This window comes from Chlorocebus sabaeus, chromosome 8, assembly GCF_047675955.1.
Source record: "Chlorocebus sabaeus isolate Y175 chromosome 8, mChlSab1.0.hap1, whole genome shotgun sequence".
In the NCBI taxonomy this organism is placed as follows: Eukaryota; Metazoa; Chordata; class Mammalia; order Primates; family Cercopithecidae; genus Chlorocebus; species Chlorocebus sabaeus.
Window position 1 is genome coordinate 123,149,201 of NC_132911.1, and position 274,573 is coordinate 123,423,773.

Consider the following 274,573-nt stretch of genomic DNA (forward strand, 5'->3'; position numbering starts at 1 on the left):
AGCAGAAAAGAACACGAGTTGGCACACTTACTTTTTCTGTAAAGGGCCAGACAGTAAATATTTTAGGCTTTGTGAGCCATATGGTCTCTGTTGAAACTATTCAATTATTCCGTTATAGCACAAAAGCAGCATTAAACAATATGTAAACAAATGAGAATGGCTGCATTCCAAAAAAATTGTACTTACAAAAGCAGATAGCAAGCCAAATTCAGCCCACTGGCAACCGTTTGTTAACCCCTGCACGAGAAGATAGAATGTATGTGCTCTTTCAATCTGCACATGCAACTGCCCCTTTCCCTCCCCCAAATTTTAAGGCAACTGGAAGAATCCCTGCAAAAAGACACATCAATATTCAGTCACTAACATTAATACAACTATTTAGCATGTTCTAGACACTGTTCTAAGTGCCACAGTCACAGCAATGTAGAAGACAGTTGCTCTGGACCAAGTGCTGTATCCCCTCAAAATTTAATGTTGAAATGTTGAAATTCTAGTCCCCAGTGGGATGGCATTTGAAGATGGAGCCTTTGGGAGATAATGAGGTATTGAGGGTGGAGTCCTCATGACAGAATTAGTGTCTAAGAAGAGACAGGCTAGAACTTACTTCATCTCCATCCTTCTGCCATGCAAGATTACAACAAGCTGGATATCTACAAAGCAGCAAGAGGGCCCTCACAAGATACCAGACTGCCAGCACCCTGCCTTCCCAGCCTTCAGATTGTGGAAAATAAATGTTTGTTATTTAAGGGACCCAGTATCTGATATTCTGTTACAACCGCCCAGACTAAGACAGCAGTTAAAGACCTCTCTGTCTTTGTGGAGCTTACATTTATAGTTAGTAACATAATATATAAATAATAGGTTTTGTAAATCAAATGATAGTAACTACTGTTAGAATATTTCAAGGCAGAAGCAGGACAGGGAATAATGAGTTTTAAAAAATGTTGTAGATTGGATTGCATTCCCCCCAAAAATATTGAAGGACTAGTTCCTTGTACCTGTTAATGCAATATTATTTGGAAATATGATCTTTGAAGATGTAATCAAGTTAGGAAGAGGTCATTAGGTAGGCCCTAATCCGGTATGACTTGTGTCCTCATAAGAAAATGAAATGCCACATGAAGACAGACCCTGGGAGAGTCCCATTCGATGATAGAGAAAGAGACTGGAGTGATGCAGCTGCAAGCCAAGGAATGCCAAAGATTGCTGGCCATATTCAAGCTGGGAGGAGGAAAGAAAGGATTCTCAGAGGACCATGGTCTTGATGACACCTTGATGTCAGCTGGTTTGCCTCCAGAACTGTTAGGGAATAAATTTCTGTTGTTTTAAGCCACACAGTTTGTGGTACTGTGTTAAGACAGCCCTAAGAAACTAATACAGGAGCAGAGAGAATTGTTACTGTTAAAAGGGTGGCAAAGAAAGGCTTCAGTGAGAGGGTGAAGGAACAACTCATAGGGATGCGTGCGACAGTAATCAAAGCAGAGGAAACAGCAAATGTTAAGGCCCTGAGGCAGGAGGATCACAAGGGTGTTCTTGTGCCTGGGGCAAAGTGAGCCACAGGGAGAAAGGGGAGTAATAAATCAGAGAGATAAATGGAGCAAGATGAAAAAAGTCCTGTGGGACACTGCATGGAATTTGGCTTTTATGCTGAGTGAAATATGATATTAAAGAATTTTGAGTAGAAGAGTGACATGTCATATGACATTTATGAAAAGCATTGTTCTGGCTGTCCTATTGAGAATATATCCCATAGAAGCAAAGATGGAAGTAGAAAGACCTATTATGAGGATACTGCAATAAACCAGGTGAGAGATGCATGGGGTAATAGTGGAGGTGGTGAGAGGTGTAGGATTTGTTGTTAGAAGAGGATCTACTGACATATTAGATATGAGGTGTGAGGCAAAGTGAAGGTAAAGGATGAATTCAAGGGTTTTGCTTCAGGCAAATTGTAGTTTGAACTTGTGATGAGGAAGACTGGGATAAGAGCAAATTTCCTTGTAGGGGTGTGTCAAGAGTTCACTTTTGAGCATGTTATGACAGGGATATTATTAGATAAATAGTTAGATCTCTGAGTCTGGAGTTCAGGAGAAAGTTCTAGGGTGAAGATTTTAAATGTGGGTTATAATTAGTACAGGTGGTCCTCAGCATTTGTGAAGGATTGGTTCCAGGACCCCCCTTACATACCAAAATCTGCAGATGCTCAAGTCCCTTATGTAAAATTACATGATATTGGCATATAGCCTACACACATCCTCCCATATACTGTACTCTAAATCATCTCTAGATCATGTGTAATACATAAAACAATGTGAATTCTATGTAAATAGTTGTTAAACTGTATTGCTTAGGGAATAATACAAGAAAAAAAGTCTGTACATGTTGAATACAGACACAATTTTTAAAATATTTTTTATCTACTGTTGGTTGAATCCACGGATGTGAAATCCATGCATATGGAGAGCCAATTGTGCATAAATGGTGTCTAAAGCCAGGAGACCAGATGAAGTTAACAAGGAAATTAGCATAGATGGGGTAGAGAAGAAGAGTATTTAATTGATTGAGCCCTGGGGGACTGCAACCCTCACTAATAAGTCTACAAACAGAAATGAGCCAGTTAAGAAGATAAGAAAATGCTTGAAAGGTAGGAAAACCAAGAGATCTTGAGGTCCTGAAGCCAAGAGAAAGACAGACATGAAAAATGTGTGTTAAATACTAGTAGCTTAACACATAGGAAATATGTAAGTTAAGTGCTTATAATCAGAACTGAGAGCTGACTGCTGGATTTATCAGTGTGGAGATCATAAATAGTCTTGAACATATAATTTATCGTCCAAATAAAGTCACTTTAAAATAATAATTTCAATTATGATTATTTCAGTAATATTCAAATTATTATTTCAATAATAATAATTGAAAACTTATTCCTAGAGAATAGGCAGGGACCAGTATTTTCTGCACAAATGAAGATGTACAGTCAGCCTTGTCATGAAAATATTGATAACAGCAGTTTTATGGGTGTGACAGGATATTTGACTGAATGAATTAGAGTCTATGGATAATGGATGGAGAGAAACGGGGGACAGTGATTGCAGATAACATTTCAAGGAAAGTAAAGAGAATGACATAGTCAGAGGTTGGTTAGCAAATTCAAAAGTAGAGCTAGAGAGGAGAAAAAAGTTATAGTGTTTTATAGCACTATAGAGTGACTATAATAAACAATTTATTGTGCATTTTCTTTTTTGTTTGTTTGGTTTTCTGTTTTGGTTTGGTTTGGTTGCTCGGTTTTTTGTTTGTTTGAGACAGAGTCTCACTCTGTCACCCAGCCTGGAGTGCAGTGACACCATCACAGCTCACTGCAGCCTCAATCTCCCAGGCCCAAGCAATCCTCCCACCTCAGCCTCCCAAGTAGGTGGGACTACAGGAGCACACCACCACACCCAGCTAATTTTTGTTTTTTGTAGAGACAGTTTCACCATGTTGCCCAGGCTGGTCTTGAACCCCTGATCTCTAGGAATTTGCCCACCTCAGCCTCATCAGAGTAAAAACTTTCAAGCCACAAGAGGAGAAGTTCTGCAAGTTTCTACCACATCATCTAGCCATCTGCTTGAATCTGTGCTTATTTTCTGCCTTTCCTCCAGTTATTATGGATAAAATGTCTATATGCTTATATAAGGCCAAGCCTTCTGTTTGTGCTCTATCTCTCTTGACTCCAGCAATTCTCTCTCCCATCTCCCTACCCTAAGGCAATTTTTTTCTTTCTTTTTTTTTTTTTTTAATTGAGACGGAGTCTCACTGTGTCAGAAGGCAGTGGCACGGTCTTGGCTCACTGCAACCTCCATCTTCCAGGTTCAAGTGATTCTACTGCCTCAGCCTCCAGAGTAGCTGGGATTACAGGCATGTGCCACCACACCTGGCTAATATCTGCTTTTTTATTAGAGACAGGGTTTCATAATGTTGGCCAGGCTGGTCTTGAACTCCTGAACTCAAGTGATCCGCCTGCCTCGGCCTCCCAAAGTGCTGGGATTACAGACGTGAGCCACCACGCCTGGCCCAGGCAATTTGTCTCTGTTTTTCTATTTGGCCACTGTCTAGAGCCCAAGTCTTTGACCTCAAATTCCAGTTAATATCAGATAAATGAATGAGAAATGTTCGTAATACATTTGCATTCTGTATAAAAGCTGAATATTTAAGTAAACACAAAATACGTACATATTTTTAGATCATTCTGAAGACAGTGTGACCTAAATGATTATTTTTCCTACCTGGAGAAGAATTCCACATTTAAGTCTCAAAGTGCTGGGATTATAGGCATGAGCCACTGTGTCCAAATATTGTTTATTTTCAAATATCTAGAAAAGTAGATTTTGAGTGTTCTAGACATAAATAATAAATGAGTAATGGGGTATGCTAATTACCCTAATTTGATCATCATATATTGTATACATGTGTTGAAATATCATACTATACCCCATAAATATGTACAATTATTATGTGTAAAACTAGAAATAACAATGTTAAACTTAAAAAAATTTTGAAGAATGATATGGAGTAAACAGGGTTGGTCTGGGGTTATTGTTGTTTTTTCAATAATGAAGTACATTATAGAATGTTTATATGCCAGTTGGAATTACCTAGGCAAAGAAGAAAAAAAAAATTACCTGAATTAGGGGTGGGGAGATGGGAGACAGAATTGCTGAAGTCATGGGATCTTGGGCACAAACAGAAGGGTTGGCCTTATATAAGCATATAGACATTCTCTCCATAATAACCGGAGGCAAGGCAGAGAAAATAACCAGATTCAGGTGGATGGATAAATAATGTGGTGGGAACTTGCAGAACTTCTCTTGTTGCTTAACATTTCTCACCCTGATGAGAGTGAGGAGGAGAGAAGAAGAGGGAGCAGGAACTGGAGGTGGAGTAGATAGACTAGGGATAAAACAGGGGAACTTGTGGGCAGCACTAAGGCTGGTTGGATTGGATAGGGCACAATCTATTGGCATTGGGAGTGTGATCAACCCAACCCAAGGTAGTCATGGACTGTGTGTGGGGGAGCACTGATTTCCCAAGGAAAAAATCTGAAATTGAGGAAATACTAGATGAAGGTAGAACGAATACTGGGAAGGCAAGCTCAATAGGCTGTAAGTTTTGGTGGGTTTTGTTTTGTTTTGTTTTTTGGTTTGTTTTTTGAGACAACATCTTGCTCTGTCACCCAGGCTGGAGTGCAGTAGCACAATCTCAGCTCACTGCAACCTCTGCCTCCAGGGTTAAGGCAACTCCCCTGCCTCAGCCTCCCAAGTAGCTGGGATTACAGGCGGGTGCTACCATGCCCAGCTAATTCTTGTATTTTTGCAGAGACAGGTTTTCACCATGTTGGCAAGGCTGGTCTCAAATTCCTGACAAGTGATCCACCTGCTTCAATCTTCCAAAGTCCTGGGATTACAGGCATGAGCCACCACACCCAGCTAATAGGCTATAAGTTCTGGTACTGGCTTTTTCATTTATTATCTGTGTAACTTTGAACAAGTTCCTTAACTTCTTTGAGCCTCTGTATGCTGATACACAAAATGCAGATCATAATACCTGCCTCACCCATGAGAGTTGACTGAGATAGCATACGTACAAACGCTAAATACTGTTTTCAATAAGGTCTTTTGAACTGAAAAGATCACCTAATTTTGTTGCTGTTATATAATAATTACATTATTAATATTATGCTTTCAAAATATTTGGCCACTGTCTATAGGCCGAGTCTTTGACTTCAAATTGCAGTTTGTATTAGATAAATGAATGAGAAATGTTTATAATACATTTGCATCCTGCAGGAAAGCTAAATTTTTAATTAAACAAAGAATATATACATATTTTTAAATCACTCTGAAGACAGTATGACAGAAAAGACTTTTATTTCTACCTAGAGAAGAATTCCACATTTAAGTGACAGGCCTAAAGTCCTTCCAGTTCTAAGTTTCTATATACAAGTCTACTCAGGTTTATTCAGATCAATGACTTATCAGTTTTGCACAAATTGCTCCCTGAATCCAACAGTGCAGTAACTCAAAGTCACCATGTCCTTACTGTCTCCAGACACAAATGAAGTGACCTTTATATCTATAACCAAAATTTCTGCTCTTGACTGCTAACTTCATCTTTAGAATTTCTCTCGATCTCTCTCTCTCTCTCTCTCCCTCCCTTTCACACACACACACACACACACACACACAATCCTTCCTTCAAAGATTTTAATAATGCTCCAAAACATTCGTATATGCTCACAATTCAGTCTGTTAGCTATTGACACCATTTGAAAACCTTCTACAGTCTTTCTATCAGGTTCTGATCTCCCTGAGTCAATACTTGTCCCTAACATTGCTTTAGACAGACTTCTCATTGTCATTGTTAACAACCCACGTTGAGAATGCCAGTATAATATACAAGGGAGCTGTCTCAGGAAGCTGCCAAAGCTCGTCAAGTTTCAAGTGTCAGAGATGTGCTGGGTTCTGGGCAGAGGTGAGGAGAGGGAGCAAAATTAGAATCCTCAGACTCATCCATTCATTCAACATTAATTGGCCACCTGCTGCATATAGCAGTGAAGTTTAGTAGTTAAAAGTAAGGACTTTGGTGTCAGACATTCCTGATTCAAGTCATGCTCTGCCACTTATGAGTTTTGTGATCTTGGTTGGGTCCCTTATTCTCTCTGGGCCTCGGTTTACTTTTCTGTAAAATAAGAATTATAATAGATCTCTTTTGTGGAGTTGCTATGAGAATTATATGAGATAATCTATGTAATATTGGAACCTGGATGGAAATACAGCAGTTTTTATCCTCACCTAGGTTCCAGACTCTGATTTGACTCTGCAGATAAAAACGTTTATTACATCTGCAGCATTTTGTCGTTTTAAACACACCCAGCAAGCCTACTCAAGAACCAGATCAAGAACAATTCCAGAGATCTATAGGAACATTTGAGAATTACTTTAGGCTAGTGTTCTTTCCATTCATTTAAAACCATTTGACATCTTGGCCTCCGAAGGTCTTTGTTTTGTCTGGCTTCATGCTTTGGTCTTTCTCTTTGCCTTGAGAAGACTTTCTCCCCCATACTTTTTGGGAGTGGTGAAAATTTTAATCCCTTCGTTAGTTCTCTTATCTTTACCACAGTACTCTCAAAATATAGTTTAAATGTGCACATGCCTTTCTCCCCATTGCTTCCATGCTGGTTCAAGGCACAAACAATTCTTGCCTGGACCATTTCAGGAGCTTTCTACCTCATCTTCCCATTTCCTTTCTAACTATGTTCTATCGTTTTCACAACAAAGCATATGTATTATTCATTTCTGTCTTTAAAATCATTCAGCAGTTCACTGGTTTTTTTAAATCAAAACCCAAATTCATTACTACAAGGTGGAGAAGATAACTCACAATTTACTAAAATCTCTTAATCCCTTCTTTCCTATGATAGAAATGGAGTTGTGTCAGAGAAGCAGCTGCCAAGCCAGGGTTACAGCCCTGTGGCTACATGTCACCTGTGTGTTAGTTATCTATTGCTGCATAACAAATCACCCTGGAACATAGTACTTAAAACAATTAAAACATATTATTGTGTAGTTTCTGTGGAGCATGAATTCAGAGGCAGCTTAGTTGAGTGATTCGGGCTCAAGGTCTTTTATGAGCTTGCAGTCAAGATGTTGGACAAGGCTGCAGTCATCTGAAGGTTTGATTGGGGCTAAAAGATCCTCCAGCCTCATTAATGTAGCTATTGGCAGAAGGCTTCAGTTTCTTGCTGTCTGATGGCCAGAGGATTTACTTCTTTGCTATGTGGATCCCTTTATTGGTGAGTATACTCATAACATGGCCACTGGCTTCCTCCAGAGCAAGTGATACGAGAGAGAAAGCTAGCAGGAATTCACAGTGTCTTTTATAACCCAGTCTCTGAAGTCACAAAACACCATTCCCCCACTCTCTTTTCTATTCATTAGAAGTGAATCATTAAATCAGACTCACACTCAAAGGGTGCAAAATTTGGCTCCACCTTTTAAAGAGATTGTGAAGAAAAAGTCAGGGACATATTTTAAACTGCCGTACCTGTGACTGGTTTTCCCAACAGAATGTGAGCAGAGGTGAGTTTTACTACTTCTGAGTCAACTCTTTTAAGAAGCAAGTGGCTTCTTTCATACTCTAGTTCTCCTTTCATTGGCAAGGTGCAAAAATGTGACTAGACCCAGGAAATGGCAAAGACAAATGATGATTGCAGGGCCATAGGTTTCTGAATCAATATATTGAAGGGAGCTTCCCAACTACCAGACACTTTGGATATGAACTTGAATGAGAAATAGAATCCTTTTGTGTTTGAGTCTTTATTTTGAGGTCTAATTGTTAACAGCAGTTTAGCCTACCCTTACTTACACTTACGGCTTACAAGGCCTGGCATTAACCAGCCCATCCCTACTCTCAGAACACTTTCCTTGAACCATCTAACCCAAGTTACAACAGTGTCCTTCAGTTCCATGAACATCCCAAGGTCTCAGAGTCTTTACAGGTGCTTCTGTCTCTGTTGTTGCCTCCTAACATCACATTGCTGACTCCTATCACCCATTGGGACTTGGCTGAATCACAAACTCCTCAGAAAAGATTGGTCCGGCCATTCTAATTAAATAGGTCTCTACCTTATGCATACTATTCACTTATTCTATAGCACTTATAAACTAGAATTATACATTTATTTATTTGTTTAATGTCTATCTCACATATTAGTCAGTTAGCTCCTTGAGGCTAGAGTCCATGTGTTGATGTGTTGTAGAGTGTATATATATATTTTTTTGTTTTTCAAAATATTCGCTTCCTTGTCCAATGTGAGGATTTCATATTCCCGCCCTATTGCAGTCAGATGTGGTCATGTAACTCTCTTTGGCCAATGAAATATGAATGTAAATTACATGTGCAGTTTCTGAGAAGCAGCTTTAAGTTCTTCTTCTGTTTTTTTGTTTTTTTTTTTTTAGACGGAGTCTCACTCTGTTGCCCAGGCTGGAGTGCAATGGTGTGATCTCGGCTCACTGCAACCTCTGCCTCCTGGGTTCAAGCTATTCTCCTGCCTCAGCCTTCCAAGTAGTTGGAATTACAGGCAAGTGCCACCATGCCCAGCTAAGTTTTGTATTTTTAGTAGATATGGGGTTTCACCATGTTGGCCAGGCTGATCTTGAACTCCTGACCACTCGTGATCCACCCACTTCAGCCTCCCAAAGTGCTGGGATTACAGGCATGAGCCAGCATGCCTGGCCAGCTTTAAGTTTTTCATCTGGTTCATCTAACACTATTTCTGCTCAGGGAGAGGAAGGATTAAAAGGGAAAGTCATGAGTTGCTGCTTTTCTTCTTAAATTGAAGTGAAATTCACATAACATAGAATTAACCATTTCAACATGAAGAGCTCTGTAGTAGACAGTACACTTATTAGCTGCTTTTGTTACTAAGTAACTCAGAACAATGTGAGGCTCCTATTGAAAGCAATTCTCAGAGAATTTGGAAATGGAAACTACTAGGAAATGCCCCCTACCTGGTAGATTATCCTGGTTGGAGGTCAAGATCCTGATGTCCCATCACATGGGAGAATGAGAGAAAGGGAAATTCCTGAATTTACTAAAGATGGCTGGGGTACAAAATTAACTATAAAATAAAATTGGAAAGGAGATACTTTGTATAAATTTAGGGTTTCCTTTGAAATTGTAGTTATCCCAAAGAAGGTAAGAATGACCAAGTAACTATTAAAGCTCTAGTTATCAGAATTTTCCCTATTGGATTGAAAAGATTTTGAATGAATGACAGATCAGTTTCTTTTCATACACTCCCACTATCAGGTAGCAAAAGGGAGAAAATAGCCATGAAAAGAGAAGAGAGATATGGAAGTGAGGATTAGAGGTGCTGACTGGCTCTCAGTTTTATTTGAACTTTTAAATCATCCTGTCTTTCATCTAGAGAATAATGATGTTGGGAATGACGGACTGGATTAAGAAAATGTGGCACATATACACCATGGAATACTATGCAGCCATAAAAAAAGGATGAGTTTGTGTCCTTTGTAGGGACATGGAAAATTTCCCCTTTAGAATAACTTTACCACAAATAAAGAACAATGAAACTAGCAAACCCTTAGTCCAAATTTGGAGGAACTCACAGCTTGAAGTATTAGAAGATTACTATAAATTTCTCCCCAAAGCTATGATTTCTGTTTCACAGAAGAAATATGTCCAATGACTACAATATTATAAGTTAGAATGGATATCAGTTCCAACCCTTTTTATTACATAGGTAAGGACACTGAAAATCCCTAACCCCACTCAACAGAAATATTTTTGATCCTGGATAGAGTTACTGGGGACATATTCCAATAAATCTTTATGAGTATATTTTTAACGTCAGCATAACTATCAGCTAATTCATTAATATAAATTAGCATTTCTGCCAGTTAATAGAGGAAAAAGAGGGACAGAAATATAGCTACATACAAAGATCTATTCCTCTCCTCATGAGTTTTATAAATAGTATTTGATCATTAAAACAAAACTTATAACATCTGAAACTCAAGACAATGATGTTTAAAAGTGGAAAAGGTAAAAGGAACCTAAATGGAAGTAAGGTTTCCACGTTTTACTTGAAGTAATAAAGTATTGATACATTGATTGCAATGTCACATATGTATATTATAATATCCAGACCAGCCGCTAAGAAAATTACACAAAGATATGCACCAAAAAACACTATAAATAAATCAGTGGAGGCCAGGTGCGGTGGCTCACAACTGTAATCCCAGCACTTTGGCAGGTCGAGGCGGGTGGATCACTTGAGGTCAGTTCGAGATCATCAGCCTGGCCAACATGGCAAAACCCCCATCTCCACTGAAAAAAAAAAAAAATAGCTGGGCATGGTGATGCACACTTGTAGTCCCACCTACTCAGGAAGCTGAAGCAGGAGAATTGTTTGCACCCCGGAGGTGGAGGTTGCAGTGAGCCGAGATGGCGAGACGCACTCCAGCCTGGGCGATAGAGTGTGACTATGTCTAAAAAAAAAGAAAAAAAGAAAAAAAAAGACAGAAGGAAAGAAAGAAAAGAAAAAGAAAAACAAAACAAAACAAAAAGCCCTGACATTGGGTAATTTATAAAGAAAAGAGGTTTGGTTGGATAAAGGCAGCGTAGTGCTGACATCACTCAGCCTCTGAGGAGGCCTCGGGGAGCTTTCAGAATAATGGCAGAAGGTGAGTGGGAAGCAGGCATGTCATGCAGCCAAATCAGGAACAAGTAGGGTTGGGTGGGAGGAACTGCCACACACTTTTAAATGACCAGATCTTGCAAGAACTAGCTCCGAACCACAAAGACAGCACCAAGCTATGAGGCATCTACCTCCATAACCCAAACACCTCCCACCAGGCCACAACTCCAGTACTGGGGATGACAATTTAACATGAGATTTGGGCAGGGACAAATATTCAAACTATATCATGTTTCTTGCTTTCCAGTCACACTAAGCCTTCTTGAAAGAATAGTTTATGTTCCCTTCTCTACTTAATTGTTATATCTTACTTATGGCTACAAGAAACAGACTACTCAACTAAAAATTTCCCCAAACAAATTGGATTCTATTGACTCGCATAATAAGCTAGGAGATAGGTGGCCCCCAGCATTGGTTTAACGCACAATAATATGTTCAGATATGTAAGTTCATTCCTCTTTTTGATTCCCTCATCCTCAGATGGTGGCCTCTTGTCTTTAAGAGCATCTCCATGGTTATAAGATTGCCACTGCAACTTCAGGGATTACCTCCTTACACAACTACTTCCATAGACAGGTGGAACAGCAGGAACAGGAGACAAGGAAGAAGGTTCTTCTTAAACATTGTTTTCTTTCTCTTTTCTTTTTTTTTTTTTTTTTTTTTTTTTTTGAGAGTCTTCCTCTGTCATCAGGCTGGAGTACAGTGGCACGATCTCAGCTCACTGCGACCTCTGCCTCCTGGGTTCAAGTGATTCCCCTGCCTCAGCCTCCCAAGTAGCTGGGACTACAGGTGCACGACACCATGCCCGGCTATTTTTTTTGTATTTTAGTAGAGACGAGGTTTCACCATGTTGGCCAGGATGGTCTCGATCTGACCTCGTGATCTGCCCACCTCGGCCTCCAAGAGTGCTGGGATTACAGGCGTGAGCCACCATGCCCAGCCCTCTTTCTTTTCATCCATGAGAAAACATTCCCTAGCAGTCTTCCTGTAGTTCCCCTTGATCAGATTTAAATCACATGGCCATCTCTACTAACAAGGAAAACCACAAAAGCATTTTAAGACTATCTCAGCGGGAGACCCTGCCTATAGGGAAGAAGTGAAGAGAGTGACCCTTGGTAAATTGGCCAGCAGAATTGGCTATGTTCACCAGCCTTTTAGATTAAAGACAGAAGAGTGTCTGGGGAATGCAGTGGTCGGTCATGCAAACTTTAAGCCCCTTTTCTGCTTGAACCTCCTACAGAATTTTAACATATTGACTACTTCCTTCTTCCCACAAATTTCTACTGGAACAAGTAACTTCACATCACCCTATCCTAATGTCCCAGTATCTCTGTGCCCTTTTCCATTCAGTCTTGCTTTTCCATTGTGTCTTAAATGTAAATAAGCCTTTTTTTTTTTTTTTTTTTTTTCTTTTTTGAGACAGTCTCGTGCTCTGTCACCCAGGCTGGAGTGCAGTGGCGAGATCTCGGCTCACTGCAACCTCCACTACCCAGGTTCACACAATTCTCCTCTTTCAACCTCCCAAGTATCTGGGACTACAGGTGTGCACCACCATGCCTGGCTAATTTTTGTATTTTTAATAGAGACGGGGTTTCGCCATGTTAGCCAAGCTGGTCTCAAACTCCTGAACCTCAGGCGATCCACCCACCTTGGCCTCCCAAAGTATGGGATTACAGGCGTGAGCCACCATATCCGGATGTGAATAACCTCTTATCATTCTGCCCTTGGCTCCATTCTCTTCTTGCCCTGTATCAGTCTGTCATGTGCTTTTTAGACTATAGGTTGCTTTGAGAAAATGGAAGAAATTATCTTTAAAATGCACAAACCCACAACATATAGGTGAGTGTATAATTTTGGGGAATTTAGGGACCCCCTAAAGCCCATCCATCAATCACTTTAGGGCTCCCTGGTCCATATTTTGGAAGTCCCTGCTCCATGCGTTCTCCCTGGGCACTCTCAATAATGTCATGTTTTCAGCTCCATCCAATGTTCCTCACATAGGTAGCACCACCTTAGACCTCTTTGTTGAGTTCCAAACTTATAATTTCAACTATGTAGTAAAATCCCTCTCAACATTTGTTGTAGATGTTTTGTACCAACCTCATCCCAAAATAGACTATCTTTGATCATTATCCCTCCTTGCTCCGGTCCGCTCCTCCCCTTATATTCTTTCTCTACGTTAATAAGATTTTTATCCAAGCAGATCAGTTCTAAGTAGTGTCACCTCCCATTTTTTCCCCTCTCCTACATTCAGTTGGTCTCCATGTCCATTCAAGTGTATTACAAAGGCTCTCTGGAATTTGTCTCCTGTTCTCCGTCTCTCCTGCAACATTCTGAATAGGTACTTCATGATTTTCTCCCTGGGTTATCACATCAGACTTATACTAGTGATTCCCTCCTTTTGTCCTCGCTCCATGCTAACACCAGGGATCTCTCACTAAAACTAAATTTTAATCATTTTCCAGATTAAAATCTACTGTAACCCCCATTTCCAACACAAACCAAAATTCCTTAGTATTACATCCGTGTCTTCACATTGTCTGACTCCTGTAGCCATCTCCTTCCATACCCCACATATAGCCTATGCTCAGGCCACTACTGCCAAGTGCCCGAGTAAGCCATGTGTCTCGCTCATCCGTGCACCTCATCCACCTGGAATTCCCATCTCCTACTGCTCTACCTAATAGATGTATAGTCACCCTTTAAAGCATAAATCAAAGGCCAGCTCCTTTTTATACCATCCTTGACCTGCCCTCTTTCCTTTCTTTTAATTTTATGCGAACTCATATTATTGAATTTATCCCAGTGAGTAGTAGTTTTTGTTTATGATGTTGTAAACCCCATAATATTCTGAGCACTTTGGGAGCACAAGTTATGAGTAATTAACCTTTCTGATAGTCAGACAGCGAATGTCAATATGTTGGTGGAAAGAAAGAAAAATTTTAGTATGTATATGATTTTTTATAATGAAGTAGGTTTTATTTCTTCAGCCAATATTATGTACATTTATGAGTGATTGGAATGTTTTCTGGGGAAAAGGAAACTTTCTTGGAATTCTGCATGGGCAACTTTAGGACTTCAAAAAAAACCGCAGTCTCTGCATTTCAGAATACCCAACACACCTATTTGTTGAATACCACCTCAATTTTCTTCTTTGCTCTGGCAGAAAGTGACCACTAGGGAGCATTATAGTTGCATATATTTCTTTGTACACATTCGAGTGATTTATCATCTTAGGGCAAAAATTAGTTTTGAAAACAAAAAGCTCTTTTTATCTACATTTGCTTAGCCATTTTTTTATTTTTCCAAGCAAATTAAAATGTAAATATCGTGCCCCTTATCTCCATTCTTCATACCAGTCAAAAATCCTTCCACAAATAATTGTATTTGGAATATTTCCAAAGAAGAAACTGAACTTCTTGTTCCTCTTGTGACTCTAGCGATTTCTTCATTTATCACTTTATCTCCAAGTCTCCAATTATGTGCAAGCCACAGAAGACATGGAAGATAGAAAATTTTTCAACCAGCATTTATTGGGCACCAGACCCTGTATTGGAGTGTAAAGGTACAGGAAAAGTAAGAGGTGATGTTACCCACACAACAGATAGATTCAATTGCTTGGCAGGTGACAGCCCAATGACCATGACCAAGAAGGGTTTAATAAAGGGATTTTACTATTTGCAACAAGGAAGGAGGACACCACAGACAGTTCCCCAAAGCAGTGCCTCCTGGAACAATGGTGAAAACAGGACTGTTATGAGGCTGGCTGGCTGAGTCATTGTATGTAGAGATGGAGTCAAGTCAGCTCAAGTGCAGTCACTGATCATTCTTCTACATGTGTCGCATATATAGAAAATGGTGAGTAAGCTCCTCCTTGGGCAGGGTTTTTAGTATGGTAATGAGTTCGCCAAAATTCATCTCCAATTCAGGCATCTCTGGATCCAACTGTTTTTTGTTTTTCTGGGGCTGAGTTTCTTCCTGGAATTTTTTTTTTTTTTTTTTTTTTTCTTCCTGGAATTTTTTGAAACAACAAGAACTCAAGGTGCAACAGTTACATATGGTTACTTTTTCACAGTTGTACCCCAAAAAACTTGGGGACCCTGGGTTACAGTGGTATGTATCCACCATGAGTTCATTTATACACTAAGGTAAAAAAGATAAATAACTTCTTACGTTTTTAAGAGGGAATTAATACAAAGGACGAATGTCTATGGTGTTCTTTTATTATGTATATGGCAACAAAGAAGGAATCTGGGCACAACCGGGTTGAGTCTATGACAGTTGGCCAAGCTTAGGGGAGAGAAAAGGAACTTTAGGAAGAGTATATCAAAACAAATTTAAAAGGACAAGGCGTAAATTTTCATGATTGGAAGCCTATTTTCTACAAAACAATTAATACTGCATAAAAATATACCTTCTAAATGGAGGAAGAAAAGGTAAACTTCAAGTTCTCCTTTAAAAAAACAATGGAGAAAAATGAAGGATAATCTCAAACTGATTGAGGGACAAGTAAGAAAAGGCAAAAGCTGAAATTGCCTTAAGACCAGTCACCCAAAGTTAAGAGCAACCTCTGCCTTCAAATAAAAGCAAATACACATCTTCTCTGGAAGAAAGTATCCTTAGCTTAGATTCTGAGAATCCCCACAAATTAAAACCAACTATATCTGAGCTTATTTATACTCAAAGATCTCCAAACACATAAGATAGGACACCATGAGTGACAGTCATTAGAAGCAACAAATCAACAATTTTGAGACTTTACTACTATAGATATTAGAATTGTCAGACACAGAATATAAAATAGCTAGGTATAGACAGTTTAAATAAAGCTAAGATAAAAATTAGTCAAAGAGCAAAATAATGAGCCCACAGATTTGGAAAACAACAAAGACAACTTTTAGAAATAAAATAACAGTTGTTTAAATATAGAACTACATACATGGATAAAAGAGCAAAATAGACATAATAGAAGTGAATTAAAAGATAGATCTCAAGAAGATATACTGAATGTAGCACAAGAAACTAACATGGAAAATATAGAAGTCGAGAAATACCAAACATAGAATTAAAATGCCTGATTTCTAATCAACATTCCAGAAAGACAGAACAGAGAGAGTTAAGAAAGTACAGTATGTGAAAAGATAATGCCTTAGAACTTTCCAGGACTAGTCAGATTTATTATTTTATTTTATTTTACTTTTTTATTTTATGTTGAGACAGAGTCTCTCTCTGTTGTCCAGGCTGGAGTGCAGTGGCACAATCACAGTACATTTCAGGCTCTACCTCCCAGGCTCAAGCAATCCTGCTACCTCAGCCCCCCACGTAGCTGGGAGTTCCTGGGACTACAGACACACATCTGTAGAGATGGGGTCCCATTATGTTGCCCAGGCTGGTCTTGAACTCCTGGGCTCAAGTGGTCCTCCCACCTCAGTCTCCCAAAGTGCTGGGATTAAAGGCATGAGCACCTAGCCTAATCAGATTTTAATTAAAGTCATGAATCTCTAGATAACACAAAGTACAATATGTTAAGCAAGACATATCATATATATAATACTCTGTATCACACAGGGTACAGGCTGAAGTGCTGTAACAAAGAGATCCCAAGTTACAGTGGGATTAGGAAGATGAAATTTCATTCATAATCACAAAACAGTCCCACAGGTTGGTAGTTTAAGGGGCTAGTAGCGCTGCTCCTCAAGGCGACTCAGGAATGAAGTTCTGCCAGTCTTAAATTTAACTTTTGTTCTGGATCCTAGACAGTTGCTCTGGTTGTCACTAATTCCTAGCCATTAAGAACAAAGGAGAAAGAAGCCCACAAGCTTTAAGGATATGACACACATGTTGCACACATCACTTTGAGAAGAAAGTAGCCCAGCTTTTGACAACCCCATGGGCTGGCATGCCAGATTTGAAAATGGAGGAGCCCCAGATATAATCTTTTCTATCCAGTAATTTTCTCACATAGGGATTTTTCAAAGTAAGCAAAGGCTAGGGTGGAGCTGGAAAGCGAAAGTTTCCTGAATTTACAGTCTTACGGTTCTGAGTTCTCATGACTTCACTGTATCAAAGCCTCACCATCTAGCAAAACCTGAGTCTAACAATCTTAAGGTTTCATAGTTTAGTTTTAAGGTGAAAAAGGTTCTCAATGTTTGGTCCCAGGAAGCTTCTAAAGGATGAACCCTGAATCACCTTCAAAGCATTTAATGACATTGAGCCAAATCTGCAACCAAAATCCCAATATAACTTCTGGTAAAACCAATATCTCAGTCTTAAGGCAACAAGGAGGTTGGGGTTGGAATGAAAAGAAGTAAAATCACCTTGGACTCTTGGTTTTTTAATGGCCTTAATAGAGAGATCAAATTCAAAACACCACTCCAAAACAGCTCACATCCTGATTGGTACTGATTAGCACCCCCATCAGAGCTATCAAAAAGGGTGTAGAACATTCCCTCAGCCAGTGGAGCCGAAGCAAGACCCAATTACATGCTGTTTACATGAGAAATATTTTAAGTATAAATGGATATGCAGAATGTAAAAGTACAGAAAAACATATGTGAAAACACTTAAGAATAAGAATGTAGATGTAGTTATTTTAAAATAAGATAAAGTATATTACAATAAAAGTTGTCATCAAAAAGAAGACCACTCCATAATGTCAACATAGTTAATTCAACAAGAAAAGATAACACTTTGAAATGTGTATGCCCTTAATATTAGAGTTTCAAGAATATAAACCAAAAATTGACAAAAGCTGAGAAATAGACACATTAACAATCCGAATTGGAGATTTTAACATACATCTCCACATATTTGACATAAGTATATTAAAAAGCAATAAGGATAGGCCAGGCGTGGTGGCTCATGCCTGTAATCCCATCACTTTGGGAGGCTGAGGTGGGCGGATCACGAGGTCAGGATATTGAGACCATCCTGGCTAACATGGTGAAACCCCATCTCTACTAAAAATACAAAAAAAAAAAAAAAAAAAAAAAATTAGCCAGGCACAGTGGTGGGCACCTGTAGTCCCAGCTACTCAGGAGGCTGAGGCAGGAAAATGGTGTGAACCCAGGAGGCAAAGCTTGCAGTGAGCTGAGATCGTGCCACTGCACTCCAGCCTGAGTGACAGAGCGAGACTTTATCTCAAAAAGTAAATAAATAAATAAATAAACAATAAGGATATAGAAGATGTGAATACTCCATCAACCGATTTAATCTAATTTAAATTTGCATAAGACTACACTAAATAGCTGCAGAATACACATTCTCTCAAGTGCACCTGGGAATATTAACCAGGATCTCCCATGTGGTAAATCATAACACGAGCATCAAAAATATTTTTAAAAAGTCATTTCACAGAGTATATTCTCTGAGTAGGCCACTATTCAGCTGAATTCAAATCAATAACAGATCGAGTGCAGTAACTCACACATGTAATCCCAGCACTTTGGGAGGCCGAAGTAGCTGGATCACCTGAGGTCAGGAGTTTGAGACTAGCCTGACCAACATGGGGAAATCCCGTCTCTACTAAAAATACAAAAAAAAAAAAAAAAATTAGCCGGGCGTGGTGGTGAGTCTCCGTAATCCCAGCTACTTGGGAGGCTGACATAGGAGAATTGCTAGAACCCGGAGTCAGAGGTTGCAGTGAGCCAAGATCGAGCCACTGCACTCCACCCTGGGCAACAGAAGGCAAACTCCATCTCAAAATAAATCAATAAATCAATAACAATACAAATATCTACAAAATCTCCAATATATTGGAAAAAAGCAGTTAAACATCTCTTAATAGCTCCTAATCAAAGAACACATAACAAGGAAAATTAGAAACTATTTCATACTAGATGATAATAAAAATATAAAAGATAGAGAGGGCAAAATGACTAACTAGATGCAGCCCAGTGGAAGAGCTGCCACCTAGGGACCAAGATGACTGGCGCACTCCTAATAGATCTTCAGAGGGAACGCACTGAGAGCAGACAGAGGAAACACACAGAAGCTGGGCTTCAGTGGAAGGAACTAGGAATGCTGCATGGGGCTACTATGCACCAGGACTCACTCTTGGCCGCCAGCAATTTTGGGAGAACCAGTGAGTTGAACTGTCAAGAAGAAACCCATTCTCATCACAGACCTCTGGAATTACAGCAGAAGACCCCTTGACCACCACAAACACTCAAGTTGGCAGGAAGAGCTGCTTGGAGAAGTGGTAGGGGCAGCACGCCAGCTGATGTGGAGCCCAGAGGGTTTGGTGTGGGAGTCTCCACAGTGGAGCACCGCCAAAGAAGCCCATCTCCCCAGGCTTGACTTTCTTCCATAGGAGACTTCAGCCCTAGGGGAACTGTCAGACCTGAACTCTGCAGGGATGTCTTGCCCATCAAATGAGCTGCTGGACTGGAGCACCCTTTGGTCTGCCGGCCTCTCCCAGGGCCCCAGGCTGGCCATGGCTACTTGCAGGACAGCCTCTGGCACCCTGGGGGCCAGCATGATAGCTCTAGCACTGGCAGGCCATGACTTACCTGCAGAGAGCTCCAGCAGGGTGGCCCACACAGTCATGCACCAGCCCACCCATTCCCTCCCCACAGTACATCTTCCCCCAGGCCCATAGCAACTCCCTACATTGCTTTCCCTGCATGTGTGCATGGAAAGATTCTTCCCTTCCTTGCTCCACCAGCACATGTGTGTGTGTACATCCTGTCCTGCCACTGCTACAGTGAGAGTGTAGACTACCCCCAACCCCTCCCACCTTCCCCACTCCCGCCACTGACCACCACTGCAGTCAAAGCCTTGGTAGGCACAGAGCCAGCCAGTCCCACCCCCACCAGCAGCCTGCCTTTGTGCCAATACTGCTGCAGGAGTGAAACTAGGCACAGAAAACAGTGGACCCTCCCCAACCCTGAGCAACCACCCTGCCTGTGGTGCACAGAGGACATACAAAGAACTGCACCTGCCAGCACCCTGTCCCCATACCAACACCACCACCAGCGTGACCCCATGCACAGTTGCCAGCAAGGACCATCCTCCAGCCCCGCGAGTCACATTGCCTCTGCCACAGTAGTGAATACCCAGAGGCAGACACCCTGGTACCTGCTAGTACCCTCCCTTCAGCCAACAAGCATGCACCCCACTGCACTGCCACTGCTGCTGCCACTGCTGCTGGCAAGTGCAAACAAGGATGGATCCCACCGCCACCACACTACAAAATACTGTGGCTGACACCACCCATTGGAGTGTAGTAACCAGCAGTCCAGGAGCACCTTGCGCCCTGCACAGTAGATTCTTAACCTCAAGGAGACAGAGAGCAAAGTTGGGCCCTGATAAAAATTCTCTAGAGTTAGAGCTCATAGTCCTGGAGTTGAGAGCTGAGTGTTGCCTCCCTAAAATCTTCCAGAAACAAAGCCAGTCAGCTGAATCCACCTTATATACATTCAAACCCTTAAGTCATCAAATAGAATAAAATTTCTAAAAACCCATCCAGAGGTCAGCAACTTCAAAGACTGAGGGAACATCAACCCACAAAGATGAGAAAGAACAAGCACAAGAACCAACTCTGCAACTCAAAAAGCCAGAGTGCCTTCTTTCCTCCAAAACAACACCTCTCCAGAAAACATGCTTAACCAGGCGGAGTTGGTGGAAATGACAGAAATAGAATTCAGAATATGAACAGGAATGAAGATCATTAAGACGCAGGAGTACGTTGAAACCCAATTCAAGGAAGCTAAGAATCACAATAAAGCAATACAGGGGATGACAGACAAAATAGCCAGTGTAGAAAAGAATGTAACAAATCTGATAGAGCTGAAAAGCATACTACAGAAATTTTATAATGCAATCATAAGTATTAATAGCAGAATACACAAAGTAGAGGAAAGAATCTCAGAGCTAGAAAACTGGCTTTCTGAAGTAAGACAATCAGACATGAATAGAGAAAAAAGAATAAAAAGGAACAAACAAAACCTCAGAGAAATATGGGATTATGTAAAGAGACCAAGTCTAGAATTCACTGGTGCCCCTGAAAGATATGAGAAGAATGTAAGCACTTCAGAAAACATATTTCAGGATATCATCCAACAGAACTCACCCAATCTAGCTAGACAGGCCAACGTTCAAATCTAAGAAATGCAGAAAACCCCAGTAAGATGTTTCACAGGAAGACCATCCCCAAGACACATAATCATCAGATTCTCCAAGGTCAGAATAAAATGAAAGAAAAAATGTTAAAGGCAGAAAAGTCAGGTCACCTGCAAAAGGAGGCCCATCAGACAAACAGTGGACTTCTCAGCAGAAATCCTATAAGCCAGAAGAGATTGGGGGACAATATTTAACATTCTTTTTTAAAAAAAAAGAAAAGAAATTTCAACCCAGAATTTCACATCCAACCAAACTAAGCTTCATAAGCAAAGAAGAAGTAAGATTCTTTTCAGATAAGCAAATGCCGAAGGAATTCATTACCACCAGATCTGCCTTATAAGAACTCCTGAAGAAAGCCCTAAATATGGGAAGGAAAGACCATTACAAGTCACTGCAAAAACACACTTAAATACACAGACCAGTGACACAATAAAGCAATGACACAAACAAGTCTGCATAATAACCAGCTAACTTCATGATGACAGGGTCAAATCCACACATATCAACACTAACCTGGAATGCAAATGGGCTAAATGCCCCCAATGAATAGGCTCAGTGTGGCAAGGTGGATAAAGAACCATGACCCATTGGTATGCTGTCTTCAAGACACTCATCTCACATGCAATGACACCCATAGTTTCAAGAAAAAGGGGTGTAAAAAAGTCTACCAAGCAAATGGAAAACGATGAAAAGCAGGGGTTGTAATCTTAAGACAAAACAGACTTTAAACAAAGGGCAAAAAAGACAAAGACAGGGATTACATAATGGTAAAGGGTTCAATTCAACAAGAAGACCTAACTATTCTAAATACTTAAGCACCTAACACAGGAGCACCCGGATTAATAAAGCAAGTTCTTAGAGGCCTCTAAAGAAACTTAGACTCCCACACAATAATAGTGGGAAACTTCAACACCCCACTAACAGTATTAGACAGGTCATTGAGGCAGAAAATTAACAAAGATATTTAGTATCTGTACTCAACACCAGATCAAATGAATCTGATAGACATCTACAGAACTCTCCACTTGAAAGCAACAGAATATATGTTCTCCTCATTGCCACATGAAACATACCCTAAAATTGATCATATAATTGGACATAAAACACTCTTTGGCAAATGCAGAAGAAATGAAATCATAACAACCACTCTCTCAGACCAAAGCACAATCAAATTAGAAATCAAGACTAAGAAATTCACTGAAAACTATACAATTACATGGAAATCGAATAACCTTCTCCTGAATGGCTTTTGGGTAAATAATGAAATTAAGGCAGAAATCAAGAAATTCTTTGAAACTAATGAGAACAAAGATACAACATATCAGAATCTCTGGGACACAGTTAAGGCACTGTTGAGAGGAAAATTCGTAGCACTAAATGCCAACACCAAAAAGTTAGAAAGGTCTAGTTTAAAAGTGTAACATCACCACTGAAGCAACTAAAGAACCAAGAGAAAACCAACCCAAAGCTAGCAGAAGACAAGAAATAACCAAAATCAGAGATGAACTGAAGGAAATTGAGACATGAAAAAATATTCAAAAGATCAGCGAATCCATGAGTTAATTTTTTGAAAAAAATAATAAAATAGATATGCTGCTAGCTAGACTAATGAAGAAGAAATGAAAAAAGATCAAAATAAACAAAATTAGAAACAACAAAGGGGGTAATCATTGATCCACAGAAATACATATCATCATCAGAGAATATTATGAACACTTCTATGTACATCAACTAGAAAATCTAGAAGAAATGGATAAATTCCTGGACAGACACCCTCTCAAGACTGAGTCAGGAAGAAATTGAATCCCTGAATAGACCAATAACAAGCTCTGAAATTGAATCACTAATAAATAGACTACCAACCAAAAAAAAGTCCCAGGACCAGACAAATTCACAGCCAAATTCTATCAAATGTACAAAGAAGAGCTGGTACCATTTCTACCGAAAGTATTCCAAAAAATGAGGAGGAGAGACTCCTCCCTAACTCATTGTATGAGGCCAGCAACACCCTGATACCAAAACCTGGCAGAGACAAAATGAAAAAAGGTAACTTCAGGCCAGTATCCTTGATGAACATCGATGTAAAAATCCTCAACAAAATACTGGCAAACCAAATCCAGCAACATGTCAAAAAGCTTATCCACCACAATCAAATAGGTGTTATCCTTAGTATGCAAACAGGTTCAACACACACAAATCAATAAATGTGACTCATCACATAAACAGAACTAAAGACAAAAGCCACATGATTATCTCAAAAGATGCAAAAAAAAACTTTCAATAAAATTAACACCCCTTTATGTTAAAAACTCTCAATAAACTAGGTATCAGAGGAACAGATCTCAAAATAATAAGAGTCATCTACAACAAACCCACAGCCAACATCATACTGAATGGGCAAAAGCTGGAAGCATTCACCTTGAAAACTGGCACAAAACAAGGATGCCTTATCTCACCACTCCTATTCGACATAGTATAGGAAGTTCTGGCCAGAGAAATCAGCCAAGAGAAAAAAAATAAAAGGCATTCGAATAGGAAGAGAGGAAGTCAAACTATCCCTATTTGAAAATGACATGATCTTATATCTAGAAAATCCCATACTCTCAGCCCAGAAGCTCCTTAAGTTGATAAACAACTTCGGCAAAGTATCAGGATACGAAATCAGTGTACAAAAATCACTAGTAATCTTATACACAAACAACAGTCAAGCCAAGAGCCAAATCAGAGCCATTCACAATCACTGCAGAAAGAATAAAATACCTAGGAATTCAGCTAACCAGGGAAGTGGCAGACCTCTACAAGGAGAACTATAAAATGTTGCTCAAATAAATCATAGATGACACAAACAAATGGAAAAACATTCTATGTTCATGGATAGGAAAAATCAATATTGTTAAAATGGCCACACTGCCCAAAGCAATCTAAATTCAGTGCTACCCCTATTAAACTACCAACGACATTCTTCACAAAACTAGAAAAATAAATAAATTCATATAGAACTGAAAAAGAGCCTAAACTGCCATGGCAATCCTAAGCAAAAAGAAAAAAGCTGAAGGCATCACGCTATCTGACTTTAAACTATATTACAGGGCTACAGTAACCAAAACAGCATGGTACTGGTACAAAAACCAGGCACATAGACCAATGGAAACAAAATAGAAAGTCCAGAAATAAGGCCACACACCTACAATTATCTGATCTTCGACAAAGCTGACAAAAACAAGCAAAGGGGAAAGGAATCCCTATTCAATAAGTGGTGCTGGAAATAACTGACTAGCTATATGCAGAAGATTGAAACTGGACTTCTTCTTTACACCACACACAAAAATTAACTCAAGATGGATTAAGACTTAAATTTAAAACCCAAAACTATAAAAACTCTGGAAGACAACATAGGCAGTACCATTCTGGACATAGGAATGGGCAAAGATTTCATGACAAAGGTAACAAAAGCAATTGCAACAAAAACAAAAAATTGACAAATGGGATCTAATTAAATAAAAGAGTTTCTGCACAGCAAAAGAAACTATCAACAAATAGACAACCTACAGAATGGGAGAAAACTTTTGCAAACTATGCATCTGAGAAAGGTCTAATAGCCAGCATCTGTATATTTGAATAAGGAACTTAAACAAATTTACAAGCAAAAAGCAAACAACCCCACTAAAAAGTGGGGATAAAATATGAACAGACACTTTTCAAAAGAAGAAATACATGTGGCCAACAATCATATGGAAAAAAAAGCTCAACATCACTGATCATTAGAAAAATGCAAATCAAAACCACAATGAGATACTATCTCACACCAGTCAGAATGGCTATTATTAAAAAGTCAAAAAAATTACAGATGTTGGTGAGGTTGTGGAGAAAAAGAATGCTTATATACTGTTTAGTTGGAGTGCAAATTAGTTCAACCATTACAGAAAACAGTGTGGAGATTCCTCAAAGACTTAAAACAGAAATATCATTCCACCCAGCAATTTTATTCCTGGGTATCTACCCAAAGGAATATAAATTGTTGTTCTATTATAAAGACACATGCATGTGTATGTTTATTGCGGCACCATTCACAACTGCTAAGACATGGAATCAACGTAAATTCCCATCAATGGTACACTGGATAAATAAAATGTGGCGACCAAGCGCAGTGGCTCACGCCTGTAATCTCAGCACTTTAGGAGGCCAAGATGGGCGGATCACAAGGTCAAAAGAAGGAGACCATCTTGGCCAACATGTTGAAACCCTGTCTCTACTAAAAATACAAAAATTAGCTGAGCATGGTGGTGCGTGCCTGTAGTCCCAGATACTAAGGAGGCTGAGGCAGGAGAATCGCTTGAACCTGGGAGGTGGAGGTTGCAGTGAGCCAAGATCGTGCCACTGCACTCCAGCCTGGGTGACAGAATGAGACTCCATCTAAAAAAGAAAGAAAGAAAGAAAGAAAGAAAGAAAGAAAGAAAGAGAGAGAGAGAGAGAGAGAGAGAGAGAGAGAGAGAGAGAGAGAGAGAGAGAAAGAAAGAAAGAAAGAAAGAAAGAAAGAAAGAAAGAAAGAAAGAAAGAAAGAAAGAAAGAAAGAAAGAAAGAAAGAAAGAAAGAAAGAGAAAGAAAGAAAGAAAGAAAATATGGCACTTATAACCATGGACTACTTTATACCCATATAAAAGAATAAGATCATGTCCTTTGCAGGATCATGGATGGAGCTGGAAGCCACTATTCTTAGCAAAGTAATGGAAGAACAAAAATACAAATACCACATGTTCTCACTTATAAGTATAAGTGAGCTAAATGACGAGAACACATGGACACACAGAGGGTAGGAACACACACTGGGGCCTATCAGAGTGTGGTGGACAGGTGGAGGTAGAGGATCAGGAAAAATAACTAAGGGTGCTAGGCTTAATATCCAGTTGATGAAATAATCTGTACAACAAACCCCCATAACAGAAGTTTACCTATATAACAATCCTGAACACGTACCCCTGAACTTAAAATAAAAGTTAAAAATACAGAGAGAGAGAGAGATAAAAATCTGTGAGATACAGCTAAAGCTTTTCTTAAAGGTAGTACACAGTATGAAATGCTTCTATTAGAAAAGTTGTATGGCATTCACACTTCAGAGATATATGCTTCTCAGTAGTCATGCCTTTAAGTAATCCACTCCAACACTGAATTAGAGCTGACTGTGTAACCAACAGATAATAGCGGAAGTGAAAATGAGTGACTTCCAAAGCTAGGTCATAAAAAAACATGGAGCTTCCCCTTCGGCCTCTTGAATTATTCACTCTTGGGAAACCAGCCACATGGTTATGAAATCACTCAAATATTGGAAAGACATGCAGAGAAACTTGCCAGCCATGTGAGTGTAGCACACTGGAAGAGGACCTTCCTGTCCCACTCAAGCCTTCAGACAACTGCAGCCCACCAGATGTCTCACTGCAACTCCAATGGAAACTCCAACAGAAATTTAGAATGTCCTAGCTGAGTCCCTTCTAAATTCCTTATTCACAGAACCCATGAACATCATAAATGGTTCTTTTACTTCATTAGGTTTTGAAGATTTGTTATGCAGCATTAGTAACTGGAATAAGAAAAAGTGTGTAAAATTATTGATCTAAGCTTTCACTTAAAAAACCTAAAAGAAGAAACTTGCCCACTTTTGGACAATAGTGGTTTGAGCAAGGTTCTTTTTGATTATCTATTTTCTTAAGCTTTCTGCTAAGTGGTCTGCCTTTGTTGGTATTATATTCAGCTTTTAGCCTTCACTAAAAGAGACTATTTTTAAAACAGACTTAACAAAATCTTACTGCTTTGAAATTTTTTTTTCCTAAATGAGGGCAAAACAAAGACATTTCCAGAGGAACAAAAACAAAGATTTTGTTACTAGTAAATCTGTCACACAAGATATATTAATAGAAGTAATGGTAAATAGTAAATAATGGAAGCTTTTAGTAAATAGTAATGGAAGAAATAGTAAATAGTAATAGAAGCTTTTCAGCCTAAAAGCAAATGACCCCTGTGTAATTTGAAATCACATAGAAAAACAGAGCACTGGTAAAGGTAATTATATAATTACCAAAGAGAGTATAATTTTACAGTTCTTCTCCTTCTCTTAAGTGATTTATAGACATACATATCAATGGAGCAGAATAAAAAACCCAGAAATATATCCACACAAATATACCAACTGATTTTTTACAAAGATACAAAAGCAATTCAATGGTGCTGAACCAAGTAGACATCCATAGGCCAAAAGATAAGCCTTGACCTAAGCCCATACATAATACAAAAGAAAAAAGAAAAAATTGGATCACAAATGTATGTAAATGTAAAACTGCAAAGCTTTTAGAAAAAAAATGCAGAAAATCTTCAGGATTTTATACTGGATACCAAAAGCATAACCTGTTTTTTTAAATAAAAAGTTGGACCTCATCAAAATTTAATTTATTGTGCAAAACATATCTATAAGAGGATAAAAAGGCAAGCTATAGAACAGAGTAAAACATTTGCAAACCACATATTGGGCAAAGAACTATTTTTCTCTAGAATATATAAAGAACTCTCAAAACTCAACATTAAAAAGGTACTCCAATGGGAAGTAGGCAGAAGACATGAAGAGACATTTCACTGAAGAGAATATATAGATGGCAAATATGTACATGAAAAGATGTTCAAAAACATTCGCTGTTAGAGAAATTAACAGCTATTGGAAATTAACAGTCACAATGAAAACTACACAACTATTAGAATGATTCATAAAAAGTAGTGATGACCCCAAACGCTGAATATGTGGAGAAGCCAGATCACTCATACATTGCTGGTGGAAATGTAAAATTGTATAGCCATTCTGGGAAATAATTTAGACATTTCTTTAAAAATTAAACATGTAACAACCATACCATTCAGTAACTGAAATCTTGTTCATGTATTTCAGAGAAAGGACAACTTATGTTCACATAGACACCTGTACACTTACGTTCACAGAAGCTTTATTCATAATAGCCAGAAACTGAAAAAACCCAGATGTTTTTTAATAAGTGAATTATTAACAAGCAATGGGACAGCCATTCCATATTTGGTAGGCAGAATAATGACCCCGCAAAGATGGCCATGCCCTGTCTCCACAACCTGTGAATATGTTACCTTACATGGCAAAAATAACTTTGTAGATGTGATTAAGTCTATAGGATAATAAGCCACGAAAGCACGTTCAACATCATTATTTATGAGACAGTACCTTATACACATTAGAATGGCTAAAATTTAAAACTTAAAGTACAAAATATGGATAAGAAATGTAGAGCAACTGGAATAGTCGTTCATCATTACTGATAGTGTAAAAGTATACAACCACTTTGGAAAGGATTTTGGTACATCTTTTTTAAAAAGGTAAACATATCCCTACCTTATAACCTGGCAGTTCCACTTCTAGATGTTTACCCAAATAAATGAAGGCATGTGTTCACAAACAGACTTGAATTAAGAATGTGCACAGCATTGGGAGGCCAAGATGGGCGGATCACGAGGTCAGGAGATCAAGACCATCCGGGCCAACACGGGTGAAACCCCATCTCTACTAAAAATACAAAAAAATAAATATTAGCCGGGCGTAGTGGCAGGCGCCTGTAGTTCCAGCTACTCAGGAGGCTGAGGCAGGAGAATGGCATGAACCCAGGAGGCAGAGCTTGCGGTGAGCCGAGATCGCGCCACTGCACTCCAGCCTGGGCGAGTGAGTGAGACTCTGTCTCAAAAAAAAAAAAAAAAAGAATGTGCACAGCAGCCTTATCTAAAACAGCCAGCCCTGGAAACAATTCTAATGTCCAGCAACAAAAAAATGAATAAATTATGGTATATTTAGTCAATTGAATACTACTATAAATAATGAACTCCTAGGATCACAGATCTCTGGTCTCTATGTTACTATGGTGGGAGCTATGAGATTCTATGCATTTTTCAACACTCATAGAACTGTACTCCACAAAGAATGAATTTTACCATATGCAAATTTTTAAAACTCAATCACGATGGTGGGAAGAAACCAAGACAGAATGCAGAGTGTAACAAGTGAACCTAACTTTTTTACGAATGAATGGCATACCCCAACCAGATGGGGTAGAGAGAAATGAGCTGACCTGTCTTTCTTTAGAAGTGTTTTGACCATATGTAATAAGGTTAGAGAGTAAAAATGTACACAAACACTGTATTCTAGTTGGAAAATTCATTTTTTCACAGAGGTTTGAGCTACCATTCTGAAATAATTTTCAGAATGTTAACTAGGGTTGAAGCATTTAGTAAATAAATGGCAGAGAATGAGAGCCAAGTTTCTCAGTGCCAGAAAAAGAAGTTTCAAATAATCAAAGGGGAGTTGTCAGAATGAACCCTGTGGTGCTGCTGGATTGGAGTCAGGGATATCATTGTGATTTCATGTTCATCCTAATGTGTGTATGTATATACTAGAACCTGTATTTCTATCTGTAGGCATATCTTTGTATATACAAATAGACATATACAGAAATAAAAATAGATTTATGTGTACACATGTGTTAGTAGAGGTACATATATTTCCTAGTTCTGTTGTCTGATAGAGCCCGGAGGTACTGCCACTCCGGCAGCAAGACGCATATGGGGTACCCAGATTTTGGTTTCAAAATACCATTCTCCCGTATAAGAAACCAGGATTCCTTGGACTAATGGTCGATTCTAGGACTTGAACAGGAAAAATACAACTCACACTACATAAGCCTAGAGCATATTGTGGTGCCAGAGAGAAAAGAAGTGATCTAAAAAATGTAAAGGTAAAGGCCACCTGAAAGAAATCCTAATGGTCAATGCAGGAACAATTTGAGCAACCAAACGAATAATAGTTTTGATTATAACCCACAGAATGAAACATAAATAGTCATGAGAATTAATACTGATATAGATATTTGAAAAAATAGATGGGGATGAAGGGACAACCCTTTATTATAGAAGAATTCTAATTAATAAATGAGGCAGAAAAGAGAAACATAGGAAACAATCATTAGAACACTGTAGTAGTCATTGCTAAAGGCAAAATTCACTGATGAATGCTATAATTAGTGGGTCAAGCTTTCAAGAGAAACAGCTTATCTGCATAGTCATAAATTATCTCCCCAGAAACATTTTTTAATTGCTGTAGCAGTTTTAATGTATATCTAAAATTTCTTTAATACTCCACTCTTCAGAGAGGTGCAGAGAGGAAGCTTAATTCCCCTCACCTTGAGTATGGACTAACTTAATGACGTGCTTCTAAAATAGAACATGAAAACAAAGAAAATAATAACTGACTGGGCGTGGTGGCTCACATCTGTAATCCCAGCACTTTGGGAGGCCAAGGTGGGTGGATCACCTGAAGTCAGGAGCTCGAAACCAGCCTGGCCAATGTGATGAAACCCCGTCTCCACTAAAAATACAAAAATTAGCCAGGCGTGGTGGCGCACACCTGTAATCCCAGCTACCAGGGAGGCTGAGGCAGGAGAATCACTCGAACCCAGGAGGTAGAGGTTGTGGTGAGTAGAGATCACACCACTGCACTCTAGCCTGGGTGACAGAGTGAGACTCCATCTCAAAAAAAAAAAAAAAAGAAAAAAGAAAAAAAAGAAAAAAATAACTGTACAGTGAAGAAACCTGACAGATGCCACCGAAACAAGTGATAAAAATTAACATAATCCATAATAAAACACATTGACATTATGTGCCCTCAATATCATGTCACATACCTCTCTGGTACTCTTCCCAAAAATCTGTAACTTCAGCCCAGTCATGAGAAATCATCATAAGAAGTCTAATGGAGGGGCATTTTACAAAATACCTAATGGCTGCTCTTCGAAAGTGTCAAGATCATGAAAGCTAAGGAAAGACCGAGAAGCTGTCATAGATTGAAGGAAACTAAGGAAACATGATAATTAAATACAATCTAGATTCCTGGCTTGAACTCTGAAACAGGTTTTAAAAAGCTCATTGGTTGACTTTCTTCACAGAATTGGAAAAAACTGCTTTAAAGTTCATATGGAACCAAAAAAGACCCTGCATTGCCAAGACAATCCTAAGCCAAAAGAACAAAGCTGGAGGCATCACACTACCTGACTTCAAACTATACTACAAAGCTACAGTAACCAAAACAGCATGGTACTGGTACCAAAACAGAGATATACACCAATGGAACAGAACAGAGCAATCAGAAATAACACCACACATCTACAGCCATCTGATCTTTGACAAACCTGACAAAAACAAGAAATGGGGAAAGGATTCCCTATTTAATAAATGCTGCTGGGAAAATTGGCTAGCCATAAGTAGAAAGCTGAAACTGGATCCTTTCCTTACTCCTTATATGAAAATTAATTCAAGATGGATTAGAGACTTAAATGTTAGACCTAAAACCATAAAAACCCTAGAAGAGAACTTAGGTAATACCATTCAGGACATAGGCATGGGCAAGGGCTTCATGTCTAAAACACCAAAAGCAATGGCAACAAAAGCCAAAATTGACAAATGGGATCTAATTAAACTAAAGAGCTTCTGCACAGCAAAAGAAACTACCATTAGAGTAAACAGCAACCTACAGAATGGGAGAACATTTTTGCAATCTACTCATCTGACAAAGGGCTCATATCCAGAACCTATAAAGAACTCAAACAAATTTACAAGAAAAAAACAACCCCATCACAAAGTGGGCAAAGGATATGAACAGACACTTCTCAAAAGAAGACATTCATACAGCCAACAGACACATGAAAAAATGCTCATCATCACTCGCCATCAGAGAAATTCAAATCAAAACCACAATGAGATACCATCTCACACCAGTTAGAGTGGTAATCATTAAAAAATCAGGAGACAACAGGTGCTGGAGAGGATGTGGAGAAATAGGAACACTTTTACACTGTTGGTGGGACTGTAAACTAGTTCAACCATTGTGGAAAACAGTGTGGCGATTCCTCAAGGATCTAGAACTAGAAATACCATTTGACCCAACCATCCCATTACTGGGGATAGACCCAAAGGATTATAAGTCATGCTGCTATGAAGACACATGCACACGTATGTTTATTGCGGCACTATTCACAATAGCAATGACTTGGAATCAACCTAAATGTCCATCAGTGACAGACTGGATTAAGAAAATGTGGCACATATACACCATGGAATACTATGCAGCCATAAAAAAGGATGAGTTCATGTTCTTTGTAGGGACATGGATGCAGCTGGAAACCATCATTCTCAGCAAACTATCGCAAGAACAGAAAACCAAATACTGCATGTTCTCACTCATAGGTGGGAATTGAACAATGAGATCACTTGGATACAGGAAGGGGAACATCACACACCAGGTTCTATTGTGGGGGCAGGGGGAGGGATAGCATTAGGAGATATACCTAATGTAAATGACGAGTTAATGGGTGCAGCACACCAACATGGCACGTGTATACACATGTAACAAACTTGCACATAGTGCACATGTACCCTAGAACTTAAAATATAATTAAAAAAAAAAAAAGCTCATTGGTGGAAAAAATAGAGATATGTGAATAAAGTCTATGGTTTCACTAGTGGTATTTTATAAACATTTAATTCTTAGTTTTGATCATTGTATCAATTATGTTAGATGTTAAGGGAAAACTGGATGTAGGCTATATAAGAACTCTGTAATATTATGCCACATCTCTATAGGTCTAAACATTTCAAAATAAACAATTAGAAATATAAATTATATAAATTTATGATTGATTAAAAGTAGAAGATAATAAACTACTGACATATGCAAAAACATGGATGGATCTCAAAAACATTTCCAGAGTCAAAAAGAGCACATGCTGTATAATTCTATTTATATGCACTTCTAGAACAGGCAAAATCAATGGTGATAGGAATCTTATCACTGAGTGTCCCTGGATAGGAAGGGACTGACTGAAAAGTCTGCATTCTTGGAAATATTCCATATCTTAATTGAGGTGGTGGTTACATGAGTGTTTACATTTGTAAAATCTCATGGAACTATATACTTTAAAAGTTGTATTTATTATATGTGAATTATACCTCAATAAAGTTGCTTTTTAACAAATCGTGGAGTGGAAAAATGAATAAAAAAGAAGTACTTACAAAATACATGAAGCATAAATTAAATAGCACTAACTTGGTCAAGAACAGGCTTGGGTTTGTTTAAAGCTTTGAAAATAACCATAACCCCCAAATTGACCCTAACCTTCTGAGCACTGAAACTGGGAAATGTTCTAAATTTCCAGGAAGCAAGGGTGAGATCAGGCTGTGCCCACACCTCCAGCTAGTTCTGGCCTCCATGTATATTTGAGATTAATTTACAACTATTAAAGCACACTAATAAATGATCAGAACTTATGGCATCATGCAAGGCTCGCTTTGAAGTTCAGACCATTTCCTTCCTCTGCTTGGAAGCACCTGAGGCCAAAAACTGCTGTGTTGTCCAAACAGCCACTTATGCTGACCTGAAATCAGACTGGGCACTGTATCCAAAGAGTTAACCGAAGCACACCCTGGTGTCGCCATCACCCACACCTCCAGTCCCAAACAAAGATCTGCAGGGGGGCTGCCAAGTCTAGAAAGCCATTGACAGGGAAACTCTAGATGACAGAAAAAAAAAAAAATGGAGAGAAGATGTGGAAAAAAGTTGACTTTGAAACCACTTCCTTGGATCATTAGCAATGAAAGAGTAGGGAGATGGAGAAGAGATTAATTTGACTTGGAGAAAAGAGCCTGAACTTAGGTGTCAGAGGGGTCAGAAATCTGGAAAATGAACTCTTGGAAAACCTATTTGAACCCTCTGGGCTTCAATTTCCTCACCCGAAAAAAAAAAAATGAGCGCATTCATGACATAAGGAGAATCTTCTTTTGAGTGGCCCTCCCTTGAGTTCTGTTGAGTATGAAGCATTTAAGGAAAAGGCTGGGTTTTTCATGTCTCCCAATCCAGTGATTGGATTTAAATGGGTTTGATCTTCACAGGTTTCTCTGATTGACAACTTCCCTTTTTGTTTGTACTGTTTAGCCCGCTGATTCTCAAAGGTTGGACTCTGTATGCTACCCTGCGTCACACCCCCTAAAAATTAATTGTAAAAGACAAATTTCAGGAGCCAGCCCCACCACCCCACCCAAGACTCCCTGAAGAATCTCTAGGGGTGAGAACAGAGAAATGTACTTTTTAAAAAGATATTGTTTTTATTTTGGAATAATCCTAAACTCACAGAAAAACTGCAAACACAGTTCAAAGACTTTTTTATAAAGCCTTTAGGATTCAGAAGCAAGCGTGATGCTTCAGCTTCCCAAATGTGCATATCCTACAAGCAAGGACATTCTCCTGTAACCACAAAGCAACCATGAGAATCAGGAAGTTAGGCCTGGCATAGTGGCTCATGCCTGTTATTCCAGCACTTTGGGAGGCCAAGACAGGCAGATTGCTTGAGCTCAGGAGTTTGAGACCAGCCTGGGCAACATGGTAATACTCCTACTCTACCAAAAAAAAAAAAAAAAAATTAGGCAGGCATGGTAGCACGTGCCTGTAGTCTCAACTACTCAGAAGGCTGAGGTGGGAGGATCATCGCTTGAGCCCAGGAAGTCAAGGCTGCAGTGAGCCATTATTGCACCACTGCACTCCAGCCTGGACAACAGAGCCAGACCCTGTCTAAAAAAGAAATAAAAATAAAAATAAAAAATCAGAAAGTTAAGACTGACATGGTCCTACCATTAATCTTCAGGTCTTGCTCAACTCTCACCAACTGTCTCATTCACATAAAAAGAAATCACATATTGCATTTAGTTATCAAGTTTCCTGAGACTTTTCAGTGTGAAACAGTTTCCTTTTTCTTGACTTTCATGACCTCAATTCTTTTGGAAGTTACAGCAAGTTGTTTTGTGGAATGTTCTTCAATTTAGGTTTGTATAGTCATGTTTCTTCGTGAGTAGATTCAACCTATCCACCCTTGGCAGAAGTATCATGAAAGCATTGCCGAATTCTTCAATGCCTCTCATTAGGGGGCACCTGATTTCAATTTGTCCCGCTACTGATGATGTTAATTTTATCACTGAATTGAAATGGTGTTTCCTAGGCTTCTCCACTATTTTTTTTCCTTGCAAATTAATACATATTTTGAAGAAAAGAGGTTTAAGACTATGTAAATATTCCATTCCACCCCAAATTTTCCATTTATTCATATATTTATGTCTGTATCAAATCTAGTTTTTTACTTTACTCATGTATACATTATCACCTATTTATACTAATGTATATATTAACGCCTATTACTGTCATCCCCATTTCCCACTAAAAAACCCTTCAAACTGGCTGTGATGTTTCTTTGATAAGTCTCCATTATTGTTTGAGCATTCCTTTGCTTCCTTGAGAATGTTCTAGGTTCATGTTACATTTTCCCTGCTCTAGACCTGAAATCAGCCATTTTCTCAAGGATCCCTGGCTCATTTTACTGGAAAACAATATTTAGAAGCCAAGATGTGGGTGCTAAGCATGTTTCCTGCTACTGGGATGTCTCAGTGGACAGAGACGGGGAATGTGTGTGTGTGTGTGTGTGTGTGTGTGTGTGTACATGTATACCTATACCCATGCATTCTTATATTTGTTTATATATCTCTATGTATTGAAAACCATACCAGGCGCAGTGGCTCACACCTGTAATACCAGCACTTTGGGAGGCTGAGGCGGGTGGATCACCTGAAGTCAGGAGTTTGAGATCAGGCTGGCTAACATGTTGAAACCCCGTCTCTACTAAAAATACAAAAATTAGCCGGGTGTGGTAGCACATGCCTGTAACCCCAACTACTCAGGAGGCTGAGGTCACTTGAACCCAGGAGGCTGAGGTTGCAGTGAGCTGAGATCATGCCATTGCACTCCAGCCTGGGCGACAAGAGTGAAATTCTGTCTCAAAAAATAAAAATAAAAGAGAAAACTGGCCAGGCACAGTGGCTCACGCCTGTAATTCCAGCACTTTGGGAGGCCGAGGTGGGCAGATCACCTGAGGTCAGGAGATCGAGACCAGCCTGACCAACATGGTGAAACCTCCTCTCTACTAAAAATACAAAAATTACCCAGGCATGGCAGGCACCTGTAATCCCAGCTACTTGGGAGGCTAAGGCAGGAGAATCGCTTGAACCCAGGAGGCAGAGGTTGCAGTGAGCCGAGATCATGCCATTGCACTCCAGGCTGGGTGATAAGAGTGAGATTCAACCTCAAAAAAAAAAAAAAAAAGAAAAAGAAAAAGGAAAGAAAACCATAAGGTCACGATATACTTCCAATTCCAATTCAATACCATCAAATTAATTTGAGTATTCTTTCTCTCCATATTTGTAACTCCTTTCTCCAACAGGGAAATCTGACTGTCTTATCTTTAATATATTTACTTACATGGCAATCCCACTTTCTGTGCCAAATCTCTCCTCTTATACACCACCCCCACCCCCATATAGAATGCCCCTCACCCACTCAGGCATCAACACTCAATCCAGGGTCATATCCCCATGCAAACATCCTCCTCATCTCACTTGGTTTCTGACTTCCCACGCCAGGGTCCCTCATCCAAGCAGATGCCCTCCTCCCCCTGATTCTACCCTAGATCACCCATCTGGGGGTGCTGTCCCCATTCTGCCCCATGCATAGACATCTTCTTAACCCAGTCAGGCCCCACACTCTGCCCCTCTTGCATGGATGCCCTCTTTACCTTGCCTAAGCTTTGGGGACCACACTTCGACAAAAGCTTCATTAAGATTTCAGTGTCCAGTCTGAGTTAAACTTTTTAGCATAAAATCAACCCCAACAGAGCTCCTGAACTATGTAAATGTCAACTGTAAAATACTGCGATGAAGGTTGATGAATCAGCTCTCATTCTCTGACCAATTCATGAAGATCTCTGCTTTCTTCTTCCATTAGAGAATCCTGGCCGCTCAGGAAAATAGGACATGAAATTTACATTTCAATTTGCAATTCCATTAAAGTAATAACAGCAGCCAAGGGACACTTTATTGCTACCCTTGCCACATTATCAGTGGCCTGGGACCAAGCTTCCAAGTGCATTTATTGATACGATGCCTGTAGAAAAGATACAGAATTCTTTGTGTTCTTTTGTTTGTTATGGGGTATGGAAATCAACTTTACACAGATCCTGTGTGTTCTTGGTTTATAAATGGCAGTCCTGTCTGCCTGCCTCTAGTTCATGTAGCCACTCCTAGGTACCAAGACAAACAGAGATAATGTCTACAGATTTCACCAGACCAGTAATAAGGAGCAAAGAAGGCAAGAAGCAGGGGAGAGAGAGAGGCACAAAGCAAGATGACAGAAGCAGTAGAAACACAATGACTACAGATGAAACGTGACCATCTGGTTGCTCACTCTACCAGCCATTCTTCTCTCATCAGCACCTGAGGCATTCCATTCCTAATGGCTGTTTCTCAGCAGCACATAGCATGTCCAAGTCTCTTCCAGCTCTAAAAATCTATCCCTTTAACATATACAGTTCTTTCTCCATCACCCTTTATCTCTGACTCTCTTCACAGCCAAGCTACTTTTAAAAAGAGCATTTGATACTGTTTTCACTTTCTCACCTCCTTTCACTTTGCTTGGTTTTAAGCCAGCTTCTTCCCTTGCCATTTCTGAAGTTGCCATTGCCAAAGTCAGCTATTTTCATCCTGTTGCTAAATCCAACAGACAAATATTTATCAATCTCTACACATTAACCTTTTCAACATTATCTGTCTCTGCATACCATTTCCTCCTTTTTTAGAGTCTGGCTGCAATTGGTTTCTAGAGCATCACTCCCTCCTGGTTTTTCTTCTACCTCTATGGCTGCTCTTTTTTAGTTTCCTCCACTTTTACCTCCCATCCCCTGCCAAGGTGTTCACAAAAGTTCAATCTTCTGTCCCCTGAGTGATCACATGTACTCACTCTCCTGCCTTTAACACAGTGAACCCAGATCTATATCTCTTTCCTGGAGCTCACTCCTAAAACCCAGTTCTCTAGATAAAACTGTCAGTGTGTGTCTCTGTTGCATCTCAGAGTGTTGGAGAATTCATCTCAAACCCAGCATGTCAGAAATTGAACTCTTTAGCTACAAACACAAAATCTATGCCTCCTACATCACTTTCCTTCTTTTGGAGCACCATCAATGTAGAAACCAAGCCAGAAACCTAGATATCTTTCTGGACTCATCATTCTCCCTCACCTTTCACACCAAGTCCCACTGAGGCTGCCTCCTAAACATCATTTGACTCTCTCGTGCATTTCTGCTGTCACTGACATAATTCAAACACTTGACTTCTCTGATCTGGTCGTTGAAATAGCCTCCAGACAAGCACTAAACATGTCCTTTTTCCATCAATGTGGACTTTCTTTCTTTTTTTGTTTTGTTTTGTGGTTTTTGTTTTGAGATGGAGTTTCACTCTCGTTGCGCAGGCTGGAGTGCAATGGAATGATCGCAGCTCACTGCTACCTCTGCCTCCTGGGTTCAAGCAATTCTCCTGCCTCAGCCTCCCGAGTAGCTGGAATTACAGGCACCCGCCACCATGCCTGGCTAATTTTTTTGTAATTTTTAGTAGAGATGGGTTTTTGCCATGTTGGCAAGGCTGGTCTCGAACTCCTGACCTCGGGTGATCTGCCCACCTCGGCCTCCCAAAGTGCTAGGATGACAGGTATGAACCACCACACCTCGCCTCTTGTTTTTTTCTTTTTTTGGTTTGTGCCTCAGGCTGTAGTGAAGTGGCACAATCATGGCTCACTGCAGTCTTGACCTCTTGAGTTCAAGTGATCCTCCCATCTCAGCCTCCTGAGTAGCTGGGACCACAGGCACACACCACCGCATCCAGATAGCTCTTGTATTTTCTGTACAGACAGGGTTTCACCATGTGGCCTAGGCTGGTTTTGAACCCCTGGGTTCAAGCTATTCACCTCCCTCAGCCTCCCAAATAGTTGGGATTACAGACGTGACCCACCGTGCCTGATCCAGCTTGGGCTTTCGAAACTTCAAATTATTCTAATCCTCTGCTTAAACTTACTCAAAAACTTCCTATTGCCTGCAGAATAAATTCCAAAACCCTTAGCAGAATGTTCAAGGCCCTTTATGATCTGGTAGCAACCTAATTCTCAAGCTTCATCCTTTAAGACGCCCTAGCTTGTATGCAGTGAGTCGGTCCCACTAACATTTCCTGTCATCCCAGCAATCCATGATTTATATGAGCTCCTGCCTTTGGACATGCAGTCTCCTTAGTCAAGAACTCATACTTCACTACACCTCCCTCTAACTAACTAACCAGCACTGTGAGGACATGGTCAACCCTTTTTTTTCCCACTCATCACGGTAAGACCAACAGAGCACTCTGCATGCAACGGGTATGCACTAAACAGATGCCGTCAATCACTCCAATCACTAGTCTATGAAGGTGACTGCAATGGCTGGGTCTGGGCCTCTGTCCACATTTGCCAAGTGGGAAAGAGGGCATTGTTGGAGACATTTTAGAGAAGAGAGATAGCAAGCTCTTGCAATCCTGCTGCTGTGGTTCTGGGCATCCTACTCTGGTAACATTGCATATTTGATGAACGAAAGGTTGGCCCAAAGTTTCTAAACAGGATTTTAAGAAAGAAAATATTTTTCCCCATTCTGAGAAGATGGCATTTTTCTTTCTCTTTGGAGAAAAGATCAAGTTTAAAGATCAGTTTCCTCAAAGAGCGAAAGATTTTTATAACAGTTTCATACTGAATCTGTAACCGTAGCTGGCCTTATTCCATTGCCAAGTTGTCGGTATTATTGAAGACTAATACTCAAGGCTGTGGTTTTCTGGGAGAAAAAAAAAAAAAAACAACTCCTAAGAATAACAGAATAACAGTTGAAGGAAACAAATGTAATTTCAAAGGTGTTTCGCCTCACTGACTGAACTTCCCAGGTGAGCACATGGCTTCTGGAGCAGTCCTGGCATTAACAAGCCAGCATCTCCCTATTTGTCTAAGGGGAGGAGGTGCCCTTACCCTTGAGCTACAACTGTACTGAAGCCTCAGTTCCAAAATAAGAACTACTTCTTTCCCATCTTTCCTTAGTTGGCTGGCCCAGGCAGAACTTATTTTTGTTCTTTTTTATTCTTTCCTACATCCAACACCCACTTGCACATGCACACACACACACACACACACAAATACACACACACACACACAGGCACGTACTCACATTTTTCTTCTTTCTCTGAGAACATTCACTGTTTTAGATTTATGCCATATCCTTGCAGAGTTACCTTTCATTCTTTATTTTTTTTATGGTTCAGGAATAGAGAGTTTGGGTAACTCCAGTACAATTATTTCCATTTCTAGACAAGATTGTATTAATAGCATGAGCTTTGAGGTCAGACAGAGCTATGCTCATATCCTGGTGCTAGCACTTCCTGGCAACCTCAGTCAAGTCACTTAATTTTACATTATAAGTAAATTAGGATGCATCAATTTGGGACAATAGTGAACATTATTATAAATATGAAAAATATTTACAGTGCTATATGAACACAAAATGTCTTTCATTATCAATAAAACTAGCATTTGTAGAATGCTTTTTAGTTGGCAAAGTCCTTTACAAATATATTTTCTAAATAAGGTAACGCCTAATAATGATCTCAATTGGGTGATATTCTCATAAGTTTTATTCTACAGATCAATAATCCCAGATAGCCAACAGTGACTTGCTAAGGGTCATACACTTAGTAAACAACAGAATCTGGGAATCCGTGTGATAGTTTTTATTTTAAAGATAGTTTTAAATGTCAGAAAATAATGTAACTACATTATGGAAAGTTTACAAGATTCAGAGAAATGATCTCAAATCTTGCACTGTAAAATAAATCAATAAATACATAAATAAATAAATGGTACTTTCTCCTTCTTACCTCTCCACCCACCCCATCTTATTTTATATAGTGGAAAACAGTTCTCCTGCTATTCGCCCACTACTGCCTAACAGTCCCACTGTTGGTAAATTCATGCCATCTTCCTGAACCATTCTCTTCCTTTGGGGCATCCATGGACCCTAGGATTTTATCTCATTTTCATTAAAGAATAAATATTTATTTGAGTAAGTGATGATACTGTGATGAGAGATGGATAAATGCCCTGTGAATCTGGCTCATAATTCTCTTCTTTCCCCCATCACCTGCCAAGATCCCACCACCTACACATCTGTAGGCTCAACATCTACCCATTTTTTCTAACCCCTATGATCTGCACACTACTCTTTTAGAGTCCAACACATACAAGGGTATTCCTTGATCTAAGTTTCATTTGGAGCTGTTCCATTTTTAGACAGCCGAAAACTCAGAACCTATGAAGTCTAACAGATTTGAGTTCAACCCTGAAGTCTATTACTTATTATTATTGTAACATAGAGCAAACTGGTTATTAGCTACCATCCTCAATGTGCATATATAAACTGGGGAATATTTATAATTAATATTTGATCATCAGTGGATCAATTTCAAGTTATATTCAATGATAGAACTTCCATATTCTGAATAAATCTCAAGGTTTAATACAGCTCAGACTCAAATATGCCAATCAATAAAATGGTTGTTACAAAAATTATTACTGAAATAATTCCATATGTTACTTTCATCTCTTAGAGAAAATTCAGTCAATAATGCAAGGAAAACTTTTAAAAATCTCCTTTATTCTTCTCTCCTATTCTCCCATCCTACAGCTGTTTTAGGGTATAAGTGAACTCTCTGGCTCTCTCTTGCGCTCTCTCTCTCTCTTTCCCTTTGTGTCTCTCTCTCTTTCTCTCTCTCTCTCTCTCTCTGCCATTATAAGTACACTCTCTCACTCTCTCTCGCTCTCGCTCTCTCTCTGCCATTTTGCAGATTTGCTTCTTCTTCTGTGTCTTTTTCAGCTCTTTAAAATGTAGGTTAGTCTTGCTTCACTGACATTTTCTTTTTGGCTTCACCGTCTGCCATATCTATGGATCATATTCTCCACAACAAAGGAGACGCTGAAGAATACCTCTTTTCCATTTCCTCCCACCCCTGCAGTCCTGTCTTTTCCTCTCTGATTTTTCTAACTAGGCTTTAAAAATACTTTTTTAAAATCCTTAGGAACCAGATGGACTGGATTGGGCAGGGAAGGGAATGCAATTTATGAGCACATGCAAAATTCTGTATGTATGCAGGGAAAGAAAGTGTGAAAAAACGTACACATGTTAAAATGGGGGCTTCCTAAACCTTATTTATCTATATTCAGGGTAGCAAACTGTGAAATAAACCTCTCTATCCCTAATTGTCTATCCTGGCAATTCTTTCTGCTCTCTGCTCAGTGTGGTCACAGGCCCCCAGCTTTCAGCTTCTTTCTATTTTTTCCATATTTTCATCTTCTCCTGTCCACACTGATTTACTAATCCAGCCTCTTTGTAGACTCCTAGAATCCCTATCCACTCAACTTTTTACTTCTGTTTCTTGTTAAGTCTGAGGCCAAGATGCTCCCAGGTTCCATAGTTTCATCTTTCTTAAATTGTGATGATAACATATAATCTGACATCTGATCTCTTAGTAAAGTTTAGGTGTACAGTTGTGGATCATTAACAATGTACAATGTTGTAGCAGCTTTCTAGAACTTATTCATCTCACATATCTAAAATTTCAATGCAATTGAACAGCAACTCCTCACGTCTTCCTCCCCTCAGCCCTCAGCAACCACCATTCTCCTTCCTGCTTCTATGAGTTTGACTATTTTACACACTTCATATAAGTGGAAACAATCTAAATATCTATTAATAGATGAATGCATAAAGAAAAACTGGTATACAGATTTATTCAGCCATAATGGAATAGTATTTAGCCATAAAATAGAACAGTACTCACCCATAAAGAAGGAAGTCCTACCATATGCAACAACATGAATGAACTTTGAGGACAGTTATGGTCTGAATATGTCTCCCAAAATTTGCACGTTGAAACTTAATGGCCATGTGGTAGTATTAAGAGGTGGGGTCATTAGAAGTTGATTAAGTCACGAGAGCAGACACCTCATGGATGGAATTAGGGCCCTTATAAAAGGGCTTAAGTGAGCACTTAATTCTCTTCTGCTCTTCCACCAAATACGGACATAGCATTTATCCCCTTTTTAGCCTTTCCATCCCTTCCACCGTGCGAGGACATAGCAAGAAGCGTGTGCCGTCTTGGAAGGAGATAGCAGCCCTCACTCGACATAGAATTTGCCAGAGCCTTGGTCTTGGACTTCTTAGCCTCCAGAACTGTGAGAAAACAAAATCCAGCTCCTTATAAATTACCCAATCTAAGGTATTTTGTTACAGCAGCACAAACAGACTCAGAGAAGGACATTATGCTAAGTGAAATAGTTGGGTTCTGTTTCTAAATCTACCAGGGGTCTTTGAGTACAGAAACCTCCCAGAGGGGTCTTACTCATCTCTGTGTCCCCATTACACACAAGACACTTAATATTGTTGAATGTATATGAGACATGAGTGAATAAATTTGGCTCTACTAAAATTCTTACCATCAGATCTCTACTAGACCTGCCTGCATGTTAACAATCCTTGTATCCCTTTATAGCTGATTCCTTGTTTAATGTCTGGAGAGACTGTTCCAAATCTTTTATACACCCCTCACACCCAATTCCCACCAGCATCACCCATCTTTTAGTCAGCCTGTTCCCTCCTTTGAAGCAACCTGGTGAGAACAGTCTTTGCACATAATCTTTTAAGGTTATGGCTCAACCTCCAGCTACTCCCTGGGGTTTTCTGCCGACAGAAACCTTTTCCACATCACACTATTATGATTAAGTCCACACTTTTTCCTACGAAATGTCTAAAACATATTTTGAACCACATGGAACAGTTTTTAAACCCAATGTTTTCTCACAGAAGTCTTTATTTCCATTCAGGTTACCAGCCTCCAGAACTTCCTTTATGAGACACCAGAGAAAAGAGAAAGAAAACTCTGTGCAAATACATAACTAATTTCAGGGTGAGAATATTTGCTTCTAGAGGCACACCAATTTCAAAACCAAGCTATCCCACATTAGAAAATCTCACATGTCCTTTCTGGGACCTAAATAACCTCCATTTTCTTAAAAAAAAAAAAAAAAAAAAAAAAAAAACTATCAAAAGGTAGAAGCAAGATAGCCTTCACAGACAGCCACAGGTCAGTCCCTTAAATAAATATGACACTGGATTTCTTTGAGTGAAAGGCTCCTGATAATCCAGCAAGTTCCCTGGGTCCATGTTGGAATGGAGGAAGTTTGACATGACCCAAGATAGAAAAGGCATTTAACCTGTTTCTGTGGGAATTGTTGTCAAAATACTTTGAGAATTCTTTTAGCTTGGGCCCTTTGATAAGTGTCTTAGGTCTGGTTCCCTAGAAGCCATAATTGGGGTAGCCAATAAATGTGATTTATTGAAGAAGAGATCTTCAGGAAGATCTTCAGAACCAGTAACGAAGCAAGGCAAACAGGAAAGAGACAAGAATGTCCAGGTAGGGTCTAGTCTTGGTCTGACCCACCAGGGCTCTCTGGAACGTAAGCTACACTTCAGAGTGATCCCACATTAAAGCCAGGGTCAGTCTTTTGTACCTCTAAGGTAACCTGTCATTGGTTCCAATGGTGTGTACCCTCCTGGTCTAAGTAGCTTTCCCTGCCTGAGAAGGGAACAGACAGCAGTGAGCTGTTGAATACTCACAGGAGCTGGGGATAGGTAAACAGGAGAATGAAAACTAATGTGTATTCACCTCCTTCTGCCAGGCACAACACTAGGTACTTTGCATATATGATCTCCTGCAATCTTCCTAAACCTGTAAGGAAGGTATTATATCCCCATTCTATAAGTAAAGCGAGGCTGAGAAGGGTTAGTCTAAAATTATTGAAGTAGTAGGGATAGCTGGGCTGACCTTCTAAAGAGTTTCAGAATTGATTTTCTCTCTAGATTTTAGGACTTAATAACCCAGTCACTAGCAGACCCCTGACAAACACTGAAACAATCCTATAGACGCCAATTTTATCCTAACCCACATCTCAAAAGTAACCGAAACTTCTTGCACTAAGGAGGCAGCAGCAACACACTCCCAGCAACAACTAGGAACTCTCTTGAATGAACGCTCTGAGGCTGAAACACTTTAACTAGAGGTTTGCAAAACTAGTCTGACTTCCCCTGGATACAAGCACTGTCTTAAGGCCCTTCTCTAATTTTTTGTTGTTGTTGTCGTTCTGAGACAGGGTCTCACTCTGTCACCCAGGTTGGAGTGCAGTGGCACCATCTCAGCTCACTACAACCTCTACCTCGCAGGCTCAGGTGATCCTCTCACCTCAGCCTACTGAGTAGCAGGGACTACAGGTATGCACCACCATGCCCGGCTAATTGTGTGTGTGTGTGTGTGTGTATGTGTGTGTGTATTTTTGGTGCAGATGGAGTTTCGCCATGTTAACCAGGCTGATCTCAAACTCCTGAGCACGAGTGATCCGCCAGCCTTGGCCTCCCAAAGTGCCAACATTACAGGCATGAGCCACAGTGCCCTGCCAGTAATTTTGTTTTTACTGTCAACTGGCAAACTTAAATAAATTCTATAAGCTAAGCACTGTGCTAAGCCCCTACATAAGATATTTTATTTATCCTCACAATAATCCTATGAGGTAGTGTGACATTATCCCAATTTTACCAATGAGGACATTAGAGCCCAGAGAGGTTATGTGAGTGGTCCAAAATCATACAACAGAAGTAGTGAGAATGTCAATTAGCAACAAGTGCAAAAAAATCCATTGAAATTGCAACCACCTGAGAACTTCCTTGCTTGCCTGCCTATCTCAAGGTCTAAGTCCATCTAAAGACGTACATTATATCTGCCGCTAAGTATTTAGAAGCTAGCACCTTTGCTTGCCACTCTGGGAAGTGGTATGGCAGAAGCAATTATCTCTAGCCACAAAAACCCAAAATTGTTGACTCTGACACACATTTCTGCCTTCTATTATCAGCCTTCCTCAACTTAGGTTTCTTTTTTTTTAGTGGAGTTGGGGTTTCACCATGTTGGCTAGGCTGATACTGAACCCCTGGCCTCAAGTGATCTGCCTGCCTTGGCCTCCCAAAGTGCTGAATTACAGGCTTGAGCCACCATGCCTGGCCAGCTTAGATTTCTTATGGATCTAGACGCCACTGACGTTAGCCAAATGGTTAACACGAACTCTGTTAAATGGGGTGATGTAGATGCTGGACTGCAATCACACCAGGTGAAATTTTCCACACTTGAGCTCTGAAGGTGATGGCCACAGTCCAAATTCATGTTCCATCATCTTTCTTTTAGGTTCCAGGCCATTTATGTCAGAGACATTATCAATACAATGAGAAAAAACATTCCAAACATATTAGAAATACATCTGTATTTTTAAATCCAAAATCTAACTAGATCACATGGCTGCTTTTTTGGTTTTCAAGGGATTCTTTCCCAAACTCCTGCACACAATCCTTCCTTCAGACAAATCAACCTGCCAGTGTCCTCACCATCATCAGGGATGCAGGAAAAGTTACACAAAAGTATTCAAGGAAAAAACATTGGCTGCTCTCCATTCGAAGAAAAGTACAACTCAAAAGCAAAAATGTTGTAAACATAAAGGGATGAAAAACATGTCATGTGGAAGTAAAAGTGCTGAGTTGAAGTCATTTTGAACAAATATTTTACTGAACCTTAGTTTATTATCTGAAAAATAGGAACAATTGTGCCTGCCCAATCCATCCCTTATGGTTATGAAACAAGGAGCAAAATCCAAATTGGACTATGATCAAGCATTCCATATGTGCAATCACTTGAAAATTGTAAAAGGCTGTAGAAATGCAACAGAGGGTTCTTGAGAGGCAACTGTAGTGTCGCGGAGAACCACTATTCCCTGGAAACAGGAGAGATGGTCTGGGGTCTTGTTCTGTCCTCTCCTAGTGAACCTTGGCAACAATCCTGTCTGCTAATGCTTATTAGTGGGCTTACTTTGCCTGGCATTGTCTTAAGAGCTTCAACATATGTGTTTACCAGGGAAGTACTATCAGTATCCCATTTTACAAATGAGGCTTCTCCGTGATTCTGAGAAGGTAATTGGCCTGTTGGTACCCGCTTAAAGGGAAGACACAAGCCAGGATTTCAAGCCAGACTGTTAGCCTTGGACTTCCTAACATGAACACCACTCAGCCTGCCTTTGCCCACTCACGTAGCTTCTCTTTCTAGTCTTAATTTCCTCATTGGTCAAATGCAGACGATGATGCTTACCTGGGGTGTGCTAAAGATCAGATTAGCAAACACATGCAAGTGCTTGATAACAATAAAACCCTAATACCAGGGAAAAATAATTAAAAGCTTTTCTACAAGACTGTTTATTATTTCTCCACTACACACAACACTTTGAAATAACTACAAATGGAACTCCAATATCATATTACCCTGTCTCGCTATATCTACCTAGCTACCAATGGATCTTAGTTGTAGTTGCAGTCCATACATATTTGAAATAATTTTCTTTCCAAAGTAATTATCCTTGTGATATGGTTTGGTTCTGTGTCCCCACTCACACTTCACCTTGAATTCTAATAATCCCCACATGTCAAGGGCAGGACCAGGTGGAGATCATTGAACCATGAGGGTAGTTTCCCCACACTGTTCTCATGACAGTGTATGAGGGTTCTCTAGAGGGACAGAACTAATGGAATATATATATATGGGATATATATATATAGGATATATATATATATTCATATATGGAATATAGAGAGAGAATATGTACATGGAATATATATATGGGAGTTTATTAAGTATTAACTCACACAATCACAAGGTCCCACAATAGGCTGTTTGCAGGCTGAGGAGCAAGGAGAGCCAGTCCAAGTACCAGAACTGAAGAATTTGCAGTCCAATGTTCGAGGGCAGGAAGCAATCGGCAAGGAGAAAGATGTAGGCTGGGAGGCTAGGCCAGTTCCTCTTTTCACATTTTTCTGCCTGTTTTTATTCTGGCCATGCTGGCAGCTTATTAAATTGTGCCCACCCAGATTAAGGGTGGGTCTGCCTTCCCCAGCCCACTGACTCAATTGTTAATCTCCTTTGGCAACACCCTCACAGACACACCCAGGATCAATACTTTGTATCCTTCAAGGCAATTAAGTTGACAGTATTAGCCATCACAATGAGTGAGTTCTCACAAGATCTGATGGTTCCATAAGGGGTTTCCTCACTTTGCCCAGCTCTCATTCTCTCTCCTGCTGCCCTGTGAAGAGGTACCTTCTGTAATGATTGTAAGTTTCCTGAGGCCTCCCCAGCCATGCAGAACTGTGAGTCAATTAAACCTCTTTCCTTTATAAATTACCCAGTGTCAGGTGTTTCTTCATAGCAGCATGAGAACTGACTAATACACCTTGAAAATGAGGCCACTTTACCAGCATGTTGATACTGCCTTCTATATGTCATGTCCTGCAAAATAGCTCTGACTTTAGAAAGAGCAAAGAAACTTAATACCTGCTTTAGGTACATGTCTCACAGCAGGTGGTAGCTAATCCCAAAGTCATAGTGCTTTCTCTTTCTTAGAATCACAAGAAGTATTGATATATTGCAATCAAAATAATAACCTATATCCTTTTGGGCAAAATAAAAATTTGACTTCTAGATTTCTGTACAGATGAGTGAAACTATCACTTAGGAAAATTTTATGAGAAGAAAAACTAACAGAAAATGTAATTAATTAATTTTACCTTTTCTAGGATTTGGGAAACAACATTCATTTTGAAATTCACATTTGAAGCATATCAGTCCAAGTAAGGGGACCCCATTGCTTTTGGAAGTATGGCTTTTTTAGGGAGGAGGAGTATGGCTTTTTAATTTCTGCTAACATGGGGAACATTTTTTCATTACGTGTAAAACTAGGCAAATATGTAAATTTCAGCAGAGCAACAGAAGCTGAATGAGTTAATTCATTTAGGAAGGTTTACTATGTGCCAGGTGCTGGGAATAAGACAAAGTCCTTCTATGAGAACGCTCCCAGCCTAGCTGGTGAAACACTTTCCCGGGGAGTTATAATGCAGAATAGTGAGTACAATGAAGGTGACACAGAGAATCTGGAGGAGATGCTCCCCACCCAACCAGAGAAGAAGCATCACCTCTCGGAACAGGTGCTGGCATCCTTTGCACTAGCCTCAACTCACATCCATCCCTCCAACACTTGTAGACAACATAAGCTATAGCATGAATTCCTCCTCAATCCCACAGAATCATAACTCAATAATACAAGACTGAAAATAGGTCACATTTCTCCCACATTTGCTCTATGCCAGGTGCTGTAATAAGCACTCTACAAGTTACCTTGTTTAATCCCCACATCAGTGTTATGAGGTATATACTTTTATTATCATCCCTCTTCTGAGTATCTATAACCATGTAGCAAACAATCACCAAAATGTAGGGCCTTAAATCAATAGACGATTACCTCTCACATTTCTGCGGGTAGCCTGGGATCTTCTGGCTGTTCTCCTGGCGGGGGGTCATTCACGTGGCTCTGGTCAGATGGTAGCCGTGTCAGGAGTCATCAAGCTGTGAGTGGGACAATGTTCAAGATGTGTCACTCACACGTCTGTGGGCGAAGAGTTCAGTGAGGGCTAACACAGAGTACCTGTGTACAGCCTCTCCCTGTGGCTTGGGCTCGTTAAAAGAAAAACTGCAGCCAAATTGAATTAAAGGAGTTTAATTGAGCGATGAATGACTCGTGAATTGGGCAGCCCCCAGAATCACAGCAGATTCAGACAGACCCCAGGGATGCCTCGGGGTCAAAACAAATTATAGACCAAAAAAAAGCAGTGACGTACAGAAATCAGAAGTGAGGTACAGAAACAGCTTGCCTGGTTACAGGTTGGTGTTTGCGTTATTTGAACACAATTTGAACACTCGACAGTGTATGGGTGGTTTGGCTGCTGGGATTGTCCGAGACTCAGCTGTTGTTACAGGCGCACACTCCTAAATTAGGTTTTCAATCTTGTCTACCTCTTACCTTAGGTTACAGTTGGTCCACAAGGACTCAAATACAGAAGTACGGGGTCCTTCTCAGGCCATGTTTAGTTCGCTTTAACAGGTTTCTCACAGCCTGGTGCTTATGTTTCCAGAAGAAACATCCCAAGAGCTAGCATTCCAAAAGGCAAGACATGGAATGTACCAGACCAGATAAACCTGAGCTGAATCTAGCACTGACAGTGCTGCTGCCACCATAGTCTTTTGATCAAAGCAGTCTCTGGACATGCTCAGATTCAAAGCGGTAGTAAACCTAATGTCACCCTTTGACAGGAAGTGGGGAAGTGGGGGTACCAAGGTCACATTGCAGTGGGATGGAAGTTGTTACGGCCATTTTTGGAAACCAATCTGTCACAGTTATCATTACACATATGAGGTTTAGTAACTTGTTTAAGGCCACAGAGATAATAGGTGATGGAACCAGATCATAAACACAAGCACGTAGCCCCTGCTTTTTACTGCCCATGTGTGGCCCATCACTCAATTTACTGATGGAACTGTAAATATTTGCTGACCTGTCTCTTTCTAAAGACGGCAAACTCCTTGAGGGCTGTGTCTAATTCCTTGCTATATTTTTTCCAGTATCTGGCACAAGTCCTGATACAGAGTGCTTACTCAACACATGTTTGCTGAGTTAATAAGTGAACCATGCAATACCACTTACTCATCATCAGTTTCACCATGGTAGGAGAGAGTCCTTATCTTGGATGATTTATAAGATTTTTCTAGCCCATCTGGATATAAATGATGCTAATGAGAAAACAATTTCTGAGGCAAACCGATCAGCCCTGTGCAAGACAGGCATGATCCTGTCCTGTAGAATTTGTAATATTCTTATTGCAAATGGTGGTGGAAAATGGAAAGAGATAAGATGGTAATGCTTCTACAGGAAAACAGCGTTGCAAATGACTCTAGTCCCATGTGTATACAATTATACCTGAGAGCCCATTTTACATTTTTCACTCACACTTCCTGAACTTTCAGAGGTGAATCATATGCTAGAGGAAGGTTCTGGGTATTCTTCATGCTCCATCCTTTTTCATCCTGCTCAGGGGCCAAAAAGGTTGACTTTTATCAACAGCATCATTGGGTTCCCTTTCTTTCCAGTTAGTTTTGGCCAATGGGGAAACAAGAGCTGCAGCTGAAAGGACAGCAGAATGAGGCTGAGGCATTTACTCCCTTGGAATTCCCCCTTGGCAGGCCATGGGTTCCCCTCTGTCACTCTCTGGGACAGGCTGTCTTCTCCAACTACAGCTCTTTCTCTAATTCCTTTGTCCACGTTTCCCTTCTCTCTTCGGGCTTAAGGATAAGGTAAGGCCTCTTCCTAGCTCTGTGCTGCTTCACTATTCCTAGTTGGTTTCCCTTAAATCTTTCCCTTAAATCAGCTCTCACTCTTGTAATTAGACCATTCATTAAACTCACTCCAACCACCTGGTTTAAAGCTAGTTTCTGCCTAATAAAAGTGATGTCAAGAATTGGAAGGTTTATAAATGCCTTGGAATGTGCCCCTTCATGAATTACTCACTACTTTGGTTAATGTTCTAAATTCATGTTACAAAGGGAAATGAATTAGTTGATATTGTGTCGTAATCACAGGATCAAGCTCTGATATTGGATTCATTAGTTAAATATGCTATTTCATAGTCTGCTAAGAAAAAGCTGTTATGTTAAGTTAAATGAAGTGAAATAACATTGTTTTTAGTAGAAAAGAAATGAAAATAGCCAGGCGTGGTGGCTCACACCTGTAATCCCAGCACTTTGGGAGGCCAAGGTGGGCAGATCACTTGAGGTCAGGAGTTTGAGACCAGCCTGGCCAATATGGTGAAACCCCGTCTCTACTAAAAATACAAAAATTAGCTGTGTGTGATGGTGTATGCTTGTAATCCCAGCTACTTGGGAGACTGAGACCAGAGAATTGCTTGAACCTGGGAGGCAGAGGTTGCAGTGAGCCGAGATCGTGCCACTGCATGCCAGCCTGGGCAACAGAGCCAGACTTCGTTTCAAAAAAAAAAAAAAAGAAATGAAAATAACTTGAATATCCATCAATTAATGGAATGGTTGGATAAACTCTGTTGTACATTAGTAACAGGGATCCTTGGACGACTAAGTTAAATCTATAGCTATAGATGTGGAAATAAATTGGTGATGTATCATTAAGTGAAAAAAATTGTAGAGTAATGTGAATAATATAATCTCATCTTTTATGAAAAGAAATAACGAAAACAACTCTGTACATGTGCTTATGCAGTTTTCTACAAACTGGAAAAAAAGTTAGGGAAATATATCAAGTGTTAACATTAATTACCTCTGGGGTCACTGGGATGAAGAAAAAATTTATGAGTATTTACAGAACTTTGCAATTGTGCATTGAATTAATTTAGCATGAACATTTTTTATAATTTTACATGGAAATTCAGTGAGGAAATCTTGTTTATTTATGTATTTATTTAGAGACAGAATTTCACTCTGTCACCCAGGCTGGAGTGCAGTAGCACAATCGTAGCTCACTGCAGCTATCACTTCCCAGGCTCAAGTGATGCTCCCACCTCAGCCTCCTGAGTAGCAGGAACTACAGGCACAAACCACCATGCCTAGCTAATTTTTTGTTCCTTGTATAGATCAGGTCTCACTATGTTGGCTAAGCTAGGAAATTTTAAACAAAAAAACAAGATGTGTTCCTAAATCTACAGATTTCTAGAAATCCTTTGACCAGAAATAGTAATTCTACCAGCCTATATCACCTGTCTCAATGTTGTGTGGAACGTGAACTAAGAAATTCTAATCTATTTTGGCAAGTAGAAGCAGAATCAGAATATAAATAAAATTATATTGGTTTAAAGTAGTGTAACTAATTTTCATACGTGTAAGCATTTCTCTCGATGACCAAAGTATTAAGTAGTGCTAACTGGATGACTGTAGTTTGGTCTTACCTCCTGTAGTGGACAGTACAGTTGCATGCCCAGCATCTATTTGACTTTCTCCCATTCGCTGTGAAACAACTACTGCCCCCAAAAAATGCCACTTGGCTTAGACCTGAATTACATGTCCAGTCCTGAACCAGTTACTGGGGGAAAAAAGGTAAGATTATACTGACTGCCGGGCGCGGTGGCTCACGCCTGTAATCCCAGCACTTTGGGAGGCCGAGGCGGGCGGATCACAAGGTCAGGAGATCGAGACCATGGTGAAACCCCGTCTCTACTAAAAATAGAAAAAAATTAGCCGGGCGCAGTGGCGGGCGCCTGTAGTCCCAGCTACTCGGGAGGCTGAGGCAGGAGAATGGCGTGAACCCGAGAGGCGGAGCTTGCAGTGAGCCGAGATTGCGCCACTGCACTCCAGCCTGGGCGACAGAGCGAGACTCCGTCTCAAAAAAAAAAAAAAAGATTATACTGACTGATTTAAATTGATCTGGACCCACTCCTAGAGTCAGCGAAGTTGATATCTCCACATCATATGACAGCAGTGATTGATTCATAGAAACACTTACGTCACAAGCTGATCACAGTTAAGCAAAGAACTTCAGTTCGACAGTGGAGAGAAGATTCCCTCTTTCCCTTCTGCATGTAAACAAGAAGACATTTGGCCTCAGTTGCTGCCAGCAGCCACCTTAGACTGTGAGGAGACTTTGTAGTATTAACACCTTTGGAAAGTGAAGCAGAGCAATAAAAAGACATGCACACATTGGCTCCACCATTGAGCCACTAGATCAAACCTTGCCTGAAGTACACACCAACACTGGACTTTACAGTTATGTAAAGCACTACATTTTCTTATTAATTACACCAGTTTATTTTTCTGCTATGTGCCACAGGAAAAAAAAATTCTTTAAAAGATACTCCTTCCCTCATTCTGTATGGGCCAGAATGTTTTTTGGTTTTTTTGGTTGTTTGTTTTTGAGACGGAGTCTTGCTCTGTCGCCCAGGCTGGAGTGCAGTGGCATGATCTTGGTTCACTGCAACCTCCACCTCCCAGGTTCAAGTGATTCTACTGCTTCAGCTTCCCGAGTACCTGGGATTATAGATGCCCACCACCACACCTGGCTACTTTTTGTATTTTTAGTAGACAGGGTTTTGCCATGTTAGCCAGGCTGGTCTTGAACTCCTGACCTCAGATAATCTGCCTGCCTCAGCCTCCCAAACTGCTGGGATTACAGGTGTGAGCCACCACACCCAGCCAAGAATGTTTTCAATGTCAAAGTTGCATTTCTTTATGTTGTATTACTGAGACAAATCTGGTGCTTTCTAAATTACCTTAGTGAAAGTGCCCCACTTAGAAGAAGCAAAGACGAACCAAAATCTGGACCAGTAAAAGACAGATATAAATGGTAGTTACCAGGCCCTGAGGGTGAGGGGTGGACTGAGGAAGTGTTGGTCAAAGGATACAAAATGTCGGATACCAGGAGTAACTTCAAGAGACCTATTGCACAACATGCCTACTATAGTTAATAACAATGTATTGTATTCTTGAAAATTGCTAAGGGAGTAGATTTTAAGTGTTGTCGCCACAAAACAAAATATGTGAGGTAATGCACATGTTAATTGGCTCAATTTAGCCATTTTACAATATATACATATTTTGAGACATCATGTGGCACACAGTAAATACATGCAATTTTTTATTTTTCAATTAAAAACTCATTAATTTGGGGCCAGGTGTGGTGGCTCATGCCTATAATCCCAGCACTTTGAGAGGCTGAGGCCAGCGGATCCCCTGAGATCAGGCGTTCAAGACCAGCCTGGCCAACATGGCGAAACCCCATCTCTATTAAAAATATAAAATTAGCTGAGCATGGTGATGTGCGCCTGTGATCCCAGCTACTCAGGAGGCTGAGGCAGAACAGTCGCTTGAACCCAGGAGGTGGAGTTTGCAGTGAGCCGAGATCATGCCACTGTACTCCAGTCTGGGTGACTCCCTCTCAAAAAATAAAATAATAAAATAAAATCTGATTAATTTTTAAAACAAACAAATTTTGGAAAATACCAATCTGACTTCCCTTGGCAATGACACTCGCAGAAGGCATTAGGAGAGCTGGGATGTGCTCTATACTAGATTTTATGGATTATTCACTCATATCCTGTTGCCTGGCATTTGCTTTTCTCAGGAGGAGGAAAGGCCACAGACACAGTTCTTATTATGCCATAAAACTCTCTTCAGCAGAGCAGATCCTTGTCTCCACTGCTAATGAACCGGTCCACCTTTAGCCAGCAACTTCATTCTGAGGGAGGGAAAGTCTGTGTTTGTTAAACTCATCGTCTCTTTGGCTCCTCTGTCCACTAAGTTTTACCCCACATTCAGTCTGAAAAACATACACACTTACCAAGCTCCCAGAGTAGGGATAGAGGTCAAGGCTGGGAGGTGTGGAACCTGGAGACAGTTTGGAAAGGTCTTCTGGGCAAGCAAGCACCTTTAGCAGCTTTTCAGGTAGAGATAGTTTGGTTGAATGGTTATAAGTACAGTCTCCGGAGTCAGACTTACCTGGGTTTGAATACAGCCTTTGCTTCTTACAAGTTCTGGGACATTAGACAAGTTTCTTATCCTGTACATACTTCAACATCCTCATCTGAAATGGAGATAATAATGAATGCCCATCTCTTGGGGTTGTAAGGTTTTAGCTAAGGGACATCCACAAATCTCTTAAGTGGTGCCTTACACAGGTAGTAATCACTCAGGAAATACTAGCTATAAAGATGTAGGAGCAGCAGAAGCAGTAACAACCCAGGAAGCTCCAAAGAAATGGTTAAAATTGTGGGTAAGAATTATTTTCAGATGGTGAACATGGAAGCAGAGAGCACACAGATGTTTAAGAACTATACTCAGACCTCATAAAGGGTCCATACTAACTATTGCATTTTCTTGTCTAATACTTTGCCAGTTCTTCCACATTATCAATAATGAATTTGCCCATCACATCTGTGAACGATCAAACCAAGAGAAAAAATGCTCAGCCCAAGATTCAAGCACTTTTCTTTCTGTATCATCAATAAGTTGGAATTGCTTTTCAGTCTCCAAACACCACACACACACACACACACACACACACACACACACACACGGAGGGGGGAGAGAGAGAGAGAGAGAGCAGCTTATTGAGATATCTTTTGTACAAGAGACTGGACAAAAATAAAGAAGAAACTACTTAAAATCAAACATTGTTTTCAAGTCCAGGTTAGCATTCCTGGAAAATCCATCCACAGTATTTTTCAGGCAGGTTAAAATCTCTGAGCTGTGATCAGATAGTGTGCCAAGAACGTGGTCAGACAGACAGGCTTGGAAACTGGAAAGGAAGGTCTGTTTCCAAATGAAAAATATAACATAGTCACAGCTGGTATTCCAGGATGAAGGGCTCTATGAGTAACACCATGTTTTAAGAGAAATAAATGGATATCGAGCCTGGGACCAGATCATTATCAGGGTACAACTTGGTTCTTCTCTCAAACTCTTTTCTCCATCCATTTTAAAGAAATAACTTCACTGATACTTTTGCTCCTGTAAAAAATTTGGTGAAATGTTTACATTTAGATTAGTAGAGGTGCACCAGCTGTGTGCTGTTATTCTTTTTTTGTCTTAGTTGACACTTTGATTCCCATGGCAAATGTTGTCCCTAAAGCCTAAAAATTGGATGAACTCTCCAAATGAAAATATGCTTCTCTTTCAACCAGAAACTCTTTTAGGGAAGGCTAAACAGCTGGGCAGGGGTATTGAGGGGCTTTACCCTTTCAATAGCCATCACAGAAAGAAGCTAGGTTTCAGATTTTATAAGCAGGACAGGTCTTACTGAGAAATGACATAAGTTAGAACTTGACTAATTGTCTTTTATCTGGCAACCCACGGGTGCCTGAAATTCTAGGTTTTGCCTTCAGCAACATGACATAAAAGAGCATAAGATACAGAAAGAAACAGATACAGATTTGACCCTGACTCTTCCATTCACAAGCTGTGTAACATGGGGTAGGAAGGGTAAACTCCCTGAGTTTCAGTGTCATCATCCATAAAGTAGAAACAATAAGAATGTTTTTATAGCATTGTATTACATGAGACAATGTAGATAGTTCTCCTTTGCAAAGCCAAACAAAATGTGCCTGGTTAACAAGATGATGGTTATCATCATTTGTCTTGCCTTTCATTTGTCTTGCTAGTATCAATGAAAACACTTTTTCCTTCAAGAATAGCACTTTAGGCCAGGCACGATGGCTCACATCTGCAATTCTAGCACTTTGGGAAGCTGAGGCAGGCAGATCACTTGATTTCAGGAGGCCAAAACCAGCCTGGGCAACGTGGTGAAACCCTGTGTCTACAAAACAATTAGCCAGGCATGGTGGCACACACCTGTAGTGCCAGCTACTTGCACGGCTGAGGCAGGAGGATTGCTTGAGACCAGGAGGTCGAGGCTGCAGTGAGCCAAGATGGCACCACTGCACTCCAGCCTGGGTGACAAGTGAGACTCTGTGTCAATAATAATAATAAAAATAGCACTTTAGCCATGTCAATTATTTGCATTTTAATGTGAATGAATAATAAAAGTAAGGGGAAAGAGATGACTGAAGAACTGCACTGAGGAGTGGAAATGGCAGAACACGCTAAGAAAGAAAAATAGTTTACCTAAGAGACTTAACATAAACTTTCTCCTCCTCAAAACACTTGCTAGGCTTGGTCCTCCTGTCTCTTCCATACTGCTACTAGGTTTGCTTTATTTTGCCTAACAATGAAATGTAGAAGATCTGGACTTTTATTCCATAAAATATACATTTATTGAACACCTACTAAGTGGCAAGCACTGTGAAAGGTGTCAGGAATCTCACAAACAGACTTGTCAGCTGCGCCTTTGTTGCTCACAGTCCATGGAATCTGACCTAGCGAAGAAAGCCCAAGACGAAGCCTTGAGATTTTCCCCTATTAAGGACTGACTGGGTAAATGTAAGAAAGAGAAAGAAGGTGAAGATCTTCATAGCTAGGCAAGAGGAGGTAGGAGGAGATGAGATTCAGAGAAGAAGCAGAGATCAGTCTTAGGTCAGAGAAGGATGGCCTCTCCATTGATAAAAGGAATCGCCTAGTTATTCAACAAATAGATAACTGCACTCAGTCTTTATGTGAAACTAGGCTAGGTCCTAACGACTTGGTTATCAAAAAGACTGTTATCAATAGGTTTTCCAGGAAGCCAACTCTAAGATGGAGGTCAGCATGCAGGAAGTTTTTTTAAAGGGATTTTTTAAGATCAGTAACGCAATAAAAGGAGAGGATAAAAGCAGGATCAAGCAGAAGAAAGGGTCAAACTGCAATGCGCGTCCAAGGACAGCTTCAGCAAACCCCACAGGGAGCTCCGGAGCTAGGATGATCCTTAGAGTTCTCCCCTGTTGAGCTGAGATGGTCACATTGATGGGACCACCCTGGGATGTGGTGTTGGGCAAGGTGCCTCTCTGGTCATGAGACAATCACACTGAAGGTGCTGGCTGCTGAAGGCCACCTACCAACAGCACTCCTTGCATCTGGGGAAACGAGTACTTCATTAACAGGAGATTTGGCGGACACACCATAGTGCTTATCCCAAAGAACAGGACAGTCGCTGCTTCATGGGGGTCATGATCTTGCCTGAGATACGGACATTAAACAATGAATCCAGCAGGTGGCAGCATCATGATTGAGGTTGGTCGGCCTGGATTAAAGCAGGACTTGTTGAGTCAGGGTCCTTGGATGCAAACATCCAAAAGGACTCGTTACCTAAAGCTTAAAGGAACTTATGGAAGGGCATAGACCAGATCAGGAAAGTGACAAGAAGGACGAAATAACAAGCTCAAAAATGTGCAGAAATAGCAAATAGAGGTTTGACATCCAGAACCTCAACCAAGATCCTGTTACAGAAGCAGTCTGAATTGAATATCTCTTCTGACCCCAGGAAACACTGGGTGCCCCCACCTCAATAAATACGTATTTTATTGAATGAAAATTTACATTTTTCACATTTCCTTGTTAAGAAAAAGAAAGGAAACCTAGCAGGCACATGGAAGATTTGGAAGAATCAAGCCTAGCTAGTGTTTTGAGGAGGAAAAAGTACATGTTAAGCCTCCCAGGTGGCCTGTTTTTCTCTTTCTTAGCACAGTCTACCATTTCCACTTCCCAGCACCCTTCTTCAGTCATCTCTTCCCCCTTTCTTTACTTTCTTCATTCACTTTCAATGCAAATGATTGACACAGCTAAAGTGTTATTCTCAAAGGAAAAAGTGTTTTCATAAAAGGGTAACAGCAACAAAAACGAAAGGTATAACAAATAAATGATGATAGCCATCGTCATGTTAATCCGGCATATTTTTTTGGCTTTGCAAAAGAAAATTACCTACACTGTCTCATTTGATACATACAAGGCTATGAAACCACTCTTATTTCTACTTTACAGATGATGATACTGAAACTCAGGGAGTTTAATCTTCCTACGCCAAATTACACAGCTAGTAAGTGTGTGGTCAAGGGTCAACTCTATGTCTAATTCTGAATCCCATGATCTATTTTTTAAGTCATGTCGTTGAAGGCAAAACCTAGAATTTCAGGCACTTCTGGGTTGCCAGGTAAAGGAGAATTAGTCAAGTTCTAGCTTATGTAACTTCTCAGAGGGAATGAATTCTGGCCTATTCCTTGCCACTCTACATCACTGGTTTCAAATTTACAGACTTGAGCATGAGCATCTGTTGGCCAAGCACTCACAGGTGCCCACATTCTAACTATCAACATCTGGCCTTTCAGACTTCCTCACGTAAAGAAGGATTTTCAAACATCAGAAGAGGGTTCAGGCACTGTACTGATTTTTTTAAAATGCTTAAAGAGCAAAGACCCATCAATTTTGGCTTGGTACTCATGAGAAGAGGTTAATGTTATGCAGATGTTGGAGACCCCAAGCTCATGAAGGGCATTCAGGCAGTGGGCTGATAAAGCAGACACACTAAACACCAGACCATCACTTGGATTCAGTGCTTGCGAGAAGAGGTTAATGAACGTTATGCAATGCTGGGTCAAGCTGGATAGATGTGGTATTGACAGAAGGCTTTTGGTCTCAGCGAAGTAATTAAACTGCACTCAGGATATTAAGGCCAAATCTCAGTCAGAAGATGGAGGTTAGGGAGGAAAAGCGAAAGCTCAGCAAGTGGGCACATACCCATGGCCCACCCCCAGCACAATAGTAAATTCCAAGTTCTTTCTAGTGGGAAGGGGAGGGCTCTTGAAATATAGCCCAATTGGCCAGGACTGGCTCAGACAATAAGTAAGGGCTGTCTTTGAGCTGAAAGTTTTCTGTTCCAGCAAATGAGTGGGGCTGGAAAAGGTAATGGCAGGAAGATAAATGACTCAGAAGGAAGCTTGAATAACTTTCTTCTCTACCTCCTCCAGAGCCTTCCCCTCACCCCCACGTAAAAAGACAATGTTTATTTGATACCAACTATACTAAACACTGTGCTAGGTATTTCCACAAATTCTCTGTTTAAAAACCTCAAAATGAGATCCGTTTTGCTTATTTTTCTCACTGCAGAAGCTGAATATCATAGACGTTAAATAACTCATCTTGAATCTGTAAGATTCAAGACCCTAATCTGCCCAAAAACAGTGTGCCCATTTTCTATTACCTGTACTGTCACCCCTTTCTTTATTCTAGATTCTTCACTCTCACCTTACTTTCATAGGCACTTTATATTTCTTAGATTCATACTTCTTGAACTGGAATTTATACTATTATTAGAATGTTGAAGGTATTTGAGGTCACAGTCTTAGCATAAAGCACATTTCTGCAGTGACAATTTTATTTGAGGATTTCACAGGACGGGGTTGCAGGTTGGGGGAGGGCAAAGGGTTGAATAACTTAATTCGTTAGTGTTTAAAATAGTTTCATATTAAAACAAATACAGATTCATTGAAGATGTGAATATTTAAGACAAAATGGGCAACGTCAAGGAAATCTCAAATCACTTTGGGCCACAGTGCAAATCCCTCTGAGATATATGTTCGCTCTTCTCAGTCACTAAAAGACCTGGTATTAGATAGATCCATAGAATGACAATAGTTAACATTAATTGTACATTTCAAAATACCTAGAAAGAATAATTTGTACATTTCTAGCATAAAGAAAAGATAAATATTTAAGATGATGGATATTCCAGTTACTCTTATTTGATTATATGAATGTATCAAATTATCCATTTACCCCTAAAATATGTACATCTCACATCTAGTAGTGAATTTTTTTTTTTTTTTTTTTTTTTTTTTTTTTTTTTTTTGAGACGGAGTCTCGCTCTGTCGCCCAGGCTGGAGTGCAGTGGTGTGATCTCCACTCACTGCAAGCTCCGCCTCCCGGGTTTACGCCATTCTCCTGCCTCAGCCTCCCAAGTAGCTGGGACTACAGGTGCCCACCACCTCGCCCGGCTAGTTTTTTGTATTTTTTAGTAGAGATGGGGTTTCACCGTGTTAGCCAGGGTGGTCTCGATCTCCTGACCTAGTGATCCGCCCATCTCAGCCTCCCAGAGTGCTGGGATTACAGGCTTGCAGTGAGAAATTTTTTTTTTTTAATATATTTTGTGAGGAGAAGTCATGGGGAAAACTCATTTAAGCTCCCTGCCACCTCCCAAGTCCACCCTTGGGTATCTGACTCTGGGATCATTCTAGAGGTTCCCCATCTTGGAAGAAGACGAAGTACCAATGCCCACTCGGAAAAGCCCAGGCACTGGGGAAACTCCAATAGAAGAAGACCTTAAGCCTGCCATCTTTGGAAAGAGTGGAAACTTCTAGATACAAAAGAATGACTCAGAGGCCCAAAAGTGTAAAAGGAGTAATGAGATGAAATGGAACAGAGGAACACTTTGGCTTTGGGTCAGGAAAATTTCCAGGCAGTAAGAACTGTTAGGTGACTGACACATCTAGGAGGTAAATGAGGGGTGCCCTGGCGCTTAGTTCATCAAACCCAGTAGGAATAAGGCAAGCCCAGTCTACGGGGAACCATCTGTACTGAACTGTCTCCGGAAGGGTAAGATAGACAAGCAGGTCATTTTCAGCTCCTATTTCAGTTGCCCTATGGAACAGGAGTGATTCAAACCGTATGTCTTTAAAACCACTCTTCAAGTCAGTGGTTTGGTTGTTTGGGTTCTTTTAAAATACCACGTGACAAAGGCCCTTATGACAAAACAAACTTTGTTTCAAACCTAACTCCCTTATCTTCTCTTCCCTGTGCATGTAAAGTAATATGCTTTCTCTTAGAACTCGTTCCAGGGTAAACTAGATTTATGTAGTGCTTTGTGTAAACCGTGAGGCCAAAGAACAGAATATGAAAGATCCCACACTGGGCTGGATCAAATTTCAGGAGAGCCTGAGGTTCTGAATCTGACAGTGGTACCCAGGGACATGCTGGTTGTTGTTAACCTTCAACGGACACAGGGACAAGCCCTGGGCAAACAAACACATCTCTCTCATAGGCAGATCTTTTATGAAGGTCTCCATCTCTAGAGTGTAGTAAAAACAGCCTAGGCTTTCAGAATCAGACAAAGCTGGATTCTGACTTACCCTGTCGCACAGAAAAGGATGATTTGATGAGTGACTTGATTGGAACCTCATCTGTAAAATGCACAAAATAAAGCATGACTGAGAAAATGAAATGAACAAAGGTATGTGCAGTGCTGAGCACAGCAACTAGCATACAGCAAGTGCTTAATAAAGTGTAACAAATAATATAGGGTGATTCTGTTTAGAAATCTCTTAAGACTCTATATGTTTTCTCAATTCCTGTTGCATTAGTATTAGAGTTCAGATGTTTGTGAGATCCAAGCCATTATTATAATTATGCCCCTCTAATGAGTGATTTCCCATCTAACCATGAGATACCTGCTGCCTTCCTAGTTGGAAGGGAATGTTGGTGTTTTGCTAGCAGTGCCCCAACTCCAGACTTCAAGGGAAGCCCTGTTCTGTTCATTCTTGGTCCCTAGGGTGTTCTTAACAGCTCAGACTTCCTTTCTCAACCCTTTCCTGGCTCCTAAGTGATTAACCTATTCCCTACCTTCCAGATGCTATGAGTTAACCTTCCTCTTTCATGGGTTTACCTCAACAAACATAACACTCTCTAACATCTGCCATTTAAATAAGAGGAGATATATTACTTACATGTTGTAATGAAAATGTTATAAGCATCAGGAAGGAATGTGTAACAGTTTGTGGCTGCCTTGGCAGTATGTTGGGGTTTGCCAAGCAACCTCTTTAATTGCCATTGCTGCAATATTCACAGATCTGGCATGTAGTTTTAAGAATGCACTTAAATAAATAAATTGGAGAACTGCTCTGATGGGGACAAGGTCTACAGCTCTGTCATTTCTGATTAACAAGTTTCTTTGTTTCTGACAGTTTTATAGCTGCTGCAGAATTGGAAAGAAGGCCCTTGAGATGACCATGGACCACTTATTACGTGATCAGTCCAAGTCTATGACACAGCTATTTCTTGATTTGCTAGTAATCACTCATTAATAAAATCAGATTTGTGTTCATCTTCCGGCAGTGGGAATATCTGGGATGTGCTCCTGCCAAGAAAATATGTCCCAGAGTCACAAGGAAATATGAAAAACAAGGAGTAAATACGACAAGGAAGAAAATTAGGGTCATGGAAGAATGGTAAGTTTCTGCTGCTTATATTTGCTTGGCTATTCCAGAGTCCTTTCTCTCATTGCAAAGACCCAGGCTTCCTAGGGAAAACAACAGAAACGTATTTCATCAGGGTTTTTTTTTTTTTTTTTTTTTTCAGTAGTCAAGAGGTGCTCATTTACCTTTGCTTCCAGCTACCTTGCAGCTATTTACCCTGAAGTTTAAGTGCCTGAACTCTTCTTCAACCCCATCAGATATCGATGCTGCTCGCACTTATTAGTATCCTGGGGTATTTGTAGACTAACTATGGTTTGGAATACAAATTGTGGAGACAGACTCTGGCTACCTTATGCAGAAAAGGAATTAACTACACAGGTATTGGATACCTTACAGAACTGGCAAGAAACTGTGACAACCAGCCTTGGCAGGAACTGAGGGACTCTCAGCCAAGGTCCTTCCTAAAAATAGTCTGCCTAGAACACCACTGGTGATCTTCAGCCATCAGATTCTTGCTATAATGACAAGGACTTATGACTTTGCCACAGCCTCCATGAATAACTTTTAACTGACCGTGCCACTTGCATCATTCCTTCTACATTCAAAGTAGACACTAGGGAATGTGGTTGACTAGCCATGGGTCACATGATGATGCCTCAGCTACTGAGCTAGGGATAGAATGGCTCACTCCTTTCACTTTCTGTAGAGAGAATAACCCCCCACCTATCTTAGGACTTGCCCCAAAACACAAAGGATGTTTTTAAATTCTGCGCAGCCAAAATGACCAACATCCATTATAGCCCATCACTTTTGCTAACAACCTCTAGGATCCATCTTTTCTTCTTACCATTTCCAAAAACATTGCTACTGTCTAATACAATGAAACCATCCTCAGGACAACCAAAAAGTCACCATCTCCTGAATGGGAGGCAAAAGGAAGCCTCAACTGGCATTGGAGCCGGCTCCAGATATGATGTCTATTCTCCTCCCTGGTATCCTACCAAATGAAGTCAGCCCCTAACAACACCTAATATTGTGCATACATATAAACGTGGGATAGAGCCAGATAGCAGAAAAGGAAAGAAAGTACATATACACACACACATACACACACACACACACACATACTACATTAAGAAAAGAAACATGATTTGAGGCCATATTCCTCATTGGTAACTGACATGAGGCTACAACTATGGTTACAGGTTAGGTTCTTTGGAAAGTAGATTCTTAGATGAGATTTAGCTTGCAGGATATTTATTTAGGAGAGCTCTTGGGATCAACTCCTGTAGAGGGGTAGTGAAGGGAGCAGAGTAGACAAAGGAAAAAGGCAAGCTGAAATGCTGACCCAACAGCCCTCGTTAGTGCTGTGGGGACCTTGAGAGCTAGAATGACCCCTCAGAGTTGACTCCAGTTGGGCTGAGATGACCAGGTCTTTAAATCCCCACATTGATCCATTACTGAACGTGGGTCACCCCATGAAGGGGCATGAACTTGAGTGAGGCAGCTCTATAGCTGAGTTAATCTCTGAAGGGGTTGAAAACTAAAGGATCTCTGCAGACAGTCTCCCATAAGCTGGGGCAACAATTCATTCAATGAGGAGTAATCTAGCTGGTGCATCACAGTGTCCATCATAGCTGGTATTTATGATCTTCTTCCTCTTCTATATTAACTTTTGTCTTGAACAAGCACTTCAGCTAATTAGTATTCTTTATCCAGTGGGGTAACCTAAACCTTCATTCTTCAGGATGCTAAAGTCCAAACTCACACTATAGTCTTTCCCTTCTACAGGCAGAGCTGAGACTTCATAGGATGATCCACTGTTCAATAAGGACTACTGATATGAAAAGGTAAGATATGGCCAGTAGGCCGGGCACAGTGGCTCACACCTGTAATCCAAGCACTTTGGGAGCCCGAGGCAGGAGGATCACCTGAGGTCAGGAGTTCGAGACCAGCCTGAGCAATGTGGAGAAACCCTGTCTCTACTAAAAAATACAAAATTAGCCAGGCGTGGTGGCACATGGCTGTAATCCTAGCTACTCTGGAGGCTGAGGCAGGAGAATCGCTTGCACCCTGGAGGCAGAAGTTGCGGTGAGTCGAGATCACGCCATTGCACTCCAGCCTGGGCGACAAGATCGAAACTCCATCTCAAAAAATAAAATAAAATAATAAGATATGGCCAGTAAAATTTCTCAAGCATCAGTCCATTCTCTAACATCTTTACACTAAGTGAGTTCCTTGGTAAGAAACAATATTGTTGGAGATGCTGTAACATTGTGTAGGGCATTCATAGGTTCATAAATGGTAGCTCTGGCAAAATGCAGTGAGGACAAATCATACCTTCTCTATGAAGATGGGTCCATTTTAATAAATCTGCCATCAGGACTCACGGATGATCTTTAATGCCAACAAATTTGTTAGTGGTGGTTGCTAGCTCATCAATGGTGAAGTGGCAGATCATGTTAAGCCCATGTATAGAGTCCATCCCTAATCCCAACCCCAAGAAGCATCATAGCATCTTACACATGAGTCAGTTTATAAGCATCAGGATGAATTAGGAAAAGATGCTCTAACATCTTGAGTCCTGGATTAAAAGCCTTCTTGGTAAAGGAAGTCTTTCATTAAAAACTTGCAATGCATACAACTATTTTTAGATACATTGGATCAATCTTCAAATTAACAAACTTTATTTTTTAGAGCAGTCTTAGGTTCACAGCAAAATCGAGTAGAGCATATAGAGAACTCCCTCATATATCAACTCCCCCACTATATCAATTTTTAAGATATGGAATAATATATTTCCTCTTTAAACTTTCTAAGAGATATATAGCACAATGGCTGACAGCCAGCTTTTGAAGCCAGACTGCCTAGGTTTGGACCCGTACTCTATCACTTACTAGCAAATGTGACTTCTGAGCAAGTTACTACGTCTGTTTCCTCATTTTTAAATTGGAATAGTAATAATAGCACCTATCTCGTCAATTGTAAGAGACGGCATCACTTCACATTCCTCCCAGGGGGAAAAAATGCTTCCAAATAAACTAGTGTGCCATGAATTACAGATATATAATAGATATACATATAAACACATTTTAGAGATGTTCAAATGTGAAACATGTAGTCTTGGAATAAATGAGGTTCAGTATATGTTAAGAGCTCTCATTAACTCTCAAATTCATAGCTTAATATATCAGATAGCAATCAGTTCAGGACATAACATACTGAAGCTTATAGGCAAACCAAGGACTTTTCTCAATAGTTACTTTCTCAAGAGGGCATAATTTCTGTCAAAATAAGGGCCTTCACTAGGTTATATTTTGTGAAGCCTTACCACAGTCCCAGACTACACAGAATTTCTAGCTCTACCCTAGACAGTTGGGTACCATTGAAGCTGCTGAGTTACTTATTCGTTCAACAAATATTTATTTGCATGCCCAACTCTGAAGAGTCATTGATGAATAAGATGGAGACGAAGTGTCTATCACTTTCACGGAGTTAACATTCGAATGCACTGAATAATATTATTGCTTGCCCTACATTCTGGATCAGCTAGAAAGACTTTAGATCCTACATCAACATGTTAGCCTTCTGAGTCACCCGTCAAATAAAATGGAGCAGCACACCCAGATGGGATCTGTACTTCTTCCAAATACAAAGAAGCCTGCCAAGCTTCTTTGTCTCTTCCTTAGAGGCATAGGACCCACTTGTCATTCAGTTTTAAAGGATTATAATAGTAATTATTTATGACATTCCCTATGTCACTGAATCCCTCGATATTTCACTATAACGTACAGTGGAATAACCCTGTACATTCTTTGGATTTATCACCATCCATGTATGTTTCACTAAACACCAGACATATGAATACCTTCTTCTGCTTTCTGGGTCTTATCAGCCTCATGTCCTTAATGTCTTGGACTAGCAAAATATCCTAAGATGGTCATGACCCCTACAGTCTAAATTATAGCCCAGAGCCAAAATTTTGATAGAATCCTCTGGTGATTCTTTCACATTAAAGTAAATTGTACCTGGAGTTTTCTGTTCACTGGGACTTAGAGGAAAGCAGTTATTAAATCAATAGCTTCTCAACTGGTATCAGAAGGTATGCTAATTTTCTCTGATAAGGAGACCACACACTATAAAGCAATCACCCATGACACTCTCCCCCAAGTCATCCATCTTCTTCATCTGCCAAACTGCAAAAATAAATGGGAATTTGATAGTAATCACCACCCCATTTCATTCAAGTCATTGATGGTGACACAAATCCCTCCAGTTCCCTTTGGATGCTATCAACTCTTTTCCATTTCACTAGGAAGGTTGAATTCCAGTATCTTCTATCTTAATAGTCTTCATTCTGTGAGCCAGGAAGACATTGTGAGGATTTCTCACATTCTTGAAGATATTTGTTCTATCTATTCAGTCAGAAAATTGGTATAACAAATAATAAAACATGACAATAGTTCAAATTCCCAATGCTTCTACACTACAGTGGACTTATCAAAGCTATGTAAGTACCACACTGGCATTCTGATTCTCCAGAAACTAGTTATTCCACAGCCAGAATCTTGGACTCCACAAACAGTGTAAGCACAAAGTGACTTTGGCAAATAATTAGGGACCCTTCAGGGAAATCTAGAAGGAAGACATAGAGTGGATGTTCTTGGATTGTTATTACAGTGTTCTCGCAGGGTTTTTTTTCCTTCCCTTCTGCCTAGAAACTGTAGGACTCCTTACTGACTCCAGTGTGGAAATTACCAGCTCAGTCTTTACCAGTTTTTTGGTTATCCACATCAAGTAGGACCTTGGTCATCAGACTTCATGATCAATCAGAGCCCATGGAAGGTGACTGTACCAGTCCTACAGCCTATTTGGGTAACAACAGTCTTGCTGAGTGATACTACTTGGTTTCTGCCATCCCAGGAGTCCCCCATCTGCACAGAAATTAGGAAGCTTATTTCCATGCATCTTTATGAAGATGCATGTCAGTATTCTCATCTTAAAGAGGATGACCACTCGAGAACTGTTAAAGATGTTCCCGCCCACCTTGCTCAAGGTCTTCATGAAATATCTTCTGAGCCCTTAGGGAGAACCTGATTAGACAATGGGTGACTGAGTCATACATGATTAATTCATTTAAACCTTTGTATCCCTAAAAGTCTTTAGATTCCATGACTACATGAAACTGACATTTTTTTCATGTAGGTCCAGATTTCAGTCAACCAAGTCAAAAGATAATTAGAACCACTCCCAATGGTTCAATCTTGTGCATTGAACCCAAAATAACCAGAAAATGAACCCATGTCAATAAATTCAGCCTAAAATAAAATTAGCTTCTTCCATTCTTGATCCAACACCCTTGGAATTCATTCCTCCACACATTTTAGATTTTTTTTGTCCACACAAATTAGTGAAGTCTTAGAATACTTTCGGATACAAGTTTTCTTCTCTTGCTTAAATGAAATGACTCAGAAACAGAAAGTCAAATATGAAGTGTTCTCACTTATAAGTGGGAGCTAAATTATGTCTACATATAAGCATAGAGTAGAATGATAGACATTGGAGACTCAGAAAGGTGGGAGGATGGGCGAGGGGTGAAGGATGAGAAATTACCTAAAGGGTACAATGTGCACTAAGGTAATGATTACTCTAAAAGCCCACACTTCACCACTATGCAATACCTCCATGTAACAAAATTGTACTTTTGCCCCCTAAACCTATAAAAATTAAAAAGTAATAAGATTTCTCCTCTCAAATTTAGGAGCAAACTATAGATTCAGAGTCAATGATGTTGATGGAGAGAGGAGAAAATAAGGATTGGCTTTCCCTTGGAAGAATTAGAGAATTAGTAACAGAATCTTCTAGCAAGGTTCCACCATTTAATTAAAAATGGAAGAGCTATTTCAATTGGCTATAGGGGCTCAATGGGGTTATGAGTGTAGAGACTGAATTCTTCCACATATTCCCATTCTAATCCAAGGAGTCTTATCCTATTTCACTGTCCCAACTTTGGGAAAAGGCTAATGAGACTGAATTAAACTGATTATAATTTGGCAAACAACAGAATTAAACTATTTGTTTGATTTTTGGCTACTTTAGCACAAAGGATTTGAGAGAAAAGATATTGTTTTTCCACAGTCAGAGAAAATACTTCTATTTCAGGCTGTTCCTTGAGCCAAGAATGTAGGAATTTGAGTAGGCAATCTCTTTAAAGCTACCTAGCACCATTAGAAGTAGCCATCCTATGATGGATAGTTGCATTTTCCCATCTTGATCTACACTCAGTTCTTTTCTAACTTGTTCTTTGCCCCAGAAGTCTGACCTCCCTGACCTGCATTGACCAAGTGAGCTTAACCTTCCAGCATCAGGTTGAGTCCAAACAGTGGGATGTACTAGATGGCGATCAGATAAAGACAAGGAGGCATTGACTTTCTCGCCCCTCACTGCCAGGCCATAAGTTAGCAGTGGCTGGTTGCCAAAGTCCACAACTTCTGTTTTAAAACCCTCTTCTGGGGAGATTCCAAGATGGCCATAGGAACAGCTCCAATCTACAGCTCCCAGCGTGAGCGATGCAGAGGATGGGTGATTTCTGCATTTCCAACTGAGGTACTGGGTTCATCTCGCTGGGGCCTATCAGCAGTGGGTGCAGCCCACAGAGCATGAGCCAAAGAAGGGTGGGGCATTGCCTCACCTGGGAAGTGCAAGGGGTCGGGGAATTCCCTTTCCTAGCCAAGGGAAGCCATGACAGACGGTACCTGGAAAATCATGATACTCCCACCCTAATACTGTGCTTTTCCAATGGTCTTAGCAAACAGCACACCAGGAGATTATATCCCGCACCTGGCTCAGAGGATCCCATGCCCATGGAGCCTTGCTCACTGCTAGCACAGCAGTCTGAGATTGGACTGCAAGGCAGCAGCAAGGCTGGGGAAGGGGCATCCACTATTGCTGAGGCTTGAGTAGGTGAACAAAGCGGCTGGGAAGCTCGAACCGCATGGAGCCCACTGCAGCTCAAGGAGACCTGCATGCCTCTGTAGACTCCACCTCAGGGTCAGAGCATAGCTGAATAAAAGGCAACAGAAACTTCTGCAGACTGAAATGTCCCTGTCTGACAGCTTTGAAGAGAGTCGTGGTTCTCCCAGCATGGAGTTTGAGATCTGAGAATGGACAGACTACCTACTCAAGTGGGTCCCTGACCCCTGAGTAGCCTAACTGGGAGACACCTCCCAGTAGGGGCAGACTGACACCTCATACGGACGGGTGCCCCTCTGAGACAAAGCTTCCAGAGAAAGGATCAGGCAACAACATTTGCCATTCTGCAATATTTGCTGTTCTGCAGCCTCCACTGGTGATACTCAGGCAAACAGGATCTGGAGTGGACCTCCAGCAAACTCCAACAAACCTGCAGTTGAGGGTCCTGACTGTTAGAAGGAAAACTAACAAACAGAAAGGACATCCACACCAAAACCCCATCTGTACATCACCATCATCAAAGACCAAAGGTAGATAAAACCACAAAGATGGGAAGAAACCAGAGCAGAAAAGCTGAAAATTCTAAAAATCAGAGCACCTCTTCTCCTCCAAAGGAACGCAGCTCCTTGCCAGCAACGGAACAAAGCTGGATGGAGAATGACTTTGACGAGTTGAGAGAAGAAAGCTTCAGATGATCAGTAAAAACAAACTTCTCCAAGCTAAAGGAGGATGTTCGAACACATCGCAAAGAAACTAAAAACCTTGAAAAAAAGATTAGACGAATGGCTAACTAGAATAAACAGCATAGAGAAGATCTTAAATGACCTGATGGAGCTGAAAATCATGGCAGGGGAACTACATGATGGATGCACAAGCTTCATTAGCTGATTCGATCAAGTGGGTATCAGTGATTGAAGATCAAATGAATGAAATGAAGTAAGAAGAGAAGTTTAGAGAAAAAAGAGCAAAAAGAAACAAACAGAGCCTCCAAGAAATATGGGACTATGTGAAAAGACCAAATCTACTTCTGATTGGTCTACCTGAAAGTGATGGGGAGAATGGAACCAAGTTGGAAAACACTCTTCAGGATGTTATCCAGGAGAACTTCCCCAACCTAGCAAGGCAAGCCAACATTCAAATTCAGGAAATACAGAGAACACCACAAAGATACTCCTCAAGAAGAGCAACTCCAAGACACATAATTGTCAGATTCACCAAAGTTGAAATGAAGGAAAAAATCTTAAGAGCAGCCAGGGAGAAAGGTCAGGTTACCAACAAAGGATAGCCCAACAGACTAATAGAAGATCTCTCGGCAGAAACTCTACAAGCCAGAAGAGTGGGGGCCAATATTCAACATTCTTAAAGAAAAGAATTTTGAACCCAGAATTTCATATCCAGTCAAACTAAACTTCCATAAGTGAAGGAGAAATAAAATCCTCTACAGACAAGCAAATGCTGAGAGATTTTGTCACCACCAGGCCTGCCTTAAAAGAGCTCCCTGAAGGAAGCACTAAACATGAAAAGGAATAACCGGTATCAGCCACTGCAAAAGCATGGAAAATTGTACAGACCACCGATGCTGGGAAGAAACTGCATTAACTAACAAGCAAAATAATCAACTAACATCATAATGACAGGATCAAATTCACACATAACAATATTAACCTTAAATGTAAATGGGCTAAATGCTCCAATTAAAAGACACAGATGGGCAAACTGGATAAAGAGTCAAGACCCATCAGTGTGCTGTATTCAGGAGATCCATCTCACATGCAGAGACACACATAGGTTCAAAATAAAGGGATGGAGGAAGATCTACAAAGCAAATGGAAAACAAAAAAAAAGTAGGGGTTGCAATCCTAGTCTCTGATAAAACAGACTTTAAACCAACAAAGATCAAAAGAGACAAAGAAGGCCATTACATAATGGTAAAGGGATCAATTCAACAAGAAGAGCTAACTATCCTAAATATATATGCACCCAATACAGGAGCACCCAGATTCATAAAGCAAGTCCTTAGAGACCTGTAAAGAAACTTAGATTCCCACATAATAATAATGGGAGACTTTAACACTTCACTGTCAACATTAGACAGATCAAGGAGACAGAAAGTTAACAAGGATATCTAGGAATTTAACTCAGCTCTGCACCAAGTGGACCTAATAGACATCTACAGAACTCTCCACCCCAAATCAACAGAATATACATTCTTCTCAGCACCACATCACACTTATTCTAAAATTGACCACATAGTTGGAAGTAAAGCACTCCTCAGCAAATGTAAAAGAACAGAAATTATAACAAACTGTCTCTCAGACCACAGTGCAATCAAACTAGAACTCAGAATTAAGAAACTCACTCAAAACTGCACAACTACATGGAAACTAAACAACCTGCTCTTGAATGACTACTGGGTACATAATGAAATGAAAGCAGAAATAAAGATGTTCTTTGAAACCAGTGAGAACAAAGACACAACATACCAGAGTCTCTGGGACACATTTAAAGTAGTGTATAGAGGGAAATTTATAACACTAAATGCCCACAAGAGAAAGCAAGAAAGATCTAAAATTGACATCCTAATATCACAGTGAAAAGAACTAGAGAAGCAAGAGCAAACACATTCAAAAGCTAGCAGAACGCAAGAAATAACTAAGATCAGAGCAGAACTGAAGGAGATAGAGACACAAAAAACCCTTCAAAAAATCAATGAATCCAGGAACTGGTTTTTTGAAAAGATCAATAAAATTGATAGACCATTTGCAAGACTAACAAAGAAGAAAAGAGAGAAGAATCAAATAGATGCAATAAAAAATGATAAAGGGAATATCACAGAAATACAAACTACCATCAGAAAATGCTATAAACAAACTACCCACAGAAATACAAACTACCATCAGAAAATACTATAAACACCTCTACGCAAATAACATAGAAAATCTAAAAGAAATGGATAAATTCCTGGACACATACACTCTCCCAAGACTAAACCAGGAAGAAGTTGAATCCCTGAATAGACCAATAGCAGGCTCTGAAATTGAGGCAATAATTAATAGCCTACCAACCAAAAAAAGTATGGGACCAGATGGATTCACAGCCGAATTCTACCAGAAGTACAAAGAGGAGCTGGTACCATTCCTTCTGAAACTATTCCAATCAACGGAAAAAGAGGGAACCCTCCCTAACTCGTTTTATGAGGCCAGCGTCATCCTGATACCAAAGCCTGGCAGAGGCACAACAAAAAAAAAAAAGAGAATTTTAGACCAATATCCCTGATGAACATCAATGCAAAAATCCTCAATAAAATACTGGCAAACTGAATCCAGCAGCACATCAAAAAGCTTATCCACCATGATTAAGTTGGTTTCATCTCTAGGATACAAGTCTGGTTCAACATATGCAAATCAATAAACGTAATCCATCATATAAACAGAACCAAATACAAAAACCACATGATTATCTCAATAGATGCAGAAAAGGCCTTTGACAAAATTCAACAGCCTTCAGGCTAAAAACTCTCAATAAATTCAGTATTGATGGGATGTATCTCAAAATAATAAGAGCTTTTTTGATAAACCCACAGCAAATATCATACTGAATGGGCAAAAACTGGAAGCATTCCCTTTGAAAACTGGCACAAGACAGGGATGCCCTCTCTCACCACTCCTATTCAACATAGTGTTGGAAGTTCTGGCCAGGGCAATCAGGTAGGAGAAAGAAATAAAGGGTATTCAATTAGGAAAAGAGGAAGTCAAATTGTCCCTGTTTGCAGATGACATGATTGTATATTTAGAAAACCCCATCATCTCAGCCCAAAATCTCCTGAAGCTGATAAGCAACTTCAGCAGTCTCAGGATAAAAAATCAGTGTGCAAAAATCACAAACATTCCTAAACACCAATAACAGACAGAGAGTCAAATCATGAGTGAACTCCCATTCACAATTGTTTCAAAGAGACTAAAATACCTAGGAATCCAACTTACAAGGAATGTGAAGGACCTCTTCAAGGAGAACTACAAGCCACTACTCAACGAAATAAAAGAGGACAAAAACAAATCGAAGAACATTCCATGCTCATGGATAGGAAGAATCAATATCATGAAAATGGCCATACTGCCCAAGGTAATTTATAGATTCAGTGCAATCCCCGTCAAGCTACCAATGCCTTTCTTCACAGAACTGGAAAAAAACTACTTTACAGCTAACATGGAACCAAAAAAGAGCCTGCATTGCCAAGACAATCCTAAGCCAAAACAACAAAGCTGGAAGCATCATGCTACCTGACTTCAAACTATACTACAAGGCTACAGTAACCAAAACAGCATGGTACTGGTACCAAAACAGAGATATAGACCAATGGAACAGAACAGAGCCCTCAGGAATAGTACCACACATCTACAGCCATCTGATCTTTGACAAACCTGACAAAAACAAGAAATGGGGAAAGGATTCCCCATTTAATAAGTGGTGCTGGGAAAACTGACTAGCCATATGTAGAAAGCTGATACTAGATCCCTTCCTTATACCTTATACAAAAATTAGTTCAAGATGAATTAAAGACTTAAATGTTAGACCTAAAACCATAAAAACCCTAGAAGAAAACCTAGGCAATACCATTCAGTACATAGGCATGGGCAAGGACTTCATGACTAAAACACCAAAAGCAATGGCAACAACAGCCAAAATTGACAAATGAGATCTAATTAAACTAAAGAGCTCCTGCACAGCAAAAGAAATTACCATCAGAGTGAACAGGCAACCTACAGAATGGGAAAAAAATTTTTACAATCTCCCCATCTGACAAAGGGCTAATATCCAGAATCTACAAAGAACTCAAACAAATTTACAAGAAAAAAAATCAAACAACCCCACCAAAAAGTGGGCAAAGCATATGAACACACACTTCTCAAAAGAAAACATTTATGCAGCCAACAGACACATGAAAAAATGCTCATCATCACTGGCCATCAGAGAAATGCAAATCAAAAGCACAATGAGATACCATCTCACACCAGTTAGAATGGCGATCATTAAAAAGTCAGGAAACAACAGGGGCTGGAGAGGTTGTGGAGAAATAGAAATGCTTTTACACTGTTGGTGGGACTGTAAACTAGTTCAACCATTGTGGAAGACAATGTGGTGATTCCTCAAGGATCTAGAACTGGAAATACCATTTAACCCAGCCATCCCATTACTGGGTATATACCCAAAGGATTATAAATCATGCTGCTATAAAGACACATGTACACGTATGTTTATTGCAGCACTATTCACAATAGCCAAGACTTGGAACCAACCCAAATGTTCATCAATGATAGACTGGATTAAGAAAATGTGACACATACACACCATGGAATACTATGCAGCCATAAAAAAGGATGAGTTTGTGTCATTTATAGGGACATGGATGAAGCTGGAAACCGTCATTCTGAGCAACCTATCACAAGAACAGAAAACGAAACACCACATGTTCTCACTCATAGCTGGGAATTGAACAATGAGAACACTTGGACACAGGATGGGGAACATCACACACTGGGGCCTGTCGTGAGGTCAGGGGTGGGGGGAGGGATAGCATTAGGAGATATACCTAATGTAAATGACAAGTTAATGTGTGCAACACACCAACATGGCACATGTGTACATATGTAACGAACCTGCACATTGTACACATGTACCCAAAAACTTAAAGTGTAATAAGAAATAAAAATAAAATAATAAAAATAAAATAAAACCCTCTTCTGTAGCTATAGCTGCAGCAACAGCTCTCTAGGTTCTTGTAACTGTTCCTTCTTCTTCCTCTTTCAAGCATAGAGGGCAGTAAGGGATCTTGTAGCTCAAATCCCTAAAATACTTCACCATTCCATGTTGATTTCCCTTAACCCTGCCCACAATATTGTGAATGGGCCTTTTGTTAATCTCTCCTCAAATAACCTCATTTAGGTGTATCATCTGTTTCCTGATAAGACCACAAATAATACCCACCCCAACTCATAATTCTTGAATTCCTGGGGCTCTTTATTCTATTCTAAGACACCAGCTACTCTGTCCACCAACATCTTGCCTTTAAAGCACATTTCATTTCAGATTACCAAGGAGGATAGCTTAATCAGCAGCACTCAACTATATGCCTTGGGCTTCTAGACTTCCATCCGTGAAAGGAGACAAAACATAATCTGAACACAACCAAAACTACCATTAATATCATTACAGTACAACACTCCCTGCCATCAGTGACGGCACTAATACTACTGAACTTGAACCCCTCTGCCACTGACTACTCAACTCTATCACAGTTGTCCCAGGTAACCTCTGACTTCACAGCAGTTCACTGACCCCAACATTTTCACATTATTCTCATACCAGTTCCAGAATTAGTCTCAATATGCAGCTCAGTCTTCTTTTTCTTGAACTCAGAACTCTGCTGCTTTTCCCATCCAACATTCTAATCCAAATTCCCCCCTACCCACCCTCAGGCATTCTAATATAAGACAATTCATTCTGATCCCTTTCTCTGACAACAGAATGAAATGTAGCTTGAGTGGGGGCTTAGAAGTCAGCTGTTTATATAGGAATATGTTTATCGTTTGAATTAGGGTTCTCCAGAGGGACAGAACCAATAGTGTATACATATAAAGGAGTTTATTAAGGAGAATTGGGTCATGTGATTACAAGGTGAAGTTCCACCAAAGGCCATCTGCAAGCTGCGGAAAGTGAGAAACTGGTAGTGTCTCAGTTCAAGTCCAAAAGCCTCAAAACCAGAGAAGCCAACAGTGCAGCCTTCAGTCTGTGGCCAAATGCCCGAGAACGCCCAGGAAGCCACTGTTGCAAATCCCAAAGTGCAAAGGCCAAAGAAACTGGAGTCTGATATCCAACTATGGGAGAAGCAGAAGCAGGCAGTCAGCACCGGAAAAAGAAAGAGAGCCAGAAGACTCCACAAGCAAACTTATTCCACCTTCTTCCATCTCCTTTGTTCTAGTTGCACTGGCAGCCAATTAGATAGTGCCCACTCACATTGAGGGTGTCTTCCTCTTCCAGTTCACCAACTCAAATGTCAGTCTCCTCTGTCAGCATCCTCACAGATATACCCATAAACAATACTTGACCAGCCATCTAGGCATCTCTTAATCCAATCAAGTTGACACCTAATGCTAATCATCACATTATTCCTTTATAGATTTTAGAGTTCTTTCTTAGAGCCATTCAATATTCAAATGCCAGGGAAAAAAGGTCTGCTTCTATAGAGAAGGCTTATCCAAATATTTGTGTTACACTAAGGCTTTCAGCTTTTTCAGCAGTCTAAGACATTACTATATCAAGTTCACTGGACGGGCCAAACATCAAATTGTTGTTAGTTTTGCTATGATAGATTAGATGGCTTTAGCTTAAATCCATCAAAGGCCTTCAAAAGCCAGGGAGGGGGGTTCACAGTGAACAAAGACTGAGCATGGACAGAAGACTTATATTCAAAGCCAAGGTCTACTGCTTATAGGAAGGGAACTGATTTCCAACTGATCATGAGGCTGATGTTGAAGTTCTTCCTGATCAATCAGCCATTGTGAGCGCTTTGAGAATAATATATTTGAATGGAGATAAGCCAAAGGGCCATAACAATGGCAGGTCCCCCATGGAGCATGGTTGACCCCAGATAACAATGACAAAGTATGATCACCCTCCCTTGAAGGGTCACTGTAGGCAGGTGTAGGCATCTGGACCAGTAATGTCATTCTGCTAAAGCAACTAGGGATGTAGTCAGTTTGAATATTAAAAAATTAAAGACGGAGCTTTATTTGTAGCATTAGGTTAGTGAGGCAAATTATCTTAGTTAAATGGAGCTTCTAACCATAAAAGATTTCCATTACAGTGATTTCCCATTCTTTGAAAAGTCCCCTGTGTACATCTTGGGAGGAGATTCTTGGTATATATACATAATGGGATAACCTACATTGGGACTAGTAAGACTACCATTGTTTGGACAGGAAGGTACACCAAAGTTCAAGTTTTGAAGAGCGAAGCCATTGAATTTAGTGCCTTTTCTATCTTCATTTTGCCTGCCTAAATCTGTAGTAGCATCATTACTTGCTGCGAAGATTCAATTGTCATTGATTCAATTCACATATTTAATAGTTTCACTAGTAAGACCTCATGGTTAAGTATAATAAGCACTAGACTGGGAATGAGTAAACCAAGTTGATTCCCAGACCTATAAAACATTTAATTATCTGTGCAACTACGGACAAACAAATTACTCTCTTTAAACCTAGTTCTCATCTGTGAAATCCATAAAATGGAAAAAGCAAGGCCATTTTTGACTACAACCCAGGGTTACTATGAAGTCAAATGAGATAATACATCTGATATTGCATGGCAAATTGGATTCAACAGTGTATAAATGTGAGAGATGACCTAATTCATCTTCAAATTTTAACTGGTGAATTTGGAGTTGGCTAGTGCTCATTTGCAATAACATTTCTCCAAAGAGTTCAGGTCCTCTCAATCATCACTTCCCAAGACTTTTAAAGAGAGTCACAAGGCTAAACCTCCACTGCCACATTCAGAGTATGAAAAGCCCATTTAACTGTCTTCCCTGGCTCTTGGCAGACTCTCAGGGAATGCCAGCAAAACGGCTGAAATTGGAACAGCAACCCACCAAGTACATCCAAATCTTTCATCAAACTGTGCCTAGTTTAGAAGCAGTATTATGTTAACATTACCCCCACCGTGGATTATTTCTAATGAAACCAATCTGCCAAGGTGAAATGAGAGCATTGTGTCACGGCAAGGCATAATTGGGTTGACCTGAAAACTAAGTTTAAAAGTGAATATCCTTTCAAATAAAGATGAGCAAAAAGATTTTGAAAATATCAAGACTCCCGACTTCCTTAAATCTGTGGCCCAGCCCTAAGACCAAAATATGACCAAATCTTTTAAAGTTTCTGGGTGTAATTAGAATAGAAATTTGTAATTCTGTGTATTGAGTCACATTCTCCTGATGAATAAACTCTCTTAATTGTAGGCTAGCAAACTTCAAAAGCAGAATCAACTCTGTCAGGCTACCAGAGCACCATCCAGGATGTGGAAGATACCAAAGCAGTCTTTAAGGCTGACCTCTGAATTGCCATCATTTCCTTCTGTCCTTCGCTGCTTCATCATCTTACTTCTACCTCCCCTTGCAGGCCTCTCATGCTAGACCCCAGCATTTTTGGTGTCTTTTCTGGACACTACACTGGGCTCTGGGATTATAAAGATGAGTAAGACACAAGCCTTGGACTGAAGACTCTGCTTTTATTCCTAACCTCCTTTTTATTTTATTTTATTTTATTTTTTGATGGAGTCTCACTCTGTCGCCCAGGCTGGAGTGCAGTGGTGCGATCTCGGCTCACTGCAACCTCTACCACCTGGGATCAAGCAATTCTCCTGCCTCAGCCTCCCAAGTAGCTGGGATTACAGGCACCTACCACTGCACCTGGCTACTTTTTGTATTTTTAATAAAGACAGGATTTCACCATCTTTGCCAGGCTGGTCTTGAACTCCTGACCTCGTGATCCATCTGCCTCGGCCTCCCAAAGTGCCGGGATTACAGGCCTGAGCCACTGCACCCAGCCCCAGCCTCTTTTATTAATTCTTCTTACTCATTCTTTCAGGTCAAATACTTCCTCTATGATGCTTATCTTTATTTTCCCAGGAAGTCTAAAAAGTTTCTTCTTCATGATTTAACTGTTCCTTGAACATAAGTCCATTCTAATATTTATGCTGTATTTATTATAACTATTAGTTTATATGTTTCCTTGAGATAATAATCAAGACTTTTCATTTTTACAGTCTAAAACCCCAAGTAGTATCTGGCACAAGATACATGTTAAAAATATTTGTTGAATAAAGAATTCCCCAATCCAGTCATTCTCTAGTCAACAAATATTTTCATTTCTACCTACTTAGTTGTTCTTCTCTCAAACTCCCTTTCCTTCACTATCTTTACTGCTCAACTATGGCCCTCCATCCCACCTTTTACTGTATGTTTCAAATAAATGTCTCATTTATTATTCTTAGGTGTCTCAGATCTATTTTCTGTTCATACCAAAATTATCTAGTGTATATGTTAAACCATCTTATTCCCTTCATCAAATATTCTTTCCCAGTTAGACAGTAAAAAGATCTGCTCTAATTAACCTTCTCAAATCTATTTCTGCCTCTTCCAGCCAAGTTCCCCATGCTCCTGAATAATGTATGCACTTTTAATATCTCTGTGGCCTTGTTCATGTATTTCTTAAGCTTGGGGAATCCTTCTACTATGTCTTACTATTGAAAACCTACCTGTCTTTAATGTTTTATCTTAAAGATATCACAAAATCTCAAAAGCACAAGCTAATAAGAGCCTAGTCTTTCCAATTTACCAAAGTAACTTGCCACAATCTAAATGCGGAACTAGAACTAAAATCCAAGGCTTTAATTCTCGATCTCTTTAGGGATTCCTGATGCCACACCTATAAATAGACAGTATAGCCATATGATGTATGGCCCAATAGGGAACACTTTTGAGTGTTAAAGAGGGCACTATTAAAAATTATACCTGAATAACAGATAAAAATCAGGTCAACCTACCTAATTATAATCATCCTAAATCTATGGTAAGATTACAAAAGAACAAAGAGTTCTATGTTATCTAGGTCTTTCTCCTAATGACAGGCCATGGAATAACGAAGGCGATTTGAGATTTTTTTTTTTTTTTTTTTTTTTTTTTTTTTTTTTTTTTTTGAGACAGAGTCTCGCTCTGTCGCCCAGGCTGGAGTGCAGTGGCCGGATCTCAGCTCACTGCAAGCTCCGCCTCCCGGGTTCACGCCATTCTCCTGCCTCAGCCTCCCGAGTAGCTGGGACTACAGGCGCCCGCCACCTCGCCCGGCTAGTTTTTTGTATTTTTTAGTAGAGACGGGGTTTCACCATGTTAACCAGGATGGTCTCGATCTCCTGACCTCGTGATCCGCCCGTCTCGGCCTCCCAAAGTGCTGGGATTACAGGCTTGAGCCACCGCGCCCGGCCGATTTGAGATTTTAACAAATTATTTTGTATGGCACTCTCTATTTTAAAACAACAATAATACACACACACACAAAAGCATTATAACTAGTGTTGTTTCTCTAGTGACTGCACAAGATATTGCAATACCAGGTACTACATGAGTTCTAGAATCAGATACATCTGTGTTAGCTACACAGCTTCAGCACTTATTATATGCTTAAGCTTCAGTCTCTTCATCTATAAGATGAGGACAATGAGGCCCACCTAACAGGACTTTTGACAGATTCATTCAACATGTATTTGTTGAGTGTTGACCAAGTGTGAGATTTTATACTGGATACTGCAAATACAATGCTGAGCAAATCATTGCTCTTCATTAGAGTTTAGCCAGGGATACCGATATACAGCCCAAGTGCATGTACTATCCTAAACAAGGAAGAGTGCTGTGACCTCATACGGCCATATAACAAAAGGCTCTGATCCAGATTGTGAGGTCATGAAATGCTTATGAACAGAGAGAGTTTAAGAGTAACTAGGCAGAAGAAGAAACAAAGTTCCTTCTGTTAATATGAATAGCATGTGCAAAAGCCCTGGGTCCATATGGAGCCTGACCTAATCAAGACACGTAAGAAAGACCTATGTGACAGGAGCACAAAAAGTGAAGGAGAAAATGGTTAGGAGAAGTCATAAAAGGGGGCAGGTATTGTGTAAAGGGAATTTTCTGGAGATTAAAGACAGTTCAGTGTATTTAACTATTTATGGAAAAATCCACTTAAGGAAATGCATTGATAGTGTAAATCTCTTTGCAGACAGAAGAATGAAGAAGGTAAAGCACAGGAGGAGAGTTGGCCTTAGGAGAAGGGACACCCTGATGATGTGCCCTGCAGGAAAACACTTCAGAAAGCATCAGAAGTTCCAATCCAATGGCTTCAATTGCCTCTGAAAATACGGGAAGAAATCAGAGGCTCAGGGTGAAGGGGCATATGAAACATGGTCAGAAGTTGGGACAGAGTGACGGTGGTCACTGTGGAATGGAGATGAGAGTTGATGGGCCATATGAAGGGTGCGATCATGAATTTACTGTGATACCACTAAGTCCTATTCTGTGGCTTTCTCCTGGCTTTCTCCACCATCACCACACTGCTCAGATACGGATATGGAAAAGTCAGAAATGAGGTTAGGATTTTGCCATATCAACGTGAAAAAAAAAGGCAAACAAGAAAGCTGTGAGGAGAGAAAAGCCTGCCTGAGGACTCTCACTAAAGCTCTCTTTTTACACAGAGGTGTGACAGACCACTGTGTGGACCTTTTGCTGGAATCTCAGAATTGCAGCTAATGCCAAAAACTGAAGACCAAGTTACTATGTACAAGTCACATTCTAAAGAGAGCTTCCAACACTGGCTGCTCCCACTGGGGCCAGACTCTTGCCTCCTTCCTTTTTCTTCACTGTGCTACCAGGACTTACTAAGAAGAGGCAGAACAGGCCCTACAACCATGGGACTTCCTTCCCCCCATGCTGGCCACCAGACATATACAAAGCATCTGCACACACTTTTATTATCACTTTTAAAGAGAAGAAAAGAGAGTGGACAGAAGAGTTGTAACCCTTCTGGAGGACACAAAAGTGGTCAGAAAGTCATTGTCTTTGCTCAGTAAGTCTGTAAGGGATAGGAAAAAGAGAAATAGTAATAATATGTGCGGCAACCTTAATGTATTGTTTCCACCTTAACACATCATACGTTAGCTACCTGTGTGACCTACACTTGACTTCTATTAAGTGCTACATAAGGAACTATGGTTTTTTGTTTGTTTGTTTGTTTGTTTGTTTGTTTGCAGAATATCCCTGTTTCACTGTTGTTTTCCCCTCTTGTGTTTTTGTCCCTCTCTCATACTTCTGAATCAATAATTGTGCTTTCTTTCTTCAGCAAATGGAGCAAAGATAAGAGCCTAGGGTGGAAAAGTCTGGCAAAATTCTCTCTTACAGCTGCTCTTTTTCTGTAGCTCACATTTGCCCAGAGTAACCAGGCAACAGATCCTCTCTTCCCTTCACTTTTGCCAACACTGTGGGACAGAAGGCAAGGGTTGTCCTCTCCAAGTCCTAAGGGACTTGAGGCTTTCTTTCACAGTTGCGGCTCTTGAGGACTTGGAGACACAGGAAGTATCACCACTGGAAGGCTCAGGCTAAATGTATTCTGACTACAAGTGCGTCACCCCGCTGCTGGGATCTGGGAGACATGGCACCTCTCCAAGGCTCAGAAAGGAGCAAAGGATCACTGCCAACATTTCAGTCCCACTGGTGGGATAAGATCTTACCTTAGTGCAAATTCATCACTGAGCTCCAAAGCAGTGACTTCCTCTCCCTTTTCCAAAACCAACACTCAACTATTTGATGAGTCATTGGTTCCCTGACATTTGTAGAATATACTTGAAATGTTCCCAGAGGGAGGAAAATTATACTGTAATCAAATCCCTTTCTCTCCTCTCTGCCTTCCCCCTTTTCTCCAGCCTCTACAAGTGAGGACCCTACAAGCTTCACAGTGGAGTCCACTGAAGTTTTGGCCCTTTCTCATCTAATTCTGTTGAATGAGCTGGTCCCTGGGTTTTCAAAAGAGAAATGAACCAGGCCTCACCTCCATCCTCACATAGGACCAAAATACTTGTTTTTATCCCTTTAACTGAGAAAACTTGGGAGGGATAAGATGGGACCCGTTGTTAGGTTAGTATTGGTTACATATTTGTTCATTGCAGCACTTGATGGGTGCTGGTGGCAAGGTTAGAGTCAGTCAAGGATTGATGGGCATGAACAAGGGAGCAAGGCACTAGGAGTGAGCTAGTGAGCAGATTACAGGGACCAGGAGGATGGGTGAGTTTGCAACCAAGGCAGGACATAGAGAAGATGGATTAGTGAAGGTGGTTGTGTGGCAAAATGTTAGAAGTTGATGCAAGAGTTTTGAAACAGAGTGAATGATGATGAGGGGATAGGGTATATGTGACTAAGATTGTTTTCTGAATCTTGATTTGATCCCTCCACCTTAATTTGCAGAAAGAAGATATGACCAGTTCCCATGTGAATTAGAACTCTTTCAGTTGCATGCCAAAACCCACTTTATATTAACTTAAGCAAAAAGGCATTTGTTGGTCCATGTTACTGTAGCTTAGTGGGGGTATCCAGCTACAGGCTTGGCCTAGGCAGAGGACTCAGGTTCTTTTTCTTTACCTCAGCTCCATGTCCACTGTAATGATTTCATATGTAACATGGTTTTTCCTCTTTAGAAAAGGAGAACATCACATCCAGTATTACATCCTCCCAAATCTAAGACTAGCAAGAATTAGCATGCTCCCCTTTCTTGAGGTTGCAGCCAAAGTCCCACTGTTTCTTCTTGGTCCTGACTAGGTGATATGCCACTCAAGCCCACTATCTGTGCCCAGGGAAGACCTGTGTACTATACCCATTGAACTGGAATAGATCTACATTACTCAAATTGCATGAATTGAGAGAGGGGTCAAGAAAGGTGGTATCTTAAGAGGCAGTTGGCATGCTACTTCCAAAATGGGGCATACAGTTAACCAGGTGGTATAGCCTGGATGTTTGTATGCCTCCAACGTTTGTATGTTGAAATCTAATTTCCAATGCAATCGTATCAAGAAGTAGGGACTTTAGAACATGATTAGGTCATGACAGTGGAGCCCTCATGAATGGGATTAGTGCCCTTATAAAAGAGGCCCAAGGAAGCTAATTCACGCCTTCCACCATAGGAGGACAGCCCTTCTGAAGCAGAGAGCAAGCCCTCGCCAGACACTGAATCTGCTGGTGCCTTGGTCCTGGATTTTCCGGCCCTCAGAACTGTGAGCAATAAATTTCTATTGTGTATAAATTACCTAGCCTAAAGTATTTTGTTATAGCAGCCTGAATGGACGAACCAAGACACCAGGTCTTGTGAAATACTCTGATGGCTCCAAAGATCAACAAAATCAGAGTCAGTTAAATAGTCTGATTCATATGACCCTATTAACTTTTCTGCAATAAACATTGCTCATTTTTATGCCAGGACTTAACTGAATTATCTTATATAATTGTCACAATGATCCTATAAGGTAGGTGCTTTATTAACCCCATTTTAAAGATAGAAAAGTGAAGCCCAATGAAGTTAAGTGACAATTATGAGGTCTCATTTATAATCAGTGGATGAATCAAAATTCACAATCAAACAGATTTAAACCAGATATCCCACTTAAAATCGTCAAAGATTCGTAAAATATGGCCCAGAGTTCTCATATGAAGTTGTTTTTTATTTTTCAAAAGTTCTCAGGGACAAACTGTCTCACCCATAGTCAGACAGGGAAGATGCTTATAAGAACCTGCATAATTTGAAGTCACAAATAAAAATTGTAGCAACTGTAGTCCCAACTACTCAAAAGGCTGAGGTGGGAGGATTGCTTCAGCCCAGGAGTTTAAACCCAGCCTGGGCAGCATAGTGAGATCCTGTCTCTTAAAAAAAAAAGTGAATAAATAAAAGCTGTGATGCCCAGCTTACTCCTAAGAATTCCTTGAATTCATTTCCCTTCAAAGTTAAATGCAAGCAAAGCTTGACTGCAGAGTCAAAACGTCACTGAGGTCTAGATTCAGTCCATCTGGCTGGGTTATTGAAGTCTCTCCAAGCAGCCAGGTAGGGCAGAAGAAATATAAAATAAGGAGCAGAGGTTGAGAGAGAAGTGTGGGGGAAGATGGATTTTGGAAGACCTAGCCATTGGCAAAGGCCCCCGGCAGCATAAATACAAAATTAATTTATATTATATTGTGCTAAATAAGGTAATATTGTGTCTTTTTCCTCCCCATGAAAAGCGTTTACAACACCTTGTCCTTATGCATTCATCCATGCCTCTGACATTTATCAAGTTCTTAGCAGACACTGAGTGACATATAACAGAGGCTGAGTCAAATAGTTTAGAATTCAGCCTGGGAGGAACCAGCAGCAAAAAACTAACTATAAAATAATGAGATAAACGATGTCTCTTACTTGCATAGATTGGCATGGGGGCACAAAGATGGATGGGAACAAATAATTTTTACTTCGGAACAAACTGTTGGTGAAGGTTGCATGAAGAGCTCTACATTGGAATTGAGTAGACCAAGATATTCAGAGATCAGAGGTGGAGCTGGGGGAAGTTCAGAACACTTCGACTCAAAATCATAAGGTTTTTCATCACTGTATTAGACCTGAGGAATTATTCAATCCACTCCCATTTTGCACTTGAAAAACTTGAGGCTCAGAGTGGGCAAGATCACTCTGAAAGTTAGTGGCAGCGTAAGACTAGAACCTGGGTTTTCATATTCGTGAGTTAGCCTGGGGCTCATCTGCTTTCATCCAGTGCAGTTCAACCAGCAGGTCCTGTACGTCTACTGTGGGTCACACGTGCTAGGACCTGAGGTTGGTAAAGTGTTGAATAAAACACTGTCCATGTGCCTGAGGGGCTCTAGAGGTTGAGGCTGCTGCAGACAAAGATCATAAAATACAGACACCAGGGATGCAGAGTGGGTGGGAAGGGAGGAATAGCCAGTGGAGCTTTTGAAAGGAGTGGATCCCTTGAAAAGTAGCCAGAGAATAAGGACCAATGAGTGCTCCATGGAGAGATGAAAAGCTCACCTTCATTGCCTAAATCACGCTACACTTCCTCTGATTGCCCCTGCAGCCCCACTCTCCATTCTTTTCTTATTTTGTTCGACAGGAGGCTATGAGTTCATCAACAGGTTACCTTGCTGTCTGGCATCTGCATGGGTTTGGTCAATGGAAGGCACCAGCAGAAAAGAGAGGGGTTCATGGTATCTATCTCCTGGTCTTCCCCTTCCAGGCTTTGTTTTGGTATGGCTGCATCCCTCTTCTGCAGGCCATTCCTATTACTAGAGAGCCATCTACAGCTACAGCTGTCTCTCCAGGTTTCAATAATCTCTCCTTCTCAATGGCTCGTCAGGCTCAGGGGCAGTGTCTACCCTCTCCTACTGCCAGAAAGCTTTAGCACCAATTGTAGGTTTGCTTTAACCCTGTACACCCCTTGCAAACAGACATTCATTTAACCCTCTTCAATTGCTCCCTTTGAATGTGCCTTCTGTTTCCTGTCAGGATAGACCAACAATAGGAATGAACAGTCCTTACCTCTCCCCTCAGGAGAAATCCTCCTGTGCCCCAATCCCCCCCAAAAAATTCATGAAAACTAGAAGAGAAAAAAGTAACGCAACCTAGACATGAAGAAGAAAACTTTTTTCTTGAATTGAACAGAATACTGGTTTATGTTTTCTATATAGAATTCTTTTCATTTAGAGGTCAGTAATTATTTTTAACATGTAGATCATAGTATTCTAGCTAATCCATTATAAAATATAAATCATCCTGAGTCCTCCTCCTACTCTCTTTCCTCCCAAGATTATTTTGACCCAAACTATCAGCTTCGAGTCACCTTAGTGGAAATCTGCCTTGGGTAAGAGCATGAGGACTATTGTTGCCCCATAATGTGTGGAAGCCAAGATCTTTGAGAAACTAAGTTAACCACGGTTCAGAAGCTCAACTTGTGGAGGAAAGGGTGAGTTGAAACAGGAAGAAAGTTTCCCATCAGCACATTCTAGAACACGGTTTTTAATATTTTAAAGGCAATATATTGATGTTACTGTTAATAAAGACAACAGAGAGTATTGTGAGAGCAAGACTTGCAGACATCCAGAAAATGTAATGGGAGGAAGTGTTTTTCTAATGGGAGAGTTCCTCAATACCAAAGCACAGGCCATAGCCACCCACATGGCCATATCCCCAGGTTCCAGTCCCCAGATGGCTTTGTTTCTTGAGACCAGGAAAGAAACATCATAAAGATACCAGCTGTTTCCTGCTCCTTGGGATGCTCCAGGTCTGTGCAGCTCTCCTCTGAAGTCACTGTTCTTGTTTTGTTTCTCTCAGGTACAATGCACAATGAAAGGCACATCTTCATTAGGGAATCCTACATTAGGGAATCTCCCTATTGAGCATCCCTACTCATGGGCCTACCTTTTCATTACTGAAAGCTACTTTTTCTTTGTTATTTTTTAATAAGTATTGCTTAGGAACAAAATATTTGGGGATTCAGAAGAGAGTTAATTTTGTCCTCAAATACTTGTGCTTTTGTCATGATGGGGGTGGATGCTATGTATCCATGTTGTCAGAGACAAGTACACTTTTATATTCAGATCCAGTAAAACTGTTTACATCATCTGGATAAAACTTTTGACTTGTAAATGCAGAGATAAGGAGGCTTTATTTACCCAGATTCAGAGCAACAGAACTCCTTTATATATCAACAGATATATATGATATGTTTTTGTACCAGTTGCAGAGAGCTGTCTACAGTGACTTTGACAGGACTAAGTTTATCTCGTGCTTTTACTAAGAGTGTAAAAAAAGAAAAGACAGTAGACCCTACCTCCACCTTCACACCCCACCCCCAGTTTAAAATACTTCCCCACCGAGAAAAAAAAATAGTTTTCCTTCTCATGTTAAATAAAGAATAGACTTTAAGCTGCCCTCCTTCCCCTTACCAATCCCACCCACCCCTTCAAAAAGTAAAATAAAAAAAACAAAACTTCAGGCTACTGTGAAACTCAGCTCTCAGTCTACTTCCTCCTTGGAGGGAGGCTATGGAATTGACAGCCCAACTCTCCCACGTCCACTGCAGCCAGAAGAGAGGAGAACGAACATGAGTCAAAATTGGAAACTCTGGATCCGACTTCATAAATGTGGTTTGGGATCACAGCTTTGCCTCAGACATATGATCTCCAGCAAGTTACTTAGCCTCTCAAAACCGCAGCATCCTCACAGACAAAATGTGCCCACTAATACATTTAACTTACAGATTTTAGGGCAAACTATTTGTCCCAGTTTGCCTGGGACTATTCCAGTGTTAAAACTGAAGGTCCTTTAGCCAGGAGTGGTGGCACGTGCCATGGTCCCAGCTACTCAGGGGTCTGATGTGGGAGGATCACCTAAGCCCAGGAGGCAGAGGTTGCAGTGAGCCATGGTGGCACTCCTGAACTCCAGCCTAGGCGACAAAGCTAGACCCTGTCTCTAAATAAATAAACAACTGAAAGTTCCACATCTCAGGAGGCCCCTCAGTCCCAGGACAGGGGTGACCCTCTATTTTGTGAGGATTAAATACAGTAAGGGCTGCAAAGTGCTCCACACAGTGTCTGGAATGTGATAAGCTCTCAAAATAGAAATATGATTAGTCTACATCTCCATTGCCAGACCCCTGGGTTTTCTTCTCCATGAAGATACCAAACATTCATTGAACCAGGCATAATACTAGGTGCTATATATTCAAGATCTCTAACTTTCACAAATATTCAAAGAAGTAGGTATGACTATCCCTAATTTATAAATGAGCTGACCACAACATGAGAAATACATCCAAGAACCAGTGCACAGCAGAGCCTAGCCTTGAACTCATGTCTGATTTCAAAGTCCCAGAGTCTTTCCTCATCTTGCAGATTCAAGCTGTTTATGGGAAGGGACAACAGAGAGACTGGATTCATTTGACCAAGTGGGTAGCTGAGTTTTAGCAGAGTGGGGAAATAGGACAAAAAAGCTTCAGGTCTCCTGCTAGGGTGTTTCCATAGCCCAGAGAGGGTGTCATCAGCACACAGAAAACAGGCCCTTCTTATTTCAGGAAGACAAAGCTGTAAGACGAGAGTTTCTGGAGCACCATTTTGTCTTCATCTCAGCCTCATTATTTTCACCCATAATGACATTAACTATCCCGAAGGGTGAAAAGAGAATCAGGTTGGTCAGCTACTCAACTACCACTAGGTGGAAATTAAATTTGTGCCAGGCACCATACAAAGTTCTCTGAATATAATAATGAACAAGACAAGGCCCACCACTTTTAAGATGAGGGAGAAAAATATATCAAAGTGCAACATTAGTTGGAGTTATTACTGAGATGATAAAGCCATAAGGGAGAAAAGAGTCAAAAGATTATTAAATTAGTTAATTATAGTACAGTGTTTTTTTAATAGAAAAGTACTAATAGAAATGTAAAAGAAGGTAAACATAGGGGTAGGGTGATCAACTTATCCTGGTTGCCCAAGACTTGCCCCCTTTTCATGCTGAAACCCTCCAATTCAGGTCAATTGCAGATGCCTGGTCACCCTATCTGAGGGTCAAAATCAAATGCCTATAAAGAGATAAAGTAAATTAATGAAGTAGGATAAGTGTAAGAAAAACAAAAGCACAGACACAATAAAAATGACAACTCGAGACAGATGGATCACGAGGTCAGGAGATCGAGACCATCCTGGCTAACACGGTGAAACCCCATCTCTACTAAAAATACAAAAAAATTAGCCAGACACAGAGGCAGACGTCTGTAGTCCCAGCTACTCGGGAGGCTGAGGCAGGAGAATGGCGTGAACCCGGGAGGCGGAGCTTTCAATGAGCTAAGATCACGCCACTGCACTCCAGCCTGGGCGACAGAGCAAGACTCCGTCTCAAAACAAAACAAAACAAAAGACAACTTGTACTCCACGTAGGGCACAAAGGGGTACAATAGGACTGATATGGTTTGGCTCTGTCCCCACCCAAATCTCATCTTGGATTGTAGTTCACATAATCCCCACATGTCCTGGGAGACATCCAGTAGGAGGTAATTGAATCATGGGGGTGTTTACTCTCATGCTGTTCTGGTGATAGTGAGTGAGCTCTCACAAGATCTGATGGTTTGTAAGGGGCTTTTCCCCCTTTTGCTTGTCACTTCTCCTTCCTGCCTCCATGTGAAGAAAGATGTATTTGCTTCTTCTTCTGCCATGATTGTAAGTTTCCTGAGGCCTTCCCAGCCTTTCAGAACTGTGAGTCAATTAAGCCTCTTTCCTTTATAAATTATCCACTCTCAGGTATTTCTTCATAGTAGTCTCAGAAGGAACTAATATAAAGACTCATAATCTAGGAGTTGCAGTCCCAAACTATGACCCACAGGTAAATCCAGCTGGCCACCTGTGTCTTTGTGGCCAAGAAGTTAAGAATTGTTTCTTTTTTTAATGGTTGAAAACCAAATTTAAAGAAGACTAATATTTCTTGATGCATGAAAATTATATGAAATTCAAATTTCAGTGCCTATAAAGTCTATTGGAACACGGTATTGTTCATTCATTTATTCACACGTTATTTATAGTTGTTTTAGAACTTCAACAGCAGGACCGAGAAGTTAAACAGAGACTATGTGGGAAAGCCTGAAATACATATATTGTTCATCTCTTTACAGCAAGCTTGTCCCACCCATAGCCTGCGGCCTGCATGTGGTGGAGGACAGCTTTGAATGCAGCCCAAGACAAATTCGTAAACTTTCTTAAAACATGAAATTCTTTTCACGATATTTTTTAGCTCATCAGCTATCATTAGTGTTAGCATGTTATGGGTGGACCAAGGTAATTCTTCTTCCAGTGTAGCCCAGGGAGGCCAAAACATTGGACACCCCTGCTTTATGGAAAATGTTTGCCAACCTTGATCTACAGGACAGCCAAATAGGCCCCCTCTGATGATGCTTAATGAGAGCAATAGCCTACAAACAATGATGAAGTTAAAAAAAACCTTTTAACATTTTTAAAAAGGTAGAAAAAAAAATCTGTGAAATTCATTGACTGTTAAATGTGGGCATCTAATTCAATTTTTAAAATATTATGTGGGTGCAACAAAGCAATTTGTGGTCTGCATCCAGCCTGCAGGCCACCATTTTACAAAGTTTAAGGTACATCACATGTTCTATTATAACACCTACCCCATGAGGTAATTATATTAGTTTCTCTATTTGAAGGCAAATTATTACACCTGATTCTTTATCCATCAGTTGCTTTCAATTTTAAATTCATTTATAATTCAGTTGCTTTACCCATTAGTTCCTTTCTTGGATCTTCCAATTTTCTTTTCAACAGCCTATAAAGTTTTTTTCCATCCTAAATAAAATCCTCCTTCAGTTCTACATCCTTCCTTCAGTTATTACCTATTTCCCTTATTTCCTTCTTCAGTTTCTTCAAAGGGCAGCCTCTCCTGGCTACTTCCAGTGTGTTCTCTAATTCCCTCTTCACCCCAGTGCAGTTTCACTGTTTTCCAGACCACCTCATTGAATGTGCTGCCAAGAAGGTCACTGGTGACCACTTTCTTGCAAAATTCAAAGAATATTTTCAAATTCCCGTCTGACTTCTTTCTGGCATTTGACGTCATTGACCACTGCCTCCATTTTGAAAGTGTCTCTATCCTTGGATTTCCCAATACCCACTATTTCCTGGTTCTCTCCCTACCTCTCAGGTTGCTCCTTCCATTCTTTTGTTTTTGTTTTTGTTTCTGGATTGATTTTATTTAGTTAATATTCATTGAACACCTGACATGTAGCAAGCATGGTGCTAAGCATTTTCCAAATGTAGCTGGCATATACTTCAAGTCACAAGAAATAAAAACTTTTCCTTAAAATAGGAATCTAAATGTCCAGCCTGCCTGGCTTAATGCGATGGTCTGATTCTTTTTTTTTTTTTTTTGGAGATGGAGTTTCGCTCTATTGCCCAGGCTGGAGTGCAGTGGCATGATCTCCACTCTGGGGTTCAAGCGATTCTCCTGCCTCAGCCTCCTGAGTAGCTGGGATTACAGGTGCACACCACTACCGCCGGCTAATTTTTTGTGTTTCAGTAGAGATGGGGTTTCATCATGTTTCTGTGGCTGGTCTCGAACTCCTGAGCTCAGGCAATCTTCCTCCCTTGGCCTCCCAAAGTGGGGAGGATTGCAGGCATGAGCCACCGCACCAGTCCCAGTCTTTTCTTTCCGTTTTTTTTTTTTTTTTTTTTTTGAGACTGAGTGTCACTCTGTCGCCCAGGCTGGAGTGCAGGGCGTGGATCTTGGCTCACTGCAACCTCCGCCTACCGGGTTCAAGCGATTCTCATGCCCTAGCCTCCCAAATAGCTGGGATTACAGGCGCCCACCACCATGCCCAGTTAATTTTTGTATTTTTAGTAGAGACAGGGTTTCACCATGTTGGCCAGGGTAGTCTCAAACTCCTGACCTCAAGTGATTCACCTGCCTCGACCTCCCAAAGTGCTGGGATTACAGGCATGAGCCACTGTGCCCCACCCTGATTCAGTCTTTATTGTGGTTCCTACATTCTCCCCAGGGTCATACCAGAATCTGGTAAATGGAAAATGATGGGAGAAATGCATGAGGCATGCACGTCTTCACTGTGCTTGTGGAGGCTTGCCTGCCTTCTGTTTGCACACCATGGCCAGGACTCCCAGCGCCTAGGGTTCTATCTCCCTTAGAAGATCACACAGCACATCCTGGAATGAACCGCCTGCTCAGATGCACAGATTTCTCTCCACTTCAGAATCCAGAGAAAGCACCCCCTTCTTTCATGGCATTCTAAACACGATTTCTTTTCACTTCTTCACTTAGTTTAGCCTCTCACAAAAGACAGGAAATCCACGAATTTCAGATTGCTTCTGTACCACCTCTCCTCTGCAAAAAAAAAAAAACTCAAACCAAGAAATCACTCTAAAAGGGTACTCCTTCTTCAGTGGGAAGTGGAGATTAAAATGCATTAAAAAATTTACCGACCGGGCGCGGTGGCTCACGCCTGTAATCCCAGCACTTTGGGAGGCCGAGGCGGGCGGATCACAAGGTCAGGAGATTGAGACCATGGTGAAACCCCGTCTCTACTAAAAAATAGAAAAAAAATTAGCCGGGCGCAGTGGCGGGCGCCTGTAGTCCCAGCTACTCGGGAGGCTGAGGTAGGAGAATGGCGTGAACCCGGGAGGCGGAGCTTGCAGTGAGCTGAGATCCGGCCACTGCACTCCAGCCTGGGCGACAGAGCGAGACTCCGTCTCAAAAAAAAAAAAAAAAAAAATTACCAACTTATGTTTCAGTGAGGTCTCCTTGCATGATTCTTATGGTAACTTTAAGAACTGAGTTTTATCATAACTACTTTATAGATGAGAAAATTTATACTTAAGAGTTTAACTTGTCCAAGGCAATACAACTGCAAACCTTTAGCTTTTAACTACTGCCTAATATGGTGTGTTTCTTTGTTTCTGCCCTGAAATGCTGACGCTCTTTCTCTAGTCTGAGTTTTTTCACTCAATATACTTTCCAAGAATAATGTTATCCCCACATATTATATTAACTGACACCACATACCGGGTACACAAATTTCTCCTCAGCTTGAGTCTCCTTCTTCACCTGTCTCTTGGTCATCTTCACCAGGATGTCTTGTTTATACTTCAATTTCAGCCCTTCCAAAACTGAATTTATTGTTTCCTTGTTACTCTGTCATCCCCCCACCTGTTCCTGTTTCCAGAGTTATTGGTTAGTGGCCCCATCATCTCCCCAGCTGTCCAAATTAAAGGCCTCTGAATTATCCTTATCCCTCCTTCTTTCTGTCATTGAGTCTTCTATTTATCTGTCCATTTTTTCCTTCCTTTCCATCCCCAAGGCTGCTGACATTGTTTGGGCCTTCGTCCTTGCACCCAGTGACAGTAAGACTCTTTACTGGCTGACTACCCAAATTATGCTCTGTGTTGAAGACAGCTAGAGCTTTCTAAGTCACAACTTTGATCGTATTAGTCTCCCACATAAAAATATTGAGTGGTAGTCAAGTGCCATTAGAATGAAGCTTAGATTCTTTCAGCGAGTTTCTTTGTTATTTGAACTTGGCCTCACCAATCTAACTTTTGGCCCCAACACTCCGATTCCAAACCCAGCATTAGCATGCTACAGGAAGCTAATTCCATTTCCTGAGCATGTTTTGATCTCTCAAAACTCCAACTTTTCCAAGTATTAGCTAGAACTGACTTCTTTAATTTTCTTCATAAAAGGCATTTTCTAGTTTTTCAAATACCTTTCTGGCTTCCACACCATCACTTCTCAGTGGCTTTTCTGATTTATTACTACCTTCCTCCTTCTTGGAAGACAGCTTGGCACGTAGTAATAGCATGGGACCTGGAGTCAGAGAAAGATTCAAATGCTGCCTTTTTGCTCTTATGTAACTCTGAACTATAATTTTGCATCCATGATCCTAATTTTTCTCATTTATAAAATAAGGAGTTTAACATGAACTTTAGGATTATTGTGAGTAATGAAAGATAGCATATGTATCACTGGCTCAGAGTGTGGCATATAGTAGCTGCTTAATAAACATTAATTTCCACATTGAGGTAGAGTCATTCTTTCTGTTCTCATTTAGTGTTTTTTTGCAGTGTAAATAGATTTTAACATATACTCATGGCCCACTATACTGTAAGGTTTTGAAAATTAAAAGCCATTTTAAATGTGCTTTTATATTTACAGTGCCTATCTCAGTCTTACTCGTTAAATTAAATGTTAGATTAAATGTTAAATACATTCAATTTAGCAAAAAACTGTACGCATTGCCTACTATGTTCAAGTTTTAGTGCTTGGGGAAGTAGAGAACACAAAGGTGAGTAAATTCTTGCCTTCAAAGATCAAGAATAACACTTCCATTTCTGATCAAGATGGACTAAGAGGGCCCAAAGTTGCCCTCCCACCTGAAACAACACTCAAGACATTGGCCATAAGGCAACAAAAGACAGGGATTATTGAGAAATGGAAAACAAATTAGAAAGCCCTATGATTGTCCAAAACTGGGCCAAGCCACAAAGCAGGGAGAGCCCAGGTGGAGCCCAACCATCTTCTGTAATTGAGGAGACAAAGCTGGGAGTCCAGAGATATTAAGACAGTTGGATTTCATTGGGCAGAATGCCAGATGAAAGAATTGCACAAAGAGAACTTTAGAATGCTGCAGAGGGTCTCCCTCAACTGTTTAGCTGGGCACAGATCAGCACTGAGGCTCTCTGTGAGGAAGCTACCCAAAGCCAGGGAAAGAATCACCTGAAAGAATTAGAGGGACAGTGCCCAGAGTTCACACAAACATTGGAATTCTGCCTGTTCCCAATAGCCACAGTGCAAATTTTCATAGGGTAAGGTCATCATTTGGAATACTAAGGAAGGTCTTGCCTCAGTAGTAGGGATGAAATGGACTAAACACAGTGCTGGTCTCACCTCGCACAGCTCCCATCATAACTAACAAAGTTTAAAAGCAAACATGTTCCTTTTTCTGAGAAATATTTTTCAAGAAACTTTTCCCAAAAAATGTAACTGCATTACAGAGTAAAGCTTAGGAATATTCAAAGGTATGCAAAAATATCAAGCACCCAAACAGGTAAAATTTACGATGCATGACATACAATTAAAAAGTTACCAGGCATACAGACAAGCAGAAAAATAGAATCTACAATAAAGAAAAAAAAAAAATCAATTGAAACTGACCCAGAGATGGCATAGATGAGTAGAGTTCATAGACTAGGACATTAAAACATGTATTACAGTTATATTCCATATGTTCAGAAAGCTATAGAAGAGATAGAACATGTTAAGTAAAAACATGGAAGATATTTTTAAAAGATTCAAATTCAATATTTATAGATAAAAACTCTAAGATCTGAGATGAAAAATATACTAGGTGCAATTAACAGCATATTAGAGTTTGCAGGAGGAAAAATTGGTGAACTTAAAGACATGGCCATAGAAAGTATCTGAAATGAAATTCATAAAAAAGTATGAAAATAAATGAGCAGTGAAAAAAATTCAATAAACCAAATATATGCATAGTTTGCATCCCTGAATTCATACAAAACAGTATCTGAAGAAATAATTGCCATCAATTGTCTAACATTGATGAAAACTATGAACTCACAGATCTCAAGCACAAGAAACATGAAGAAAAATAAATTACAGCACATCATAATCAAATTTCTTAAAACCAGTGACAAAAAGAAAATCTAAGAAGCAGCCAGAAGAAAAAAACAAAGAATGACAGATTTCAGCCAGGTGCACCAGGTGCAGTGCCTCACACCTGTTAATCCCAGCACCGTGAGAGGCTGACGCAGGAGGATCACTTGAAGGCAGTTCAAAATCAGCCTGGGCAACAAAACAAGACTCCATCTCTACAAAAATAAATAAATAAATAAAAAGTTTAAAAGAATGACAGACTTCCCATCCAAAATAACACATGCTGGAAGACAATGGAGCAATATATTTGAAGCACTGAAAGAAATAATTGTCAACTGAAAATTATTTATCCACTAAAAATAAATTTAAAGGTTATAAGTGAAATAAAAAATTTCAGGCATACAAAAGCTGACCTCACAAAGTGAAAAATATGCTTTATTCACAGGTAAAGAGGATCAATATTACTTAAAATGTCAATTCTAAATCAATATGCAGATTTAACAAAATTCCAATCAAAATCCCAGTAGGCACTTTTCTAAAATTAATTAGCTGATTCTAAACTTCATATGGAAATGCAAAGCATCTACAATAGAGAGAATTACCAAAAAAGAACAGAGTTGAAGAGCTAACATTACCTGACTTTTGAAATGTTTATAAAATTATAGTAATTAAAACAGTGTGGTGTTGGTATAAAATAAGACAAATAGATCAATGAAACAGAATAAAGAGCCTAGAAATAATCCACACCTACCTGCACAACTGATTTATGACAGGTAAAAAAAAAAAGACACATGGAAAAATATAGCCTTTTTTTAAAAGGGTGCTGAAAAAATGGATATTCATATGCAAAAAAGAGAGTTTGTATGCATACCTTCATCCACACACAAAATGAACACAAAATGAATAATAAACCTAAAGGTAAAACCTAAAAGTTTAAAGCATCTAGAATAAAACAAAGGAGAAAAATTTTATGACCCCAAGTTAGGCAGATTTCTTAGACACTACACTAAATGTATAATCTATAAAAGAACAAATTGGTCAATTGGCCTTCATCAAAATTGGTTAAAACTCTAATCATCAAAAGACACTGCAGAGAACGAAAACCCAAGTCTCAGACTGGGAGAAAATCTTTGCCACATATTTTTCAGGGACTTGAATCTAGAATGTGTAAAGACTTTTTAAGACTTCATCACAAGGAAATGACTCAATTTTTTTAAGCGAGCAAAATATTTGGACAGACACTTACTAAATAAAATATATGGGTGGAAAATCATCACATGAAAAGACACTTAACATCAATAGTCATTAGGAAAATGCAAATAAAAACCACAGTGAGGTACCACTACTTTACCTATCAGAATAGCTACAATTAAGGTTACCATTCTAAAAGTTGACAACGTTGTGAAGCAAGTGGAACTCTGATATACTGCTCTTGGGAATGTAAAATACAGCCACCACTTTGGAAAACACATTGGAAATTATTCAAAAAGCTAAATATATACCTACCTACCATATGATCAAGCCATCCATACCAAGGTATTTACCAAAGAGAAATGAAAGCGTATGTCCAAACAAAGACTTGAACACACATGTTCCTAGTTTTGTTTATAATAGTTAAAAACTGTCTATCAACAGATGGAAATAACTGCCCATCCACAGATGAATGGATGTCCATCAAAAGATGAATAAACAGGCCTGGTGCGGTGGTTCACACCTGTAATCCCAGCACTTTGGGAGGCCAAAGCAGGTGGATCACGAGGTCAGGAGATCGAGACCATCCTGGCTAACATGGTGAAAACCCGTCTCTACTAAAAATACAAAAAATTAGCCGGGTGAGGTGGCAAGCACCTGTAATCCCAGCTACTCGGGAGGCTGAGGCAGGAGAATGGTGTGAACCCAGGAGGCGGAGCTTGCAGTGAGCCGAGATCCAGCCACTGCACTCCAGACTGGGGGACAGAGCGAGACTCCTTCTCAAAAAAAGAAAAAAAAAGAAAAGATGAATAAACAAACATTGGTATATACATACAACGAAATACTACTCAGCAATTTAAAAGAGGTTAACTACTGATAAATGCCGCAATTTCAATAAGTCTCAGAAGAATTATGCTAAGTGAAAGAAGTCCAACAAGAAGTGTATACTATAGTATTCCATTAGAGTAAAACTCTATAAAATACTGACTAATCTGTAGTGACAGAAAGCAAATCAGGGCTTGGGAATTGGGGGAGGCGGATGGTATGTGGTGGGTATGAGAAGGAGTTTATTCAGGGACAGAAGGGACTTTTAGGTGCCCTGGATGTGTTCACTATCTCGATTGTACTGATTGTTTCATGGGTGTATATAGATGTCAAAATGTATCAAATTGTATACTTTAAGTATGTGTAGTCTATTTCTGTCAGTTTTTCTTCAATAAAGTTTAAAAAAAAAAAAAAAGCAGCAGCAGCAGCAGCAGCACCAGTCGGGCGCAGTGCCTCACGCCTGTAATCCCAGCACTTTGGGAGGCCGAGGCCGGCGGATCATGAGATCAGGAGATAGAAACCATCCTGGCTAACACGGTGAAACCCTGACTCTACTAAAAACACAAAAAATTAGCCGGGCGAGGTGGCGGGCGCCTGTAATCCTAGCTACTCGGGAGGCTGAGGCAGGAGAAACGCTTGAACCTGGGAGGTGGAGGTTGCCATGAGAGGAAATCATGCCACTGCACTCCAGCCTGGGCGACAGAGCGAGATTCTCAAAATAAATAAATAAATAAATAAATAAATAAATAAATAAATAAAGCAGCAGCCGGGGCTCATCTTTTTCACTTCTACGTTCCAGCCAGAACTGGACACCCCTGCCAAGAGGGGTTGAGGGCGTGTACTTCCTAGAAATGCAGCCCAAACAGGAGCCACTTCCACTCTAGGCTGGACCTCCAGCAGTGTGCTCTTCGCCCCAGCCTACAGACTTGAACCTGTCAGTCTTGTTCTTCATCGTCCCATCCCATCCCTCTCCTCAAAGCCTTGGGGTAATTCCCATTGCCTTTAACACTTCCCACCCACAAGGCGGCCTGGTCCTGACTCAGCAGAGGGATAGTGAGGGTGAGCTGAAGTAAGAGGAATCATCTGGACTCATCTGCAGCCACCCTCTTTCCAATCACCACAAGGAATAATGGGCACAGGAAGCTTTGGGGCTGTGGCTCTTGGGCAGAGTTATGCAAGCCCAATTGGCAGGAAACACTGCTTTTGTTCAAATAATTATTTAAAAAAAAAAAATCAGCCCTCTTATAAACAACTCAGAATGTTTTCACCCTTGGGAAACTTTGTGGATGGATTCAGAAACTGCCTCCCTAAAAGGAACTCACTGTAATGGGGTAAACCACTGGAACAGGACCACCGTGCTGGCCAGTGGTTTGCAACTTGCTCAATGAAAGCATGAATGGACCAAAGTCTCAATATTAAAAAAAAAAAAAAAAAAAAAAAAAACAGCTTAAAATAGCCTTCTAGACCTCATTTTAACAGAGTCCCTGTCCATTCAGGGATTTTCATAAATAACCCCACAATTAATGACGTGTTTATCAGCAAAGCCACTCACCTGAAAATATACAGTGGTTGATGTCCTCTCCGGGTCTGGAGTTTATTTTTAAGACACAAAGATTTAGCCTAAAGATGAAAATAGAGCAGCAGTACTCAACTAAATTTGCAACCGGTTTCCCCAGCAGCCTCAGGTATAACCTATTTGGAGAAGAGTTCAACCTGAGGTGACAGAGGAATCTAGCTTAACAAACAGTTCATGATAATTTTTGTTTTTAATCAAAATTAACCCTTCTCTCTTGTAATGCTACTGTTGGAAGACAATTACAGCACCTAGTAAGTGGACCTTCTCTTATCAGATGTACTTTTGTGTGGCATTATATCTAGAGCATAGCATGTGATTATTATTAGGTTGGTGCAAAATTAATTGCTGTCTTTGCCATCACTTTCAATGGCAAAAGTGGCAATTAATTTGTGCACGAACCTAATACGTGGGGTTCATGTACTGAGTGCGACCTTAAAGCAGATCCTGTCACACTTCTGTCCTAGACTTTTCCATTATATCTCATTGCATTTAGAATTAGAATGGAATCAAAACGCCTCAGTGGAGCTTATTGGGCCTCAATGAGACCTGACCTGATCCCAACCCACCTCACCACTGTATTCAGGCACATCTGTTTTCATTCAGGCACATCTGTTTTCATTCAGATTCTCACACATCCCAAGATCTTTCCTGACCACCGTCCTTGACCGTGCTCTTCCTTTTTGTCCCTCTTTTTCTCAAGGCCAGCTCCTCTCATCTCCTAGGTTTTGGCTAGAAAGTCACCTATGAAGCCATTCCTTTTCCACCTTCTTGTCACTCTCCTCCACCTGTTTAATTCGTTCACAGCACATATAACCAAGCTTTGGAGATGTTTAAAAGGGTCTCTTTCATTAAAGTGCAAGTTCTATGGGGCCAGAAACTGTGTTTATGTATTCACTGTTTTGTCCTCAACGGAAAGTATCCCTTGTCTACCGTCTACCTGAAATGCTTGGATCAGGAGGTGTTTTGGATTTATGATTTTTCAAATTTTGGAATATTTGCATTATGCCTAGGTTGAGCATCCCAAATCCAAAAATCTGAAACTCACAATGTCCAAACAAGCATTTCCTTTGAGCATTGTGTTGGCGCTCGAAAACTTTCAGATTTGGGAACATTTCAGATATCAGATTCTCGGTTTTGGGATGCTCAACCTGTATAGGTACTGGCATTTAGTAGATGCTCAGTAAGTTATTGTGAAATATTAAATGAATAATGAATCATATTCTAATTCATTTCTACCACCCTTTCACCCTACCCCAAACTCCAAAGCCCAGTTCAAGCATCCTTCCTCATTCATACCTTCATTCTTCTTCTTTCCATGAAATCTTCTCTGAGCTTCCCATTTTGTCAGCATTCAAAGACAAACCATAGAAAGTGCCAGAGGCATGCCTGGACCATAGCAAATGCTCTATAAATACAGCCACATTGGTATCACCATGATCACTTCTTCCAGTGTAGTCCTACAGCTCTGTTTCCAGGACATCAGTTTTTCCCTTACTGCCTTCTCAATTTTTCACATATCCCCAATACCATCAAATTTACTGTGCTTTTGATGTAAATTATTTTTGTTTGACATGATGTCGTTCTTCTTAATGTATTTTTAAAGGAAGATTTGTAGAAATTAAAACCCACTTCACTGACTATAAAAGGGAACAATTAAAAATTAAAAAACAAAACAATAGGCTATTTTCTTCTGATTTTTTTTTTCTTTTTTTGAGATGGAGTCTCACTCTTTCACCCAGGCTGGAGTGCAATGGTGCAATCTCAGCTCACTACAACCTCTGCCTCCCGGGTTCAAGCTATTCCCCTGCCTCACCTTCCCAAGTAGCTGGGATTACAGGCATGTGCCACCATGCAGGGATTTATTATTAGTATTATTATTATTATTATTATTATTATTATTATTTTTAGTAGAGACGGAGTATCACCAAGTTGGCCAGGCTGGCCTTGAATTCCTGACCTCAAGTGATCTGCTTGCCTCAGCCTCCCAAATTGCTGGAATTACAGGTGTGAGCCACCACACTCGACCTTGTTTTCTTTTTTTAAGGGAGATTAACAACTGTTAGAGATATGATAACACTATTCTGAGTCTTTCTCTATGACACAATTAGAAGGACTGAAAATTTTTGAATGACTTCTTCACTCCATGCATCATTAGTATTTAAAACCATAACTATGTCCATCTAGAATTACCCCCACATGGCCGGGCGCGGTGGCTCACGCCTGTAATCCCAGCACTTTGGGAGGCCGAGGCGGGCGGATCACAAGGTCAGGAGATCGAGACCATGGTGAAACCCCGTCTCTACTAAAAATAGAAAAAATTAGCTGGGCGCAGTGGCGGGCGCCTGTAGTCCCAGCTACTCGGGAGGCTGAGGCAGGAGAATGGCGTGAACCCGGGAGGCGGAGCTTGCAGTGAGCCGAGATTGCGCCACTGCACTCCAGCCTGGGCGACAGAGCGAGACTCCGTCTCAAAAAAAATAAATAAATAAATAAAAAATAAAATAAAATAAAATAAAATTACCCCCACATATTACTATTCAGACCTTTCTGTCCTATTGTGTTGTTACTAATACTTTTTACTTGGCATTTGTTATTCTCTACCTGGATTGGCTAATTACATGTTTATATCCGTATCTCATCCCACTGTCTTATTTCTCTTTATATCCTCCAGGGTGCTTAGGTCAATACCTTATACAGAATATATGTTCAATGCAGTTTAAGTTGAATCTAACACTTACAGTTTTGGACTAACTTGGTCAAAACTTCAAAATATTTTTCCAAACTTCAAAATACTTTTAAAAGATATACATTGAGAGACTGTATTCAGAATTACTTCTAATTCCTCTTTCCCTCTGCCCTTCTGATTTCCTATAGATACGTACCTAAACCATCTTATCCAGGCCACTGTGGTTAAATGTCATATAAGCAACTAGGAAAAGGGCCTAGTACAAGAAATGTGTTCCTTACACACATGAATACACCTGAAACAAACCCTTTATTTATTTTTTTCCTTTTTAACTTGTATTTTATTTTATTTTTTTTCTGTTTCTTTTTTTTGTTATTATTATTATTATACTTTAAGTTCTAGGGTACATGTGCACAACGTGCAGGTTTGTTACATATGTATACATGTGCCATGTTGGTGTGCTGCACCCATTAATCGTCATTTACATTAGGTCTATCTCCTAATGCTATCCCTCCCGCCTCCCCGCTCCCCATAATAGGCCCCGGTGTGTGATGTTCCCCTTCCTGTGTCCAAGTGATCTCATTGTTCAATTTCCACCTGAGTGAGAACATGCGGTGTTTGGTTTTCTGTTCTTGCGATAGTTTGCTGAGAATGATGCAAACCCTCTAATTTATAAGTGAAATAAAAGCCAAATAAAACCAGGAAAAAAACTGAATGTGTGATTTATTATGTTTAAGATTGGTTTATAAGGCTTAAATATATCTGTCATAGTTAACAGTTAACAGCAAATGAAGGCAACTTTACAAAATCAGTGTTTCCATACAGTACAGGACTAAATGTGGCAACTGTGCATTGGAAAATTACTATTTCCTCAATGCAAATATCAAATCTGCAGCACCCTTTAGAAGCTTCCACTAAAAACTCAAGCTGCAGTATTTATTACAAGCTCTACTCAGAACACAAGGCTACCTAAATCAAGCATTAGAGAGAAACAGTGGAGTCATTCAGGCATAATATGTCAGATTTGGTACAGGATTAAAATACTAACATTTTTAATGTCCTGGTTTCAAATTAATAAATACAAAAACAATATAAAAATATACAACCAGTTGATAAGACTGTACTGCAGATGCTCAGAAAGTTAAATCTCACTCTCATACGTATGCAGGTATGTCTTGAGTGTCAGGATTTCTGGGTAGCTGCGGCTGGTCTTTCGGAAGAAGTCCAGGCTGGTGAGATGTTCAATGTCACGCACCCGAGCTGTGTGCATCTTCATGAGTTCTTCTACCCATTTCGACTCATCCTCTGAGCTCTGCAATGGAAACAGAACAAAATCAGAATCAGAATTTTCCAGAGGAGTTTCCCCAAATGGTCAGTCTACTCCAAGTCCACAAATGACCTCTGTGCACTCTTGCACACAGAGCCAATGCATGTTGATCCTTGCTGGCCTCCCTGCCACTCTACCGCATTCTTATTGGTAATGTGCCACAAATACCTGCCCTTGGCTGCAAACATTTTCAACAGCAATTAACTGTACCAAATAAATGAGACATGTGGTGTCAGAGGGCATTTGACTCAATAGGTTCTCAGAACATAAATCAAAATTAGGAAAACCAAAGACCCTAGAGAATTCCGTAATTTGTTTCTTTTCCAAGCTGTCAAATTGCAATATTGAGCACAGAGTACAAGTAATTTGGAATACACTTCTGCTTCCCAAGGAAAGTGAAGAACTTAAGCCTAATGCACAAAATTATGTGTGCATTCCTAGTTTTTCAAAAGAAACTGCTGTATCAACTACATCATCTACTAGAATGCATAAATTGCTATTTGAAAAATGAGGTCAACTCGAAGCCACTCAGCTGATACATCTGGCACTTTGGGGCCCAAGAGGCCACACTTGGAAATGAGGCTGTACTATTTTTTGGCTATGAGACCTTGGTCAAGCTACTTGACTTCTTAAGACCTCAGTTTCTTCCTTGGTTCACAAGGATAATAATGCTTACTTCTGCAGCTCCCTGGGAGGTAGGGAGGAGAGGAAGGAAGAAGCAGGGGAGAAAGGTAAAGCAAGGAAACGTGGAAGAAAGGAAGTGAATCTCTGTCCTAGCTGCTTGCCAAAAACTGCCCCACTGACACAAGTTTCAGATGAAAGACATTCAGACGTCCTACATCAAACAACTTATTTCATGTCTAACTTGAAACTAAAAGGTAATTCAGGGGAAGCAGTTCTTTGAGTCTCAAAAATAGTTTCTTTCATTATTGTGGGAAGTTAAGGGAAAGAGTGAGATCTGAGAGCCCTGTGAATATGGAGCAGTGTCTACTTTCATTAGCAGACATTGAGCAGGAGGGCCTTTGCAAGTAATTCCATTCACAAATGCCTCTGGAATTGCAATGGCTTCCAAGAGCCCTTCTACAAGTTGAAGGGTGGCTGCATGTCCCAGGTCTGGGAATATTCAGACATGCCCTCATCCAACTCTTTACCACTAGTGGTCTCAATGAACGATCCACCAAAGCCCAAGAACCTGCAATGGGCTTTCTCGGAAAGCTCCAACCCACACAGACCTGGACAGGGAACTGCAGCAGCTTGTGCCAGTGCTAAATATGTTCCGGGAGGGTGTTGGTTCAGGAAACTGATGCCTGGCCATCTCAGGCAAAATGAAGAAAGGGGAAGAAATTGCTTTGCAGGCTGGGGAGGTAAGAATTTTAACCTTCATGTCCCACCCTCCTAACCCAACCTAACCAAGATCTCTGCGATTCACAGGAAAGGAAAGACCTAAATATAACTCTACCCACAATGGTACTGACCAGTCCTCAGTGTGACCCTATAATTAACGAAGTAGGAGGTCTCCAGATGGGTCAGGACCCCCTCAGAGTAAGCAGGGCAAGCATGAGCCTGTATTTTGAGAGAATTTTCATATTCAGCTCATTTGTTTGATTTTTCAATGGTCAGTCAGTCCAGTTTTTCTTTGTAAATGCAGTCATTTGAATGTGTGGACAGGGGTGAAAAGGTTTTTCCTAATTTAAATGATGGCTAGCTGGGATTATAAGAATTCTGCAAAAACATCTGTCTTTTGCTATTTCTTTCCTTGGGAAGTGATTTGCCAATTTCATTGGAGAGGCAGTCTCTTCTGGTTCTCACACCCTGAAATCTGTTCTATAATTCATCATTAGGAAATACTAGCTACGTGGCATATGAAGAAAGTATCTTCTGCCTTGATATTAGCTGGCCATCCACAGAAGCATTCGCTGATGAAGACTGTGCTGCAAGATGCAAAAATAAGACAATTCAAATAAAAGTACATGAATGCCAAAGTAGGGAGGACAGGAAAGACTTTAAAAATAAATCGCTTAGAATATCAATGCAAACAAAAGCACAATCCATGAACTTGCTTACTGTCTTCCTCATTATGGACATTTATTCTTCGCCTGTCTTTTCTCCCTGACTTTCTCTCCAGGTTTCTGAATTCGAGTCCCAGCAGTCTTAAGGTAAAATTCACAGCAAGGACAGTTTCTACATGAACAGGTGACCCTTCAGCGAGAAGCATGCTGGCTGTGAACTCTACAAGAAATGCCTCCAAACTCTGTGCAGAGTCAGGAACCAGTAGGGAGAGGAAAACCTGTGAGGACTTCAGTGGATTTCATTTTTCAGGCATAAAATTTAGATCAATTATAGAACATCCTTTGCACTGAGTTTAGAGCAGTATTTTTAAAACTCCCCATCACCAAATTCCTCTAATGAACAAACTTGAACATGTATTCCCCAGGAATCTAGGTACACCTTAAATGGCCTACTATACATGTGAAATACCTTTGTAGTCTTTTCATGTCAGAACTGTATGGCAATTTTTATTTTTACCACATAATACAACTGTCTAATGTTTTGCAAGAATTTCACCTCCCCACAAGTTTCTAATAAAATTGAAGCTCAGAGAAGGTAGACCATGTTATACGGAGGCACTACATCCACCTGGGGCTCTTGTGGTTGTAAACAACCAAAATTGAGAGGGTCAAGCCAGTAAGTTGATAACAGCTTGTCTCTCACTTGCAGTTTCTACATTTCTCTACCACCCATTCCATCATTTATAAAACCCTATGGATCCTTCAAGTATAATATTGTTGTCTTCCATCCTTCCTTTTAGATCTCCAAGACCACAACCCCAGTTCAAGTTCTCTCTTGCCTCACTCCTGTGAATTTTGCCAAAGCCCTTAGAGCACCATGTTTGGCCTCCTCCATTTCAAATTTATCTTCCTAAAGCAGAGCCTAAAATGTTGCTCTTCCAACTAAACATTTTCCTTAGGTACCTAATGCCTGAATACTAAGAAAAAATTCCTAAAGTCTCAAGGTTCTACTTTGGAAGTCTGATAAATTGGAAAGAGGATGGGCTCTTGGAGTCAGAGACCTTAAATCTAAAGCTCTGCTCTTCTGCTGACTAACCAAGTAACCAAACATACTTTCCCCTTAGTAGCTATAAATTTCTCAACAGTTAACAAAAACACAGGGGAGAGATCATATATATACATATTTGCCCCATACTGTGATTATATGATTATATGACTAGAAAGAATATATAGAGAGGGCCTGCACAGAATTGGATCACAACATGTACTCAATAAATGATAACAACTACTACTACTGCTCCTACTGTCATGACTACTGTTGTTACTAGTACTACTACTACTTTTTAAAAATTTGAATCCAATCAACTTTTAAAATCTTTTCTCCCACTATTTGCCCTCGTTTCTAATATTCAGGCAAAACTTAATTCACTTTCTGGGATATATTTAAACCTTCTAATTTTCTTCTACATTCATAGCCTCAATCTTCACCCATAATTGAAGTCACAGATGAAAAACTATCTTGCCCACAAAGCTGATCATCTCTATTGAAGCTTATGGCTCCTTACCTTTCAGTGTTGGAATTTCCATACATGTTTTATTTGTTGACCCACTCTGTGGGCTGCCTAGGAATAGTGACTATGTCTAACACTCTTGTTTCTCCTAGAGTACCTTATACAACTTAGGAATTTGAGTAGTACTTGTTGACTAAAGATTATCTTATGTAGATTATTACATCTGTACTCCTTCTATCAAGTGAAATAAAAGCACAGACTATTACTTCTAAAATCAACCTTTAAGCACAGACTTTACATCAGATTAAAAGGACCTGAAGATTTTTCTATTTGTCCCTGAGTGCCAAGTTAGTACTGAGCCAGAAGCATATAGCATGGCTCCTGTCTTCCTCCCTAGTGTTTTCATGATGCCATCCTGCATCCCAGCTGTCTCCCCATAGGATGAGTGAATCAGGAGTCATCTGTGCTATCTGAGAAAAGCATGACTATTACACCTCCATCATAACTAGTAGCAAACCTGATTGGTAAGGTATAGATTTCTTTCTTGCTTGCTCTTGCTGTATGTCTGTGTGTGTGTGTGTGTGTGTGTGTGTGTGTGTATTAAAAAGTTTTCATTATGGGCCGGGCACAGTGGCTCATGCCTGTAATCCCAGCACTTTGGGAAGCCAAGGTGGGTGGATCACCTGAGGTCGTGAGTTTGAGACCAGCCTGGCCAACATGGTGAAATCCCGTCTCTACTAAAAATACAAACATTAGCTGGGCATGGTGGTGCCTGCCTATAATCCCAGCTACTCAGGAGGCTGAGGCAGGAGAATCACTTGAACCCAGGAGGTGAAGGTTGCAGTGAGCCAAGATTGAACCACTGCACTCCAGCCTGGGTGATAGAGCTTAAAAAAAAAAAAAAAAAAAAAATCAATATGCAAATTTTCAAACATCCAGAAAAGTGAAGTAATATAATAAAGTTTCATCACCTCTTACCAAGTTTCAACAATTATCAAAATTTTGCTAGTTTCAACTTTTTTTTATAAAATGTTGTCATTCTCCACTTTCTTTTGTAAAACGAAAAGCATTTGGACACTGATTTCTATTTCTCAAAATCATACACATTGATAGAATTATGTTAAATGCACACATACATTGAAAAATAAAAAGCCATTAGAAGGCAAAATTCCTATATGTTAAGCAAAATTCTGTTTGGTTCCTTTCTTTTTCTGTTTAGGGTGAATGCTTTATAATAAGTATGTTCTAGTTCAATGATGGAAATACAAAGTAAGAAACGAAGGTGAACTCTGAAAGCAAATCCTAAAGGACTCTCTCTGTAAACTCACATTGCAGCTCTCCTCGTTGTCAGGCCGGTGAGGCAGGATGAAGGAGGACACGGACAGAGGGCCGTCACACTTGTCGGCAGGCTGAGTGAAATCCAGACAGCTGGTGATGATGCTGTAGTAGTGAGTTGGAACAGGAATGGAACTGCCTTCCACGTACCTGAAACAAGAAGGTAAAACGAAGTCACAGTTGATGAGCTGATGTTGAAGCTTCCTTTTTTAAATGGTGGCCAATGAATATTGCCTGAATCACTAAAATGAATCCCTATTCAATTGAATCATTTTTCGCTTCTAAGCACTAGCCCACTTCTATGTCTTTGAAGATAATGTTTTCTTTGCCTGAAATCCCCTCACTCCTCAACCCGTCAGAGTAAGAAAGACATTCTAGGCAAAGAAAATGGCTTGATCTAAGAATTGGAGACAGGTAATGGTGAATAGACCAATGCGGTAGAAATGAAAGGCTGGAAGAGTCAAAAAAGCCAGTTTATGGTGGGTTCTGAGTGCCGGGATGTGGTAGTAATGCTTTGTGCTAGGGAGTGTCATTAATTATTAGATCCATGTTTCAGGAAGATAACTTTCCTAGAGTTGTATAAAATGGACCGGGGCAAGAGACATTAGAGCTAGGAGAATAATGACCTTTTCAAGCTACAATGAAATGCAGAACTTGATACAAGGAACTCATTTACCAAAGGAAGTACTAAGGACTGAGTGCTAATGATGGACCTAGAGGTATAAAAAATATTTTCCAGTACAGATCAGTACAGAAATTCATAATTCCTTGCCTGGTTTTCTATTATCTTAATTTTATTCAGTTTTCAAATATTAAAATTATGATTGAACTACTAATTTTGGCTAATAATGATCAGCAATAAAATAAATGTGCAATTTACACAAAATTTCTCTTCAGAATGACTGGAAAAGAAGTAAGATAATGTCTATCTTATTTATCTGTATTTATAAAATAGCAATTTATTCTGTAATTATCTCTAAATCACAGTTAAACCCTCTCTTATATTCTGGGCTGCTCTCTGATTGTTTCATGCTTGTATAAAATTAAATAACCACACTCTGAATTTGTCAATAAATTTGTTGACAAATTCAGAGTGTGGTTATTTAATTTTATACAACGAAAATACATCCCAATCACTCTAAATCTTGCCTTCTCCACTAGACTGTGGGGTCCCTTATAAGGACAGAGAATGGCTTTTATATGCCCAACAGCACCAAAGAGACAGAGACAACCAGATTCAATCCAAGTCCATACATACTTTCCTACTGAGAGGTACTGACTCAGAAAATCTAAGGGATTCTTAAGTCCCACCCAAATAATGAAGACAAGTGGGAATGGTCATCTTCCCATTGAAGAGCTGTGGAAGAAATGACTAAATAAAATTGAATCCATTGATACATTTTTTTCATAGAACAAAAAAGTACATTTATTTACCACAAAACCCAAAATTCCATTCCAACCACCAATGCCCATTTAATCAAAAGAATTGAAAAATTCAGACTGGCCACAGTGGTTCATGCCTGTAATCCCAGAACTTTGGGAGGCTGAGGCGGGTAGATCACTTGAGGTCAGGAGTTCAAGACCAGCCTGGCCAACATGGTGAAACCCTGTCTCTGCTAAAAATGCAAAAATTAGCTGGGTATGGTGGCGCATGCCTGTAATCCCAGTTACCCAGGAGGCTGAGGCAGGAGAATCACTTGAACCCAGGAGGTGGAGGTTGCAGTGAGCCGAGACCACACCACTGCAATCCAGCCTGGGCAACAGAGCAAGACACCATCTCAAAAAAAAAAAAAAAAGAATTGAAAAATTCAAAAAATTGAAGGGGTGTCATCTCTTCTCTAGTATATGAATATTTGAAAAACTTCTTGAGTGAGATCTTGGGACTTAAGACTCACACAGAATAGAAATGAAAGGCTTACTGTTTTATTTTGTCCTCTGTGTCATGTAAGCCATCATAGTCATAGTCAAAGATTGGCCCACTTATCACGTTAACTCCATTTCTTTCGGAAGCATATTTCTTCACCAATATCCTTTGGAAATAATTCCAGACCCCTGTGCAAAGACAAAAAATCCCAAAGTCAATTCTTCATGAAGAAAACTCCTTACTCTGGCCAAATTCTCTCTAGGATGCAGGCTACGAGCCAAATGTCACGAGCCAAGAGATAAGAGAGCTGTCGTGATTCATGAGACGTATCCATTTTATGTCATTACCAGTGAGTGTGTCATTTACAAACCAGCAAAGGGAACAATGTAGAGCTATGAAACAATGGTAGGGGAGTTTAACCTAGTCCGAAAGTCAGGAAAGGATTCCAAGATGAAGAGGCTCCCAAGCTGAGATCTGAAGCATGAATAAGTAGGTGGTGTTTCCCAAGCAGAACATGCCAGGCAGAGGGAACAGAATGTGCAAAAGAGGAAGCAAGATATTTCAGAGTAGTGAAAATAAGGCCTTACTCTTTCTTCTCATCCTTCATATCTCATCAATATGCTAGTTTCCAGGTTTAAGCTTTACCCCTGACCTTTCCTGGAGCTCCAGACATGTTATCTAACCACCTACCTCCTAATGCACTGGAAACCTAATATTCATGTCAAGCAAAATATTATCCAAACAGAATTCTTAATGTTCCTTCCTAATCCTGCCCCAACCCTCGCCTTCTCCATTATAATCAATGGCTCTGGCATTCACCCAGGTGTTTGGGCCAAAAGCCTAAGAGTCATCCTTGCTATAGACACATGTGAACAATTCCTGTCAGTGCTGTCACCAAAGTACATCCCAATTATCCCAAATCTGACCACCTCTCATCTTTTCTCTGCTCTATCCTGGTCTAACTTACATCCTCTCTGAAGTGAATGATCACACCACAAAAGACTACTCCCTGGGCTCCCTGTGAAACACTTACCTCCCTTGTACCATGTAGCCCACTCCCCCATATAGTAGACGGACGGATCCTTTCATATCATAAGTCAGATCGTCTCTTTCTTTTGCACATGCACACACAAACACACACATACCCCACCTATATCCAACACTCCAGATTATTTTTCATTGTAATTAGAATGAAATCCCAACTCCCCACCATGGTCTCTGCCTACCTCTGTGACTCTACTTCCTACCCCTCTCCCTATCACGCACAAGGCTTTCTTCCTGTCCCCTAACTTTGCCAAACTTATTTCAGGCTAAGCTTTTGCACTTGCTCTTTCCTTTGTCTGAAAAACATTACCTGATCTGTGCATGTCTGCTTTCTCCTCTACAATTCATTTCTCACTTTCACTGTCATCCCCTGCAGAGAACTGCCTTGTCCCCTCTGCCTCTAATTTCCATAATGGCCAACAAGAGAGGCAGAATGGAAACAGAGAAAAACAAGAGAATAACAGAAGAAGACAGGACAGGCAAGCAATGGGTTGGTTCTGAAATATTAGATCAAATTTGCCATGCTGTCTTCAACATGGGTGTCATGAGCTTCTGGCTGTTAACTCCTCTTCCCTCCCCTTATTAAAAAGCACCTGGCCATCCTTCTTATAGTGATTCAATTGCTCTTCATGCCTTCTGAAACTCTGAAAGGCAGAGCAGCCCACAAGAGCCAAAATACCTTAGATAATTATTTGCAGTCGAGAAAGAAGCCAGACAGTAAGAAAGGTTATTTCAAATGTTAACTTAAGCATTAAGAAAAGACGGAGAGGGAGAGAAGGAAAGAAACAACAATGAGAACAGTCAAAAGGCCAGGCCCGCAGAAATGTGGCATGTGAAAAAACCAACCCCCTCGTGAAGAACAGCAAGCTCTCTGTGAAAGGCCTTTTCCACACCAGCCTCAGGGTGGTACCGTGTGTTGCCTTGATTACCATTTCCATTTGGTCAAAAAAACACATCAATAAAGAATAAAGAAATCCAGGGAACTCTGATTTGCGGAAATTAAATGAAGCTGCATTCTGTGTAATATTGTGATAAATGTAACTATGTGAGTTTCTGAAATGCTTCTCGGTTGGGTCTGAGAATAAACCAAGAAACCTTTTAAAAGCATACTTTAATTTTTCACTCATAAGCAATAAATTCTATCTTTGAATAAACCTTCATTTACTCACTAGGACATCAAATAAACATTTTCTTCTCTAAACCGTGTGGCCCTTTTCACCAATGTTAAGCTGCGGAGGCCCGCCACTGTAGCTGACACTCTGCAATCACCCATTCCTATTTCGAGACTCCCTTTCGGCCCGGAGAGATCTGTAACACAGCCTGAATCTCCTCCATCAAGTGGAAGCACATAGAGGTGCTTCCTTTTCCTACCTTTCCCATAACGATGTAAGTTCCATTCACTGCAAATGTACCGAAAGGTGGTAAAAGCTACTTCATAATGCTTACTCTATCTTTGAACACATGGATAGATAAAAGGATGGATGGATGGATGAATGGATGGATGGATGGATGGATGGATGGATGGATGGATGGATAGATGAATGAAGGATGGAGACATAGATGAATATTTAACAGAAACAAAAAATGCAGTGCTTTCGCCATTGGATAATTAAGTCAGAAATCCATATAAACCTTAGAGGTCATATAATTATATCTCTTAATTTTACAAATGAGAGGTTTAATGACATGTCTATGATCACACAGCCTGCGGTCACATTCCAGGAACTTGGTTTTTTAGGTCCGAGCTCATTGTGCCTATACAATTCTTGACTTCACTAGCATCAGGAAATATTTATGTCAGGTATAAAGAAATTACAAATGTTCAAATAAAATAATTGGTACAGGACTAAAATCATCTGAAACAAACACTCTGATGATTCAGAAGACCCTTTTGGCTCTTGCTGGGTTTCAGGGCCAACATTCAGAATGTGTCATCACCTCAAGAGGAAGAGGTGCTACTGGCTTTTACTGTAATGCTCACAAATAAATATAGATGCTGTTAAATATCAAGTGACCTTCAGAATATAGTGAAGATCCTTTTTAACCATTAAAATAATAAGCATTGAAATAAAAATAACAACCAGATGAGAAGAAAAACACAAACTTGAGTTAGTTCAGTTTCTACCATGCATGACCTGTGGTCACTTTCTGTGATATCAATTTCTTAATTATAAACCAGGGATAAACTACCAGCCAACCTTCCTCACAGATTCAAATTCTGGATCAACAGTAGAAAGTTTACATGAAAGGTCCTCAAAAATTATAAAGGTTAAACACATGAAAAGTATTCTTATTAAAATTAACAGAGATAGAAAAGGTAAGGGGTAAATTTAGAAATATTTATTTTCATAAATAGCAGTGTATTAGGTGAATGTTGGACTTACGTTTGAAAGCAGGATACATTGGAACCATATTGGTTACAAGGAATGCATCATATTTAGCCTCAGGTGAAGAGCTCAGATCTAAACATTAGGAAAACAAATAGTATACATTGCTTACCAAAATCTACATCAGTTAAAAAAAAATGGGGGGGGGGAAGGGAGCAAGAATTTTCTTAAATGGTCCAAGCAACATGAAGAAATGAATCTACTCTTTTATTCCTACTCCTAACTGCTTTATACAACATCTCCTTACTCCCCTCCCACTCAGTCTCTTCTTCACTCAATAGTTCTCTCCCAAAAGCCATTTACAATGTTTTTTTCTTACTATCTACTTTTTGAGTCTACCAACATTATGTAAAATAACCCCTTGATTTCATCAGTGCCATTTAGACTTTAAAAAATTCATCAAGGTAATGAGAGATGGTTTAAGGGCTTCAGATCTTTTTTGTTTTTTAAATACGGAATCTTGCTCTGTCACTCAGGGTGAAGTGCAGTGGCCTGATCATAGCTCACTGTAGCCTCAATCTCCCAGATTTAAGGGATCCTCCCACCTCAACCTCCACAGTATCCGGGACTACTGGCGTGTGCCACCAGCTCAGCTAATTTTTAAATTTTTTGTAGAGACAAGGTCTTGCTATGTTGTCCAGGCTCATCTCAGACTCCTGGACTCAAGCAATCCTCCCACCTCTGCCTCCCAAAGTGCTGGGATTACTTTGGGATTTCAGTGTTGGCTCACGCCTGGCCTCAGGTAATCTTAAGAGATCCCCTCTACAGTATTACATAAAGGACTGGTGTCTTAATGATTCACTGTTTCCTTTTCAGATTCTCACTTAATAATGTAAGGCGGGACACAGAAGATTCCCTTGCACATTAGAATTGCCCTGGAGAATTAGATTTTTTGAAAGCGAGTCACTTTTCAGCTGATTTTGGAAGGATCCCATAAAAGTTCATTTATATAATCTTTTGAGCACCCTCTCTTGAAGAAAACCCAAGCCACAGAAATTCTAAATACCAAGATTGCACAATGTGACATCCCTCTAAAGGCATCAGATCTTGATACTCTGTAACTTACGAGGAGGAAAGAGGAATCCATAGGACATCTGCTTATCATTTTTGTAGGCCAAACAGTTCTGACTGAAACTTGGAGAAACACGGACATCAGGCCGGACGCAACTGGTCAGATGGTCAGGAATGCCGGAAACCTCAGCCTGCACGGGAGTCAGAGGCACTCAGCAATGCCGTGGCTCTGTTATGAGCAGCCGAAATCAAAACCCCTCTGGCTTCTCCTATAGCTTGTATTCTGATAGTCTGACTCCTTTTTAAATTTTTTATATTTGATAGTCTGACTTCTTTTTAAAAGTCCTTAATTTTAAGTACAGTAAGTCACAAATTTTCCAACTTTTTTTAATCAACAGAACTCTCTTTATCAGTCTTAAGTAAAACAATATAGAAAGCAGAACATAAAGCAGAAATCCCACTGTTGACATAATAAATAGAATCTCATCGAAGATAACTTATAAAATAACACTCTTAGAAACAATATAGACATATCTCCTCTAAATAGACCATGTATCTGTATGTATATATTTGTGTGTGTATAGAACGTACAAAAACATACCTATGTGTACACAGTACAAATAAACAACAAATTGTGTTTGGGGCAGTAGACGTGTTCTCCTTCTTTGTATTAAAAAATGTTAAATATGCCTCAACTGCCAAGTAACATTTTCTAATTCCTGATATATACCTATTTATCTCATCTTCATCAAAACTGAAACCCCCAACATAAAACTTTTATTCAAAAACAAACCAGGGCCAAGCGTGATGGCTCACACCTGTAATCCCAGCACTTTGGGAGGCTGAGGTGGGCGGATCACCTGAGGGCAGAAGTTCAAGACCAGCCTGGCCAACATGGTGAAACTTTGTCTCTACTAAAAAATACAAGAAGTAGCCAGGCATGGTGGCACACACCTGTAATCCCAGCTACGCAGGAGGCTGAGGCAGGACAAGTGCTTGCACCTTGGAGGCAGAGGTTGCAATGAGCCGAGATCAAACCATTGCACTCCAGCCTGGGTGACAGAGCAAGATTGTCTCAAAAAAATAAATAAATAAATAAATATTCTTGATGGTCTAGAATTCTGTTTTTATAGCTTTTTCTTTCAGCACTCTAAAAAGACTATTGCACTGTCCCAGCACTTTGGGAGGCCAAGGTAGACAGATCACCTGAGGTCAGGAGTTTGAGACCAGCCTGATCAACATGGCAAAACCCCATCTCTACTAAAAATACAAAAATTAGCCAGGTGTGGTGGTGTGCATCTGTAATTCCAGCTACTTGGGAGACTGAGACAGGAGAATCGCTTGAACCCAGGAGGCGGAGGTTGCAGTGAGCTAAGATCCTGCCACTGCACTCCAGCCTGGGAGACATAGCAAGAGTGGGTCTCAAAAAATTTAAAAAAAAAACAAAAAAAACCAGATGCTGATAGTGGGGGAGGTCGGAGGGGGGTAGGTGAATATGTGGGAACTCTGCACTTTCCACTCAATCTTGCTGGGAAATAAAATATGCTCTTAAAAAATAAGGTCTATTAAAATAAATAAACAAACCTTGGCGGTTTCCGTAACTATTGGGCAATGACTTAGGCAGAGTAAGAGAAAATAAAAGAATGAGTGATCTCCCTTCAATGTTTAACATATTCCCATGCAATTACCAGAACACGGAATAAAGACGAATTCAAAATATCTTACAATAAATCCAACATAGGATTTCTCTCATTAAGAAAAAATAAAATATTTTCTAAGACAAAATTCTGTGAAGCAAGGAATCATTGTATTAACGTGAGGAATGTAATAAAATAAAGAATATAAAATCCAATGTTCTCAACGACCTGTTTGGAAACAGTATATGATGTCCAGAGTGGCATTAGGAATATTTCACTATAACCACTTTCAAAGTCGGTGTGATATAAGATATCATATCTAGTCCGATAAAGCACTGCAGGCCGCCCATAGAGGAGGTGTCTCTCTAAGAAAGAAAAAAAAAAAACTGTGTTAGATGTGTATTAAATTTTACATCAAACGTTAAAGAAATACTGGAAGAGTCAAGTTCCCTAAAATGTGCTAGCTTACTTATTAATAATATAGCACCTTCTCCTTAATTTAATCCAGTTAGTTTTCCTAACATTTTTGTGGATTATCTGATCACCTAAGCATGGGTCAAGCCTTACAGTTATCAAAACCATAATGTAAATGCTGTATTTACGTAATGCTTTTTTTAGTTGAACTAAATTTTAGTTCAAATTTACAATTTGAACAGAAAGGAAACATTGTGTAATACATTTTGAAATGATTCAGCTGAATGGAAAGCCAATAGGATTGGATTTTTGTAGAATTAATTATTTTGACCCCTGAAGAGGCTTATCGGGTTCATCAACGATTTAATTAAGAAGAAGGCACACGTTGATCATTATATGCGTACTGCAACTCAAAGATGCATTCCTTCAGCACAAAAAGTGAGTAGTAATGAGCATTTAAAGTAAGCAGCTTTGTCATACAGAGGAAAACTCTTTAGGTAAGGACTTAAAGGAACATGTATAGATAAAATAAGTGGGCATTCAAGAGGGTCTTCTACGTACAGAAGAGGGAAGTTCATCAGTTACCAAAGAACTCAGTTAAGACCCCCAGTGCAGATTCAGACCTCCAAAGGAAAGCTCTCTTCTTAGGAAAAAAGGTCTGAAGCTTCACTCTTTGCAGAAGACGAGATGAGAGTTCAATATACAAATCTTCATTCCACACTCTGCAATAAATACCTGGAGCTTGATCTGCCCACTTTGGATAGGCTAAAGTCAAAACTTCCATAGATTCTTGGAAATTTGGGGCCCTACAGACCAAAATATTTAGAGATTGAGGCTTAGGCAATTCACAATTCCTTAAGTGATAAATTTTTTTAAAAAATTCTTGTACTACTTTTTCTACTAGAGAAAATCAGTTCTGAAAAACACTTATTAAATAATATATACATGTTGCTTTAATTAAAGTCTTACCATTCTATGCAAGTAATGGAGAAAACTCTTCGTAGAATACTTTGCAAGACCCTCCCAAGTAGAACTGCGAATTTGAGACAAAGCGGCCCACACTATTACAACACAAGCCTGTTCTGGGTAGTTTGGCTGCTCCAGCATTGCAGTAAATGTAGAAGCCTTAGTTAAGCTGCCAAATTTGGGGACCCACCCCTAAGGATTAGAACATAATCTGACAATATTAAATAAATGAAATATTATAAACAAATAAAACGCCAGCAAATCGTAACAGTAGTACTTAGGGGCAGTAAAACAACCCAGACTTTCCTTCAAAACTCAAACCAAACCTTTTCTAGGTTCAAAATTTCCATTAATGTTTTCCTTGTTTTCATTTCTGCTGCCTCTGAATTTCCTGGTTTCAGCTGGAAGCAGAAGTATCAAAATTCTTTGAGAAGCTATTCTCTTTTTATCATTTAAGTTTTCACGGTTACCACACACAGTCCTCCAAACTCACATTCAAGCTTGGCATCTAATCTATTCCATTAGGGGACAACAAAATAGCAGCCATGTTCCCATAGGCAATACCCATCCCTAGAGCAACCACCAAACAAGACTCTTGGACAATCTATAGTCTCCACTAATTCTGGCTCTTCCTCTAAATTCTCCTCATTTCTAAGCAGTCAACTTAACACTCTATTCCACAAAGGCTAATATATTTGCAACACTCTCTTCACAATTGTTGTTAGCAACATTACACTATCATATATGCTATTTCCTTTCTCTCTACCAGAAGTAACTTCTCCAATCTTTGCCCAGTCTGTCACCTGTCTCCTTCCAAATTTATCCATTATTCTTCATCATCAAACATTGAGCACCTTGGTTGGGCCAGACCTTGGTTGGGCCAGACCTTGGTTGGGCCAGACCTTGGGTTGTAGAACGGAGGTACTGGGCAAAGATGATTAAGATAGAGCTCTTACCCTCAAAGAGTTCACAAGTCAATGGGAGAGACAAACATGGCACAAATAATAGATGCCATGTGGTCTGCACCATATCAAAGATAGTTACAGAGTGTGATGGGAAAGCAGAGGATGACGAATACTGGAAACGGGGTGGAGGTGGCATCAATAAAGTCCTTTATGGAGCACATGAAGTTAAACCAGGCTGGCCCCATATTCCAGTTTTATGCCTGTTGCCCTAGAATAATTGTTAATAGTGTCCCCTTTCACTTTCAAAAGTGTATGACAAATATTCAGCCCTCATGGAAGAGACATGAAGAGGAAACGGCAAGGGGGCCAAGACGGGTAGAGATATCTTAAGATTCATTTTCTCTGCTGGGCATAGTGGCTCATGTCTGTAATCAGAGCACTTTGGGAGGCCAAGGCGGGTGGATTGCCTAAGGCCAGGAGTTTGAGACTAGCTGGCCAACATGGCAAAACCCTGTCTCTACTAAAAATACAAAAATTAGCCAGGCACGGTGGCACGCACCTGTAATCCTAGCTCCTCGGGAGTCTGAGACAGGAGAATCGCTTGAACCCAGGAGGCGGAGGATGCAATTAGCCAAGGTTGTGCCACTGCACTCCAGCCTGGGTGACAGAGCGAGGCTCCGTCTCAAAAAAAAAAAAAAAAAAAGATTCATTTTCTACTGAAAAGTTTCCTCAATAAAGCTTCTCCATCTCTACTCACTGTACTGCTCTACATATATAGATTCAACTTGCTTCAGAAATTTGGGTTCTGGCCAGGTGCAGTGGCTCACACCTATAAGTCTAGCACTTTGGGAGGCTGAATTGGGTGGATCACCTGAGGTCAGGAGTTTGAGACCAGCCTGGCCAACATAGTGAAACCCTGTCTCTACTGAAAATACAAAAATTAGCCAGGCGTGGTGGCACGCACTTGTAATCCCAGCTACTTGGGAGGCTGGGGCAGAACTGCTTGAACCTGGGAGGCGGAGGTTGCAGTAAGCCAAGATTGTGCCACTGCACCCCAGCCTGGGAGACAGTGCAAGACTCTCTGTCTCAAAAAAAAAAAAAAAAGAAAGAAAGAAAGAAAGAAATTTGGGTTCCATAGCTCCATAGCTTCCAAGCTATTGTCATAACTGCAAGTTTTGGCACACAGCTGTAACACAAAAGTATCACTATGTGACTGCCGTTTTCTCAATTATTACTGAGCAAAAATAGCATAATAAGGGGAAAAACTACAGTGGTTTTTACAGCCTCCTAAAAATCCATCCAAGGTCTCCAATGACCCAAAAAATCTACTTGGGTCTTCCTGGAGCTTAATAGTTTCATCTAAGAAAGAGGGGGAAATAATCTTTGCAGTAAGAAACACCCATTTTAAGGTCCAGAATCAAAATTTAGATTTTATTTTTCAGTTAAGTATCAAAGAATCACAGGTTCAGAGTCATTCCTAGTCTTTATGACATCTTGGGGGAGCCACCCATTGCATTTTTGTTGACCCAGAAGTCTCTCTATCAGGCCACAAAATGTACTTGAATCTTATTCTCAGCATACATTGAGATCTTTATCTCGAGACCAGCAACCCTGGAGACTAGGCTGCAAGCCTCTGCTTTTGCAATATGTTTCCGGGATTTCTTGACGTGGATCTAGTATAACCTGGTCTTCCCAGGCTGGGAATGCCTGTCATGAAATTCCAGACCAAGCCTTCATTCCACACCCCAGTTCCCTGTTTACAATAGTGTCTTTGGCAGTTTTGGTACACGCCAAGGTTCTCCTCCAGATACCACACTTGGCAAAATGCTGTGAGGCCAATCTTTTTAAGTGGTGTGGACTTCCCCAGCACTCATTCTTTTTGTCTTCCAAATTTGGGTCGTAGAGGCTGGAGTTTGTGTTCCTTTTCCCTCCTCAGCTTCCTGATTCAGATTCCCACAGATGAGCAGGCTGTCTTGAGAGCCACATGAAAATCTCTCCTCTTTTTTGTTTTTTTAAAACATTCACTCCCACAATAATGTGCTCTTAAATCTTACCACAAAATCTCTACCCAAGATCTTTCCTTTTCCTGCATACTTTCTCCTTTGCCTTACAAGTGCCTATTATCATTTGCTGCCATTTCAACCTCCTCTGAGATTTGATTCAAGGCCTCTCTTTAGTGCCCTGTTCTTTCTTACCCCAACCTTGAAAACATTATGCTGTAACGTATCAACTAGATAAATCCTACAACAGAACAATAACTTTATGAGGACAGGGACTTCATCTGTTTTACTCACCACTGTATCTTCCATCTCCAACAATGCCAATCACATAATATCCACCTGGCAAACACTTGTTGATAAGTTAATGATAAGTACTTTTTAAAATCTTGGCTTTCTACATATGACCTGTCTAATGTTACACTGAAAGGTACACTGGGCAGATCAATAGTATCATCTCCAGCTTACCGATGAAGGAACTGGAGGTTTATGATTTACACAAAATAATTCAGCTGCATAGCAGCTCTAGAATCCTAGGCCTCCATCCTCCTGGGCCATTATTCTTCTGCTTGGCCTTTTGGGTGGTCTCCAGTTGGTTGCTGGCTGCTGGGTTTTTTTATGGAGAGTATACGGGAATGAAGATCCAACTACTCCCAGGTATGAGCCCTGCCCAAGTAATGCCCACTGAGAAGCTAATGAGGACAGTAGTTTCTGTCACAGCATCTAGTATTTCAGAACCAACTTCCAAACTTTGACATACAAATTTTTTTGTTGAGCAAAAAGTCTCTCAGGCTACAAAATGTACATGAAAAACAAAATTTCCTTTTGACATATTCCCTTTGTTCCCACTCTTAGAATAAGAAGCATTTTCAGATGAAAGCACATGGGCTTCAGTGCCCTATAAAACTGCGTTCAAATCTAATCTCAGCTCTTTATAGTTCTGGTACTCTGTAACTTAATCTCCCAAAGCTTTATATCTGCCTGGAATGTTGCACTGTTTACAGGCAAAATATGTAAAGTGCCTTGTTTAGTCTTAACTCAAAGTAGCTGCAGTTGTAGCAGATGCAGTTGTACTGTTTAGTAAAGGGTATGTGCTCTACCTCAATACTGGCAAAGAATATTGCTAGGTAAAAGTTGTTAAAATTCAATCTACCATCAAATTCATCTTGAATTCTACTATAAACAATAAACAATTACTATGTATTGATTTCTTCCAAGTATTCCCAAAAACACACAGATAACACACGCAGACACAGACACTCAGAAACACGAGTGAGTGCTATCTCCTTCTTTCTCTAGAACAACCAATATCTCCAAAGAAATAACACAAATGAGAAACATTCCGGAATTGACAAAAGCTAAAGAAGATGCTCCCCCTGTAGCCATATTCAGGACTCTGCTTTAAAGTTAACAAGAATTACTAGTGTTTAAGTCAATTTTCTTTTTCTTTTTTGAAACGGAGTTTCGCTTTTGTTGCCCAGGCTGGAGGGCAAAGGCGAGATCTCGACTCACTGCAACCTCCACCTCCTGGGTTCAAGCGATTCTCCTGCCTCGGTCTCCTTGGTAGCTGGGATTACAGGTGGATGCCACGATGCCCAGCTAATTTTTGTAATTTTAGTAGAGACAGAGTTTCACCATATTGGTGAGGTTGGCTTTGAACTCTTGACCTCAGGTGATCCGTCCACCTCGGCCTCCCAAAGTCCTGGGATTACAGGTGTGAGCCACTGGGTCCAGCTGTGTTTAAGTCATTTTCCTATCCAAACTAACTTCTCATTGTGTGTGATAAGGAGCCAAGTATACATAGATGTTAAAATTATTTTTAATTCCTTTTTCACAAAGATGATGGTGAGTGCTAACCTAAGAAAATGTGACACTTTTTTATAGCAATGTAAATAGAGAAAAGACTAAGGTGAAAATAAATGGTGCAATTATTCTTGCAGTGAAAATTATACTTGGCTATAGTGCCAGAATTTCTTGCTACAAGAGATTTTTTTAATTTTCTTTTCATTCATTCATGCATCCATGGATTCAATGCCACAAGGAAATGAGTTTTTGCTGCATGGAAAGTCTGCCAAGACATAAGGTATATGAGATCCAGAAATAACAACAGGGACACAATTAAGATCTGAAGTCTACCACATATCTAGAAATATTAAAGTTTGGCAAGCAGCTTAGATTGCCATTTTTGAGGATTACATTTTTCTTTCTCTTTATTTTAGTAAAGGATTTGATTCCACAACAGTTTAAATATTTATAGCAAAATATTGCCCAAGATTAGTTTAATACACCTCTTTTTTTTTTTTTATCACAGATATCCCCATAATTGTTTCACTATTGGAACATTCAACTTTTACTCATGTATTTTGTACAGATGTATGAGTGATTTTACAGCATATGACATTAAAACAGCCACATATAAATGTTATAGGTGAAGTGTGTATAGCACATGACGTATTCTGAAAAATATCAACTACTTACATCTGTGTTTTAAAAAACTAATAATAAAAATAGTACAACTTTACAGCTACATAAAAGTTTAGGTTTACAAACTACTTTAAAAGCCTTGATATGTATTCAAAGGTACCTAGAAAGTGGAAGTAATTCCCCTGAACATACACACATGTGCTCACATACGGTGTTCACATTCACAAAGATCTCCTCCAGTAGGGCAGACACTGAACATTTTAAATGGGAGGCCAAATTTATAACACAGGAAACATCATAAAGGTCCGAAAGAACTCAGACCAAGAAAACGTCCCTTTGCCACTGAAGAAACGACCGAGATAGAGCCCAAAAGGGGACAAAGCCCAAGAGACAAAGAGATAGAGAAAGAGCAACAGGAGAAAGAGCATTGAGGTTTATACACATTCCAGCATGTAAGCAAGCAAATGCATTGCACGTAATAAGACAAATACTTTTGAAGATGCTCTTGTATCATTAAAGGCTGTTGCCACTAGGCTATGAGCAGATTTAGAATAACCTGTGCTATTCTAGATTTCCCCTCAATATTTTATGCCACCACTTTGAAGCCATGAATTAGAAACTAAAAGTGGTACAGTTGCGTCAGAGTAACCAGTGCCAGCCCAGTGTCAGTATTCAACAAATGCTTGCTGAACGAATCCACGAGGGTTTGTTTCCACAAAAATACATAAACTTTAAGCTTCAGTGGTAGAAAAAGACACTTCAGAGATATAAGTAAGAAACTCATGTTCCACTTGGAGCAGAGCAGTGGAGATGTAACCTTCCTAACTATATCCTTCCTTACAGCCCTGAGAGTCAGTGATTCACTAAGAAGATGTCTCTTATTTTTATGCTCTGAAGTTTGAGGTGATTATGTTTTTTGTTTGTTTGTTTGTTTGTTTGTGAGACAGAGTCTCCCTCTGTCACCCAGGTTGCAGTGCAGTGGTGCGATCTCGGCTCACTGCAACCTCTGCCTCCCAGGTTCAAGCAATTCTCCTGCCTCAGCCTCCCACGTAGCTGGGCGCACGCCACTACCGCCCAGATAATTTTTGTAGTTTTTTAGTAGAGATGGGTTTTCACCATGTTGGCCAGGCTGGTCTGGAACTCCTGACCTCGGGTAATCTGCCTGCCTCAGCCTCCCAGAGTGCTGCGATTACAGGCGTGAGCCACTGTGCCCAGCTGCAGTCATTGTTTATACTGAATTGTGAGACTGGTTTTGTCACATGAGGACACTGCCACCCACCAACAAATTAAATGCAGGAATGTTTTTCTCAGACAGAAATGCTTTAGTACCATGAACAGTCAGACTTTGAATCAGCAAAATCATGGGAGTCCAATAGAAGTTACCATAATTAATTTCATTACAGACTTTTAGAAGAGAAACATCTGAGTAGTATTTCTCTGCCTCGGCAACTAAATATCTGAAAAACTTGAATCATGAGACTCCCCATCTTTCGATTCTAGCAATGTTCTAATTGTTCTAATTATAATGACACTCTAGTCCACTAGAGGTTAGGTGTCAAACATTGCAAATCACTTGTAGAGTTTGTGAAGGATTTGTGTGCCTTCCACCAACAATGGCCTATCTTCAAAGTGAGGTTCATTCAGTTCTATGCCAGAGTCTGTGTGTTCTGTGATCAAAGGGAGAAGTGGGATGGAGATACAGAAAAGGAAGAAGGAGGCAGATGAAGATCTTTAAAAGAGGAAAAATAAGTAAATCAAATCTTCTACTGGTTTCCTCAACTCTACTTAATCAGATTGGAAAGATCATATATGATAAACAGAACCATATGTAAGCTAATAACTCAAGCGATGCTCTCAGGAGAATTTGACCATGTGCATCTTTGCTGCATGACTTGTGGCTGCTATGCTTGAGTTCTTTCTGCATTTTACATACACTTTTAGTCATTTCCTGGCTGTTTCAACATGCTGTCCCATCTACTCTAGTAACATGTATAGGAGGCTTCCGCTCCCCTTCTATTTTCCTCCAATTTTGTGAAACTTCACAATCAGATAAAAAGAGACTGCATGGTAGATTGTGTTCTTATTCCTCATTATTTACTGCCTCCACCCATTGCCATATGACTTGCAGGATAGAGTCCCCATGGAAAAAATACACTTCTCTACACCATTGGTTTCATGTGCTCAGCTTTGGCCAGCGAACTGTGAATGGAGTGACATATACCTCATAAGAGCAGAAGCACTGAGACCCAGTGCACAGTTCTGCCACTCTTTTCCCTCTGCCAAGAGCAGGACATGTCTTTGATGCAGGCAACTCCTTCAGCCTGGGTTCCAGAATAAAGAACACACATGGGGCAAAGCTGCCCTTGGCCTACAGCCAGCATACTAAAATGTAGAATGGGAGCAAGAAACCATTTTAGTACAAGTCACTGGGGTTTTTTTTTTTTGGTCATATCACAAGCTTGCAAAAGTTCACTAATATGTGCTTCTTATCACTGTACATAAAGTAAGAGTTAGGGCTCAAGATGATCTTTCATGTGAGGAGGGAGTTCTGATTTGATTCCTTCTGTGTATCTCTCCCTTTCACAATATACACACTGACTCTTGAGGTAGATCGTTTCGGGATGGGCACCAGCTGCTATTATTTATCATTGTGACTATCATTCCCTTTAGAGGAGTGCCCCATAGCACCTTAACTTAGGACCCATCAGATACAAACCGCTTGTGTATTTTTCAGAGGGCTTAAAAGCTATTGAAGGGGGAGAAAAGCTATTGGAATTTTTCTATTACACAGCTGGCATCCTGTGTACATGGAATAAACCAATATCCTTTGCCAGACAGGTATAAAAGTCACTTTGCAATATAAATTTTAATTTTAAACAATATCGTGCTTACACTATAATGTAAATAAGAAGCCTCTTAGATTTTTGAAAACTAGAAAAACCTTATCTGATTGTTTTGCATCAACCCCTTACCTTCTGTAGACCCTTTCGTATGAAGTCGTTTGTTGAGTTCATCCAACTTGTTCTTCATGTGTGAAAACCAGTTAAGGAAAAAAGAAAGCAAATCAGAAATGTTCTTTCTCTCCTATGCCCTGCTGTCTACTTAGCACCCCGCTAAATTCAAAATCGAACGCTAAACTCCATCTATGTCATACATTCTTTTGAGGAATTACTCTTTTCTCTCAAACTGACATTCTGGGCTCCACTTCTAGCAGTTCTACGTTTGTAAGCACCTTCTTCAATCTCTGTTTCCTTTCCTTAAAGCTATGGATAATCATGGTGCCAATTTCCCATGTCGGTACTGATGATGATTTGGGCATATGTATGTATGTTAATTAGGAGAGTGCCTAAATGTTTCAGATTAATCTCTAGGCACACTGAAGTGATTCCCAAACTAATTTATGAAATCACTTTTCACCAAAGCTAAAAAGTAATGACTCAGCAATTCTGGAACATCATGAGTCAGCAACTCTACCCTTCACTATATATCCTAGCCTATGTGTACAAGAAGACATTTCCAGTAATGTCTGTGGTAACATCGTTGTAAGAGCTAACGTGTGCAAATTACTAAATGTTCTCAAGTAGGAAAATGAAAAAAAAATTCTTATGGTATATTTATACAATTAAACATTAACCACTGTATTAGTGGTAAAAATAAGTGAGCTAAAACTTCAGGTATTAATATACATGTCTCAAAAACATAATGATAAACAAAATACTTGCAAGATACATATAAGAATATTTTTTAAAATTTTACAACATGCAAAACTATAGTATAGGTTATTTTAGGAAACTATACAAAAGATTACTTAATACATTATTTAATAGATATATACTGCCGGGCATGAAGGCTCACGCCTATAATCCCAGCACTTTGGGAGGCCAAGGAAAGCAGATCACCTGAGGTCAGGAGTTCAAGACCAGCCTGGCCAACATGGTGAAACCCTGTCTCTACTAAAACTACAAAAATTAGCTGGGAGTGATGGTGGGTGCCTGTAATCCCAGCTACTCTGGAGGCTGAGGCAGGAGAACCGCTTGAACTCAGGAGGCGGATGTTGCAGTGAGCCGAGATCGCGCCACTGCACTCCAGCCTCGGCAACAGAGCAAGACTCCATCTAAAAGAAAAAAAGAAACTGTCCAAACATAGTATGCAGGAGTAGTCTCTGTTTGCACCACTACCACATCCCTGTTGCACCCTCCCACACCCTGCTCTGTGTCCTGGGAGGCTGACCTCTAGGGATGGCATCAAAGAGCAAACTTGCCCTGTGGCTCCCTGTTGGGCGCTATCAAGGAGAAACATGTGAAAGGAAGTACAGGGGAGGGAGATGAGGGTAGTATTCCCCTTGCTGGGAGTGCTCCCTGCTGGGTTGCAATGCACAAGCTGCACTCATTGGCCAAAGACAATAGTTCCTTTCTATTCAGCTCTCTTTCCATATTCTGGAAACTTACTCCTTCCCCTCGCCCTTCAAGCTTTGGAGGGTACCACGCAAACCCCAGGGCACTTCACCACTCCTCATTGACTTCCATCCATCTTGCTGCTCAGCCCTTGTAAATTACCCATTAAATATAACTGAAACAATTCCTTTAAAGTCTCTTTCTTTTTTTTCCTTTTTTCTTTTTTACTGAGATAGAGTCTCGCTCTGTCACCCAGGCTGGAGTGCAGTGACACGATCCCAGTTCACTGCAACCTCTGCCTCCTGGGTTCAAGTGATTCTCCCGCCTCAGCCTCCCAAGTAGCTGGGATCAGAGGCGTGCATCACTGTGCCTGGCTAATTGTTTTGTATTTTTAGTAGAGATAGGGTTTCGCCATGTTGGCCAAGCTGGTCTGGAACTCCTGACCTCAAGTGATCCTCCCGCCTCAGCCTCCCAAAGTGCTGGGATTACAGGCATGAGCCACTGCGCCAGGCCTAAACTCTTTTTCAAAATCTCTTCTATATGGGCCACCTGTTTCCCATTGGGACCATGACTAACGGACATGTGATCCACAGTTGAAGAAAATAGAAAAAGATTTTGGTTGAGAACTGTGACTCCACAGATTAGCAACATGAATTCTACTTTTTGTTTTTCATGGTCTATACCTGTTCTTTTCAATATGGTACCCACAAGCCACATAGGGCTCTTTAATTATAAAGTAATAAAATAAAAATTTAGTTCCTCAGTCACACTAGCCAGTAGCTACCATTTTGGACAGCACAATTATAGACCATGTCCATTGTCACAGAAAGTTCTACTGACCAGTACTGTTAGCCACCCAACACACTCCTCCATAATAAACATAAAGATTATTTCTACCTTTGGCTCTACCTTATCATCACAAGTGCAGCCCAGGTCAAAATCAGACTGAAGGTACATAATCCCTGGATAACTGGGTCTGGTAACTTCCTCTGGCATGGTTGGCCTGAAGGTATTAGTACGCAGGAGATGATTCAAACTTCCATGGGTCCCATTATTAGGAGCTGGCTTCAATCCCAGGAGATCTAATGAAAAGTAAGAAAAGGAGGCAGGTGCTTCTTACATCTTTTTGATGAGATATGGTAAGGTTTAAAAGCCTTCACCTTCTATGGGGTCTGAAAACTCTGAACACAAATCAGAATTGGACAAAACCCAATGTAGATGGCAGGCACCCCCTCCTTACCTCCTGAACCATTCTGGACTGAGCACATCTTGCCACAGCTTTCTGAAATAGCCAAGTTCATTGCTTGACCATGAATAGAGAGAGAGATTCCCAAAAGAAAGAGTGAAGGAACAAGACCTTGATTAACTATTGCCCGTATCTGTGATAGTTACAACCCAAGGACCATCCCTGTCAGTATCACTTTTTTCTGCACTTCTCTGGGACTGTTTAATTCCACCTTTTGAAATGAGACTTATAATCAATAGCTAACTAGAAGTCTGCCCTCTAATGACTCCACAGAAGTGTGGGGACATGAGGAGGCTTTGGCCCTGTCCCCTGAAGTGCCACTGAGCCATGAACAGGCTGATTTCATAGCAAATGAATGGTTGCCAAGTGCGTATTCAGTGACTTGCTTGAGCTCAGAGGCAGGACAGGGGAGAGCTAGCAGCCAAGATGGGAAAAGAACCCAGGAGACCCGACTTGCAGACTCCCCCTCTAACCACCAGACTGGCACTCCCTTACTAAATAGGAAAAGTTGTCCTCATTCAGCAACTAGAAGCTCAAGGAAGAAAAATAATTAAGAGCACATAAATAGCTGGCCAGGATGCAAGCTGGCAACATTTTTAACTGGGCTGTAATGTGAGAGATGGAGGTGGAGAGGGCTCTGTGCAGAACTCTTGCTTCATCAGGTCTCTGACCAGTGGTGTCAAACTGTAATGCTATGTTAGACCAGCCAGAGGCTGCCAACAGCAACACTATGAAAACGCCCCATTAGTCAACTGTTGAAGGAAGACAAAGAAGCCTTAGAAGGGGATAATATTCTGTCTTTGAACCAATGGGCAAGTTATAACCTTTTGTGGGGAAGAGGAGGTGGTCCCAGAAAATAGACACCTCATTTCTTTCTCTGACATTGAGAAAGATCATATACTAACTAAAGATTGTTTCAATGGTTTTGATTAAATAAGTGACTTACCACACATAACATTGTAAAGTTCAATGTTTTCAAATGGAGGTACTTTAGTCTTGTACTTAAATGTTGGGCCATAACCTACAAAAACAGTCTTCCAAAAGAAGAGAAAAACAAAAATAGTTAAGTATTGTTAGGTAGGAACCCTTCCTCTATTTATGACTACCAAACAACTTCACTCACACCATCATTACTTATTCTTTCAAAGAATCACTAAAACACAACTTCAATTCACAGTAGTGCCATCATACCTGCATACTGTTGACCTTGTTATCAAATCCGTGGTCTCCCTGGAAAAAGCATTTTCCTGATGGTTTCTTATAAACATCCAAAGGTTTCCTAAATTGAAACAATTTCATGATCAGTTAGGATTTCTAATGAAATTACTCTGATAAAAAGGTAATTTCAGGGTACAAAGAAACTCTAAGAAGGGGCTTTTGAAAGTCTGTTTGTCTCTATTTTAATTGCATCCTTCTTGTGATGATGAAAAGAGGATCCTATTCTTTTCTCCAAGTGACTTTCTTTGACAGTTATTGCAGGATAAATGGAGACCTGTGAACAGAAGTCATGATGCTTTCCTTGAACCTCGTGCTTACACCAAGTAGGACACCAAGTAGGGCACTTGTCAAAAGTCATGCCCTGCCTGTCTAGGTGCTTCACTAGCTCCAAGACTGTAAGATTCTCGACTCTAGGACCATGTTTGTCTGGTTCATTTCTATGTACCCCTCCCTAGGCTCAGTGTCAAGACGTAGTAGGCACTTTAACAAAATGTGATGTCTCACCTATTGTATGCTCATAATAATTTAAAATTTAAAATAAAATAAATATGTGATGTTTAAACAATGAATGGAGATCTATATTCTATAAAAATGTTTGCATGCAACTTTATCAATATACAATACAACTAGAGTACAACTAAGCAGCCAACTTAACGGTAATCGTGACATATCTGACAAAAGCATGGCCTCACCTAGACAACATCTTCATTTAGAAACAGAAAACAGAAATACTCTAGACATCAAGACCATCTGATCTTTCCTTTTGTGACAGAAGACACCTTTTGCAAAAGTGTCATGTGACCCTTTTCCAAAATAACTTTCATGTTTATTTGATACAAACATTTCCTAAGTACCTATGTGTGCATAGCACTGAAAGTGCTTTGGGAAAACAAAAAATCTAACACATGGGTCTCCCACCTTGGAATAATAAGGGCTTGGGATAATAAGACATACGCATATAATACCTCAACAATGCAAGAAGAGTTCAATTTAAAAGATGTATTGTTAACCAACAGGCCTGCTTTTGGGCTACACTAATTTGCCCAACTGTCATCATCTTTCACTTAACTTCTACTCAGCTCCCATGTTTTTGCCATTTGAACCTACTACCTGCACCAGTGTGACCCCCTCCAAGCTGCTCCACACATAAAAGGGAGCACATACTCAGCCGATTAATTCTTCGGGAGCACATACTTAGCCAATTAATTTCAGTCACAGCCCTGTAAATTCTCCATGAGGATTTCCCACAAGTGTTTTAAAAGACTCCAATAATTCCTGTTCTTCATACATCTTTCTTCATAATCCCACATATTTAACTCTAAGTACACCCCAGAAAATTACAGCATGATATTTATATATCTGTCCCGTGTGTCTCTCTAAGCGTCCCATACTGATACAAGTTTCTAGAGTTCTAAGTTCTTCTTAGAACTTAGAGTTTCTAAATATTTTCTTGTTATCTTCTCTCTCTTGCAAACTAGTACCTAGCTGGAGTGCATGTGGCAGTTGTTCAATTATTGAGATAGACAAATTCACAGCACTTTTCTTAAGCAGAAAGCTGGAGTAAGAGTGAGTGGGAAACAGCTACTTCCAGGTCTCTGTGAAAATGGATAAATCCTTAATAATTAACTCATTGCAAGTTGTTAGAGCCTCCAGACATGTCCTAGACCACATTCAAAAGCAAGGAACCTTCTCTTCAACATTGGAGAGTCTCTTGTAGTTCAATAGAAGGCAAACATCGGGAATATTTAAAGCAATGTAAAAAGTGCCCACAATAACAGAGTTTTTAACGTTAACATTTTCTGAAGTCCTCTATAAATATTGCTACAAGCAAAGTTTCAACAACTGAGATCAAATCAGCCCAATATACTAGGGCAAGGTCCCATTTATACTTTTGACTTACCCAAGTAGTAAGAATAGAGGTTAGAATGTAAATTCAAAGAAAGAAAGAGACACACACACACACACACACACACACACACACACACACACACACACAGATGCATTGACAGACTACAAAGAGACACCACGACGCTGAGACCCAGAACATAGAGATATGTTGTCTCATCACTGATGGTTTACGTAGCCCACAAAATCTTTGGAAACAGTGAGATTTCCAACTGATATTTCTTTTGGCGATGACTAAGGATGATAAAATATTTCCAGTTGCCAAAAGGGTGGTTGTGGAAATGAGAAACAGAAATAGCCCATATACCAGATACCTTGCAACATGCCATCTGCGCTCCACCAATAAATGGATATCCTCAATTCTTCTGTTGTTGGCGTAGTGCAAACGTTTGGGAAGGTGCTGTTTCAAGTAAGGCTTAAAGTGCTGATCCGGTTTTTTACACTGAAATAGAAATGGAAATCAGACTTTAGATGGAATGTCTTTTGGAAAAATTCTCACAAATTCTTTCTCTAGAAAGCTGAAGGAGATTTTAAGCCTAACTAAAGGTTAGTTAGTGAATAAATGAAATTTGTTTCTATCAAATAATGTACGCTGAAAACAAATAGATTCGAAAGAGATTAATCTTGGAGATGATATGACAGGCTATCCGAGGAGAGTTAGGAATTTTAAGATGCATTCCTGGCTTGTTAGACCATCGCTAAGAGCAATTCACACTCCTAGGCCTTTCCCAACTCCTTCAAGTCAAGTGGTTGAGGGTGGGGTGTCAGTGGGAGGCGAGGAGCACATAGGTTTAGGCTTATCTGATTAGATGCTCTTGAGCTATTAAGGTCGCTACCCAGCATCCGGGAACAATGGAGCAGAGTGGGTGGGCAGTTCTGGTTCAGAGAAAGTAAAGATTTGTTTAATCATGAATGAATACTTTTCAGTTCCAATGGAAGGATCAGATAGTCTCCGTTTGTATCATTGCCAAGACCATTAGGGAGCCTGCAGCTGACCACAGGCCAGGAGTTTTGAAAGCTCTTAAGGAAACAAATATACATGATGGCAGGGCAGTGAGGAAAGTGTTCCTCCTGCCCCCCGCCGGGGGGAGTCACACACAGGAGGGAGGCTGCTCCAGGGGCACAGGCCTGGGGAGGGCAGAGGCGGGACAACTGGCAACACTTACCGTGAGATTGGCAATAATGGCTTTGGGGTCATCTGTTCAAAGAGAGGAGAAAGATTTCAGAAGAAATAACAATCTTTACCAAGAGAAATCGTTTATGCAGCAAGATACTCAGTTCTTTCTCCTTCCATCCCACAGAAGACTAACACTTTAGTGTTTTGTTTGAAAGATAAATAATTGTGTGTGGGTATTCAACATTTCAGTTATTGAAATGCAGCTAAGCAAGTGGAACAAATCCTACAGTAAACTGCCCTCCTAGGTCCAGTTCTGCTCTTCTGGAGGGAATTCCTCCTTCCATAGCACCAGGATACTGCTAGGTAAATTGCTTCTTATTTTAAGTTCCCCTTAATGGTTCCCCTCAAGACATAGTTTATTTGCAGTTTGACCTCAGGAACTAAACTGGGCATTTGGGGCTTTTAATGTAACTTATTTATCTGCAGATTTTTGAAACAAGTCTTCACTCACTTTAAGAATAAACTTCTGGCCGGGCGCCGGTGGCTCACGCCTGTAATCCCTGCACTTTGGGAGGCCGAGGCGGGCGGATCACGAGGTCAGGAGATCGAGACCATCCTGGCTAACACGGTGAAACCCCGTCTCTACTAAAATACAAAAAAATTAGCCGGGCACGGTGGCGGGCGCCTGTAGTCCCAGCTACTCGGGAGGCTGAGGCAGGAGAATGGCACGAACCCGGGAGCGGAGCTTGCAGTGAGCCGAGATGGTGCCACTGCACTCCAGCCTGGGCGACAGAGTGAAGACTCCGCCTCAAAAAAAAAAAAAAAAAAAAAAAAAAAAAAAAAGAATAAACTTCTAATCCATTGAGCTATTTTTTAAAAGAGAGTTTTGTTTCCCTAGTTATATCCCAGGCGTAATTACATAGGTAGCCGCACCTCTCCAGTCATAGACACACACGTGCATGTACCTCCTTTGTTTTCAATAGCATCAAGTAAAAGATTTTAGTCAATACTCGGAACTAGCTGAAAGCAAAACTATGTAAATGATGGCTGTGCATAAACTGTGGACAGGATTATATTATCTGAAGCTCCCCTTTTGGGCGGAATGTAGGGAGAAAGAGGAGATTGTAGGTTGCTTGGATTTTGTTTTGTTTTCAGGAAGTTTGCTTCAGTATGTTATTACAGAATCAGCAGAAAACGAAAGTTGTGTTCAGAAGAGATAGCAACTATCACGAGGCAGCCCTCCCTGGCATCCAAATACCAGTGGAACGGGCCTTATCTGTATCACGTGCTGCTGCATCCCTGGGCCTGTGCAGAGTAGACACTCAATACACATTTGTTAATAAATGTTTGTTCATATTCATCAAAATTGCATGAATAAACTTGCCTTGGGGTATACATATACAGACTCCAAAGAGTATTTTCAGAATCCTAGTTCTAAAGCTTGAAAACCAAAACTAAAAATGTGTATTCCATTGGCCTTAATTGCATCTCTTACTGGAAAGCAAATAAGTAATAATGAAATAAAAATAGCCCAAATAGATTTCATACTTTGTGCCTGTCTTTCTATAAGAGCTTTGCAGGTAGCTGGACACAGTGGCTCACGCCTGTAATCCCAGCACTTTGAGAGGCTGAGGTGGGCGGATCACAAGGTCAGGAGATCGAGACCATCCTGGCTAACACAGTGAAATTCCATCTCTACTAAAAATACAAAAAAATTAGCCAGGCGTGGTGGCAGGCGCCTGTAGTCCCAGCTACTTGGGAAGCTGAGGCAGGAGAATTGCTTGAACCAGGGAGGCAGAGGTTGCAGTGAACCAAGATGGAGCCACTGCACTCTAGCCTGGGCAACTCAGCAAAACTCCATCTCAAAAAAAAAAAAAAAAGAGAGAGCTTTGCAGGCACTTTCTCTCTGGTCATTCACAGTAGCCCTGGGAGGTAAATGCTGTTCAAATTCTCACTAAGCCAATGGGTTTTCAGAAGGAGGAGGAGTTGGCACTCTGGCACTCAACCAATCTGACTGAGCAAGCCAGGCCTCATAAATCATATTCCTCAACGGGACGAAATAGAGTAAGTTCATGGTCTTTGATAATGAAGAAAAGTAAATAGCATGCACTCAGATAAGTCCCAGAGAATTACTAGGAAATATCCAATGCCGGAGTCCATGCTGGGGACATCAATCCTTCAGTTCTGAAGAACTCATTCTTTTCAGGCTAACAGTCTTCATTTTGTGTGAACAAAGGGCAGTGGTTCAGCTATTCTGGCTTCAAATCTCAGACCTGAAACTTACTAACCATCATCCTTGAAGCTAGTACCTTCACCCCTCTCTGAGCCTTGATTTCTACTGTCTATGAAAGGGATAGTGATACTTATCACACAATGCTATTAAAATGATTAAATGTGTGTGTGTGTGTGTGTGTGTGTGTGTAAAGCTTACACTTTCCCATCTGAGATCAGCAGAGTCTCAGAAATAGTGGTATGACTAAGACACCATCATCATATCCAACCTTTATATAGCTTTGACTATGTGCTAAGCACTGATCTAAATTATGTAAACACAATCTCTTATTTAATCTTCCTAACAATCCTTACATTGCAGATGAGGAAGCAGAGGTACAGGGCGCTCACATGGTGAGTACCGAGCAGAGCTGAGATATGAACCCAGACATCTGTGCCTGTCACCACCCCATGCTACTGTCTCCCACAACATGAAACCACATTGGAAAGTGTTCTTGTAAGGTTCAAAGCTTTTCATCATTCATAGGTATGATTTCATGGGCCATGGGAAGTTTTTTTTTTTCCCCTCCAAACCAACCTCCCTATTACATGTACTAATGTCAGAAATACTGTTAAAAATAGAGAAAATCTTTTTTGCATAGCCCTAAAGTGCAAATACTAAAATCAAGGGGCGCCATAGTGACTGTGTCCTGTCTAAGTGAGGGCAGAAAAGGGAGAACACAGGAGCAGGAAAGGTCATGGAGAAGAGAGGGCAGAAACACCCACATTTTGTTTATTTCACAACATTGCCTGGAGCTGACCTTGGAACAGTTCCATTTGTGTTGACTCAGGAACATAGTTAGGGAAAAACTTAATTTTCCAAAGCTGTAAGGTTGGTGTCAATGGTTTCTTAATCCCAAGGCTAAAAACCTTAAAGAATTTTTTTTTCAAAGTGTGACAAAGCCCCAAGAAAACTATGGACTTCTCAAAAGCTGGGTAGACAGCACCTAAAAATCTTAGTCCACAAATTAAGTTTGTATCAGTGATAGATCATAACCGGAACACGTAAAACATAAGTGACAAGATTATTCCTGTTCATTTTTATTTCTAATCTTTCACCTGCCACATCCCAAGGGCTTAATATTTTTTCCTACTAGGTTCTACCGGTCATTTTTACAAAGAGAATGGGCTCTGTTCCACAAGGCTCCTAGGAACCCTAACAGTCCAAATGTGGTTCTTCCAACCCCTACACAGATCCTCCAGTTTTGGCTATAAAGGACCAGCCTGAACTTCTTATTGAAAAAATTCTTACCTTATAAACAGAAGTTTGCGGTCATGAACATGCTTCAAACTAAGTGCAATTTCCACATGATAAGAATAAGAGCAAATATTTATATAATGCTACTATGTGCCAGGAACCACTCTAAGCAATATGCATAGATTAATTTCTACAGATAGCTGCAGCATTTATCATTCCCATTTTTCAGAAGAAAAAACTGAGGCTTAGAGTTTAAATGACTTATTCAAGGTCACTCAGCTAAGTGGTAGCAGAGCCAGAATTTTTACCTAAGTATTTCAGCTTTAGAAAACAAGCCCTTACCTATTCCATTGTATTACCACTCTAACCACTTAATGTTTTAAGAATCAACTTACATTTAGCATTATTGCTAAATTTGGGTCGAATTCTTCCCAGAGTTCCAGGCACTAAAGTAATATCATCCACATTAGTTAAGTAATTACTCAAGAACTCAGTTCTATCACACGTGACATCTTCCATTCCTATGGGGAGGGAGAAAAAAAGAGTATTTTCAGGCAATATTGAAATGAAAATCTTAACATAGACACTAAAGATAACATCAGGCATCTCTTCAGTTAGTTTTCAATAACTTAGTGGGAAGAGCCCTGACTTTTGAGATTTTTGTATTTGACTTTAAATGTTTTAAGGCTTCTCTGTATAATCTTTTCTCTAGACTTTTACTTAGCCATGTCATTTTGCAAGCACAGAAGGGTGAAAATGCATTACCTCAATTACATTTTAAGTCATTCAGCCAGAACAGCAAGACAAAGGAAGTCACCATGATTTAAACAACAACAACAATAAACACAACTATTTACAGAGTATGAAAAAGATCTATTCTGTAAAAAACAAAACAACAACAAAAAAAAAACACCCTAGATTGCTTCAAACTCTTTCCAGTTGGGGGAGGTATAAATGGAATATACAGTTCTGTGTCTCTTACAAAATGGCATTTTCCAACTCTCTAATATATCTCCTGTCTTGAGTACATAATCACCAGTCCTCACTGTCTCCACTGGTGGCCTTGGATGTTACTGACAAAACAATACTGGCAACAAGAGATGAGAGAGAAAAATGTCAGTTCCAATGACCACCCAAACTGAAAAACAAAATAACATTGAAAACAAGTTGTAAACAATGTAATTAGTCAGAACTGAAAGCTAGCAACTAAAGCACAAGAAGGTTCTAGGTAGGGAATTTTTTAAAACAACAAATATTTCTCCTCCACCCCAAGATTTGTTGCGTGTCCCCATCAAGGAAAATTCCTTTATCAAAATGCTTTTATTTAAAACATTGTTGTAAACTCAAATCTTAGCATCATAGACTGTGGAGGCTACCAGAGACCTTACTGAGATGTATGAGATGACCTGGAACATTTTAATATATTGCTCAGTACAATTCAACATATGAATATTCTCTAACAGGGAAAATAATCCTGTTGGAGAATACTCATATATTCATATCCTATAAAGGATGCCCTGAGGTTTTAAAATAAGGAAATACAACCCAGAGTACCCCAGATCTGGTAAAATTCAAATAATCACCTCCTGGGATCCCAGATCCAGAACCTTCCCTTGTTTAATACGAATTGGAATGAAAAGCAAGAAAAAACACATAACATAAAGATTATATATCTTGCACTTTAACGGTTAAACCCTTAGGAAGAAAAATAGAGCAACGAAGAGCTGCTATGTTTTAGTACAATGTTCGCCCAGGAAGGGAAAGTCCCCAAATACATATTAATAGAGGGCTGAAAGCCTCTCCCATTTGCTTTATTTCTAGGCAGTCCCTTATGCCACCCCAAATGTGAACAATCTCTCTTACTTTTGAAGTCCATCAGGCCCTGTGCTAAGTGCTCCTTAAGCATCATCAGCCTTCACTCTGCAGACTAACTTTGTGGAGGGGTGTTAATGTTCTCGCCTGACAGATGAGGAAACTGAGACTTGGAGAGGCCACAAAAGGTGTACAGTGTCATGTAGATGTTAAGTGACACAATGCAATTTGAACTCCACTAAAATTCATTCTGACTCCAAAGACCATGCGCTAAAACACTGAACCATAACACCTTTTAAGAAACAGGTGCTGTACACTTTGGGAGGCCAAGGTGGGCAGATCACCTGAGGCCAGGAGTTCGAGACCAGCCTGGCTAACATGGTAAAACCCCATCTCTACTAAAAATACAAAAATTAGCTGGGCCTGGTGGCAGGTGCCTGTAATACCATCTACTCAGGAGGCTGAGGCAGGAGAATCACTTGAACCCGGGAGGTGGAGGTTGCAGTGAGTCGAGATGGTACCATTGCACTCTACCTTGGGCGATGAGAGTGAAACTCCATCTCAAAAAAAAAAAAAAAAAAAAAAAAAAAAAAGAAGTGCTGTAGTTGTCCCAAACCAAATGGATCTACTCATCTTGGAAGCCTGCACACTGATAAGCCAAGGTTTTAACCTACCCATGACCTTTATGATGCCTCAGCACATGACTCATTGGGACCCTTCTACTAAGACGTCTGGCTCCAGCATGTGAGCAAATGCTCTTGACACCTCTGGGCAACTTAAATTGGATCAGCTTTGATGCATGCTCCAACTTCTCTGACCTGTGTGTAGCTCTCCACCAAGCCAAATGCATGGAGTGTGACTTTGCAAAGGGTTACATCTAGCCCACTCAAGAGGAGAAAGTTAATCCCTTTAGCTTTTTTTTTTTTTTTCTAATTTCTCACAGATCTTCTAGGACATTCTAGAAAGACCTTCAGGACCAGAGCTAGGAAGATTTGCCTGCCATTCTTAACAGAACTGCCAAAGAGTCAGCCAATTTTCATCTTCCAAACTCCACTAGAAAGGAGCAGCCCCAAATTCCAACGTTATTGTTTCAATCTAATAGTTCCGGAATACAGGAGACACTCTCTAGAACTGAGTCTGCATGTCTCTGAGTCCCCACACCCCGCCCAGCTCTATAGTCACATAATGTTTATGATGCTCTTGATCTCCTCAAAGAATTGGTCATAAATTTTTCTACTTTATAAAGTGATTTAGAAGAACTACTTCCTATAATGCTTCTTCCTCTCTTTATCAGTCATCTGAATCACAGCAGGGCCTTCTGGTTTGGACCTTGACTTCCCTCGGTGGATTCAGGGAAATCATTTGACTTACATGCCACTTCTCTGACAAGAATCCTATATCTCTGTTTCTTTATCATATTTGGATATATTTTTTAACCATATAAACTCCATGGGCTCCTTTTGGAGATGTGGCTGGCAGGGATGGGGATTATCACTTGATATGTCACATTCACAGAAGAAGCTATTAATATCACAAGGAAACTGTCTGTATCGCTTTAATAAGAGACAGATTTTTGTAGAAAGGTCTTTCCTGCAAATAACAGAAATATATAAGAAGTCCCAGCTTTTGATCAAAATGAACCCAGGGATCTCTCAGGTCATCTCATACTTTTGAATCATGACCTGATTTCTATCCCCATCTTAAAGAAAGGGGAAAGGAGGTTAAGAATGGAATCTTGGCTTCTAAGGGCAAGGATTATTTTCCTCAATATGATCAGAAACATTATCCATCTATCCTATTAGCAAAGAAAAAACAAAGCTTTACCATGGTCTCCTACAAAGATGACATTGACACACCGATGCAGTTTTAGTTGTTTCAGTCCATCCATTAATTGCCCCACAATTTTGTCAATTTCCCTCAGAGGATTTGTCATCTGGGAAAAAGAAGCAAGTTAGTCCCCACAGGGTTTTCTTTCTTTCCCTTTCAGTCTCTCATAGATCTTCTACCCCTAGAACATTTTGGAAAGAAAACTTCCGGCCCAGAGGCAGAGCTTTGTCTGGGGAGATTTACCTGCCATTCTTAATGGAAATCTGGTCTAAGCACATTATATTTGTATTCTTTTGAGAGAATTAAAACCTCTCCTCATCCAATCCCTTTGAAGATTCTTTGATATAAAAATGTCAAAAATATTGTTAATGAAAATTCTGTAAGAGATAAAATCGACTTTCTAAAATGTGACAGTATCCTTTAAATCCAAGAGTTTTGATGACAGAAAGTCAGATGGACAGTTCCCTAAGTGAAATCACATTAGATTTTGAACCATGGCAAGAAGATAGACACTAAGTGAATGCAAAGCTGTCCTGAGGTTAAAATCATAACCTTCCACTGGATAATAAATTAGAATATCACTAATACAATGAAATCCATCTTGTTCTAAGTAATTTAACTATTGGCATCTGAAAGCAATAGATTCTTAACAGAAGAACCTACTCTAGGAAATAAGTTACTACTTCTCACTTTAGTTCTTTTAAAGCTGATTTTGAGTGAAACAAGAATCTGTAAGAGTCCTAACTTAAACAGAAGTGAACCATGAGTTTGTTCTAGAAGGTTTCTTCTTTTAAACAAAATATGAAAACCCAATTCTTTCCTGAAGACCATTTCCAAAGCCTAAGAAACATTATCCATCTCTCATTTTCTTACTTCATATGGAAGTTTCTAACAGCATGAATGTTCTCACATACTAGAGGCTCTCCGTCCCCCTTTCATGTTTAGCTGTGCAATGGAAAGATTTTTAAGAAACATTTCATCAGACAAAAATAGAAAGATACAGGAAGTATATTTAGATGAAATTTTATAGCTTAGCTCACAATCACATACATATACCCAAGATGATTAAGATAAGAACAGAAGGGATGTGAATATCATTTTTACTCAGACACATAATATCATCTTCCACTAGCATCTTCTCAGATGAATCAAGACCTTTCCTCCTATTATTTCATTAGGGAAATCAGGTGTAAACTTTTGTTTTATTCTTCATGACAGGAGGCAGTATTTCAAGTCCTATCCCAAGGAGGAAGTCACAGTTGAAAGTTTCAGAAAGAGATATGTAATATAATCAGAAGGGACTAATAGGTGTGGAACAAAGTGGTATTTGCTTCCAAGAAAATCATGCTCTCCTCGAAGATCTCTGTCTAGATAAAGAAATACCAAATGCACAACATGTTTTGATCTTTGGCAGTGACTTATTTTCCTTTACTCAGCAGAATGACTCAGGTAAAATCCAGAACCTACTTCTTAGGGATCATTTCAGAGGATCACAAATAAGATACAGCCTCAGAAGTACTCAAAGGTTTTAGTAAAAGCAACAACCGATAGGCTCTTCTGAACATACTGGGAAGAGTAGACATTACTTTTGGAAATTACATAAAAGTCTATCCGCCCACTATTTTCTCTTTCTTTCTGTCTTAGCTATTTCCTTCTCTACAACCTACATCTTTTCTGATCTCTGAAGGTGCAGACCCCTAATCTAAGCCAACTTCCTATTGAGTTCTAATCCACATTGTCTTTGAGAATACTCCCTTTTACCTTGTAGGGTTGTTCTCAAGAACCAGGGCCACAAACCATGTGACTGATTCTGTGAATAAGCACAAACAAAACCAATCTTAATAGTCACTCCAGCCTAAATGTTAATACTAGTTTTAGGGCAACTAACTCTTAAAAAAAAAGGATAAGACTTCTTTTTTTCTGTCATGTTGAGTTCAGGCAGTCTTCACATCACTGTTAACCTCTGAAGTACCACATTCTTCTGGACTCAAAGCCAAGGTCAACGCACCAGAGTTTTCTAAAACTTGTTCAGCCGATTTTCCAACCAAGGCACTGAAGGCAACCTTCAACTCAGACCTGCCCGCCACAAAGCTTTGGAACAATAGATAAACTTACTTTGTCCTGACGAGTTTCCGCAGCATAAGGATCCATCCTATGTATTTTTCTTCTTCTTTTCTTTGGAGGAGCAACTGGTCTTTCCTGTCTCCTCTTAGGGGCAACTTTCCTCTTAGGTCTCTTAGCCGGAGTAAAAGGTGAGCCATAACTACTCTCCTGTACTGGCGGATAGAGATGGCTGGACTCAGAAGTCGTCTGTCCCTCTGAGTCAGATATAAAGCTTACACTTTCCCATCTGGGATCAGCAGAGTCTCAGTTAGAATAACTAAGTCTCCTTAAGTGAGAAAAAATTGGAATGAGGGATGGATGCTTAGAGGAACTCCATGGAGAGAAGCCTCCTAAATTGATGTTGATGCTGCTGTCACAGCTTCTTCGCTGAGAACAAGAATCCAATTCAAGAAAATCTAGTCATGTGGGTTTCTTTTGGCTGTTATTTGTGGATGTATGTGAAGGTGACATTAGACAAGCTCTGTATTCCATAACTCCTGCATTAGGGAGAGACTAGTTTTGGGTTATGAAAAGCTCTCCATTTATAAAGAACTAACTTAAAAGTAGGCCAAATACTAGCCACTTGGTCATTTCAAGATGACAATGAGGTTCATGTAGGTGTTTCCAATTCAGAATCTGACAGGTGTCTTTCTGTTCACGCCAGCAAGTATGTCAAAGCAACTGTCACCTTCATTGGCAAGGATCCAGTGAAAAATTTTAAAACCAAGGATGGAATGAAATATAAATAATAAGCAATCCTCCTTAATCATAAATGTACTCCCACAAATCAGGATTTGCAGCAGGAGAGAACTCACTGACAACTGAGGTTTTTAGTACAGAGGAATTCTAAGTTAAAGTCTCTTTTAAAATTAGGTAAAATCTAAAAAGTCATCAAAAAGTCATCTCTTTTTCGTCTTGGTATATACAGACCAAGAAAGAGTCTACTTATGCTCTTGCTATCAGAAACCTGCTTTTAAGGGGAGTTGCATGCTATGGATTTTGTTTTGAAAATCCAGAGAGCAGTAAAGTCGACACATAAACTGAAGATAACCTTTTGGGATTTCCAAATGCTGGAGGAAAAACAGGCCCCTGATTTGCTGATGGTGCAAAGGTGAATTAAAGCAGCAAGCCTTGCTGTCTACCTCACTGACTTCTCTCGGGAGGACTGTCTTGAGAGCCATTCAGATGCAGGAAGGGGCAGGAGGAGGAACAATGTTAGTGTATCCAAGAAGGGGAACATCTGCCATGCGATTTCACTGTTTCCAGGGCAAGCCACGGCAAAGGCACTTCTGTTTCTGTCTCATCCTCTCTCTCCGCTAGAGCGATCAAAAGACAGCCCCAAAGACTTTGGTTTTGTTTGTTTGTTTTTTAATGCTCCTAGTTTTAGGCAAATCTCCATAAGAAAAGCAGTAAAAGTAAAAGAGGATTTTCCATTTCATGGTCACTGAATACATTCTGCTAGCGTTCAAGTCGGCCCATCAAACTCTATGCCATTTGCAAGAGACCTCAACATTCCAGAGACTCCAAAGGTGAGCCCTTCCGATTGCAGCAGGTTAGAGGAGCAGAAGAGTAGGGTTTAGTCAAACTGGGTTTTCATCCAGTGATTATATTGCATGTATTTCCTTCTTCAAATGTTAGAGGTAGATGACAGCTAAGTTTTCACTGACCAGCCATACTTTAGCCTGAATTTAGAAATTTTAGCCTGAGGTTATTAAGAGGATGGGAGGTACAGGTGCAAATTTCCCTGCATTTCAGGATACTTTGCCATCTGAAGGTAGAGACTAGCCAGCCAAAGCTCTGACTCTAGGCCCGGAAGAGCAGCCGAACAAAGGGTCACAGAAAAAGCATAGAAGGTCAAAAAGAAAAAGATTGCGCCAATAATCAAAAGCAAGCATATTTTTTAACATTCACCATTACACTCTGAAACCAGGAGCAATACACCATTTCTTGAAGCTATTAGCTCAATGTTTGGTCATCTCATTTAATAGCTTTTGAGAATCATCCTGAAAAAATGTGTACTCAAATATTTAGCAAATAAAGCACAAATTTCAACTGAATTCATCTTATTGTAGCATATAGCATTTTGCTAGTGAAAATCATTTCAATGAAATTTCAAATATGTTATTTTCTTACATGTAAAAGATATGTTACTGATTTTAAAATAATCTTTCAACCAGTATGTTATGATCTTTTCATGTATAATAAGTGTAAATAATGATATATAGGTAGGCATATAGGATACACAGGTATATAAATCAATTAGCTTACAATAGAAGAGAACTTTTGCTGACTTGTTTTGGTTTCATGTTTTAAAAGTGTGAACAATTTTGTTTTTCTTTCAGTTAAAATAAGATTCCTAGAACCAGATGAGAAATAATTGAAATCTGAAAATATCCTTTCCTTTACGAGAAGAAAATGACCACGTTATCAGATTACCATTACTGAAGATACACTCCAAGGTACCCAATTGGAATGAGGGATGGATGAGTTTACCCAGTAGACATATGAAAATACCCTAGCTGCAAGAAGTAGTAATACTGAAAAAAAACATAACATGAATACTTTCAACTCTTAATTCAAAGGTACTGTAGGAAAAATCTCTGTTTATATATTTATGAGCAACCCTGGGCATAGAAAAATTATTATAGGAAATTAAAGCATCCTGTATCCTGCTTCATTTATTCCTACTCAGTACTTTCAAAAAAAGTGTTTGTTTCTTAATTCACACACACATATACTTTCATGCCTGTAATTGTAACTGAACTACACGTATTAGAAACCTAAAGATGCTTATTGATTAAGAACATTTATCATCAAGCCATATAACTTTTAAGGTTTGAGTTATACCTCACCTGTATTATTAAAAGCCAACTTTTGCCATAAATAAAATGTTCTGTATAATTTGAACATAGTTATTAACTGACCACTTTGCTTATCTCCTGGACTGAAGGAGGGTTAAATGGTTCCCTGGAAGGGATTGTGGTCTGGGAGTCAAAAGTTCTGTGGTGCTGTCTTCAAATTCTCTACTTAGCAGTCAAGCGAAAGTACCAGAGTCCTACTTTTAAAAGAATGGCTATAACAATCCCTGTTTTGCTTACCCCACAGGTTGTTTGAGGGGATATTATTACCCAAGATGTCAAACTTTTAAGTAGGGAACATGGAACTGCTTAGGTGTTTTGTTTTGTTTTGTGAACATTTTGATAAAATGTGGTTCCTTTTGTTCCCTTTAGGTGAATCTCCAAGAAAGTCATCCTAAAGATAAAAGAGTCATTCTTCCTTCGGTGTTCCTTACCGGCATCATGCATGCAGATGTTTATCTCATTTTATATCATTTGTGTTTCACAATCATACAAGACGGGTTAAACTTCAAAGGGACAGAAAAAGAGCATCTGACTTATATAAGTTTAATGATTTAAGACAAACTAAGAATGGTTTTACGTAGCTATTAGTTACTAGTGCTTAAATAAATCACCTCTGTATTGATGTCAAAGCATTCAGAAACACTTATGACTCCTTGGTTACATGCTGCAATTTGTCAAAAATACTTAAAGCAAGATATGTTTACCTGTATCTCTAATTCATCTGAAAACAATGAACGTAATTATAGTCAGCAGTATGCTATGGGTTACTAGGCTACTTAAATATTTAAAAATACGTAAAAGTTTAGATTTGCAAACTCCATCATATTTTTTACTATCTATGCTGAAATATGGGAATGTTTCCAGCCATTCCTTTCCCACCTTCTGAATTTGAAATTATACTGGATACTACCTTACAGATTGCCTTCCACGATGATGGCTGAGTCTTTGATAAAAATATGTCACCCTCGGCTGGCTGTGGTGGCTCATGCTTATAATGAGGCCAAGCATTATTATTATATATTATTATGGGAGGTCAAGGCAGGTGGATCACCTGAGGTCAGGAGTTCGAGACCAGCCTGGCCTACATGGCAAAAACCTGGCTCTACTGAAAATACAAAAATTAGCCGGGTATGGTGGTGCACGCCTGTAATCCCAGTTACTTGAGAGGCTGAGACAGGAGAATCACTTGAACCTGGGAGGCAGAGGTTGCAGTGAGTCAAGATCGCACCACTGCACTCCAGCCTAGGTGGTAGAGCAATACTCCATCTCAAAAAAAAATTTTTAAAAACTCACCCTGCTCTGAATAAGCAGATTCATTCAGTGGTATATTTCTCTCAAGAATTTACGTTACTTTGGGGGATGATGCATATGTTCATATCTTGAGTGTGGTGACAATTTCACAGTATATATACCTCTGCCAAAATGTATTAAATTCAAAAGGGTCCATTACCATAACTTATGCCAGGTTGACTGGATTATATCTGCTAAGGTTATTGGAGCCGCTGAGCTGATCTACCCTCTCTAAATTGCCTAATCATTTAAGGGTGCTGAAATTCATTTACAATGTTTTGTATTGTAGGTTTCATCTCAAGATTTTTTTCCATGCCTATCCCATTGAAGGCAAATGCCAACCCTTCCTGATTGTTCACCCCAACTGACGCCCACAAGACTAGAATATACCCCATTTCCTGTTAACATCCAGTTCAGGATATATTATTATTTAAATATCAAAGCAATCTGAAATGAAGCTCCTATAAGAGAAACGGGTAGTTTTAAGATTTTCAAAAAAATATTTTTAGTCCTGTAGTTATCTGACTTTGCATAAACTTTGTAGATACAAACATCCGTCCAGACTTTATACAAATCCTGAAATAAGGTGAGTAGGTCAAGTAGCCCAGGGCCAAACGTTCTTCTCAGGCAGATGCTAAACCACTAACCTCAGGGCCGAAAGGGCCATATTTGTGTCCAGAGAAATCAGGTTGTTCAGAATAGAAGGCATAGACCGAAGGCCTATAAGAAAATTGGAAGGTTCAGAATCTCTCCTAAACCACACGTAACAAAAAATATCACATATTTTTTAAAAACACATTTTAAAAAAATGTTCTCAAGTTTAATTTATCCTTTAACTACTATTCATATTAGCATGGAAAACTTTTTTTTTTTCCTATTGCTTCTATGACCACCACCCCATCTGTGGTAACTGCCTGGAACCACCTTCAGGACTCAAAAGTCACAAAGGAAAACTTGAACATGTACTCGGGTCCTTGACCCTCAAGGTAACAGAGCCTGGTGGTAATTCACATGGGCTGTGCAATCCGAAGCCTGAAAGAACAACTAACTCCATTACAGACAAGCGTCTCTCTCGATACTTCTGCAATCCTTGGGATGCTGCTGGTTCATTTATCAAAGCCAGAAACTCCCTTCAGCTCTGCTGTAGTGGACAGAATTAATAGCTGCAGTAATCCAGTAATTAAATGGACCCAATAACCAAAGTCTATTGTATCCTTCTTAGGGAAGTAACACTTAAGGCTAAGAACCACAAAACTTTTAATTCCAAACATTGGCTGTGCTTCTATTCCACAGTCTAGTGTTTCATGCAATTCTAAGTTAAGATGGAAATGTACTGAAGAAAGAAGAAAGAGAGAAACAAATACCTCTCACTGTCTGGCAGGGTGAGCCACTGCAATATGGTTAATATTCTCCGCTCGTGAGGGATGACACTGGAGGGTAAAAGCAAGCAAAGCATGTTGTTAGGTTTCATTTCCACAAACTCAAGCCTGATGAGTGCTTGCTCTTGCACCCAGGCCAAATGCTCTCTATTTACCACCATCTGTTTTCACTTCATTTGTAGTAAAAGGCCCTCTTTCGAATTAGCGTTTAAACTACTATTTCCATTTGCAACATATTACGTTGCTCAACCTCTTCCACAGAAGACTACACTGGAAACTCTGATTCACAGTCAAAATGAGGAACCTGTCTTGCTAATCAGAAACTCCAGTACAAGCAGAAAGGACCCTGGTTTCAGAATCATTGTCGTTTATTCTGTCGAGCCTTTAGCTGTGGCCATAAAGGGGTCAGTACTTACATCCCCAATCCGCCTCTTGTTGGCAGTGTGACCTCTCTTGACCTCTTGGTCTCAGTTTACTCATCGGTAAGATAAAGCTAACAGCAAAGGACACTGTACAGCTTGGTTGTAAGGATGAAATGAAACAAGACAAGGAAAGGGCATGTCCAGTGCCTAAGACACAGTAAGTTCTTTAAAAACATATTTTTATTAATGATCATAATTAGTCATCATTCTCCCCCTAAATAACGGTATGACTTTAGAAATATTATCTAACCTGAAACTTTAAGTTCCTCCTCTATAAAATAATGGGTTAGGGAAGGTATTTTTGCCATTTTCTTGCAGCCTTATAAAAATCTACCAAGAATAGGCTGGGTGCAGTGGCTCATGCCTGTAATCCCAGCATTTTGGGAAGCCGAGGCAGGCAGATCACCTGAGGTCAGGAGTTCAAGACCTGCCTGACCAACATGGCAAAACCCCATCCTACTAAAAATACAAAATTAACCAGGCATGATGACACATGCCTGTAATCCCAGCTACTTGGGAGGCTGAGGCAAGAGAATCGCTTGAATCTGGGAGGCAGAGGCTGCAGTGAGCCAATATTGCACCATTGCACTCCAGCCTGGGCAACAAGAGGGAAATTCTGTCTCAAAAAAAAAAAAAAAAAAAAAAGAACAGGCACATATAATTAAGAGACTGACAAAAAGGGTATAATCTTCATCCACAATGACTTTTGTGTTTAAGTTTCTTTCCTCTGTTGAAATATAATTACCCTAAGTCTGGCACTAGCTTTAAGGGCTCTAAGGGCTCGCAGCTAACATGACAGTACTGCATCCCAGGCTGAGTTACATTAAGATGCTCACAGGCTGAGAGATAGCTTTAGTCAGGGGAAATTCATCCACTCTTTCCCAACAGGGAACTCAAAATGCGTTTTCACTCCCCCATCCAAGACCAGGCTTTAGAGGCATGTTCGTGATGAATTCAAACTAAAGCACAAAGTTTAAATGTGGTCAGGAAAAATTATTGTGGAACATTGGTGAGCCATTTAAACCTTCACTCTCAGTGGACATGAGCAGTGAGAGAGCTGGGAGAACGATAAATCCTCAAGCAGGGGCTCTCATCAAGTGGTCTCTCTGCCCCCCCCATCACCATCCAGCTTACAGGGATTTGCCATTCCCCAGGCATCCTCTCTTTCTGGAACTATCACACAAGACCAGAAAATCATGTGTGCCATAAAATGAGTCCAAATTTAAACATATCCCAATGCTATTGGATAAATGTGACCCTGTCCATTATATCCTGTAATTGAATTAGAAATAGGCAGAGCAAAGCCAGGTTAATCACTTAAGGAATTTAATTCTTCAGCTTTAGAAATCCTTTGTATCTAAGCAAAATAATTGCATACTTTGAATTCTTTCCTAAGTTAAAAAAAAAAAATAAAAGAGTGAATACCAGAGCCTTTTCATTTTACCTTATTTCACTACCTGCCTAAAACCTGCTTTATTTTACGTAATTGGTGTTAAGCCACAGAAATGGGGCCCTAATGAATCCACTTTTAATACTAATGGAAAAATACAAACTAACAGAATCTGTGTCAAGCTCAGAATGCTCACCCCTGAATGCCCTCGTTGGATGGGGTACTTGAACAATGGTAGGCAGGGAATTAAAAGCACCAGCTATGAGGCCAGAGTGCTTGGGTTTGAATCCTGACTCCAGCAAATGCTGGTGATAAGACTAGGCAAGTTATCTAAACTTTTGATACCTCTGGAAAACGAGGACAATAATAGTAGTACCTATCTCATAAAGTTGTTGTGAAGTTGAAAAGAGAATACATCTAAAGCATTTAGAATAGTGTTGGGCACATAGAAAGGGTTTAGAAAAATGTTAGCTTTTATTGTTATATACTGAATTTATAGGTCCACGGAGATGATATAGTCCAAAATATTTGTTAAGGGCATATTGGGTTTAAGGCATTTGTGTAAACATAAATAAAGATATTCCTACCAAAAACACTATTATGGAGGAGTCGCCATTTTGCTTGGAGAAAGATAAGCAAGCTATTATTCTTTTCTGGGCAGGGGCTGATTGTGTTTGCGTTAAGAGAAAAAGATGAGGATGCTGGGGGTCTGAGTAGCCATTCTACCTCTGACCTTAGGTGCAACATTTAACCTCTCTAGGCCTTAGTGTTCTAATCTCTCTCTCTCTTTTTTTTCCTTTTGTTGTTGTTGTTGTTATTGTTGTTGAGATGGAGTCTTGCTCTCTCGCCTAGGTTAGAGTGCAGTGGCACAATCTCGGCTCATTGCAACCTCCCCCTCCCCGGTTCAAGTGATTCTCCTGCCTCAGCCTCCAAGTAGCTGGGATTAAAGGTGCCTGCCACCACGCCCGTCTAATTGTTATATTTTTAGTAGAGACAGGGTTTCACCATGTTGGCCACGCTGGTTTTGAACTCCGGACCTCAAGTGATCCACCTGCTTCGGTCTCCCAAAGTGCTGGGATTACAGGCCTAAGCCACTACACCCGGCCTCTAATCTCTTAAATGAGGAGTTGGGCAAGGTTGTCCCTAAGTTTCCTAGGAGTTCTAGGTTATCTTTATGAAATAACCTCAGAGACCAAAAGGACATGGCTCTTAGCCAATAGTGTTTCAAATATTCAAATACAATACACAGACAGCACAAATAAATCTGACCAAGAAAGAGCAAAAAAAGAAATAGGATACATGTTGCTGTCTTCACCACCACTGATTGATGGAGAATTTGTTGTGAGACCAAGTATATCAGACATGGTCAAAAAAAAAAGACTAAATTAAGTATTTACCAGTAAAGGGGAGCAAATTACCTTAAGACACATATAGCCCTTGTCTAGTCAATGTTGAAAGACAGAATGTGAATAAGAAAACAAATACCATTTATTAGTTGTTCTCTATGTACCAGTACCCTAATAAGCATTTTATGCTGTTTTATTTTATTTATTTATTTATTTTTAATTTTTTTATTTTTTGAGACGGAGTCTCGCTCTGTCCCCCAGGCTGGAGTGCAGTGGTGTGGTCTCGGCTCACTGCAAGCTCCACATCCCGGGTTCACGCCATTCTCGTGCCTCAGCCTCCTGAGTAGCTGGGACTACAGGCACCCACCACCACCGGCTAATTTTTTGTATTTTTAGTAGAGACGGGGTTTCACTGTGTCAGCCAGGAGAGTCTCAATCTCCTGACCTCGTGATCTACCCACCTCGGCCTCCCAAAGTACTTGGATTACAGGCGTGAGCCACCGCACCTGGCCTGTTTTATTTTTGAGACAGGGTCTCACTCTGTTGCCCAGGCTGGAATGCAGTGGTGCCATCTCAGCTCACTGCAGCCTCAACCTCCTCGGGCTGGGTGATCCTCCCACCTCAGCCTCCCAAGTAGCTGGGACTATAGGCATGTGCCACCATGCCTGGCTAATTATCGTATAGTTTGTAGAGACAGGGTTTTGCCATGTTCCCCAGCTTGTTCTCAAACCCCTGTGCTCAAGCAATCCACCTCCCTCAGCCTTCCAAAGTGCTGAGACTACAGGCATGAGCCACCATGCCTGGCATAAGCATTTTAAATATGTTAGCTCATTGCATCTTTGCAACATCCCATGATGAAGATACTATATATATATATATGTATATTCATATATACATATATAAATATATATACTATATATAATATGCATATATAAATATATATACTATATATAAAAATATACATATATATTTTTTTTGAGACAGAGTTTCACTCTTGTTGCCCAGGCTGGAGTGCAATGGCATGATCTCAGCTCACCAAAACCTCTGCCTCCCAGGTTCAAGCCATTCTCCTGCCTCAGCCTCCCGAGTAGCTGGGATTACAGACATGCGCCCCAATGCCCGGCTAATTTTTTTTTTTTTTTTTTTTTTTAGGAGAGACTAGGTTTCTCCATGTTGGTCAGGCTGGTCTCGACTCCTAACCTCAGGTGATCTGCCTGCCTCAGCCTCCCAAAGTGCTGGGATTATAGGTGTGAGCCACCACACCCGGCCGAAGATACTATAACTTTTATTTGAAGATGAGGACATGGATTTGTTGAGAGATTAAATCACTAGTCCAAGGTCATCAATCTAATAAGCAGCCAAGCTGGGATGACAATCAACATAAACAATGATACATAGTGGGAATTACTGTCTTTGAACATGAATTGGCACAAAAGAATGGAGCATCAGCCGAAGATTATTTCGGAATGAAATACTATCATTAAAAAAGCAAGACTAATTCTAGGTTGCAGTAGAGAACCATGTTAAAAATATGGCCTTCAAAGTCCAAGTCTATGGTTTGAATCAGGTTCTAAATTTTTTTAAGTTTTCAGAATATACACTGTGTAGATTTCCTTGACATATATATTCTCTTAACTAACTGAAAGTGTGATCCTATTTTTTAAAGTTGTAAAATGCTTCAAAAAAAAAAAGGGAAAAAAATGAATCCAAGTCACTTTCAGGATACAGAGATAAAATAATAGTCTGAGAAGCAAATGAAAGCTACAGACATCTTTGGAGCATACAAAAGCCACCTTCTTATAAGTGGTTTCAAATGGGTGGAGAAAATTGCCATTCAAAACCAGAACACTGGGCCTTTTCAATCAGGCTTTGCAGCAGTTTCAGGGGGGCAAAGGTGGGGACTCAGTATTAATTATGTTGTTGGCTACTCTCCATTCTGCCAGGCAAATATGTTACAGAGCAGAAGAAATTACTTCTATAAGCATCTATGACAGTCAAGAGTTAAAGAAATGTCAGGCATAGGATAACATTGGTAAATCAACATGCTGTTTATATTAAGCAGTATCATTTCTAACCTACCTACACTTACTTTTCAACTCAGAAACCTCTTTAAAAAAAAAAAAAAAAGAAAGAAATCTTTTAAAGAGATGCTCTGTGCTAGATTCAAATCACCAAATCCGATTTCAGTTTAGCCCTTCAAATCTGAAAAAGCTACTTTTATTTCTGATTTTAGAGAATATAGACAGTATCATTCTGGATTAATTTGAGCCTGTGATGGCCCTTAGCACACTGCTATTATAGAATAGTCAGATTTTTGTTAGGCATAGAGGCAAATATGGAAACAGCTTTAGGTGGTTTAAAAAAAAAAATAAAGATGGAAAGAACATCTCAGTGGGAACAAAATCCCCGTGAAAGTTGAAACAGATTCCTTTTCTTACTAAGGCACCTTAAAAATCATCAACATGTTGATACTTTTATTAGGTAAGATTCATCTTAAGGCTTATGAACATTAACTCCTTAATCCCCCATCGCTTCTTTAGGGATGGGAAGGAACCCCATTTTCTTATTAGAAAAATTCTGGAGTTCAGTGGGAAAATGAAGTGAAAATAGAGGCTTCCCCTCAGTCTCCTGTCTGGAACTTTCAATCTCTAGACCACTCCATCAGCTCCCCAGAGGCCTGAGATCATCTAGATTTTTTTAAGTTGTGAACCAAAATAAATATAATATGTTCTCATATATTTATAGAAAATGATAAGGAAAGCCACCACCATAAACAGTCTAAGAGAAATATGCATGTCCTAGATGGCAAGTTACCAAAAACCTACAGACAGGAATAGAAAAATCTAAAGGACATCCAGAAGGAGGAGAGACCATCTTACTTACATTCTGTTAAGAGAGGATGGGGCCGGGCACGGTGGCTCTTGCCTGTAATCCCAGCACTTTGGGAGACAGAGGCGGGTGGATCATGAGGTCAGGAGTTTGAGATCAGCCTGGCCAACATGGTGAAACCCTGTCTCTACTAAAGATACAAAAAATTAGCTGGGAGTGGTAGCAGGCACCTGTAATTCCAGTTACTCAGGAGGCTGAGGGGAGACCCGTTTGAACCTGGGAGGCCGAGGTTGCAATGAGCCGAAATCACGCCACTGCACTCCAGCCTGGGCAACAGGGCAAGACTCTGTCTCAAAAAAAAAAAAAAAAAAGAGAGAGAGAGAGACAGGATGGAAAAAAGGAGAGCTGGAGGAGAAAGAGACGGTAGGATGAGGCACAGAGAGAGGAACTCAGGAAAAAAAAAAAAAACACCTGGAAGGTTATTTTGAATTAGTAAATATTCAAAAATTCTATATTTTCACATTTAACTGAAACAAAATAAAAACTAAATTGATGTTTTATAAATTGAATCACAGCTGTCATTTTATAAACATTGACAAAATAAAGGTAACTTACACAGACCAAAAGAATGTTCCAGCTTTCACCCCTTGCTTGGTGGCTGTAATCCATAGCTAATGAGGAAAATATAAGCGGCTTAAAATGTGTTCTGAGTTTTGGTCAAAAAAGAAAAAGTTTTTAAAACACATTAGATCAGATATCTTATACTCTACTCACACCCCAACATAAATTTCCCATTATTTGCAACCATTTATTTTCACATCTGGAAGTCAGAATCATTATTTCCACAAATATTATTCAATATATTCTCTGCAAAAGCTCTCAAAAGCTCCTGCTATGATTCTAGTGACATATTTTTAAAACTCTTATTTTATCTCAAAGGCTCTCTCCTGTACCTGTCTTTTCTGATCATCGTTTTGAACAATTAACTGACGCAGCAGAATTCTGCTCATCAAAGGACCCAAGAATGCGCCATATGTTTCTTTTACTATTGAAAGACTCAAGGAGGACTGCCCCAATTTGGCACCCAGATGTCAGAATTTTGGAACCCTGATTGTCTTGTTTTAGTTTAAACTAGATGAATGAGAAGGGGGAAGAAGGCTAATTTTTAATTTTGATTTTTCCTGTATCTTTTACCTAGCCTTTTAGTAAATATTATTTTAGAGGAGAGTTCCTAGAATAAGTTAAGTGAACCAAGCACTTCATTAAGGTTTTTAAAATTTTCTTTATACCATGTGCTATTGGGGAGGCATAACATATAGGAGTTTAGAACCTGGGCTCTGCAATCAGACAGCTTGGATTTTAAGCCTTGTTTCTGTCACTTACCAGCCATGTAGTCCTTTGGCAAGTTACTTAATATCTTTGGGTTTCTGTTTCCTTTACAATGTAAATAATATTATCTAGCACATAGGATTATTCTAAGCTTTAATGAGTTAATACATTTAAAGTCCTTAAACCAGTGTCTTAACATCTGGCAAACACTCGATAAATTTCCGTCTTTATTGTTATGCAATAATGGAAATAAATAATCCAGTTATTCTAGTAATATTAAAAACAGCCTAAGATGGCAAGGGTCCCACTGAACAGAAGTCTATGAGAAGAAACCCCCTCACTTAAGGAAAGAGAATGGAAGCAAATAAGAGAGAGAACTGTGGTTTGCCTCAAACCAAAACAAAAATGATCTGGGAACTATAGCCAACCCCTTTTCTGGTTTCATTGTCTCCAGCCTTTGAGAGTATCCTTAAAGAGTGACAACTTATTTTTTGAGGAAATGGGTAACTGGGAGGTGGAGAACATCCAGGAGCTTAGCCATTGTTTCAAAATCATCTGGGATACCTGCCCTGGGAAAGCTTGAAAAGGATTCCAGACCCCTTGGAGCCTCTAGAATCCTCAGCCCCAAACTCACAGCTACTGTAGCTGGCAAATGAGGGATGGGGCAAGAGCACTCTTCAGTCTGTGGGTTCTGAGCTGCTGGTGAATTTCATCAGCCTGGGAGAGGTAGGGGCCTCATCCTATTCACATGGCTCTGAGGGACCAGACCTTCTTGGCCAGACTTTTAGTTCCCTGGGATGTTCGGAGACGTAAGAATCTCAGATTGCTCTGAGAGCCCTTCACTCCATTTAGTCCAAAGCTCTTTCTACTTTAAAGACAAATTCTGGCATCCTCCAGGAACCCCAGCCCAACCAGGGTTCAGAATGTGTCCTGGACTTTCATTTATTCTTGTTCCAGCACCTCCACCAGCAAGAAGATGAGCTCAAATGAAGTGCTGGACACACTGTAAAACCATGCCGGTTCCCAAAGAGGCCAGTTCCTTATATTAAGGGATCTATTTTCATACTTATTTTAATTGCACATACACAATCTTAGCACATTCAATATCCAAACAACTTCCTAGATGTACTGCCTTGCTATTTCCAAGGAGATTGTACTAGGCAATACTTGGCATCTATGAAATTTAAGATTAATATGGAGTTTCCTAAAGGAAAAAAATTGTTTAATACAAATTTGTCAAATAATGACCCTGCACTTTCAAATATTATACTGTAGAATACATGCTGATGTTGGCATTATCAGGGCGACAGGAAGCTCTGAGAGTTAATTTAACTCAGTAATCCTCAGGGAAAAAAGATCACTGAAGAGGTCTTAATAGTGTCAAAAGGAAGGAGCATTCAGAGTGAAAATGACAGGGTATGTTAAAATTATTATGATGGCAAAATTAAGATCATTTGTTCTTTATATTTTTCTGTACCTTCCAACAATTTTACAGTGACAATCAACTTATTTGTAATCAGAAAAAAAAAAAAAACTAACCAATTTTTAAAAGCAGTGTATCTTAGAAGCATACAGTGTAAACCATGGAGGCAATTTAAAGGTAAAATTTGTATTTCTTCTAAAAAAAAATCAAAAAGCAGAAAAATTCTGCCTGATTCTTGGTAAAAGTCAGGTTGACCACATTTTCAAAAAGAAAATTGAGAGCATGATCAGAAAAGTATAAAAAGTGAACAAAAAAGATAAAATACTTAAAATGAAAAGCACATTTTCCTCCCAAGGGAAGAAAAAAAAAAAGGCACTAAAATATTGGTCCAGAAAAGAAAAGTGAATACAAGCCGATAAGGTTATGAAAAAGAGAGAGAGAGAAGTTTCCCGGTTCCTTGTTAATTCAGAGATATAAGTGTTAAAATTTCTCGAATTTGAATGCAATATAAATTTCTTCAGAGGGTGGTTTAAAAAAAAAAAAAAAAATCAGGCCAGGTGCAGTGGCTCATGCCTATAATCCCAGCACTTTGGGAGGCGGAGGAGGGCGGATCGCCTGAGGCCAGGAGTTTGAGACCAGTCTGGCCAACGTGGTGAAACCTGTCTCTACTAAAGATACAAAAATCAGCCAGGCCTTGTGATGGGCACCTGTAATCCCAGCTACTCAGGAGACTGAGGCAGGAGAATCGCTTAAACCTGGGAGGCAGAGTTTGTAGTGAGCTGAGATCGTACCACTGCACTCCAGCCTGGATGACAGAGCGAGATTCTGTCTTTAAAAAATAATAATAATAATAATCACACAGCTAAAAAAATAAGCTTAAGTAAACACTGGGTTTGGGCTTTCTCCCTCTAATCCCAAAACTCCCTGCATTGCTTTCCTTTATCAGGAGGCCCAGCTTTCGACATTTGTGTCCTAGATGCTGCCTTGTGAAAAGGGGACAAATGGGAATGATATTGTATCTTGTGATATGCTATTTATCAGGAATCAAAAAAGCTTCCTCTACAGGAACCAATGGGTTAAATATGAAATTCAACACTTTCTCAAATTCAGCATGTAGCTTTGGGAGAAAAGAAGTTTGGAAAAAGAAAAATACTAGCCAAAAACATTTTTTCAAAAAACATAAACTACTAGTGTAGTCTTTCTAGCAGTTCCTCGAAGGGAAATCATTCCTTTGCATTCAAAAGCATTGAGCTAGGATAAACAGAATTCTAGGAGACCAGGGGATGGGCGGGGCACTTGCTTCAGCAGATCAGTTGCTGAGAATCAGAACACATTAAGGATGTGAGGGTTGGGGGAGGCAGCAGAAGAGACTGGGGCCCGATGCAGCTGCTTTCCATGTAGGGCCAGAAGGAGGCGAGTGAGGAAGCTGTTGGCATGTGGCCAGGAGCTGCTGAGGCTGAGATGGAGTGCTGTCCTTAAGGCCACCTACCCTAGGGGAAGCACAGGCAAAACATGCCCCTGAAGGAAGCAAAGAACAGTTCCATCCAAAACACAACAGCAGGGCCAGGCTCTGGATTGGGTCTTCAGAACAGAAATACACCAAGTCCCTATCTGCATGGGACCCACAGGGTAAAACAGACCTGTGAATAACCAACTTCAAAAGGAGGTGGTCAGGCCGGGCATGGTGGCTCACACCTGTAATCCCAGCAGCACTTTGGGAGGCCAAGGCAGGCGGATCACTTGAGGTCGGGAGTTCGAGACTAGCCTGGCTGACATAGTGAAACCCCATCTCTACTAAAAACACAAAAAAATGTATCTGGGCATGATGGCACGCGCCTGGAATCCCAGCTACTCAGGAGGTTGAGGTATGAGAATCACCTGAACCCCGGAGGCGGAGGTTGCTGTGAACCAAGACTGTGCTGCTGCCCTCCAGCCTCGGCAACAGAGCAAAACTCTGTCTCAAAAAAAAAAAATAATAAGAGGTTGTCAAATTTATGATAGAAAAAATATAAAAGCCCAAAGGAGAGTCACTTTGCTTAGCCAGAGCTGGAAATGCTGAGGGAAGGAAGGCCTCCTGGGGACAGACACTTCAGCTGAAATTTGGAAGAAAAATAAGAGGCTGGTAAGCAAAGGCACCAGGTAAGCAGATCTCACCCTAACTAGGGACATTAGGATACAGTACAAGGAGAAAAAAAACTGCAGGTCTACAGTAGTATATGGAAAAGAAACGACAGAATAAAGAATAGGTTAAATGTTCCTGAAAAGAAATGTTGTCCCTTTATCAGGACAATAAAACAGATAAAAAGAGGTTAGCAATGACTTGTACTTTCCATCAAGTCAATCCCTTTTGGCCTGGAAAGTCACCCCTATTCTGTGTCATCATTCTTCTCCTTGCTGTCTCTGTCTTAAACACACATTTCTTGCATTTTTACACTGCAGTCATTTACTAAAATGGTTTCTGTTCCTACTCATTGTATCACCGATACTGACAGAGAGCAATTCTAGAGGTCAAGCAACTTAAGTAATAAGAATGCATCTGCTGGACAGTTGCAGTTGGGATCACGCCTGTAATCCCAAGACTTTGGGAGGCTGAGGCAGGCAGCTCGTTTGAGCTCAGGAGTTGGAAACAATCCTGGGCAACAAGGCGAAATGCTGTCTCTACCAAAGATACAAAAATTAGCCAGGCGTGGCAGTGTGAGCCTATAGTCCCAGCTGCTCAGGAGGCTGAGGTGGGAGAGTTGCTTGAGCCCAGGAGGCTGAGACTGCAGTGAGCCAAAATCATGCCACTGCACTCCAGCCTGGGTAACTATACTGAGACCTTGTCTCATTAAAAATAATAATAATACATTTAAAAAAATAACAATCTGCTTCTCTTAGAAACATCTTATTCCAGAAATGCTGACTTCAGAGGACTTGGATCATGATGGAGTATTAGACTTGTTTCTCAAATCTCCACATTTAGTCAACTCCTAGGAATCCCATTCATTCCTCCCATTGCTGAGAATCCAGATTTAAACTGAACAGGGAACAACCCCATGGAAGTATCTTTGTATTAGAAATTGCAGGACCGTAGCAGAGAGAATTTCCAAAGAAACCAAGCCACTTAAGGAACTGCATTAAACTATGTATGAGAAATGTAGGGTCCTACAGCAAATGACTGCTTCTAGCAATGCATGCTGAGTATTAGCAAATTAAAAGCAGACTAGACTTTGCTTAATTGGCTATATCAAGGCTAAAGAAAAAAGATTAATTAAATTATAAAAGATTAAATTAAATTATTTTTGGAAGATGCCTGGTGAGATTCAAATTTTCAAATGGCCATTGTACAAATGCCTCATCCCATCTACTAGAGTTTATGCTAAGACAAGAAGTGGCTCTTATTCACCATGTAATCTGACCCCTATGCCATTTGGCTAAATGTCTTGCATGGTTTAGTCCCTCAGTAAAAATAAATTGAGTTTAATTTAATTATCAGTCTAAGATTTGTATAAATATTTTCTCTTATATGTATAAAATTTTATAAGACTTTTATAAATATTTTTTCACTGGTGATTTTAAAATATAGAAGCCTCTGAGAGGATGGTATACATGCTTATAGAATATTCATTAATTATTTTCCTTATAGTACTTTTAGTTGCTTATATTCTTATACTTTGACTAAAGTTTCTTTTTAATTAATTATTTTGTATTTATAACTGATATATAATAATTGTGTATATTTATGGGATACAGTGTGATGTTTCAATGTATGTGTACATTGTATAATGATCAAATCAGAGTAATCACCATACCCATAACTTTAAACATTTATCATTTCTTTTCAGTGACAACATTTAAAATCTTCTACATTGTTATTTGCTATAGTCACCCTACTGTATAATAGAACACCCTACTGTATAATAGAAAACAATAATACTTTGTCTATATGTTTTTCCAATATACCAAATTTCAATAAAATATACTTTTAAATTGTAGTTACTATGCTCCTGGGAATTCCATTTTTTTTTTTTTTTTTTTTTTTTTTCCTGAGACGGAGTCTTGCTCAGTGCCCCAGGCTGGAGTGCAGTGGCGCGATCTCGGCTCACTGCAAGCTCCACCTCCCGGGTTCACACCATTCTCCTGCCTCAGCCTCCCGAGTAGCTGGGACTACAGGTGCCCACCACCTCACCCAGCTAATTTTTTTTGGATTTTTAGTAGAGACGGGGTTTCACCATGTTAGCCAGGATGGTCTCGATCTCCTGACCTCGTGATCCATCTGCCTTGGGAGATGGAGTCTCGCACTGTCTCCCGGGCTGGAGTGCAATGGTGCGATCTCAACTCACTGCAACCTCCACCTCCCAGTTCAAGCAATTTTCCTGCCTCAGCTTCCCGAGTAGCCAGGATTACAGGCGTCCGCCACCACGCCTGGCTAATTTTTTGTATTTTTAGTAGAGATGGGGTTACACTATGTTGGCCAGGTTGGTCTCAAACTCCTGACCTCGTGATCCACCCACCTCAGCCTTCCAAAGTGCTGGGATTACAAGCATAAGCCACCATGCCCGGCCCCTCCTAGGAATTCTTATGGTGGCCATCTTGCCCAAGATGACAGAAACATAAGTCAATTTCACCACAAATCTTGGTCAGCATGAGGAGAGTACTAAACTTGGTCAGATGCGTCAACTTTGGGAGTTAGTGAGGAAACAGGTAAACAGAGTTGAAACAGAGACTTCACTTCATTGCGCAGGTTAACAGCATTTCCTCTGCTCTGCTTTTGCAGAAGTTAATGAATATGTGGCCTCATCTTCTTCTGAGTCATCCTAACCCAGGGCAAACCTTATGTCAACAGTTGATGTAAGGTGATCCAATTTGATAAAATTACTATTTATCTCTAATCCATTAAGGTTCTTCAGGTAAGTTTGTTTCCATGACCAAATTAATATAAAAGACCCACTAGTGAAATCTTAATGGAGCTCTAATTTCAATCATTTTGTTTACTCATAAAATATTCCCCTATCATAAACTTTGAAAAATCCACCCTGTCAACAAATTTCACTATGATCACACCCTAGGCCATTATGGACTTCTGGGAGTCCAGCCTGAATAAAGACAGCAGAATCAGAACATCTATTATAAAGAAACTTTTCTGCAGATGTACAAGAAGTCTTCCAATGTTTATTTTTTTAATAAAAAGCTCATATTTATCCTTGCATACTGATTTACCTATTATGCAATATAAATATTTTGATCACAAATGACCTTTTCTTAAAGTGAGATACCTTAAGAAAAAATTTCTATTTGTAGTCCTTATTTTGTCCATAAATTGCAGCAAACATTTCCAGGTACAAGATCATTGAGGCATGGTGGATACATGGATGTGTGCAGACACTGCCCACCAGTCACGCCACGGTTGAGCGCCCAAAGTTCTCCCAGCCCTCTTCTCTAACCAGTGCTCTAGGAAGCCACTGTCTCCAGTCAGAACTGGCATGAGATGGGACCACTTACCCTCTTACTTCTACATGTTTCTGATTGCCTGTGTGCCCTGGGATATGTTCCGAGGTGATTCTGATCCTTCTGGCCAGAAGCTTGTACACTTCAGCCCAGCTCTGCACATTCAACAACTGTGGCTTTATGCTGCTTTGCTCATGTCTGACCAAAGCAAGTTGCGTAACCATACACACGGTCACAGGAAAAACATTAAGTAGAAAGCCAGCTACAACCCTTTTTATTTTCTGCCCAGTCATTTGATCCGAAGTAAACAGGGTGATTTCTTTTCAAAGTATTAATTTGCTATTTCAGTATCAAGGTAGGATTCTGCTTTTTATATTTAACTTCCATGATTTTTAAAAAATAGATTAAATAAAAGAATTCAGGAATTTACTGTGGATTTCAGTGAGTTCCCTTTTTTCAGCAAGTGTCCCTGTTTCTGTTATTATAGCATCGGGGCTAACATATTGGGGAAGTCATAGTCACGCACTTCTCTTTTTCATTATACCCCTAAATCTGGGAAATCAATGAGATCTATTCTTTGTCAAAATGGTTCTGAAATTCACCTCATCACCATTGTCACCACCATAATCCTAGGGAAGACATTCATCATCTCACACTTTTATAATCATAGCCTCACACACATGCACGAATATATACACACAGCGACACATACACATATGTATACATACATGTATATTCTATGTGCATATTTGTATGTATACATACATATATAAATATACAATATATACACATATATCCAGATACATATATACATATATAATGCATATATACACATATTTCATGTTTATATGTATATTAAAAGTATCAAAAGATGGAAACATTGCCAAGTATGAGGAAATTATATGCATTTTTTCCACATCTAACAAATTTGAGGATGAAATGTTTCAATACATGAACACACACACACACACACACACACACACACACACAATAAATGCAAAACTTACCGGTTGACCTCCCCACCATCTATGATTAAATTTCTCTCGCCCTCGCAGATGAAAAGTGGCATCAAATACAGGATCATACATTGAATTGCCAACAATTCCATGTGATTCTGGATACAGCCCCTTTTTGTAAAAGCAAATTTATTGTTAAAATAACAATACAATAATCCACATACATTAGTTCTAGTATAAATTCTCTTAGCATAGAAGGTTTTATAGCAATACTTAATTTCCAAAATTATATAAGACATATATAACCTTCACTGTGTATCTGTTTGAGCAAACATGAATAATATCTACAGGACAAATTATAAGCCATCTGAGAAACTTGATATGATAAGAAATTTAATAATGGGGATTTTTACTGTTATAATTTAGTAAGATAACAATAATTTTCATTATTATAAATTAACCTTTAGTTTGGAATGCATACATGTGCCTCCAAAGAAGCTTCTATTTCTAAATACACTTTTCCTTCTTTCTAAATTCTATTCCTCCCCAAATCAATAAAAAAAAAAAGATAAATAAATTATGTTTTAAAGAACGGGTGATAGAATTTGAAGTACCTGAAAACTAAAACATAGCCCTGAAGTCAACATTTTTATTTGCAAATTCAGAAAATAAACAATAGACCCTCTGGTATTTGAGAGAAGTTGAATGTATATATTCAAACAGAACTGCACCTGAAAAAAGGTTTCAGCTTTAAAGTTGGAATGAAGTTCAATCGCCCACAAAGTTGTAAAAGGCATTTGCTGTGAACAAACGACCCAGATAAGATGGAAAACAGGAAGATTTTCTTTGAACACTAAGGAACACATTTTAAAAGTAAAGTCTCCCCTTTAAAGTCATTCCAGGATGAAATCAGCCCTTTGAACATATATCATTTGAAGAAATACTTACAGTGGCCAAAGTGTATAAGTTAGGAAAGGTTTTAGTTGGGTACACCGGCCTCATGTAGGGCGAATGTGTGCCACAAGACCCTGAAAAGAGAATTGCAAATATTAGAACAAGAGAACCAACAAGAATTGCTTATAGAAAATCCATTTTATAAACACTCAGACACGTGTTGCCTTCACTTTTGTATTTCAAATAATAAAACACATTTAAAACTATGTGCTCATAGATCTCAAAGCCCACAGCCCACTGGTTACTGTGGAGATCCTGGATTACAGATGAGAACACAGAGTATGGAAATTACTTACTTAGTTTTTCAATATTAGGCATGACTTTGCTGCCTTTCTTCATGTATGATGCACGGAAGCCGTCCACAGAGAAGATGATTAATGGAGGGCGAACAAACCTTAAACAGTAACACATTAAGCTTTTAGAAACATTATTGCCACAGAGTTGCCATTACGCCTAATGATTCTCAATAATGGGAGCAATCATTTCCAAGAAAAAATTTCGGCCGGGTGCAGTGGCTTACGCCTATAATCCCAGTACTTTGAGAGGCTGAGGCGGGCCGATCACCTGAGTTCAACAGTTTGAAACCGGCCCCATCTCTACTACAAATACAAAAATCAGCTGGGCGTGGTGGTGGGCACCTGTAATCCCAGCTACTTGGGATGCTGAAGCAGGAGAATCACTTGAATAGGGGAGACAGATGTTGCAGTGAGCTGAGATCACACCAGCCTGGGCAACAAGAGTGAAACTCCATCTCAAAAAAATTAAATTAAATTTAAAAACTGAACATATTCATTTAACCATTTAACCACAAGCCAGTCGTGGTTAAATCAAGACTGCCCAACAAAAATATTCTGTCAGTCATTCACTATCTGAATTCTTGGGTATGAGATCTGTGAAGTTATGGTACAAATTAAAAAGTCATGAAACATTTCTGTTTTGTAACAAATAACACAGTGACCTGTTAATATTCATTGGTAGCTTTTTCTGAGATGAACTCTCAAGGCTGCCCTTTCTGCCTCGTTCTTCATGTCTGTGAAGATCATTTTTATGCCAGGGATGTGCTTCTTGGGATTCTCTAAATACTCCATGAGTGTATTCTCTCCCCAGGTGATGCTTTTGTTCTTATGGGCCTCTGTATAAGAGAATCCAATGGCCTGATCTATCTTCCCTGCAAACAGACCACAGAGATTTGACCCAGTCATGTGTTTGCCTCCCTTTTCAACAGTGTGGAACTGGGCACACTTCTGAACAAAAATTATCTTGCCTTTTTCAACATCACCCATATTTAATCCTCTCTTTGGTCATCGGTGCTATAAAGGTTCCCATTCGGAAGCCGGATGTCCCACTGTCTTGGATGACTTCTTTTTTTGAGAGGGGGTCTCTTTCATCCAGGCTGGAGTCCAGTGGCACTATCTTGGCTCACTGCAACCTCCGCCTCCTGGGTTCAAGCAATTCTCATGCCTCTGTCTCCCAAGTAGCTGGAATTACAAATGAGCTCCACCACGCCTGGCTAATGTTTTCTGGTTTTTTTTTTTTTTTTTTTTTTTTTTTTTAGTAGAGACGGGGTGTTGCCATGTTGGCCAGGCTGGTCTCAAACTCCTGACCGCAAGTGATCTGCCCACCTCGGCCTCCCAAAGTGCTGGGATTACAGGTGTGTCATCAACAAGTAATAATTACTTATTGGATAACATAGTTTTAAAGGTTCTCTAGACTTCCTCTTTCATTCCCCACTCCCCCCAAAATAGGCAAAACAAGAACTCCAGAAAAAACAATACTGAAAAAAGTCTTAGCCAGAATATTCAGATGCACTTTGTAAAATCTTCAGCTGAGGTGGAACATAGGGGATGTTCAGACCCCAGTATGTGCAGAGATGATTGGAGAAAACTGGGGGAAAGAAAACTGTCACCATTTCAAGACGTACCTTCAACCTTTTGACTGATGAATTCCTCCTAAGTACTCATAAGTTTGCCTGTATAAGAGGATTTCAGCTTCATGTTGTTTCTAAACACTTTTCATTTCCTGTGAGAGTTTATCAGCTAATACATAAAACTTCAAAATAGTCATAAAATACACTTACCCTGCCGGGCATTCTGGAGCTTTTATTTCCTCACAGTCATCATCAACCCAATGGGACTCTCCTATAAGGAAAAATGGGTAAATGTATTGCTGAATCTAATTACAAATGCCATGCCTTGAAGCTCGTAATTCTGGGATCTGTGTCTTGTTTGATACTTTCTTTATGGGATATCACCAAAAAAAAAAAAAAAAAAAAAAAAATTCTGAAAAAAACTCTAGTTTCTGGTTTGGCTTATAAAGTACACCCATACATGATGGGAAAGCTAAGATTTAATAACCGCAAGTGGTGAGGTGTTTATTTGAGCCTTCCGAGTCTAAATGGTTTGTAGATTAAAAAAACCAGTGGCGTCAGTGAACAAAATTTCATGTTTGTATCCCTCCAGAAATAAACTGTTTGGTCATTAGATGGAACATTCTTTTCTCCACCACTGGAGATCTCAAAGACATAGAAAGCTGGCAAAACATCCCTTTAGATGCAAAAAAAAAAAAAAAAGAAAGAAAAAGAAAAGAAAAAAAAAAGCTTAGAATCTATAGAGATAATAAAGGGAAGATTACAATAGAAAGATTATTTGCCAATAAATCTGCATACAGCCTTTGAATTTAGAAAGGAAAAAAAATGCTGAATTTCACTTTTTATCATTCACCAAGATCTAAGAGAATACACCTGTCTTTCCTGAGTTACCACTATTGAGAATAGAGAACAGAAAAGGCCTCCGATAAAAAATACGCTTTCCTTTGAAGAAAATAAAAATTATCAAAAAGAATTTGCCTTAAATTATTTTAAGACAGACAAAAGTTACATGTCCTGAACAGAAGTAAAATTCGTAACCAACACATTGGAGAAATTGCTCCCATGTAAAGAGAACTGGAAATCTTCTCTGGTCAATAAGACTCTAACTACTGGACAATGGGGTAACTACTATACTCCTTAAAATAAAGAATATTCAGTGCACATATAGTAACCCAGAGCACACATGTGGGTCTCACAAAAGTACTGAAACTAGAATTTTACACCAGTAAAAGCCAATGCTTAATGATTCAATGATCAATGATACCAAGGGCTTCTTTTTAAAAAAAAAAAAAAAAAATTATTTCTAATAGCCTTTGTGGCTTCCTAGTACACTTACTGCACAGGAAAATTAAAAAGGAAAGGGAAATAAGTTCTCAACCAATGTTATGCTTCAAAATAAAAGCATAATTATTGGGTAGGGGAAATTAACAACACAATAATTGTATGGGGAAATTCTTCAAATATATTAATATAATACCCACTTGCCACAGCTAAACACCTTACATATTGCAGAACTGACTTGATTTTTTTCCTGAAATCTTTTAATGAACTTCTTCTTAAAAGTCCCACATCAGAGATAATGAAAAGGACTTGATTTAGAAATTTAAAAAGTGACTTATGAACAATAGATAAAGATTCTTGGATCTTCCCATCAACTTCTATAAGTGGGTTGCATGGCAATTTAAACCCATTAAAGAGAGTAAGTGCATCTTTTGTATTTTCTGTAGTCCATTGTCTATTGTTAATTATTGGAATAAAAGCATCATATTCCACAATCAACCAGACAAAGTCAACACTCATGCATATATGGCTTTGGGATATAACAGGAAATGCTGGTCCCCTCATCCCCTTTACCAGCAAGTACCCCCATCCCTGGGCCGTTGCCAATGCCTTGGTGAACAGCTTACAACCAATGGATGAAAAAGCCCTGGCCCCTTGCCTCAAGAGTAGCGACTTGGATTTACTCTTCAGAGCAAGCAATAGAGGGAGGTGAGGCTAACCAAGAGCACGTCCTCACTTGCCTCTCCACACTCCTACTTCCCTATCCTGTTACCCTTTCCTCTGACATGGTTTTCCTGCAGTATATCCATTTCCTCAATTAACTGCACGTACCAAATTCCTGTCCCAGACTCTGCTTCTAGAAAACTTGACCTAAAACCAAGACAGGAAATTTAGAAATCTCTTCATTATTATGGTTCTGTCTAATTAAGAAATTCTGGTTTCTTTCCTTTTTACTTCAGATCAGTGAAATGCAGAGTAGCAAAACTAATGAAGAAGCATGAGAAATTAAAAAGGACAATTCATTCCTTCCTCCCACACTCATATCCAGTGTGGTCTATTCCTAGCATCCAGGATCTCCTGGAGCACCTCCAGTTTTTATTCTTTTAAAGCTCAGGCCAATCCAAAGAAACACGTACCTTTGCAAACCACTTGGTAATTGGTACAGCAGTCTCCCCTGGCCAAGCAGTCCTCCGAGCAGTGACAGGCATTTTCTTCATTTCTGACTTCTCCACATCTGTCCTTAGTACACTCCCAGCCACGGGCTAAAATCATCCCAATAAAACATTTTCACTGCTGCACACTAACCAAATGAAAGAAGCCACAATTGCTTACAGGATTTCCAATGAAGAGAGCTAAAATCTCACATCATTTACTCTGCTTGTGAAATCTGAGTTGGCTTGAGGCCCAGAGGACATTTGGAGAACTTACAGATAAGATGAATTTCTAAGTTTTCAAATCAGAGAACAACATCACAATGCAATTGGGTTCCTTTGGAAAAACGGGGCCCTGAAAGGCAAGCAAGTATCCCTACCGTTCTCCAATTGTCCTAAAGGATCCAACACATTTATGGCATCGAAGGTTTGTGACAGGGCTACCTATTATTGTAAGGACAGCCTCTACCGCTTGGCTCTTTTACTTTCTGAAGCGGATATGCTTAGCTTTATTTTTATTTGATGTATGTATTTATTTTTGACAGAGTCTTGCTCTCTTGCCCAGTCTGGAGTGCCATGGCGCAATCTCGGCTCACTGTAACCTCCGCCTCCCTGGTTCAAGCGATTATCCCACCTCAGCCTTCTGAGTAGCTGAGATTACAAACATATGCCACCACACCTAGCTAATTTTTGTATTTTTAATAGAAACGGGGTTTTACCATGTTGGCCAGGCTGGCCTCAAACTCCTGACCTCAGGTGATCCTCCTGCCTTGGCCTCCCAATGTGCTAGGATTACAGGCATGAGCCACCGCGCCCTGCCTAAAGTAGCTGTGCTTAGCCTTAATCAGTGTGATTCAAACACAAATCACAGGACAACTACATGGTTTCTATCTGCACCTGGAGGTTAAAGTCCTAACTAGGATGTGAAGAGTATAAAGGGGGCATTACGATGTTTGCTCAAGATTCTAACCACTGACCAAGTGTGGTGCTACCTACAAAGACAGGTCAGAGTTCCTACTTTCAACAAGCCAAGTAAATGGGTTACAGATTTCCCTCTGATTGAGGGCTCACTGCTTAATTCTTACATTCAGAAAAACAACCTTTCCATTTTAAAAGGAGTGCTGTGTTCTGACTTTTTCATCTGCTAGAGTGTAAGCTCCATGGCAGGAAAAGTAACACCTCTCTCTTCGCTCTTCTATTTCCAGTGGCAGATTGCAAACCTGGGAGGCTGTGCCTGGCACCTGCTAGGTGTTCAATGAATATGTATTAAATTGAATTGGAAATGACTATGCAGATAAAATATAACTCTTTAAATTCAAAACTACTGTATTGAGAACTTTCATAGTTAATTCATTTACTCATTGACTCTTATACCATGTTTTCCATGTTCTCGGTGCTAGGATGTCATAAAGAACAGGAGAGACTAGGTCTGTCTTCATGGAGCTTATACTCCCATTGGAAAAGACAGATCATAGGCAAGTAAACAAGCAAGATCATTTCAGCTTGTGCCAAGTGTTGTGAAGGAAGTAACAGGTGGCACTGATAGAGACAGACAGGGTGAAACAGGGTGCTACTCCAGGAAGTAGAATGGTCAAGAAAGGTGTCACTGAGCTAAAACACATATGGACACTTCAGGTCTTTATCTCTTAAAAGGTCATAAGTAGAAAGGAATGATTTTGAAAGCAATCCTGCCTCTTAGTAATATTCTACCAAGAGAAACTATTGTTAGGTGAATATATTAATAAAGAGATATTACGGGCCGGGCGCAATGGCTCATGCCTGTAATCCCAACACTTTGGGAGGCCAAGGTGGGCGGATCATGAGGTCAGGAGTTTGAGACCAGCCTAGCCAACACGGTGAAACCCCATCTCTACTAAAGATACAAAAAAAATTAGCCGGGCATGGTGGCACATGCCTGTAATAGCAGCTACTCAGGAGGCTGAGACAGGAGAATTGCTTGAACCCAAGGGGCGGAGGTCGTAGTGAGCCAAGACCGCGCCATTACACTCGAGCCTGGGCGATGGGGAGACTCTGTCTCAAAAGAAAAAAAAAAAGAGATATTAGTTGTTTGGCATAAGTGCTACCCCTGCCCCTTTTGGTCAATCATTAGCCAGAAAACTATGCAACTTCTATTTAATTTTTATTCTTTTAGAATTATCCTTGCATCCTGATTCTGTTCTCTGATATTTTTTGTTGTTTTGTTTTGTTTTGTTTTGTTTTGTTTTGTTTTGTTTTGTTTTGTTGAGACAGAGTCTCACTCTGTTAGCCAGGCTGGAGTGCAGTGGCACAATCTCAATTCACTGCAACATCTACCTTTCAGGTTCAAGTGGTTCTCCTGACTCAGCCTCCCAAGAAACTGGGATTATAGGAGCCTCCCACCATGCCTGGGTAATTTTTGTATTTTTGGTAGAGATGGGGTTTCATCATGTTGGTCTCAAACTCCTGACCTCAAGTGATCCGCCTCCTTCAGCCTCCCAAAGTGCTGAGATTACAGATGTGAGACACCATGCCCAGCCATTCTGATTTTTCAATATCCCATTTCCATTCCCTTCTCTTCTCGAGCAGATTAAGTGCTTAGAATTGCTTTTCCCATGACCTCCTCTTCCCAAATGATGAGCAATTTTCTAAGGTTGCTTTGACTAGAGATATTGTGGGGTTTTTTTCAATTCAAGGTGATTCTATCCACCAATAAACTTTTATTCCAATCCTAATTCCATAAGAAAATCATGTCTACATCACTTACAAAAGAATATCATTACTAATAAGCTATGTTTATTGAGGAACTATTATGTACGAATGAAATAAAAAATAATTCCAGAATTTAAAGTGAACTATACAGAAAGGACAAGTCAGTCATCTGTGTAATTTTCAAACATGGGAATAAACATAAAAAATATTTAACCTTATTGGAAAATAAGGAGGAGGTCACCTACCAGATTATTTTAAAAATATTTTTAAAAATAAGAGTATTCAATGCTGAAAAGGAAGTGATGAAAGGCCCTTGTGTCATTTGGTAGAAACATAAACTTTCAGAAGTATAATTCTGTAATGTATATTTAAATTTTAAAAATGCATATATACTTTGACCCCAAAATCCCACTTCCAAAAACTTATCTTAAGGAAAATAGGCATAAGTATGAATATGCATAAATTATATTCATTGATACACCATTCATAATAGCAAAACTCAGGGAAATATTCATTTAATTACTCAATGAATTAGGTTGCAACAGTTCAATGGAATACTACGCAGCCATTCAAAATGATGATGTGTATAAAGATTGATTAATACAGATACTTTCCCACACATGCATATATATATACATACAGTTGGAAAAATATACATACACACACAGATACATACTGAAAACACACACAGAGTTATCGAAGTTTCACGGAAACACTGTGGTTGTTTCTAGGCAGTGCTCCCTCAGCAAAAGAGAATCTCAGAGACTTGTTTTTCTCTGCGTCCTTTTATTATTATTTGAGATTTGATTCCTTCACATTCAGGATATGTTATCTTTGTACACAGGGAAATGGACTATAAGATATTATTATATCCCATCCTTAAAAAATTGAGGAACAAAGGCATGAACTACATTCAAAAGAGAGCTAAGCTAGAGTCAGGGATTCATTGTATTTTGCAAAGAATTCTAAGACCAGGAATCCAGAAGCTTGATCTTACATGCCACAGACAAGATATTCAAGGTAAGGAGGAAACATAAAACATTAGTAAATTCCTTAGTGCCAAGCAAACACAGATTGCTGGCTTGAAATAATGTTTTAGAGCCAAAAATCTCTGCTGGAACATCTGTTCCATCTATACATTCAGCTTACAATAGTCCCAGCAATTTAGTTTGCAGACCCACAACTAAAAGAAACTGGGAGAAGTTCCAAAGGAAAGCAACCCCCAAAAAAGTGGTTAAATGGTTGGAAAATGTATTCTGCAAAAAACAGCCTAATGAAGCTGTTCTTATTGCAGGATCGTAGGAGGAAAACCAATTAGAACTAGTAAGGAAGTTTATGTTAGATTTCATATAAATCAAGAGTTACCACTTAAGCAAAACACGGTAATATCTGTTTCTAATGATAAACATTTGAAAGATCAAGCTAACAGCAATGATAGTAAGAGTTAGGCCTTTGAAAGAATTGTCTAAGCATAAAAGTCCAAAAACAAGAAATATCTGGCCAAGGAAACTGTGGAAACTGCTTCTGGTGATGTCAAGAACAGGATTGACTGTTGTCTTTCTCAGACAGTTTGAATATGGTGTTGTCCAGAAGCATGGTGGATAGCTTACAAGATATCTAAAAAATCCTATCTGAAATACTGGGCTTTGAAAACCTAGTAGGTGGGATGGCAGAAGTTCTCAGAGGTGTTTTTCTCAACTTATGTGCATTCATTTTTTATTTTATTTTATTTTTTATTTTTATTTTTTATTATACTTTAAGTTCTAGGGTACATGTGCATAACGTGCAGGTTTGTTACATATGTATACTTGTGCCATGTTGGCGTGCTGCACCCATTAACTCATCAGCACCCATCAACTCGTCATTTACATCAGGTGTAATTCCCAATGCAATCCCTCCCCCCTCCCCCCTCCCCATGATAGGCTCCGGTGTATGATGTTCCCCTTCCCGAGTCATACAGAAGCCTGTATATCCTAATAACTGTTCCAGTACAAAAGAAATGAAAAGAAAGTCACAAAAAGTGTGGAGGAAGATTTTAGAGCTACCCAGAGTGTGAAACTCCAAATAGAATTCCATAACAATTTTCCGTTTGCACAGACAGTAGGGATTGACAGGCAGACTAACAGTTACTATACAATAAGATGAAGTAAAACAAATGCTAGAAGCTGGCTAAGCAAGAAAAAAAAATTTTTTTAAAGAATATATACAGGCCAGGCGCGGTGGCTCACGCCTGTAATTCCAGCACTTTGGGAGGCCGAGGTGGAAGGATCACGAGGTCAGGAGATCAAGACCGTCCTGGCTAATATAGTGAAACCCCGTCTCTACTAAAAATACAAAAAATTAGCCGGGCGTGGTGGCGTGCGCCTGTAGTCCCAGCTACTCAGGAGGCTGAGGCAGGAGAATGACGCGAACCTGGGAGGCAGAGGTTGCAGTGAGCTGAGACCATGCCACTGTATTCCAGCCTGGGTGACAGAGCGAGACTCTTTCTCAAAAAAAAAAAAAAAAGAAAGAAAAGAATGTACACAATTAGGCTGGGCACAGTGGCTCATTCCTATAATCCTAGCACTTTGGGAGGCCAAGGTGGGAAGATTGCTTGAAGCCAGGAGTTCAAGACCAACCTGACCAACACAGTGAGATGCTGTCTCTTAATAAATAAATAATAAAAAAGAACATACACAATTTGAGCTCACACGCCCTAGCAGTGAATGTGGGAATTGACAGCAAGAGATAGAAAGGAAGACGGTGAAGACACAAAAACGAAAACAAAAAAAAAAATTTCCAAAACCAGTACTTCATGACTGCAGCTGCAAAGAACCTCGCTCTGCTGGATCTTGTGTGGAAACAATGGTCATTGGCACAGGGTATGCTCTTCATACAACCAATGATCATTCAACAAACGAAACTAAAATCCACAATTTGGATAGACCAAAGCAGGGTGGCCACTCCAGGATGCATACAATAGGAGGCAGTCTTTCAGCCGTCTACTTGAAGGTAGAGAGGACTCATTAGTTACATACCTGTCTTCAAACAGAGCTCATCAAAGTCATGGCAGCAACTGGTGTAGCTCTTACACAAGTTGTCACAGCGACAATCAGGAGGTCCAGCTTCTTGAAGTTCAAAGCACCTGCCCTTGCAAGATCCGGAGATGTTAGTCCAGGGGGAGTCCGATAGCACTGCAAAGAACAAGAGGCAAAGACAATGAATTGGAGAGTGGTCGTGTCACCACAGAGAGGTGGCACTGGGAAGCTGTGTGATGTGATGCTGCAGTGGACTCTGGAGGAGAAGACTGGCTCCATTACTTGCTACCCACGTACCCTGGGCAGGCTGCCCAACTTCCTTGTTCTACGATTTCCTCATCCGTAAAGTGGGGGACTCATAAAAAAAGTAACTCTATGTTGAAATAAGAATTAAATGAATCAATCCATGTAAAACACTTAACCGCATGTCAGACATATAGAAAGAGTAACAAGTGTTGGCGATTGGTTCAATTACTATTTATAATTATTATTACTGCAAATCTGTGATGGTTAGTGCCCCATGGGTGCTAACGATGACCACAGAGAACATACCTTGATCTATATCCTTAGAAACAAGAGAGCATGTCCCTATTTAAAAATCCAAAACTTTTTGCAAGGAAAATTCAGCTCAAATGTTCCAAGAACAGACCGAATATATGAGATTGAAATAGAAGACTTTTACAGTTTCAGCTGGTGTTTTACAAATACAAGCTCTACAATCTCGGCTTCTCAAAAAAATCTTCCATCAATATTTTCACATGAATAAGTGTATGTAAAAATCAAAAGAATCAACTAAAATTTGGGGGAAAAAAGGATTCAGTGAGATAAAAATTCCACAAATTTGTAATATGCACACAATATAGTTTCAAAATTAAATGGAAGTTTCATTCTCAGTACTGCCTAAATGATAAAATAGCTAGGTATTTTATTTGGTATAAATTTAATCATATGTATGTAGAACCTACATGAAGAACATAAGAAAACTCTACCAAAAAAAAAAAATTGTAAATCTAATTAAGGTGGGGGGAGGTGCCTCATGCCTGTAATCCCGGCACTTTGGGAGGCTGAGGTTGGTGGACCATCTGAGGCCAGGAGTTCGAGACCAGCCTGGCCAAAACAGTAAAACCTGGTCTCTACTAAAAATACAAAAATTAGCCCGGCGTGGTAGCAGGGGCCTGTAATACCAGTTACTCAGGAGCTGAGATAGGAGAATTGCCCAAACCTTCAAGGCAGAGGTTGCAGTGAGCCGAGATATCTCTCTCTCTCTCTCTCTCTCTCACACACACACACATATACACACACGCACATATATATATGATCTAATTAAAATGAAAGACATACTACCTTAAAGGTAAAAAAATCAATATTATAAAAATACTAATTCTTCCCAAACAAACCTGAAGACTCAATGCAATCACAGCCAAAAATATTGAGAGTTCATGAAACTTGAAAAAATATTAAACGCTTATTTAAAAATAAAATATTTTAAAATAGAAAACCTCTTGAAAGGAAAAGTAATTTGATAAAGACTACATAGCAAAGTATATTCTGAAGTTAAATAATCAAAGCAGTTTGATACTAGAAAATAAGTAGATTGGCCAGGCGCGGTGGCTGAAGCCTGTAATCCCAGCACTTTGGGAGGCCAAGACGGGCGGATCACGAGGCCAGGACATCGAGACCATCCTGGCTAACCCGGTGAAACCTCGTCTCTACTAAAAAATACAAAAAAACTAGCCGGGCGAGGTGGCGGGCGCCTGTAGTCCCAGCTACTCGGGAGGCTGAGGCAGGAGAATGGCCTGAACCCGGGAGGCGGAGCTTGCAGTGAGCTGAGATCCCGCCACTGCACTCCTGCCTGGGCGACAGAGCGAAGACTCTGTCTCAAAAAAAAAAAAAGAAAAGAAAAGAAAATAGATTAATGTTGTGGATGGGACCCCATCAGTAAGTAGGGACTAGAAATAATTAAGTTAGAGTCTCATCTCAATATACAAAACAATTTCTGTTAAATGGAAAATATAAACAGTCTTATAAATGTTTCTAGGAATTAAAATTTTTGTAAAGTAGAACGTAATTTAGAAAGACCTATCAATATTTTAAAATGCTTATAAATGTTTCACCCAGAAATTCTATTACTAGAAATTTACCATTTACACATATTTGCAAAATTTGCCAAGCTACATGTACAAAAAAATGTCCATTGTTCATTGCAGCCCTTTTGTTACAGGTAGAGACCCTGAAATCAATCAAAGTTGTTTTTCCCATCAAGAAAGAAAGAATCACTATATCCATAAGTGGGCTATTGCACACCCCTTAAAAAGAATGAGTCAGATCTGTGTAGGCTAATATGGAAAGATCTACAAAAGATATAAATAAGTTGTTTAAAGAATAAATACAGGGTAGAGTGCTATATATTAGACTTTGTGTTTAAAAATAGAGATAAACAGGACAATAAGGATAGAAATGAAGATAGAACTAAAAACAGAGCCAGAACTAGAGACGAGTGAGTGACAGAGTAGGGCAGAAGGAGGGAGAAAATGTCCAAGTTTGTGTTACATTTTTAAAATGCAGGTGTGAATAAATTTTTTCCTTCTGTAAGAAACAGCTTATGGAATTACATTTAGGGAAAATGAGAAAGAGAGGAAGAAGATTTTTACCTTCCTGTTTGAAATTTCTAACATTCTACAAGTTTGCATGTAGTTGCCTGGTCTTTTGTTTGCTAACTTACCTTCTCTTTCCTTCTCTCTCATTATATATACATACCATACAATATATGTGTGTGTGGGTACGTATACTTATGTACAAAATATATAGTGTATAATATATGTCTGTGTGGGTATATGTACATATGTATGAAATACATGCCATATATGTGTGTGTGGGTATGTATATATGTACAAAATACATATCATATAATAGATGTGTGTCTGGGTATGTGTATATATGTACAAAATATATACCATATATGTGCATGTGGGCATGTGTATATATGTATAAAATATATACCACATAATATATGTAAATATCCTAACAAATATTATTGACATGAGATTTATAATTTTTCTTATTTACATGCTTATGAATTTTTCATTTTTAGAATTCATATGTCTTACTTTTAAAATCAAGAAAAAGCAAGAAGCAGGAGGAGAACAGATGTTAAATATCACTTCTAGGTTCTCCCAAGCCATTTGTCTGAACATTCTTTGTCCTTTGTCCTCATTAAAGTCAGAGTCATCCAATCCCAGGCTTTAAGGCATCAGATCAGTTCAACTAAAGCAAACAGATTGACCAGACCATGAGATGTGAGACACTTTTGCATGGTTGTTCCTAGGATGTTGAAAGATATACAAACCATACCAGTTCAGTTTAGAAAATAATATTCATTTCCAATGCAGAGGTCCATAAACCACATTTTTCTATTGTCTTTGACCAACCTATCAACAGTGCATGCTGAACCATAAGAAACCATGGAGGCAGGAGGGGTTGAGAAGTAAAAAAAAAAAAAAAAAAAAAAAAGAAAAAAAAATAGAGAAAGTCCTACAGTAAAAATAAATATAAGGAAAGTACTTACAATAGAATATTCCTTAAGGATACCACTTAGATAAACTCATTTCAACATCTATCTAGTAAATTTTCAGTAGAATTCATTCCCATGAGCTGCTTAAATAAATAAGCTTAAATAAATAAGCTTAGCTATGCTGATAGCTGAGATACTTCAAAGAGATCTAAAGGCAATTTGTTTACAGATGTGCAGTGTTCCTGTATGCATTTGAAATTGTCCTGCAACCATGCGCCTTGCTTTCCTTCATCATAATCATCTCTTCCCTGTGTCTTTCATTCCTTTTTTTTTTTTTTTGAGACGGAGTTTGCTCTTGTTGCCCAGGCTGGAGTGCAATGGCGCAATCTCAGCTCACTGTAACCTCTGCCTCCCAGGTTCAAAGGATTCTCCTTCCTCAGCCTCCTGAGTAACTGGGATTACAGGCACTCACCACCACACCCAGCAATTTTTGTATTTTTAGTAAAGACAGCTAATTTTTTGTATTTTTAGTAGAGACAGGGTTTCACCATGTTAGCCAGGATGGTCTCCATCTCCTGACCTCGTGATCCGCCCGCCTGGGCGTCCCAAAGTGCTGGGACTACAGGCATGAGCCACCACGCCCGGCCTATCTCTTTTAAACAGAGTGAGTGTATGGTGACACCTCAGTAATGCCACACACTCCTGTGTGCAATGGAAAAGACAATCTTGATGAGTTGAGTGTACAAAAAATAAATAAATAAAATGATTAAATTAACAAATAAATAAAATAGAACAATAGAGTGGAATATTCACTCTGCCTTTCCAGGGTCTATTCCATCCCAGCCATCTTCTTTCATGACAAGCTCTAGTCCCAACTGTTTTCCTAGGAGTACTGCAATCCACCCTTATATTCTTTTTTAATCATTTTTTTATGGATGAATAATAAATAGAGGTACATAGTTTTGGGGTGATAATACATTCATGTAGTTGATAAAAATCAAGTCAGTATACTTGGAGTGTCCACGTTCCCTGTCCTTCTCCCTGCACCCAGCCTAAGGTGTTTAAAATCAAGAAAAAGCAAGAAGCAAAAGGAGAATGATGTTAAATCTCATTTCTAGGCTCACCCAAGCCATATATCTGAACATTCTGCTCATCCCTTAGTCCTTTGTTCCTGCATGCGTTTGAAGTTTTTAGGACTTCTCTCTTTATTGTACCTGATGTAATGTCAAGTAGGGAAAGATTATCTGATTTATTAGAAGTCTGAGTTTTAAAATCTGTTGTCTTCCTTTACTTGACCTAAATCAAGAGAACATTGATATAAGCACTTCAGATGCATAACTTATTGAGAGGTGGGATGAAAACTGAAACATCAATGAACCTGTGGTATCCCAAATTTTTCATCATTATTGAGATCACCATAAAAACTCAGAAAACAACTAAAACAAACAAACAAACAAACAAACAAAAAGTACTCTCAAATGTATCAAGGCAGAAATATGTGATAAGTATGAGACTTGGAATTTCTTATGAGGTATTTGTTAATACCTTATGAGATTCAAATTCTATTGCTGTCTTATAAATTACATGTTTAACTAATTAACACCATTAAAAATGATGTTATTTTACTTCAAAGATGCAAGTCAATTCCAGAATCTTGAAAAACAAATGTTTATAGTTTTATATAGTGTTCTTTTTAAAAATAGAGACTCAAATTTTAAAATACACATATGTACATATATGACATGTATAACAACAATGCAATGCATTTCTTATTTTTCACAAAAGCATAATTTCATGATTTAAAGAAACACCAAGGTAAAACGTACTTTATTTCATTCAAATTCATAATTCTGACAGAAACAGGTACAATTACTTTTACTTAAGTCAACTTAATGTCTAAAATATTCCATCTTACAATATGTATAAAGAGGTAGGGTTGTAGAATTCTTGTGCCAGCCGGGCACGGTGGCTCACGTCTGTAATCCCAGCACTTGGGGAGGCCAAGGCAGGCCGATCACCTGCGGTCGGGAGTTCGAGACCAGCCTGACAAACATGGAGAAAACCTGTATCTACTAAAAATACAAAATTAGCCGGGCACGGGGATGCAGGCCTGTAATCCCAGCTAGGGCTGAGGCAGGAGAATCGCTTGAGGCAGAAGTTGCGGTGAGACGAGATCATGCCATTGCACTCCAGCCTGGGCAACAAGAGTGAAACTCCATCTCAAAAAACAACAACGAAAAAAGAATTCTGGTGCCATTTGTTCCATAATATACAAATAATAATAATGATTTAAATTATTGGAAGGAGCCTAACTGATGACAAAAGTTATAGCCAAAACACTACTTCATCTTAGGATTAATCATATTTCCCTCTAAATCCCCCCCCCCTACAAGATGCAAATACTCAAATCTGGATGATGGCCAATAGAAGAGGCAGTATTTAAGTCTGGAAACATTTAGCTTAGCCTAAAGCTGGAAGGTTCTTCTAAGCTTTGTCTGCTCCTGTTTATGATACTGCTGTCTATCTGTTCCTCCCATTCTCCTTGGTTCTTAGCCCAGGTGTTTCCTGAAAGTGAGAGTAAAACCTTAAAATGTGTTACCAGCTGTGGTTATACCACCTCCTCTTCTCAAGAGCGTTAAAACAGGACAAGTTCCCCTGTGTCTGCTGCCCTGTTTGAAGCATAACCCACAGGGCAAGGCAGAGGACAGTGTGCATGGCATTCAAGATGCTGCCCAGCTCTAGAATTAATACTGTATTATGTCTCTTCTGGAGTATATGGTTCATTCTTTCTGGTCATACTTTTTCTGTATTGAATTTGCCATTTTTTCTTGATGCTTCTGACCTCACTTGTAGTAAATAAAGCTTACACACAGGCCTACATGTCAGTATCTTTGCTTCCTAAAGACATCACTTTTTATAAACATCCATTACTGCAACATCACTGTTCTCTTCTCTTCACAGCTGCTAGGCCAGATTTCATAAACTTTTTTTTTTTAATAAATAGGTCCACCTGGGAAGTTTTTAAACACCCGTGCTTTCAAAACATTTATAAATACAATGTCCTGACCAGGCTCAGTGGCTCATGCCTATAATCCTAGCAGTCTGGGAGGCCAAGGTGAGTGGATCACCTGAGGTCAGGAGTTCGAGACCAGCCTGGCTAACATGGTGAAACCTCATCTCTACTAAATATACAAAAATTAGCCAAGTGTGGTGACGGGCGCCTGTAATCCCAGCTACTCGGGAGGCTGAGGCAGAAGAAGCGCTTGAACCTCGGAGGTGGAGGCTGCAGTGAGCTGAGATCACGCCACTGCACTCCGATCTGGGTGACAGACTGAGACTGTCTCTCTCAAAAAATAAATGCATACATACATACATACATACATACAATGTCCTCATATAGAGCTCACAAACTAGAAGGAAAAAAAAAGATTTCTATGTAATTGAAGTTAAAAGTGAAAAACTTTAATTCAACATCTAAACCACTTAAATAGAATTGAATGGTCATCAGTAGCATAAATCTGAATGATTTGCACATCTGCTACCAAACAATGAAATGTTGTCATTTGAAATTAAAGGTATTGTTATCTCAATAAGGTATAAGTTTAAACACTGGCCTTCAAACCTAATTGAAGATTAATTAAATGCATTATCATATACTTAACACCTTACAGTTCTCATCAGCCTTAAAGGCATTTTCAAAAACTTTTTCAGATAAATAAAAGCAACTTTATCCCCGTTTTCCTGGTTGGAAAATTAGATCTCTAGGCCTTGTATGAGTTAGCAAAGGCCTGGATAAAATTTTAGATCATCTCACTGTAACTACAGTATTTTTTTCATTAACAAATGATTTTTTCAAATTTTTGTACATAGGTTTCAAATTTTAGAAGTTCTTTTCAAAATATAATTTTGGGGAATATTTGCTGATTTTATTGATTCAAAAATCTAGGCTGAACTTCATGGAAGACTGAGGTTTCTGAGTATGTAAACTAGATAGAGGAGTCTCTACAGTTTTCAGATAAATGAAAAATCAATACACTACAGCTGCATTTAACAAAGAACTGAAAAATCTGTACCCTCCTTAGCTTCCAGTTCAGATAATTTCATTCCATTGACTTAAACTCCCCAATTTCTACCTGAAATTTCACATAAAGCCCCATGAGAGGATATTCCTCACGACACAGTTTTGCTCACCGAGCAAATGGCTGATCTATGTTCCCTTTACAGTTTCCTACAATCTCCTGTGCCAACATTTAAACAGCTTTTCATTGTAGAGCAAAATTTCTAAAATTATCAAATGAACATAAACCTTCTCACTTCTAGTACCATTTTCTGATTTCCCTATGATTCTCAAAGAAAAGCTTTACCCATAAAGTTGTTAGAGACAGTCTACATTTCATATGAACCTATGAAGTTCATTCACATACTTTTCAACTTTCCTTTCAAGCCACTAAAAACAATGATGAATTAAACTGAGCTTTTGAGTCTCTGTTAGCCAGCTATTCACAAGCTCAGAAATTTTCTTTTGTCTTTTAATAATTAAATTACTTACATATCAAAGAGGATATTCTATTTCCACCTGGAGACAGTTTCTAAATCACAAGTTTCAATGAAATAGACTCCTGCATAACATCACAAACATACACACTGCAAGCACACGTGGGTACACAGACACCTGTAGACAAATAAATTCTCTTGCAGTCTTAAAGGCAAATCAAGTGGGCCACCTCAGACATATGAGACAAAGATGTCAAACTAAATCACAGGTTGATATTTTCTTTGAAAATTTATTCTAGCCATCTCACTATCTCATTCACCTGAATGCCCATTGTATTTACCCAACAGAATTATAAGTAGCTTTTCCCATTTCATGTCTCCTAATAAATCTATAAATCTTTTACGACCTGGTATAAAAAATCCTGTTCAGCCATTATTTCCTATCCTAACAATAAATCCAGATAACAAGTGTGTTAGTTAATTAATTATAACAGTCTGTTTGCACTGCCACAGCCTTGAAACTAACACCCCAGTCCATAGTACAGCAGCGAGGGTATCCATGTGTGCAGAACATTCTCAGCTATTGTTGAGGACTCTGAGAAGCTATGGTTACTAAACAACTGCATGCTTTTGAATGGTGAATCTCCCTCTGATCAATCCGAAGCTAGCCATATATCACTACCCTTTGTGTTCCTTCTATTTGTTGCACTCTTGGAGCACTGAGCTTCCCAGGATTTCTTTGGCGCCTAAAAGTGTTGTTGGAAATAGGCATGGCTGCCTCCCCTCCTAGTGTCTTCTTCTTACAGGCTTATAAAATTCACCCAGTATTTTCTGATGGGAAGGCTTTTCTAATTGTCAGAATAACCAGTCACATGTGTCAATTGAGAGAGATCCTTTCTAAGCATATGCAGCATTTAAAAAGATAAAGATATTTCCACTGTCTACAGTATGCTTTTACCTAGTTTACTAAGTACATCTTTGATTTTTATGCAGGAGAAATCAACCACAGTTCCTAAAAAGCAGATAAGCTACATCAAAAGAAAAATTAAAAAGTGTTCAGGCATACCCAAACCATACAATTCAGAGTTAAGTTGCATTGTATTCTAAGACTAAGCTTCACATAGTTAAAAGTTTAATAAATTATTTTAGATGATATCATAAAGGCCTAAAATAACCAATGGCATAATTAAATAATTCAAGGAGCAAATTTGTGTGCATACTTAAGACCCTTTAGGTTTACAAATTATAATATAGACTATATTATTTTTCTAGAAGTGGCATTTATTCATTAGTTCGTATAGCTATTCTTATAACGTGGAAATAATTTACTATACACAAAATATTTTCAAAGACTAATAAATCCAATCTATACTTTTCAAGTTTTCCAGTAGTGAGCACACACATTCAAGAGGCAATGAAACAGAATAATTCCTGGGATTTTTTTTTAATCCAGAAAGAAAAGTAGAAATCATCTAAGTCTGCTCCTCATTGTACCGCTAAGGCAACAGACTTCACAAGTGACTTGCCCAACACCACACAGCAAGTTACAGGACTCCAGGGGACCAGTCTAGGATTTTAATGACCGTTTTCCAAAAGAAGTCAATTTTTAAAATAATGAGTGACTCAATTTTGCATTCATTAAGGAAACAGCATTTAATTCTTTCAATCTCAGTTTTAGCCAGAGTAATATATTAAGAGGAAACAGAAAAAAAAAAAAAAAATCCCTTTAGTGTTCATTGAAAAGAACCAGAAGTTGGCTCTCAAGTTGTTAGCTTTCCCACATGACGATGCTAAGGATCTGATTCCCCTGTCGGTTCAGTCACAGTCAGTGTTAATGGGAGTGAAAAAGAGGCCTTTGAAGAGAGCATTTGCTACTAATAAAAACAGCATTCTCTAGCTCAGTGATCCACTGTCCTCTGCCTCCCCAACAGAAGACGGCTCATTTTGTCCATTTGGCTCCCTGGGGCTGCAAGTTTTATGATCTATTTTCTCACTCTTCACCCCAGCCACACCCCACTTCAATTCACTAACTCACTTCTAATATTATTCTTTCAAACTACTGGCATGATTCAAAAGTAACTTAATTGATGTAAGGAAGATTTAGTATTCCATCAATGTATGTGTCCTAACTTGGTTAATAATAAAATTTCAAGCTGGCTAAACAGAGGCACATGATGGTTAACAGTCAGATCAAGAAATACAGAGAAACACAAAATTCACAGGAAGACAGACAAACATGCTGGGATGTCAGGAAAAGTCCAGAAAATATTGCTCCCTAGAGTGCCCACTACTTAAAATGTAATTTTTTATTTCTAAAACCATCATGAGCTCCAATTTCCAGGAAATTAACCAACTCATTACTTAAGACCTGGTCAGTTAAGCCCCCTCTGTCTGCACAAGGAACTCCTTTATGAGAACACTATATGGGAACACTACTTACCGTGTAGTGTATTGTAAAAAGAAACTCTTTCACTTTGGTTCTATTAAGTCAAGGTACACTATTAAAACTTATCTTTCATTTGCCAAAAGAAAACACAATGAGGACAAATCAATCTTGAAAACTCTTTAAGCACCTCCTGTCTTTTATGGTTTTTCAATTTTAAGTAAATCTTAAAGTCCTCAATTTCTGAAGTTTCATAAAGATAGCTCACTGCCTTTTGTACTTCCATTCCTTTTTCCTATGTCAGAACTTTCTGGTGGCAAATACTACATCCTATATTATGTGACAGCAAATCAGACTCGGGTAGCTCCAATATTAAACCAACACCTGTTCTCACCACTTCTACTTTAGCCTTGTCTGTGAACAAGAGCTTTAATTGTATCCTAACATTTACAAATTTGAGTACAAAAATGGAAATAGCCAGTTACGAAACAATCATAAATGTTCTCTAATGAAAACCACACTCTTCCACCTGAATTATACACATAAGTGGTTTTACTCAGAGAAATTTAGGACTAACTTAGTTATACTATAGACTGTATTAAAGATAAATATTTTAATAAGCTTACATTGATTACACGGTATGCAATATTTTTAAAGAATTGAAAATGCAAATCATTTCGACACTTACCTGTAGGAGGACCTTCCTCCCATCCTTCTGCTCTCTTAATTCTATGTGCAGTGAATCCTAAGCAGATATTGACTCCAATGGCAAAAGTGAACAGGGATATTATCTAAGAGAATAAAGAGATCAGGTTGTCAAATACAGCTGGACAAGACTAAATCAAATTACACGAAGGCGATTCAAATGGCTTCAATATCACCACCAAATCCTACCACTTCCAAATTGCATAATAAGGTGCTATCTTAATTTGCACAACAAAAAGGAAAATGCCAGTCAGTCACTGATTCTGAAGATCAAGCATGTCCCCTGTCATTCCTCCGTTCTCCCACCTGACACGACTGGAACGAGCTCTTCCTTGCCATGTCGAGGATTCTTGGAAAGCCCTTTGCAGCGTGTTCTCTTTGCCTTCACGGAGTGCACTGGTTTGGGGCTCCGGGTTTAGTCTATTAACTGTAAGCAATCCCACCTGGGAGGTTGACAGACTCCTCTGATTTGTCCAGAGCTTGATTACATCACAGGGTGTTCACAAATCGCAGCTCTGAGCATAAGAGGCTTAAGCTCTCATCCCCCCCGCCATCCCCGCCCCCTTACAGGTCCCTCCCCTAACCCACAGACACTTTCATGTGGTATCCTCTGGCAACAGGAGGGTTTCTTACATTGCCGTGGCCCAAAACAGTGCATGTTCATTTTCTTTTCCTCACAAAAACATGATTTGTCAAAAAGAAACCAAATGCATTTCATCCCATAAAAAGGAAACAGAGCAGTGCACGGGCTTTCCAAACCAGCTTTAAGCTTTTAAGGTTTACAATGCAGTCATTCAATGGCGTCAACCTCACCGCTTTATTTTTTTAAGCAGGAAAGTTTTATCCTTTATAAACCTAATAACGTTCCTGTCTTTCCTATCTATTTATTTTGCTGCCAGTTTGAGCGACCCTGTCCCTAGTATCATATTCTCAGCTACTTCTGCCTCCTTGAAAGTTTCTCATGATGAAATTTCGCAAAATTGTAACTAGCATAAAAGATAACATTATTTTCCCCATGCTGTCGTTCAAGTTTAGAGAAGTAACTTTTATCAAAATACTGGAAGTGCCAGCCACGCAGCATAAAGTCCTTCTGCCCTGGGAGGACGGACAAAATAACTTTAGTCTCTGCTTCTTCTTCCCGAAAAGACTGTCAGCTTGTTTGGGGCAGGGGGTGGGGGGGGTGGGGGGGGTGGCGGGGGGGTGAGGGGGTGGGGGGGTGGCGGGGGGCGGGAGGAGCGGCGGGGCACGGTGGGGAGGGGGGCGGTTTTTGAGACGCGGATGTGTGGGGGGAAGGGGATGGCCTGGGAAGCTTTATTAGCAATTGAATTTAGGAAGGAAATCTCAATGGCAGCAATAATTGAAATGTAAAGAATTGTCTCCCTAGTTATTTCTTGGTTAAATGTAGCCACCAAATACTGTGTCCTTTGAGGCTATTGTGGCTACTAAAGTTTCTTTACTAAGCAATTTGGCAACCGGCACACTTTCAAAAGAAAAAATCAAGGCCTCTAAATCGGAAAGTTGTTTAAATATTACATGCCTTCAGGATTCAAATGAGGGAAGATTTGTTTTTGGCCTCTTCCTCAGCAGGTCCAGAGACCATCTTTCTTGCACAGCGCATGTGTTCATGTGTAAACAAATACGAGACTTAGCATGCAACAAATTACTAACAGAGTAGTGGCTCTGCTCAAATAAAACATGATAGCACAAAAGCAAAAACTTGTTTATAGGGGGTTGTATAGTAGGCCTGGGTTTCATTATAGATTCTTAGAATCTAGTAATACCTAATTGAAAAGAAGAAAACATATATACTGCCAAACTGTTAATTGCCTTTCTAAAATCCTTTTAGTTTTGCACTCTTGCAAAGAGGACAGGCTTATACATTTTTATATGTAAGCGTCTTGCTTTTGTCTGTATGCCATACTGAACAAATCTGGAGTAGGGTATTTAGCAAGGCTTATAAAAGATGTCAACTCCATGTAAGATTTTTCTATAATTTATGTTAAATTTCAAGATACAAGCCTGTCATGATAGAGGAAAACAATAAACCCCAAAGAAAAATATCAAGGCAATCCTGTTATTTCATTATATGCCACAGTGCTCTAAATGTTCTAAAAACAAAAACAAAAACAGCCTCTTCTTTTGCCTCACCAGAGTCTAACAACTTTTGACTTTGTCTGATTATATTGTATAAACCTACCTAGAAGACAATGAGGGTTCCCTTGGGAAAAAAGAGTTCAGAAGCTGAATATCATCCATTTATTTTTCTCATATGCAGACTAGCTGTGCAGGGGAAAAAGCTGTAATAGCCAAGTTGATCTGCTTGTTACCCATTATCCAAAAGAGTTGACCTCAGCCACTATTTCTTTGTTTTTTGTTTTTGTTTGTTTGTTTGTTTGTTTTGAGATGGAGTTTCACTCTTGTTGTCCCAGGCTGGAGTGCAATGGCTCCATCTCGGCTCACTGCAACCTCCCCTCCTGGGTTCACGTGATTCCTGTCTCAGCCTCCCGAGTAACTGGGATAACAGGTGCATGACAACACGCCCGGCTAATTTTTGTATCTTTAGTAGAGACAGGGTTTCACCATGTTGATCAGGCTGGTCTCAAACTCCTGACCTCAGGTGATGCACCCACCTCAGCCTCCTAAAGTGCTGGGATTACAGGTAGGAACCACCGTTCCCAGCCCTCAGCCACTATTTCTGTTAACCATTCTGCCAAAGAACTTTGTCTTTTACCAGCTTGTTGTGCATAAGGAACATGTTAACATACATACATGCACATACACAAGCACACATGTGCATACACACATCATTTTGCCACAGTTAAACAGATTTTTACTACAAGATTTTTGTTATAAATTAACTGTCAGGAGAATGACCAAGATGACCAAAGTCCCTACCTCGACTATCATATTAACTACAAAATAAAATTATCCCTCATTACCTAAAACTGAAAAAAACAAAAAAGCCTACTAATGCATAAAGTAGGTTGAGAAATTCAATTAAAATGACTGGAATTTGTCCAAAACCTTTTGTAAGAAAACAAATTACCAGAGGTTCACTTGCTACGATGTTTAAGATTTTGTAGCCGGGCGCGGTGGCTCAAGCCTGTAATCCCAGCACTTTGGGAGGCCAAGACGGGCGGATCACGAGGTCAGGAGATCGAGACCATCCTGGCTAACTCGGTGAAACCCCGTCTCTACTAAAAAATACAAAAAACTAGCCGGGCGAGGTGGTGGGCGCCTGTAGTCCCAGCTACTCGGGAGGCTGAGGCAGGAGAATGGCGGGAACCCGGGAGGCGGAGCTTGCAGTGAGCCGAGAGCCGGCCACTGCACTCCAGCCTGGGCGGCAGAGCCAGACTCCGTCTCAAAAAAAAAAAAAAAAAAAAAAAAAAAAAGATTTTGTAATAAGGACACATGTGGCTGGCTCAGTAAACAAGAAGCGCATAAGAAAGACTGAAAAATTAGCTTCCAACATGGTTTATTAACCCAGCCATATTTCAGAGAACACTGCCCCCTGGCAGAAAAAAACCTAGAACTAGAAACAAATCTTTCAACAGTCTCAGTCCCTACAAATCATTCTGTGGTTTTCAAACTTTATTGGGCATCAGAATCACCCCGGAGGCTTGTTTAAAATGCTGAGGTTTATGCCCTGCTTATCAAGATCCTGATTCATTAGGTCTGGCAGGTGGAGAGAAGAAAGAGGAGTTTAGAGGTCAGACAAGAACTGGCACAATAGGTTACTTCGATGAAAGTCAGATAAGAACCACATGTATGGAGATAAGACCTGGTTCTTGCAGCAGATGTGATTGACTGGCTTCAACAATTGTGGTCTGGCAGGAAAATTCAACCTAGGGATAAACAAAAACTATGTTTCCCAGATAGGAAAAACTGACAGCTACAGGATCATATCCACTGAGAGGAGGAACTTGCAGTTAGATCATCTGAGGTCCTCCTGATTTCAGACATCCAGGCAGCACATAATATAGAGCTTTAATTTTAGGCCATGCTCCACTTGATGCCTTGAACTATTTATAACTGCATGATGACCTGAGACTTCTAGGAAATCTAGAAGTTTTGCTTCTCAATTTCTCCATTACTTCCTTCTTTGGGGTTTAAATGACTTTTTGGTATACTTTTTTGAATATCCATTTTCAAGCTCACCACTTCTTTCTTCTGCCTGCTCAAATGTACTGTTAAATCACTCTAGTAAAATTTTTTATTTAAGTTAGTGTACTTTTCTGCTCCAGAATTTCTATTTGTTTATTTTTTGAATTATTTGTTTACTGACATACTTTGTTTAGGGAAACTGTTCTCTTCATTTGCTTTACTTTTTGTTCATGTTTTTATTTCTAACTTTTTTAATATGCTAATGATGGTTGACATAAAGCCTTTGTCTAATAAATACAAGATCCATGTTTCCTCAAAAAAAAATGATAAGTACCACATTTAGAGAAGTAGAACATTATAATAAATTACTTTGAATTAATTTGTTTATGCCTTGCATATTGAATTGTTTGGTCTAATTCATAGTGGAATTTTAATGTTATTAATAGCATTCACTATTAATTGGACATTAAAGTTTAGATCTCTTAAAGACAAACTATGGCTTTTCCTCCAGGGGACTCATCTCCGAACTGTAAGAAGCAGAGTAGTATTTTATTTACTTTGCTGGTGACACAAAGCAGCAGTGTGTGTATTGCTTAATTGTAATACAGTACTTGCATTTATATAAATGCACAATCTATTTTTTCATGAAATTATTCTATGAGTCCTTGTTCCCTAGCCCTGATGAAGATAAGAGGGCTTGAGGTTAACAGTGAGATTTGAAAGATAAGTGATAGAGGGTTATCATTCTTGCTTCCTGAAGTAATTCATTATCATGAACTGATTGAAACTGTATGTACATCCAGAGTTTCTCATTATGCAGAATTGGCATCACTCAAGTTAACATTATTCCCAGAATAATCCTAAGATTATGTATGATATTAGACAATTATTAACCATGTCATTTTCTGTAGTATCATTTAGCAATAACTATAGCACATACACCACAAAAGTAAGAAAACACCGTATATAGTCTTCTTATTCTATCTTAAAAGTCTGTTGTCTTGTTTTTAAGTTTTGCTGTGGTTGAAAGCTATTAGAAAATTCAGATTAAAACTGGACAACAATCTTTGCAAAAGAATTTACTAGTCTAAACTGAGCAGAAAATGTTGATGGCTAATAGAGGGACAGGCTGGCTCAATTGCTCCCACAATCCAGGGCTGCAAATATGTATAAGTCTTACAATTACAATTCTAAACCACAGAAGCAAAGTTTTATGGTCCCACAGGATTCTCCAGCAGAAGAGCGGCATATACCTGTCCAAATGCAAACTAGCCTGTGCTATTCATTGTTACACAATCGAAAGCTGACATCAACACTGTTGCATCTTTCAATGATTTTAACTTACGGCATACATGTTATGCATTACATTTATTCCCTATGGAATCTAAGTATGAGTCCCGACACCAGAACAATCTCTGCCCTGTGTGAATATTGCACAAATATTCATTAGCTTCTACAATGTACCAAGCACTCTTCTGGGAACCAGTCGTACTATGTAGGGAGCTGGCCCACACATAGCTCCTACTCTTCACATTCATCAAGCAGGCACAGAAATAAATGTAAAGTTACAACTCTGGAACATGAAGAAATACAGGGGTAAATCACTATTTGGGCAAATATCATTCAGATTACCTAGTCAAGAGAGTCAGAGAAGAATTTGTGGAGTAAGTGTTCATTGAGCTGTGATTGGAAGGGTGTGTGGGAGTCAGTAACCAGATTAGGAGAGGAGCAAAGAATTCCAGACAGAGGAGAGAGAACCGACAAAGATTCTGCGTAAGATGGAGGCATGGCACATCCACAAGACCAAAAAGCAGCCAGTCTGACTAGCGCAGGGAGAGCAAAAGTTAGTATAAGAGAAGTGAGACTGGAGAGGTTAACAGAGGCCAGTCATGTGGGGCCTCTGAGGTCATGTTAGGTGATATTGTCTTTATCCTAAAGGCAACAAAAAGCCCTTCAAAGGCTTAAGCAGGGGGAGGCTTAATCAGATTTTGAAGCATTAATCTCTGTACGGTGTAGATATGAATCAGAGGAAGTCAAGAATGGATATAGTAGATCAGTTTGGAAACTTTGGCAGTAAGCCAGACAAAAGATCACGACAGCTTGCACCAAGGAGGCTATGGCAGCGTGGAGAGGAAGACAAGTGGGGGAGTTAAGAAAAAAGACTTGTTAATGAACTGGATATGGGAGTTGAAGGGCAGAAAGGTATTAAGTGTGACTCCTGAATTAATAGATACTTAATGATTATGATAACCATATATATACGCAGTAAAGTCACTTCTTTTCAATTAGATCATAAGAAAGATATGGAGATAGGTATCCATTTGCTAACATCCTAGAATTAAATAGTTAAAATAAGGCACAGAGCTAATAGCTTTAAAACACTTTCTGCTGTGACTGGAGATTACTAAAATATATATGTGTGTGTATATATATACACACACACTCACACATATATATACATATATACACACACATATATATACATATATACACATATATACACACACACATACACACATATATACACTGGACTTTAAACACTAAAAATGTATTTATTCATATTGAGGTTTTAAAAAGCATTCCCCCCCAGGAAATAACTCAGCTTTGTTCCTAACTTTAGCTCATAATAAAACATTTTAAAACTCAAAACTCAACGTAACTATTTCTTTTCAGCTACTCTAAACCCTGCATGCTAAGTGTCCAGATGAATGGAGAACATTTCCCCCTTGCAGAAGGGCTGAGTCACCAGCAGGCTTGTAAGCCACATGAAGTTTTTCATTTATGAGTCTAGTTTGTAATGTGTCTATGTGATATATGAACACAAATGAGTGACAGGATAATTAGGAAAAACAACTGTTTTACCGAAAGTTTTACCCTAGGGTTGGCAACTCCCATATTTTACCCTCTAGTCTCACTCACGTAGGCAGGCTACAAACTCCACTTGCAGATAAAGAAATGGAGGTTCGAAGAGTATGGGACATCTCCAAAATGGTCAAATAATTGACTGAGCCAGTTCTAAAACCCAGGTCTCCTATGCCAGCTCAGTCCTCTTTCCATTGCAGCATGGCGCCTCTCTACTACACCACACTAGGGCCTCCACTCAACATGTCCAAAATGCAGATACCTACACAACCAGTTCATCCTCCCGATTTCACTTCTTTTCAGGAAAACCTTAAATTCAATTCACTTTTTGTTCATTTCAATCCTTTCCTCCCTTTTTTCTTGCCAGACACCATGTCTACAGATTCTAGTTAATAATGACAACTACTGCCATCCATTATCAAGTGCTGTTAGTTACTAAATTATCTTCCTATGTGATAACGTTCAGGTTCATCCCTTCAGCTTCATTATTCTGGACACACATTAGAAGCTTCTCTCACAGCCAGGCGCGGTGGCTCACGCCTGTAATCCCAGTACTTTTGGAGGCCAAGGCAGGTGGACCTGAGGTTGGGAGTTCGAGACGACCCTGACCAACATGGAGAAACCCCATCTCTACTAAAAATACAAAATTAGCCGGACGTGGTGGAACATGCCTGTCATCCCAGCTACTCGGGAGGCTGAGGCAGGAGAATCACTTGAACCCAGGGGGCGGAGGTTGCGGTGAGCTGAGATTGCACCATTGCACTCCAGCCTGGGCAACAGGAGCGAAACTCCATCTCAAAAAAAAAAAAAAGAGGGTCCTTTCATAACTTCTCTTCCTGTTAGTACTCTCTGTCCCTCTGACCACCATTTCATTAAGTTCTCTTTTATAATTTATTCCCATTCATCACCCAGACAGCCCTAAACAATATGCAAATCTAATGATTTTCCTCCCAAACTTAAAATTTTTCTGTTTGGCTGCCTATCAAAGCAGTTCTCAAAGTATGGTCCCTGGACCAGCAAGGTTAGAATCACCTGGAAACTTGTTAGAAGTGCAAATACTTGGAGCCTGCCTCTTACCTACTGAATCAGAAACTCTGGGGTAAAGTCCAGTATCTGGTTTCACAACTCCACCAGGTGCTTCTGATGCGAGTTTAAGGACCACTGACCTAGAGGGTAAGTTCAAGCTGCTTAACCAGGCCCATAGGACCCTAGATCCAAAACTAAACTCCCTGAATTCAAATCCCAGCAAGACCACAGTTTAACTATGAGACCTTATATGACCCTTAGGCAAATGACTTCTCCATCCTAAAACTCAGTTTTCTTGTCTGTTTCCATCTCATAGGATTCTTGAGAGTATTACATGAAATAATCCATGTAAATCACCTAGCACCATGCCCAGCATAGAATAGTGTTCATAAATGTTAAGTTTTCTTAATTAGAGAACTATTTTCTGTTTCTTGATCAAGTTGTACTCTTTCATACCTCCATTCCTTAACATACGTTGTTGCTTTGGCCTAGAATGCCCTTCTCCACCTAATTTCCCTGGCAAACACCAACATATTTATGAAAATTCAAGTCAGGTGTCACTCTGCTATGAGCCTCCCCAGTTTTGCCCTCCTGTTCACACAGAACAACAATGGGCTGTGTCACCATATTGTTTGTAATCTCTTTTTTTTTTTTTTTTTTTTTTTGAGACGGAGTCTCACTCTGTCGCCCAGGCTGGAGTGCAATGGCACGATCTTGGCTCACTGCAAGCTCTGCCTCCTGGGTTCAAGCAATTCTCTTCCTCAGCCTCCCAAGTAGCTGGGATTACCAGCGCCCACCACCATGCCTGGCTAATTTTTGTATTTTTAGTAGAGACAGGGTTTCACCATCTTGGCCAGGCTGGTCTTGAACTCCTGACCTCGTGATCCACCCACCTCATCCTCCAAAAGTGCTAAGATTACAGGGGTGAGCCACTGCGTCCAGCCTGTCTGCAATCTCTTTTAAGACAGCTCTATCCCTTTTGATCTCTCCAAATGCAGGAACCAGTTATCCTTGCACTTCACAGAGCTTTGCACCCTGCCTAGAATATAATAGGAACACAATAAATATTTCCCAAGTGAACTACTTGGCACAAAGAAATTTGACTTGTAGTCCTTCCTCTGTTACTCACTAGCTTTGTCACTGCATACCCAAGTGTCTTCACTTGTAAAGGAGAGTTAGCAGGCTCAGTGACTTTTAGCCATTTTTTTAACATTAAAATTTTGTTTCCAAATAAAATCTTAAAATGAAGACTTTTCTCTCTTAGGGTTCCCTGTTTTTTCAGTATTTCTTGTCTCAGCAATAAGAGCGTAAATTCTTAGAGAGCAAGGGAAAAAAGCAATGTGCTATGGAGAATAAGGGTTTGGATTCTGTGGCCAGGCACAGTGACTCAAACCTGCAATCCCAGCACTTTGGGAGGCAGAGGCAGGTGGATCACCTGAGGTTAGGAGATCGATGCCAGCCTGGCCAACATGGTGAAATCCCATCTCTACTAAAAATACAAAAATTAGCTGGGCGTGGTGGCGGGTGCCTGTAATCCCAGCTACTTGGAAGGCTGAAGCAGAAGAATCACTTGAACCCAGGAGGGAGAGGTTGCAGTGAGCCAAGATCATGCCACTGCACTCCAGCCTGGGCAACAAGAACAAAACTCCATCTCGGGGGGGGGGGGGGGGGGGCGGAAAGTTTGAATTCTGGAGTCCAACCGACTTGAGTCTGCCCGTTTCAAGCATGAGACCTTGCTTAACTTCTCTAAAACATGAGTTTCTTTTTAAAAATAATTGTTCTTAATGAGAATACTTGGACACAGGAAGGGGAACATCACACACCGGGGCCTGTTGTGGGGTTGGGGGAGTGGGGAGGGATAGCATTAGGAGATAGACCTAATATAAATGACGAGTTAATGGGTGCAGCACACCAGCATGGCACATGTATACATATGTGACAAACCTGCACGTTGTGTATATGTACCCTAGAACTTAAAGTATAATAAAAAATAAAAAAATAAAAAATAAATAAAAAGATAATTATTCTTTTCACACAGGGTTGATATGAAGACCAAATGATATAATGCATGTTAAGCAAGTATCTCAGTGCTAAAACACTGAAAACAAACAAATATTCCCCATTACTCTATATATAAGAGAGTAAGGTCTGCGCCATCTGCTGTCATGCGCTCAGCATCTTCCGAAGTGCTGGGCATAGAGTGCTTAGTAGTGACATAGGTTCTAAGAAAATCGCTTTATTTTATGGAGAGATTATATGTAAGTAAAGTTAATAATGTTTCAATCCACCTTTTTCACATTCTTTTTAACCTCATGAGAAAATGAGCAGCTCTTATTTGGCAAAGGGTTGGGTGATTCTGGAAACAGCTTTGAAGGACACATTTCAACCACAATCATAAAGCCCCTCTATTTGGATTGGAAAGCCCCAAAAAGTTGAGCTTTAACTCAATGAATGTGTTAGGATTCAAACCTAAAAGGAAGTTTACACTTGCCGCTGCAAAGGTGTCATCACGTGCTTACCAGCACAATGGAACTCTCTCAGGGAGGAAGCAAAACTGCCATTTCTGTGATTCCCCTTCCCAACAGTGAAGGGCATTCAACAAATTAGGAAGAGAAGACAACTTCCTCTGCCTGATAAAAGGCTTCTACAAAAAATCCAGAGCTAACATCATCATATTTAATGGTGAAAGACTGAATGCTTTCCCCTAAGATCAGGAGCAAGACAAAAATATCTGTTTTTACCACTTCTAGTCAACTTTGTACTTCCAGCCTGAGGAATTAGGCAAATAAGTAAATAAATGAACACCATCCAAATTGGGAAGGAAGAAATAAAGCTATCTCCATTCACAGATCTTGTATATAGAAAATCCTAATGAATCTACCAAAAATAAAAAGTGAAACTAATAAAAATGAGTTCATGAATGTTGCTTGAAATAAGACAAAAATACAAAAATCAGTTGTATTTTTATACACTAACAATAGACAATCTAAAAGTTAAGAAGAAAATTACATTTATAATAGTATCAAAGGTCTACAATACTTAGAAATCAGTTTGACAAAGTAAGTGAGATTTGCACACTAACCATTAGAGAGAATCATCGAGATATATTAAAGAAGACCTAAATTTGGGAAGATCTGCTTTTTTATGATTGGAATACATTATTGTCAATATGGCAAGAAAGTGAAAAGATGACCTACAGGATGGAATAAAATATTTACAAATCATATAATTAATAATGTTCAAATATCTAGAACATACAAAGAACCCTTAGAACTCAACGATAAAAAGACACATAATCCAATTTTTTAAAAATGATCAATGGATTAGAATAGACATTTATCCAAAGAAGATATACAAATGGACAATAAGCAAATGAAAGTTTGTTCAACATCATTAGAAAATGCAAGTGAAAACTGTGAGATATCACTTTACCCCCACTAGGATGCTAAAATTTAAAAGACAGTTAATACAAACTGTTAGAAAGGATGTGGAAAAATAGATTGTAAAATGGTGCAGTCACTTTGGAAAGCAGTTTGATAGTTCCTTAAAATGTTAAATATAGAGTTACCCATATAACTCAAAAGTTCCACTCTTATGTATATATCCAAGAGAAAGTAAACATACTTCCACACAAAACTTTAACACAAATGTTCACAGCAGCATTACCAACTGATGAATGGATAAAAGAAATGGGGTATATCCGTAGGGTGAAATATTACTCAGCAATGAAAAGGAATAAAGCCCTTATATGTGTTTCAACATCATAAACCTTGAAAACATCACATCACGCTGGGTGAAAGAAGCTAGCCACAAAAGCCACACGTTTTATGATTCCATTTATATAAAACATCTAGAACAGGCAAACCCACAGGGGAAAAAAATCAATTAGCAGCTGTCAGATGATGGGGTATTGACCACTATCGGGAATGAGTTTTTGTTTTGGAGTGATGAAATGTCCTAAAATTGCATAATGGTGATGTTTGCACATCTCTGTAAATATATTTAAAACCACTGAAATGTACAGTTTAAAAGAGTGCATTGTATAATATATAAATTATATCCCCAAAAAAGCTGCTATTTTAAAAAGGAACTGATGAGATTATACCGGAAGAGAAGCAAATTCCAAAGCATCTGGATGCACAGAAAAGGAACATTAATCCTGATTTTCAGTTCTCAGGTTCATGCATTCAACGTTGTCCCCAGAGTCAACCCGGCTATCCTCTGAACCTGATGATTAACAGGAGGACTGATGCATTTGAGTCATGGTGTGGACTGCTCTTAATGAGCCCCTGTGTGTGTGATGAAACCCTCTGCATCCCCCAAAATTAGAAGAATTACTGGGACTTTATCAGAGCAACTTGGCCCTCTGCCATATCTCTTCCATCAGGTTTTCTGTTTCATTTTACTTTTAAACAAAACAGCCTAGAAGAGACCCTAGTTCTTGCATACACATCTCAAGTATCCTAAAACTTAATGGCAACAAACCGTAAATAGAGTTTGTGGGGCAGTTGTGAGAATTTAAGAACAATAATACCTTTCATTTGAAGAAAAACTTCTTTAAAAAAAAAAAAAAGGTCCTATGAACTAGAGTTAATGTTAGATAGATCAAGGCTCACTCACTCTTCCAGCTTTGCAATCAATAAAACAGAAAGGCTGTCCATAGTTATGTCACAGAGCTAAAGGACCTCTGACAGGGAGATCAGGACAGCTCATATGGCAGATGGGCATGTGTTATATAATGGTTGAATTATAGACAGAGGATTCTTACGTAGATAAAGAGGGGAAGGGCACTGCACGCAGAGGAAATTCCAGGAGCAAAGACTCAAAAATTTCAGAAAGGGAGAAGAGAAAGGAAAAAGCAAATATGTATACGTAGTGTACCACATTTGACACAGAACATTCTTTTAAGTGGTAGCTAGTATTCAGTAAGTGTTTGCACTTTGCCAGGCAACCTACTGGGGACATTTACATAGTGCATAATTTAATATTTACAAAACCTTCACAGTATTATCACTGTCAATAGATAAGAAAACAACTTCAAATACATCAAACAACTTGCCCAAGTTCAAGTGCCTATTAAGTGGGGGAATCATCTTTTCTCTTGATTTCCCAATAAGAATTACAAACCTGGGAAGACCTCAAAGGAATGGGAATTTCAAATGTGCGCTGAAAGAAACCTGAGTCTACTAAAGGCAGAGGATCTGATAAATGTTTGATGAGTCTTGATACTTGATAAGGTTTCCTAATTCAGAAGATAATAGAAGCCACAGATTAACCTTTATGGTAGGCTGACCTTCTTGTGACCCCCAAAAAGAATAGGTTGCAAATGAAAAAGTGACCAGAACCTTGGGCATCCTGGACGTGTCATTTCAAAATCCTAAGAACTTGGAGAGAATGCTGGTCATTATCAGACAGTCGCCTAAATTTTGGAAACCAGAGTTTTCCAGATTCAAATAATAGTGGTTCAACACAGATTTAGTAAGCAACCACTGCAGTATCAGCTAATGCTTACTGAAAGCTTACTCTGTGTCAAGTACCACTTGATATCAAGGATAGTGAGATAAAAGGCATGTTTTAATTGGGAGATGGTAAAGGGTCTTAGTCCATTCATGCTTCTATAATAACATACCATAAACTGGGTGGCATATATATATATAACATAAATGTATTTTTCATGGTTCTGGAGGCTGGGAAGTTTACAATCAAGGCACCAGCAGATTCTGTGTCTGGTGAGGACCCCACTTCCTCATAGAAGGCTGTCTTCTCACTGTAATCTCACATTATGGAAGGGTAAGGGTCTCTGTGGGGTCTTTTATATAAGAACATGGACCCATTATGGGTCAAGGGTAGAAGGCTCTACCCTCATGATTTAATCACCTCCCCAAGTCCCCAGCTCCTTATATCATCACCTTGGGAGTTAGGATTTCAATGTATGAATCTGGGAAGGACATAAACATTCAGACCATAGCAGGAAGTCAGCAGTTTGTTAAGATGCCGTATCCTGAGAATTGGCTCCCTCAATCCATTCATCCCACATCCAGGCTGCCCTTCGTCTCCTGCAGATTTTTTGCAGAAAAGGTTATAGAAACAGTTTATAGACTCTGCCAACTATGCTCCTGAGACTGTCATTATGCACATGAGATTTGGACAGCAGAATTGAGATACCTCTTCCTGTCCCTTTCAGCTAGTTATCTGTGCAAACAAGACCAGAAATGTTAGGTTTTCTGCAATATTGTTTCGGTATCTATTCTTCAGCTTCCTAAGCATCAAGACACACCTGTGGAGGTGACAGAGATGGTAGCCTCCTGATTCCTGAATCACAGATGTAAGATATGTTCTAGAACTCAATATTCCAGTGATAGGTAGATGCCACATACAATGTACCATGGGCTGAATCAAAATTCAAAAGTATATCGACAGGTTGAAATCAAGAGTTTAAAAAATAAGATCTGAGAGAGACAGCCAGATCAATCTATCTGGGACAACTTTCTTGAAACAGAATACAAAATTTAGTTATACAACCTTGCACTAGGAGAGAGCAGCACTAACAGCAATTCTTGTAAGAGAAACCTAGGCATTTGTGCTACCTGCAAGCTCTATAGAAGCCCATGTTTGGCTACCACCCTAAATGACTTCATTTTGTCCTAGGCTTCTTTTTTTTTTTTTTTTTTTTTTTTTTTTTTTTGAGACAAAGTCTCACTCTCTCGCCCAGGCTGCAGTGCAGTGGCGCGATCTCGGCTCACTACAAGCTCCGCCTCCCGGGTTTACGCCATTCTCCTGCCTCAGCCTCCCGAGTAGCTGGGACTACAGGCGCCCGCCACCACGCCCGGCTAATTTTTTGTATTTTGAGTAGAGACGGGGTTTCACCATGTTAGCCAGGCTGGTCTCGATCTCCTGACCTTGTGATCCGCCTGCCTCGGCCTCCCAAAGTGCTGGGATTACAGGCGTGAGCCACCGCGCCCGGCCCCTAGGCTTCTTTAATAATGATTACTGCCCACATCCAGGAGGGGAAAGTTTCAGCTGAGCCTAGCCAGACTCCATCTAGATTGCGTTCACCTCTGGATAGCTCCTTTTAAGAGGTCACTACAAAACTAGACAGCATTAAGAAAGGCATGACCAGGATGAGGAGAGGTCCTTATCGTCCAATCGATTCATTAATTCACTCATTCATTTGTTTATTTACTCAGCAAACTTCTGTTGAGCACCTAGTATAGGTCAAGCATTGAGGATGCAGCCTCTGCCCCAGCAATCCCACATTTTAGTAGGAGAGGAAAATAATGTCAAGTAGCTGATAAACGATAAAGAAAAAAGAGCACCAGAGCAAGAAAACAGAGGAGTAACCAGTGGAGCTATTTTCAGTTAGGCAGTAACAAAGATCTCTCCAAAGGGATGACATTTGAACAGAGACCTGGGTGGTGTGAGGGGGAAGCCAGGTGTCTTGGAAAAAATAGCAAGTGCAAAGGCCCTGAGGTAGGAGCAGCCCCGTGTGCTCCGTCAGGCCAGTGTGGCTGGAGTGGAGTGAGAGATGGGGCAACAGTAAGAGACAATGTCAAAGAAGTAATCGGGCGCTAGTTTATGCAGGACCTCACAGGCCATAATGGAGGCTTCATGTTTCATGTTGGATGTGATGAAAAGCCACTGGAGGGATTTAATCAGACAATGACATGGTCCCATTTATGTTTCTCACTCTTACTGCTGTTCAGGAAATGGATATTTAATGAGCATGCTTGTGACTGTGCAGCCTGAACATATGGCATACATGAGGGGCGAAGGTGGGTGTGCATTGCCCTTCCTCAAACATTCGAAGGTTAATGCAAAATGCACAGGTTTTATTATGCATCTCTCTATATATATTTTTATCTCTCTATAAAATATGTTATATAATAGAGTACATAGAGTATATATCTATATAAAATATAATATATATGTTATATCTTTATATATTTTATATTTTATTATATGTTATATTATCTAGAGATATATATTATATATTATGTATTATATATCTATAAATATATACAGAGATATACATTATATAGAGATATATAATATAAATATCTATATATAATATTAGGTATTCTATATATTACATTCATGATAATATAATATAGATATATAGATATATCTTTTATATCTATACACAATACTTATATATCTAGATTATATTATGTATTATATTATAATAATATATTATATTATATATTTATATTATAATATAATATTATATTATTATAATACTAATACTAATATAGATGTATCTATATAAAATACTTAATATATAATTATATTATTTGAGATATGTATCTCTATATAATATTTAATATATAATTATATAGAGAGATACATCTATATATTTAATATCTAGATATATAATATAAAATTTTTATGGTATAAATTTATATTGTTATATTCATAAATTTAATAATATAAATCTATATTATTATATTATATATAATGTTATATATTTATTATATATAATAAATATCAGAGAGAGAGAGAGAGGGTCTTGCTATGTTGTCCAGGCTGGTCTACAACTCCTGGCCTCAAGCAATGTTCCCACCTCAGCCCCTCAAAGTGCTGGAATTACAGACATGAGCCACCATACCCAGGCTCCCATGTATGCTTTTTCTAGGCAAAACTAGAAGTTACAGAGAAGCGTATTTTGTCTCGTAAGAGAGATAATGAAATAGTTATAAAAAATGAACTAAACACTCACTATTTAGCAAAGGCTAGGTGGTGGTAGTCAGGATTTCTTATAAAGTATCTAAATTCAGAAGCAGTTTGGCTATATAACATCTAAGCTTCTTTCCAACTCTAAGCATCTACTATTTTTCTCTCTTCTTTAAACTGTCTCAGAGAGCTGAGTCCTCTACCGATAATAACCGAAAAAGAATTACTCAAATTAAATTAAATTAAATAATCAGAATTTCATTTTACTTTTTCCTGGATAAATCAAAAGGAAAGGTAAGGATCTTTATACATACCTCGTTCTTAGTATTTCACCTCCTGAAGGAAACAGAGAGAGAAAGAAAATATTGGTATGCACAATTTAATGTATGCCAAATACAGAGAAACTTGTCGAGGGTAAGCTAAGAAAACAAAAAAGAAACACATTTCACAAAATCCTATGATGGACTTAAGCAAGAGATGAAGCAATGTTTTTCTGGATTGATCAAGAAGACAGACATACAATAAGCTGACCAAGTTGACCTTACATTGCCTCTCCGACACGTCTGAGTCTCTCATAATCCTTTGTAAACAGAGAGTCACTGCATATTTGAAATACAATTACCTCAGATTGCCACCAGAGTATTATGCAAGAGAATGCCAGAAGTTCTGGACCTTATGTTGCCCTGCTAAGCTTCCATTGCTCTTATGAAAGATGCTGTACAACTTGTTAATTGCTGAAAATCTGGACTGTCTGGTTTGATTAGAACCATGACTTGGATGCTCACTAGCTCTATGGACTTGACTGAGTTAGGAACCCTCTCTAGACCTTCATTTCTTCATATGTAAATGAGACTGAGTATAGTCCCTTCCTCATAGGGTTGCTGTGGGAATTAAATACAATAATCCATGTAACATTAATTGCCAATAACAGTAGCCACCATATATTGAAGAACTGAAATGTCACAGATGTTGTACAGAGATTATCTCACTGAATTTTCTCAGTGATCTTGCAAAATACATACTGGTTTCTCTTTTTTGCAGAGGCTCACAGAAGTTTAAGTAACTGGCCCAAATTTACATACCCAGCAAGGGACAGATTCAGGTCATTCAAATTCAGGTCCGTCCAGCCAGAGCCCAGTTTCTAGGTATTTCTTGCAACAGCACACTATGCAATGGGACGTTTAGTTTTATTACTTTTAAAAGAAACTCCTCGGCCAGGCGCAGTGGCTCACGCCTGTAATCCCAGCACTTTGGGAGGCCGCGGCAGGCAGATCACGAGGTCAGGAGATGCAGACCACCCTGGCTAACACAGTGAAACCCCGTCTTTACTAAAATATAAAAATAAAAATTTAGCCGGGCGTGGTGGCAGGCGCCTGTAGTCCCAGCCACTCAGGAGGCTGAGGCAGGAGAATGGCGTGAAGCCGGGAGGCGGAGCTTGCAGTGAGCCGAGATCGCGCCACTGCACTCCAGCCTGGGCGACAGAGCGAGACTCCATCCCTCCAAAAAAAAAAAAAAAAAAGGAAAAAGAAAAAAAGAAAGAAACTCCTCTTATCTCTCATGTGAGGGGCAGCTGAGAAGTTTTTCCCTAGTCCCTTTAACAGTTCAGAAGCAGAACCGATTCTATCATGGGCAGTTTCTCATTTTGCTCCCAGCTGCAGGTTGGAGCCGCTACACCAATACTCTCTTCGTGTCATCTGACTGATGCAGCTGGTTTTGCATGCCTTTTAAGTTTGGGGCTGGGTAAATGCTGATCACAGACTTGTAGCCTACGGTCTCATGTGATAAAATATTTTGCAAAAGGTGGTGTTTTTCTCCTTTTTTCAATCTTCCCTCCCTTTCTGCAGCTTTTCCCTTTCCTCCTAAGAAGTGATAAAAATTCAGAAACCCTTATTTTCGCAATTAATCTCATGTGACCTTACTATTGACAATGGCCTGGTTGTTTCTCCCAACTACAACACAATTGATGACATGCCAGTGCTAAGAACAAGGATCACCGACTGACAGAGCTGGGAGCGATCTCTCTGTATTGGTTCCTCTCACGGCACCCACCATATTCTAATCATAATAATGATGTTAAACGCAGTAACAACTACCATGTACCAAGAGCCTACCATTTGCTGAAGTTTTCTTTTTTTTTTTTTTTTTTTTTGAGATGAGTCTCGCTCTGTCGCCCAGGCTGGAGTGCAGTGGTGCGATCTCGGCTCACTGCAAGCTCCACCTCCCGGGTTCACGCCATTCTCCTGCCTCAGCCTCCCGTGTAGCTGGAACTACAGGCACCCGCCACCACGCCCGGCTAATTTTTTGTATTTTTAGTAGAGATGGGGTTTCACCGTGTTAGTCAGGATGGTCTCGATCTCCTGACCTCGTGACCCACCCGCCTCAGCCTCCCAAAGTGCTAGGATTACAGATGTGAGCCACGGCACCCGGCCTTGCTGAACATTTAACGTAAGATCGACCATTCATTTATTTACTTGTTCACCTATTTACACAGCAGCATATTTTATTGAGAATCTACTATGGTCTAGGCACTGATCTAGGCACAAAAGAGTCCAGCAACTGACACAAGAATGCAAGTCTCTGGTCACAAAGCTTACATTTTATTGGTTGGAATAAAACACAAACTATATAAATATATTAATTGGTTATGACAGAATACAGTTACCTCCCGAATTACACAAATAAGGCAGTTAGAATTATCATATTTTATAGATGAAGAGTTTGAGTTATTTGTGCAGTCATCACATCAGTTATACAGCAGGAATTTGCTATATTCTGATAACAACAGTAGTCAATATCACAGCAATGATTATAATAGTTGCTATCTATCAAGGTATTTATAGAATCGCATGAAGTATTTATATAATATCATGTTATTTTATTATTATTTATTTATTTATTTATTTTTTGAGATGGAGTCTCATTCCATTACCCAGGCTGAAGGGCAATGGCACTATCTTAGTTCACTGCAACCTCTGCCTCCCAGTTTCAAGTGATTCTCCTGCTTCAGCTGCCGGAGTAGCTGGGATTACAGGCACCCACCATGTCCAGCTAAATTTCTGCATTTTTAGTAGAGCCAGGGTTTCACCATGTTGGCCAGTCTGGTCTGGAACTCCTGACTGCAGGTGATCCACCCTCCTCGGCCTCCCAAAATGCTGGGATTACAGGCATGAGCCACTACCGCTAGACTGTAATCTCATTTTATGAATGAAGGAACCAAGACTCAGAAAGATGAAATAATTTGGTCAAGGCCACATGGTTAGTCTGTGGTCGAGAAATGATTTAAACCCAGTGCATGGTTCAAAGTCCATGATTTTTACACCATACCATGCCTCCTCTATTGAGTTTGTTCTACTGGAAATTCTTGTTACTAAATTGAAAGTTTCTCAAGAACAGAGATTTCATCTCCATCATCTCCCGAAAGTTCTACAACATCTGGCTTAGAAAGTGTTGAACTTTGTATGTCGAAGTCTGCCAATTCTAATTTCCAGATCTTCTCATCGTCCCTTAGCGGTGGGTTGCAGCATGTAATTAGCAGTGCAGTCAACATGACTTTTGAACACCAGAGTGCTAAAGGACTTTCAAAGTTCAGGATGCAATGGCACCATGCTAGCATCAGCCTAACCTCTCCAAAATACCCGCATTCCCAACTAGGCTTGTGACCTGGACAGACATGTGTGCCTCTTTATTAGACTTGTGTTTGTCTAGGAATGAAAGGAATCAACAAGTGGGAGGTACGTGCCCTGCATTTCAATGAGAGCTGTCATCCTATGGCGTGAAGGGAGCATTGTGATGAATTGGAAGAGTGTGTGGACTCTTGCTGTCTTGCCCCAATCGCAGGCTAACAATGCTTTTCTCAGCATTCCTCAGCATTGGTGCTCACAGCTGCACAATAGGATTTTGCCTTGTGCATTTACACACACAAAGCGGCTACGCCATAGTAAATGATTAGAATGGGTGAATGAATGATTTTTTGTCTTGTTGCTGTTCAAGTTCCTTCACGGCAACACAATATAGTTACATATAGATGCTTGGAGAGCAAGTTTAACGTTTTTGTTAAGATTTAGTGAAACGTAGACAGTTTTAAAAATAATAACACATAATATTAATTATGTGTTTACTATGTGCCAGCCATTGTTTTGAATACTTTACATTTCTTTTTTCAAAAATTGTATTTCAGATTCAGGGGGTCCATGTGCTTGTTTGTTATATGGATATTGCATGTATAATGGTAGGGACTGGGGCTTCTGTTTTTGTTGTTTTTTCAAACAGAGTCAGTTCTGTCATGCAAGCTAGAGTGCAGTGGTGCAATCATAGCTCACTTCAGCCTCAAACTCCTGGGCTCAGGGGATCCTCCTGCCTTAGCCTTCTGAGTAGCTAGGTCTACAGACATGTGCCACCATGGCAGCTAATTTTTTAATATTTTGTAGAGAAGAGGTTTCACTGTGTTGCCCAGGCTAAAAGCAGACAATTCCTAGAGTCAGGCACATCTAGGTTCAAACTTCAGCACTGCCACTTTACTAGCTGGTTAAGTTTGGAAAATGTAACTCCTCCTATTTCTCCACCCCTGTTTTCACTGGATCCTTTGTTCTCAGCTCAGACAGAGACCTTCCCTGACCACCTTGTCCCCTCCCATTCATCCTTCTCTCCCCTATGCTTATACCTTGAGCACTTACCCAACTCCTGACATTGTCCACCCCCGACCATAGGACTATGAGTTCCACCAGTGTAGATGCCAAGTCTATGTCCCTTCCTTTAAGTCCCCAGACCCCAGCACTGTCCCTGGCACATAGGGATGTTCAACTAACATTGGTTGAATGATCTGACAAAGGAAGAGAATGCTGAAGAAAGGGAAAGGAAAATATAACTGGAGTTTGGAGGTTTGAGGCAGAGAAGAAAAGGGATCAGGCAACTGCCCCGCAGCTTTATTCTCTGTCAATGGCAGCAGGGTTGCTGGGCCCTTCTACCTCCATCCCTCCCCAACCTGGGCACCCAAGACCAGACTTCTCGGCTGGGCACAGTGGCTCACACCTGTAGTCCCAGCACTTCGGTAAGCCAAGGCAGGCAGATTGCTTGAGGCCAGGAGTTCAAGACCAGCCTGGGCAACATGGAAAAACCCCATCTCTACAAAAAAATACAAAAATTAGCCAGATGTGGTAGTGTGCACCTGTAATCCCAGCTACTTAGGAGGCTGAGACATGAGAATTGCTTGAACCTAGGAAAGGGAGGTTGCAGAGAGCTGAGATGGTGCCACTGCACCCCAGCCTGGGCTACAGGGCAAGACTCTGTCTCAATTAAAAAAAAACAAAAACAAAAACAAAAAACAAAAAACAGAGTTCTCAAGAATTTTCTCACTTCCTAGTGCGGTACTAATCCCCAACCCTAGAAGAAATAACACTATTTTCTTACCACCTTTCCAAGGCATCCAAAACATGCTGGAAAAATTGCAAAACCCTGCTGATGTTATCCACACACATTCATGCATTCATGACGCTTCACTTCAGCAAAGCCTCCAGGCTTCCCTGCCAGAACTTTGACTACATCATATTATCTATCCATTGACTAGTTCATGGACAATGTCTCAAGCCTTCCGTTCCCATCCCTCTCGGGGAACAACTTTATATCCTAATCTCGTCAGACGATCAAGGCCATTCTAATATGCTTAACACACCACACACAGATTTTATTCCTAGTGATTCCATAAGAAAATAGGCTTCAAAGGATGAAGGATATCGGTGAAAAAACTGATAGCTTTTCTTGCTTTTGCCTAAGGATCAAATTGAGGTGTTTCTGAAGAAAATTGCTTGTCTTGTATTATTTAAGAAGGCCATTCTCTGGCAGCCCTGACTACATTTTTAATCAATCTGGAGCCACTGGGAATAGATATTGGGACTATAAATATCAGGGGTAACAATAATAAGAGGTTCAGGGTCCAGGAATCACTGGATAAACATCTTATCTCACCACAGGCCTTTTCAAGGCAACTCTGACTTGCCAAGGGACTAAGAAACGTGGTCAGGCCAAAGTATAAATATAAATATAAATATTGAGAAACTGAAAAAGTATCTCTCCTAGCTATCTTCTGAAAAGGAGGGGCCACTGTGCTCTAGAAACTTCCTGATGGAAATGTTCTAACAAGCAGCCACAGGAGATGCTTTGGTTGACAACGTTTCCACGCTCTTTGTTTTCATTTCCATAGGCTCCCTACTTTCAAAAAATAGTTATTTGAAATTAAAATAACAAATGTCTTGTGGATGACATGTCAAGTGCTTTTATAATTTCTTTTCAGACGTGATCTCATTTAAACCTGGCAACAATCATGCAAATAGGTACTATCATTATCTGTAATTTATAGGGGTAGAAGCTGAAATACAGAGGAATGAATTGGGGGAGCTGGGATGTAAACAGTGTGGCCCCAGAGCCTGAGAACTTCACCACTACACTATACCATCTGTCTTGTCTTTGAAAAGGACAGTATTTAACAAGAAGTCACAAATCAGTTTCCCCTTTGTTTATCAATTTAGGACAAAGGTAACAAACAACCAGCCCCTCTTGGGTTAGCTTCTGAGCAGAAGCTTTGGAATTCAAACAGATCTTGGTTTGAATTCTAAGAACTGTGAGACCTTTCTCAAGTTTCAGCTTTCCATTTGTTTCATTCTAGAAATAAGAATAACAGTACTGCTTCAGAGAGAGTTTTGAGCAGTTGTAGGCAAAGTTTCTGTAAAGGGCGAGAAAAACATTTTAGGTCTTGTGTGCCACACAGCAATCTCTGTCACAACGACTCAACTTGCTGTTGTAGCGTGAAAGTGGTCACGAACTGTATGGAAACAAATGGGGTAGCTACGTTCCATTAAAATTTTATTTACACAAACAGAAGGCAGCTGCACAACAAAGGAAACCTTCAACAGAGTGAGGAGACAACCTACGGAAATATTCACAGAAAATATAAGCCATACATCTGATAAGGGACTAAGATCCAAAATACACAATAGCAAGAAAACAACCTGATATAAAGATGAAGCTGGAAACCATCATCCTTAACAAACTACCACAGGAACAGAAAACCAAACACCGCATGTTCTCACTCATAAGTGGGAGTTGAACAATGAGAACACATGGACACAGGGAGGGGAACATCACACACCAGGGACCGTGGGGGGCTGAGGGGCAAAGGGAGGGAGAGCATTAGGACATAGACCTAATGCTTGTGGGGCTTAAAACCTAGATGACGGGTTGACAGGTGCAGCAAACCACCATGACACATGTATACCTATGTGACAAACCTGCACGTTCAGCACATGTATCCCAGAACTTAAAGCAAAACAAAAAATAATGAATGAAGAACCTGAACAGACATTTCTCAAAAGAAGATACACAAAAGGCCAACAGGTACAGGAAAGGTGCTCAACATCACTAATCATCAGGGAAATGCAAAGCAAAACCACACTGAAATATCACCTCGGACCTGTTAGAATAGCTACGATCAAAAACATGAAAGACAGTAAGTGTTGGCTAGGGTGTGGAGAAAAGGAAACCCTTGTGCAGCTTTCGTGGAATTGTAAATCAGTGCAATCATTAAGCAAAACAGTGTAGGGACTTCTCAAACCATTAAAAATAGAACTGCCATATGATCTAGCAATCCCACTACCAGGTGTATGTCCAAAGGAAATGAAATCAGCACGTTGAAGAGATATCTGCTCTCCTATGTTTATTGCAGCATTATTCACGATAGCCAAAATATGGAATCAACTTAAGTGTCCATCAGCAGATGAATTGATAAAGAAAATGTGGTATATATACACAATAGAATATGATGCAGCCCTAAACAAGAATGAGAGCCTGCAACAATCTGGATGAACCTGGAGGACATTATGCTTAATGAAATAAGCCAGGCACAGAAAGACAAATACCACATGATTGCATTTATATGTGGAATCTAAAAAAACCAAACTTATACAAGCAGAGAATAGGACAGTGGTTACAGAGGCCAGGGGTGGGAGAAATGGGAAGGTGGTGGTCAAAGGGTATAAAGTTTTAGTTAGAAAAGATATCTTATTCCTCCAGGAGGAATAGGTTCTGGAGATCTGTTATACAGCATGGTGACTAAGGCATAATAATGTTTTATATACTTGAAAATTGCTAAGGGAACGGATTTTAAACATTCTCATCACCAGTGATAAGGATGTGAGGTGATAAACCAATGTTAATTAGTTTTAAATGTATACATTCACCAGTGTATACATGCATCAAAATATCATGTTGTATCTCATGCATACGATGTATTTGTCAATTAAATAAACAATAAAGCAAATTGCATAGATATATAAAAAAATAATTTTGTTTAGAATCTAGACCAATGGGTTTCAAAGTGTGATCCCAAACCAGTCAAAATAGCATTACCTGGGAACTAGTCAGAAATGTAAATCCTCTGGCCACACCAGACCTACTGGATCAGAAACTTTAGGGGTGGGGCTTAGCAGCAGGTGTTCAAACAAACCCTCCAGGTGACTCTGATGCAGCTGAAATTTGAGATCGATCTACATATTTCTATTTCTAATAGCACCCTTTCTTAAGACTGTTTTTGTGAACCAGCTTTTTCTTTTCACTCTCTTTTGCTTTGCAAGTGTAAAATAAAACTTTGACACGTGCTGGAGAAAACAACAAAAACAGGCAGGACAATATCTGGCCTGTAGGCCATAGTTAACCAACCCCTGATTTTGAGCATTGCAAGAGATAACATATGGGCTTTGCACGATCCCTAGAATACAAGTCACTGAAAATGGGTAGTATAGGCCAGGCATGGTGCCTCACACCTGTAATCCCAGGACTTTGAGAGGCCAAGGTGGAGGATCACTTGAGGTCAGGAGTTCGAGATCAGCCTGGCCAACATTGTGAAACCCTGTCTCTACCAAACATTTTTTTAAAAAATTGGTGAGGTGTGGTGGCACACACCTGTAATCCCAGCTGCTCAGGAGGCTGAGGCAGGAGAATCACTTGAATCTGGGAGTTAGAGGTTCCAGCGAGCTGAGATTGCGCCGCTGTACTCCAGCCTATGCAACAGAGTGAGAGACTCTGTCAAAAAAAAAAAAGAAAGAAAGAAAAGAGAAAGAAAGAAAGAAAGAAAGAAAGAAAGAAAGAAAGAAAGAAAGAAAGAAAGAAAGAAAGAAAGAAAGAAAGAAAGAAAGAAAGAGAGAGAGAGAGAGAGAGAGGGAGGGAGGGAGGGAGGGAGGGAGGGAGGGAGGGAGGGAGGGAGGGAGGAAGGAAGGAAGGAAGGAAGGAAGGAAGGAAGGAAGGAAGGAAGGAAGGAAGGAAGGAAGGAAGGAAGGAAGGGGAAGGGGAAGGGAAGGGGGAAAAGGAAAAGAAAAAAAGGAAAAGAAAAAGAAAAGAAAAAAGAAAAGAAAACGGGTAGTGTAATTGTTGTGGTTCCCACATGAGATGAGCAGTGCTTTTTCAAGTTAGGTCAAAAAAAAAAAAAATCCCAACCAAACTCAAGGAAATTTAACACATTGTCAATAACCTCTGGAGTCTTACTTGGGTAAATGCATAATTTTCATAGACTTTTAAAATATTGAAGAATTATTAACACTCCACCCACAAAATTGTCTTACAGATAGAGTTGCCAGATACAATACTTTTTTAGTATTTTCAATATTGGGGATGTATTTATCCCAAAACAGTATACATTGTTTATCTGAAATTGAAATTTAACTGGGGCATCCTGGGATTTTGTTGTTTTTGTCTTTTTTGAGTTTTGCTAAATCTAACAACCCTACCTATAGATCTCTTAGAGTTTCACCATCTGGGAACCACTGGTTTTATTGCATAACAGGGATAACCTAAGATAAGCAATATTTTGTTCTTTCAGGGAGGAAAAGAATTGCATTCTTATGGAATTATCCCCAAGGTTAAAAACTAATAACTCCCCTGTGTAGAAGCCACTGAAACACTCTGAGACATCCCCGTGCTGTACACTCACGGATGCCAAGAACAAGCTTAGGTCACCCAAGGAAAAAGTACAATAATCTTGCATTTGTTCCTACTGATTAAAGTCAAGCAGCTTCCAGGAAAATGAAGGCGTCCCTCGCACCACTATGTTGAATTAATATCTGAACAGTATTAATGATGGAAAAACTCAAATATATCCAACATATCCAAAGTTTTGCAGTTGGATTTGTGGGTAATCAAACTGTGTACTGAGAAAGTCTATTTTGTCAGTAAACAAAGCTCCAAAGTGGAGACGAAATATTCTTTGCAAGTAAACACAGGGGCCTAAATCAAGGATTCCTGGTAAATATTTGATAATGATGACGCAGGCACACTAGGTGCCTTCAGGCTTCAGATATATTCCAACAAGAAGGCTTATAAAATCATTCTCACGAAAGTTATAAAAATGGGGAAATGTGGCTCAGCATGCTACAATCTATGTCTTTTCAAACTTCAGAGAAGGAAGATGATATTTGACATGTCCATGAAGATGAATGCATTGAGTTTTAATTAAAAGAGCACAGTATTTACCATCAGAAGACCCGTGTTTGAGTTTCCGCACTACCACTTCCAAGCTGTGCAGCCTTGAAAAATTCACTTAGTCTCTCTGAACTTCTGTTTTCTCTCTCTAAAACAGAGAGGAAGAGAATTCCCATCTCACACGCTTTGGTCAGGGTCAAGGAGATAATAGAAATGAAAATGCTTTGCAAGCTGTGAAACTGCAAAGCACTGTCCCGATCATTTCTATGAAGAAGAGCAAACTCTCCGGTGACTGGAAAGTGAAATAATGTTGTACTGAGTGTTACCAGCTGAAACCATGCGAAGGACATTACGCTTTCAAGAAATGGGTGTTAGTTAGCTCAGGCTGCCATATAAGAAAGTAGCGGGTGGCTTAAACAATGAAATGTTATCAGCCAGGCTCAGTAGCTCACACCTGTTATCCCAGCACTGTGGGAGAAAGAGGTAGGCGGATCACTTGAGGTCAGAGTTCGAGACCAACATGGCCAACATGGTAAAACTCCATCTCTACTAAAAATACAAAAATCAGCCGGGTGTGGTGGCACATGCCTGTAGTCCCAGCTACTTGGGAGGCTGAGGCAGGAGAATTGCTTAAGTCTAGAAGGTGGAGGTTGCAGTGAGTCAAAACAAAAACAAAACAACAACAACAAAAGGCAATGAAACACATCATCTCACATTCTGGAGATGAGAAGTCTGAGATCAAGGTGTCGGTTGGCAGGGTTGGTTTCTTTCGAGGCTTCACTCCATGGCTTGTAGATGGCCATCTATTCCCTGTGTCTGCTCCTGTGTCTAAATCTCTCCTTTTTATACAGACATCAGTCATATTGGGTTAGGACCCATCCTCATGACCTCCTTTAATCTGAATACCATTCTGAAGACTCTGTCTCTAAATAAGGTCACCTTCTAAGGAACTGGGGATTATGACTTCAACATTTGAATTGCGAGAGGATACAATTCGACCCATAACAACATCTTTCATTTATTCTATTAAAAAGCGGTCAAAGGGGTTCAGAGTGTGTCCCAAAGCCTGCTTCTCCTCAGATAAAAACATTCCACTCTACAATGGACACCTTCTGCTTTAAGATGATAAATTATTTACTTTGGAATAAGGATTCACGTCTGTAATACCTTCTCCAAACACCAAAACACTAGGCAGTGCCCCTCTTTTCACGAAAATATCTTTATTCTGTAGCAAACATGTCACTTTCCCTTATATTTAGCTTATGAACAAAATTATGTCTCACACTGATACAAAGACACTGAAGTTTTTAGATTTCAGACTCAATTTTCTGTTTAAGACATTTACTTATCAGTTTTCAATCCCTCCTGTACTAAGCCTACAGATTGTTGACACATTTCCAAATCAGACAAGGTGCCTTCATTAACTTATAGGACTAATAAGTATATACACACATATAAAAATCTCATATATAATCGATATATGTAACATAAAATAAAAATGATGTTTTTAAATCATCATTTAAAATCATAAGGCAAAGTTAGCCCTTTTTGTTTTTAACTCATGCTTTCTTAGCGACTCAATATCCTTCTTTCCATCAATAATTGTCTTGCCATCTTAGAAAAATATGAATGTCCCAGACCAAATGGATGCATGAATGTTTCTCTTGGGCGTTGGTCATTATAGTTCTTTTTGCAACATCAAAAATGTGGAAATAGCCTGATATCGAGCAGGAGTTTGCCAGACAAATCATGAGGCAGCTACATCTAGAATACAAGGCACCCATTGAAGATTATGTTTTTGAAAAATATATAATGAAATGGGGCGATATTCATGGTAAGCTGTTAAAGACAAGCAGGTTACAGAAGGCTATGGACAATTCCAATTTTAAGGCTACATACACATAAAAGAATATAGAAGGGATATTCATTAATGTGCTAATATGCTTATCTCTAAATAGTGAGATTGTAGATAATTTTTGTTTCTTTTTTGTACTTTCCTTTTTTGATTTTTTTTCCCACAAAATGCATGCATCACTCATATAATGAAAATATGACCTTTCTTAATAAATGAAAATTTCCCTCTGAAAGTTTATTGCTTCAAACAAAGCACCATTCATTCCAATGGGTTACTGTATTTTTGAAAGATATTAGTACCTTACTTCTAGGAGATGATAACTTAGGGAAAGGGCTCAAAAAAGTATAAAAATAATTATATTTTCAGCAATATAATGCAACCTATCACATTATAAAAAGACAATTTAAAAAGAAAAAAGACCGGGCATGGTGGCTCACACCTGTCATCCTAGCACTTTGGGAGGCTGAGGCGGGCAGATCACCTGAGGTCAGGAGTTCAAGACCAGCCTGACCAACATGGAGAAACCCCATCTCTACTAAAAATACAAAATTAGCCAGGCATGGTGGCACATGCCTGTAATCCCAGCTACTTGGGAGGCTGAGGCAGGATAATTGTTTGAACCCAGGAGGTGGAGGTTGTGATGAGCCGAGATCAGGCCATTGCAATTGCATTCCAGCCTGGACAACAAGAGCAAAACTGTCTTAAAAAAAAAAAAAAAAAAAAAAAAAAAAAAAAAAAAAGGCGCTTAATGAAGGACTTACCTTTTGATTTAGATTAGGACTTAATGAAAATGTATATTTTCCAGGAGGTACATAGATGATGGAGAGGAAGGGTATTCCTGACACAGGAAATGGCATAAGTAAACCGACTTGTAGTAAAATGCCTGGTCTACTGTGAGAGTAACAAATAGTTTAGTATGAGTAGTTCATGGGAGTTCTAAAAGAGTGTCAGTGGTCGAGGGAGGAAAATCAAGTCATAGAGCTGGATGGTCATAAAATTTATTGTTCAAACTAAGACCTCTTCAAGCATGAAAAAAGTTGCTGTTAATAGCTGCAGGAAACAAAAGCATACACTAGGACCCTACCAGGAAACCAAGACATATGGCCACCTAACAAAGGACTGGATCCCAGGACACCTTAAATGCCAAGCTCAGATATGTGAACCTTATACACAGAATCTTGAAATCCTAGGGTTGAAAAGAAATGTCAATGCCCTCCAGCCTGGCTAACCATATTCCTGCCTCTCCAACTTTTCCAAGAATTGCTATCAAGCCTTTGTTTAAATTTCTCTGTGACAAAGAACTCATTGCCTTGGGATGCCTGTTAGAAAATTCTTTATTGTATTGAGCTGAAATGTATCTCCTTGTGTCTCTTATTCATTTGGTTCATTCATTCATTCATCCTGCCCTCTCAAAGACAAACACAATGATTATCTCCCTTCCACATTAGAGGGAAAGACAGACATTGTGACCCTCTAAATCTTCTCTTTCACAGGTTAAATGTCCTGCACCCACCCTTCTTACAGCATTCCTGCAGTCTGTCACCATATTCTTATAACTCCTAATTAGCTTTTGAATTAATCCACTCTTGTCACCTTCCCTGCTGCCCTTTTGTTTAGGGCCACCGTCTTTTCTTGCTTATATGACACAGCGCCTCCTAAGTGGTCTGTCTCTTACCAGCCATCCTTCCAACTCATTGTTCACATTGCAGCAAGATTGATCTTTCCAAGACCCCAAACCGATTGTGACACTGCCCTGCTTACAAACTCCATGGGCTCCCCATTTTCATAAAGATCAATTACAGCTTCAAGAAGGACAGTGTCATGTCATTCTGGCCTCAGCCACCATTCCAGTCTCATTTCTCTCATCCCCTCCCCTCTCTTACATTCCTTCTTTAGTCCCTCGCACAGCCCACTGAAGGTACTGACACCTCTGCTTGGAGCCCTCTTCCCTCCATCACCTTCACCCTCATCTGTACTCAGCCTTTGGGTCTCAATGTAGACATCACTTCCTATAGAATGTTTACCCTGGTCCCATTAAGTCTAGATTAAATATCCCTTCTCAGGTGGTCTCACGGGGACCTAAGCTTCCCCTATCAAAGCAAGTAGAATATTGAATTAAAGTCACCTGGTTCCTCATCGAACACCTCTGCTCCGTTGTAAATACCATGAGAGCAGGTCTTCTTCAGCACTGTTGTCTTCAACATCTAGCAGAGTGGTTGTCACATAGTAGGTGCTCAGATAATAATAGACAATACAGTTGCTAATAAATTTATGTTTGGCACCCAGAACTAGATACGATTGTTCTGAATATGTTCTGAACAATACAGAGTACAATGATTATCATGTCTCATGTTCTATACTCTAGACCTCTTTTTCTTTCTTTCTTTTTTTTTTTTTTTTTTTTTTTTTTGAGACAGAGTCTCACTCTGTCACCCAGGCTAGAGTGCAATGATGCAACCTCAGTTCACTGCACCCTCCACCTCTCCTGCCTCAGCCTCCTGAGTACCTGGGACTACAGGCACCTGCCACCATGCCCAGCTGATTTTTGTATTTTTAGTAGAGACAGGGTTTCACCATGTTAGCCGGGATGGTCTCCATCTCTTGCCCTCATGATCCACCCGCCTCCGCCTCCCAAAGTGCTGGGATTACAGGCATGAGCCACCACACCTGGTCTCTAGACCTCTTTTAATACAACAAAACTCTGTTTTAAAAGAAACATGTCACTATTGATTCTATCATCAGTTTAAATCTCTAAACCTTAACTATATGAAGCCGCCACTTCTCTCTAACTTTCTGTCTCTTCCTCTCTCTGTCTCTTCCTTTCTCAATCTCCCTTTCCCTCTCCCTCTCCTTCCCATCCCCCTCTGTCATACACATACACACATACCTAATAATTTGCAATTGACTTTTGGGATCCATGCACAAGACTTTTTATATCTCTCTCTGCACACACACCCCAAAAATTAAAAGTCAAAACAGATTATAACTTATTGATAACTTTTGGACTCCTAATCCTTATGCCTTTTCTCTTAGCAAATGGGAGCCTTATATTATGCCTTTATACATATCAGTGATGCTGAATAAACAGGAATGAAGACAGAGCCCAGTAGCATGCCACTAAAGACATTCACATGTCAATCCATATGTTTATCAGCTCTCCTTTAACAAATGCATTCAACCAGTCATTAATCCAGCCCATATGCACTTTTCTTTTTATTATTATTATTATTATTATACTTTAAGTTCTAGGGTACATGTGCACAACGTGCAGGTTTGTTACATATGTATACATGAGCCATGCTGGTGTGCTGCACCCATTAACTCATCATTCACATTAGGTATATCTCATAATGTTATCCCTCCCCACTTCCCCCACTCCACGACATGCCCTGGTGTGTGATATTCCCTGTCCTGTGTCCAAGTGTTCTCATTGTTCAATTCCCACCTATGAGTGAGAACACGCGGTGTTAGGTTTTTTGTCCTTGCGATAGTTTGCTGAGAATGATGGTTTCCAGCTTCATCCATGTCCCTACAAAGGACATGAACTTATCCTTTTTATGGCTGCATAGTATTCCATGGTGTATATGTGCCACATTTTCTTAACCCAGTCTATCATTGATAGACTGACAACATTTGGGTTGGTTCCAAGTCTTTGCTATTGTGACATATGCACTTTCCTAATCCAGAAGAAGATGACAGAATCTGTGCCTTCCTGAAATCAATGTTGTCAACTGATTACAGTTTATTGAGTATAACCATGTTCCAGGTGCATTCACATACTTTATTTTAGCTAAATCTTCCAGTACCTATTATTCTTTTTTAATAGATAATAAAACCATCTCTCAGAAAATTACACAAGTAGCAAGTGCCAGAACAGGGATGTGAGCCCAGGTCCTGTGACTCCAAGTTCATGGTCATTAGCACACATGATATTGGGATTATCTCAAAAAAGAAAACATGCATAATTTGATTTATGCTGGCTCCACTATTCGCCACCTACTTCACTCTCCCAAATATCTGTGGAATTAATTAATTCCTTTGATTAGAGATTCCTAACCGGAGGTTCATTACAACTCAAAGGAGTCTCAGAGTTGACTTGTAATGAACCCACTGAAAGTTCATACAAAGTGCAATATGTGGTGTATCCTGCATTTTTTTCTACTTAGTGTATGGATACACTAAGTAGTGTGTATCTATATCTGAAAAGGACCTTCTCAAACAGTTTGAGAACAACTTCAAGTTTAAATAACTCCCTATCAAAGTTAATCATCATTCACCTTTCTGTCTGAAGGTTTAGATTGCACGCATCTCTTTCTTTAGGAAATCAAAACTGCATTTACTTATCTCTAGCATCCCAAACTCTCCATCACTTTCTAAAGAGTTTTTAGAGGGCTTGCCCACTGGCCCATTCGGAGGTCCTGGATGCCTTCTCTGGATCAAGCTTATCAAAGGACTCTTAGAAGCCCACCTATCTAGGCCTTTGGTGTCCTTGTCCCAAGCCAGGTTCCAGCCTAAAGAAGACTCCTTTGCCTTCACAAAGTCAACTGAGCCAAAACTGCAAGAGGCTTTTCTTGCAGCTCTTCCTTGGGGAAGGTTAGGATAGGTGCAATAGCAATAGGAGAAGCCCACCCGTTGAGATGTGAATTAGAGAGTGAACTGATAGACCCAGAGACTTGAGACCTTATTCTCAAATATCCAGAAAGTCTAAACCCTTCCATTGCTAAGTAAGTAGAAAACTATGTTTTCCCTGATAATCATACTTAATCTTTATCCCTTAGCATATTATAGATGATAATTTCCTGAAAGCTTCTGTATCTCTGTCATCTAATTCAATGCTTAAACATAGTCATTCACAAAAATTGCACAGAAATTCATTGAGCATCCGAGCTAGGTCTAAGCACTAACTGTAATGATACTAAGACAAAAAGAGTTGATCCTTAAGGACTGGTGTGGGATGGACAAGTAAATAGATAGTTACAATAAATAATGGTAAGTGCTCTGATCCACAGGAACAAAGGAAGCTCTGGGAGAACAAGAGGGGGCCACGTAACCCATTGGTAAGGATGATCTGCATATTTTCCAAGAGAAAGGGGCTTTCAGCTGGGTCTAAATAAAAATAGAGGTTAGACACAGACCTCATAGATGTACAGAAAGAAAGTCTTATTTAATAAATAGTTTAACATCCCTAAATTCATATATGATATGGACAAAACATACATAAAATGTACAAAAATGGTGCATAAAATCTGGAGAAGAAGTGAGTAGTAAGATATAAAAATGAAGAGGAAGGTAAAAGGCAAGTTGTGGAGAACGTGTATCCACCAAAGTTATTCCTGAAAGAAAATAAAAATGGGAATCTGTGAAGACTTTTCAAAAAAGAACTGCATGATCCTATTACATTTTAGAAACATCATTTGACACAGTCTGGGCACGGTGGCTCACGCCTGTAATCCTAGCACTTTGGGAGGCCGAGGTGGGTGAATCACTTGAGGTCAAGAGTTCGAAACCAGCCTGGCCAACATGGCGAAACCCCGTCTCTACTAAAAATGCAAAAAAAAAAAAAAAAAAAAAGAAAAGAAAGAAAAAGAAAAAGAAAAAAAAATTTACCCGGGCATGGTGGCAGGCACCTGTAATCCCAGCTACTCGGGAGCCTGAGGCAGGAGAATTGCTTGAATCTGGGAAGTGGAGGTTGTAGTGAGCTGAGATGACACCACTGTGCTCCAGTCTGGGCAACAGAGCAAGACTCTATCTCAAAAAATAAGAAAGAAAGATCATTTGACACAGTGTGGAGACAAAATGTAGGTATGGGCTGGGCAAGACTGGCCCCAATTGAGACTAATGGGAAGTTGTGGCCAGAATGGAATTTGAGGGAATACTGGCCATAACTATAACAGTGGTGGGGGAGGTGGAGACACGACTATGTGTATGAATTATACTCAGCAACGAGAGTAGACAGGGCTTGGTGATGACTGTCATGAATGAAAGGTAAGAAGTCACCTAGGGTGGTTCTGGTGCGTCTGACTTGGACAACTTGAGGAATGCCATTTAAGCAGTGGCAAAGAGAAGAGGAAGAGCAGGCCTGGGAGAAGAAGGGAGAAGACAGATCCAGGTTCTAACGCGCTGATTTTAAGGTGCTCTATGGGACATCAAAGTAGAGACTGGAATTTTAGGGGAAAGATTAGGCTAGGTTTGGGAGACATCATGTATGTGTAGTGGTTGAAGCCGTTGGAGTGAATGAGATTATCCAGACAGACTGCAGGATGAGAAGCGAAGAGAGTCAAGAAGAAAGAGCAGTGCACACGAACATTTATGAAGTGAAGCCCTTTAAGTATTAAATTGTAACTCAAAAGGTCAGAAGGGAGCCAGGGAAGCACGAGATTGCAGCATTCAGGACACAGTCAAAAACAGAGAGAGGAAAGGACCAATAGTTCAAAATGACACAGAGGCTGTGTGTGTACGTGGGGGTGGGGGGGGAGTTGAAAATGCTCTATGGTTTTGCTACAAGGAGGTCTTCGGCGGCCTTGCCAAAGGTTGGCCCTCAGAGGTGAGGGTGGACGCCAGGTGACTGGGTGTGAAGGAGCAAAAGGGTAGTGAGGACAAGGAGACAGCAAATGCCACCCACTCTTTCAAGGAGTTTAGTGGGAAGAGGAGCAGAAAACTGAGGTGACAGCCAGAGGTGACCACTGCAGGGGAAACCAGAAGTTCCATTAAATACCTGATGAGCAGAAGTGCAGAAAACCTCCTGTGCTCCGTGGAACTGGGTAAATGATAAATACATAAGCAATACCATAACTGGGTTCCCTCTCCATCCTGCTGGGCACTAGAGCGGCTTTTGTTTCCATTCCCCCTATCAGTGAGAAGTGGCTCGTGCTTCACTTGTTAAAACGAAACAAGAGTGTGGAAGCTCAGCAATCGCTGGAACCCTTTGACCCCCGCTCCGCACCTGAAGACCGGCTGTGCCCGTTGCCCCTGCGGATGCTCCCCAATGTTCGCCCTTGGAGACTTCCAAGTCCAGATCAAAAGCACCTATAATCAGTTGAAGCCCAGGGCTCCCTCTAGTCTTATCCAAAATTAGCCAGATCCGTTTGAAAGGCTTGTTCAAATAGAAGAGGACAAAGAGCCAAGAGACTGGCTGTGCCGAATTGTGCACGTCAATCAACATCTCTGTGGAGCCTGCGAGGGGCGCGTTTGGGGAAGGGGCTCCCTCCTTCAGGGAGATGATTCTGTTTCCTGGAGGCAAGTATGGGAGTCCAGAGGACCTTACTAAACATATTGTTTTAAAAATCCCCGTCCTTCTTGTCAAGCCACTGTCCCACAGGTAATAAACAAGAAGCCCGGCCGTCTCGCCGCCCAGGAGGACAGAGCTCGCTGTGCCCTGCAGCTGGTAAGGCTGAGGGTCGCCCGCTTGCACAGTGTGGAGCCGTGGTGAACCGAGAGTCCTCCACAGTCCCCCAATGCAAGTCGGACCGGCTTGCCTTCCAGAAACCAGAGACAAACTCGATATTTACAAACTCATTCTCTGGCAACGAAAACTCGAAATGAGTTGAGCTCCGCATTTGCGCGCCTGCAAATTGCTCCAGCTGAGTGCACGGGAACGCAGCCCAACAGGGACCGTTTTCCGGCAAACCTGGAGGCCCTTTGCAAGGTTTCTCTGCTTGACAGAATGGCAGCTGTGACCCGGGAGCCCAAGCAATGGAGGACGGGTAGAGAGAGGCGCGTACCGTACCCGATCGGCGTGGCGGGTCATGCTGCGGGAGTCTCGGCGCCTGTTCCTGCCCGGGCGCTGCGGACGCGGCCTGGGTTGCAGCCCCGCGACCTGGGAGCTGTGCTCCGGACGGCTGCTGCGGACTGCTCTTGTTTGCACTGGGCCGTTTGCTTTTGGGATTTCTCCAATGCAGATGTAGTCAGGGGGCCGCTGTCCCGAGGGACAATGATTCCATTGGAAGCTGGCCTTTGACAAGACACACACATGACCTTTGACTAAAATGGCTTTGGGGAAGGAAAGTGTCGGGAGGCTGAAGACGGGGGCCGTCGTCGTGCACATTCTCACCCCCGACAGTGCCTAAGTTAATTTTTCCTCTTTCAAGGAGAACCTCTGTGAGGTTTGGGTTGCCATTTCTCTTTCATTCTGTAGGATTCAGTCTCTTGTTTCCAAAAGGATTTCGCTGCAGAAGTTTCCTGCTGTGTTGTTAATGCATTCCCTGAACTAGCATTTCCAGGTCAAACAGGGGCAGGCCTGTGTTGTATACGTTCCTCTGACACTCTGGAAAATATCACCACCATTTTTTTTTTTTTTTCTAAAACACGCTACAGTTTACAAAGGGCTTTTCACAATCATGCTGTCATTTGGCCTCCCAAACAATGCGGGGGAGGCTCTCCTACTACTGCCATTTCACACATAAAGAATTAGCAGCTCAGAAAAATATTTGCCCAATCACCCAACCAGAAAGTGAAATCAAGGTCTTCTTCATTGGCATCCAGTCCACATCCACGAAACCACCCACCCCCCTGCTGAGTGCCCCACACTACTAATGAAAACACAATGAATATAAAGCAACAGTAGCTACTGTTATTTTAATTTTCGAATTACAAAAGTGAGTGTCAGAAATTGTTTTATTAGATAATAGATGCTTTGTTCCTGGATATTCACAGATATCTTGAATTGATTGGCTACATTTAAAAAAAAAAAAATAGTTTACTGCTAAAAGGATGCTGTGGTAACCAGACTAGCCACTTAGCTGTACAAGCCAGGTGTTCCCGGGGCTGCTACCAAAGTTCATCACTAACCACTATCAGTACCTCTTTCTATCTTATTTCTGGGTCCTTTCAGACAGTGAAATACTAAACAAAAGGGAAGGGGCTGTGAGCTTGTGAAATAAACACTGGACAACCAGTCAGCATCACAGCATTTTAATGTGATGGAGACGGGGTTGGGAGTAACGGAGAGTTACGGTGGAGGTCTGCAGAGAAGCCCTAGGCCTAGACCTCCCCAGTGTGAAAGGCAATAATACCTTCACTGTTTTCAGTTCAGAAAAGGGGAAAGGGGGTGACACTCACTCTCAATTTTGAAGGACTTGCAGGAGCCAACCAGGAGAAGAAGAGGGGGAAGGACATCACCAACCCAGACAACACTAGGTACAAAGCTGCCGTGGTGCATTCAGCGAACTTGAAAATAGTCGGGGCAAGCAGGAGCAGACGGTGTGAGAGGGTGAATCTAGAGAAGAAGGTGTGGGACGGACTCTGACCAGCCTCCTGTGTCACTCTAGGGGATGTGGACTTCATCTTGCAAGGCTGAATGTGTTAATATAACTGGCTCTGGGGTATCAACTCACAAGAAAAGGATACAGGAGTCATGCATTGTTCTCCAACAACAAAAAGATACAGATCAACATCACTTAGCTTGGTAGTTAGCGGCATTTGCTTCGTCAGATAGATGCAGTTTCTTCTTCCTAGCTGCAAAAATGTGAGCAATACATTTTACCTCACCAAGCCTCAGTTTTCTCATCAGTAAAACTAGACTTGTGATATATACTATGAGGATTAAATGAAGTTATGTAGATAAAACCCTTAGCCTTTCTGCAGGCATTGAGTTATAGTCAATAAAAGATAGCTATTAAATTTTAAAGTACTTTAAAATGTGCAGTGCCTACCGTGGAATAACAAGGCACTCTCTTTCTTCCAGTTCTCTTGCTGCCTTATTCTCATCATACTTCTGGCTTTGGACTCATTAGAAGTTTATCTCTTGTTCCTTCCTCTTCTTATATTCAGGGTTTTCTTCTGTTTGTTTGTTTGTTTTCAGATGGAGTCTTGCTCTATCACCCAGGCTGAAGTGCAGTGGCACAATCTCTGCTCACTGCAACCTCCACCTCCCAAATTCAAGTGATTCTCCTGTCTCAGCCTCCACGTAGCTGATATTACAAGCGCCCTCTACTACGCCCGGGTAATTTTTGTATTTTTAGTAGAGGTGGAGTTTCACTATGTTGGCCAGGATGGTCTCGAACTCCTGACCTTAAGTGATCCACTTGCCTTGGCCTCCCAAAGTGCTGGGATTACAGGTGTGAGCCACTGCATCTGATCTCAGCTCCTTCCTGACAATACTTCTTCTATGTCTTAGACTAGTCTTTATATCAATTTCAATCTGTCTCTCCTTCTACTTTAATTTGTTCATTTATTTGTCCTACCATTGCCACACCCATCTGCAAATTCTCCACCCAAGATGTAGCTAGCTGCTAGAGCTAGACATCATTCCAAAATCATGACCATTGGCACCACCATTGATGTCTGGGCTACCCCTGGCTGGGCACTCAGCACCACCTCAATTCTTACAAATGTCCCCAGTCATCTCACTTCTCTAAGTATGCAAAGTAACCCTTTCCACCTCTTTAGAACCCTGATCCCACTCCCACCTGGCTTCCTTTCAGCAAAAAAACTCTTTTCTCCCAATAAAGAACACAGTAGCTATCAGAAGGAAATTCTATTTCCTGTCCCTGCACCAGAAAAATATATCTATTCTCCACTCCTCCCCTCCTACCTCAGAGATACCTCTTTTTCTGTGCACTATAGATTCCCTCTCTTCCCACTTCCTTTGAAAAACTCTTTCATCAAACATTGCCTTTCCTTTCAACTTCTTCTCTACTGATATCATCAGTTCATTTATTCAGTAGGCATTTATAAAACAACTATAATCAAGCATCTTTGATTCTGGACATACACGGATAAATAAAACATCACAGCCTATAAACACATTAAAGTCCCTCCCACACACCATGTTTCCTCATGGAGTCTGAATATGTGCCAGTTCCTTGCAACAGTAACAACAACAACAGCACATGCACCCAGCATGTGCCCACTTCCAGGAACATTCTTCCATAGATCTTTCAAGGCCAGTTTCTACTCATACTTTAGGTGCTGACTTAATGTCACGTGCTCAAAGAGTTCTTCCTAGGATATGAACAGACACTTCTCAAAAAAAAAAGACATTTGCGCAGCCAACAAACATGAATAAAAGCTCATCATCACTGGTTATTAGAGAAATGAACATCAAAACCACAATGAGATACCATCTCACGCCAGTTAGAATGGCAATCATTAAAAAGTCAGGAAACAACAGATGCTGGTGAGGATGTGGAGAAATAAGAACGCTTTAACACTGTTGGTGGGAGTGTAAATTAGTTCAACCATTGTGAAAGACAGTGTAGCAATTCCTCAAGGATCCAGACCCAGAAATACCATTTGACCCAGCAATCCCATTACTGGGCATATACCCAAAGGATTCTAAATCATTCTACTATAAAGACACATGCACATGTATGTTTATTGCAGCACTATTTACAATAGCAAAGACTTGGAACCAATCCAAATGTCCATCAACGGTAAACTGGATAAAGAAAATATAGCACATATACACCATGGAATACTATGCAGCCATAAAAAGAATAAGTTCATGTCCTTTGCAGGGACATGGATGAAGCTGGAAGCCATCATTCTCAACAAATTAACACAGGAACAGAAAAGCAAACAGTGCATTTTCTCACTCATAAGTGAGAGGTGAACAATGAGAACACATGGACACAGGGAGGGGAACATCACACACCGGGGCCTATCGGGGGGTGGGAGACAAGTGGAGGGAGAGCAGTAAGGCAAATACCTAATGCACGTGGGGTTTAAAACCTAAATGACGGGTTGACGGGTGCAGCAAACCACCATGGCACATGTATACCTGTGTAACAAACCTGTATGTTCAGCACACATATCCCAGAACTTAAAGCAAAATTTTTAAAAAATTTACAGTGGGGCATGAGGAACTTTTGGAGATGGTAGCTTGTGTTGATGATTGTACATACATATGGACGCATTTATATGTACATATGTAAGTAAATGTTAAAAAAAGCAAGAGTTCTTCCTTGACCAGCCAGTCTAATGAGCCATCTTTTTCTTCATTATTGGCTATCTTTTAACCTTTCTTGTTTCCTTCATATCATTTATCTCACGTTGTAATGAAAAGCTCCTCAGTCTGCTCGCCTGCTTATTTTCTGTTGTTGCCACTAGTCTGAACCTCCATGAGGGCTGAGACTCTTATGTTTTATTCAGCCCGGTATCTCATACCTACTAGGCAACTCAGAAAGCATTGTTAATTGTACATGCCAGGTGCCAGGACCATATTTGCCTTAATCTTTTTTTAAAATTTTTTCTTTGTCTCCATCATACAGCCTACTGAATTTCAACATCAAGTAAAATTAGAATCTCCCAGGCTGTTAACAATCTTGATGCCCAAAGCACACTCAGACCAGCTATCACTGAAGTGAGATTCAGGTAGTTCCAAAAGCCAAGCTTGAGAACCACTGACTTAGCCTCTGCATGCACAGGTGAGGCTCAATAAAGAAGTGAAGACATGAGTGAATGATTCAGGGAATGGGGTCATTCAGCTTCTGGTTATCTTTAGTCCTCTTCTCCTTGGTCTCTCCCCACATAATCTGTTATCTAGGCATACAAACCCCCAAACAAGCCCTGCTCTCTCATTTTCCCAATCTTTCAAGTGGTTCTAGCTCTACTAAAACATCCATGCCCCAGCCTGGCTCCCTAAGGAGTTTCCCTACTGGTAAAACCTGGGTTTGGGCTCAACACAAGCTCCTCTGCCAGGCTCTGGGCCTCTTCTCTGCTTGCTCATGACATGCTATTAGTGCAGTCAAGGCTGCTTCCTGCTGCTGTGTCATGATTATTCTTGACCAAGAGCTCTTTTCTCCTGTGCCCCATGTGTGGCAGGCTGCCTAGTCAGCAATGGCATTCCACAGATGTTGTAGAAGGAAATGAAGCAACACACTTAATGAACTTTAGACGCAATGCTCTACTTTCATTTTTGGGTGATTTTGTTGTTGTTGTTGTTAACAGCATTATTGAGACCTAGTCACATAATGTACAACTCACCAATTTAAATGGTACCATTCCATGGTTTTTAGGATAGTCACAAAAGTACATAACCATCACCACAATCCATTTTAGAACACTTCATCACTCCAAATCAAAAAGGAATCCCATACTTATTAACAGTCATTCCCCACGTACCCCTCGTTCTCTCAGGCCTCAGTAACCATTCATAGAGACAGAATTCTGTTGCTATAGGTTTGCCTATTCTGGTCATTTCATATAAATAGAATCATACAACACCTGGTCTGTTGTGATTGGCATTAACTTCCACTTTTGAAGACCCATTTGGCCATAGCATCCCTTTCCCATTGCGTGTACACGATGGAATATGGACTCTGGTAGAGATCTTGAAGGATGAACCAAGGCAATATTTCTTAGACCATATTTCACAGCAGCCTGATAAATCATCCAAATTCCCAAGCTCCAAGGTGAGAGAGTGTAAGGAGGAAGGAGAATGGAGACATTTAGCTACACCTGTTACCCCAGAAGAGCGGGAAGGAGTGATGGATTTCAACAGGGCTCAGCTGTGCCTCCTGCCGCCCCAGCCCGTCCCAGCTGGGCCATATGAACAGGACCTCCTGCGCTGTCAGGACCCCACATTGAGGGCAAACTTCCAGAGTCAAAATCTAGATTTGCCACACATTAGCTGTAACTTTTTATGTCCTGCTTCCCCATCTCTTAAAAAAGGATAGAAGTAATTCCTACTTTATAGATACCACATCATAGAATTGTGAAGATTAAATGAAAAAGCACACATACAAGGGCATAGCAGGGGCACCTGGGACATTGTAAATACCAATGCATGATTATACTTGTTGCTTGACCACAGCGGTTTATATATTGTTCTTCTAAGTAATATTTAATATCAAATGGGGGTTCTGATGCTTTAAAAAAAGTACTGCAAACCATTATTCTAGGGAAACTTCACATACCATGCAGGATTCTACCACCAGATGATCATCTGTGTTCTGCTTGCTGTGAGCTGGGACAGTGGAAAGATTTAGATGAAGTTGAAGAGTAATTCATAGAGAGCGAAGGGAGAGATGGGTTAGGTTCATTCCTAGCACAAAAAGTTGATGAAGGCTGGGTAGGGTGACTCATACCTGTAATCTCAGCACTTTGGGAGGCCGAAGTGGGTGGCTTGCCTGAGGCCAGGAGTTTGAGACCAGCCTGACCAACATGGCAAAACCCCATCTCTACTAAAAATACAAAATACAAAAAAAAAAAAAAAAATAGCCAGGCATGGTGGTGAGCACCTGTAGTCCCAGCTACTTGGGAGGCTGAGGCACAAGAATTGCATGAACCCAGGAGGTGGAGGTTGTAGTGAGCCAAGATTGTGGCAGTGCACTCCAGCCCGGGTGACAGAGTGAGACTCTGTCTAAATACATTTTTTTTTTAAGTTGATAGAAAGGATCTAGTTCTTCCTACCATATATTCAGCAGTGCCACTAGTAGGCAGAGTCTGTTGGCTTTACAGAACTTGGGTCTGTTCACCAACGGCAGATGGTCTATTCACCTGCACCCCTCTCCCACAATTTCTTTATTTTCTTCGTACTATTCTTATGTGCCAGACCTGTATGTGGTGTCTCCTAAATAGATCTGAATACAAGCCCTCAGGAGGTGTCTCCAAAATACACCTGAAATCAGCACTTGAGGTGCTGACCCTCGGTGGGCTATCTACTGGTCAGACACAACCATCTGTCTGCATCAGACACTGCAGCAAGGAGCCACAGGGTGTCTTGATTTTGCTGTCAACTGGTCAATTATCCTGCAAGGTCCAGGGGAGCTGTTCTTGCATGGAAGCATCATATGTCTATTTCAAGTTGTGTAGCATAATTAGTGAACCTTTGTCTCACTTCCACTGCTTTGAACGGGCTTGCCTGCACATCTGGCAAACCTTTGCTCAGATTCAGCTCCACCATCCCTCTTGTTATTCCCTCCTCTATGATTTTCCAGCTAGGACAGCGCCTACCACAGTGCCCGATTATCACCTGTGTATGTGACCATCTTGGCTGCTGCGTTGTGAGCAACTAATTAATAAGGACCTTTTTCCTTTATCTTTGTGTCTCCCAGTCTAGCCTTGGGTCTAGCACAAAAAAATGCTCATTCCTCCCTTTGACAGATATGCATTGAGATCCTATTGTGTGCTGAAACTTGAAAATGCAAACATTTCATGAAAGCATGGAATTTTAACTCTGAAAGGAATTTTGAAAGGACAAAAGGAGGCCCCAGAGAAGGTAGGTCTTATTGAGCATCCCAATGCCTAGGTGGGGAAAACTCTAGGAATATACTTTGCTCTTTTGTGGCAGGGATTTTTCCATTGGTCAAAATAACAGAATTTTTATAACTTGGTTAGAAAACTAGAGAAACATCTAAAGGCCGGATGCAGTGGCTGGCACCTGTAATTCCAGCACTTTAGGAGGCCGAGGTGGGTGGATCATTTGAGGTCAGAAATTTGAGACCAGCCTGGCCAACATGGCAAAAGCCTGTCTCTACTAAAAATAGAAAAATTAGCCAGGTGTGGTGGTGCCTGCCTGTAATCCCAGTTCCTCGGGAGGCTGAGGCAGGAGAATCACTTGAACCCAAGAGGTGGAAGTTGCAGTGACCTGAGATTGTACCACTGTGATTCAGCCTGGGCAACAGAGCAAGACTCTGTCTCAAAAAAAAAAAAAAAAAGAGAAAACCAGAGAAAAATCTGAGTGACTGTGTTCATTAGCGGTTTTTCCAGGTCAAGGACTAGCCCTCCAAACACCCCTGGGCTGGTAACTGAGGATATTTACACACACCAACCCAAATTCTCCCCATGGCTAATTGCACTGTTGCCTGACTCTCTGCACTTCTCACACCCTTGTCTTGCAGGTTCATGTCTCACCCACGCCAGGGCCTGTAAAAATTTAACTCGGTGCAATTGCACAATCTTGAAAGCATGAATTGCTTTTTGAGGCAATGAATGAAAGTCTTCAATAGCCCCGTGGAAGGAAAAAATGGAATAAGTTGTCACAAACATAAATGTTTTTGTCAGGCTCAAGCGAGGTTATTACACAACGGAAGGAAGCAAGGGGATGCTCCTTTGGGCCAGCTTAGGAGACAGATGAAATCTCGTTCTGTTTCTCTTCCTACTGCCCTGTGTAATTTCTATTGTTAGGAATCTATTTCCAGGCCAGTCACGGTGTGTCATTTCTGTAATCTCAGCACTTTGGGAAGATCACTTGAGCCCAGGAGTTCCAAACCAGTCTGGGCAACAAAGTGAGACTCTGTCTCTACAAAAAAAAAAAAAAAAAAATTAAAAATTAGCCAGGTGTGGTGGTGCATACCTGTAGTCCCAGCTACTCAGGAGGCTGAGGTGGGAGGATCCCTTGAGCCCAGGAGGTCAAGGCTGCAGTGAGCTGTGATGGCGCCAGTGCACTCCAGCCTGGGTGACAGAGCCAGGCCCTGTCTCAAAAAAGAAGTAGAACCTATTTCCCTTTGGATAGAGGTGATGGATACGTTCATTACTTTGATTGTATTGATGGTTTTATGGATATTTGCATATGTCTAAACACATCAATTGTATACATTAAATAAGTGTAGTTTTTGTATATAATTTATACCTTGATAAAGTTGTTTTTAAAAAATAGAAGAATCCATTTTCTCATTGAGTCTAAATCATGGTTCAGCAAATCCATTATTGTGCGTCTCTCACCAAGACAGGCTTTGGTGAGAAAGAGTAAGAGTTTTGCCTCTTGAAGGCTGCTGATACACTTCTCTTAATTAGTCATGATGGCACTGATGCCAGTGAATGCCACAACTTTAGGTCAGGCCACCATCATCTCTCATCTGGACCACCGAGTAGGTCTCCTAACCATTCTCCCTGACTCCAGTTTGAAATCTTCTAAGAAACCTCCCATGCTGCAGCCAGAGAGATCATCCTAAAATTCTAATCTTACCACTCAGAGGAATTCTAGTTCCTCTGAGTCATGCCCTGCAGGGTTTCCCACTGTCCTGAAGAGAAAGCATCAACTCCTTAATATAGGTTAGCAATGATCTGGCCAAGAGTGCTGCCTACAGACACAGGCACCTAGCTAAGAAGTTGAGTAGGTTTGGAACCCACATGCTAAGCCATGAACCTGGGCAATGGCCTACTTTTGCCTAAGATCCAGTGAGAACTAGAGGTGCCCCAGAGGGTCTATTACTTACTGTTGTAAACTCAGATCTAGTCGTCCCTACGCTTGCTTCCATCCTAACCTCAGCACTATAATCCCACCATATTAGCTTCTCAAAATTTCTCTCTCTATCTTCTTTCTGAGCCTTTACCCATGTCCTCCTCCATTTTAACTTCTCATTCTTTCTCTCTTCACCTGGGTAAATCACATTCTTCTTCCTGCTCTCCACTTAAACATCATCCTCCCTGACCCTCTTGGAATAGGTTAGGTGCCTCAAATATGTGTTCTCAAAGCACCAAGTGTTTTTCATACAGAGAGATCATTCTATAGTCTTTTTTTTTTTTTTTTTGAGGTGGTGTTTAGCTCTGTCACCAGGCTGGAGTGCAGTGGCGCAATCTCAACTCACTGCAACCTCTGCCTCCTGGGTTCGAGCAATTCTCCTGCCTCAGCTTCCTGAGTAGCTGGGATTACAGGCATGCGGCGCCACACCCAGCTAATTTTTGTATTTTTAGTAGAGACGGGGTTTCACCATGTTCGCCACGATGGTCTCGATCTCCTGACCGCGTGATCCACCCGCCTTGTTATCCCAAAGTGCTGGGATTGCAGGCATGAGCCACCGTGCCCAGCCTCTATAGTCTTTTAATTGCCTATTTATCTGTCTTCCTTTGAGAGCAGGTCTATACCATGTTCTTTTGTAATCTCTTTGTCTAGGTATTCAACAGATATCTGTTGATCAAAGGAATGAATGAATAAATGGAAGGATGCGTAAATATATTAAAAATTTTGAACTTCTGTTTCTTCTTACCTACCGTCCAACATTCATCTTAAGCATTTTTTTCTCTGCCTTTACAGAATGCCCTTGTAGAGGTGCAGTTTACAACTGCCCTTGTAGAGGTGCAGTTCTAAGGATTGAGAATCTATCTTAGCTCATCCAAAACCACAACTTTCAGAATTTACAGATGAAAAAATGTCAAGTTTCTTTCCTTTGAGTCTTGATATTTTTATATGAAAAGATAACAGTCTTTCTAAGATGTCTTCACTCACAGGTCTACCCACCCTTCCCCAACATGGCAGCCAAAGCAATATCATAGAAGGCCTTGAATGTCTTGCTGAGGAGTCTGGTTTTCACCCTATGGAGGATAGGGAGTTCATGAAGCATTCTAAGCAGAGGAGTGACATGCTCATACTTGTGATTTGAGTAATCACTCTGGCAGAGTAAGGAATATGAGAGCCTGAGGTCAGGGAAGTCAGAGAGAAAGCCACTGGAACAGTCCAGGCAAGACATGATAAAGGCCTGGACCAGGGAAGGGATCATGGCAGTGAACATGAAAATGCAGAATCAAGAAGCATTTAGCAGGTCAAAATCTCTTGGACTTGATGGATGTAAGGGGAGGAGAAAAATTGGAAATGATTCCAGAGTTTCTAGTTTCAGCACTGGGTCCCTGGTGGTGCTATCATCCAAGCTCAGAACTGTGCAAAAGATACTGAGTTCTCTTTAAGATGTGTTCAGTTTAAGTTGTGAACTTTCATAAGAAACAAAGGTAGTAACCGTGTCTGTATACTTCTCTTTGGTATGCCTTACATTCATGGAGGTGAATTTATACATAGGAGGTGTTCAAAATGTTCCTTGAATTGAATTGAAGGTGCAGTTCATCCTACTTAGACAATTTTCAGTACATTTAACTCCTACTGTCAGTGTTGTGTCTTTTGTAAAACATGCAAAGACCCATCCAACCATACTGCTCTAATATAATGTTTATCCATAGGACAAGTAAAGAAATTGCAACCCCCTGGAAAGTATGACTAAAAAATTTTCCTGCAATAATAATTTTCACTAAGTGGTTGAAGAAGTCAGGAAAAGGGACGGTTATTACAGCAACCACAAATTGGCTCAGAGCTACACTTGGCTTCCAGTTCCACTACAAATTTCAGGGAAGCCATAAAAGATTCAAGTGAAATCTGGTTGGTTGATTAGAAACATGTGAAGGGACCTCACAAACAGGCACGTGTTTCATAATTCCTAGGCCAAAGTTTGCCAAGTATTAATAATCATACACCCTATGATATTTCAGAAAACAGGATTACCCCAGCTGGCCCTTGGAAGGACAGAACCAGGGTCAGGAGAGCATCCAACAAATCCAGGACTTTCATGGAGAGAAAATTAACAAACAAATGGCATGCAGAATGGAGATCACCACACCTACTTCCTCCAGCTTCCCCCACCCTGCTGCCAATGCTGCCTCCATGCCCCTGCCCTCAGCCTGGTCTCTGCTCACCTTCGTATCAGAAGAAAAGAGAAAACTGGAGGATGGAGCCTCTGACGTGAGAGCACTGTTGCCTCCTATCCAAACACAAATTCCAGAGTGGAACAGACACAGGTTTTGGAAACCGAAAGTCCCATATTTGAAACCAAATTTCCCCATTGACTTTGAGTAACTCACTTAGCCTCTTTGAGCCTCAGGTTTTTCCATTTGCGAAACAAGGATAAGACCTACTTTGAAGGAGTGCTATAAAAACTGAACACAATAGTTTCTGTAAAACACATACACTTACATGATGTTAGCATATGTGTTTGACCCTTCTTCTTTCTGTCTGATGACCTGCCAAAGCAAGTTTAAAGCCAAACTCTCACTGAATGCAAATCTCATGCCCAGAAGTCCCAAGGAACTGGAGCCAATTTACACAGCAACTGGTGACCTGGTCAGGGTGCTCTGTAGAGGACTTAGTGTCATCCAGTTGTCCTTTGACTCTGAGTGCATGAGACAACAACAATTCTGGTCTCCCCTACAGGAGCAAGGACAATGGAATAGTCTCGAATAATCAGCTCAGACCTCATAGATGAGTTCTCATTTGAACTGGGATTTAATGGATGAGTAACATTTTCCAGGGGGGAATAAGAGAAATTTTATACAAAAGAGGTAGATGAATAAATACATGGAGGCCATGGTGTGCTCAAGAAACAATAACTGGTTAAGAATGGTAAGAAGACAACAAATGAGAGAAACACTGAGAGATGGGGCTGGCATGGTGAACTGGGCTAGTTCACCAAGCTCTTATCATGCAGAGCACCTAGACTGAGTTCTATAAATAATGCAGGTTCAAGGCAAATCTCATTAAAGAGCTTTGACATTTTCTCTTTTGTATTTTATTATATTTTCTTTTTAGTATTTTCTATCCTTGTTATAAAAACCATGATGTAGTAAAAAAAATTCAAGTGGTACAGAAAGATACATTTTTAAAAATCGATCCCTCTCTTTATCCCAGACTATGGGGTCTATGGCTCAGAGGTAACCAGTGTCAAATCTTTATTCCTTCTCCTTCAAGAAATTGTCCGTGTATAATAAATACTGTTATAAGTCTTTTAAGTGAATAAATATTTATACACTATCACACTTGCTTCTTTTCCACTTTACAATACAGCATAGAGATCTTTCCATTTCAGTATGCATAATTTCACCTCATTATTTTAAAGAGCTATATGGTATTCCACACATTAGATTGTTACATCATCTTTTCAGTAGGCCCCAGTTGGCAGATTTTTACGTTGTCCCCAGTTGCTTATTATTACAAACAAGGCTTCAATCCATTCTTGCACTATCTACCCTTTGCAACCACGTGGGAGTATCCCTGCAGAAAAAAACTCCTAAAAGGAGAATTGCTGGATCAAAGGGTATGTGCTTTTTAAATCTGAGAGCTATTTTCGACTTGCCCATTAAAAAAAAATACCTATTCATATTCCCACCACTAGAATATGACTGTCTACTTCTGTATACACTTTACATAACTCTGCTATCAAACTTTAAGTCATGGCCAATCTGATAACTGAACATTGTTTATTTCCTTGTTTTGACTTACATTTCTTTAACCGAGTGAAGACCAATGGCTCATATGTTTATAAACCATTTGCACTTCTTTGTCTAAGAACAACTTTTTAAATTTTTCCTTGCCAATTTTTCTATTAGTTTGTTATATTTTCCTCTCTGATTTATAAGAGCTATTTATATATTACGGAAATAAGAAAATTGACCATTTCATTTATGGCTTCTGGGCTCTATCCAATGCTTAGAAAGATCTCTTCCACGCCAATGTTATTTTTAAATCCACTCATGTTTTCTTTCACACTTTTATGACTTCCTAGTTCATGTTTATGTTTTTGATAAATTAAGATCTTGTTTTGCTGTATGGTATGAGATCTGGATTTTATTTTATTATTCCTTCTTTATGTCTTTCTTTTAATAGATGATTTTACCCTCACTAAAATTGTCATAATATGTATGTTTGTTCTTAGTTCTGCTCTCTTATTTGTTTTCTTTTTTTTTTTAATTCTTTCTCAGCTTTTCATTTTTTGATGACATGGTCTGTTTTCATCTTCTTTGATCTATCTGCAATTTGTTTTTCTTTATGGAGAATTATTTGATGGAAGAACAGGAGCTCTGCCTGGCACACAGTAAAGCCTCCTCTATCACAAGTGTTGGGTGTTTCTGCATCTGCCTGCGTTGTTCAGTTGACTCTGATAGGATGCCATCCACCGTCTGAGAGGGTTATGATGTTCTCTCTCACTGAGAATTCCTGTAAGGGTGGCATGGTAGTAGGATTCTCTGTTGACTCTGCTGCCCATGACGCTCTGCAGTACGGAACAGGGACAAGGATGCTCTCCTAGTCTATGCCCAACCACATGTGTTGCTGTTTCAGGTACAATTGACTTTTCAGGGATATGCTGCCTCCTTTTGGAGACCTCTGTGGAAATGTGGATTTATGATGTGAAAGTTGATTATACAAACTGGGTCAGCCTTGTCACGCCCAACGAAATCAGAGTCGAAGGATCCGGAGGAAAAAGTACTCAGGGTACATAACGTTGCTTAAAGAATGTAATTCTCTGTGAGCTTGGCTGCTGAAACTCTCAGCTATAAGCTGAAAGCGGTTTTATCTAATAGCTGATGAAACAACCTGCTGTGACTCAGAATAGTCTTGCTCATTGCCATCACCTACCAATCAAAACTTGCAAAGCTTACAAAAACCTTACCAGTGCCAATGAACTTTGTCAAAGAGAAATACATAACACTTATCTTTTAAAAAAAATAAAACTTCTGACCTTCTCTTTATTCTTTCAACATACTGAAAGCCACCTGGTCTGCATGTTTGTCTGGAATTAAAATTCTATTTTTTTTTTTTTTGAGACAGAGTCTCACTCTGCCACCCAGGCTGAAGTGCAGTGGCACGATCTCAGCTCACTGCAACCTCCACCTCCAGGTTCAAGCAATTCTCCTGCTTCGACCTCCCAAGTAGCTGGGATTACAGGCATGCACCACCACTCCTGGCTAATTTTTACATTTTTAGTAGAGTTTCACCATGTTAGCCAGGCTGGTCTTAAACTCCTGACCTCAGGTGATCCACCTCCCTTAGTCTCTCAAAGTGCTGGAATTATAGGTGTGAGCCACCAGACCTGGCCTTAGAATTGAAATTCTTTCTTCCCAAATAAAATGTTTAAATTTCAAAGACTCGTCTCTCTCTTTTATTCGACTTCAACAACTGTAAGTGTCTTCCTCCCCTTAGATCCAAATTTGATTGTGTTTAGCAATTATTCTTCAGAGTTTGGGGACTGTAGGTATTTTCTAAGTTATCTGAAGATGAAATGTTCTTTTCTTTTGTTCAGTTCATTTTAGAAGGTAGAACTGGGGTGGAAATGGCTTTAATTCTTTGTTTCTAACCAGCATTTTAAATTTAAACTTTAGCTTTAAAACAGCTAAGCAGGAGAAAATATATTGATGTAAAACTAATCAACAGAGAGACTAGAAAGGGAAAGAGAATTGAGGCAGGGAAATCAATTAGGAAGCGAATGTAGTCATCAAAAACAAGAACAGAGATGAAGCAAAACTGAACTGAGGGGGATGGGGGTAGCAGTAATGACAGGAAGAAAAGTCTGGAAAAAATTTTGCAGACCAAATTGACAAGACTTTGTGACAGATTGAAAGGGAAGTTTAGGGTTAGTGGAAAAGAAGAAGTAACTTAGTAAATGCCATGCATTAACTGAGACAGGAAATACAGCAGAGGGAACGAATTCATTTTTTAATATGTTGAAGGGCCTGGGACCTTCAGAGGAAGATATCAATCAGGCTGTTGGGAACATGGAACTGGGATTCAAGAAGGAGTCAGGGTAGCAGGTATGGATTTCGAAGTCACCAGTAGATTGAAAGTTGTGGCGGCTAGAACCATGATTAATTTGACAAGAAAGACAGTATAAAGTGAGAGGAGGGTTATGATGTAAGCTAAAGAACACCAGTCTTTAAAGCACTTGTGGGGAAAGCTGAGTTCACTAAGGGTAGAATTGCAAAGGTGGGAAGAAAACGCAGAGACAGTCGTGTTGTGAAAATCAATAGGAGAAAGAGTACCAAGAAGGGATTTGTAGGCCAGGCATAGTGGCTCACGCCTGTAAACCCAGTACTCTGGGAGAGAGAGGTGGGCAGATCACCTGAGGTCAGGAGTTCGAGACCAGCCTGGCCAACATGGTGAAATCCCGTCTCTACTAAAAATACAAAAATAAGCCGGGCTTGGTGGTGGGCACCTGTAATCCCAGCTACTCGGGAGGCTGAGGCAGGAGAATTGCTTGAACCCGGGAGGCAGAGGCTGCAGTGAGCCAAGATCGCACCACTGCACTCCAGCCTGGGTCACAAAGTAGAACTCCTTCTCCAAAAAAAAAAAAAAAAAAAAAAAAAAAAAAAAAAAAAAAAAAAGGAAAAGAAGGATTTGTAGTCTACAGGGTCAAATGTTGAAAAGTGTCAAAACAGGCACTAAAAATCGCCCACTGAATTTGACAATTGGCAACAGCAATTTGGGGAGGAAGAAATGAGAGTGGAGGGGAAGATGACAAACAAATATTAAGTAAGAATCTAATACATACCGGGAAATACACTACTGTTTTGCATATTCCATTTCACTTAATCTTCAGAAAAATCCTCCAGAAGAGGAAACAGAGGCTAAAAGACTTTCAGTAACCCTTACACAATCATGCTGAAGATAATAGAGAAAGCTAGATTTACATACAATCCTATCCTGGATTCAAAGCGCCATCCTATTTCCATTATGCTAACTTTCAAGTCAGGTTATAATAAATTAACAAATGCCTTAACCTAAAAAAAAGGTCATGTTTTCAGATAATAGTTTCTTAGGGACTCCTATTAGAAAACTGTGACTGGATTCCTTTTACAAATTCTGGCTGCCAAGCAAAACATAATTATTCTACCTAGGACTGTTTTGGTATAATGTTAGCTTATCAGCCTCCGTCCTGCAAATTAGTCACACTGCACTGGTAGCATTCTTGGTCATGGTAAGTACCAATGAATGGAAACTAAACTAATAGAAGTCACAAAATTGGTACCAAAAGAAGGGCAACAATGAAAATCTCTTTATGCTTCCCCTGTACTTTCTTTAACAGAAATTTTTCTATACCGAGTTGTGTTTATTCATTTCCAACTTCTGTATGTTGATGTATACCCAAATTCCTTGATCTGGGAGATGATATCATAAGTACTCTTTCTGAGGGTATCATCTAATCTCTTAGATTATTTTTCAGCTCTAGTCTCTCTCCCAAGACATCAGTGCTTTTTGCTGCTCAGTAAAATGCCTATCACATAACATATGGTCAATGAATGTTCATTCTACTAGGCTGTTTTTTCCAGGCTGAGGTCACTGCAGGTGGATCCACAACACATGTGCCTCTTTAAAAAAGAGCCCAAGAACACACCAAGGCTGGAGTACAGAACTGATGCTCAATTTCAGGGCTCGATTGATTCAAAACCAATCAACCAGTGATATTGGTGGAAAGGGGTCCAGCGAGTTTCCAATTTTCCTAAATAGGAGAAAAAGGTATGTTTTATGAATGTACAATGGGAAGATATTTAAAGATTCTGGAATTTCTTTATGCTATTTTTATCCAGGGCACCTAGCCTCTCTTCACAGAGAATTTTAAGAGGAAAAGGTTATTCCATGGGGCCACAGGACCAGGATTTATATACACAGAATATTCACAGCCATGTGTCCCCAAACCAACTTAATTAGAAGCAAAGAATATCTCCTTGTTTTGGCACTGTAGTGACTGTAGCTTGCAAGGTATGCATTCTCCTTCAGCTGATTCGATGATGATATGGTTTAGCCAAACCAATATTTGTCCCCACCCAAATCTCATCTTGAATTGTAGTTCCCATAATCCCCATGTGTCATAGGAGGGACTTGGTGGGAGGTAACTGAATCATGGGGGCAGTTACCCCCATGCTGCTCTTCTCTTGATAGTGAGTTCTCACGAAATCTGATGGTTTTATAAGGGACTTTTCCCTCTTTGCTTGACACTTCTGTCTCCTGCTGCCATGTGAAGGAGGACATGTTTGCTTCCCCTTCCACCATGATTGTAAATTTCCTGAGGCCTCTCCAGCCATGTGCAAACGTGAGTCAATAAAACCTCTTTCTTTTATAAATTACCCAGTCTCAGGCAGTTATTTATAGCAGCATGAGAATGAACTAATACAGTAAATTGGCACCATTAGTGGGGTGCTGCTATAAGGATATCTGAAAATGTGGAAGCAACTTTGGAACCGGGTAACAGGCAGAAGTTAGAACAGTGTGGAAGGCTCAGAAGAAGACAAGAAAATGTGGGAAAGTTTAGAACTTCCTGGAGACTTGTTGAATGGTTTTGACCAAAATGCTGTGGACACTGAAGTACAGCCTGAGGAGGTCTCAGATGGAGATGAGGAACTTGTTGGGAACTTGAAAAAAGGTGACTCTTGACTCTTACTATGCTTTAGCAAAGAGACTGGCAGCTTTTTGCCCCTGCCTTAGAGATTTATGGATCTTTGAACTTGAGAGAGATGATTTAGGATATCTAGCAGAAGAAAGTTATAAGCAGCAAAACATTCAAGAGGTAACAGAGAATAAAAGGTTGGAAAATTTGCAGCCTGAAAAGAAAAGTCCATTTTCCAGGGAGAAATTCAAGCCAGCTACAGAAATTTGCATAAGTAATGAGGAGCCAAAGACTAATCACCAAGACAATGAGGAAAATGTCTCCAGGGTATGTCAGAGACATGATGGGTAGTGGGAGGGCCTAGGAGGGAAAAATGGTCCAGGGACCCCCTGCTGTATGCAGCATTGCGACTTGGTGCCCAGGATCCCAGCTGTTTCAGTTCCAGCTATGGCTAAAAGGAGCCAACATACAGCTCAGGACATTGTTTCAGAGGGTGCAAGCCCCAAAGCCTTGGCAGTTTCCACTTTTTGTTGGTCTTGTGGGTACTAGAAGGCAAGAGTTGAGGTTTGGGAACCACCGCCTACATTTCAGAGCATGTATGGAAACACCTGCAAGTCCAGGCAGAAGTTTGCTGCAGGGACAAGCCCTCATGGAAAGCCACTCCTAGGGCAGTGTGGGAGGGAAATGTGGGGTAGGAGCTCCCACACAGTTCCCACTGGGACACTGCCTAGTGGAGCTATGAGAAGAGGGCCACTGTCCTCCAGACTCCAGAACGGTAGATCCACCAACAGCTTGCACTGTGTGCTTGGAAAAGCTGCACTCAATGCCAGCCCATGCAAGCAGTCAGGAAGGGGGCTGGACCATGCAAACCCATGGGGGTGGAGCTGCCCAAGGCTGTAGGAGCCCACTTCTTGCATCAGTGTGACCTGGTTGTGAGACATGGAGTCAAAGGAGATCATGTTGGAACTTTAAGGTTTAATGACTGCCCGATAGGATTTCAGACTTGCACGGGGCATATAGCCCCTTTGTTTTGGCCAATGTTTCCCATTTAGAATAGGTGTATTTACCCAATTCCTATACCCACATTGTGTGTAGGAAGTAACTAACTTACTTTTGATTTTACTGACTTATAGGAAGAAGGGACTTGCCTTGTCTCAGATGAGACTTTGAACTTAGACTTTTGGGTTAATGCTGGAATGAGTTAAAACTTTGGGAGACTGTTGGGGAGGCATGATTGTGTTTTGAAATGTGAGTACATGAGATTTGATTTCCTATAATTCCCATGTGCCATGGGAGGGACTTGATGGGAGGTAATTGAATCATGGGGGAAGTTACCCCTACGCTGCTGCTCTCTCCATAGTGAGTGAGTTCTCATGAGATCTGATGGCTTTATAAGGGGCTTTTCCCCCTTTTGCTCAGCACTTCTCTCTCCTGCTACCATGTGAAGAAGAATGTGTTTGCTTCCCCTTCTGCCATGATTGTAAGTTTCCTGAGGCCTCCCCAGCCCTGTGGATCTGTGAGTCAATTAAACCTCTTTCCTTTATAAATTACCCAGTCTCAGGCAGTTATTTACAGCAGCAGGAGAATGAACTGATACAGATGGCAAACCTTTTTTTTTTTTTTTTTTTTTTTTTTGAGACAGAGTCTCATTCTGTCGCAAGGCTGGTGTGTAGTGGTGCAATCTCGGCTCACTGCAACCTCCACCTCCTGGGTTCAAGAGATTCTCCTGCCTCAGCCTCCCAAGTAGCTGAGACTACAGGCACGTGCCACCACATCCAGCTAATTTTTTGGATTTTTAGTAGAGATGGAGTTTCACCACGTTGGTCAGGATAGTCTTGATCTCTTGACCTTGTGATCTGCCTGCCTCGGGCCTCTCAAAGTGCTGGGATTACAGATGTGAGCCACCACGCCCAGCCCAAATGGCATATCTTTTATTAGACATGTTTTGGGGTATACATTTTATCAATAGGGAAATTAAAAAGAACAACAATAACAATAAACACCATCAATTATTGCATACTGCACATGTGCCAGGGACTGTGGCTTAACTCTTCCAGTACCCCATGCATTATGTGCCTTAATCACTCCATGTGTGTGCCAAACTCACACACGGAGTAATTTGCAGTGCCAGTGCACAATCAGGTATGTTTATTATAAAGTCTGCAATTGTAATCATAAGATCAGAGACCAGTGGATTGCACCCCACCCCACACCTTGTATTTTTTTAAAAAAATACCTACTGAAATATCAGCAGTGAAATTTGTTTTTAGGAGCTTGGAGTTGTGCCAGTTCCTGCCCGTTTTCTCCCTAATTTTTCCTCTTCATCAGTAATTGAAACCCTCATATTTAGGGAGGCCAGTGGCTCCCCAGAAAAAAGTCGGCATTCCCCAGCCTCCCTTGCAGCTATCTAGGCCTACAACTAAATTTTGGCAATGTGATATAAGCAAAAGTGGCATATAAAATTTCTGGGAAGTGTTCTTAACAGGAGGAGACCCATTATTCTTCATTATATTTTCCTTCCTGCTGGTTAGAGTTTACATGTAACCACTATGGTTCCAGAGGTCATTTTGGAATAGAAGCTGTACTCAGCATTACAATCAGTAAAAAAAGCTGTTTAGGCCACTTGCACCATGGACCACTGGCTCCTGCCCACAGACCTCTTGAACGTGTGGTAGACATGCATTTCTACTTGTTTAAGCTATTGCCTTTATTTCCTGTTTCCCACAGTTCAGTTTAATTCCAACCAATACAAGAGCCTCATGACATCTCTTATATTGTTGTTGAGTTCAAAAATGGAATTGTCCTCTATGGGAACAGAAGTGACTTTAACAAGCATGTAGGTTCCTGTTGATAAGCACAACCAACAATATTAATGTCACATTGTTCCCCTTAATTCCAAATAACAATGTTTTCTCTTATCCAAGTCCAAACAATTAATCTGTGCCCATTGGAAGGGAATTTTTCAGCATCATGTATCCCCTTTCTTAATACCCTTGAAGTCGTCCTTTATAGTAAATCTTAAACTAAGGCCAGCAAAGTATCATGTTTTTTTTTTTTTTCTCTTTTAGGGCTTGTACAATGTGTACACATTTCCAGAGCAAGACATTCTACGTCAACCCCAAGCTGTAACTAAGGACTTAGTAAACAAAACAGTCAGGGCTACTTAACACTGCCTGGTGCCAAAAAATTAAAAAATGACCATCTTTATCAAACAGCAAAATCCTGAGTGAATGGAAAATGTTAAATGTTAATGCTTTGAATGTTTTGAATTGGTTTTTAATTTTTGAGAAGAACATATATTTATTTACCTTTTAAAGCTAGAAAAGAACAACTTGAATAAAATTGAAAGCCCCAAGCTCTTCCCCTTCTGGAATTGGGACAGGACGTTTGAAGCTTCAGTATTATGGGCTGAAATGTGTCTCCCTAAAATTCATATGTTGAAACCCTAACCCCTAGTACCGCAGAACATGATGGGATTTGGAGTCAGGGACTTTAAAGAGGTCATTAAGGTAAAATGAGGTCACACAGGTGGGCCCTAAGCCAAGATGCCTGGCATTCTTCTAAGAAGAGGAAATTAGGACACAGACAACATACAGAGGAAATGTAGGTGAAGACAGAAGGGGAAAATGGCCATGGAAAAGCCAAAGAGAAAGGCCTCAGAAGAAATTGACCCCGCCGCCATCTTGATGTCAGGCGTCTAGCTTCCAGTGCTGTGAGAAAACGAACTGCTCTTATCTAAGCCATCTGGTCTGTGACACTTTGTTATGACCATTCGAGCAAATTTATACACTTTGTATATTCTGTCTCAGATTTACACAGATGTTGAGTCTCTGGGTTGGGTCTCTGAAAGCTTAGTATAGTGCCTTGGACACGATGTAAGCACACCATTTGTGTTGGTAATAAAATGAGTGGATTAATTTTAAAATGAAACCATCACTTACCTAGACTTCCTATGCTTTAACTCTCTATGAAGTGACAAATGGAAATTAAAACACCAACCCATTTTTCCTTCAGCCTCCTCTCTCCTTTTCCTCCCAATCTCAAGGCCAGCATTTGCATTCAAGTTTTTTTTCCAGTCAATGATGGGAAGCAAAGCTTATTGCGTTGCTTTTATATACATTCTGCATTCTTCTAGAATTAAATACACTTCTACCAAAAAGTCAGAACATGATTGTTAGTCTCTTGTTTATAGCCATACGAGATGCCGGAAGAGTAGAGGAAATTTACGAGTCAATATGCAAGAACTGAGCAAACTAATCTACCCTGAAAATAGAGAGACAAGACCAAAAAATTAGCTGTTCCGGATTGTATTTGCCTGTTCTCTCTTCTCTTTAGGCATTAGGAGTTGAAAAGTTACTTGAACTCTTCCTTCTGGTCCATCCAAATTAGCAGAGTTTCAATCACAAAATTTCCCTCGAGGCATTCTTCCCATCTTACTTCACATTTCAGATATTTATGAATGGGATTATGAAGAAATGTGAGGACAGGACCAATTTTGCTTAAACCTTTGCATGGTATACCTAACCCACAAAATGCTCAATAGAGTTGTCTTCTTTTAATGAATGAATAAACATCTCCAAATGGTGCCAACATTCTTTCAATCAGTTATTTATTAAGTGCATCATCAGTGCAGGTGCTGTGCCAAGTATGGAGATAGAGAAGTATTGACAGAGAGCTCCAGACTAAATAAAGGGACCATAAGTAGATGGTGATGATACGGTGTGATGTTAGATAAACACATATGAAATATTAATGGGAACATGCAAAATGAAAAAACTATCCTATATTAGGGCAAGGGCTTCCCTGCAGACCTTTGTTCTCATCTTTTTCCCTACCTATTTAGTTCTTCTTCAATTTCACCTACTCCTATAGTATTTTATTTACTAGACAGTATGTATCCATCTTCTAAATTTTTTAAAGTTCCAAATTGGGCTGAACATTTTTGAAGCCCAGTTTATGTTTTATCCCTTTAGAGAAATTTTTCTGATGACAGTACTCTTGTTATCTCTCAGTGTTATGCCTTCCTTAGTTTTTACAATTCATTTAGCAATGACTCCAAGACCACCTTAAGAGAGCTTTCAATTATTACCCTGAACTTCTATTTGCATCATGCATTGCTAGCATCTTTTTATCTTTTTACCTACCTAGAGACTTTTTCTTTCTCTTTTCTCTTTCTCTTTCTTTCTTTTTTTTCTTTTCTTTCTTTCTTTCTTTCTTTCTTTCTTTCTTTCTTTCTTTCTTTCTTTCTTTCTTTCTTTTCTTTTTCTTTCTTTTCTTTCTTTCTTTTCTTTCTTTCTTTTTCTCTTTCTCTTTCTCTCTCTCTCTCTCTCTGTCTCTCTGTCTCTCTCTCTCTTTCTTTTTTTTTCTTTTCTTTCTCCACTAAAAATACACTCTGTCACCTAGGCTGGAGTACAGTGGCGTGATTTTGGCTCACTGCAACCTCCACCTGCCAAGTTCAAGCAATTCTCCTGCCTCAGCCTCTTGAGCAGCTGGGATTATAGGCATGCACCACCACACCCTGCTAATTTTTGTATTTTTAGTAGAGATGGGGTTTTGCCATGATGGCCAGGCTGGTCTCGAGCTCCTGGCCTCAAGTGATCTGTCTGCCTCGGCCTCCAAAAGTGCTGGGATTACAGGCCTGAGCCACTGCTCCTGACCTGAGTTGGCAGATTTCTTGAAGACAGGGACCATGTATTCTTATAGCATGTAGAAAACTGAAAGAATTTAATGTTCATTTCGTCCAACTCCATCTTTTATAGGTAAGAAAACCCAGAGCCAAGTACATTGTACTTTGCCCTTCAGAACATACACAGTTAGGGAAAGAACACAACTAAAACGCAAAGCTAAAATGACTCAAAAAGAGGCATTAGATGCTAACAGTCCCAGCCCATTTTTTCAAGTGACACCTTTTTTATTTTTTGTCTCCTTCCTTTAATATTTTCTATCTCAGCCAGTCATGGTGGCTCACCCCTGTAATCCCAGCACTTTGGGAGGCCAAGGCAGGTGGATCACCTGAGGTCAGGAGTTCGAGACCAGCCTGGTCAACACGGTGAAACCCCGTCTCCACTAAAAACACACAAAAAAAGTTAGCCAGGTGTGGTGGCACATGCCTGTAATCCCAGCTACTTGGGAGCCTGAGGCAGGAGAATCACTTGAACCTGGGAGGTTGCAATGAGCTGAGATTGCGCCACTGCACTCCAGCCTGGACAACAGAGTAGGACTATGTCTAAAAAAAAAAAAACTCTATCTCTCTTTATCTTAGTCCCTATAAAATAAAGAAGTATTTTATCCCTAAGGAAACTATAGGGTTAAAGTTGTCTCAACTCTACAGACTTTGGAATTAGGTGGTTTGGCTTCAAATCACAAATCTTCTACTCACTTTTTTTTTTCCTTTGGGCATCACCAAATCTCAGTTTCCTCTTGTCTGTAAAATAAAAATTAGAATACCCATTTCTTTGGATCTCTTGTGAAGTGTTAGTACAATGCCTGACACAGAGTCAATGCTCCATGTATGAAATTATGACTATTATGAAATAAAATGCACAGACTTTAATGCAATCTTGATTTGACTAACATGAAAGGTGGAGATAAAAACTGTAAGAAAGTTCACAACGTATACAAGCCATCATTAAATTCTTCATGTGCAGTTGCAGTTATACTATTCAAACCTCAGCATACATGTTATCACTTCTCTTTTTTTTTTGTTTAGATTGTGCCATTCCTATTGAATATTACTTTTCTAAAAAAAAAAAAAGTACAAAATCCTTGCCTTCTGATTAGAAATTAAGACCACCAGAGATATATCTCTTCACTTATTTGAACTAGTTCTCTCAGAAGATACTTCAGGACATTTATTACTGTTTGCAAATCTGAGGACGAGTGGCAAGGTAAAAGCAGCTATTCATTATTTCTAATCCCCTTTCCACTCTAACACAAAAACAGGAATCAATTAATTTCCTTCAGATACCTTCTCAGTTGAGTCCCATTGGCAGCGCTGACAGTTTCTAAGGACTTTCTTAGTAAATGATGTCATTAGGGCCTTGTGAGTTTCCTTCCTCTCTGCATGAGTCTCTCTTAAGACCAGAACATTCAATTTACTGCTCTATTTCTTTCCTAGTGGATAGTTAAAAATTTATGGTAAAAATATGGAAAATTACCCCCACTGTAGTTTTCCTTCAGCTCTGCCAAGACAAAACAAAGAAAAGGTTGCCACAGAACTTACGAAATACCCAAACCATTCCTGCAAAACTGGAAAGGAATTGAGTGAGTCTCTGAGTTGCAGTCCATTGTGCTAATGCTCTGGCTGGAGATCTTTCTGCCTTGTACTGATGACCTTGCGGGAAGCTGCTAACTGCCTTTTCTCTTCTCCTTGAATCTCCAAACAACAGGATTCAGATGTGTTCACAGCAGGGCTCTACAGAATGCAATCAGGGTCAAAGAGTCTGTAGGTTTCCACCTGGGAGTAACTAGTGCCTGTGTTAGGGTAGAATAAGAAGTGGATGCAGAGGAAGTGAGAAAGGACATCCTCCTTTCTGTTTCTGCCTCTCCATCTCAGTCAGTTACAGCAGGACCTTGTTACCTGGTGGAGACAAGTGGTAGCTGGATGTCTCTAGCAAAGTGGTGAAGTACAACAGAGGGATTTTGTCTTCAGGGGCAACCATGTAAGCAAAAGTATCATATATTTACCTGCTTAAAACTGCACGTGTGAGCTGAGATCGCACCACAGAACTCCAGCCTGGGTGACAGGGCTAGACTCCGTCTGAAAAAAAAAAAAAAAAAAAAAAACCCTGCACGTGGTTCACCCCCAGGGCCCCTCCACGGGGACAGAGGCCCTCAAACACTACTGCGATGAGATCACCCTAAGAGCTTGTTAAACAGGCGCATTCCCAAATTTTGCCTCTGAGAGGTTGTTTAGGGAGTGCAGGATGATGTCCAAAAATTTGAATTTGTAGTAAGCAGTCCAGGTGGGATTGTGATGTGGATGTTCAGACCACACCTCCTGAAGCACTTCCCAGGAGAGTGTGTTGGGTGCCAGGCACCTCCTCCTTCAGAACTCACCAGCCCCATGTCTTCATCTTCACCCTGGAGCTGTCTCACTGGAAACCTCAAATCTGACATACGAGGTAATAACTGGAAAACTTTTCCCTCCCAGAAATGTCTTTTTTTTTTAATTTTTATTTTTTTATTTTGGTGAGGGAGAAGAAGAAAGTGGCTAGTTTAGACAAATACTTTCAGGTTGGGTGCAGTGCTTCATGCCTATAATCCCAGCACTTTGGGAGGCCGAGATAAGCAGATCACTTGAGGCCAGGAGTTCAAAACCAACCTGGGCAACATGGTGAAAACCCGTCTCTACAAAAAATACAAACATTAGGTGCAGTGGCATGCACCTATAATCCCAGCTACTCAGGAGGCTGAGGCAGGAGAATCACTGGAACCCAGGAGGTGGAGGTTGCAGTGAACCAAGATTACACCACTGCACTCCAGCCTGGGCAACAGAGCGAGCTGTTTCAAAAAAATTTTTTTAAAAAGTGCTTTCACACAAAGAAAACATAGACACTGAGGCAATTATGAGTATTTCAGGAGGTGAGGAAAGGTGAGGACAATTTGTGCCTAAGCTCAGTAGTTAGTGGGTATCTGCTTTCAAATCACTGCAGGCTCAGCTCCATCTAGCAGAATAGGTGAACAAAGAAAGCCCACGCCAGGGTCTCTCAGTGGAGTCCGGGACTTGTGACCCTCCCAGGCAGCCTGGGTCCCAGGAACCCCAAGGGAGCCATCGTGCCTGACTCTTTGGAATTTCTCCAGATCTGGCCAGGAATCTTAAACTTACCTTTCTTGATTCTCAATAAAAGTTCCTTAACAGACTTAAGCCAGCTCTGAAGTTTGTCCCATCTGACTTTCTACCTGCCAGAATTGTGAATCTATCCTCATGTGTTCGGTGTCATCAGATCAGTGACTGACTGTCTTTGCAGCTTTTTAAATTTTTTGCACTTTTCCAAAGCAGACTATCACTGATCACTGGAAAGCCTGGAAAGTTAAAAAGGTTCCTCAGATCTCTGTTGGACTCACTTCTCAGTACTTGCGATGTTAGTGAAAAACTAATGACAGTTGCTCCTTCTCAACTGAAGAAACCTAATGCATGTATTGCTGATTCAAGCTGTATAAATGTGACTCATTATTTTTGTTCATCAGGGCATTGGAGAGTAGAGGATGGTAATGTGGTGTTCAGAACACCTACCAAGTCCCAGACATGGAGCTGGGTCCTCGGCACACTTTATGCAGTTGAAACCTCCTAACAGCCCTGCCTGGGAGATGTTGCTTACAACCATTTAATAGATACAGAAAGAGAAACTTAAATGACGTGGTGAAGTCACACACCTAGAAAGCAGAGAGCTGGGACTTGCCCTTCTCATTTCAATGCCCTCACTGTATTACACCACACCGTCTCCCTCCATTGAGCACATTGCGAATTATTTAATTATAAGTGATTAATCGTTAAGTGTCCACACCCTGAATTGATTGAGTGGGTACTTGGTAAAAGCATGCCCTTTTAGAAACCAAAAACCCACACTGTATGAATACTTATGGGACGACATTTCCCCGGAATTGTGAATAGGATTTAATCAAAGCCATATCGTACCCAAACAACCAACAGATATTCCATAAAGTGCTTAACACTCTAGAGAAGGGTGTGCTGCAACAGAAAACCTATCTGGGCGCATGCTGAACACTGCATTTCAGAACTGCATTCTCTATTCAGCCAGAGACAGGATGGCTTTTTCATTCCAGGGCATTAGTTCAAATCTGTTCTAGGTTTGAATTGACGGAACATTGTTCCCTCCTGGCAGCCATGCAGCCGTCCATGCTTATTCTCAGTAAATTGGTGTTCCCAAGAGGCAGAGGTGCCTGTGCACAAACTCTGAATGCCACTGGCCTCTGCCTAATCACATGGCAGAGCTGGGGGAAACCTGAGGAAAAGATCGGCTTCCTTTAAAAACATTTCCCAAAGGGACCCCACGCTTAAGGCAAAACAGATGTTCCTGAGACACATCAAGCTAAAGGGAACCACGTGCCCTGCCATAGCCATCCCACATTCAGATCATCCCCTTGGTCATGTCCTCTCTTTTTCCAATCTTCTTCATTTTTATATCTTAAAAGCAGCATCCAGGCACGTGCACGTGTGTACATATGTGTGCAGACACACACACACACACAGTGGTCAGAAGTCCAGTGGTAGACTTACTCAATGTATAATAAAATCTCAGAATAACGGAAAATCTTCCAGCTTTGCCACAAACAATTTGTGTGTGACCCTATCCAATGACCCTATCCAATAACAGCACACACACCTGCCATTACTGAACACTTAACTCTAGCAGGCCCTGGGCAAGCTGCTTCCTGTAGATGTGTATATGAGGAAATGAAGGTTTACAGAAGTTCCAAGATTATGCACCTAGCCAACTATGGTCCTAGGATACAAACCAGATCAGTTTGACTCTAAAATCTCAGCTCTAAAGCCCCAAACTGCATAACCTTCCAAGTCACGGCACCTCTATGAGAAAGATCCTTAAAATAGGTATGTTGGACCAGTGAGATTTTAGAGGGTCAAAAAAGAGCCCATAGGTATTGTGGAATATTTTGTTTGTTTCTTTGAGTTATTGTAATTGTTTGCCAAAAATTTTTTTTGTTTAAAGTTTGAACTTGAATATCATTAGCTGAGACATCTGTCCCCCAGTTAATCCAGGGCTCACCTCTCTTCCCACGTTAGACTCTGCTCTTTGCCTGCTGCCTGTTTGTTTTCTGAAAGCATTTGAGTTTTCAAGCACTGAACACTCTATAAATATTTCTTTATCTTGACCATTTATACTCTCTACATCACTGAAAGATCTATAGTCATAAAAGCAGGTTGGGTATAAAGTAGAAACTAGTGAAATCAAAGTGAGAGACATTGAAATTAACGACATGATAAGATACCAAGTTTGGGCTTATATTAGAAATGGCAAATATTTTTCATCTGAAATGCCCATTCTGATCCATGTTTAGTATATAAACGGAATAAGGTGTTAAAAAGGATTCTGAGGCTGTACCTTGACACAGTGGAATGCCGACTGAGTGATGAAGTCATTTTAGCAACAGAACGTTTTTCTTCCTTTCCTTTCCCTTTCTTCTTCTTCTTTTTTTAATTTTTTGGTTGTATTGTGTTTAGAGACAGCATCTCATCATGTTGCCCAGGCTGGATTCAAACTCCTGGACTCAAGCCATCCGCCTGCCTCAGCCTTGCAAGTAGCTGAGACTATAGGTGCATGCCACTGCATCTGGCTCCAGATCCCTTTTCTTAAACAAAAGCTTTTAAAGATCCCATTAATAAAACAGATGAAAGTGGAGTTACTGCGTCCCCTGATGCACTACCCTGCTTTAATCCACTATAATTATTGATGTGCTACCTTCATTGAGATCCTATGGCTCCCTAGAGTAAAATTTTTAAATTATTGACAAAGATGTTCTCGGAGGTTCTGTTATACTCTGACATACTCTGATTTGTTGAGACGTCAAGAACCTTTGTAGATAATCAGGTCTGGGTGCAGTGGCTCACGCCTGTAATCCCAGAACTTTGGGAGGCCAAGGCAGGCAGATCACCTGAGGTCAGGTGTTCAAGACCAGCCTGGCCAAAAAACGGTGAAACCCCATCTCTACTAAAAATACAAAAATTAGCCAGGTGTGGTGGTGCATGTCTGTAATCCCAGCTACTCAGGAGGCTGAGGCAGGAGAATCCCTTGAACTGGGGAGGCAGAAGTTGCAGTGAACCGAGATCGCACCACTGCACTCCAGCAGGGGCAACAGAGCCAGACTCCATCTCAGAAAAAAAGAGTAGACAATCAGGAGCATCACAAAGGAAAATAGGCCAAGCACTGTGGCTCAGGCCTGTAATCCCAGCACTTGGGGAGGCCGAGGCAGGCGGATTACTCGAGGTCAGGAGTTTGAGACCAGCCTGGCCAATGTGGTGAAACATCTACTAAAAATAAAAAATTAGCTAGGCGTGGTGGTGGTCACCTGTAATCTCAGGAGGCTGAGGTACGAGAATCGCCTGAACCCAGGAAACGGAGGTTGCAGTGAGCCATGATTGTGCCACTGCACTTCAACCTTGGTGACAGTGAGACCCTGTCTCAAAAAAAAAAAAAGGAAAATTGAGGCTTTTGCTTAAATTATTGAATCAACTTTAACACAGGGTCAAACCCACCTCAGGCAAAGATACATTTCCATTTCTATCATTTCATGGATGTTCATCTGGCAAGTCAGACCACCTCTGCCATGTTCTCTGTAGTCCAAGCTGCCATCATCTCTTAACTGGATTACCACAAGTGCCTCCTGGCTGGCCTCTCTGCTTTGCCCTTACCCCCCATTATCTATCCACCAGATGAATAAGGACACAGAGTGTGGACCCTCTCCATGTTAGATCAACTCACTTCTCTGCTCAAACCCTACAATGACTTCCCATTTTATTCAGAATAAATCCCCAAGTCCTCATTACAACCCGCAAGTCCCTGCAGATATCTGCTGGAACTGCCCTCTCTGATAACATCTTTATTCACTCTTTCCTTACTATGCTCTAGGGCAATGGTTTGCAAAGTGCAATTTCTGATGACCTTTCAGGGATCTGGGAGGTCAAAATTACTTTTATTCTAATACTAAGATGTTGCTTTCATGCTCGTTTTCTCAGAGCACAAACAGTTTATCAATATATAGATTCCACACTGCATTTACTCTACAAAAGACTGCCACTTGTTGAGTTTTGAGGTAGTATTAAAGGGAAGAATAACTACAAAGATCTAAAAAGGCTGTTAAAATATTCTTCTATTTTTCCAGCCATGAATCTGTGTGAAGCCAGTTTTTAAAAAATATGCTAAAACCAAAACAAAATCCTAAAACAGATTGGATACAGAAGCAGCTATGAGAATCGAACTATCCTCCAATAAGTCAGACATTGAAGAGGTTTGCAAAAATGTAAGACAATGTTAGTCTTCTCATTATTTTTATTTTGGAAAATATAATTTAATTTAAATAAAAAGATTACTTATATGAACATGTATTATGTCTATTATAGTAATTTTAAGTGAATCAGTAACTATTTTCTAATTTTCTGAGTTTTAATTTCTAATATGCCTTCAGAATTGACTAGAGCAAGAAAAAGAAAAAAACAAATTTTTTTCTGATAAATATCAACAGAATCCATATGACCAATGCTCTTCAAGGTCTTCAACAATTTATAGGAGTGTAAAGGGGGCCTGTTAGCAAAAAATTTGAGAACTACTGCTCTAAACTTATTGGCCTTCTAATTGTTCTTCTCCATGCCAAAAAAAGATCAAGTAAGTGTCTCATGTAATTATGGAGGGCTGAGAAGTCCAAGATCTTCAGCTGGCAATCTGGAGACTCGGGAGAGCTGACAGTGTAAGTTTCAGTTCACATCTGAAGGCAGGAGAATACTGATGTCCCAGCTAAAACACAGGCAGAGAGAAAGCATTCTTTCTTCCTCAGCCGTTTATTGTACTCAGGCCTTCAATGGATTAGATGAAGCCCACCTGCATTGGAAAGGGGACTCTGTTTTACTCCCTCTACCAACTCAAATGTTATTCTCACCCAGAAACAACCTCATGGGTACACCCAGAAAAAAGGTTTAACCAAATATCTGGCACCTCATGCTCCAGTCAAGTTGACACACAAAACTAACTATCACATCCTCCATTCATTTAGGTCACTATTCAAATATTATTTTATCAGAGAGAGGTTTTCCTATAGCATCCTGTATAAAATAATACCAAACACTCCCCACTGTTTCCCTAACCACACTTCAGTTTTCTTTGCATGTATCACCATTTATAAATTATATATCTATCATTTTGTTTCTTCTTCCCTACTATAATAGTAGCTTTTTTTTTTTTTTTTTTTTTGAGATGGAGTCTTGCTATGTTACCCAGGCTGGAGTGCAGTGGCGCAGTCTCGGCTCACTGCAGCTCCGCCTCCCGGGTTCACACTATTCTCCTGCCTTAGCCTCCCGAGTAGCTGGGACTACAGGCATCTGCCACCATGCCCGGCTAATTTTTTGTATTTTTAGTAGAGATGGGGTTTCACTGTGTTAGCCAGTATGGTCTCGATCTCCTGACCTCATGATCCACCCGCCTCGGCCTCCCAAAGTGCTGGGATTACAGGCGTGAGCCACCGTGCCTGGCCCAATATTAGCTTCTTGGGCTGCTTGAACAGTTTAGTTCCTTGTTGTAGTCCCAATGCCTAGAACTGGCACATAGTCGGTCTTAATAAATTTTTATTGATGAATGCATCATACTACTTATGTAGACTTAAGACTACAATTAAGGTTTGAGGAAAGAATGTTAATAGGGAGAAAGGATCGAATTGACCTGAGGTGAATTGTAATGTGTATGTATCAAACAAAGTAATTTAAACAAGACAGACATTTCTTTCTTTCAACTAAAAGTCTAGAGCTAGACAGTACAGGAAAGGTATGGTGACTGGTTTACAAAGTTCTCAGAAACTCTATGGTGTGACCCTTTCTTCATGGTTCAATATGTCAGGTAGAGAGCCAGACATCATATCCTTATTCTTAAAGGAAAGGACTAAGAAAAAAAGCGAGGTAAAGGGTGAATAATCATTATTTTTAAAGAAAGATTTTCAGAAGCTGCCACTCAACAATCCTGCCTACATTCATTGGCCAGATTTAATCAAATTACCATACCTGGTTGCAAGTGAGTCTGAGAAATATGCTTTTAATCTGAGTGGACACACACATAACTAAAACGTTGGGGATGGTTCCATAGAGGAAAGGAGGAGCAGACGTTGGGAGGCCATCAGCAGTCTCTGCTATAGGTAGGTATTGTATTTGTCTGCACAATTCTGGTGATGGAATTCCTTTTCCATTAAGGAACTCTTCCCCACTCTATACCATTTCTTGTGGTCCTGGTGATATCTGCACAGTACTTCCTCTACTGGATGTGAAAAAGTGACCCAGGCTAGGTGAGTTATCATATCCTATCCTCTCAACCCATTGATCAATCCAGAGATGACTACATGACCCAAGCAAGGCCTAGAAAGGGCAGACACAGCCACACAGATCTGCCTGTAAGATTTCCATATAAAGGATGAAAGATCAAACCTTTTTGTCCTGGGGTTGCTAAGCTGGGAATTCATGAATCCAGGACCACTGACATTCATCTCACCTCAGCTTCATGAAATATATCTGCAATAGAAGAGAATGAGGCTAACACAAAAAGACAAACAGATCCATAGAGTGGAGAAATAACAATGTTATGTTATAAATTCTTGGATCCAAGTGTGCCTGAAGCCTGATGTCTCAGGTATGAGACCCAGTAAATTCTTTATTTTTTGCTTAAGTTGGACTTTCTTTCTTTCTCTTTTCTTTTTTTCCTTCCTTCCTTTCTTCCTTCCTTTCTCTTTTCTTTCCTTCCTTCCTTCCGTCCTTCTTTCTTTTCTTCTTTCCTCTCTTTATTTCTTTCCCTCCCTCCCTCCTTTCCTTTTCTTCCTTTCCTTCCTTTCCTTCCTTCCCTTCCTTCCCTCCCTTCCTTCCTTCCTTCCTTCCTTCCTTCCTTCCTTCCTTCCTTCCTTCCTTCCTTCCTTCCTTCCTTCCTTCTTCTCTCTTTCTTTCTTTTTCTTTTCTTCTCTCTCTCTCTTTCTTTTGAGACGGGGCCTTACTCTGTCACCTAGGCTGGAGTGCAGTGGTGACCTCTCAGGCTCAAGCGATCTTTCCACCTCAGCCTCCTGAGCAGCTAGGCCCACAGGCATGCACTACCACACCTGATTAATTTTTAAATGTTTTGTAGGGATGGGGTCTTCCTCTGTTGCCCAGGTTGGTCTTGCAACCTGGGCTTAAACAACCCTCCCACCTTGGCCTCCCAAATTGCTGGGATTATGTAAACCACCATTCCTGGCCTTCAGCTGGTTTTTGTGGCATTTGAAATTCCCAACTAAAATTTGTATCACTCTCTCTTTAAAACATTGTCACTGTTTTCTTTAAAATTGTTCAAAAATATTATTTACCACTTAATAAATATTAATGTCTGATGTGAAAAGGAGAGAATGTGTGTCTATCTCTGCCTCAGACACATAATTTCAAAGTCTGGGTTATCTCCTCTGAAAAGCTCTCCCTGACAAATCTTTTTTTCCCACTGTCTCTGTCCACCATCGCCTGCTTGATGCCCTTCTCTTTGTTAGTGTCCAGCACCTTTCTAACATAATACTTACCATACTGTATTGAAATGACCTGTTTCTAGGAGTGCCTGTCCCTTTAGATCACAATTTCCTTAAGGACAATGGACTATCCTTGTCCTACCTTTAACCCTCATGTCTCCAGTACTTACCTCCCTGCTGGGTGAATAAAAATGATTGTATTAAATCTAGTGCTAGAAATATGCACCTACAACCTTTTATCACCACCTCGTGGTAGAGGGTTAAATTACTCTTCTGTTTCCTTTGGAATACAGCAAACAAATCAAGTCCCCTTGGAAGAGGAAACTACAAAACTAAAGTGATGATAAATGAAAGCATCACCATCCAGTTGACTAAACTAGAGTAAATTTCTCAAAAATGGAATGGCTGAAAGGGTGCCAAGTCAAAACTACCCTAAAATAGCAGATCAATGTCATTAATTTTAAGTAACTCTCAAGAAAGTTCAAATTATAAGAGCATATTCTGGCAAATAAATCTTAATTTATGGTTGTGAAATTTTGTAATATTGCATCAAAAGATTTTTAAAAATCTGGTTCATTTTTGCATGAAATGGTTTGAGGTCAGTACATTTCCAGCAATTGTTCTCCTTGAGGAGAAAATCAAGCTCTGGTGCAATTCAGACCCTGAGTGACCATTGATTCCAACTGGCTGCATTTCAACGTCAAAAAAATGTTTGTCTTCGGGGACACGAGCAGATATTAAATCAAATATGACATTTTCCAATTTGCAAAGAGGAAAACAAGCAATTAAAATCATTGCAAGCAGGTGATCATTGGCAAACACTGTATGGGAATATTTTGCATTTCCTCAAATCCTTCACATTTTCATTGTCCTCCCCCATCACTCAACTCTCTTTGGATACTGGTGAAATTCCCAGTCCTATTGCTTCTCTAGCAAAATCCTGTCACTCTCTAGATTACCAGACTTCTTCCTTTTCTAGTTTATAATCCCACTTCTTGACAAAGGCTTCCCTAGCTCTTCCCCATAATTGTCTCTGTCATCTGACAGCCATGTGTCTCTTAGCAATGCCCCCTTTTAATAATCTCTTTATTGAGATATATTTATTATTATTTTATTTTTTGATAGTGAGTCTCGTTTTGTTGCCCAGGCTAGAGTGCAGTGGTGTAATCATAGCTCACTGCTGCCTCAGATTCCTGGGCTCAAGCAATCCTCCCACCTCAACCTCTGGAGTAACTGGGACTACAGGCACATGCCACCATACTCAGCTAATTTTAGAATTTTTTGTAGACATGAGGTCTCACTGTGTTGCCCAGCCTGGTCTCGAACTCCTAGGCTCAAGTAATCCTCCCACCTCAGCCTCCCAAAGCGCTGAGATTACAGATGTGAGGCACCATGACTGGCTGAGATATATTCATATAACATACAATGCACCCAATTAAAGTGTAAAATTCAATGGTTCATAGTATATATATTCAAAAAGTTGTGCAACTATCACAATTTTGAAGTTTTATTACACCAAAAAAAAACCCCAAAAACAAACAAACAAAACAAAACAAAAAAAACGACCAACCAAACCAAAAACCCTGCACCCATTAGCAGTGAACCCTCATCTCCTTCCCTGACACCCCACCCATCCCTAGGCAACTACTAATCAACTTTCTCTCTTCATATATGTGCCTCTCCTGGGCATTTAATTTAAATGGAATTACACAATGTGAGGTCCTTTGTAACTGGCCTCTTTCATTTAGCATGATATTTCCAAGGTGTATCCATGTTGTAGCATGCATCAGGATTTTCTTTTTCTTGCTAAATAATATTCCACCATATTTATATGCCATATTTTATTTATCCATTCATAAGTTGATAGACATTTGGGTTGTATCTACTTTTGTTTGGGTCATTATAAATAAAGGTGTTATTAACATTTTCATACAAGTCATAGAGTGATAGATTTTCACTTCTCTTGGATACATTACTGAGGATTGTAACCGCTGGGTCATGTAGTAACTCTATGTTTAATCTTTTTCTTCGTTTTTTTTTTTTTGAGACACAGTCTTGCTCTGTTGCTCAGGCTTGGAGTACTGTGGCGCGATCGCAGCACACTGCAGCCTCAACTTCCTGGGCTCAGATGGTTCTCCTACCTCAGTGTCCCAAATAGGTGGGACCACAGGTGCGTGGCCCCATGCCCAGCTAATTTTTGTATTTTTTGTAGAGACGGGGTTTTGCCATGTTGCCCAGGCTGGTCTTGAAATCCTGGGGTCAAGCAATCTGCCCATCTCAGCCTCCCAAAGTGCTGGGATTGCAGGCATGAGCCATCGCGCCCAGCCTATGTTTAATCTTTTGATGAACTGACAAGCTTTTCCAAAGTGGCTGCCCTGTTTTACATTTCCACCAGTAGTGTACGAGGGTTCCAATTTCTCCTCATCCTTGTCTACACTCGTTATTGTCTTTTTAATTTTAGTCATCCTAGTGGGTGTGAAGGGCTATCTCATTATGACTGTGGTTTGTATTTCCTGATGGTTAATGATATTGAGCATCTTTTCCTGTGCTTATTGGCCATTTGTATATTTCCTTTGGGAAAATGCCTATTCACATACTTTGCCCATTTTATAATCAGGTTATTTGTCTTTTTTATTATGTAGTTGTAAGAGTTCTTTACATATTTTAGATATATCCCGTTTGCAAAACTTTTCTCCCATTCTGTAGGTTGTGTTTTCATTTTCTTGAAGTGTCTTTTGAAGCATAAAAGTTTTAAATTTTGATCAAGTCCAGTTCATCTTTCTTTTTTGGCTTCTTGTGATTTTGTTGTGATATTATTGTCAAATCCAAGGTCATGAAGATTTAATCTTCCACTATTCTTCTATGGGTTTTATAGTTACAGCTCTTATATTTAAATCTTTGATCCAATTTAAGTTTTGTATGTGGTGAGAGGTAGAGGCCAAACTTCATTACTTTGCATGTGGCTATCCAATTATCCCAGCCCATTTGTTGAAAAGACTGTACTCTCCACTCTTGTTGAAAATCAATTGCCTGTAAATGTGAGGGTTTATTTCTGGACTCTTGACTCTCTTCCATTGAACTATATGTCTATACTTATAATACTACCACATTGCCTTATTATAGTTTTATGTTTTGAAATCAGAGTCCTTCAACTTCATTCTTTATATTTGAAAAAATATGTATTCTGGGTCCCTTGCATTTTCTATGAGAATTTTTGGATCAGCTCATCAATTTCTGCAAAGAATTCAGCTAGAATTTTGATAGGGAGTATATTGAATCTGTAGGTTGATTCAGAAGATATTGTTAACAATATTAACCTTTCAACTTAACTTCCTTTAACATTTTGTAGTTTTCAGAGTGTGTTTCACATTTACTTTGTTAAATTAATACATTTTTAGTGATATTATAAATAGAATTTGGCCAGGCACAGTGGCTGATGCCAGTAATCTCAGCACTTTGGGAGGCTGAGGTGGGTGGATCATGTGAGGTCAGGAGTTCGAGACCATCTGGCTAACATGGTGAAACCCCGTCTCTACCAAAAATACAAAAACTAGCCAGGCATGGTGGCAGGCACCTGTAATCCCAGCTATTTATGAGGCTGAGGCATGAGAATTGCTTGAACCTGGAAGGCAGAGGTTGCAGTGAGCCGAGACCATGCCACTGCACTCCAGCCTTGGTGACAGAGCGAGACTCTGTCTCATAAATAAATAAATAAATGGAATTTAAAAAATATATTCAGATTGTTCATTGCAAGCATATACAATTGAATTTTGTATATGATCTTATATCCTACAATATCGTTTAGTAATTTCAATAGTATTTAGTGAATTCCTTTTAATTTCCTACATATACACAAGATCATGTCATCTGCTGCAAATGGAGATAGTTTTACTTCTTTCTTTCCAATTTGAATGTCTTTTATTTTATTTTCTTGCCTAATGATCTTGGCTAGAGCCTCCACAAAAATGCTGAGCAGAAATAGAAAGAGCGGACACCTTTTCTTTTTCTGAATCTTAGGAGGAAACACTTTTAGTTTTTAACATTAAGTATGATGCAAGTTATTGATTTTTCATAAATATTCTTTATCGGATCAACTAGTTCCCATTGATTTCTGGTTTCCTAGGTGTTTTTATTATGAAAAAGTGCTGAATGTTGTTGAATATTTTACATCTATTTAATGACCATGTGTTTTTTGTTCTCCCGTTGATGTGGTGTATTACATTGATTGGTCCTGAGATGTTAAACAAGTCTCGCATTCTACTTGGTCTTGATGTGGAATACATTTTATACATTGCCAGATTTAGTTTACAAGTATTTTGTTGAGGATTTTTGCATTTCTATTTATAGGAGGTATTGGCGGATGGTTCTGTGAAGTCTTTGTGTGTTTCTTTGTGTTAGGGAAATACTGGCCTCAAAGAATAAGTTGTGAAGTGTTCCCTCTTCTATTTTTTTGGAAGATTTTTTGAAGATTGGTCTTCATTCCTCTTTAAGAGCTTGTTTGGGGGTTCCAGCAGGGGAGCGCAGCTACTCATATACCCTTGATGGAAGACTGGTCCTCCTCTACTGGGGATGGTTGTCCTCTTCCACCGAGCGTACAGTCTTTGAGAGGGATGCACATGGAGCAGTGAGGGAGGAAGGGGATACCCGCCTAGCCAGCCAGATCAGGCAAATCAACCCTGGCGATTAATGGGGTAACAGATGTTGCAGCTAGATCACTCTCACATCCAGGACTGGTCTTCATTACTCTTTAAAAAATGTTTGCTAGATATCACCTGTAAAGTCATCTGGGACTGGGCATGTGTGTGTGTGTGTGTGTGTTTGTGTGTAGTGTTTTGGTTGCTAATTCAATCTCTTGTTATAGTCTATTCAGATTTCCATTTCTTTTGGGTCTGTTTTGATAGTTTTGAGACAGTGGTGGCTCACGTCTGTAATCCCAGCTACTCAGAAGGGTGAGGTGGGAGGATTGCTTGATTTGAGGAGTCAGAGACCAGCCTGAACAACATAACAAGACTCCATCTGAAGGAAAAAAAAAAGTTTTGATAATTTGTGTCTTTTAGGAATCTTCCATTTCTTTTAGGTTAATTTGTTGACATACAATTGTTCATGGTCTTTCCTTACAATCCTTTTTATTTCTGCAACATTTGTAGAGATGTCTCCTCTTTTTATTTCTGATTTTAGTAATTGAGTCTTTTTATTTGCTTGGTCAATCTAGCTAAAGATTTGAGAATTTTGTTGAACTTTTCAAAGAAACAACTTGTGATTTTGTTGATTTTCTCTATTGTTTTTCTATGTTCCATTTCATTAATTTCTACTCTAATCTTTATAATCTTTATTCTTGCCCTACTTATGCTTGACTTGGGTTTAGTTTTTCTTTTTTCTCCAATGTCTTAAGTTGGAAAGTTATTAATTTGAGATCTTTCTTCTTTTGAGGTGGACACTTACAGATATAAATTTTCATCTAGGCAATGTTTAGCTCTATCCCAAAAGTTTTACATGTGAGCCTTCAGTTTCATTCATTTCACAGTATTTTTTTTTTTTTTTTTTTTTTTTTTTGAGATTGAGTCTCGCTCTGTTGCCCAGGCTGGAGTGTAAGGCGCTATCTCAGCTCACTGCAACCCCCGCCTCCTAGGTTAAAGTGATTCTCCTGCCTCAGCCTCCCAAGTAGCTGGGATTACAGGTGCATGCCACTGCTCCCAGCTAATTTTTTTATTTTTTGTAGAGATGGGGCTTCACTGTGTTAGCCAGGTTGGTCTTGAACTCCTGAACTCAGGTCATCCACCTGCCTCAGTCTCCCAAAGTGCTGGGATTACAGGCATGAGTCACCCCGCCTGGCGTTTCACAGTATTTCTAACTTTCTTTGTATTTTCTTCTTTGACCAATTGATTATTTAGGTGGGTGTTATTTCATTTTCACCTATTTGCAAATTTTCCAAATTTCTATTAAATTTTCATTTCACTTCACTGTATTAGAGAATATACTTTGTATAATTTCAATCCTTATACATTTATTGAGGCTGCTTTATGGTCTAACATATAGTCTATCCTGGAGAATGTTATAAGTGCACTTGAGAAGAATGCATATTCTGCTTTTGTTGGGTAGAGTGTTCTAAAGATGTCTGTGTCTGGGTGCACAGACATGTGCTCATGCCTGTAATCCTGAAATTTGAGAGCGGCCTTGGGCAACATGGTGAAGCCCCATCTCTACTAAAAATACAAAAATTAGCTGGGCGTAGTGGCACATGCCTGTAGTCCCAGCTACTTGGGAGGCTGAGGCAGGAAAATTGCTTGCGCCTGGGAGGTGCAAATTGCAGTGAGCCAAGATCACACAACTGCACTCCAGCCTGGGTGACAGAACAAGACCCTGTCTCAAAACTAAATAAATAAATAAATAAAAATAAAGATGTCTGTTAGCTCTAGATGGCTATAGTACTGTTCAGTCTTTTATTACCTACTGATCTTCTGCCTAGTGGTTCTATCCATTATTGGAAGTGGGCTATTTATAGCTCCAACTATTACTGTTGAATTGTCTTTTCAATTCTGTCAATTTTTGCTTTATGTATTTTGAAGTTCTATTGTTAGGTACATACATGTTTATACTATTTTCCCAATACATTGAAAAATCTACTAGAGATAAAGAGGGACCTTGTATATCTAATAACTTTTTGTGTATTTTCAAGCCTCTTTTGCTACAGGAGACAGAGTTTCAATTCAAAGATACAGGCTGGGTGCAGTGGCTCACTCCTGTAGTCTTAGCACTTTGGGAGCACAAGGCAGGCAGATCACTTGAGGTCAGGAGTTTGAGACCAGCCTGGCCAACTAAAAACACAAAAAGTAGCCAGGCATAGTGGTGGATGCCTGTAATCCCAGCTACTTGGGAGGCTGAGGCAGGAGAATCGCTTGAACCTGGGATGCAGAGGTTGCAGTAAGCCGAAATCGCACCATAGAACTCCAGCCTGGGTGACAAGAGCAAAACTTTGTCTCAAAAAAAAAAAAAGATACAAACAGATAAAAAGTAAAAGAATGAAAGAAGATACATAGCGCAAAGAGCAACGATAAAAAAAAAAAAAAAAGCTGGAGTGTCTCAAACCTTTAAGCGTTGTTTCTTTACTTTTTTAAACATATTTATTATGACCGCTTTGAAGTCCTAATCTGTTAAATTTGACATCTAGACCCCTCATAGGCAGTCTTGTTGCCTGCTTTTTTTCTTATGTATGAGTTATTTTTGTTTGTTTTTTTGCCCTCTTTTCTTTTAATAAACAGTACATTTTAGGTAATATACAGCAGCAATTCTGAATACTGATTTCTCCCTCTCTCTCCCCAGCCCTTTTTTTTTTTTTTTGCTTGTTTGTTTGGTGACTTGGTTACACTATTTTAATAACATCTAATTTCCCCCATATGGGATGACACCCTGGGATACAAGTGGCCTTACCAGAGCTCTCTTTGACTATCTCTTTCCCTGATTCTCTGTTTAGTTGTCTGTCCCTATTACATCACACCCAGCTGTTAGGCTCTACCAATTGACTGCTGATTGTTCTAATCTTTCCAACAATGCCCTGGGACATAAATTGTGACACAGTTTGATCTAATTAAATTCAAGCAAAATTTTTTATTTTTTCTTCCCTCATTTCAGGAGGGCTCTTAGCAGCTATCTCTTTTTCTGGTTCTCTCTCATAAATATGGCCTACAGTTTAGATTGTTCTCAAAGAGCTACCAGCCCCCTCTTAATCTCTTCTTACCAAATCACCATTGTTTTAGAGAGAGCCCTTAGGCTTGAACTTCCCCTCTGTTTCAAACAAAGCCAACTCCTTTGGGAGAGAGCATTCTTTATGACTACCTCCTACCTTGAACAAAGTCACTGAGCCATTGATCCAGGTGCTGAACAGTGACAAGTGGCCTGCCTCTCTTGGAATGACACCTCTGCTTTTTGAGCAGAGTCCTAGATGGGGTGGAGGAAATAGCCCCTGAGCTATGAGTTGGGGCCGGATTGAGGAAGGGAGCCCCCACTCTCTTGGCTGCACTTCTCAGGAGATGGTGAACCTGTGTCAACTGAAGTTAGAGGAGATTAAAAATGCTCTTGGCCTGTCCCTCCTTGTGAGGTACTATATCTCTTGACTGGGAACCAATCAAGTGATATAGTATCTTTTTTGGCCACATTTGCCTGGAGTGGAGCTTCCATCAAACTCAGCTGGTAGGAGAGGAAGGGAGAGAGCAGGTCATGGTTCAAATGTCACTGACTCTTGCTGCTTTACATATTTAGTAGATTTTGTTGAATAAATATTGCTTCATTTGCTGTATGTTCTTAGGACAGTTTTCAGGGACTCTAAATTGTTGTGTTTGTATAATGTTTACCAGCATGGTTGTTTCACTGGAGAATGGGGCTGTAGATCTCTTTACACCTTTCTAGAAGTCTTAGTCCCTTCTTAAAAATTGAATTCCATAAGTTAACATTATAATTGCTAGTTTTTGTTGTGTCATTTTTAAGTTGTAATAATAATTGCCAGTAAGGCAGAGTGACATTATATCTTCCTGATCAAGATGACTTGACTCCTCTCAAATAAATTTATATGCAAATATAAAAACAGAATGGGGAGAGGAAACCAGATGGGAAAGACATGTTATAATTTGTCAAGGTAAGAGTATACATTTTTTTTCTTTTTGGTTTTAAAAGGCAACCACCGGCCTGGCGTAGTGACTCATGCCTGTAATCCCAGCACTTTGGAGGCCTAGGTGGGTGGATTGCTTGAGCCCAGGGATTTCAGACAAACCTAGGCAACATAGTTAGACCCCGTCTCTACCAAAAAAAAAAAGGGCAACCACCAAGACTCAAAGTGAATTTATATTTTATAATGGGAAGCAAGCATGTAGGTACTAACACCACGCTGAGATACCTGAGTTTTTATTTTGACCCCGCTATATTTGAATATGGGTAAGGTATCATAAATTCACATTTGAATTACTGCACCTATACATGAGGATCTTATTTTCAACTTGTCTTCATTCAGTGGAACCACTTTTGGTAGTATCCATACGAATCCGCAAAAACAATAATTGGCTGGGTGTGGTGGCTCACGCCTGTAATCCCAGCACTTTGGGAGGCCGAGGTGGGCGGATCACGAGGTCAGGAGTTCAAGGCCAGCCTGGCCAAGATGGTGAAACCCCATCTCTACAAAAAATACAAAGAAAAAATTAGCCGGGTGTGTTGGCGGGCACCTGTAATCCCAGATACTCGGGAGGCTGAGGCAGAGAATTGCTTGAACCCGGGAGGCGGAGGTTGCAGTGAGCCAAGATTGTGCCACTGCACTCCAGCCTGGGCCACAGAGCAAGACTCTGTCTCACAAAAAAAAAAAAAAGAGAGAGAGAAAACAATTAATAATTACTGTTATAACAGCTAACATTTATTGACTGCTTTGCCAGGCCCTTTTAATATTTTTGAATGTATTATTTAAATTAATTCTAACAATACTACTATGAGGCAATTCAGATGATTTTCTCCATCTCACAGGTAAAGAAACAGGCACTGAAAGGTAAGCTATTTGTCCAATGTCACACAGTTCTTTAGTCAGTGGTGGAGGCTGGATTTGAACCAGAGTTACTCTAGCTTCCAGAGCTTTCACCTGTGAAAGAAAAATAAATCTTGGCGCCCCAAATCACTAAGCTAAGATCAAGCTGGGAACTGCTGAGGGCAAAACTGCCTCCCATTCTATTCAAAGTCACTCCTCTGCTCACTGAGATAAAGGCATATCAGATTGCCTTCCTTGGAGAGGCTAATCAGAAACTCAACACAATGCAACCATTTGTCTCTTTACCTATGACCTGGAAGCCTCTTCCCCACTTAGCTTCGAGTTCTCCTGCCTTTACTTGAGTTGTCCCGCCTTTCCAGACTGAACCAATTTCCATCTCAATATGTTGATTGATGTCTCATGTCTCCCTAAAATGTATAAAACCAAACTGTGCTCTGACCACCTTGGGCACATGTCGTCAGGACCTCCTGAGGCTGTGCACCAGGACCTCCTGAGGGTGTGTTATGGGTGCACGTCCTCAACCTTGGCAAAATAAACTTTCTAAATTAATTGAGACCTATCTCAGATATTCAGGGTTCACACACCGAACTTCTGATCTATGCTAATATGTAACAACATTTTAGCATCCTCATAAAAGATGCATACAGTAACCTTCTAAGGGTGATGCTTAGAAAATTTTCTTTATTTAAGAGAATTACTCATTTACTCACTCAGCAAACATACTGAGCACCTACTATAGCCATTAAGCTTGATTGTTTAAGCATGGGCAGCTCTGGTTTGATTCTTATTATTTCCCATGGGAAACGCATTGTTAAGCACTAACACAAAGCTGTGACTGTGGGAAGGTCTTAACATTTTCATAAGCATGTACCACATTCCAGATACCACGCTAATGCCGAAGTGCTTCATAGAAGTAATTTTATTGCATCCTACCAAACACCACAAGGTAAGTGGTTAATAATGCAGGATCTGAAGTCAGCCTTGTGGGGCTGACATCCAATTCCATCGCTGACCTGCTGTGTCAATCAAATTATTTAAAATCTCTGGGACTCATTTTCTTCATCTGGAGATGGGTAATTCCGGTAGCAGCTAGGAATGTGTTCAACTACAAGTAAACGAATACCTGGCCAAAGTGTCAAAGGCGTGTGAACCGTCTTGAATAGCAGCTGGGTAAAATGAGGCTGAGTCCTACTGGGCTGCATTCCCAGATGGTTAAGGCATTCTAAGTCACAGGATGAGACAGGGGTCAGCACAAGATACAGGTCATAAAGATCTTGCTGATAAAACAGGTCACAGTAAAGAAACTGGCCAAAACCCACCAAAAACAGGGACCAGAGAGTGACCTCTGGTCCACCCCACTGCTACACTCCCACCAGCGCCATGACAGTTTAAAAATGCCATAGCAACACCAGAAAGTTACCCTATATTGTCTAAAAAGGGGAGGCATGAATAGCCCTTGTTTAGCATATAATCAAGAAATAACCATAAAACTGAGCAACCAGCAGCCCTCGGGGCTGCTCTCTCTATGGAGTAGCCATTCTTTTATTCCTTTACTTTCTTAATAAATTTGCTTTCACTTTATGGATGTGCCCTGAATTCTTTCTTGCATGAGATCCAAGAACCCTCTCTGAGGGTCTGGATTAGGACCCCTTTCCTGTAACAATAGTGGTGTAACAAATGAGAGTTTATTCTTCTTACATAATCAAAAGTCTGGAGAACAGTGACTGTAAATGTTGGTTTAGCATTTCAAAAATGTCAGGGATGATATCTATGATTCCTTCTGCCCTTTCTTTGGGAGCACAAGATAGCAGATGCATCTTGGGCATCATGTCAGTGTTTAGGGCAGCAAGAGGAGCAGAATTGCTTACCAGGCTCCAGGAGCCCTCTTCTGATTGGGAAAGCCAAGGCAGAACCCCTGCAGATTTCTGCTTATGTCTCCATAGCCAGTACTATCATATACAGCCACCCAAGCTGGAAGTATGTAGGAGACACATTTTGCCCACACAAAACTGTGGTTCTGTCAGAAAGGGAGAGAAGAATGAATATTGTTGGGTAAGCATCTAAACAGTGTCTCCCACATTACCTCATGGCATTGTGAGAATTGACAGCATTCATGCCAGGTTTTTAACACAGACCATGTCCTCATCCACTGCCAATAAATATTAGCTGTTTTCTTCTGCAAATGAAGAGGTTAAACAACTTACCCTGAATCACGTAGTTTCTATTCAAGAAAGACAAGATTCAAAGGCAGTCCTGTGGACTCCAAAACCTAAGCATTAATAATATAAAAATTCATTAGGACCTCTGGGGAGAGGCTGTTAAAGGGTTCAATTGTTCCTGAATTCCCTTTTTCACACTTAAGATTCACACATTTTTTTCCTTCATAGATATACTAAGGTATGGCTCAGCTGGAGCCCCTGCAGCTGAATTAGGGCAATAAGAAGTGGACAAATGGCCAACTCTGGGGCTAAGTCTTCTGAATCACCAGGCAACCACTTAAGATACAACAAAAAAAAAATCTGTATTTAAGAGAAAACTGTATTCAACAGAAAAATAGCCATGAAGCACAATTGTTCAATTAATCATGAAAATGGAATATTGACCTTTCAGGACAATACTTGGCTCCTCTCAGAATGGAAAATAACTGAACGAGAATCAAAACCTGATGTGTGAACTGTCCCTTCAAAGCAAGATATTCTAAAGATGTTAGAAGTTTTTGCCATGAAAATAGACATCTCTACTTTTCACTTAAAACAACTTACCATTACTAATGAAAACCACAACATTTAGAGAATGATGCCTCCCTTCATGCCCACTACTACGTGAAAGGACTTAGCTCTGCATTTGCAAGGTGTAAGAAACATGTGAGTTGGTGACTTCATGTAGAATAACTCTATGGATCTAATTACTGTGTACAGAAGTGTCTGGAGAGCAGATTTTTAATCAATGCCAGGAAAAGCCTGTATTACATTAATAGAAAATGTAGAACACATGGTTCCAAGTCTATTTGCTCAACCATAAAATGAGCAGAGTATTACTGACTTAACTTCTTCCCAGAGGGTACAAAAAAAACAGAAGATAAGCTCCATGAAGACACCAGCTACCTCGACAAAGCCTGAAAGCATTAGTTGCTAGACTTAGGCAATTTGAAGATGATCAACTTTGTAGCTGGGCGTGGTGGCAGATGCCTGTAATCCCAGCTACTCGGGAGGCTAAGGCAGGAGAATTTGCTTAAACCCAGGAGGTGAAGGTTGCAGTGAGCCGAGATTGCGCCATTGCACTCCAGCGTGGGTGACAGAGGGAGACTCCATCTCAAAAACATTTTAAAAAACAAAATAAAATGAAGATGATCAACTTTGACCTTGCCAAGAAGGAACATTGAAGTAACAATCATAATGACCAACCACCCAAACACCTACCACTGATGTAACTTCATAAAAGGACTTCTTAACACCAAGCAAGGACGATGAAATATTTATTTTCAATGTAAACAGCACTATTTAAGTGGAATGAGTTTTATCAAAATCTCACTCCCTTATCCTAATTTTTCTCTTGGTATGGACAGATTAGCATCTGGGATTCACAGGGTCAGTCTTGGCATTGTTCTCTGAGTCCTGGATTCACTTTCTGGGCACTAGATTTCAAGGACAAGAAGGTTCTCTGGTATAGGATTACAGGCAGGGCCCAAGAGTTTCAAGGGGCATGCAATGAAAAATCTTCACCAGAAATTCTAGAGCATACTTACAACTGAAGCAGAGAACTTGGCAAGGCTTCCCTCTTCATCCCCATGGTTTGATTTGAAGTCTCTCATTCCTTTATGATTAGTTTAAGATTAGACTACAGATTCAAGTTTCCATGATTGCCACTTATGTATACATCTTAACTCTACAATAGAACCTAGCCTCCTTGCAGGCAGCGGCTATATTCTCCACAGGATCTGCCTCTCAGCAGGCATTTAGGGTGTGAGCCTTGATGACTCTGCAGTCTGTAAAAGTTTTAAAAGCCACTTGGCAGCAGATGAACATCATTGTGAGTAGATCCTGGGGGTGGAAATGGACCTGTCCAAAGAGGCAAGAAAAAACAGTATGGCTGGGCACAGTGGCTCACGCCTGTAATCCCAGCACTTTGGGAGGTTGAGGCAGGCGGATCACGAGATAAGGAGATCGAGACTATCCTGGCTAACACGGTGAAACCCCGTCTCTATTAAAAATACAAAAAAAAAAAAAAATTAGCTGGGTGTGGTGGCGGGCGCCTGTAGTCCCAGCTACTTGGGAGGCTGAGGCAGGAGAATGGCTTGAACCCGGGAGGCGGAGCTTGCAGTGAGCCGAGATCACGCCACTGCACTCCAGGCTGCATTGCACTCCAGGGCAGCAGAGTGAGACTCCATCTCAAAAAAAAAAAAAAAAAAAAAAAGAAAAGAATAGAAAAAACAGTTTACAGTTCATTGGAAGTGTTCATGTTCATATATCTAACTACATAGTACCTCGTGCCTATGCTCAGAGTATACGAAGGTGGTCTGCAGCTAAAATATGTCTTTTAACAAAGCTCAAATAAAAGAAATCAAGGCTGTCTATCTTGAAGTCCTGAAATAAGGACTTCATAACCTAGATTTTGTTATGCAATATGTAGTCTTCTCCATGTATTTACTACCTAGTGTCAGAGGTATAATCACAAGAGTTTGGCAACTAGCAAGAAACTTTAAGACAATCTTGTTTTATATTTTTCAAGGAAACTGGCTCTAGTGAGGCTGAGTAATCTACTCAGGACACAGCACTGAGTGCTCACAGAGTTGGGCATAGAACACAGGTTTCCTGTTTTCCAGAGCCATGATCTCTCCACAACATTGTTTACTCCTCTGGCTGATAAAGTCACCTTCTGCTTTCATATTCAATTCAAAAGTGCAAACAGTGACTGGCAGTGGCACCAGATGGTGAAGAGAGAATAAACATCATAAACAGGATAATGACATGACCCCTGTCCTCAGTGACTCATAATTGAATGGAAAAGGGCACTCACACATTCAAATAACATGTTTTGGGGTAAAAGTTTATCCTGAGAAATAATAACATTTTTTCAACCTTTTTGATCTACCCAATTTGCTGAGGCTTTTCCTTTTTTTCCCTACTGTATTCCTAATATCTGATATGCATATTACATAGAATATCTGGTATAGGCAACTAGATATCCTTGTTCAAAAATCAAAAAAGGCCTCTAGAGGCTGATCTTCAATGTTTGAGAGAAGGAAAATAAAATATTTTATCAAATTGTCTGATGCACAAAACCCTGCTTATCAGCTTATACACTAGCATGCAGACTTAGAGTTATCACACCAATCAAGATAAGGATGTCATTTAAGTCAATGTACATCAGTGTTAATCTAAATAATGTTCCAAACAAATATCACAGTAAAAGCACTGAAAGACACACTATGGTGAATACTAGAAGAGTTATACATACAATGAAAAAGGAGTGAGAGGGTTAGTTCTGAGCGGTGTGATCCTTGAGGAAAGGGACTGTATGTTTTATTGAATATTTTATCATTTTCCTAGAACATGGAAAAACAGTGGGCATTCCAAAATATCATATGCATGAGTGGAGGGAATGAAGGAAGGAAAAATGGGAGCAGGGAAGGAGGGAAAAGAGAGGGATGGAGGGAGGAAGAAATGATGGCTGGTTGGTTAGAACCTGAAAACCCATGTGTCAGAGCAGGTATTTGAGTGGTCTCTATGCAAAGCACGACACTGAGAGTAGAGAAAGTATTCTAGGCAGAGACTGGGCTCTTTCTTATTTATGGCCACTCAGGATATGCACTGTGCTACTCTAGAGGGGCCTGTTTATATATATAGACTACAGCAGCCCTGAGGAGGGGAAAGACTAGAAAAATTACTACATAGTTGTAGATGTCTTCTTCTAAATCTATTTACAGTTCAATTATGATTAATTTGGCTAAATTTCTCTTCAAGATAATTTAGGTGGAGGTAGTGGTAGAAGTAGGAAGCAGTATGCTGTTCTAGAAATGACAGACCTGGGTTAAAATTTTGGCCTTTCCACTTAGCTGTGCAACTTCAAGCTCCTTGAGGACAAAATCTGCCTACCTCGTTCTGAATTTATCTCAGTATTGTGCACATAGAATGTACTTAAATAAATATGGGTAATAAATTTTAGTCATGTATGGCGCACTTGATAGTTTTCTCGTCTGTAAAATGAGGATGCTGGCACTCATTTTACACGGTACAATAAGCATATGAGAATATACATATGAAGTGTGTAGCACAGCACCAGGCACATGGTGAATGCTTATGAATCAGAGTGATTATTAGAAACAGAAAGACTTTTGTTTTTTGGAATGAAAATGTTTAATCCAATTTTATAATTGTATAATCCTCTGTATTATAAGTTGAGAGGAAGTAATGAGAGTCGGAAGAGAATATGGTTAGCCCAGTATTTCTCAACTCGAGCAGTACCCACCACTAGGAGGGGCATTTGAAGACAGGTGAGGAGTTTATGGCTGTCTAATGACTGGACATGTTCATGATGATTGGGGGGCAGGGACCAGACCAGAGATGTTAACTGTCCAGTAAAGTGTGGGACAGACAGTTCTACACAAAATACTTAAGCCAGTTTCCTTGAAAAATATAAAATGAGATTGTCTCAAGGCAATTTAAAATGCCCAGTTGTGCTCTCACTGAAAAGCACAACATTGTTGGGCACGGTGGCTCATGTTCGTAATTCTAGTACTTTAGGAGGCTGAAGAAGGCAGATTGCTTGAGCCCAGGAGTTTGAGACCAGCCTGGGCAACATGGCAAAACCCTGTCTCTATAAAAAATACAAAAATTAGCCAGGTGTGGTGGCATGCACCTGTAGTGTTAGCTACTTGGGAGGCTGAGGCAGGAGGATCACTTGAGCTGGAGAGGTTAAGGCTGCAGTGAGTCGTGTTTGTGCCACTGCATTCCAGCCTGGGAAGCAAAGCAAAGACCTTGCCTTAAAAAAAAAAAAAAAAAAGGACAGCATCGTCTTACAGGGCATGACATCTATTAGTTTCCTGCCATCTTTCACTTTAACACAAACATATAAAACTGCACGGCTGTTTGAAAAGTACTTGCACAAGAAATTACACTTACCTCCATTCCGTTGTCTCACATACATGAACAACTGGATAGATACCAGGTCTTATCTTGTTTAAGAAAAAAATCAATTAAAATGCAATTTTTATAAATGCATACATTTTTTAAAGTTCTAAAGAAAATGGTGCAGAAAATGTGGCACTACATGCAGAAAATATGTTTGCAAAAACCATTACAAAGAATTTTACCTGGTCACAGAAGCAGCCAAGACAATTATTTTAAGGAAATCAAACAAAGCAACTTGAGAACTATT

General features: G+C 40.1%; 1 protein-coding gene and 1 non-coding gene across 9 annotated transcripts; one reads left to right on the top strand and one right to left on the bottom strand.

Moving 5' to 3' along the window:
* Positions 1–104,771: 104,771 nt before the first annotated feature.
* ENPP2 (ectonucleotide pyrophosphatase/phosphodiesterase 2) lies at positions 104,772–223,534 on the bottom strand. Of its 8 annotated transcripts, none has more exons than XM_038000187.2 (27): positions 223,395–223,507; positions 186,674–186,776; positions 175,598–175,753; positions 169,878–170,003; positions 167,671–167,731; positions 165,890–165,987; positions 165,588–165,667; positions 164,691–164,810; positions 156,120–156,175; positions 149,503–149,568; positions 148,786–148,858; positions 144,000–144,155; positions 141,882–141,990; positions 138,641–138,766; positions 134,826–134,857; positions 133,974–134,101; positions 131,728–131,815; positions 131,483–131,570; positions 130,188–130,372; positions 127,869–127,920; positions 119,897–119,971; positions 118,419–118,555; positions 116,609–116,744; positions 115,540–115,617; positions 112,167–112,299; positions 110,241–110,397; positions 104,772–105,377 (listed from the first exon to the last, which is right to left on the bottom strand). In XM_038000187.2, the coding sequence occupies exons 1-27, from the start codon at positions 223,413–223,415 to the stop codon at positions 105,207–105,209; spliced, it is 2,811 nt and encodes a 936-aa protein (XP_037856115.2). In that variant the 5' UTR covers positions 223,416–223,507; the 3' UTR covers positions 104,772–105,206. The 8 variants fall into 8 exon arrangements, with proteins under 8 accessions (XP_037856115.2, XP_072874429.1, XP_037856119.2 ...); XM_073018328.1 differs by lacking the exon at positions 223,395–223,507 and adding an exon at positions 186,997–187,125 and having other exon boundaries at positions 130,200–130,372; XM_038000191.2 differs by lacking the exon at positions 223,395–223,507 and adding an exon at positions 186,997–187,125.
* LOC119624960 (small nucleolar RNA SNORD55/SNORD39) lies at positions 179,776–179,853 on the top strand. Its single transcript, XR_005241120.1, has one exon. It is a non-coding gene; the product is annotated as a small nucleolar RNA SNORD55/SNORD39 (small nucleolar RNA).
* Positions 223,535–274,573: the final 51,039 nt, after the last annotated feature.

Coding starts and splice junctions, on each gene's coding strand:
- ENPP2 (XM_038000191.2), bottom strand. CDS start 187,029: ATGGCAAGGAAGAGCTCGTTCCAGTCGTGTCAG. Junction 138,767..141,881: donor CATCTTTGTAGGAGACCATG/GTAAAGCTTTGT, acceptor CCCTCCCCATAG/GAATGGAAGATGTCACGTGT. Junction 131,571..131,727: donor ACAAGGTCAACAGTATGCAG/GTATGATGGCAC, acceptor TTCTTTTGGAAG/ACTGTTTTTGTAGGTTATGG.